The 285090-nt window shown below is 43.0% G+C and overlaps 18 protein-coding genes, 23 non-coding genes and 3 pseudogenes across 45 annotated transcripts; 22 read left to right on the top strand and 22 right to left on the bottom strand.

The window, feature by feature from the left end:
- The first annotated feature begins 30939 nt into the window (after positions 1 to 30939).
- Positions 30940 to 31923, top strand: LOC114701650 (olfactory receptor 2B2-like). Its single transcript, XM_028881782.1, has one exon. The coding sequence runs from the start codon at positions 30970 to 30972 to the stop codon at positions 31909 to 31911; it is 942 nt and encodes a 313-aa protein (XP_028737615.1). The 5' UTR covers positions 30940 to 30969; the 3' UTR covers positions 31912 to 31923.
- Positions 31924 to 43244: 11321 nt separating this feature from the next.
- On the top strand, positions 43245 to 43315 carry Trnag-gcc. The gene has a single exon. It is a non-coding gene; the product is annotated as a tRNA-Gly (tRNA).
- A 330-nt stretch (positions 43316 to 43645) lies between these two features.
- Positions 43646 to 43717, top strand: Trnam-cau. Its single transcript has one exon. It is a non-coding gene; the product is annotated as a tRNA-Met (tRNA).
- A 4466-nt stretch (positions 43718 to 48183) lies between these two features.
- On the bottom strand, positions 48184 to 48667 carry LOC114700069 (histone H2B type 1-H). Its single transcript, XM_028879518.2, has one exon. The coding sequence runs from the start codon at positions 48610 to 48612 to the stop codon at positions 48232 to 48234; it is 381 nt and encodes a 126-aa protein (XP_028735351.1). The 5' UTR covers positions 48613 to 48667; the 3' UTR covers positions 48184 to 48231.
- Positions 48668 to 48871: 204 nt separating this feature from the next.
- On the top strand, positions 48872 to 49357 carry LOC114700064 (histone H2A type 1-B). Its single transcript, XM_028879508.2, has one exon. The coding sequence runs from the start codon at positions 48911 to 48913 to the stop codon at positions 49301 to 49303; it is 393 nt and encodes a 130-aa protein (XP_028735341.1). The 5' UTR covers positions 48872 to 48910; the 3' UTR covers positions 49304 to 49357.
- Positions 49358 to 50098: 741 nt separating this feature from the next.
- Positions 50099 to 73375, top strand: LOC114700081 (histone H3.1-like). The gene is made up of 2 exons (XM_028879558.2): positions 50099 to 50447; positions 73019 to 73375. The coding sequence occupies exons 1-2, from the start codon at positions 50119 to 50121 to the stop codon at positions 73347 to 73349; spliced, it is 660 nt and encodes a 219-aa protein (XP_028735391.1). The 5' UTR covers positions 50099 to 50118; the 3' UTR covers positions 73350 to 73375.
- Positions 54662 to 55384, bottom strand: LOC114700078 (annotated as a pseudogene).
- Positions 55611 to 57453, top strand: LOC114700072 (histone H2B type 1-M). The gene is made up of 2 exons (XM_028879530.2): positions 55611 to 56035; positions 57375 to 57453. The coding sequence occupies exons 1-2, from the start codon at positions 55659 to 55661 to the stop codon at positions 57430 to 57432; spliced, it is 435 nt and encodes a 144-aa protein (XP_028735363.2). The 5' UTR covers positions 55611 to 55658; the 3' UTR covers positions 57433 to 57453.
- A 6495-nt stretch (positions 73376 to 79870) lies between the features above and the next one.
- Positions 79871 to 146648, bottom strand: LOC114700184. Its single transcript, XM_028879659.2, has 5 exons — positions 146340 to 146648; positions 127252 to 127264; positions 114872 to 114878; positions 112072 to 112420; positions 79871 to 80249 (listed from the first exon to the last, which is right to left on the bottom strand). Exons 1-5 carry the CDS (start codon positions 146627 to 146629, stop codon positions 79919 to 79921), a joined length of 990 nt encoding a protein of 329 aa, XP_028735492.2. The 5' UTR covers positions 146630 to 146648; the 3' UTR covers positions 79871 to 79918.
- Positions 83914 to 84399, bottom strand: LOC114700101 (histone H2A type 1-B). The gene has a single exon (XM_028879597.2). The coding sequence runs from the start codon at positions 84363 to 84365 to the stop codon at positions 83973 to 83975; it is 393 nt and encodes a 130-aa protein (XP_028735430.1). The 5' UTR covers positions 84366 to 84399; the 3' UTR covers positions 83914 to 83972.
- Positions 84624 to 85088, top strand: LOC114700156 (histone H2B type 1-H). The gene has a single exon (XM_028879648.2). It carries the CDS (start codon positions 84664 to 84666, stop codon positions 85042 to 85044), a length of 381 nt encoding a protein of 126 aa, XP_028735481.1. The 5' UTR covers positions 84624 to 84663; the 3' UTR covers positions 85045 to 85088.
- On the top strand, positions 89835 to 90446 carry LOC114702013 (annotated as a pseudogene).
- Positions 108101 to 109591, bottom strand: H1-5 (H1.5 linker histone, cluster member). The gene has a single exon (XM_028879571.2). It carries the CDS (start codon positions 109533 to 109535, stop codon positions 108864 to 108866), a length of 672 nt encoding a protein of 223 aa, XP_028735404.1. The 5' UTR covers positions 109536 to 109591; the 3' UTR covers positions 108101 to 108863.
- Positions 115906 to 116374, bottom strand: LOC114702022 (histone H3). The gene has a single exon (XM_028882244.2). It carries the CDS (start codon positions 116357 to 116359, stop codon positions 115949 to 115951), a length of 411 nt encoding a protein of 136 aa, XP_028738077.2. The 5' UTR covers positions 116360 to 116374; the 3' UTR covers positions 115906 to 115948.
- Positions 117449 to 117887, bottom strand: LOC114700112 (histone H2A type 1-B). Its single transcript, XM_028879625.2, has one exon. The coding sequence runs from the start codon at positions 117862 to 117864 to the stop codon at positions 117472 to 117474; it is 393 nt and encodes a 130-aa protein (XP_028735458.1). The 5' UTR covers positions 117865 to 117887; the 3' UTR covers positions 117449 to 117471.
- On the top strand, positions 118153 to 118594 carry LOC114700094 (histone H2B type 1-C/E/F/G/I-like). Its single transcript, XM_028879584.2, has one exon. It carries the CDS (start codon positions 118168 to 118170, stop codon positions 118546 to 118548), a length of 381 nt encoding a protein of 126 aa, XP_028735417.2. The 5' UTR covers positions 118153 to 118167; the 3' UTR covers positions 118549 to 118594.
- LOC114700141 (histone H2B type 1-C/E/F/G/I-like) lies at positions 128258 to 128695 on the bottom strand. The gene has a single exon (XM_028879647.2). It carries the CDS (start codon positions 128678 to 128680, stop codon positions 128300 to 128302), a length of 381 nt encoding a protein of 126 aa, XP_028735480.1. The 5' UTR covers positions 128681 to 128695; the 3' UTR covers positions 128258 to 128299.
- Positions 128962 to 129433, top strand: LOC114700106 (histone H2A type 1-B). Its single transcript, XM_028879612.2, has one exon. The coding sequence runs from the start codon at positions 128984 to 128986 to the stop codon at positions 129374 to 129376; it is 393 nt and encodes a 130-aa protein (XP_028735445.1). The 5' UTR covers positions 128962 to 128983; the 3' UTR covers positions 129377 to 129433.
- On the top strand, positions 130347 to 130691 carry LOC114700172 (histone H4). Its single transcript, XM_028879649.2, has one exon. It carries the CDS (start codon positions 130380 to 130382, stop codon positions 130689 to 130691), a length of 312 nt encoding a protein of 103 aa, XP_028735482.1. The 5' UTR covers positions 130347 to 130379.
- A 1129-nt stretch (positions 146649 to 147777) lies between the features above and the next one.
- Positions 147778 to 148262, bottom strand: LOC114700121 (histone H2A type 1-B). Its single transcript, XM_028879637.2, has one exon. The coding sequence runs from the start codon at positions 148216 to 148218 to the stop codon at positions 147826 to 147828; it is 393 nt and encodes a 130-aa protein (XP_028735470.1). The 5' UTR covers positions 148219 to 148262; the 3' UTR covers positions 147778 to 147825.
- Positions 148263 to 148494: 232 nt separating this feature from the next.
- Positions 148495 to 148944, top strand: LOC114700131 (histone H2B type 1-C/E/F/G/I-like). The gene has a single exon (XM_028879642.2). The coding sequence runs from the start codon at positions 148522 to 148524 to the stop codon at positions 148900 to 148902; it is 381 nt and encodes a 126-aa protein (XP_028735475.1). The 5' UTR covers positions 148495 to 148521; the 3' UTR covers positions 148903 to 148944.
- An 11253-nt stretch (positions 148945 to 160197) lies between these two features.
- Positions 160198 to 160271, bottom strand: Trnai-aau. Its single transcript has one exon. It is a non-coding gene; the product is annotated as a tRNA-Ile (tRNA).
- Positions 160272 to 160787: 516 nt separating this feature from the next.
- On the top strand, positions 160788 to 160861 carry Trnat-agu. The gene has a single exon. It is a non-coding gene; the product is annotated as a tRNA-Thr (tRNA).
- Positions 160862 to 177606: 16745 nt separating this feature from the next.
- Trnai-aau lies at positions 177607 to 177680 on the bottom strand. The gene has a single exon. It is a non-coding gene; the product is annotated as a tRNA-Ile (tRNA).
- Positions 177681 to 178468: 788 nt separating this feature from the next.
- On the bottom strand, positions 178469 to 178541 carry Trnaf-gaa. Its single transcript has one exon. It is a non-coding gene; the product is annotated as a tRNA-Phe (tRNA).
- An 11880-nt stretch (positions 178542 to 190421) lies between these two features.
- Positions 190422 to 190515, bottom strand: Trnai-uau. The gene is made up of 2 exons: positions 190478 to 190515; positions 190422 to 190457 (listed from the first exon to the last, which is right to left on the bottom strand). It is a non-coding gene; the product is annotated as a tRNA-Ile (tRNA).
- An 11854-nt stretch (positions 190516 to 202369) lies between these two features.
- Trnam-cau lies at positions 202370 to 202441 on the top strand. The gene has a single exon. It is a non-coding gene; the product is annotated as a tRNA-Met (tRNA).
- A 714-nt stretch (positions 202442 to 203155) lies between these two features.
- On the top strand, positions 203156 to 203228 carry Trnak-uuu. Its single transcript has one exon. It is a non-coding gene; the product is annotated as a tRNA-Lys (tRNA).
- Positions 203229 to 206023: 2795 nt separating this feature from the next.
- Positions 206024 to 206095, top strand: Trnad-guc. Its single transcript has one exon. It is a non-coding gene; the product is annotated as a tRNA-Asp (tRNA).
- Positions 206096 to 210609: 4514 nt separating this feature from the next.
- Positions 210610 to 210715, top strand: Trnal-caa. Its single transcript has 2 exons — positions 210610 to 210647; positions 210670 to 210715. It is a non-coding gene; the product is annotated as a tRNA-Leu (tRNA).
- A 10411-nt stretch (positions 210716 to 221126) lies between these two features.
- Positions 221127 to 221212, bottom strand: Trnar-ucu. Its single transcript is given in 2 exon segments — positions 221127 to 221162; positions 221176 to 221212. It is a non-coding gene; the product is annotated as a tRNA-Arg (tRNA).
- Positions 221213 to 223055: 1843 nt separating this feature from the next.
- On the top strand, positions 223056 to 223137 carry Trnas-aga. Its single transcript has one exon. It is a non-coding gene; the product is annotated as a tRNA-Ser (tRNA).
- A 703-nt stretch (positions 223138 to 223840) lies between these two features.
- Positions 223841 to 223912, top strand: Trnaq-cug. The gene has a single exon. It is a non-coding gene; the product is annotated as a tRNA-Gln (tRNA).
- A 4735-nt stretch (positions 223913 to 228647) lies between these two features.
- Positions 228648 to 228729, bottom strand: Trnas-uga. The gene has a single exon. It is a non-coding gene; the product is annotated as a tRNA-Ser (tRNA).
- Positions 228730 to 231549: 2820 nt separating this feature from the next.
- Positions 231550 to 231631, top strand: Trnas-aga. Its single transcript has one exon. It is a non-coding gene; the product is annotated as a tRNA-Ser (tRNA).
- Positions 231632 to 233246: 1615 nt separating this feature from the next.
- Trnam-cau lies at positions 233247 to 233318 on the bottom strand. The gene has a single exon. It is a non-coding gene; the product is annotated as a tRNA-Met (tRNA).
- A 1919-nt stretch (positions 233319 to 235237) lies between these two features.
- On the bottom strand, positions 235238 to 235309 carry Trnaq-cug. Its single transcript has one exon. It is a non-coding gene; the product is annotated as a tRNA-Gln (tRNA).
- A 1632-nt stretch (positions 235310 to 236941) lies between these two features.
- Positions 236942 to 237013, bottom strand: Trnad-guc. The gene has a single exon. It is a non-coding gene; the product is annotated as a tRNA-Asp (tRNA).
- A 1709-nt stretch (positions 237014 to 238722) lies between these two features.
- Positions 238723 to 238804, bottom strand: Trnas-aga. The gene has a single exon. It is a non-coding gene; the product is annotated as a tRNA-Ser (tRNA).
- A 4830-nt stretch (positions 238805 to 243634) lies between these two features.
- Positions 243635 to 243706, bottom strand: Trnad-guc. The gene has a single exon. It is a non-coding gene; the product is annotated as a tRNA-Asp (tRNA).
- Positions 243707 to 244207: 501 nt separating this feature from the next.
- Positions 244208 to 244289, bottom strand: Trnas-aga. Its single transcript has one exon. It is a non-coding gene; the product is annotated as a tRNA-Ser (tRNA).
- Positions 244290 to 248946: 4657 nt separating this feature from the next.
- On the top strand, positions 248947 to 266108 carry Znf184 (zinc finger protein 184). Of its 5 annotated transcripts, XM_037205907.1 has the most exons (7): positions 249021 to 249119; positions 249499 to 249703; positions 250908 to 250975; positions 254387 to 254513; positions 255019 to 255114; positions 257896 to 258058; positions 263730 to 263815. In XM_037205907.1, the coding sequence occupies exons 2-6, from the start codon at positions 249697 to 249699 to the stop codon at positions 257964 to 257966; spliced, it is 369 nt and encodes a 122-aa protein (XP_037061802.1). In that variant the 5' UTR covers positions 249021 to 249119; positions 249499 to 249696; the 3' UTR covers positions 257967 to 258058; positions 263730 to 263815. The 5 variants fall into 5 exon arrangements, with proteins under 5 accessions (XP_037061801.1, XP_037061802.1, XP_028735551.1 ...); XM_037205906.1 differs by lacking the exons at positions 249021 to 249119; positions 257896 to 258058 and adding an exon at positions 248947 to 249014 and having other exon boundaries at positions 263730 to 266108; XM_028879718.2 differs by lacking the exon at positions 257896 to 258058 and having other exon boundaries at positions 263730 to 266108.
- LOC114701565 lies at positions 260787 to 263714 on the bottom strand (annotated as a pseudogene).
- A 16584-nt stretch (positions 266109 to 282692) lies between the features above and the next one.
- On the top strand, positions 282693 to 282765 carry Trnak-uuu. The gene has a single exon. It is a non-coding gene; the product is annotated as a tRNA-Lys (tRNA).
- Positions 282766 to 285090: the final 2325 nt, after the last annotated feature.

Here is a 285090-nt window from a genome sequence, read left to right as displayed (position 1 = left end):
TTCCAAAATCTCTTTAGAGTTAGTTATCATTCCCCACTTAGCATTCCCTACCTTGTCCTCTCACTCTGTCCTTAAGCCTTCCTGTACCATTATTCACCTCTAACCCTCTATGCCATTGCGTTTTATTTCCTTTCCCTTGAAATCCACCCTCCCATGGTCCCTTACTAATTTCCTGAGCTTAATGGAGATTCCCAATGAGGCACACATACCTGGGCACTCAAAGCTCACATCCACAAATGAAAGCACATGTTTGTTTTGTGTGTGTGTGCATCTGTGCTATCTCATTGAGAATTATTAATCCAGCTTCATTATTTACCTGTGAAATTCATAATTTCTTAAGAGCTGACTAATATTTCGCTATGTAAATGTACCTTGCTTTCAACATTCATTCATCATTGCTAGATGTCTAGGCTGATTCCATTTCCTGGCTATTGTGACTAAAGCAGCAATGAACATAGATGGGCAGGTATCTGTGTAATAGTAGGCAGGATCCTTTGGGTCTCTGCCAATGAACCCTGTGATAGACCTATTTCTTGACTTTTGAGGAACCTCTGCTCTGATTTCCAGAGTGCTACATCAGTTTGTGCTCCCACCGGAAGGAAATAAGCATTTCTCTTTCTCTATGTCTATGCCAAGTGTTGTCTTTTCCTTGGGGCAGGGAGTGTCTTAGCTATTTTAATTGGAGTAGGACAAAATCTCAAAGTAGTTTTCATTTGCATTTCCCTGATAACTAGGAATGTTTAACATTTACACATATGTTTCTTGTCCACATGTATTCCGTCTATTGCCAACTCTTTATTTATTTCCATGACCCATTTTTAACTTGGCTTATTCATTTTCTTGATGTTTAGTGTGGTTCTTTTGTAGTTGTTTTTTGTATATTCTAGATACTAACCCTTTGGGAGATGTTTAGATGCTAAAGATACTGTCTCATTTTGTAGGTCTTATCTTCACTTGGATGATGGTATCTTTTGCTGTATGGGAGATTTTTGTTTCATTAGATCCTGTTTGTTAATTCTTGGTCTTTGTGCCTGTGCTATCAGGGCCCTATTCACAAAGTCACTTTCTGTACCAGGAAGTTCAGGAGTATTCCCTACTATCTCCTCTTTCAGAGTCAGGGTATCAGGTCATATGTTGCTCCATTTGAAGTTTAGTTATGCAGGCTTAGAGACAAGTATCTAATTTCATTCTTATTCTAATTTCAAACCTATTTGTTTGTTCAGCATCATGGTTGAAGGTATTATCTTTTCTCCAATGTGTATTGTCAGCTTCTTTGTCAAGAATCATGTAGGAGTGTGGGTTTGTGTGCGGGTCCTCGATTTTATTCCACTGATCAACATGTATGCTTTATGCTAGTACCATGCTGTTCTTATTACCACAACTCTGTACCATAACTTGAAATCTGGGGTGATAATTCCTCTGATATCTCTTTTATTGTTCAGGATCGTTTTTACTGTTCTTGGTCTTTTGTATTTCCATATGAAATTTAAGGTTAATTTTTTTTAATTTCTGAGACAAATTACATTAGAATTTTGACAGTGATTGCATTGAAATTGCTTTCTATAAGATGTCCATTTTTACATTGTTATTCCTAGGATGGAAAGTCTTTCCCTTGTGGTATCTCCCTCAATTTCCTTTTTCAGTGTCTTAAAGTTTCCATTGTATAAGTCTTTCAGTTCTTTGGTTATATTTACTTTAAGTGTTTTTGTTTTTATTTTTATGTTATTGTGAATGGATCACTACATGTAGAAGAACTAAACTAGGTACTGATGTCTTTTTCAGAATGATTGTCATTCATGATTAGTAACTTGTTTTTTGTGTATTAATTTTGTATCCTACCTTTTTGCTATAGGAGATTTGTGGTAGAGTCTTTAATGTATAGAATCATATCATCTGTAAATAAGGATACTGTGAGATATTTCCCCTGGAGAGTTACGTCTTACACAAGTTTACTTTTTGGATGACATTATCACATCTCAGATTAGAAATGGAAAGTGAAAAAAAATCTAAAGAGTTTGAGGATCTTAAGAATTTCCTACCTGATATAACGAGTCCTTCTGAGAACTGAAGATGAGTGTCTTATAGGTCAGAAACTCAAAACAGTTGAGGAAAGTTAGCCAGGAAATAAAACTCAGCATACTCTTTATTTTTTTTTTTTTCCATTTTGCTCTGACCCTTTCTTTTTTCTCACACTTGGCCCATCCTTACCCATAACTCCTTACAAATATATTCAAGTTTATAACCTAAGGGACTATTACTGCTGTTGAAATCTCTTTGGGGTGAAATAATGTAGTACAACCCAAAGATCCTAAGTGTTGCAGGTGACAGTATGACTTAATGTATTATAATTTGACACCATAGACCATCTCAGAAGAAGAAACAAAGTTTATGCCAGTCATCATTTTCACAAATTCTATAATATTGAAATGCATTCTCTTTTGTTGCAACTTGGTCTCATTATCTTCCTGGTAGCTCTAGTAGAAGGGAAGAAGAGATCACCGATCAGCAATAGTGCTTTCATTGTATGTATTCAGAGCATTTGATGCCAAGCGCCCATTAGTTCTTTGAACTTTATTTTCCCAAACTGCTTTATGTGACTTTAGCCTCTTTGTGATTTGTACTAATTTCACAGTTTAAAGCAGCACAGATTTCTTGGATCATTTCCCCCTTAGTATTTACATTCACTAAGCTGCTAAACCAACCCTGACTCTTGCCTTTCAAAGCTCCACCTTCTACTTGCTCTGTTTTTCTTATTCAAGCCTGCTACCCACCCCATTGGTATAAAGACACCTTCATTAGCAAAGTTTCTTTAGTAAACTTTGGGGCAGAGTCTCACTCTGTAGTCCAGGCTTTCCTGGAACTCATGACCATCCTGCCTCTGCATCCTGAGTGATGGAATAATCACAGACGTGTATAGTATGTATGCCCTGCTTCATTTGTTAATTCTTGTGTTTCACTACTTGTAATTGTCATTCTCTTTACTCCAAAGGAGCCTTTCTAAAGTGTAGGTTTTATCAGGCCACGTATAAAGTTCTGACGAGGAAGCCCTTCGTCTAGAGAACACATATATTCTTTAGTACTGATTATTAATCTAATTGTGTTTACATTTCCAGGTCTACTTCAAGAGCTTATCTTTATCTTGTGCTAAAATTATTAAACTATTGACCATTTCTCCAGTAACAATGAAACATTGAACTAATTGTAATAAAATATCTTGGAATAAATGAAAGGATGATAACATTTAGGAGAAAAAAATAGCTCAAACTCCAGCGCAGAAACAACCACCGTGGGCTTAAAATTTTAAAGTCTCATTTAAAATTACAGGGGTGGGGGAACCCTTTGAAGAGTGATTGTGAATTACATATGGTAAGAAATGCTAGATGCCAGCATTGCCCCCAATACACAATGCATGTTTTGCAAATATGCACTTTATAAATGGCATTTCTATAATCACAGAATGTGTAAAGGCATCATGTCTGGCATTTTGCAACTAATAATCTGTGTGATGATGTTCTGAGATTGAAAGATGCTAAAGAGAAGCACTGATTATAAACTTTCTGATAAAGTATTCATCCCTATAGGCATCACAACAAGAAGATAATGGAAAAGGAAAGAAAATGGAAATGGAGATCAAAGCGAGGAAGATAGACAGAATGAAGAAGATGGAAAAGATAAAATTGTAGGTGGTCTGCGACACTTGGCAGGCAGGCCCTGCACCTTGTCTGGGCAATGCAATAAAGCCAATCCTGTTGGCGGAGGTGCGGGTGAGCCAGCCCTCAAGTTGTGAGCATGGGAGAGCCTGGAGAGATGCATCCCTGTCCATCAACGCCTGAGGCAGGTGAGAGAACTGACCTTGAGCTCATAAGAGGGGAAGAAATAGCCCTACCCCTCATCTGCTGCAGCACTCAGGAGAGTGGCCTCTACCATGCCTGGGCAACATAGTAGAGCTGGTCCGGAAGATACAGGTGTGGGAGATTCGATCCTGAAAACATAAAAGCAAAGAGAACTGGCCCCGCCCCTTGCTCATCCCTGCAAGGGGTGAACTCGCCAGGGCAATGTAGGAGAGCTCAGCCTGGTGGTGAGGACCAGGGAGAGGGGAGAGCGGCAGGCTGACCAACTCTGCAACTACCCAAGTCCAGAACCAGGGTAATGAGTTGGCCCACCCCAATATTCACGCCGTTTGTGATCTACTGGAGCACGTGAAGGGACCAGTCCCGCAGACCCAAAGCTGCAGTATCTTCCACAACACAGGGCACCAGCAGGATAGCCAAGAAGAGTCCCAGTGAGGGCCCGGCATTGATAGTGTAGCAGAATCCAGAGGCCTCGAACCAGACCAATGACTCTGCAATGAACACTTACAAGTAAAGACATATGGACGAAAGTGTTTACTGTGTGACTCACGGTGTCACAATGCGGCTTCCAGGACGAGATTTTTTTTTTTTTCTTATTCCTTTCTCTTTTAAATTTTATTTGGGGGAGGGACTGCAAGGGCAGAGGACGGATACGAAGGGATAGGAAGTGAATGGGATCAAGATGTATGATGTGAAAGACATAAAAAATAGATTAAAAAGAAAGTTGAAAAATGTGGCTGGTGAAAGAAATAGAAAGAAGAATAAAAGTGATGTGGAGGCTGGAAAAGAAGCCAAAAATGAAGATTTCAAGATGGAGAAAAAGAGGAGTCTTGGAGTATTGTTTAAAACACCCCTATGTGATATCATAATTTGGTAACACAGTTTATTTTTTATTTTTGTTATCTCTTTTCAACAGACAGACAGAGAAAGCCACAATCAATCAAAATGCAGAATTGTGAACCAAAGGCTACACACCAATTAGTTATCTAGTATCAGATGGTCAGTCCTGAAAACACATGCATAAATAACATGATGCAGACTGAGCAGGTTGCATTTATGTATTTAGGAAGATGTGTGTGTGTGTGTGTGTGTGTGTGTGTGTGTGTGTGTGTGTGTGTGTGTAACAATAATTAATGAAAAAAGAGGGCATGGATTTGAAAGAGAGCCAGGAGAGGTAGATGGGAAGGTTTGGAGGAAGTAAACTGAATTGGGAAATAATGCAATTGTACTATAATTTCAAAATGAAAGAAGTAGTCTTTAAAAACTACTCTGTGTGCTATTATAATTCAGCATCACAGTCTGTTTGGACCATTGTTATCTCACCTCACAGTGCCTCCCCACTTGTGACATTCTGTTGATGAGGATGCTCACCCTGTGACAGTTTGATCACAACAGTCAACGCAGGTGAATTTTCTTCCTGGAAGTGCTCCTGCTCCCACCTGCTCTATTTGGTCCTGTCTTCTGTGGGCTGCAGCAGCCCCTCAGGGCTCTTGTGGGATCTAGCAACTCTGTCCTGTGTCAGCTCTCAGTTCACTTTGTGCTGGATTTTATTTCATTTTTTTTAAATGTAGATGCATCGTGGGCAGGTGAATTCTTGATAAAAAAAGAATAGAATGTGTACACAGAAAGAGAGGAAGAGAAAATTTCAACAAACTTAGCAAAATGAAACAGCCAAATGTATGTCGTGCTCAGTAAGGGAAGAGATGTATAAGGTTTATATGTATAAGATATATAAGAGATAAATAAGGTTTCTTTCAAAGATGCTGTGGTAGATTGAGTGTAATTGGCCCCATAAGCTCATAGGGAGTGGCCCTATTAGGAGGTATGGCTTTAATGGAGTAGATGTGGGCTTGTTGGAGGAAGTGTGTCAGTGTGGGGGTGGGCTTTGAGGTCTCCTATGCTCAAACTATACACAGTGTGTCACACAGACACCTTCTGGTGCCTGGGGATCAAGATGTAGAACTCTCAGCTCCTTCTCTACCACCATATCTGCCTTCATGCCTCTTCTGCCTGCTCCCTCCCCACCATCCTCTGAGGCACCAGTGACCACCGGTCCCATGGGCCCCACCTGCACTGATTAGAAGAGGTGAGTCTCTGAGGTCATGGCTAGACAGCCCAGTTCCTTAGCCCCTAAGCCCTAGGGGCACATATCTTGCCCCTCCTCCATGCATCACAGCCCCAGAGACAGGGCAGCAGTATCCTCTCCTGACCCCTCACCAACCATCCCCTGAAGCAACAATGATCACCAGATTCACAGGCCCCCACCTGCACTGCTTGGAAGAAGAGGAACTTCCAGAGGCACAGACTCCACCTCTAAGGATTGGAGGAAGAAACAGTCAGATGGCAGCATAAGAATACATTTGAACCTCCGTGAGTTCAAGGTCAGCCTGGTCTACAAAGTGAGATCCAGGACAGCCAGGGCTACACAGAGAAACCCTGTCTAGAAAACAAACAAAAAACATTCAATAACATAAGAGCAATATGGCACCTCCAGAAACTAGTGGTTCTACAACAGCAAGACCTGAACATTCCACTGCAGATGAAGCAGAAGAATATGACCTTAAAAATAACTTTATGAAGATGATAGAGGCCCTTAAAGAGGAAATGAAAAATTCCCTTAAATAAATAGAGGAAAAGACAAACAAAAATTTGGAAGAAAACAATAAATCCCTTAAAGAAATCCAAGGAAAAACAGTCAAACAGGTGAAGGAAACAGTCCAAGTATTGAAAATTGAAATAGAGGCAGTAAAGAAAACATAAATTGAGGGAATTCTGGAAAAGGAAAATTTGAGTAAACAAACAGGAACTACAGATGCAAGCATAACCAACAGAATACAAGAGATGAAAGACAGAATCTCAGGCAGTGAAGATACTATAGAGGAAATGGATTCATCAGTCAAAGAAAATGTTAAATCTAGCAAATTCTTAACACAAAACACCCAGGAAATCTGGGACACCATGAAAAGATCAAACCTAAGAATAACAGGGATGAAAGAAGGAGAAGAACTCCAGCTTAAAGGCACAGAAAATATATTCAGCAAAATCACAGAAGAAAACTTCCCCAACCTAAAGAAGGACAAGCCTATGAAGGTATAAGAAGTGTACAGAACACCAAATAGACTGGTCCAAAAAAAAAAAGTTCCCTCACTACATAATAATTGAAACACTAAACATTCAGAATAAAGAAAGAATATTAAGAGCAACAAAGGAAAAAGGCCAAGTAGCATATAAAGACAGACCTATCAGAATTACACCTGACTTCTCAATGGAAACTGAAAGACAGAAGGTCCTGGACAGACATTCTACAGACACTAAGAGACCACAGATGAAAGCCCAGACTACTATACCCAGCAAAGCTTTCAATCACCATAGATGGAGAAAACAAGATAGTCCATGACAAAACCAGATTTAAACAATACCTATCCAAAAATCCAGCCCTACATAAAACACTAGAAGAAAAACTCCAACCTAAGGAAGTCAGGTACATCCACCAAAACACAGGCAATAGATAATCACACAGCAGCAAATCCCAAATAAGGGATACACACACACACTATCACCACCACCCACAAAACCAAAAATCACAGGAATTAAAAATCACTGGTCATTAATATCTCTTAATATCAGTGGACTCACTTTGCCTATAAAAAGACTCAGGCTAGCAGAATGGGTACGAAAACAGGATCCATCCTTCTGCTGCATACAAGAAACACACCTCAATCTCAATGACAGACATTATCTCAGAGTAAAGGGTTGGGAAAATATTTTCCGATCAAATGGACCTAAGAAACAAGCTGGTGTAGCTATCCTAATATTTAACAAAATAGACTTCAAACTACAATTAATCAAAAGAGATAGAGAAGGACATTTAGTGTTTATCACAGGAAAAATCCATCAAGATGAAGTCTTGATGCTGAACATTTATGCCCCAAATACAAGGGCACCCTCATTTGTAAAACGAACATTATTAAAGCTTAAATCACATGTCAAACCCCACATACTAATAGTGGGAGACTTCAACATCCCACTCTCACCAATGGACAGGTCTGCCAGACTTAAACTTAACAGAGAAATAAGGGATCTAACAGATGTTATTACTCAAATGGACCTAAAACTGACTACATACTCAGTAACAAAATAAACCTCAACAGATACAAGACAAAATTGGAGTAACCCCCTGTATCTTATTGCATCACCATGGCTTAAAGTTAGAATTCAACAACAACACAAATTGCAGAAAGCCTACAAACTGATGGAAACTGAACAATGCTCAAGTGAATCACCAATGGGTCAAGGAAGAAATAAAGAAATTAAAGACTTCCTAGAATTCAATGAAAATGAATGCACAACATACCCAAACTTACGGGACGCTATGAAAGCAGTGCTAAGAGGAAAAGTCATAGCTCTAAATGCCCACATAAAGAAGATGGAGAAATCTCACACTAGTGACTTAACAACACATCTTGAAAGCTCTAGAACAAAAAGAAGCAAACTCACCCAGGAGAAATAGATGCCAGCAAATAATCAAATTGAGGGCTGAAATCAATAAAATGGAAACATATAGAACAATACAAAGAATCAATGAAACAAAGTTGGTTCTTTGAGAAAATTAGCAAGATAGACAAACCCTTATTCTAACTAACCAAAAGACAGAAAGAGAACATCCAAATTAACAAAATCAGAAATGAAAAGGGAAACATAACAACAGGCACTGAGGAAATCCAGAGAATCATTAGATCATACTTCAAAAGACCTGTACTCCACAAAATTGGAAAATGTAAAAGAAATGGACAATTTTCTGGACAGGTACCACATACCAAAATTCAATCAAGATCAGATAAACAATTGAAATAGGCCTATAACCCCTAAGGAAATAGAAGTAGTCATTAAAAGTCTCCCAACCAAAAAAAAAAAAAAAAAAAAAAAAAAAAAAAAAGCCCAGGGACAGATGGTTTCAGCACAGAACTCTACCAGAATTTAAAAGAAGAACTAATATCAATACTCCTCAAATTGTTCCACACAATAGAAACAGAAGGACCATTGCCAAACTCTTTTTCCAAGGCTACAGTTACCCTGATACAACAACCACACAAAGACACGACTAAGAAAGAGAAGTACAGACCAATCTCCCTCATGAACATTGATACAAAAATACTCAATATAATACTGGCAAATCGAATCCAAGAACATATTAATAAAATCATGCACCATGATCAAGTAGGCTTCATCCCAGAGATGCAGGGATGGTTAAACATATGAAAATCTGTCAATGTAATCCACCATATAAACAAACTGAAAGAAAAAAATCGCATGATCATCTCACTGGATGCTGAAAAAGCCTTCAATAAAATCCAACACCCCTTCATGATAAAGATCTTGGAGAGATCAGGGACACAAGGAACATACCTAAACATAATAAAGGCAATTTACAGCAAGCCCACAGCCAACATCAGATTAAATGGAGAGAAACTCAAAGCAATTCCACTAAAATCAACAGCAAGACAAGACTCTCTCCATATCTATTCAATACAATACTCAAAGTTCCAGCTAGAGTAATAAGACAACAAAAGGAGAACAAGGGGATACAAACTAGAAAGGAAGAAGTCAAACGTTCACTATTTGCAGATGATATGATAGTATACATAAGTGACCATAAAAATTCTACCAGGGAACCCCTATAGCTGATAAACACCTTCATTATTGTGGCAGGATACAAGATTAACTAAAAAACAAAATCAGTAGCCCTCCTATATACAAATGATAAACAGTTTGAGAAAGAAATCAGAGAAACATCACCCTTTATAATAGTCACAAATAACAAAATATCTTGAGATAACTCTAACCAAACAAGCAAAAGATCTGTATGACAAGAACTTCAAGTCTTTGACAAAAGAAATTGAAGAAGATATCAGAAAATGGAAAGATTTCACCATCCTTAACAAATGGCGCTGGCATAACTGGATGTTGACATGTGGAAGGATGCAAATAGATCCATATCTATTGCCATGCACAAAACTCAAGTCCAAATGGATCAAAGGCCTCAACATAAATCCAGTTTATGAACCTGATAGAAGAGAAAGTGGGAAGTAGCCTTGAACACACTGACACAGGAAACACTTTCTAAATATAACATCAGTAGCACAGACACTGAGAGCAACAATAAATAAATGGGACCTTCTGAAATGGAGAAGCTTCTGTAAGGCAAAGGATGTGGTAAATAAGACAAAACGGCAGCCTACAGAGTGGAAAACATCTTTACCAATCCCACATCTGACAGAGGGCTGATCTCCAAAATATATAAAGAACTCAAGAAACTAGACATCAAAATACCAAACAATCCAATTTTAAAAATGGGGTACAGATTTAAACAGAGAATTCTCAACAGAAGAATCTCAAATTTAAGGAGTTGCTCAACATCCTTAACCATTAGGGAAATGCAAATCAAAACGACTCTGAGATACCATTTTATACCTGTCAGAATGGCTAAGATCAAAAACACCAATGACAGCTTATGCTGGAGAGGATGTGGAGTAAGGGGAACACTCCTCCATTGCTGGTGGGAGTGCAATCTTGTACAGTCACTCTGGAAATAAATATGGCAGTTTCTCAGAAAATTGGGAACCAGCCTACCTCAGGACCCACCAATACCGTTATTGGGAATATACCCAAAAGATGCTCAATCATACCACAAGAACACTTGTTCAACTGTGTTCATAGCAGCATTATTCATAATAGCCAGAGTGTGGAAACAACCTAGATGTCCCTCAAAGGAAGAGTGGATAAAGAAAATGGTACATTTACATAATGGAGTATTACTCAGTGGTTAAAAAAAAAAAGAATGACATCAAGGAATCTGTAGGCAAATGGATGGAACTAGAAAAAAAAAATCATCCTGAGTAATGTAACCCAGACCTAGAAAGACAAACATGGTAAGTACTCACTCATAAGCGGATATTAGATGCAAAGCAAAGAATAACCAGGCTACAAACCACAACCCCAGAGAAGCTAGGTAAAGAGGAGGACCCTGAGAGGATCATACATGGATCACCCCAGGAAGGGGAAATTATTAAGATCTCCTAGGTAAACTGGGGAGTGGGAGGTAAAGGGAAAAAGATGAAGGATGGGAACGTGAGGGATTGAGATGGCCGAGTTGGGGGAGGGACAGAGAGAGAGAGAGCAAAGAAAGAAATATCTTGACAGAAGGAACCATTATGGGCTTAGAGAGAAATCTGGTGCTAGTGAAATCCCTAGGAACCCACAAGGATGACCCCAGATAAGACTCCTAGCAATGATGGAGAGGGTACTTGAACTAGCCTTCCCCTATAGTCAGATTGGTGACTACCTTAATTGTTATCATAGAACGTACATCCAGTGACTGATGGAAGCAGATGCAGAGACCCACAGCCAAGCACTTGACTGAGCTCGTGGAGTTCAGTTGAAGAGAGAGAGGAGGGATTATAGGAGCAAGGGAGGTCAAGATCATGATGGGGAAACCCACTGAGACAGCTGACCCGAGCTAGTAGAAGCTAACAGACTCTAGACTGGGGAGCCTGCATGGGACTGAACTAGGCCCTCTGAATGTGGGTGATAGTTGTGTGGCTTGATCTGTTTGTCAGGGCCCTGGAAATGAGACCAGGACTTATCCCAGGTATATGAATTGGCTTTTTAGTGCCCATTCCCTATGGTGTGATGCCTTGTTCAGCCTTGATGCAGGGGGGAAGGGCTAGGTCCAGGCTCCAGCTTGGTATGCCAGCCTGTTTTGACTCCCCAAGGGAGGCCTTACCCCCTATAAGGAGTGGATGGGAGAGGTGGTGGGAAGTAGAAGGGGAGGGACGGGGAACTGTGGTTGGTATGTAAAATGAAAAAAAAATTAAATTAAAAAAAATAAAGAAAAAATCTTTTTAAAAGATAGTAAGTGGAGGCTAGAGAGAGGGCTTAGTGGTTGAAAGTGCGTTGTGCCCTGGTGGAGGACCCAAGCCTAGTTCCTAGCATCCACTTGGGGCAGTTCATAGCTGCCTGTAACTCTAACTTGAAAGAATCAGATGCCTTCTTCTGGCCTGTGAAGAAACTTGCACTCATATGTGGTGATATTTTATGTATGATCTAACAAATAAAATTGGCCTGAACATCAGAGGACAGAGCCAGCCACTAGATTAAACATAGGAGCCAGGCAGTGGTGGCACACACCTCTAATCCCAGCACTTGGGATCTAGGCCTTTGCTCCCAGTATTTGGGAAGCACACACGCCATTAATCTGAGCACTACAAAGGGTGAGCCAGGAAGTGATGTGGCTGGGCAGAGAAAGGCATATAAGATGTGAGGAGACAGGAGCTCAGCCCTTTTCTCTGAGGACTCAGGGGCCTTCAGTCTGAGGATTCCTGGAGACAGGATCTTTCCCTTTCGACTGAGGAGTTGGTGAGGTGAGAAGTGGCTGTGGCTTGTTTCCTCTGATCTTTCAGCATTTACCCCAATATCTGGCTCTGGGTTTTTATTATATGACCAATTAGGATTTGTGCAACACTCATGTGCACATACTCACACACAAACACACGCAGACACACCCATACACATACATTAAAATAAAAATAAAACCCTTTTTAAAAAGAGGCTAGGAATAGCTTGGTCAAACTGTGCAAGTCTGAGGACTTGATTTCAATTCCAAGCACTCGGGTACAAGGTTAAATGGGGCACAATATGCCCATGATCTCAGGTGAATCCTCGGGGTTTGCTGGCCAGCCTGCCTAGCCAAGTTGGTGAGCTCCTGGAAAAAAATGAAAGACTGTCTCAAAAGGCATCATGGAGAATTCTGACCACTGGCCCCACACATCTGCACAGTGACCCCCCCCCACTCCTGCACACAAATAACACACATGCATGAAGAGAGTAAGGATGATCTGTAAAAACCAATGTCTGAATGATGCATTTATATTTCTAATTTTTAATATTTTTGATATTAAAAAAGGGACAATGCGCACTCTTTAGTGCAAACAGAAGTACAGGGAAATTAAAAGTAAATTAATGAGAGTTACCCAGAGAAAAGAGGTTTGTAGTTTACAGACTAAGACGGTGGAGTAGGGTGGGCAGGCTGAGAAAGAACTGCTCCTTCCTTAAGAATGTTTATGTAGTTCCTCCTTATAGTGTAATAATGTTTTGCATATTTAAATTTTAAATTGATAAAGTAGAGAAGAATGGAAGGTGTCCAAAAGAAACACAAACAGAAGTAAATGACCTACTGTGGTGATATTGTGTTCCCCAAAATATTGTGCACTCTAATAAACTTATCTGGGGTCAGAGAGCAGAACAGCCACTAGATATAGAAGCCAGAAAATGGTGGCACTCACACCTTTAATCCTAGCATTCCAGAGGCAGAGATCCATCTGGATCTCTGTGAGTTCAAAGCCACACTGGAAACAACTAGGCGTGGTACTAAGAGCCTTTAATCCCAGGAAGTGATGGCAGGAAGCAGAAAGGTATTTAAGGTGTGAGGACAAGGAAGTAGAGTCTGGTTAAGCTTTTAGGCTTTTAGTAGCAGTACAGCTGATATTCATTCTGGATGAGGACTCAGAGGCTTCCAGTCTGAGGAAACAGGATCAGCTGAGGAATTGGTGAGGTGAGGTGGCTATGGCTTGTTCTGCTTATCTGATCTTCCAGCATTCACCCCAATAACTGGCACTGGGTTTGTTTTTATTAAAAAAGACCTTCTAACAATTCATGTTACAACCTACTTGAACTAAAAGTATGCACTGTCCCCAAGTTATAGAGGGTAAGGAAAGCTGGGTGGGGCTGTAACTTAATGTCTAGGAAAACAGTATTGTAATTGTTGCTTTCAGGTTCAAGACAAAAAGAAATTTATTAAAGTTTTATAATCATATTACTAACAGTATTATTCCCAGAAGGAGAGATTAACAGTTCTGAAACTCTCTGTGTTATAGGATTGAGCATAGTGTAAATACACAGTGGACAACAAAACCAACTTCCCATTGTCAGCTAAAGTCAGCAGAATGATCTGTGTATACAGACACACACACACACACACACACACACACACACACACACACACACACACGAGAGAGAGAGAGAGAGAGAGAGAGAGAGAGAGAGAGAATACAATATGTGTTTGTTTAGTTTTCATGACTATAACAAAATACTTGAAGCTATATATGAAAGAAAGACATGTTTACCTCACAGTTTGAGAGGGCAAAGCTCCCAATATGTACCAGTATTGATGAGATGGAAGGCATCATGCTGGGAGTGTGTTGAGACTGGTCATGGGCCAGGCTTGCCTTTTACAGCATTTCTTTGCAGCAGACAAATTGATGTCCCAAGAGACACCAATTCCTTCTGCAATTTGGTAATCTTGTGATAAGCTGCATTTCTTCCATATCGAACATTCATCAGTAGTGCCAGGCATGGTAACACACTCCTTTAATCCCACTACTTGGGAAGCAGAGGCAGTTGGATCTCCATGAGTTGAAGGTCAGTCTAGCCTACATAGTGAGTTCTAGGACAGCTAGAGATTCACAGTGAAACTCCATCTCAAAAACAAAGACCCTGGGAGTAACAATCTGTTTCAAGGCTGGGCAGCAAAGGTACTAGATGACCCTGGACAGCGGTCACAGAGCTTAGACACACTCAAACAGTGAGCATGCTGCCAGGTCATGGGAGGCTCCCATCGTAGCTGTCACAGGCCCAAACTGGGACAACCTGATATTAGTTAATTACAAATCAAGATAAAACAAGAGACAAACCTGGGCTGTGTTGTAGTCCCATGAGTGTGCCCTTGAAGAGATTAGGGCTCATTGAAAGGACAAAAGAGTAAAGTTGAAAGATCTTTCAAAAGACAAATAGAGGACAATTTCCATGACAGCTAAAACAGGGTCAGCTAATCTGCCAGGCTTCACAGCACTTTGTCAGTGTTAATTCCCTGAACACAGAGTTCCTGAATTGCCTTTGCAAACTTCTTAGAAGTTTAAAACCAGTTTCAAACAAAATGCGTTGAGAATAATTCATTTAAAGTATATTTAATTTAAATATAAAGAAAATATAGGCATATATATATATATATATATATATATATATATATATATATATATATATATTTGACAAGGCACGGGTTTGCTACAGAACTCTGGTAATTATTCTAAAACCCTTCTGTGTGAACTTACACAGCCTCCACATAGCATCCAAGCTGCTTCAGGGAGATAAAGAATCTTGCCTCTGAATGGATGGCTTCATTAGCTTTCTCTTGGCTTAAAGCCACACATGTATTAATCTATATCTAAGCAAAAGCAGTACCCAGACATAATATATTTCCCCCTCCAATTTAAAATTAGCTCAGTCTGTCCACTCCATGTGAAGCTTTAACAACCTACTACTTGATAACAACATAAATTAGCAGCTCTGAAGACCAGAAATGCACTTTTGTCTACAAAACCCAAGATCCTCTGGCAAACAGCCAGTTCCAGTGCTGAGCTGGAAAACAGAAAATCCTTTTAACAAGTGACAAACTTGTCTTCACTGTGATCACTTAAATAAGAAGAAAAAATAGCATTTTCTCTCAATATTCCTTTTCCTTCACAGAAACACAGTTGGAAAACTTCAGGTAATTGCAGATAGAGGGCTTAACTCATTGCTAAGGAGAGTTGATCAGGGAATCCTGCTCTTCTTTGAACCCGAGAGCCAGGGTGAAAACAGGAAAGGCCAGTAGTAGAAAAGAAGTACTGAATCTCAGTCAAGTACCTGGTCAGGCTCCTGTCTGTATTGCAGGCCCTCAGGGTGCTACAATGCAGACACAGTCTTGTGCTCCATAAGGATGCTTCAGTTAGGGACCTCCTACTACGGATATGACCATGACCCTACAGCATCACAACAGAGATGAACACTTCCTGTTATCTAACGACATTGTGGTTGTTACAACTGTTAGAACAAGCCATTGCATCTGTGTTTCCTGTGGAACTGATGTAAACAAACCTGTGTTGCCAGTGATAAACAAGTAGGTATGTGCCACACACTATTATGCACACAGTATACACACTTGATGAGTGGCCATGCTCCTGGCTTATATTATTCTATTTTATTATTATTATTATTATTAGTATTATTATTTGGTTTTTCCGAGACAGGGTTTCTCTGCATAGCTTTGTGCCTTTCCTGGAACTCACTCTATTATTGTATTTTAAATTGCACTGTCATTACTTACAAAATGTTTCCCATAAAGCATCATGCTCTTTTGTGCTGGCAGCAGTCTTATATATATGTAATTACTGCATCTTTTGATTAATTTGTACAATTTATGTTCACAGAGTGAAATCAATTGATGATGTATTTCTCAGAATGTATCTCCCTCATGCCTGAACACCTGTGAATATGGCTGGAAGGATGGCAAGAAGGGCTGAGCCCTTGACGACAACACTCTCAAGAGACCTTCCATGGTCCTGGTAGATTAAAGATAATCAAGGATACTGTAGTTCAATGTATGCCATGGAATTTGAGAGCTTATGTGTCTCTGAGGAAAATGGGCCCCTCCATGTCCTCTCTTCTCCTTTGGTATTATCAAGTCATTGAAATGGCTTTTAAGAATAGTCTCATCAGGACAAAAGAAACAGATGCCCACAATCCCAGTACTCAACAAGGCGGGAGGACTGAGAATTGAAGCCAACATATGCTAAATATTAGTGAGACCCTGTCTTGACCCAAACCAAAACAACAACAGCCTTAACAATAATAATATAACAGTCAAAGGGGTTGGTCCATCCCAGAGCCAGCAGCTGAATCGTAAAGGTGTCTACTTTTAGGTCATTTGTGGCTATAATGGCTATGTGATAAATGTTTCAATCCATGGATTCATCTGTCTTACAGCACTCTAAGCAGACAATATCACTAGAACGTAACACATCTTCAAAGTCTTCTGTGGAAGCATTTTCTTAGGAAGGAGATCCTGAATATTTGGTCAACCTTTAAGAGTGAAAGTTTGCAGAAATCAAATGATATAAGTTGTCTCCATTTATGTTGGTTTTATGGAGCCTCAGGGTATCCATAAATCCATTCTGTGACCATTTTCCCTAAGTCTGGATGGTCTCCATTTGCTAAGCAGATTGGAATCTGAGCCTCCTGTACCGCCAGGGCCTGAACAGAGCCAAAAGTCAGGTAGCCGTAAGTCCCAGTATGTTCCTCCCTAAAGCAAGTTAGGGAGGAAATGGTTTATTTCATCTTACAATTTACAGTCCATCATGGAGGGGCATCAGGGCAGGAACTGAAGCAGAGGCCATGGAGGACCATTGTTTACTGGTTTGTTCTCCAGGCTTGTGTTGAGCTACCTTTTTACAACTTTCCAGGACTGCCTGTCCAGGGTGGTACCACATATAGTAGGTTGGGCCCTTCCACATCAATCATTAATTAAAAAAAAAAAACAAAAAAAACAAAAAAAAATTCTCCTACAGACTTGCTTGTAGGCCAGTCTTGTTTTTTTTTTTTTTTTTTTTTTTTTTTTAAGTTTATATTGTCAGATATTTAAATGGCTGTACCAGCTTGCTTCTTAGGTCCATTTTCTTGGAATATTACAGACCAATAAAAGAACCCCTCTTTCCTCTTCCCACACCCCACAGCCTCCCACTCCCACTCCCTCCCACAAGAAGGCAAGGCCTCCCATGGGTAGGCACATCCAGTAGAGGCAAGTCCAAGCCCCTCCCCCTGCCTCAAGGCTGCACAAGGTGTCCTATTATAGGTAGTAGGCTCCAAAAACCTGCTCATGCACCAGGAATGGATTCTGATCCTACCACCAAGAGGCCCCTCAAGCAGATCAAGCTACACAACTGTCTTGCCTTGCAGAGGGCCTGGTCCAGTCCCATGCAGGCTCCATAGCCATTGATCCAACTTCCATGAGTTCCCACAAGTTTGGATTGGTCATCTCTGTAGGTTTCCCCATCGTGATCTTGATGCACTTGCTCATAGAATCCCTCTTCTCTCTTTGAATGGATTCCTGGAGCTCTGCCTGGTGTTTGGCCATGGCTCTCTGCATCTGCTTTCATCAGCCACTGAAGAAAAGCTCTGTGATGACAGTTAGGGTATTCACCAATCTGATCACTGGGGTAAGCCAGTTCAGTTCAGGCACCCTCTCCACTATTTCTAGTAATCCAAGCTGGGGTCATCATTGGGTATTCCTGGCAATTTCCCTATTACCAGGTTTCTCTCTATCTTCATGATAGATGACATCTCTTTCATTGCTTTCCCACTCCATTCCTGTTCCAGCTCAACCATCCCATTCCCTTATGTTCTCATCCCCTATCCCCCACCCTCAATTGCCCACCCCTCATCCCCAGTTTATTCATGGAGATCTCATCTATTTCCCCTTCCCAGGGTGATCCATGTATCTCTATTTGGATCTTTTTTGTTAACTAGCTTCTCTGGAGTTGTGGATTGTTGTCTGGTTGTCCTTTACTTTACAACTAATATCCACTTATGAGTGGGTACATACTATGTTTGTTCTTCTGACTCTGGGTTACCTCACTCGGGATGATATTTTTTGTTTCATCCATTTGCCTGCAAATTTCATGATGTCATTTTTTTCTCTGCTGAGTAATACTCCACTGTGTGTATGTGCCACATTTTCTTAATCCATTCTTCAGTTGAGGGCCATCTAGGTTGTTTCCAGGTTCTGGCTATTACAAATAATGCTGTTATGAACATAGTTAAGCATGTGTCTCTGTGGTATGATTGAACATTCCTTGGGTATATGCCCAAGAGTGGTATAACTGGGTCTTGAGGAAGATTGATTCCCAATTTTCTGAGAAATTGCCACACTGATTTCCAGAGTGGCTGTGCAAGTTTGCACTCCCACCAACAGTGGAGGAAGGAGTGTTCCCCTGCTCCACATCCTCTCCAACATAAGCTGTCTTCAGTGTTTTTGATCATAGCCATTCTGACAGGTGTAAGATGGTATCTCAGAGTCATTTTGATTTGCATCTCCCTTATGATTAAGATGTTGAGTAGTTTCTTAAATGTCTTTCAGTGTAGGCCAGTCTTATGGAGGAATTTTCTCAATTGAGGAGCCCTGTTCCCAGATGACTCTAACTTTGTCAAGATGACAAAAACTAACTTGGAATATCCTATTAGAAAAGATTGGGGGAGAACAAGGGAATCTGTGGCTGATATTTAGAACTGAATGGTATTGTAAAATAAAATAAAAGGAAAAAAAAAGAAAAAAAAGAAAGAAAAGATTGGCCTGCTTCTAGTTACCTTGAGCCTTGGAGTATGTCTCCCATGCCTTCCTACTAAAGAGCTGTGTGCTCATCAGAGTCTAGCCACTGTATTAGTTATGATGACTGGATTTTACTTCCCAGAATTGTGAGACTTGAAAATGCAACTGTTTTTCAGGGTTTTTTATTTTCTTCTTTTGTTAAATGTAGCTTTTAAATTCCCATCTCTACTATATTTAAAGGCTTGTTCAAAATCTTGTATAGGAGCCCTTAATTAATTTTGGTCATTTAGCTTTATTAAAAATAACAATTTTCTCCCCATCTCCTACCCCTTATTCCTCACAAGCTGTCCTTTTGCCAGCTGACCATGATATGATTAGATTTATGAAGCCATCAGCTTCTGGCTGGCACCCAAACCCAGCAAATTTCTCTAGGGAAAAGCAACTTCAAGTCCACTTCATGAGTCTTCACTCTATGGAATAGTAACCTTTTGTGTTTATTGCTTCAATGGCTCTATGTTACTTACACAAATATTTTTGATACTTATTATGACTTCTTCAGTTCTTGAAGGGTTAGCATACTTCCCAAGATATTCTGTTGCCTAGAAGCAAAATTTATGATCTAGATTTGTTTGCAACAGGGGACATAGATTTCACTACCACAGATGACTTCACAGGTAGTGGTCACAGGTCACAGTTTCACCATGAAACTGAGCTTAATTTCATAGACTAGCACTTGCACAGGCTCTTTCTAAGACCCTGGGAAGGGTCCTAATGATGTATTCACATAAACTTACTCATAATTCATGACTCCCATACTTTTTTCATTGTCATATTAACTGGTAATGAAATAGCTGTGAGAATTTTTATCATCTAGCTAAGAGATGGTGTAGCTGGAAGTTTTCTTGTGTCCTGGCCTGCCAGCAGTCAGAACAAATCTCTCCCACTCCTGTCCCCCAAGTAAGCACACAGAGGCTTATATTAATCAAAACTGCTCAGCCATTAGCTCAGGCTTACTGCTGACTATCTCTTACACTTAAACTCAGCCCATTTCTGTTAATCTATATGTCTCCATGTGTTCTGTGATTTTACCTGTGTGCCACTACATGCTGCTCCCTGGATGGTGGGCTGGCGTTTCCTGACTCAGCCTTCCTCTCTGCTTATCTTGCCTATACTTCCTGCCTGGCTACTGGCCAATCAGCATTTTATTTATCAACAAATCAGAGCAACACATATTCACAGCATACAGAACATCCCACAGCAAGATGGCATGATTCACAGTTATTTGTATATATAGGTAAGTGATTATTAGCCTTTCTGGAATAGGAAGAGTCTACTAGTTATATATGTGCCACTGTGATAAAAATGACTGCCTGGGACGGCATATAAGATGGCTGACGTGCTGCCAGCAGAGACTGGAGAAAAGGGGACCGGAGATTGTGGACCACCAACCCTCCCTGTGTTCCCCTCCAGATCTTCTGCTTAGCGTGCCTCTAGAGGGCCAAGGCAAAAATGCCTACATGTCCCAAGGTCACGCTTTATGGCATGCACATGTCATGTTCTCCTCCATATAAATATTTCTTGTAATACTAGTCTTCTTCTATCTGATCTTCATGTTCTGTGTTCTTAGACCAATGGTGATTTCTGTGATGCAGGAAAGGAGTGAGGTAAATTTCACAGGAAATTATACAGAGGTGATCACTCAGGCTGAGGTTAAGGCAGTTATATAGTTCATGGAAAAGAACCTGCAGCTTGGAGAAGCTTTTTGGGCTTGGATAAACTGTACTGAATGTGTGGACAACTATAGCACATGGTATGATGTGTATCAATACCCTGGACTCAAATTGGCCATGATGAATAATCCAGTTTCTGAGGATATTCCAAGGACATTGTATAAAGCTTGAGACCCTAAGGGGTATTGGCTGAAGACTGTGGATGGAGTAACATCTAGATGGGATGACAAACTAAAAGTGTGGGAACCTAGAATAGGAGGAAAATAGTGGCCTCCACCAAGAAAGGGAGATGGGAACTTTAATTCAAATACTTTTTATTCCTCCTGAAGGAGTGTAGAGATAATGTGACAATTGATGGAGTGATTGCTACAAGCTTTACTGGGTTCCTAGATTAAAAGAGCTGCCAAGAAAGGTGAACTTCCTTTCATAGAAGCTCTATAAATTAGATTAGGTCTTCCTTGGAATTGTTGGATATAGAAGGACAGAAGTTGCTGACTTGCAGGGACAGATTTCTTGTCGAGGTCATTGTGGCCCACCAGTCATGGGCTTGGTGTTTGCAGAGGGCTGAGGAGGAACTTAGGCAGCTGCAGGGGTCTTGAGGTCGGAGCAGGCTGTGTGAGAAGGAAATGACTGTCTGGTACATTGACCACTGTTCTTATTTTTGCCTTTTAAGCGAAATTGCATGTTGCTAGCCTTTTGGTCAAGTGCTCAAAAGACTGTATAATCATTAATAATAAAAATAGATTATACTTGCTTTGGTGTTAAGTCTGGGATATTTCCTGTGTTTAGTAAAAGATGATGAAGAATATATTGGTGATTTTCTAAGAATAACCTTTGGAATCATGAGAACATGTGATTTTGTATTCGGTGATTTCCCCTTTCCTTTCTGTCCCCCTTTGCTTATGACAATAAAAGACTGAGGTCACCAGGGCAAAAGCAGAAGCTAAAGAAGCTGTAGCAAAAGCTAAGAGAAGCTAAGAGAAACTAGAAGTTAGAGAAACTAAGAGACCCTAAGAGAAGCCAGGGAAGCAAAAGAAACTTAGCAACTGCAGAAGCCCGAAGTGACCTGTCAGCTTGCATGAACATTGTCTCTGAGTTGTTATTGCGCCTTCCAGGTATCCCATCCTTCAGACCCCCGAAACTGCTGAGGCTGGTCCCCAGCAAATGATGGAAACAACTTGAGGAAAAAAAGGTTTGTTTTGGTTGTGGCTTGGCAAAAATTCAGTCATCAAGGCTGGAGGGACATGGCAGCCAACCTCAGTCCATGTCAGTTAGAGAAGAGGACTATTCACACAGCAGTGGGCCAGAAAGGTCAAGCGGAGAGGGAGGAGAAAGGAGGAGGAAGAGGAGGAGGCAGAAGAAGAGGAAGAGGAAAAGGAAGAAACAAAGGGAATTGTAGACAACTCAGCAATATGCATGTAATACAGCAAAAGTAGTGCTGAGGAAAAATTACACCCATCAGTACCTCCAAAAATCGAAAGATCACAGATAAACAACCAATTAGTGACCCAAGAAAATGTACTACACAAAAACCAAACTCAAAAGTAGTAGAAGGAAAACCTAATAAAGATGAAAAAGTAGATGAAATGGACTCCCTCAACCAAGAAAAGAAATGAATAGGCAATTGTTTATGTAGCCATAAAATGGACCCCAGTTGTAATAAAAGAAAAACACTACTAAGATACATGTAGTAAGTGGATAAAATTCCAAACATTATGCACAGTTGAAGAATCTAACCAAAGTTTACATACTACATACAAAGAAGCTTTGGTAGAGAGAAGTGTGTGGCGCTCACACCAAGTACCCCACACCTGGGGAGCTGTCTGTCAGGACTCAGTGGAGTGGCCTGCCTCATAGCGAGAGTGATTACATGCAGAGAGTTGAATAAGCACAGAACTGTGTTGAAGAGCCTGGTTTCTTCTATTTGGAGAAGTAACGGATAAACAAGGAAAGGGAGAAGACCTGAATGAAATCTATGAATTGAATTGGAATGAAGGTATCACTGAGAACTCATGTACTTACCATGTAGAGATGAGTGAGTTAGAAAGAGGTGAAGAATGTCTGTGTGGGGATGTTACATACTAATGTGTGCTGTGGATATCGCTCTATATAAATAAAACACTGATGACCAGTGACCAGACAGGAAGTATAGGTGGGACAAGGAGAGAGAATTGGGGAAACAGGAAGAAGGAGGGAGACACACTGCAGCCACCACCAGGATAAGCAACATGTAAAGACGCAGGTAAGCCACAAGCGATGTGGCAAGGTATAGATTTATAGAAATGGGTTAATTTAAGATATAAGAACAGTTAGCAAGAAGCCTGCCACGGTCATACAGTTTATAAGTAATATAAGCATCTGAGTGATTATTTTATACTTGGATTGTGGGACTGCGGGGCTTGGTGGAACCTGGAGAGAAGCCCTCCAGCATCAAATGGCGTCCAACGGCTCGAGTTTCCACCTTAAACCTGAGAATATTTAATAACCAATTCTAAACAGAGCCAAAACCAGGTTCCTGCTTCATGTCTCATACGGGCAGCTAGACACCACAAAATGCGGGTTTGAACTACTGGCAGGTTCCTGGCGTTTGGGTTTGACTGGCAGTATGGCGGTAATGAGGTGTCTGCCAGCGGCACATTACTGCTGTGTGGTAGATTTAGTCTTTACTAGTATTAAAAAAAAAAAAAAAAAGGTTTCTGGGCTACACGCTGCTTTGATAAAAGCTTAGACCCACTATTTCTGAGACTTGATGACTCACAGAACTGTCAGAAAACGCCATGTTGGTAAGCTGAAATGGGCGAAGCCAGCAGTCACAGTACCATTTCAGTCTTAGAATACTGCAGTTTAAAGCAATAGATTCACAATAAGACTGATTCAGATAAAATCGTTTACAATGTGTGTAAAATATACGTAGGCTTGAAAGAGACAAAAAAGATAAATTAATATAAAAAAGCCACGTAAAGATGAATATTACACAGAGAATCTGGATTGTGTTGTCTGAGATTTTTAACTACAAAAAAACATTTGATCAAAAAAGATGTTGAATTAAACCAATATGTATATTTTAAAGGTACCTTGACTTCAAAATTTGGATTTAAGGATATGTTGCTTTGGAAAAGAAGTTCTGCTTTTGTTTCCACAGAAAGCCAGAGGCTATGGATTTGTTTCAGATTAAGATACATCAGGTTTGACCAGCCAAGACCCCCTGAAAGATCTCTGATGACACCATGGCCCAGATAATCTAACATCCAGAGCAGTTTCAAGGCAACTGGTTCACACAATACAGCCTCACGGACTACCCCATAGGCCTAAAATTTTCTTTGCATCCCCATAAGATATAGCGCCCCCTCCAGCAGGAAGTAGTAGGAGATACTACATCCAAATTCCCAAATATACCAAGCTGGCTTTAGAGGTGGAATTGGCTCACTCCCCCTCTAAACCCAGACATATTTAAAAAAAAAAAAAAAAAAAAAAAAAAAGGTTGAGATTCTTCTGTCTCAAATCAGAAGAGCCCTCTGGTGTGGGACAGAGAAAAACCAATATTTTTATTTAAAACAGGTTGATTATAAATGTGATCTCTTTCTAAAAAAGAAAATGGGATATGATATAGATATATAGGATATAGAGATGATAAGATAAAGGGGTAGATTAATGAACCTACTTTTAAAGAACAACTTGTTTAAAATGTTTTACATTGGTATAGATTTTAGTTTATGTTTAAAATGTTTTACATTGGTATACATTTTAGTTTATTGATACAAACTTGAAGTTAATTTTATTATACTGTATATATATATTTCTATTCTTGTTTGAGGTATTATGTTTATGTAACTCATTTAAAATTGTAATGAATAATTAAGAAATAGATTAATAATTAGTCATCTATGATAATCATATTTATGGCCATTTTAGTTAAGTCTTCTGGGTATACATAGATATATTTCAGATAGATAGGTAGTCTTTAAACACTTCAAAGACCTACAGAATATGACATTTAAAATATTAAAAAAATTTAGACATTCTGGACAGTGAGACATGTCTGCTCCTGACAGCACTGGATTTACTTCGGAGAGGAGGATGGGCAGTGAAGACACTTTATATGGAGTATATCTTCACCTTGGCAAAGATAGCCATTTGGGCAAGAAACTGTTCTTGCCTGAACTGCTTGATCGACTGGACATGCAAGACCCATGGAAGGATGACCACTGAACTTTGCTTGACAAGATGGTCCTTCAGGTTCCTGCTTCGCAGAGAAAACTGCCAGACATTCTACAGGACACTGAAAAAAATGACGAAGAGACTCTAGCCCTGTGAGCTGAAGACAGATGCCCCAACTTTACAAAGGAACATTAGGTGACTGTCCAGCTGTCAGCTGTCTCTGTCTACCCTGCAAGACTCCCGAAAGATACATACATCCTTCTCCCATTTCTCAGGTAATATTATATCCTTCTCAGGTCTTTGATGTGGTTAAAGACTAGATAGTTGTAATTTCCTCAGTTATGATAAAAGATAAGTTAGATATAAAACCTTAAACTCACAAATATAAGATAGATGGGACATCTTCTTTAATATTGTAACTGTAATTCTTGCTCGATAATTGTTTTGTTATATGTAATTTTACCATGTTAAAGTTAAAACCTTCCTTTTAAAAAAAGAAAAGAAGGGGAAGTGCTGTGAATATCGCTCTATATAAATAAAACACTGATGACCAGTGACCAGACAGGAAGTATAGGCGGGACAAGGAGAGAGGAGAATTGGGGAAACAGGAAGAAGGAGGGGGAGACACTGCAGCCACTGCCAGAACAAGCAACATGTAAGCCACCAGCCACACGGCAAGATATAGATTTATAGAAATGGGTTAATCTAAGATATAAGAACAGTTAGCAAGAAGCCTGCCATGGCCATACAGTTTATAAGTAATATAAGTGTCTGAGTGATTATTTTATACTTGGATTGTGGGACTGCGGGGCTTGGTGGAACCTGGAGAGAAGCCCTCCAGCAACAAATGTGTTCATGCACTCTTAGGTCAAGCTTTCTTTTCCATCCCCCCACCCCCAAGGAATCCAGAGCACTGTGGAGAAATGGATGTTCCAGACACATCTTGTGCTGAATTTATGGAAGGGTTTCTAGAAACAAGAGGACAAGACCAAAGGATGTAGTGGCAGCTCGAAGAGACTCATGTGGGTGCAACTAATCAACATAGAAGAATAACGAGATTGGAAAGGGAGCATTTCAAAACCATGGTCTCGTGGATGCAGATACGCATCGAGGAGAGGCAGGAAGCAGAGGGGGCTTTAGTCAGACAAAAGAGGTCAACACATACCCAAGGCTATCTAAAGGATTCCTCTTGGTTAAGTCAAACATGACCTTAGGTGCTATCTTAGGAAATTTATATGTAAAATAATTTTTTTGTTCTCATTGAACTAAGTAGTGAGCAGATGTGGTGGCGTATCCCTGTAATCCCGGCACTTAGGAGGCTGAGGCCATCCTGAGCTACACAGCCAGACCCTGTCTCAAAAGTAAATACCAAACAAAACCAAACAATGGCAATTAAATGGTTTTGAGAAACTCTCTGGATAGCTCACAAAAAGAAAATAAATCCCCACTGAGCACAAAATGTAGTTTTCATTCGATGAAGCACTTTAGTTCCAGGCCATTCCTTTAGTGTCTGAAAAAGTAGAGAATCCCATCCCTAGAGGGAAGTTCCTTCTCGAGCTAATCAGTGAGGAGAGAGACATCGTTTGGCAGATCCCCTCCCTGCCTATGTCCCATTGGGTCAAGTGCTGACTTTGCCACTATAAACAGAAGACCTAGGCAATGTACGGTTGAGATTTCTTCTACCGACAAAAGGAACAGCAGCATTTACAGACAAAGTATTTTTACCTAGGTTTGCAAGACTGATAGGAAAAAATAATCTCTAAAAATAACAGTAGATTCCCTAAACTGTAAATAACATGGCGCCAATGCCACACATTGCAGGTCTGAGGGATACTCCCTCCTCACTGTCCAGATAACTGTGTTTGGGGATCTCAGAACTTATGCATAGCAAGTGAAACTAAAGAACTTTACTCAGTTTGCCAAAATGAGTATACAGCTAAACAGAGGAGGAAGGGGCCACCATCTCTGTGCAGTTTAAATTCATTCAAGGCTACTTGGACATCAAAGCAAACTCATCTGTTCCCAATGCTTAAGTTGGTGGTAAGTAAATACATTTATTCAAACTGCTAAAATTCACATTAGGATTCGAGCATTAGGGGACATTTGTCATCTCAGTGGGGATCATGGCCTTCACAGCAGGTCAGCTGTCCCTTCTGTTTGCTGCTCAAGCAGATCTGGACTCTCAGGAAAACAAGCTAAGCTAGAGGAGCATAGAAACCCAAGCTTCTGCCTTCAGGGTTCATCTCTTCACAGAGAAAATTTTATGTAAAACCTTTCCTTATTAGCTATTCTGGAGGAAAGACACCTATTATTTATGCTTAAAATTCAGCAAAATAAGGGTAGTATGGTAAAAAGCCTCTCATCGGGGTATAGGTAATTGGAGGAATCATCAGTAAATAATTTTCCATGGCGAGGAAAATGTCAACTCAACCCCAACACAGAAATTAAAACTGATATTCAAAATGCTTAATTCACTCTCTCAATCGCGCAGGTGGCAGACCTGGAACTGACTCTTGTTACCTTTTTTATCCCAATGTTCTTCACACCATAAAGCTTAAAGAGCTGTTACCAAGATTTCTCTCATCTTTGTGAGTTTTCAGGCTCAGATATGGGGCCAGGAAACTCAAGAGGGAGATGAGAGTAGGCCAGCCCACAGGTAGGCTAAAAGGCAAATATATAAACAAATAAAGCAGTGACACTATTCATCAAGGAAGCAGCCTCAACTTTGCATTAAAATATTCTCAGATGACTGCAGATAAAACTTGTAAAGACCCCCAGCAGCATCCCCAAACTCTCAGTAACCAATGTCAGCTTTAACCTCACTGCTGCGCTCTCGCATGATTCAACTATTTTGGGTTTTTGCTTTTTGTTTTTTGTTTTTTTTTTTTTGCTGGCTAAGTGACGGTGTGTTATTCTAAAGGAGAATGCTATCACCGTAAGGTGCTGCAATGCAGGCTTGCTTTAAAGGAGAGAAACCTATTTGGTGGCCTCAGAGACACCAGCAGTGACTGCAAGCAAGTAGAGTAGACATTAAGAGGCAAAAATAGGAGCATGGCCTGTGTAGTTTTACTAATGCAGCCAAGGGTACCCTAACCTTTGATTTTATGTTCTTTTTCATTAATAAATACTGTTTTCTAAGGCAAATGCTGTGTCTGAGTTCAACTCACTTAAAATACAGGATGATAGCAATACTATCTAGAGATACGCTTTTAGGAGTTCATAAATATTTGAGGGGTCTCACTTGCTGGAAGATGGACACATTCAGAAAGCTGAATAAGGCTCAGTGTGAGAACTAGAGCACTGAATTCTTCCGTTCCCTTCCTGGCTTTCCTGACTGTTTTTCTGTTGTTACAACAGTTCCTCCTAGAGTGATAAATTCTTCTGCTCTTCTTGTGCTGTGACTATGGAGTATGAAAGGATGTCACATACCACAGCTGCACTAATATATTATATTGTTCATTAAGAAATTATAAATCATGACTCTCAGGGTAAGGGGTGCATTGATTAGAAATGAATCAACTAATTTTCTCTCCTTTATCGATAATAGTCTTTTGCTGAGTTCTCAGAAGAAACATTAGTATCAAGGTCCTAGTCAGTTGGGTCATTGGTCATGTTGGAGGAGAAAATGCAATGTCCACGATGGTGACATGCCTCTTTTGCAATAATACAGAGATCATTTTACCCTTAGCATTAGTTAGGGAGACTTTACAACTTATCCAGTGAGGACCCAGTTTGGAAAGGAAGTTACTCAATCAGCTACCATGCCAGGACAGCAAGTCCTTGGCGAACTGCGACACACAGTCACTGTACCTATCTGGACTTGTTGCCGGGGGAGTGATACACTCTTGTAATACTAAGACATGTAAACTGTCTAGTATGTTAGAGACCTGTACCCAGCACGTGGGAGGGTTCAGCAGGAGGATAATGCCAACATCAGCTAAGTATCAAGATTGAGGCTAGCCTCTACTACATAAGACCCTGCCTGAAAAGAAACAACAACAACAAAAATGAAATTGTGAAGTATGTGAAATTTATCTTTACTAATATTATTTATCCCATTCTTTCTACCCTGTGCCCACAATTTCTGGCAATGTATGTTTTTGACTAAAAGGATAAAAATGTGTTTCTTCAATCCATGCTTTAAATGTCCTTGTAGATTCACACTGAATTTTAAGAAAGCACCAAGTTAAAGAAATTTAATTCCTTATGAAGATTTGAGTCTGATGACTATTGAAGTCTTCACTAAAGTTACTCTAGACTGGAAATAGAAACCCAAATAATCTGGGGAGTAAAGCAATTAAAATATTGTAAGAGAAACACGTGCTCATTTTAAAACAGAACAGACAGCTGCTGGCAGATTAGCAGGCCAAGACTGGTTTGCTTTCCTCTCTGCCTCAGTTTCCCAGAGACAAGAGTCTCTTCCGTATTCCTCACGGTAATTTTAAACTTGCATAGTAACAATTAGATACTGAATGCTGTATATTCTTTAAATGGAAGGAATCATGCTATACAACTGTATAGTAACGTAATTTCACTTAAAAGGACATTGGAGACAGGGAATCTAGCTGCATTCTGCTCAGTGCTGGCCTGCTGTGCTTGCAGGCCAGGGTTCTGTCCCAGCCCTGCTCAAGAGAGAGTGACAGTGTGCACTTCTTAACTGCACTCTAGAGATGGGAGCAGGCAGGAGTCCCAGGTGAGCCTGGGCTACCAGGAAGTTTCATGCAAGTTTGGCCACCTGATACCTCATCTAAAAGAAAAACTTAAAACTTAATGTCTCTCTATATGACCATGTATCTCAGGTTTCTTAGGGGAGAGCAAGGGGATGCTTCTTGAGGGAGTACATGTTCTGGGATGAGTAGAAAAAAAATCAGCACCCTTTGCTAAAATTTCGATGAACAGGATCAGAGCTGAGAAGCATAATTTCTAATGGTGATTAAGTCAGAAAGTAATTTAGATTATCACGGAGAATGGTTTGGGATGCATACATTCGTTAACTGTCAGATTGTCTCATAAGTACTGTCAGAATGTAGAGCTATGAACAGTTTCTCAAAGTATCCCAGCACTCTGACACCTGTGGCCCAGCTCCTGTGCTCCTGGGCACCAGGCATTGCCAAACAATTTACACTGGTGATAACATCCATACTCGGATATGTTGCCTTGGCCCCTGGGATTGAAGCTGACAGAGTTGTAACATAACCATCTGCACCACTAACCCATTTGGAAATGAACACTGTAGAAGCTCCAAGGGAATCCTTTGGGCATTTCTGTCCTTGTATCACTATGGCTGCATTGAGCACACTGCTGTGTTCCCAACCAGAGTCAGGCTGAATGGGGTGACCTTGTGATTCTCAACAGGCCAGAAAATGCATTTGTATTTCTGTCTTACAAATGAGGAACTTGAAGATCAGAGCATAAGATGCATTCTCAAGGCAATAAAACTAGTTACAGTGGGGGTTGGGGTGGATGAGCCAGGTCTGCCACCCTCATTATCACACCAGCAAGCAATCCTGTGTAGATTCTGTGATTGAGCCTAAGAGGACAAGTCTCCTGACATTGTGTCTGAAAACTCTGGATAGATGTCATAATGTCTGCACTCACTTGAGGGAAGGTCAGGAATAGTGGGGAAACAAGGTTTAAATAGTTGTAACAAATGCCCACAACCAGACACTCTCACTGATTCTGGGGGAGATTTAAGTGAATTCAAATAATAGGAACACTATCTATATGCCCCAACAGCAGGTATCTGGGTAGAAAGTCCTCAGACGACTCATCCATGGAAGAGCAAACCCCAAAGGAGAAGCTCTGTGGCTGTAGAAACTCATACAGTGCTGTGACTTGAAATCACTTTGCTAAAAACTGTTGCATGATGCTTAATCTTTTGTCGGTATATTTTCCAAACCTAACAGGATCAGCTTATAAATGCATGAAATACTCTGGCATAGTCAGTTCATAACTAATTGATGAAGTCAATAATCATGTTCACCAGCTTACTAACCCCTTGTGTTCCAGGGACCCCGAGGCTGTACCATTTAACATGAGTCTGGCGAATGAGAGCATCTCAGAGGAATTCATTCTCTTGGGGTTTTCAGATCGGCCATGGCTGGAGCTGCCACTCTTTGTGGTGTTTCTAGTGTCCTATATCTTGACCATCTTTGGGAATATGATGATCATTCTCGTGTCCCGCCTGGATGCCAAGCTCCACACCCCCATGTACTTTTTCCTCACTAACCTGTCCCTGCTGGACCTGTGCTACACCACAAGCACAGTCCCACAGATGCTCATCAACATATGCAGCACCCGCAAGGTCATCAGCTATGGTGGCTGCGTGGCCCAGCTTTTCATTTTCCTGGCCTTGGGTTCCACCGAATGTCTCCTCTTGGGCGTCATGTCCTTTGACAGGTTTGTAGCCATCTGTCAACCTCTCCATTATTCAGTCATCATGCACCACAAGCGCTGCCTACAGTTGGCAGCTGCATGTTGGATCAGTGGCTTCAGCAACTCAGTATTGCAGTCTACGTGGACTCTTCAGATGCCACGGTGTGGTCACAAGGAAGTGGATCACTTCTTCTGTGAAGTCCCTGCCCTGCTCAGGTTGTCCTGTGTGGATACAACGGCAAATGAAGCAGAGCTGTTCTTTATCAGTGTGCTCTTCCTTTTAATACCTGTGACTCTCATCCTCATCTCATATGCTTTTATTGTCAAAGCAGTGTTGAGAATAAGGTCAGCTGAAGGTCGGCGAAAGGCATTTGGGACATGTGGCTCCCACCTAATTGTGGTGGTACTCTTTTATGGTACTGCCATCTACATGTATCTGCAGCCTCCATCCCCTGCCTCCAAGGACCGGGGGAAAATGGTGTCCCTCTTTTATGGGATCATCACACCCATGCTGAACCCCCTCATCTACACCCTTAGGAACAAAGAGGTAAAGGGAGCATTTAAGAGGTTGATAGCAAGGGTCTTTGTGATTAAAAAATAAGGGTTGCCCAAATAACAGTTCTATTAGTATAAATTTTACAGCTGATAAATTATATTGTTTTGTTCCCTATGGAAATATTATGATGATCCTCCTCAAATAAAATCTTGCTGAGAGAGAACTACATCAGTGTTCTGCTGCCTAGATATATTTAGTTCAGGAGCCATTAGAAGTGACCTTTTATGATCCTCCCAAACAGCTAACCCCACAAGCTCCATATTTTCAAGCTTTATACTATTTGTGTGCTTGGTAAGGATTCTCAGACTTCTCAAGGCCTAAAGTAAAAACCTGAGAATCGTTTCTACAAAAACAAGGCATTTCATACACATGCAGATACACCATCATGCACATAAACATACTCCCACACTCTTTTAAATGTGTAGATGCTCTAACAGAAACATGTAATGTGGCCATAGACTCATCTTTTTGAGGCTTGGGTGAAAATTCAGCATTGTCTCTACACCAACACAAATAAAAAATTCACAGTGAATCCTCCACCCAAAGTTTATTAAAATATTTGATTATTTTATTTTTATAGTTTCTACCTCTATTAAACTGAAGTCACATCCTGTTTTATCTATCAAAAAAGAAATAATAATAAAGCAATATTTTAACCTTTAATCAAACTGCCCTTTGACATTCTAAAATATTTCTCATATATATCTATATATCTATATCTATATCATCTTTCCTCATTAACTTTTAAAGGATCAATAGTTTAAACCATTTTTTAAAAAACAGCCTTACAATGATGCCCACTCATGTTCACTGTACTTTTATTATGCAAGAAGGAAGTTTGTTTTCTTGCTGTTACTTGCCTTGAGTCAACAGACTATAATTTATACTTCTTCCACATTTTCAGAACTCAATAGTGCTGAACAAAATTGTTATACACTAAAAGTCCTAACTGATTGTTTATTATATATTACACTAATTAATCTCTTCAATTCTTTTTCACCAAACTGATCTTAAAAATAGAGAATGCAGTTACTAATGAAAAAAAAAATGCATAGAAGACTCATACTGAGTCGAAGCACCTTCAGGGTTTCTAACACAGCAGATCGGAGGCGAGATGAAGAACTTGTCTTTCTACAAATCCCCAGAAAGTGTTGATGCTCCCTGGCAGGAAACAGGCTTTAAGAACTGCTCTACTAACAGTTAACGAGAACAGCAACTACCCTGGCCCCATCCTTTATTTCTATCAATGGGAATTACAGAGAAAAATGGGAAAGAACACTAAAAGTGCATTTTGAAAACCAGAGGGCGTTTTCTAAGGGAAGTACACATGTATCTTAAAGTCCAAGTAAAGGAAAGACCACATTTCCAGAGACAACTTTTTATGTCATTTCAAAGTCAGTGTCCTCTAGAGATCTGTGAGAAGCTGGCTGTGGCCGCTCTCAAAGGCAGGATGCTAAGGAGAGAGCCATTGAACCGTACGCTCCATCCCGGCCCTCTGAGATAGTCCTGATAGTTTCTCAGATATCATCTGGATGCAGCCTGCAGAGTTAGGGTGAGGTCAGCTGTTTACTGTCATCTTGACTAAAGCCAGAGGGGCGCTGGAGGAACTAGCAGAAGGAAGGAAATTGAGGTATTTTATGTTTTTAAAACTGAGTAATTTCATTGATTCAGCACACTGAGTACTGGTGAATTTTAAAGGATTTTATAGCTAAATGCTACAAATATTTTCCTATTTGTTGATGTATATGTGTACATATGATACACGTTTCTTGATCACCCCAGGTAATTCTCATTATACTTTTGTACAATGTGGATCAACAGTGACTAAGGAGACAGAATAATTCTATGTGCTCCTATCTGTGTTAAAAACCTCTCATAAATAGTGACTAATAAAATGCTGCTATCTTGGAAAGAATTCACTATTGCTACAGGATTAAAATGTTTTACTCTACTAATTGACACTTATCAATAGCCTGTCTGGATTTAAAAAAATGACAGGATTGATAACTTTAAAAAGATGGTAGAATAAGAGAAAATAATTCTAAAGGTATAAGAAATATGATTTAAAGTAAAAGAAACAAATAAATGGGTGATATTTAATATGAATCAGTATAGTTATGTCAAGTTCAGTTTCTACACTAAAAGGTACAGAAATATGATGACTACATAGTCCATAAAATCCTCACCTGGGAGAACATACTGATAAACTATTGGTTATAGCTCTGAGATTTGCATTTAAGTTGGCATATTATGTAACTAGAATGCCTTCATAGAATAGAGAGTGAGGAACTGAGCCACCAGAACACCAAACTTCTTGAAGACTTTTTAAGGCATGGGTTTGTTCAGCACGGAGTGGGACATGCTTTGTCCTGATGTCATTGACATCAGCATTGGAAGGGTGCTCATGAATGTAGTTTCTTTCACAGAGAGCAGAATCCCTGCCACTGGGTAAAAAACAAGAAGTTAATTTTAGTACAATGGAAGAAAGGACTCATAAAGACATTGACACTGTACCATGCTAATTGGGTGGACCATTTCTGACAATCTTGGAAAATAGATATTTATGACACAAGGTTGAAACAAAAAATCTCCTCAATGCTTTTCTATTTTGTTCTGCTTCAGGAGTTCTCTAGAGTGAAATCAGATTTGATATGGTGATTCCTTTAAGTGACCAAAGGAAAGAAAGCAGACAAAGAAAAATGATAGATAGGACAATGGCACGTCTTGTGTAGACGTTGACCTGGTGGCTGTGTCTTCTAAGGACAGAACTGCTTATTTTGATTGTGCTCATGGATGTCATACTGGAATGATAGGAACGGGTCAGTGTCTCTGAGATCTCCAAATACTGTCGAGAAGCTGGACTGCACAGCTTGTGAAGACCCTTCCAACCCAAAAGGTTAAAGTCCTGGCAGCTATAAGAAGAGTTTGGTTAGATATGAAAAAGATTTCCAAAGTTCTGGATGTTATGTACCTGAAACTAAGGATCAGGCTGGCCATTTTCCTGAGGCGAGTGGCGAGGAAGGAGCCAAAGTGGCCGACTTGGGAAGGGCTGTCCCATGTGTGCTGTAGCTCCTGGAGGCTGTGACTTGTCAGGTTGCTTGCTCACAGCCAGATGCTCTCACCTTGGCTCCTTTCACATTTCTTTCTCTACTTCATGAACCTCAGCCGAATCTCTCTCTCAACCTGTCTCCTAAATATTCATGATGGTATTTGGGAGTCACCTAAATAATCTAGAGTAAGTTCGTCCTCTGAAGATTCTCTATCACACCTTTTGCTAATTAAGGTAACACAAGCTCTGAGGAGTGCCTGTGGACCTACCTCGTTGCCAAAGTAAGATCATCACTAAAGAGCTGAGCCATCTACACCGTTCTGGACCAGGCAGCCCCTCATCTCCTAAAGAAGGAAGGATAAAGCTGTTTCCTAGAGTCTTGATCACATTGGCAAGAATCCACTTAATCCTTACTCTTAGCATCATCACCATCTTACTATCATGAGAAAATTTTAGACTCCGCACATTTTCCTGTTTGAAGCAGTAGAAGAAAGACGGCATCACATACCAGGATATACATTGAATTAAACATTGGACAAAAGTTGGCAGGAAAATAAGTAACGATTTCCATCTCTCGGCTGTTGTGAATAGAGCTGCAGTGGACATGGGAGAGCACATGTCTCTGAAATACCGACTTCATTTCCTAGATGGCTGGGCAGTAGTGAGATTTCTGCATCATATGGCATTTCTAGTTCTTTGAGGAACTTTTAAACTGTTTTCTATAATGGTTATGCTAACTTAAATTGTTTTCTGTGATAGGTAACTAATTTATATCGGCACCAACAGTACATACATGTTCTGTTTTTTTCTACATCATCACTAGTATTATAAAGCCTATTATTCCTGGGTGAAGTGACAGATCATCATTGTGGTTTTGATTTGCATTTCCCTGATGAAGTAAGGCTCAGTATTTTTAGAGAAACCCACTGGTCATCTTTATGCCACCCTCTCTGAAATGTCTGCTTAGATCTATCGGCACTTTTTCTATCGTTTAAAGCCTTGCTATAGCCTGAATTCCTCATATATTCTGAATAGTGACACATATACAATTTGCAGCTCTCTTCTCCCATTTTTTAGCTCAATTGTTTCCTCTTGTGCAGAAGCATCTGAGTTTGATATGGTCCCATATGCTTGCTTTTGATTTTATCTCTTGTGCATTTAAGGGCTTGTCCAAAAAGCCTTCAACATTCTAATGTTGTCAAATGTTTCCTCTATTTTTTTTTTTCATACAAAGACTGGCCTATCTTGAAAGTGTGTTTTTGCATCTTTGTTGAAAATCAATTGGCATAGATGTACAGGATTAATTCCAGTCTTTCTATTCTGCTATTGTTCTGTTTGCTTTTATGTCAGAACTTTTCTGTTTTGATGACTTCAGCTTGATAGTGTATTTTTAAACCAAGAAATGTGATTATAATTGCTTTATTTTGTCCAAGACTTCTTTTTGTGTGTGTGTAATATATGGGTGTGTATATGTTCATGAGCATATAAACATACATTCCAAGGGCCATTGAACGTATAAAATGCCTTCTGCTTCAATTGAGTTGAAAGTGAGATTTTTGTCCTTACTGTATGGTGTAGCATGCTTGTTATTTGTTGGAGTTTCCTTTCACTCCACTTAGTCATGGTGAATAACCTTTTAAACGTATTGTTGGGTTTGGCTTGTGAGTGTTTCCTTAAGGATTTATGTAGTCGTGCTCATCAAAGATACCACCCTGCAGTTGTATTGCTGTGTCTCTGTCATCTTTTCTATCAAGGTAATGCTGGCATCACAGCATATACTTGGAATAATTCCTTCCTCAAATTTGTTGGAGTCATCTAAGGAGAGTTGATATTAGTGACTCTTCAAACTCTTGGCAGGCTCTGCCGTGAAGGCCTCTGGCCTTGGCTTTCTTTTGACGGAACTTCATTGCTATTCATTGTTACTGATCTCTCCAGGTTTTCTACTTTGTCCTGGTTTAATTTTGTCAAGGTGTGTCTGTCCAGGAATTTGTCCATTTTTTCTAGGTTAGTTATCAAATTTGTTGACATATAAATGTTCATAATAATCTCTAATGATTTTATTTCAGCTGTGTTTGTTCCATTGTCTCGTTTTTCATCTCCTCTTCTACGAGTCTTCTCTTTTTCTTACTTAGCTAGCTAAGGCTTTGCAAAATTTGTTTATATTATTGAAATAAAATTTTAGTTTTCCTGGGCAGTGATGGCACATACTTTTAGTCCTAGCACTCAGAAGGCAGAGGCAGTCCGATCTCCGAGTTCCAGGCCAGCCTGGTCTACACCATGAGTTCTAGGACAACCAGAAGTATACAGAGAAGCCCGGTCTCAAAAACAAAAACAGTAAAACAAAACAGTCCCTTAGTTTCACTGACTGTTTAGTGTCCTTTTATTTGCCGTTATTTAAGATATCTCTGTCTGAACTTTATTATGTCTTCTTTTTGGCTGATTTTGGTTTTAGTTTATTCTTGTTTTCCTAGATTCTTAGAAGGTAATGTGAGTTATTGCGCGCGCGCGCGCGCACACACACACACACACACACACACACACACACACCTTTTCCCCTTCCTTATGTTGTCCTGATGTAGCTCTTATGATGTATTTTCCTCTTGAAACTCCAGTTACTGTAGGACATGTTCTGTTATGTTGTCTTTTCCTTTCATTTGTTTCAAGTTATTTCTTCTACACAGAATTACTGTTTAAAGATCTGTTTTATTTTCATTCATGTGTCTGTCTGTAGGAATGTATGTAGGTGCCTGTGGGGATCAGAAGTGAGCATCTGATCCCCTGGAACTTGGGTTATAGGTGGTTGTGAGCTGTTCAACGTGAGTAGTGGAAACCAAACTTGCAATTATCCTCTGGAGACTAGCAAATGCTTTTGACCATCTCTCTAGCTTCCTCACAGAATTACTTGTTTTGGGGAAAAAATGGACGAATGGTAGTATTGTGCATCATAGTAGAAACAAGTTCATTAGACAGTGATCATGAGTCTGTTGGTCAGGTGTCCGGCCCTCTAGCAGGGATCCCACCACTTGGGTGATGGAAGCAGAAAGATCGTATGTGAGTCCGATGCCAGCCTGAGCTAGTGAAATTCTGTCTTGAATAAAACAAAACTCTCCTAAAAACTAAAACAAAACAAATGAATCTACAGGTTTAGGATGTATCTTAGTTTGCTTTATATTGTGTGGCCAAAAGCAACTTGGGGAGGAAAGAATTTACTGTCCATCAGGAAGGGAAGTCATGGCAGGCAGAAACCTAGAATGGGGAACTGAAGCACAGACCACCCAAGGCTGCAGCTGCTGTCGTGTTCCTGGTGCACCACCCAGGGTTACCTGAACAGGAGTGGTACCACCCAGAGTGGACTAGCTCCTCCTACACTAATCATTAACTAAGAAGACACATCACAGTTTTGTCTGCCAGCCAATCTGATGGAGTCATCTCCTCAATTGAGGTTCCTTCTTCTCAGGTGATCCCAGCTTGTGTTAAGTTGGCAAGAAAGCAAAACTAAATACCAAACAAAGCATCAACTAATTGGCACAGGATGCTTGAGTCATATTATTATAGGAGATAACTGCCACAAAACACTTCTTAGGGGTTATTGGATTTCTGTGGAAGTTGATAGGTTTTCATTGGATTTGCATCTTGTGCACCGTTTTAGCTCAAAAATATCTAAGGCCTATCACCACATTATTTTTCTTTTAATTTGCTAATTAATTTTATTTTGTGTGTGTGGTACTTAGAATTGCATCTTGGACTTTATGCTTGGTAGGCAAGGACCCTATCACTGAGCTGTGTGCCTACCCTTGTTACCATTTTCTAAGATAAAGACACAGGACATGAAGACAAAATGCAGACTTCCAGATGATTTCAACTAAGTTCATGATTTCTGTCTTGACCCACTGAAGGTTCAGGAGGAAGTTGTCTAACATCAATGCATTGGTACAGCCTCCAACTTTTTCATCCTATTAGTTTCTAGCTTTACCACTGTGGTTGGGTTGGGATATATATATATATATATATTCGTTATTACTTTAGTTCTTTTAGAACTGTTGAGACAAAAAGAAGCCATATTTTAAAGACACAAAAAGGCAAATGTTAGATTGTTGGAAAGGAGTGTATGATGTTAGCACCAGTAAAGGAAACACTGATTTGGTTATGTAGTTATTAACAAATAATTTCAGATCAAGGAACATTATCAAGAACTTATCATCACTTACTAATGATAAAAGATTAAGTTCTTCAGAGGGTATGCAAATTTTAAGCACATGTACACATAATACAACTTCAGGATACAGGAAGAAAATCAGGGAAACAAAAGGAAAAGTAATCCTAGCAGCTGAAGACTTTGGCAGACACAGGAGAAGCTCTGGACCTTGCTCCTTTGTAGAGAACTGACATTGTCAAGAGGCCTTGGTCAGAAACATAAAGACATTTATATTAGCAACTGCACCTCGCCAGAGAAGCAGTCTCCAGACAACATCCAAGACACTCACCTGTGTGTAGCTCAGGATGCTGTGGTAGCTCCTGCCATCCAGTTACCATAGACAGAATGCCAGTCGTGGGACAGCCAGAACAGTTTACACAACCAGTCTTGCCCATGAGGAGGCACAGGCCACAGCTTTCTCCTTGAGGGCAGGGATTAGGGGCATCGGTGGGACAAACCGCAGTGGAGGAGGGAGAATTGGAGGCAGGGAAAAGGGAAGTGGTGGACTGTTGTTTGAGTAAAGAAACATGCTCAGAAGACAGTGGTAGAAGCAATGTGCTCCTGCGGTGGAGTTTAAGCCATCAGACTTAAATACCATCACACTTGTGATGGCTCAAAGCAAGAGCTGTGGTTTTCTTAAGGTTTTAGGTGAAAGTGTGGCAATGAGACCCAACTAAGTAGATGTGTAGTTGGTTTTTTTTTTTTTTTTTTTTTTTCTCTTTGCTCTTTGGGGATCCACCACCCAGTTCCCAAATAAATATATGTCTTATTCTTACTTATGAATGCCCAGCCTTAGCTTGGCTTGTTTCTAGCCAGCTTTTCTTAACTTAAATTATCCCATCTACCTTTTGCCTCAGGGCTTTTACCTTTCTCTATTCTATGTATCTTTCTTTCCTTACTCCATGGCTGGTTATGTGGCTGGGTGGCCCCTGGCATCCTCTCTCCTTTTCCTTTTCTCACTCCTCCATCTTCTCTTTTTCTCCTTCTATTTATTCTCTCTGCCTGGCAGCCCTGCCTATCCTTTCTCCTGCCTGGCTATTGGCCATTCAGCTCCTTATTAAACCGAGCAGGTGTTGTAGACAAGCAAATTAACACAGCTTCACAGAGTTAAACAAATGCAATATAAAAGAATGCAACACATCTTTGCATCATTAGAACAAATATTCCACAGCATAAAAGAATGTAACACATCTGTAACAATAATTCCACAACATAGATGAGAAGTGGAGAAAGGTAGAGGAAGATATGAACAATCCGTCTTTGGTATTTAAGCATGCTCTTTATTTAGGTTTAAATGGGAAGGATTTGGGCGTAGGAAGGATATGCACAGCGACACAGTCTGGTCAGAGTGGACCGACTGATCCCTGGGTCAGTTCTTCAAGGCTCAGGGAAGTTGTCTCTGCTCTCATGACTGGAGGGGAGTGATCTGACTATGGCAACATTTCTAACTCAGTTTTCCCTGCCCTGCTTTTTCCTGATCTCTCACAGCCCCAGTGCCAAGGCAGGCCATAGAAGCCAGAAACCTTCTTCTCTCAAATAGTCATAAGCTCCAGGAGAATTATTTCAGCCTCCCCCTTCTATTCTGTGTAGCACTGGCTAAGAAGAAACTTCCTGACCTGCATGACCTGATAAGACATTCCAGGAGAGGTCTTATCCTAAATGAGTGAGGAACTAACACCGAATGGAGAGGCCAGGAAAAGTCTGGAGACAGGCCATCTAAGGGCTCCCACTCAGCCTATTTATGTTCGTTCACACTGTTCAATGTTCAGTCATATTTCTACTGTCCATTGCTGCTCGTGCTTCATCAAATGCAACCATAAAGCTAGATGCCTCACCCTGGGTCTTTAGATGGTCTATCTCAAGGTTCCCATATCATGTCAAACTTTGATCAAATATATTTGCTATGTTTTCTTCTTATTAGCTTCTTTCCTTAATAGAGGTGTTGGTTCTGTGCTTTAAGATGGACAGAAAAGGAATGATCTCCTTTGATGTCATTACACCAGAAAAAGTCAGCTGTGAGGAATTGAAAGGGTAGCGCAATCATATCATATAATGCCTTAGTCGGAGGCTAGCTGGTCTTGTTGCCTGGCTCGTGCTAAGGGCCAGCATTTCGTTAGTGCGCATTTTATTATGACAGATGGCAAAGGTAAGCAGTTGAGCTCATCACTTGTTGGTTAAAAAAAAAAAAAGGCCCATCTGGGGTGGAGAGAGGGCTCAGTGGTAAAGGTACTTGCCACTCAGATGTGAAGGCCTGAGTTCAATCCCAAGATCCTAGAGCAAAAGGAGATTAGCAACTTCTGACCTCCACAGGCAGGTGCAAGCATGCAATACAGACGTGTGCATACACACGCGCACACACGCACTGACACACACCCACACCCACAATAATAACAAAATAAAACTTTGGAAAAGAAGAGTGGTCCATGAGTCCTAAGTCCTCTGAGCAGGGTGAGAGGCAAGAGGGCAGATAGAAACACTGCTTCCAGGCCTCCATGTGGGGGTTTCCTTATCGGAGGCCCTAACCTTAGCTCTACTCCTCTCTACCTTAGAGATTTCGTGCAGACCCTACGATCACAGGGTTCTTTTTTTTTTTTTTTTTTTTTTTTGCAGGAGTTCCTTTCTTTCTTTGCAATAGCAATTTTGCATTGAAGTTTCTCTAGCATGTAGATTTTCTTTTATTTTTAACTTTAGTTTTTGGACCGCTTAGCTCTGGAAACACTAACAGATCTTCCAGGAAAAGGGTTCTTATTGCCATAGTCTCTCTCTCCTATGTTGCTTCCAAATGGTCTCTCCTTCTTCCGTGTGGTTTTTTCGGTGTGGTTTTTTAATCTAGCAGTGTTTTCTGGGAAGAAGCCCTTTATCAGGAATGTCGTGCATATTTTCTGTAAACAATGCCTTTTGCTGAACAGATTTTACATTTTGATTCAATACTGAATATTCTTTTCCCTCTGTCACTTAATGTGGGGTTTTAAGGCTGCATACATAAAAGAGATTGGTTTTTTTTTTTTGTTGTTTTGTTTTGTTCTTCTTTTTTTTCTCTCCCTCTCCTGTCTACTTCTCTTTCACTCATCACCAGACTCCACCCTCAGCTTCTGTCCCATCGTATATTTGGAATCCTAAAAGTGTTTTTTTTTTTTTTTTTTTTTTTTTTTTTTTTTTTTTTTTTTTTTTTTTTTTGTAGAGAATTTCTCCACTTTTTCAATTTCTCCAGAAGTTTCTGTAGAGATGCACAATTACATTTTCACTCCGGAGGTGCCTGAAAGGAGACCCCGGGCAAAACCAGATTTAGTATGTGCTAAGGAAAAACCAGTTATGACCTCGCTGAAACATTCCTTTCGACAATGGAAAAGCTTCTCTTTGGATTTTCTGTTGATTGGATAACAGCAACCACATCTTGAGTTTATTATGCAAAGTCATCTAACACGAGCTCATTTTTATATTTTTATGGAAGTCACGATTGTGCCTTTTGAAAGAAGTTATCCCTTGATGAGATCGCTGCACTCGATATTTCTAAAAGACATCCCAGGGCTACTTCAATGCAACCTTGACCAAAGCTTCTAAGGCCCAGGGTCCTTCTTAACATCCGCCAGCTCTCCTGCTGACCTCCCGCGGGCGACCAGCAGGGAGCAGCACTGGATCCCACAAGCCAGGGCGGGTCTCGGGGTTCCTCCGCTACTGTGCTCTGCTCTTCTTCGCCCTCTGGTTGGGTTGGGAAATTCCTTCCCATTTTCTTTCTTTGCAATCTCCTGCTCGTGTTCCTCCCGGTTCCACTCAGATTCCTAAGCGAGTGCTGAGAATTGCATCCCTTGAGGTGATATTTACGGTCTCCGCAGGTGCCCGCCTCCTTACTGCCTGTCCCCCAACAATACCCGGAGTCCTCGTTACCGTCCGGGTCCAGCAACCTCTCCACCCCTGAATGGAAACTTATAAGGTCTGCAAGGTGGTGGCAAGTATCTGGGACGCCCAGTGTTTGCAATAAATCAGGAAGAAGCATTACTAAGTGTTATTCGATAAAAGTATAAAATGAAAGTATAAAATGACATTCATGCCTTTTTACAAAGAAATTTTATTTTAATACTTTTAAAACTAGGCAATGCACACATTTGTAAGATTATTAAGCGCGGTAGTCCCCAAGCATTGGTGGTTCAGTGGTAGAATTCTCGCCTGCCACGCGGGAGGCCCGGGTTCGATTCCCGGCCAATGCACGAAGATCTTTTACTCTTCAAAAGAACAGCTTGAAAATATAATTTGCCTCAGAGTCAGACGTTTTCCTTCCTTACTTTTTCGATTACTTGTATATGTTAATCATATTTTAATTAAAATCGCTCTTTCAAATGAATAGAACTAATAGGTTAGGGACAAGTTGTTTTCTTAGACAGTGAATTTTATTTATCTGAAGCCATTTGAAATAAAAATTTTCCGAACTGATTTTATTTGATCTGGATCTTGAATTAATTCGGCCAACCATTTTTTTAAAAGCGCGGTGTTCACGTGATCATATAAAGGTATGAATTCAAAGAGGTAACGCTGTGGTTAGCAGAGTGGCGCAGCGGAAGCGTGCTGGGCCCATAACCCAGAGGTCGATGGATCGAAACCATCCTCTGCTAGTATGACTTTTTTTTTTTTTCTCTTCGCCACAAAGAAAATCTACAGAACTAAACTTTTATCAACTTTCTACCGTTTGCTTACAGAAACTAAAAATAATACCAATTAAAGCGTCAATCGATTAATATTCCTTCAAGCTCAAAAAACGCGGTTTCATATAACTGGGAGATGGTATCTCAGAACGGTGATATTAAAACCAAGGTCCAAAATAGCACGTCTGTACGCCACCAGACTGCGTAATAAAAATGCCCAGTTCAGAGGAGCTGCTACTTATAGCTACTACTTATAACCCGGATTTAGAGTTTCAGCGAAAGTGACAACGAGTAGCCGTTTGCTCCTGCTCCGTTTTCCTCCTTGCCACTTATTACTACCACCGACTCAGTATGGTGTGCTTTCTTTACCCCCTTGGCAGTGTGGGAAACTCATTTTCTAGGACCGGGGTTAATCTGTTTCTGCTCTGTAGTTTCCGCTGTTCCTTGAGCTCGGCCCGGTGATATCTAGTTCACCGTGCACCAGAATTTAACATTGTTCTTCAAAGATTACAAAAATGATCAAATGGCATTGATCTATTTATTTCACATCATAACACATGGACTATAGGTCTCTTATATTTAAAGGAGGGAGAGGAGGAGGAGAGGGAATTTTGAGGGAGAAAGAGATAGATAGATAGATAGATAGATAGATAGATAGATAGATAGATAGATAGATAGATAGATAGATAAGACTCATAAAATGGAAATATTCTCCAAAACCATTGCAGTTATATTATCCACTCCAGTTCTCAGTTTTCAACCTCACAGATATCTGAACACACACTCAGTTTATCTAAAACAGTTGTAGAGAAATGAAATATGATTTCTGTTCTGGGCCCTATTAAATAAATTTTGTTTGTTCATGGCTATTGTGATAGTCATTTACAGAACTTGTTTTTTCTTAATTGGCGATTTCAATTTACCTCCTAATTACTTACAAGCATGAACTCTCCTTCTGTATGGAATTTTCTATTAGCAAATACGGTGGTTATTATTGTCAAGGTAATAGGATCTCGAGTAATGGAGGATGGCAGTCCCTGGTCACATCTGCAGGGAGCTATCTAGATTAGATTAATTGAGATTGGAAGACCCACCTTAAACATGGGTAGTTCCATTCCATGAACTGGGGTCCTGGACTGAATATACCCATGTATACCCATGGACCAGTCCCTCCTCAAGTGTCTACCACAATGACTTCTCTGACTTGACCCCTTAGACCTGTATGCCACAGCCAACCTTTCCTCTCTTAAGTTGCTGTTGGTAGTGGTTGGGTATGTATTTGGTCCTAGCGATGTCGAAAAGTAACTAATACTGTTACAGAAAGAGTATGTCCTTGTAATGAGAAAGCACTCTGCACAGAGACGAAGGGTAACAGGGCTTGTCTGGCTCTTAGCAAATGGTGTAGAACAGAAGATTTCCCCAACGTCTGTCCACTTTAGGTTTATGCATTCTACAACACTATCATCCTTAAATGACATTTTAAGGTCCAGCCCAGGTTACAATTTGAACAATTTAAAAAGACTGGAAGCTGCAAGTGGGAGATTCACACAGCAAAGATAATGCCGGAACTATTTCTGTAGCACACCAGTATTGTTCTTTTCCACGTAGCTGTCATCCAGGTCCATCTTGCCCACCTTGTAGAATTAGACTTCTCCACAGGGCAGGCCAGAACTCAGTGATTCAGGTTGTGATGCCTGTTAGAGGCATGTTCTTTGGGGGAATGGGCTTAACAGCTGGTCAGTTCTAGTGAACAAACATTTACATCCTAGCACCATATGTTTTGCTCATCTCTAACAGGCCTGGTTAAGCATATTACTTATTCTGAGAGTCGGTGCCCCTTAGCCAATTCTGCTTTGTGTGATTTTATGTCTCCTAAGCAAATCTATTAACGAATCCTTTATAACACGAATCCCATTACTTTGAATCTCTTCTACTTCAACACAGCAAGTATAAAATCAAAAGAGAACAGCTGTATGGAGGTACTTTTGATTCAGCATAGGACCTAGAGGCAGAAGAATCAAGAGTTCAGAGCTGTCCTTGGCTACACAGCCAGTTCAAGGACAGCTGGCCTATATGACACCTTGTTTCAACAAACAACACAGAGTCATTTTGAGAGAGCACCCATGGGAAGGTTGCTTTCAAGGGAAGCACATTTTCTTTGTACAACAAATCCCTTTCCCAAGGCTGAAACAACTCTTTTCGCGTTCACATTTGTGAGTGAGGCATTTTTAGAAGCAGGCTGTTTCTGATGGAAGAGCCTTTGAGGTCACTTCTAACTCAGACAGAAGGCAGCTGGAAGAGTAGATGCTCCAGAAAATGACACAGAAGGCAGTGCAGTGTGGTGGGCAGCGCTACCACCTCCCATTCTTCAAATCATTTACACACTTTAGAGCTCTGGACATTGAGTATGGAGATTGCCCAACCTCAGAATTTCCTAGACAGGACTAGAAACTGTGAGGGGCGACAGTCTCCTGGGAGAGAACTGAGTGTCACTGGTGAGGTCTGGAGAAGGAGAGGGGGACTGAGACCCACATATCAGCCTCACCTTCTTGCCACAGTCAACATCTGGAAAAAAGCTGGCATCTTATCAGTTACGGTCCGTCTCTATTGAGTTGTAAGATATCCTGACCATCAAAGACAGCCGAAGACCCCCATTACTATAGTTAGGTTAGCCCCTGAAAGGGCATAAGATCCCCTGGAATTGTCTTTGTCCACCTCCAAGTCTTTGGCAATTTGTTCTGACAACTCTTATCTCTTTTGTGAAGAATCACTGATACTGTTCCAAGCCAAGTTTCCGGTGTCAGGCCTGGCTGCGTTTATCTCCCAGTAACCAGTGGACTCTGCAGCATCAGGCCTTGGAAGCACCAGCCCTTCTAAATCCTGCACACAGAGACTCGGGGCAACTGCAGAGGGCCTGTGCTGTAGCTGGGTGTCGTGAAATGGACCTGACCCACCAACTGCTACTTCCCATGAAGAATTTTACAGAGTTCCGAGGTTGTGACACAGAAGTATTGACTGAAATTTTGAAGTGTTGCCTCTCGTTGTAGGTGCTCAGGCATAGAGGATGACTTCAGCCAATGAAGTGGCTGGGCAGCATCTGGAGACCTTGCAGAGGGGGGAAATACAAATATAATAAGACCTAAGGCTGGTACTGATAGTTTTCTTCCTAAAATACATGCTGCCTTCTGTAATACAAACTGACACCTTTTTTTCTGCTTCAAGTCTTAATTGTTGATTTCCTTAAAGTCAGAAAGAAACAGTTCTCTCTGGTTCTCAAATGAAAGTGGAGATAAAGAAAAAAGGTCATCAGTTCACTAGACAGACATTTTAAAAGCATCTGGAGATCCTTGCCTGGAGAAGAGAAAGAGAGAAAGGGTGAAAAGAGAGATTTAAAAACAAAACAAACAAAAAACAAACAAACAAACAAAAACCTTAGGAAGTTCATTTGCCAAGGGCTCTATACTAGGAATCAGTCCTCGGGCTGATTCATGTTACCTTTACCCTCATCCCTTTTACTTCTTGTAAGACAGAAGAGAAGGGAAAAACCACTAGAGAAAAGGGAGGGAATTTTAGAGACAAGACTGAGGAAAAACAGGTAGAATAGAGTGTATCACAAGTCACAGAGGCAAGTAGGCGACTGGTATCGGAACGTCCTTTATTTAGTTATCGGCATTGTATACACATGTCAAAACATCACATTGTGTTCCAACTAATGTATAAAACTTTTCCTTGCCAGTTAAGAATAAACAAATAAAAACAGAACAAAGGTAATATAAGTAGAAAAGAAGGATTGTTTTTTTATGATATCATGAAATTTGCAGGCAAAATGGATGGAACTAGAAAAAAATTGAGTGGGTAATACAGACCCAGAAAGACAAACATGATATGTACTCACTCATAAGTGGTTATATTAGGTGTAAAATAAAGGACAACCAGGCTATGAGCCACAGCCCCAGAGAGGCTAGGTAACAAGGAGAGCCCAGAGTGATGGATTTCCCTGGGAAGGGGGAATAAAAGAGATCTCCTTTCCTTAAACGGTGTGGGGTGGGGATATGATGGGAACGAGATGGGGTTGGGTGGGTTGGGGGCAAGATGGAGGGAGTACTGGAAGAGAAGTCTTGATGGGGGAAGTGTACTTGGGGGTTAGGGACAAATCTGGTGCCAGGGAAGATCCCAGGAATCCACAACAAAGACCTCTAGCAATAGTAGAGAGGGTACCTGAACTGCCCATCTCCTGTAATCAGATTGATTACCCTGTCAACATAGAGCTGACAAATTAAAAGTCGACCCCAATTTATTCAAATATTCCTATTATCCTGGAAAGGGGGAACTTGCCTGGCTAAAGGGTAAATAAAGCTTTAGAGCATGAGTGGGAATATAGAACAGGACTGACTTGCTAAGATTAATAGATGTAACAGCAATTTCATAAGAAACTGTGGGTGGCTCTGAAAAGAGCCTTTGGGTTAAGAGTGCGATCGGCGCGCTCACTTGGAGCTGGTGTACTTGGTGACGGCCTTGGTGCCCTCGGACACGGCGTGCTTGGCCAGCTCCCCGGGCAGCAGCAGGCGCACGGCCGTCTGGATCTCCCGGGACGTGATGGTCGAGCGCTTGTTGTAGTGCGCCAGGCGCGACGCCTCGCCCGCGATGCGCTCGAAGATGTCGTTGACGAACGAGTTCATGATGCCCATGGCCTTGGACGAGATGCCCGTGTCGGGGTGCACCTGCTTCAGCACCTTGTACACGTACACCGAGTAGCTCTCCTTGCGGCTGCGCTTGCGCTTCTTGCCGTCCTTCTTCTGGGCCTTGGTCACGGCTTTCTTGGAGCCCTTCTTCGGGGCGGGAGCGGACTTCGCTGGATCAGGCATGGCAACAACCAAAAGAAACCACAACAGGCAGAAAAGCAACTAAGAGTCAGGACGTAGTGTGCACTGGCTGCTTTTTAAACAGACTTGTGGCTATGCTGATCGCTACTAGCTAACGTCACTCACTAACTGCCCAATCAAAGCAAGAATTTTTCAAAACCACGGTGCCATTGGTTTAGGTGAAACTGCTATATGTAACCAATGAAATCGCTCCGTTTTCGCGCCCTGCGTCGACTATAAAATGCGCCAGTGTGGCTTTCTCGTTTCTGACTGAGCAGCTTGTGACAGCCAGTTTTCTACCATGTCTGGACGCGGCAAGCAGGGCGGCAAGGCTCGCGCCAAGGCCAAGACCCGCTCGTCCCGGGCCGGCCTGCAGTTCCCCGTGGGCCGCGTGCACCGGCTGCTCCGCAAGGGCAACTACTCGGAGCGGGTGGGCGCCGGCGCCCCGGTCTACCTGGCGGCCGTGCTGGAGTACCTGACGGCCGAGATCCTGGAGCTGGCTGGCAACGCGGCCCGCGACAACAAGAAGACGCGCATCATCCCGCGCCACCTGCAGCTGGCCATCCGCAACGACGAGGAGCTCAACAAGCTGCTGGGCCGCGTCACCATCGCGCAGGGCGGCGTCCTGCCCAACATCCAGGCGGTGCTGCTGCCCAAGAAGACCGAGAGCCACCACAAGGCCAAGGGGAAATAATAAGTCATTGAAAACAAACTTCTAGCTAAGCCAAAGGCTCTTTTCAGAGCCACCCACCCTTTCTCCAAAAGAACTGATTGAACACTGGCTGTTAGGTGCAGTATGAGGTTTGTTCTATGTTGCCCCACTGTTTGCTCAAACCACTGAAACTATGTTGCCTCTACATTGAATCAAATTGGTTAACTCCTGTGGGTGTGCTAACTAAAGGTTGAATGTTTTATAGATGTTAAGACTGGTACTTTGACCATTTAAATGTTAATTTCAACCCAAGACACAACTGCATATTTATTGGGAAACAACTAATCACTATGTACACTCCTCACTTGAATGCTGATTATGAGCATGACTGACAAAAGTCAGTCGCCATTTGCCAACACCAAATCCAGCTAAGGAAGTAAAATCTTTATGTGGTATCATAGCTAAGCACATGTCCATTCCCCCTCTCCACCTCCGCTCTGTGCAAATTAAAATTCACAAATTGCAGGGGCCAATGTGTTAATCATTTAAAGTCGTTTTTAAGTCACTACCTAATACATTGCCTTTTCATATAATCTGAAACAGAATGTTGTAAAAAATGCTTTAAGACAAAATGACATTGACTTTCCACTACTACGCGGTCGAATTGTCTTTAGGGGAATTCCACACTATCGCTCAAAAAGCAAACCATTCATCAGACTGCAGAAAACAAAAGGACCCAACAGCCAATTGAGTTGTTCTTGCGGCCATTTTGACCAATCAGAATCCGTTCGTCTGTATAAATTTTGGTCGCGGGACCTGTGTGCTCAGACTTCTTGTAAGCTGAAGTTGCAGTAGTTATGGCTCGTACCAAGCAGACGGCTCGCAAGTCCACCGGCGGCAAGGCCCCGCGCAAGCAGCTGGCCACCAAGGCCGCCCGCAAGAGCGCCCCGGCCACCGGCGGCGTGAAGAAGCCGCACCGCTACCGGCCCGGCACCGTGGCGCTGCGCGAGATCCGGCGCTACCAGAAGTCGACCGAGCTGCTGATCCGCAAGCTGCCGTTCCAGCGCCTGGTGCGCGAGATCGCGCAGGACTTCAAGACCGACCTGCGCTTCCAGAGCTCGGCCGTGATGGCGCTGCAGGAGGCCTGCGAGGCCTACCTGGTGGGTCTGTTCGAGGACACCAACCTGTGCGCCATCCACGCCAAGCGGGTCACCATCATGCCCAAGGACATCCAGCTGGCGCGCCGCATCCGCGGGGAGAGGGCTTGAGTTGGTCGCCACAGCTTTTTCAAAGGCTCTTTTCAGAGCCACCCATATCTGCACTGAAAGAACTGTTGGACATTTTGGAATTCTCTTGACAACACCAGCTCCCATTCTTACTAGTTTCTTGCTACCCAAGTTTTGGTGAGGCATGTGTACCTTAATAGGTGCCAGGTGGGCGGTTAGCCTTTTTTTTTTTTCCTCTTGGGCAAACTCGCAAAATACTGTTTAACCTGCTGTTCAGGTATGTGTTGGAGGTTATTAGTGTTGGATCTAGTGTGCCTAAGCATTTGGTCATAAATTTGTAGCCTAAGTCCTTACGGGATAGTTTTCTAATTAATTTAGCAGCCGTTGAAGCCATAGACTGACTCCAAAGCCATCTTCATTTTAGGTATGCGTGAAGCTTAAAGCGTTGTCTCCGTTTTCATGCTAGAGTAGAGATAGATGTGCTTTAAAAGTGTTTGGGTGTTTAATCTTTGCATATCTGCACCACTTGTATCTGGTGCTCTCAGGCCAAAATAGGGCATTGCGTCCCCTGCGACTGGAGTTCCAGAGGGTTGTGAGCGAAGGGGTTAAACTCCCACTCAACCGAGTTTAGGTTCCAGTTCTCTGAGAAAGGAAAAACAGATGTCTCTTCCACGAAGAGCCTTACTCTTGGGAGAGGAGAAAACAAGCACAGGCCTAAGTCAGGTCAGCCTCACCATCCCTCAAGAACAAATCCAGCAACCCCTTTCTGAGTCATGTCAGAAGTTGCTCAAACTTGTGCAAATATGTCCGGAAATAAGACTAAATTTCAGGTCATTAAAAGTACACTAATGTAACCCCTGCTTGTTTAACCAATTATAGGTGAGATGACCTGACTTCCTGGAACACCCCTTAGTTGTGCTTAAAAGGAGCCTCCACGATCCTCTTGGGGGCGTCGACATTTTTTACAGGTCAACGACCCTACATATGCTGGAATATTAACACACTCCTTGCTTTTGCGTACTATTTGAGTCTGGGGTCTCCTTCAGCATCTCCTTGGACCCTTACATGAGCCACCATGTGCAGCTAGAGATCTGAGGTCTTTCTGGAAGAGCTACAGGCCTCTTCATCGCTCAGCCATCTCTCCAGGCCCATGAAGGGCATTTGTGTTAGTTTGTGTACTCCTGATAATGTGTTCAGGATCCTCGGATAAATGAGTAAGTGGATGGAGAAACAGGAAGAAAACCGTGTGGAAGATGTGAAAACCACGATGTGCCAGAGCACCAGAACCAGCTTCCTGTGGCTTATGAAGGCCATCCCTAAGTTTAAGTGTCCATCTGTCTGTCTAACATTCATTTTTCTTTTTAGCAAAGCATTCAGCTTTTCCCGGCCAAGTGGCATATGTAACAATCCTGTCTCAACTTGTCAGTGGGCTTATTGAAAAAAAGCACTTGTGCCAGAGTGAAGAGTTCTGGTCCCTAGCAATCACGGGCCCACCTGTAACTCCACAAAGGAGGCAGAGATAAGTTGGCTAACTTGACTACTGAGCCCCTCCGCTCTGGGTCAGAAGAGGGAACCTCAACTGAAGTATAAGGCAGGAAGTGATCAGGCCACCTGCACTACATGCACACATTACCATACATACCACACACAAACACAAAATAAAAAGTTTAAGTTTGATATCATTGTGCTTTGTGTTGGCATGAATTCCTAAAGCAAAATAAAGTCCAAGGAGGTGACCTCTGGAAAGGAAGAGGGATATTTTGGAAGGAAGGGCCTGTGGGGCCTAAGGCAGATGGAGAGTTTATCTTTGGGTCCAGGCTAAGCTAACCATTGACTGTACAGTAAGCAGTACATTCTTTCCTTCCACAGAGCAACACGAAGCTCTCTTACAAACTCTAAGAGGACTCACACAGGCTTTGGTTTTGTTTTTTCAGGTCTGCACTGATCAATACTTGGTATGCATCTCACAATTTTAGCCTTTCAGTTAGAATTACACGAAATTTTTTTTAGCAGCAGTGATCAGATACATGTACATGAATATTCTGTTTCTGACAATATTCCATATGCTGGCTATCACAGTGTGGTCAGGTCATCCTCTAAATAAACTTTATAAATCCTAGCACACCTCATCTCCCATATAAGAACTTGGTTTTGCTTTAGTAATGGCATATAAAAATGAATACTAGGTGACAGATGCCACATTCTTTTGGCATGTCCTAGTAGGTAGACATTAATGTTATTTATTAAGACAAGGATCAGTAAAGAGTTGAATTGCTGAGTGATGGATCTAGGACACATATTTATTTTTTCTTTTTTTTTTTTTTGTTTTTTTGGTTTTTTTTGAGACAGGGTTTCCCTGTGTAGCTTTGGAGCCTGTCCTGGAACTCACTCTGTAGACCAGGCTGGCCTGGAACTCACAGAGATCCACCTGGCTCTGCCTCCCAAGTGCTGGGATTAAAGGCGTGTGCCACCACGCCCGGCCTTTTCTTTTCTTTCTTTTTTCTTTTTTGTTTTCCTACAAGAAATCTTGACATCAGGCCAGGGGTCACATAGAGGGGTCACACAAACTTTCTAATTTGCCTACTTCATATCAGCCACGAACCGTGCTTGTGGGCATCCTCTGCAGGTTCCCTGTACGACCCTTTGATAATAGTTCCCCTTAATCTCCAGAGCAGAAACTACCTTCCATAGGTTTTATTCTTTCAAACCACCGTGCTCCCTGTCCCCCAAGCCTGTACCCTTCTTCTTCACCCCTCTTAGGTTACTGACTCATTTTTGTGTTTCTCCTCACTAGGTTGTTTCTGTAGCTCGGACACTATACTCGTGGCATCCAAGGGTGAAATGAACTGTCTCTGAAAGAATAATTCGAATTTAAAGAGGTAAAATAAGTTATTGTGCTTGAACTTCCTGAGATAGCATCACTGTTACATAATATAAATATAAATTTCCTTTCCAACATCCAGATTTCCTATATGCTAATATGGGCAATATCAAGGGTAGTTGACCCCACTGTTCTCCAAATGGCCTTTAGCTTTTCAGAAGAAATTAAACTTTTCCTGAACACAGGTTGTCTGCTTGTTAGTACTTTTGGGGTTGGGATGACAACATTCAACATCATTGTTACTACTGCAGTCTCATTTAGGAACCATCCCTGGCAATCGTGTGTGTGTGTGTGTGTGTGTGTGTGTGTGTGTGTGTGTGTGTGTGTGTAGGTGGTCAGTATATAAAGTAAACACTTAACTCGTTGCTTACAGCAATTTTTTTCTTTTTCTTTTTTGCGATGGGGGTGTGTGTGTGTCTCACTGTATAGCCCTGGCTGACCTAGAATTCACAGAGATCTGCCTGTTTCTGCCTCCTGAATACTGGGATTCGAGATGTGAGTCACCCATGTACAGTAATGTTCCTAACAGTAACATAAGACCGTAATATACAACGGTTAACTACAAATATTCATAACAGGAACATAAAGCTAGAAACATTACTTTCTAAATTTGTATTAATTTATAGACCCACCTCAAATAGCAATCCTACTTCGTCAGCCTTTGGCTTCTTCAAACTCAGCAATCCCACTGCCTCAAACAGCAATGATGTTACTTACAGGTGTGAGCCACTCCATACCTGGCTTGTGAAATTTCATTTCGGTGTCAAAGCAGCACAATCATATACACGGATACTGTATCACTACAGAAAATGTAAGTTGTGTTTCCCAAAGGACATGTTAATAGATCTTCATTCAACCTCTCCCTACCTGTAACTCCAGTTCCATTTTATTTCCAGGCTGTCATAAACAGAGGCAGAAGTAATCAGAGGTTAAGTCAAAAACAGAGCTAAGCTAATATTGCTTACTTCCTTTAAAAATACATATCTATTCTTAATTACTATTGTACGGGTGGGGTATGCATATGTGAAAGCCAGAGGACAACCTGCAGGGGTTGATTTTCTCCTTCCACGTGGGCTCATGGGATTGAATTCAAGTGTTCAGTGCAACTGTTTAAGGCTTCCTGGCTCTATACTGGGCCATTAGCTGAATTTTACTCAAACAAAAGTGAAGACTGCAGAAAACTGTTACTTAGATGTGATGCTCCAGGAACAAAAAGCAGTAAAGAGCAAAACAGTGCTGAGGCCACCTTTGGCAGAGTTCTACCTTGCAGGAACTCGAGACTGGTACGACACAGTACTCCACAGGAAGTCTAATCCGTGTTCAATTTGGCATAGCTTGAGGGGCAAGAGAGCTAATCTGAGTAAGGCACTCGTCATGTGAGCCTACAATCTGAAAGTGATCACCGGAAACCAGGCAGTCAAGTTGGGCGGGGGCTTCCAGACAATAACTCAATGGAACAAAATGAAAGTAAAGCTCATCTTGAAACTGTTCCAATAATGAGTTAATCACAAATCAAAGCGTCATTTTTCTTTTCTTTTCTTTTTTTTTTTTTTTTAGTAAAGAACGGAGTTCTGAAAAGTCTTTTTTTCTAAGAACTCTTGAAAACTACACTGCTCACTGGGCCTTGTGGTGGCTCTCGGTCTTCTTGGGCAGCAGCACCGCCTGGATGTTGGGCAGGACGCCGCCCTGCGCGATGGTGACGCGGCCCAGCAGCTTGTTGAGCTCCTCGTCGTTGCGGATGGCCAGCTGCAGGTGGCGCGGGATGATGCGCGTCTTCTTGTTGTCGCGGGCCGCGTTGCCAGCCAGCTCCAGGATCTCGGCCGTCAGGTACTCCAGCACGGCCGCCAGGTAGACCGGGGCGCACCCGCTCCGAGTAGTTGCCCTTGCGGAGCAGCCGGTGCACGCGGCCCACGGGGAACTGCAGGCCGGCCCGGGACGAGCGGGTCTTGGCCTTGGCGCGAGCCTTGCCGCCCTGCTTGCCGCGTCCAGGCATCACATAAAAAAGACGATGTGTATGATGACTTACCTAATACAGTGGAAAAGCAGTTCATTTAGGGGCGCTAAAAAAGAAGACGTGGCATTGGTTAAGACTCTAGTTTCATGTTAACCAATCGAAGCACAGGATTGGAAAATCTGCATTCTGATTGGGTTAAACTAACCTCTAATTGACCAATAATAATGCGTCCAATTTTTCACTCTATTTGCATACAGAAACCTATATAAGCAGAGCGTTCGCCTTCATCCTGTACCTTGACAACCTGCTTTGTTGAGTTGCTTCGCAACAGATACAATGCCGGAGCCAACTAAGTCCGCTCCCGCCCCGAAGAAGGGCTCCAAGAAGGCCGTGACCAAGGCGCAGAAGAAGGACGGCAAGAAGCGCAAGCGCAGCCGCAAGGAGAGCTACTCGGTGTACGTGTACAAGGTGCTGAAGCAGGTGCACCCCGACACGGGCATCTCGTCCAAGGCCATGGGCATCATGAACTCGTTCGTCAACGACATCTTCGAGCGCATCGCGGGCGAGGCGTCGCGCCTGGCGCACTACAACAAGCGCTCGACCATCACGTCCCGGGAGATCCAGACGGCCGTGCGCCTGCTGCTGCCCGGGGAGCTGGCCAAGCACGCCGTGTCCGAGGGCACCAAGGCCGTCACCAAGTACACCAGCTCCAAGTGAGCGCGCGGATAGCACTCTTAAACCAAAGGCTCTTTTCAGAGCCACCCAACAGTTCTTTCGGAAGGGCTTTTACACCACAAACATTCATGGTCCTTTTTTCTTTTCTTTTTTTTTTTTTTTTTTTTTTTTTTCCCCTTAGACTTAGTTTTCTGTTTTAATTACAAGCTTAGAACGCTCCAAAGCTATGCAGACTGTTCAACTGAGTCTATCCCCGCTAGGAATTAAGTGCCCGTCAGCTGTTCCATTTCTAGCGGTTTTGGTCCCTTCTGTCTTTGGGAAGTCACATTATGTTTTGTTAAAGTAGTACTTGCTTCACAAGTCTCAATTGGAGATTTCATTTAGTTTTCTGAGCATCAGTTCTCAACTGCCTGACTTACTTCACCCTAACCACCTGAATTGGCCTCAAATTTTGCATATTCCTTCCCCAACTTGGGTAGCTGGGATTATAAACTGGTCCAACCAGGTTTGGCTGTACAAGCCCCAGTTTTTTCCTATGGGGTTGCCTGGTAATCTTGGGTTGCATATAGATTTTAATACTGTCTTCTGTTCTACCATTGCTTGCTGTGACTTATTTTTAACTATACAAGAATTTATTGGTGTGATGTTGATATTTCAAAATGGAATTTAGAGAAACAACTTCAATGGGTCTTAGTGTGATTTTCATTTTTATATTAGTTTTGGGATTCTGGTTACAGGGTTTTTTTTGTTTGTTTCTTAATCATAAAGTACTAGGCAAGGTTAAAAAAAAGTTCATTCAAGTATAATAGGAATTTCAAGAAAATGAAAGTTATTTCGAAGTCCTCTCAGGCGAGTATGTGCAATAGAATGGTGATTAGTCATATAATGTAAGTAATTGAATAGCATCCTAGTTTATGTTGCTGTTGTAAACACCATGACCAAAAGCACCTAGAGAAGGAAAGGCTTTATTTGGCTTACAAGTACTTCCTGATTTAGTCCATCACTGAAGAAAGTCAGGACGGGAACTCAAACAGTAGCAGAGGCAGAAACCAGACTCATACAGATGTTTTTGTCCTACCTCCCAGGACCACCCTACCCAGGGGGTTCCTGTAAGCTTGGCTCGACCACATCACTCGTTAATTGAGAAAATGTCCTACAGAATTATCTATAGGTCAATCTGATTCAGGTATTTTTTTTAACTGAGGGTCCCTCTTCCATCATATGACTCCAGCTTGTGTCAAATAGATGAAAACTAAAGTAGCACAAACATCAATGAAATATTAGTACATAGATGCTCAGAATGAATTTTAGCTATTGTGTAGTAAGATCTTAATACGCCTGTCTAACCTTTTTGTTCATTATCTCTAATCTCTATAGTATCCTGTGGAACAAATTCTATTGTCTTCCTTCTTTTAAAGTTGAGGAGATTAAATGAGAATGGACTGCACTGAAGTTACAACTTGCATCCTGTCTTGTGTGAATGCAAAGACTGAGCTATGAGCTAACTATTCTTCAAAATAATAATACCTCAAATTCTGTACAATTTCAATAAATTTTCTCTCATTGATTTGCTTACTTATTATTTTTTTTTTTTTTTTAAAGATTGAGAGTTTGCTTTGTAGCCAGACTTGCTTGGAACTCACAACAGTCCTCCTTCCTCGGCCTGCTACATGCTGTAGGCATGGTCACCAAGACCAGATATCATTTAGAGGTAGAATTTCAGCCTGAATCCTCATAAGAGGATAAACTGCCTCTGATATTCATTACAGTCTAGAGACTGGTCTATGATGACTTTAATTTCAGTTTTGAATGAGTCAGTTTATTAAGTATATAGCACGTCAAAAGCAAATAAATAAATAATAGTGAGAGAAGCAGTAGGTAAAACCTGATCAAATGGGATCTGAAAGCCTCCAGCAACAATCAACTGAGGAAGCATTGTTGAGGCGGTCAGCTGGATTTCATGGGTCAAATCTGTTGCTCACAACATAAAGCCGGAACCAGCTGGGAAGTTGCAGTCAGCTGGAGTTTGCTAGTGGGCTTTTCCCTCCACTGCCGGGCTTCCCATAACTGAAGCACTAGCTTTTTTTTTTTTTTTTTTTTTTTTTTTTTTTTTAAGACAGTATTTCTGTGTAGTCCTGGCTGTCCTGGAACTTTCTCTGTAGACCAGGCTGGTCTCGAACTCTCAGATCCGCCTGCCTCTGCTTCCCAAATTCTAGGATTCAAGGTGTGCACCACCATTGCTCAGATAGTTTTGGTTTTGTCCCTGGGAGCACTTTTTCATCATGGGATAAACAAAAGTAAGATGCTGTTCACCTTTTACGGACACAATGATCCTATGCTTGGGCTGTTTTCTATTCCTTCCCAGTAACAACATTAGGGGAGGGAGCTAATTCTTACACAAGGGGCCTTGTAAGAGGGGGGCTGGGGGTGGGCAATTCGAGACAGGGTTTCTGTGTAGCCTAGCTGTCCCAGAAATGTCTCTGTAGACCAGGCTGGCCTCTAATTCAGAGATCTGCCTGCTTCTGCCTCCCTAGTGCTGGGATTAAAGGCGTGTGTTACCAACCACTCAAAGATTCCAGCGACGTTAACATAATCATACTTGGGTCACAACCAGTTGGGTGATACAACTCTCAGACAGCTTTTCAGTGAACTCAAACATTATATGGCAATTTGCCAATATAATGCTTTATTATACCTACTCTCTTTGTTCCAAGATTAAGTCAATGAGATGGATTAACAAGAGAAAAGTGTATACATTTCTTACACGAAGAAAAACAAATAATCTTCAGAGAGATCTGTAACTTTATATTCCTTCTTGGTGGAGGAAGGAAACAGGCAAACTAGTGGAACACAAATTACACCCTAATCAGGACTTCGTTCTTGCAGAGGTTACTCAGGATAATGCAGTTGCTTCTGGGTGGCTTGTCTTTGGTAATTTAATGGAAAATCAGATCAAGCATATCCATGAATTTGATTCCAAAATGCCCTTAGTTTGTCCTGCAAAAGGCAAAATTTGGAGTGGCATTTACCAAGTTCCTCAATATATATGTAAGGAATATTAAATGTATGAAAAAAAGAATATTTCCATTGAAGTGGGAGAAACTAAGAGTAACAAGTTAGTGTTTTAAAGGATTTACCAATAAACTTACTTAGTAAATACTGAGCACTCTACCATGGCTCATGAGGAAACTCCTTGGTGTATAGGGAGCAGAGGAAGCTTGGAATAAATGAAGTCCTAAGGGAATTCGTATTGTTAACATGGGATGGCCAGGTCACAGACCCTAGAATCTCAGAGCCACGAAGGAATGGAAAAGCTCCCCACACCAGGATGAGGCTCAGAGACATAGCAAAACCTACTCTTCTGGTACGTGTGTGGATGCTGATGGTGGGTGCAGAAAATGCCTAACTTCCCTCCCTCAATGTCAAGGCCGGAAGTCTGCTCCCATCTAGACTGCTCCTACAGACATTAGTCAAACCTGTCTCCTTGATGAAGCTGTACGCCATAAACACTGACTTCTTGTTTATCTGTATGTAATAATTCCACTTCCTTGTCCAGCTGGGTGCAACAAACCTGCCTCTTGTTCAACTCTATATAAGAAACACTGCACTTGTGGGTGCTGTGGTTTCTGCAGCCCCGGCACCAGTTCATCCACTCTCGGCTTTCTACCCATGTGTCTGTCTGCCTTGTATTTCCTCACAGTCCCAGTCACGACCAAGGCCCTGGAAGTCATTTTAGATGCACCCTTTGTTTTGTAAGTATTTTTCAGTTTGTCTAATTTTCCTGATTTGTTGGCCTAATTTTTAACAGTGTCCATAAATTTCCTTGTAACTACTGATGCCAACAGCTGTATTGGAGTTTTGTTCTGGGGCAAGTCACCTGGAAACAGGGAGACGGACTCAAAAATAGGTACATGGCCTTCGACAAAATTGACTTCCCATCAGGTAACATGTGCAAGTGGATTCCTAAGCCACTCATATTTCTCCTGAATACCCAGCACCAAGTTCAGAGGTCACAACTTTTCAGGCTTAATAATTTCTCAGCTGACTCAGGAAATGGAGGGAAATTGCTAGAGTTTTGTTACACTCTCATCATAAAGGATTCAGATCACTGTTCTAAACATTAAAGATTCTCTCCAGGCTGGAAAGAGAGATGTACTGAGATGGGTGTGAGGCAAAGAGGTCCTTTATCAACACCGCGGCAGACCAGGCCTGCCCACAGAACGGGGAAATCCTTACATTCATAGCCTTTAGACAGAGAGGGTCTCTGAGTTTAGCAGATTATTAAAAGTCCTAAATAAGATATATGAGCACAATTTAGAAAGCTCTGTTGTGGCATACCCACCAGAGAAGATTATCCTGTCTACTTCATGCTCCCTGTGTCATGTGTCTGTCTGTCTTCATGTCTGTCTGTGTGAATGGGTAGCTTTCAGGAAGTTACAGCTTTTTTTCCGTGTGTGTGTGTGTGTGTGTGTGTGTGTGTGTGTGTGTGTGTGTGTGTGTGGTTTAACTGGGAATAAGGTGGGTTGTTTTTATTTCCCAGGGATATTGTTTCTGCAAATGGAGCAGAAGGGACAGGCTAGGGCCAAGCAATTCTTTGTGATTAGTGCAGCCTGACTTACTAACCTCGTGACCAGAGGCTATTACCAAACCTGAGTGTGTAGCATGAATTTTAAAAGTTCTTATTAATAAAATCAAACCTGAGGCGAGTTATTGGGGTGAATACTGGAAGGTCAGAGAGACAGAACAAGCCACAGCTATGTCATCTCACCTCGCCGGATCCTCAGCTGGTCTTGTCTCCTCAGACTGGAAGCTTCTGTGTCCTCATCCCAATGGCTCTCAGCTGAATTACTGCTCAAAAGCCTGAATGCTTAACCAGCCACATGCTTAACCAGGCCAAATGCTTAACCAGCCAAATGCTGATAGTTTCTGGTCCTCATGCCTTATGTATCTTTCTGCTTTCTACCACCACTCCCTGGGATTAAAGGCTGGCTTTCTGGGATTAAAGGCATGTGTCACCATGCTTGGCTATTTCCAATGTGGCCTTGAACTCACAGAGATCCAGAGGGATTTCTATCTCTGGAATGCTAGGATTAAAGGTGTGAGTGCCACCATTTTCTAGCCTTTGTATCTAGTGGCTGTCTGTTCTCTGACCCCAGATAAATTTATTAGAATACACAATACCACCACATGAGTGCTCTTAGGCTCCCACACATCTCTCCAGCCCTGGTCCAGGCTCTAACCTCTGCACAAGCAATTTTTACCCCTTGGCCTAAAAAGCAATCCTTTAGGTAATCAAAGGCAAGTCTGAGGGCCCCAGACTGTTGGCTACTCATTTGTATCTTCTAAATGAGCCCTCTTCAGAAATGTGGGCTATGTGACTCTTATTTCACCAGAGATAGCTGCAGCCCACTGGATGTAAACATTTAAATGTTCTGTATCAATTCAATCTACATTTCACTGTCCTCGGTGTCTCTGGCTCCCTTCCAGGTATGACTTTCTCTCAATCTGGGCTCGAAGTGCTCAGGATGGGAGAGTTTTTGCATGCTGTGATGGCTATTTGACTACATGTTGAACTAACTAAAGTCCAAATAGCTGGGCACACTTGTGAGAACATTCTTTAGACCCACTTCTAAACCAAATCTTTGAGGTGAGAATATACACCTTTAATCCAGATCTTTTGAGACAGAAATATCCCCCTTTAATCTTGGCCACACCTTCTGTTGGCAGCCTGTATAGGGCATGGAAAAAGCAAGCTTGCCCTCACTCTGGAGAGCAAGTCCATTCCTTCACTGTCATTGGAGTCTGCTTTTCAGGACTCAGGTATATACTGAAGACCAGCTGAGATATCCAGCCTCATTGACTGAACAACTACTGGGTCCTTGGACTTTCCATTATTGGATGGCCATTGTCGGGCCAGCTGCCACAGCCTGAAAGCTTTTTCATATGGAATAGGATTTATGAGAATGACTCACAAATATATGTAGTCTATAAGTCCTGTTTTGCTAGAAAACCCTGACGAATACACATGCCTAGCTGATAACAGTGTCAGTCAATCTACAGAAGAGAAAATTCAGTGGGCAGCCAACCCCTAAGGAACAGAATGGGCAATAAGGGGGAGACACCTCTCAGAACTGTTCTCAGTGTGGAGTAGTGGAGGTGCTTGACACAATTCTTGTCTGTCCACAAAAGGAATAGATCTAATCTCAAAGGAATGAAAGAGATGGTGTATTTGGGTTTTCAGACATCTTGGAATTCAGAAAATGGTGGCACTTTCACTTCCTGAGGACCTGAAGGAACTGGAGTTTTAGAAGCAGTCTATTGTTAACCTCCTGCCCCCACCCAGGGGGTCTTCTGATCCTTTTCTACCCTAAGGGAGCCATAGAGGTGAGAACACCTCAGGTAAGAAGAAACAAGACTGTCCCTCTACCATATAAACGTAAAACCAGAAATACTGGTCCCGATCCCTTTGTGGATAATAACTGACCAGGAAGACCAGTTTGTTGATAGGAGATCATAAGACCCTGACCCCGGAGAAGTCCGGTCTTAGACCTGGGGAAAGAGGAGTCCATACTGAGAAGCAGAAAAGATTGTGCACAGAAAGTCCTGGCTGGGGTTTCCCGTTAGCTCACACCACACCTTTGTTGTCTAATTCCATTATTATACAACTGCCTTTTACTCACAATTCAGAAGAAGAAAAAAGACCTTTTCCCTGAATCTCTGAATATTTATTATAGAAGACTTGATGTCACATGAAAGTTTAACACAGTTACCCTAGAGCTTCCTCCTAAGTCTGTTTAAAATTGTTTTATTAATGAGACCAAGAACTGGACAAGAAATCTTAGCTTCCCCATAATGAGCCCAGGAAAGCTGGGGCCACACACATTAGCACAAAGGCCCAGATTAAGCCACACTGAACACATATGGCAGCTAGCTGAGCAATGAAGCTTTCTCTCTGCTCTGATCTACTGTGCTTGGGAGTGGACTCTTGTCACAGGAGCAATGTGAAGAAGCACTCTGCACACTTGGAGATTAACAAAGGGTAAAAGCTCTTTAATGAAAGTGTTTGTCCAGCTCTGGCTAGTTCTCAATGAGGATCTGGTCTTGAACAGAAGATTTCACTGACTTGTACGCACCGTGAGCTTCTGTATTCCACATACACTGTCATTCTTAAATCTCTTTGGGTCCCAGCCCCAGGTTACACTTTGAGCGATTTAAACAAAGGCAAGTCTACATTTCTGGCCCGTTAGGCAGGTGGGAGATTTACAGAGCAAAAATATTGCGAGAGAATTATTTTAAGTGTTCTTTACAAAACAGATGTTACCTGGGGTCCTCTTACTCACCTGGCAGAAGACTGCTTTTCTCAGGAAGTGAAGGAGGTAGTGGGTGCTTCATGGCAGGAGAGAACTTACCAGTGATTGTAACCCTGCATGGCCCCCTTGAGTTGACTGCTGGAGGCCTGCTCTTTGATATGGGAATGAGCCTCAAAGGGTGGTTGTAATCACCTTTGTCTCTTCTGTTTTGGAAATGGGGCCTAAGGGCCAGTCAACCCTGGTGAATAAAGTTACCTCCCAGCATCCTAAATTTTGCTCCTCTACTGTCCCTGGTTAGTGCACTGCTTATCTTTGGGATATTTGGAGGCAGGGCCCCCTTAGCTAAAATGGACCTTGTGTGACTTAATGTCTCTTAAACAAATCTGTTATTAACAAATCCTTTCTAACATCACTTCCATTACTTTGAATCTCCTCTACCTCAGTACGGCAAGCATAAAATCAAGAGAACAGCTACATAAAGATACTCATTTAGAGCCAACTTAATCTGTTGATTAAGTGTTGGCAGTCCAGAATGTACATGTCCATTTATCTGATTTTCAATGTCCAAAGCATTAGAGACTCTTTTCACCACATCAGCTTGCTGGGGATTTTGAGAAAGGGCAATTCCTGCAGTAGCAGAAGCAACAGCAAGGGCAGTAACAACAGCAGCAGTGATTCCAAAACCTCTCTTTGTTCTATGCAACTGGACAGGAAACTGGGAAGATGCTTCCATCGGCATCAGAATGGCAGCAGGAATTCTTCATCATCAAGCCAGCAACTGCTAAGGCTGCATGCAATTCTGAACAGAACAATTTTAATAAAGCATCCCCTCCCACCCCAGTATAATAAACAGGGAAAGGAGGAAATGCTAAAATTTTTTCCAGAAGAATAATTGACTTTAACAGACTCCTCAAAAGTCAGGATGAGATGGAATAGAATCATTAAAGTTTTATCCATAGGTATAGGAGCCGACAGGCGGCCCATAATCTAACCACTAGCATAAACAGAAGGAAGATAGGGCTATGTGTCCCTACAGGCATCAGCACTGGGGGATTTTTTTACCAGATTCCAATACACCATCTCTGGCTTCACTTGATACATCAGAAGCAGCATTTCCATCAATCATAGACATTTCCACAGGACAACCCACCTCTCCGGAACCCACACTGGTGACTCAGCATCTGGAGGATAAACACACACCGCTCCCCTTACCCACGCCAGAATCGAGGCAGGGTCTTTCCAAATACCTGTAGACAGATCTTTCCACCTAACCTGCGCCTGTACCATAGACCGGCCCTGAAAATGTCGGGCCATGGCAGTAAGGCCCTGTTTATTAACCATTACAAAATTTAAAATGTGGGGGCTGGAGGGATGGCCCAGTGGTTAAGAGCACTAGCTGCTCTTCCAGAGGACCCGGGTTCATATTCCCAGCACCCACATGGCAGCCCCTAACTGCCTGTACCTCCAGTTTCAGGGGATCTAACACTTTCACACGAACAAAATACAAATGTGCATGAAATAAATTATAAAAAAAAAAATTTTTAAATGTATAAAACAGATGATAGTTTTACATTTGATCCTGATTCTGGCCCCACAATCTCCCCCACTTTTATTTTATTAAATACTGCTTGATAGTAGCATGTGCTCGTTCAACTATAGCTTGGTCTTGAGGATTATAAGGAATGCCAGTAACATGATGAATAGACCAGGCAGCACAAAATTGTGCAAATCTTCTGCTGGTATAAGCTGGGCCATTGTCTGTTTTTACTTGTCTGGGAACTCCAAGGTGAACGAAAGCTTGAATACGATGGTTTTGTACATCTTTTTGGCGTTCTCCTCGATGTAAGGAAGCAAAGATAGCTCCTGAACACGTATCTCCTGAAACATGCATACACTTAAGCACACCAAAGGAGGGCACATGTGTAACATCCATCTGCCAAATATCATTGGGACGGAGACCTCGAGGATTCACTCCCAGCGCTGGAGAATTTAAAAAGGAGGTGCAGGTGGGGCAGGTGGATGTAATTTTTTTTTGAGCTTCTTGACTAGAACATTTAGTATGGAACTGTAAGGATTGTGCATTTAGATGATATTTTTGATGCAATTGCAAGGCTTGATCATATACAGTGGCAGTCATAATAGCTCAGGTTAAGGAATCAGCTAAGGCATTTCCTTGAGTTACGGGGCCAGGCAAGCCTGTATGGCCACATATATGAGCCACAAACACAAAGTGCTTGCGAGCCCACAATAGGGATTGTAATTGTAGTAACCATTCATGGATCCTAGAAATAGAGGCAACATAAGGAGAAGTCTCAAGGGGTCCTACTATTTGACTTGCATAAATATTATCAGTATAAATATTAAGATCTTCACTGGGAAACTGTTGAAGGGTCATTATTAAGAAATAATCTCGGCCTGGTGAGCAGAAGAATGTAACACAGGTTGCCGAGAAATTTGTTGACCTGAGACAACCACAGCATAGCCATTATTAGAGGCATCTGTAAACACTAATCAAGCCTCTTTGATGGGCTTATTCTTAACTACTTTAGGAAAAATAACAGGGTGATTTCGAAAAACATCCATGAATTTACTGGCAGGATAATGGCAATCAATATGACTAGCAGTGGTGCTAAGAAACAAGCACCATTGCCGGGCGGTGGTGGCGCACGCCTTTAATCCTAGCACTCGGGAGGCAGAGCCAGGCGGATCTCTGTGAGTTCAAGGCCAGCCTGGGCTACCAAGTGAGCTCCAGGAAAGGCGCAAAGCTACACAGAGAAACCCTGTCTCGGAAAACCAAAAAAAAAAAAAAAAAAAAAAAAAAAGAAACAAGCACCACATATCATGTGTAATCTGTAACTGTTGTGTCTGTTGATTATTATATGGAAGAATAATTACATCCGGTTCTTTACCAAATATCCTAATACTCATAAGCTTGGCTTTCCATAATAGTTGTAAAATTAAATCATAATATGGAGTAACTGCTCCATTTGGTGAAGCCGACCCATGAACCCAAAAGAGGGAGGCCTCCTGCCAAAAAACTCCTGTAGGACTAAATTGAGAAGGAAAAACTACAAAGGGAAATGGCAAATCATAATTAATGCACCGTGAATGAGCATTTTCCAAGGCTGCTTCTACTAGCTGAAGGGTCCTTTTGGCTTCCGGAGTGATTTGTTGCAAAGAATTGGGTCCAAGTTTCCTTGTAATAAATCATATAAGGGCTTTAACGCTTTTGTGGGTATGGATAGAAAAGACGGAATGCAATTTATATCTCCCAAAAATTTTTGGAATCATTCAATGTTTTTAAATGTTGTATGCTCGATTATAATTTTATAGGCTTAATGCCTTCCTGGTTAATAACATGGCCTAAATATCGATAAAGGGACATTAACTGAATCTTCTCTGGGGCTATAAGTAAGCCTGCTACCTTTAAACATTCTTGCAACCGTGCATAGGCCCTTAAGAGTTGCTCTTCTTGGGAGGCAGCTAGCAATATATCATCCATATAATGGATAATATACAATGAAGGAAACTCCTTTCTTAATGGCAGGAGTGCTTCTGAAACATACATTTGACATGTAGTGGGACTATTGGCCATTCCTTTAGGTAAAACCACCCAATGATATCTCTGAGCGGGAGCTCTTAAATTAATAGAAAGCACACTAAAGGCAAATCTTTGACAATCCTTAGGATGTAATGGAATAATAAAAAAAACAGTCCTTCAAATCTATCACCATAAGGTGCCAGTCCTTAGGTACAGCCACAGGACTAGATAAACCAGGTTGTAATGCACCCATGGGTTGCATAGTAGCATTCACTGCTCTAAGATCCTGTAACAATCTCCATTGTCCAGATTTTTTCTTAATAACAAAAATAGGGGTATTCCAGGGTGAAGTTGAAGGGACAATATGTCCCGCCAAGAGTTGTTCTTCCACCAACTGATCAGCAGCCTGAAATTTTTTGGCTGGCAGGGGCCATTGTTCCACCCACACAGGTTTATCATTAAGCCAAGAAATAGGTATGGGTTGCGGCCGCGGAACAATGGCCCCTACTAAAAATGTCCTAGTCCTGTTCGATCTCCTGGCAGTCGAACGATTTGATCATCAACCTCAATAGCTGCGTTCTTGCCCTGGGCGTTTCTTCCTCGTCCAGACCCAGGAACCCAGCTCATTTCCATCATCATTTTAGTAACAGGAGGAGGAGGAGGATTCCTTGTTAGATTAGTTGTTAATACTGCTCCCATCTGGAACAGCACATCTCTCCCCCATAAGTGTGTGGGTAATCCAGGCAAGACATAAGGCTGAAAACTCCCTTGACGGCCATCATCATCTTTCCAATGCAAAATTTTAGTACTTTTAAGAGGTGTGGCTTACCCTATTCCTTGTAATTTTGACAAAGTACTCTCCAGGGGCCAGGATTTAGGCCAATGTTCGTAAGCCAGAACAGAAACATCTGCTCCAGTCTCCAGAATTCCCTTAGAAACCTTCCCATCTGTAGTTAATTGTAACTGGGGTCTGTCCTGCATAGAAGCAACCCAAAAGGCGGCATGACCTGTGGAGCCAAACCCCCCGGTGCCTCTAACAGGGTTAATAATTGGATTATTCGTAGATACCCTGGGAATCAAAAGTAATTGAGCCAATCGCTCCCCTTAGGGAATGACTATAACTCCTCTTTGAACGGTGGTCATGATCTTAAATTCTCCTTGATAATCTTGATCTATGTCTCCTGGAAGAACTGTGACTCCTCTTAAGGTTACACTGCTGCGGCCCAATATAAGGCCCATGGTGTTAGGTGCTAGGGGCCCACAAACTCCTGTAGGCGAGGCCTGCGGTCCATTTGAGGAGTTAGGACTGCTCTGGCCGTGGTACTGAGGTCCAGTCCTGCACTCCCTGGGGTTCCTCTGGCGAGGTTCTCAACATGAAGGGATTGCCTCGAGGTCGAACTGAATCCTGCCGCTCCCTGGCATACTGGAAGGGTTCATTGCTCTGTACACTTGGGCTTCTCGGGGGGGCCCCGGAGTGGGCCCCTCTGGCCGTTTCCCGGCTGTAGGGGTCTCCCTTCAATGTCTGTTTTTGAACGACAGTCGCTACTCCAGGGAGCCCCTCTCCGGCATCGTGGACAGATGCCAGGAGTAGTCTGTTGTCTGTTATTGGGGCAGTCCCTTTTGAAATGTCCTGCTTGTCCACAACCAAAACAGTTGCGCTGTCCTGCGTTACCTGCAGCCCCTCCAAGGCCACAGCATATGGCCGCAGCTAACACCTGTTATGTGATTTCCATCTCTATCTCTACAGATCCTGATATAATCATTCAAACTCTTACTTCTGTGAGATCTTAAGGCTTCCTTACAGCATTTATTGGCATTTTCAAAAGCGAGCTGTTTTACTATTGGCATGGCTTGATCAGCATCCCTGAACAACTTTCCAGCTAATTGTAATAAGTGTGAAACAAAATCGTGATAAACCTCAGATGGGCCCTGAACTACCTGAGACAGTTGATCGCCTGCCGCTTTATTAGGCAATGCTTTCCAAGACTGGATTGCGGCAGTAGCTCTTTGAGCATATACCCCAGGATCATAAACAAGGCAGTGTACCCTCCTGAGCCGGTCAGCATGTCTAAACTCCTCTCAGGAAACCGGGCTTGTGCATTTAAACGGGCAATTTGTAGACGCTTTTCTTTTTTTTTTTTTTTTTTTTTTTTTTGCATACAAACTGTATGGCCGTGGCAGGCTTCTTGCTAACTGTTCTTATAGCTTAAATTAATAAATTTCCATAAGTCTATACCTTGCCACATGGCTGGTGGCTTACCGGCATCTTCACATGCTGCTGGTCATGGCGGTGGCTGCAGTGTCTCTCTGCCTCAGCCTTCCACTTCCCAGAATTCTCCTCTCTCCTTGTCCCACCTACTTCCTGCCTGGCCACTGGCCAACCAGTGTTTTATTTATTGACCAATCAGAGCAATTTGACATACAGACTGTCCCACAGCACTTCCCCTTTTCTTTTTTTAAAAAGGAATGTTTTAACTTTTACACATCTCTAAAGCCAGCTTGGTATATTTGGGAATTTGGGCGTAGCTTCTCTTACTACTTCCTGCTGGAGGGGGGCGCTGTATCTTATGGGGACACAAAGACAATTTTAGGATCATGGAGTAGTCCATGAGGCTGTATCGTCTGAGCCGGTTGCCTTGAAACGATTCTGGATGTTGGATCATCTGGGCCATGGTGTCATCGGAGACCTTCAGGTGGTCTTGGCTGGTCAAACCTGATGTATCTTAATCTGGAACAAATCCATAGGCTCTGGCTTTCTGTAGAAACAAAAGCAGAGCCTCTTTTCCAAAGCAACATATCCTTATATCCAAATTTTAAAGTCAAGGTACCTTTAAAATACACATTTTGGCATAACTCAACAGCTTTTGCAATCAAATGTTTTTCTTCAGTTACAAATATCAAAGAGAACATAATCCAGATTCTCTGTGTGGTAGCCATCTTTATGTGGCTTATGTTTTATATTACCTTGAGACTATTGCTTTAAACTGCAGCCTTCTTAGCACTGTGGCTGCTGACTCCGCCCACTTCAGCTTCCCAACATGGCGGTGGTACGTTTTCCGCCAGCTCTGGGAGCCATCAACTCTCAGAAATAGTGGGTCTATGCTTCTTATCAAAGCAGTGTGTAGCCCAGAAACCTCTTTTTGTTTTGTACTAGCAAAGGCTAAATCCACCATGCAGCTTAATGTGCCACTTGCAGAGGCCTCATTCCGCCATACTGCAGATCGAGCACACATGCCAGGATCCCGCCAGTAACTCAAACCGGCAGCTGCTGCTCATTTGAGAGAGACAATTAGGAAGCTGTTTTTAGCTCCGTTTTAGAATCTTTTCTCAGGCTTTAGGTGGAAACTCTTGCCCTCTCGTTGGGCGCCATTTGTAGCTAGAGTTTTCCTGCCTTGCCCACAGTCAGGACAAATCTTTTTCACCCGCCAGTCCCACAGCCGCTCAGACCCAACCAAGTAAACACAGAGACTTATATTGCTTTCAAACTGTATGGCCGTGGCAGGCTTCTTGCTAACTGTTCTTATAGCTTAAATTAATACATTTCCATAAGTCTATACCTTGCCACATGGCTGGTGGCTTACTGGCGTCTTCACATGCTGCTGGTCATGGCAGCGGCTGCCGACGCTTTTCTTAATACTCTCCTCTCCATAGTAAGTAATCACCTCCAGACAAAATGGCTCGGCACAGCTGCTGCCAGTCGCTGGGTGTTAGGTTAGCTGCCTGGTAAGATTCCACCAAAGATAAAGTAAAAGGAGCCACGGCACCGTAGCCGGATACAGCTTCCTTCAACTGCCTCATTTCCTTGAAGGTGAGGGCAACGTGCTCTCTGATTCTCTGACCAGGGATAGCAGGATCATCTCTGTATGACCGGGAATGCTCGGGCACCTGAATTTTGGAAGGCTACTCCTCGATACTCCTTTACATTTGGCCATTTCCAATCCTCCTCCTCACAGGCTGGAGGTAGATGTGGCACAGACAGCTGAGTGCCGACAGCGTCCTCTTTGCCTGAACTGTCTTTTGGTTTCACTCTACATTGTTTTAATTTTTTCTTTAACTCCTTAATTTATTGCTTTAATCTCTCCTCCTCCGAGTCCTCTCCTTCTGATTCTGACAACTCGGTCTCCATGCCCCATAACAGTGTTTTCTCCCCAACAGTGGGGGCAATCTTAGAGGGGTCAGAGCCATTCTGATCCCAACAATAATATTATCTATTATAAAGAAATCAATAAATCAGGACAAGTGGCCAGTTGATTAATCAGACTCAGTCATTTACACTGAAAATACATTCTGAGCATAAAAAAAAACAGATTTAAAAAACATCTGGGCTGTAGCTAATGATTAAAGACAGAGCCCTGTGTGGCGCAAGCCTTTGGCTCTAACCCACAAGAACACACAGAACCACACCATCTACTTATGCTAAGTTTATATTCATCCAGAACACTCACAGCTGGCACTAGTGAGTATACTAGAGATTTCAGAAGCCTTTGGAGGGAAATGTAATATTTATTAAATGCCTTAACATTTTGTGAACAAGAACTCCAGAAAAGAATTGTGTCTGCAAAGACTGGATGGTTAGAACATCAGCCGTGTGGAGACACTGGAGTGTGGCAGAGCCAGAGACTAATTACCATTTGTCTTGGGCTGTTTTTTCCTCAAGAGCCATTCCTTGCCCAAAACTGTGTTGGCCTAACATCCTATGACTAACATATGGAATAACCTTCTGAAATATATCAACTTAATAAAGTTTCCCATCCATCAAAGGGCCAAGAATGCTGTCTGCTAACACATAAAGCCTGGGACAAGCTGTTTTCATCTTGCAAGGATCTGATGACTGTATGTGAGGGGCGAGGTAAAGAAGCCGCTGACATGACCTCTCCATGACATGATTAAGATTTTTCTACAGATGAGAAAGAACCACCAGAGGCTTTGGGAAGAGTCCAGAGCACAGGGAACGATGTGTAGACTGAACATGACCGGGGCTAGGAGAACAGGAAAGAACAGTGGAGAAATCGAGGTACCCATGATAGAAAATAGAGCACAGACAGAGAGGGAGAGAGAGAGAGAGAGAGAGAGAGAGAGAGAGAGAGAGAGAGAGAGAGAGAGAGAGAGAGAGAGAGAGAGAGAGAGAGAGAGAGATGATTGGCAGGGCAGAGAGAAGTCCCTGAGCTGCAGGGAGTTTTGGGTAGAGGAGGAGATGAGCAGGGCTGATCCTCGTGTGGACTTTGTACACCTCGTCCTTCGGATACTGAGGGAGCCTGGCGGCCAGCATGGGCTTTGATGCACAGCCCTGGGTAGCCATAGGTCTCTTCTGCCAGAGGTAGGGAAAATGACTCCTTTTGGCAGAGGGGAACCAGTTTGGCAAGTTCCTGAGGAATGCTGGCTGTTATCTAACTGCCAGGAGTCCTATCGTTCAAGTTGAGTCCATTTCTGGATATATGGACGACCTTTCAGAGTTTGGGGAAAAGGAGATTACTTTGGAAGTGACAATGACCTCATGTAAACATGAATATATTTTATAAACACTTTGAGTTATGATTTTCTTGGTTCCGTTACTATGAAAAAATGTGCTATACTCAAGAAACATTTTATGGAATTTGGGGTAACCTAAACCTGTGTTTCTGGGGCATGGTCACAGTGTGGGTGACAGAACTGAGAAATATGAACTTTCTAACACGTGAATTTCTGTGGAATTGGCTAAGATTTTTCCATAAATTCCAAATGATTAAGCAGACATGGCCATTTAAAAGCTTTAACTAGTGGAAACTATGTGAAATGTACGTAAGGAAAAGAAGGTAATTCCCAGCACGGGATGCGCCTCAGAAAGTGTGCACTGATGGCCAGAGCACCCTAGCGGTTCCCTGCGGTCTTCTCTCTGGACCGGGTAACCGGTTGTCAGGGGGCCGCTCGGCTTTTCGTATTTTGCACAAGGTTAGCGAAATGACTGTGCGCTCAATTCTTCAAACTGGAAACAGGGGGAAGAGCTAGGTCCGTTACAAAGCACAGACAAGGAAGCAAGAGGCGCCTTTTTTTTTTTTTTTTTTAAGCCTTCCCCTCCCCCACAGCGGCGGCGGGAGCAACTTCCCGCCTCCTCCCGCAGGTTCTCAGTTCGGTCCGCCGCCCGCCGTATAAAAGCCGGTGCTCGGCTGAGGTGTGAGCGTTTCAGCTCTCAGCTCCCTCTGGTGTGTGAGCATGTCCGGTCGCGGCAAAGGCGGGAAGGGCCTGGGCAAGGGCGGCGCCAAGCGCCACCGCAAAGTCCTGCGCGACAACATCCAGGGCATCACCAAGCCCGCCATCCGCCGCCTGGCCCGGCGCGGCGGCGTCAAGCGCATCTCCGGCCTCATCTACGAGGAGACCCGCGGGGTGCTGAAGGTCTTCCTGGAGAACGTGATCCGCGACGCCGTCACCTACACGGAGCACGCCAAGCGCAAGACCGTCACGGCCATGGACGTGGTCTACGCGCTCAAGCGCCAAGGACGCACGCTCTACGGCTTCGGCGGCTGAGCTGCTCCGGCTCCCGCTTGCCTTATCAATAACGGCCCTTTTCAGGGCCACCACATCGTCTTGAAGGAGCTGACCGGTTCTTGATGAAGTTGGGTGTTCAGAAACATCACATAGACAAGCTTGTCAGAGCTGCTTACAGGTTAGGAGCAGACGGGTAGAGCGGTCCAATCAGAACGTACCTGCCTAGGCTCCTCATTTGCATGCCAGTTACCAAAGCTGTGTCTTGGTAAGGAATGCTGTGGAGTAGTCAAGAGGTGGTGATGGGCTAGGATTTTGCTCTCGTGTTTAAATGATCGCGCTTTTTACAAAGCTTACCAGACAGTCCTGTAGGAATAGAGTTCGAAGATTCTCTTGTGTTTAGAGGAAGGTTGCATTGGCTTTGCAAACCACATTTCCTGTGATCCCGTGACACATTCTACTGACTAGATACCACTTTTGGGGAGCAAGTTTCTGAACTGAGTTTTTTTGTAAACTATAATGAACTTTACATAATTAAAAATCATCACATAACAAAATTAAACGGTCAAGAGCCAATAACTCAAGCTATACAGTAGTGTGCATTCTGAACAAAGTGTCACACGTTAAATATCTAATGCATTTTATGCCCTAATCCATCTCCAGAAACAAAAGTGCAGGACAGAAATATCATTAGGAAAACAGTTAAGTTTTGAGAAATTTGTCCAATACCTATATTCATTCTTTTCTCCCTTATACTTGGCCTTTATTGTTTTCTTCATGTTATGCTATACCCATATGTAGTTTACATATACTTATTCACGTATGAGAAAGCATGTGGGTTTTTTTTTTCCTTTTCTGAGATTGTGTGTCCTTGCTTAATACACATTATAATTTCTTCTATTTCCCTGCACGTTTTCTAACTTCATTTTTCTTTAGAGCTGAATAATACTCAAGTTTACTTATTTATATACAAAATTTTCATTATCCATTCCTCTAGTAGACAGCTAGGTTGATCCCAGGCCTTTGCTATAGGAAATGGAGCCGCAGTGAAATCGGGGTACAAGTATCTCTAGGGTGTATATGGAGTTCTCTGAGTATACGCTTAGACAGGAAACAGCTTTGTAATATTTTTAAGTTTTTGAGAAATCTCCAAACTGGTATCTACAGTGGCTGTCTTTATTTGAACAGTGAATTGGGGTTTCTTTCTTCCACACTGTCACCAACATTTATGATGTGCATCCTGACTGAAGTATCTCCAAGTAGTTTTGATTTGTGTATACCTGATGTCTTGGATTATTGAACACTTAAAAAGTTATTGGCCATTTGCCTTTAATTTGTGTTTTTTGTGGTTGTGTTTGTTTTTTGTTTTGTTTTGTTTTACTGTCTATTTAGTTTATTTGCTGATTGGCAGTTTCATTTTTCTGGTGTTAATTCCTGCAGTTCTTTGTAAATTCTAGATATAGGCTCTGGTCTGAAATGTAGAGGGCATAGGCTTGATTCCATTTGGTAGGTGGTGGTTTGATGTTGATTGATTACTTTGCTGTAGAGAAACTGTTTTCATGGTGTTCCATCTGCTGATACTTGGTCTCGGTTCCTGTGCTGTTTGTATTCTATCTAAAAAATCTTTCTGCAGTAGCTTGAAGGGTATCCTCTAAGCTTTCTTGTAAAAGTTTAAGTGTCTCAGATCTTTAATCCACTTTGAACTTATTTTTGTACGAGATGAAAGTTACAAATCCAATGTTAATCTTCTACAGTTAAAAATAGTTTTACCACCATTTGGTGAATAGGCTTTTTTTCCCAAAGTGTATTTTCCCCCTTTTGTCAGAAATTAGGTGGGTATAGGTGTGCCTTTTTATTTCCAACCCTCTATTCTGTTTCATTGATCTGTCCAGTCTAGTTTTATGCCAGCCTAGGCTCCCTTTATCACTCTAGCTCTATAGAGTATGAGGTCAGGTGATACCTCCAGGATTGTTTTCTTGCTCACCTAATGCTGCTTGGGCTGTTTGTGGTCTCTTCATGGTTCCATTATATATTTCTAGAGCTGAGAAATGTGAGTTGGACATTTTCATATGTATTGCATTCATTCTGTATATTGATTTTGCCACGACAGATGTTTTGCAATGTTATTTCTGCTATTCAGGAACATGGAATATTTTTTTCATTTTCTAGTACCTTCTCTTGCTATATTTTAGGTGAGAAAGTTACACACACACCATCATGCACATAAGGCCAAATTAGAGTCCTTTGTTTTTGGCCAGCCACCAAGAGTGGACCAGTGCCCAAGAAAGTCTCTTGGTGCTGAAACTCAAGGAAACTGTGTTTTTCAGCACAACAGACTACAATTACATCTATCTTAGATAAGGGTCAGAGCAGCCTAACATCTGTTTGGCAGACATAAAAGTTCTTTCAGATGCAACACGATAATTCTGATTTATATTTTATCGGTTATTTTAGTTTATTTTTTGTTTGTATAAACATTAGTTATGTTGGTTAATACATCTGGAAAATGGCCAGAGTCATCGACAATGCAAATGTATTCCCAAGACACACAAGGCCATTATTGTTGGGGAAGAGAGTTGAGACATGTCTACACACACAGAAAATGAAGTCAGGACAAGACGGCACAACCCTAGAAACTTCACTGTGCTTTTCCATTTTTAATATCTTAAAGTTCTTGTTGCAGAGGCTTTTGAATTATTTTGGTTAGATATATTCCTGAACACTTAATTTTGAATGGAATGTTTTTTTCCTAATCAGTTTCTGAGTCAACTGTCTGTAACATGAAAACTACTGTTTTGTTTTTGCTTTTATTGTTTTTTGTATACTGCAACTTTATTACGTCTATCTATATTAAGTGCATGAGGTTTCTACTAGATTCCACAGGGTCTTTTAAGTAAAGGGATAGTCTGACTTCTTTGCTCTCCGTTATGATCCCTTGTGTGTCTTTCTCTTGTCTGGTTGCTATAGAAGACTTCTCAACACTCTAGAGAATGAGAGAAGGGAGAACAGTCACCTTCATCTGTCCTGGTTTTAGAGGAAATACTCCTGGTTTGTCTCCATTAATAGTGTGTTGGCTATAGGTGTGTGGTATATAGCCTTTATTATTTTGAGGTACATTCTGTCTATTCCTAAAGTTTCCAGGAAGTTTATCATGAAGTAATGTTGAAATTTATCAGTTGCTTTTTTAGAGTCACTTGAAATAATTATGTGGTTTCTGACTATGAGTTTGTTTCCATTTCTTTTTTAAAATTTATTATTTCCTCAATATCCTATAAAGGTTTGTTATATATTTGTGATAATTTTCCATTGTTTTATTGAATATTTTTTTATTTTTGATATCTAAATAAAAATGCCACAATTATTATGTACAATTTAATTCATATGTAATCTTATAGCTGTAGTTTTAATATTTGTCTAGGGATATATGACTAAAACCTTTTATTACTTTTTCCAGTAAGAATGCACTTTGAAAGAAGAAGCCAATGAAATGTTAGTTATATTAAATATTTTTGATGTTTACCAGATAAGCACAGAGGACACATTACATTGTTTATTCATTTTATAGAAGACACTGTTTATGTTTGGAAATATGCAATTGTGAGGACTGCTGTTATATATTGTGTGTGGTGGTATTGTGTTCCCCAAAATACTGTGCACGCTAATAAACTTATCTGGAGTCAGAGAGCAGAACAGCCACAATATTAAACATAGAGGTTAGACAGTGGTAGCACACGCCTTTAATCCTAGCATTGCAGAGGCAGAAATCCCTCTGGATCTCTGTGAGTTCAAGGCCACATTGGAAACAGCCAGGCATGGTGACACACGCCTTTAATCCCAGGAAATGATGGCAGAAAGCAGAAAGGTATATAAGGCGTGAGGACCAGGAACTAGAAGCTTTTAGCTGGTTGAGCATTCAGGCTTTTGAGCAGCAGTTCAGCTGAGATTCATTCGGATGAGGACTCAGAGGCTTCCAGTCTGAGGAAACAGAATCAGCTGAAGAACTGGCGAGGTGAGGTAGCTGTGGCTTCTTCTGCTTCTCTGATCTTCCAGCATTCACCCCAATACCTGGCCTCGGGTTTGATTTTATTAATAAGAACTTTTTAAGATTCATACTACAATTGTGTATAGGAAATTTTTTAAAAATAAATTGTACATCCCATCATTAACAAGTAGAAACTCATCAATATGAAGGTTTACCAAATATTTTTTAAAGATGTTTTAAGATAAAATATATTTTATAGTCCTCATCAAACAAGTGAAACATAAAAATGCCAGAAGATTAGTTTTGTTCCTATGTGTATTATTATTGTTTCTTTTTATAATAATAGCCAATGCATCAGTTAATGTATCAGAAGCCTTTTGAACATTATGATTATCCATAGTGTTGGATCCTGCAACATCTAATAGACAACAGTACCCTTCTGCAAAATGATGTCGATTCATCTAATAGATGAACGAGGCATATTCTGTTTTGTCACCAATAAATGTCTCTTCTTTTCCATAGAATTATCTGTAGACCCAGGCCCCAAAGCTTGGATTGACCACTAATTTTTCCAGAGGCATCAGGGCTTCAGGGCAGCAGCAGGACAGAAGAGCTGAAGAGTTCAGACTGTAGGTTGTGTTCCCTGGAGAAGGGCAGCAGCCGGGAGGTGCTGAGGGGCAGGTCCTGCTCTTTCAGGACTCCTGACTTGCTGTCTGTCTCTGAGGGTCATGCACAGCCAAGATCTGCAATGCAAGGAACCGGGTCTGATACCCACAGCCCAGGCGGTGGGGCACAGAAGAGCTGTAAAGACACTTGTCGGTCAGCACCTGGACTGGCTTTAGATTTCCGACGCCATAACAAAAGCCCAGGTCTTTACTCGGACAACACAGCAATAACAACTTCAGACTGAATGCACTGTGGCTAGAGCGGCTGTACCAGCGCGTGTACCGGCACGTGTACCGGCACGTGTACCAGCATGTGCCGCTTAGCTGACACAATCTCGTTTTTACAAACTATCTTCTCAAACATCTTCCAGTATTAGCAGGAATATTTAAGGATAATGGCTTTGTAGAAAATGAATGATTCATATTTTCAGCCCTGTTCACAAAACAGCACAGGAGAGTGAGCAGATTTTCTACTAAATGTTATATGTAAGTTCCATTTCACAGGGATAAAATTATTGCCAACGGTGAGAACTAGTAAATCGTTATTAAATCAAGCAAGTTCTTTACCTTTTGATAACTTTTTATCACTGAAATGGAGCAGAACTAAAATTGGATTTATCATACCATATCGTCACACATCTATTCCAGAGGTGGATGATACTTGGAAAAATTCATGGTCTTGGTATCCTGGCACTTGAAAAGTGCCTCCCTGGAACTATATGAAATTACTTAGTTCTCCTACTGAGAAACAAATGTGACAGATAAAACAATATCCTAAAATGTGTTTGGTATAGATAAAAAGTTGTGCAATTGTGTTAACATGTATGAAGTGATAAAGATGCAAGAGATGAATAGTGTTTGTGAAGTAGTATTTAAATATGAAATACCTGGATGCTAAATTCATGATATACTAAATGTATTTAGTATATGGAGTGCCCAAATTCAGCCACACAGTGGTGATATCCATTCTGGATCTATGTACTTTTAGCCACCAAACCACACATAAAACGTGAGAGTATTCCAGAGGTTGTGTTGAGCCACAGCTGTGCCCTGGTCTGTTTGCCTGCCGACTCCATGGTCACTGCCTAGCTGCTTTCGAATCTGCCCAAACGGGGACCTTTGTCTTCTTCACCAGTGAAGAAGCCTGAGGCAGGAGTGAGAAAAATGAGACAGAGGTGTTGCTGTATGTGGTAATTAAAGACACTCCGGGGATGAAATCAGATAGTCACCCAGGAGTTCAAGGCCAGCTTTGTCTAAAAAATGATTTCAAGGCCAGCTGGGGGTAGGTGAGACCCCACCTCAAAAATACATACATACATACATACATACATACATACATACATACATACATACATACAATCTCCTTGCTCCATCTTAACCTTTGCTGTACTACTTAAATTTGAATTGATTTAATTTCTCATAATTTACTTATGCAGGAGTGTATCTGTACGCGGGAAAGCGGAAGTCAGAAGGCAGGCAGCAGATAGCCTGGAATCTGGGGGTACCAGGAAGTGAACGCCTGTGCGCAAGAGCAGTTAGTGCTCTTGGCCACTAAGACTTCTCTCTGGTGATAAATGGAGTTAACATTTTGCCTCCAAGTTTTATCCAAGTTGTTATGGCACTTTAGGCTTTACCTAGGGGCTCACCTTATCAACCATGGTTGGGCTTTGTCGTAGTTTGGGTTTCCATTTTCAAGGAAGATGAAAATCCTGGTCCTCCTGTTGCTTTCATAGGCTTAGGTTATGAAACATTCCAGGAGCAGTTGGATGCAGTCTAAAGTCACTAAGAAACCCATGTTTAAAGCTTGTAAAATTCAAGAACCCTAAAAACCTTTGTCAAAGAGACGGGAACGACAACCTCAGGGAAATATTGGCAGTCAGAAACAATGTTGCAGGTCTTTAGAAGATGAAGTGGGTGGCCCTGAAAAGGGCCGTTAGAGAAAGGCAAGCGGGAGCCGGAGCAGCTCAGCCGCCGAAACCGTAGAGCGTGCGTCCCTGGCGCTTGAGCGCGTAGACCACGTCCATGGCCGTGACGGTCTTGCGCTTGGCGTGCTCCGTGTAGGTGACGGCGTCGCGGATCACGTTCTCCAGGAAGACCTTCAGCACCCCGCGGGTCTCCTCGTAGATGAGGCCGGAGATGCGCTTGACGCCGCCGCGCCGGGCCAGGCGGCGGATGGCGGGCTTGGTGATGCCCTGGATGTTGTCGCGCAGGACTTTGCGGTGGCGCTTGGCGCCGCCCTTGCCCAGGCCCTTCCCGCCTTTGCCGCGACCAGACATGCTCACACACCAGAGGGAGCTGAGAGCTGAACGCTAACACCTCAGCCGAGCACCGGCTTTTATACAGCGGGCTGCGGACCGAACTGAGAACCTGCGGGAGGAGGCGGGAAGTTGCTCCCGCCGCCGCCGTGGGGGAGGGGAAGGCGCCTCTTGTTTCCTTGTCTGTGCTTTGTAATGGACCTAAGCTCTTCCCCCTGTTTCCAGTTTGAAGAATTGAGCGCACAGTCAGTTCGCTGACCTTGTGCAAAATACGAAAACCGGTTACCCGGTCCAGAGAGAAGACCGCAGGGAGCCGCTAGGGTGCTCTGGCCGTCAGTGCACACTTTCTGAGGCGCATCACGTGCTGGGAATTACCTTCTTTTCCTTACCTACAAGTGACCACATTTCAGTTTTACTTAATATGCTTAGGGTTATACTAATGTTTCTATTTTGACCATATTAAATTTAAGATTTACCTCTATATAAATTTCATCATATTGCAAATCCCATTACTTCTAAAATATTTTCAATTTAATTGGCTTTCACCAACATTTTCAAAGATAAACAAATGCTTTTGTGCAGTTTGAATAAAATCTTTGAGACTTGTCGTTCTTCTGTGACTGCTATGTACAATACTCTCTGTACAGTACAAGTATAATGAAAATGCTTTTTTAAAAAAAAACCTCCTGAAACATTTTTCCCTTAACTTCTGAGTTAGGATCTGTCAAGAGAAGTCCTGGAAGGACTGATGGACTAGAACTAGGTGATATGCAGAGTTAGGGCCCAGACCTAGCAGACAGGTTGGAATGTTATAGGGCCATAGATAGGCTGGCTGTCTAACCTCTACCTAGTTTTAAGCCCCTAACTGTGGTTGACCACCTTTGTGTCCAAACTAACATCTTGTGACTAATGGATGAAAACCATTTTCGGCCTTAACATAGCAGACCACTTGCTTCCACCAACCCAAAGTCTAAGAATGCCATCAGATACAACCAATGTGTATCCTGGTGGCTGGTGGTTGATTGACAGTAGACATGTGTCCAGTGCTCCTGAAAGGGTCACCTTAGAACTGGAACTCTTGCCTATGAATTTTCCGGTTTCAACTGCCAGCATAAACAGCCTCAGCAAGGCCCAGTTACACAGCCTGGACCTGAGCAACGATCTGTGAGCTCCAATCAAATTTATCCACCAAACGATCCGTAATGAAAGCTTTCCACATTGCAGAGCTGTGGCCCTCATTTGCATGAACAGAGGAGAGAGGGACTGGGCTGGAACTTTGTGCAAATAAAGCCAACTCTCTTCAAACACACTTTACTCTATGTGTAAGGATGTACATTTGCAAGCTAGTTGTTGAAGTAATCTTCAACACGTGGCTTTTTTTTTTTTAATTTGCGCTTACACTAAAATTTAAACCACTATTTAACAGGCCTCAGATTCACAGTCATCCTGTCTCAGCCTCCTGAGCCCTGGCATTGCAGGCCTGACTATCAGACCAGCTAAATGACAAACAGTTTCTCCCAAAAGCTTTATAAAATAATTTGCATATTTGTAGGTGCAATTCAGAGCCTAAAGAACTCTGACTTTAAAAAATAATTTTAACTTTTTCTTTTGATTTATTTAGCTTTATGTGTATGAATGTTTTGCCTGCATGTATGTAAGTACATATGTACAATATGTGTCCCTGGTGCTTCCAGAAGCCAGAATAAAGCATCAGATCTCCAGGAACTGAAATAGTTATGAGCTATAATGTGGGTGTGAGGACTGAACCCAGGTTCTCTGAAAGCCCAAATGCTCTGAAACCTTGAGCCATCTACCTAGGCCACCCCTCCACACCTCCTTTTTTAAATAAAGAGGCGGTTGTGTTGGGGGGGGGGTGAGGGCTGTGCAGATAGAGAACTGGTGGATGGGACAATGAGCGATACCAGGAACGGAAAAAACACTTCCTAGGTTCTTAGGTGTGTGTCAGGTGTGTGTGTGTGTGTGTGTGTGTGTGTGTGTGTGTGTGTGTGTGTGTGTACAAACATGCACGAGAGTGAATACACACTTGCAAGTGTGTATGTGTAGAGGGGTGATGACCCAAAGTCAGAAAGGTAGGCAGGAGACAAATCATGAAGAATCTTAGGGTTGCAGGAGACAGCAGCCAGGAGATCCCATCACTGGAAAGGCACAGTAAGAGCTCATCGTCTCCACTCAGGTTTTCAGTGGAAACAACAGCACAGACGACCCTGATGAACACTAAGTTTGTTGAGAGCCAGAGTGAGCGCTGGAGGCAAGCACATGGCTATGTCAGTAATCCAGGGGAAAGCTGGAGCTGGCCTGAGCCCAAATGTTGGCCCTTCTCTGTAGGTGTTCCGGAGGTATGCTCACAGCTCTGCTTTCTCTGAAGAAGGCCGAGTCTCACAAAAGAAAATTAACAAGAGAAAGTGGAAGAGCTGGGGTTTCTTATTCCTCTGAGTTTCAAACTTGTCATTTGAACACCGTCTAACAGGAAGAAGATCCCGTGAGCACAGAATCCCAAGGCAGGCTGGGAGATCCAATAGAATGTCTAACTTTTTTCCTGGGGTCTTCTACTAGTCCTCACGTTCCACGTGTGCTGGAAACGACGTCTTTTGCTCATTCCATGTAACTGAGTTTGGAAGAGGACACCACAGGCAGTCGATACTCAACCTGAGATGAATAGAAAATAAGGTCTTCAATTCTAGTTCCTCTCTGCCCCTAATCTTTTTTTATTCAAGTGTCAATTTGGTGTCTCGGTGTATGCCTCAATGACAGAACAGGATGTGTAAAGCACCCCACCCCACCCCACTCCCCCTCCTCCTCACTCCCCCTGGCTGGATGTCAGATCCTGGGAACTAAACTGCTCCTCTTGCAAGATCACAATTCTTCCTAACCACTAGGCCATTTTCCAGCACCCCAAATGACTTTAAATTGTAACTCCCACCAATATATACTTCAAGTAGCATTAGGATAAAATACAATTCTAGTGATAGATTTAGTACATTTTTTAAACCTTTTCTTTCTAGAGTTGCTCTTCCCATTAAATCAGGATAAATATAAAAGCACTGAATCTGTGTACCTTCGGCATAAGTTTCTAAGTCCTTTGGCAGCAGAGACTGATTTTTTTTCTTTAATTTTGTATTATGGTTTATGTAGTCCAGGATGTTTCAGAACTCGAATCTCTCACCTTGGACGCCTTTAGAACCTGTCTCCACAATGGGCTTGTTTTTGCCCTGTACCTTCCAAGACTCAACAACCCATGAAATACTTGGCTAAGATACTTAGAATTTCCTTATATAAAGTGAAACTAAGTTGAAAAAAAAAAAAAAAGATAAAGTTGCACTGACCTAAGGTTTTTTTTTTAAGTACGTCTATTTAACAGTTGCAAGTCGTCCTGTAAATGCAAAGGTAATGTGTGACGACAATCTTACTAGCAAACTTGGTATTCCTCATGTAATGTTACATAGGGACCCACATCATGATTTAATGCCAAATTCCTGGCTGACTGTCAGTCACTAGTCCCTTGAGATCTGTAATGAAAATTCGCCATAGTTTTAGCTCAAATGGGTAGCAAGTAGCAAGTGTTCAATCCCAATCAAATAGGTAATTAAACTAGGATCCGGTTCGCTTACGTTTGTACGTGTCCATCTAGGAGTGATCACAGGATCAACGACCATTTTAAGCACAACAGCTCCTCCCAGTGTTTTTGTAGGTGGCTCTGAAAAGAGCCTTTGGTCTAACTTTTAAGTGGCTTGGGTCGAATGACTTATTTCCCCTTGGCCTTGTGGTGGCTCTCGGTCTTCTTGGGCAGCAGCACCGCCTGGATGTTGGGCAGGACGCCGCCCTGCGCGATGGTGACGCGGCCCAGCAGCTTGTTGAGCTCCTCGTCGTTGCGGATGGCCAGCTGCAGGTGGCGCGGGATGATGCGCGTCTTCTTGTTGTCGCGGGCCGCGTTGCCAGCCAGCTCCAGGATCTCGGCCGTCAGGTACTCCAGCACGGCCGCCAGGTAGACCGGGGCGCCGGCGCCCACCCGCTCCGAGTAGTTGCCCTTGCGGAGCAGCCGGTGCACGCGGCCCACGGGGAACTGCAGGCCGGCCCGGGACGAGCGGGTCTTGGCCTTGGCGCGAGCCTTGCCGCCCTGCTTGCCGCGTCCAGACATGGTAGAAAACTGGCTGTCACAAGCTGCTCAGTCAGAAACGAGAAAGCCACACTGGCGCAGTTTATAGTCGACGCAGGGCGCGAAAACGGAGCGATTTCATTGGTTACATATAGCAGTTTCACCTAAACCAATGGCACCGTGGTTTTGAAAAATTCTTGCTTTGATTGGGCAGTTAGTGAGTGACGTTAGCTAGTAGCGATCAGCATAGCCACAAGTCTGTTTAAAAAGCAGCCAGTGCAGACTACGTCCTGACTCTTAGTTGCTTTTCTGCCTGTTGTGGTTTCTTTTGGTTGTTGCCATGCCTGATCCAGCCAAGTCCGCTCCCGCCCCGAAGAAGGGCTCCAAGAAGGCCGTGACCAAGGCGCAGAAGAAGGACGGCAAGAAGCGCAAGCGCAGCCGCAAGGAGAGCTACTCGGTGTACGTGTACAAGGTGCTGAAGCAGGTGCACCCCGACACGGGCATCTCGTCCAAGGCCATGGGCATCATGAACTCGTTCGTCAACGACATCTTCGAGCGCATCGCGGGCGAGGCGTCGCGCCTGGCGCACTACAACAAGCGCTCGACCATCACGTCCCGGGAGATCCAGACGGCCGTGCGCCTGCTGCTGCCCGGGGAGCTGGCCAAGCACGCCGTGTCCGAGGGCACCAAGGCCGTCACCAAGTACACCAGCTCCAAGTGAGCGCACGGATTCACTCTTAACCCAAAGGCTCTTTTCAGAGCCACCCACAGTTTCGTATGAAATAGCTGTTACATGCATCAATCCTTCATAGTGTGATCCTCTGGCATGGGAGAGGTAGCATAAGGTAACATGCCAAGAGATAAAGTATGAAAATGTGTTTGGACAGTCAGTCCTTGATTTTTTTTTTTTTTTTTTTTTTTTAACACACTCCCCCCGCCCCCTTGAAGCTTTTTCTGGAAGCACCCAATTCTGACTTTAAACATAGGCATTTCACTGGCTTCTCAAAGTCAACTTTTAATTTCTCCTAACTGGGGAGCGTACTTTGTAACCACAGATCTGCAATGCTGTGTGGGTAAGGTTGTGAATCGTGACGCGTATGCAAACGAAAGGAACCTGGGAGCTCTGTAGAAGAAAAAAGTGTTCCCCAGAGAGGCCATCTGCTAGGCTGTGTGATTTCAATGTCCGTCCTCAAAAATCCAGCAGCAAGAGTCTTAACCTGAAGACTTCTCAGAGCCACTCTACTGGTAGGATGTGGCACTTTATTGTGAGATGTTACATTTCTTAGAAATTTGTTACAGCCATCCGAAGGTTGTCATTCGGAGAAAGATTTAGTAAAGCTATTGAATACTTAGTAATGAAGCGTTAACGCCTTGCACACTGCAAAGTCTTCCTGGTCTTTGAAAGAACCTGTGCTCAATTTTAATGTTTGCTTGAGTGAGTGCAGTGGAATTTATGCATGTTTGGTTGGTTTCCCCCGTGAGTTTGTTTTACCAAAAGTGAAGCTAAGCAAAAGAAATTCTGCACATCGCAAAGAATCTTTGCTACATAGTGGCTTCACTGGCCAATCCAGGCGCTGCGCGGGCAATTTAAAAATCACGCGCCAAATTTTACTTGTATCTGTTTTTATCCCAAGTGGAGCCTCTCGGGGCGGCGTTTGCTTCCCCGCCATTCATATGGTTCTTCCCTGTTCATTTCTCTTGTCTGTTTCTGACACATGGAAGAGACTTTGAAGGAAAAATCAGAAGGCTTTTGCCTGTTGTTCCCTATCCTCACCTTGAGTAATCAAAATAGACTTTTCAGTTTCAACATGCAATAACAAAATTGAAACATTTAAAAAAACATTTACCTGTAATCCACATGAAACCACTTCTACAAAAAGTTTATTTTGCTCAGTTCTTTTGGGTGGTACATTTTATATGATTAGGGTATTCTAGTGTGCTGCGGCCCGCGCAGCTGGAGCACGAAATCTGGCCACGGATGCCGAGGTTACACAGCACTCAAGACACCCAGTTTCATTTCGTCAGGGAAGCAGCTCTCTTTATTCGTACCAACATGGGTTTATATACCCCTCTAACAGCAGGAGTCAAGAAATGGCTACTCTGTATCCAGAGGCAAGCCCGACACTGCTTTCCAAACAGGAAAAACCACAGGGGAACTGATCCCCAGCACCCTCCGGAACCCAACTGCACATTTTTCACACAAACAACTTAACTGGGACAGGACAAAAAGGAGCATTTAAAATTAAGGCAGCAAACTTGCTGCTACTGACACTAGTCACTCCCCGATGTTTTCTTAAGAATAGGCTACAAACACAAGCAACAGGAGCTAGGTTTGGTTTTTGGTTTTTTTGTGGTTTTGTTTTCTTTAGGACCAATGGTATTCTTTTAGACAAACTAATAGAAATAACCATGGTAAAAGAAATGCATTAATTGAAGTAAATTAACACAATACATGTCATACAAAGAAGAAAATGGCTGAAATAAAGTATTTAATTTCAGAGTCATATCGGGTTCACAAACAATGGCATTTAATAAAACCAAAACCAAATTACTTAATTTTGAAGTTCACTTAGAAATGTGTGGTTACAAATTGATAAGTGAAGATGTAAAACGAGTAGACAGAGACTACTTTAGTCATAGAGGAAAGCACAGAGACTCTGAAATCCTTTTTGGGGACCTGTAGTTTGGCCTTGGGTGTCTCACATAATTTGCTTTACATTTTAGGTGTGTGTTTCCTCTAGCCAGTTTATTAGATACTGTATGGTAGCATAGATACAATACAGAGATGAAGGACCCTGTATAAAAACGAGTTCTAAGGCTCATTAAAAAATAGAAAAATCTGCCGAGCGGTGGTGGTGCACGCCTTTAATCCCAGCACTTGGGAGGCAGAGCCAGGCGGATCTATGTGAGTTCGAGGCCAGCCTGGGCTACCAAGTGAATCCCAGGAAAGGCCCAAAGCTACACAGAGAAACTCTGTCTCGAAAAACCAAAGAAAAATCTTTGAGAACCTAGTTTCTCTAGGTGTTTGTATTTTCTTTTAGAAAGAGGGGGAAGGAAGAATAATGAAGTTCTAACAGAGGCCAGTAACAAGGCTCACGGTTTCAAGTTTGGGCTCAAATTAAGTGAGAAAGATCAAAAGATCGGGTCACAGAAACCATGGACACCAAAATGAGGAACAGCCAAAGACAGCTATATTCTTAGCCATATTATACTGTTGCAGCTCTGGTTACAAAACATGGAATGCATAGATACCAACCTGCAACGTTGGCGTTTTTCTTACTGAACGAAGAGTAGCTTTTTATATGTTAGTAATTAGACCTTTTCCCAGAAGATAAATGAGAAAAACATGACTCCTGGCCAAGGAAATACTTGGTGGCATGTTCTGTCCTAACCCTGCAAACATCCTCTTATTTTCAAGGATTGTCTGGCAAGTGTATTGTCCTGGTCTGACATCAGTTCAGCAAGACTCCTTCACGTGACCTTTTTGTTTAACCATATTTTGTTACATAATGTTGAATACGGCTGCTCAATGTTTAATTTTTTTTTTGATCTTGAGGTTTTTCTTTCTAGACTATTAAAAATAGCAAAAAAAAACAAGCAAATAATCAATATAAACACTAAAGCATAGTGAGAGCTTGCAATCTTAACTTGATCAAGTGGATTTAACTTCCCCAAGGCACCAGCAATACCCTCCAATAACTTATCACCAGAGAGTCCATGTAATTGCTCTGCAAACATGTGAGCAATATCAAACAGTAATTTCAATATTTCCTGATTCATAGTACCATGATTTAATAAATGTTTTTTAACCATATCCTAAGGAGTAACATAGAAATTAGTCACATTCCAATCACATCTGTGGTGATATTTTATTTGTACGCTAACAAATAAAACTTATCTGAGGATCAGAGGACAGAGCCAGCCATAGAGTTTGACATAGATTAACCATAGAAGCCAGACAGTGGTGGCACACACGCCTTTAATCCTATCACTCCGGAGGCTGAGATCCGTCTGGATCTCAGTGAGTTCAAGACCACACTGGAAACAGAGCAAGGCATGGTGGCACACACCTTTAATCCCAGGAAGTGATGGTAGGAAGCAGAAAGACATATAAGGTATGAGAACTGGGAACTATAGGCTTTGAAGCCTTTAGACTTTTAGCAGCAGTTCAGCTGAAATCCATTTGAGTGAGGACTCAGAAGCTTTCAGTTTGAGGATCCGTGGAAACAGGATAAGATGAGGAGTTGTCGAGGTGAGGTTGGCTGTGGTTTGTTCTGATTCTTTGATCTTTCAGAACTCACCCCAATATCTGGCTCCAGTTTTTTTGATTAATAAGACTGTTTAGTAATTTGTCTTACACACATCTTAATAACAATCTTTGTAAGCTAACAGCTTGGTCACCAAACCTAATCACAACTGATTCTAAGTCAGTGATTTCAGCATGTAATATATTATCTATATGTCTTTGAGTATTCCATAATTTTTCTGAATAAGAATACCATTTTTTAGTGTAATATACATTCTGAATGCTTTGATGTAGGGCTACTCCAGCAGCAACAGAAATGGGAGCAATGGCAATAATTCCCAACACAATGTCAATCATTAGTCGTCTTCTTCATTTGATCCACTATATCATAAAGCATAGACATAGAGGGAGAGTCTTCCTAGCTTGATCCATCTGGGCACGCAAACACCAATCCGAAATCAAAGCACATAAATGCTCTGGGAGCTCAATTACAGGAGTACTGGTGTTTAAACATGTCTGTAAGGAACAATTGAACAAGACACAGATCCTTCAGACTGGTCCTAAGTGATTTCTCCAATCATGAAAATAAGGAAGATTAACACATGCCATACTATTATGTGATACTTTTTTTTTTTTTTTAAGAGAAAGAGAAAGTCTCATGGTTAGAAACATTTTTCCATATATCCCCTTTCCAGGTCCAAATGTTACCTAATGCTCTTATTAATTTCCAAATATGTTCTTGAGTAGCTCCTCTCTGCATATGAGGATAGGAGGGGGCATCCTGCTCCCATACCATACTGACTCCTCAGACCCATTACTATAGGTGCTGATGGTATAATTATTACACAACTATCTTAATTCTTTGCCTTTCCATTTGGTGCAAGCAGAAAGGAAGTGTTAAAAAGAACTCATACCTCCAGTCCTCTACATTGATTCCGTTCACTTAACTCTGAGACAGACAACAGGAGAATTGCAAGGGGGAAATGAGGTGGAATGAGAGGATCGTTAGTAATGTTTCCTTTAAACACCTCAGCTATCAAAATGAACACATTTTCTTCCCTTCATTTTTTTATTCCATTACAAATAATAGATAACCATCCCCTAGATGTAACTTCCAAGCAATGAACTTCATGCACAATACAAATAGGAAGTTCTTCCACTCACATTTCATAAGATGACTTCATATTTAAACCCCCTTCATTTGGGAAACAAAGAACCTCTATTGTCAAGGCCTTAGAATCTAATTAGAAGATCATAAGAACGTGATGACGAAGAATGTTCTCTCTTTGCCCATCTACTGCGAGAATGAAAACCATTCTCAGAATCAGATTGTCGACATTCCAGAAAATGTAAACATTACTCTGAAGGGGCACACAGTCATTGTGAAGGGCTCCACAGGAACCCTCCAGAAGGATTTCAGGACTCCAATCACATCAGTGTAGAGCTGAGTCTCCTCAGGAAGAAGAAGAAGAGGCTCCAGGTTGACAAATGGTGGGGAAAGGAACTGGCCACTGTCCCAACCACCTGCAGTCACATTCAGAACATGATCAAGGGTGTTACACTGGGATTCTACTACAAGATGAGGTCTGTGTATGCTCACTTCCCCACCAACGTCGTTATTCAGGAGAATGGGTCTTTGGTTGAAATCTGAAATTTCTTGGGTAAAAAATACATCCGCAGGGTTCAGATAAGGACAGGTGTTGCTTGTTCTGTCTCTCAAGCCCAAAGGATGAATTAATCCTTGAAGGAAATGCTATTGAACTTGTTTCAAATTCAGCAGCTCTGATTCAGCAAGCCACAACAGCTAAAAACAAGGATATCAGAAAGTTTTTGGATGTGTGTCTGAAAAGGGAACAGTGCAGCAGGCTGATGAGTGAGACCTGAGTTACCCAGCTCCAGAAACAAGATTCTGCATTTAAGTACGATTTGGGGTGTCTTTGGGGACAATAAAAGACTTGTATTTAAAAAAAAAAATCCAACTAGAGTCATTAGTATAAATTGGAATAGCATGAACCCCCCAGGGCACCACTCAGTTTAAGTGAGAATTTTTAGAAATGTAAAGCCAGTAAGAGAAATTCTTTGCCTCACTTGAACAGTAGTGCTCACTAACATGTGTTGCAGGAATCTTAAACCGTCTTATTAATAAAATCAAACCTGAGGCCAGTTATTGGGGTGAACACTGGAAGATCAGAGAGACAGAACAAGCCACAGCTAACCTCACCTGGCCAACTTCTCAGCTGATCTTGTTTCCTCAGACAGGAAGCCTCTGTGTCCTCATATCCAAATGGCTCTCAGCTGAACTGTGCTGCTCCAAAGTCTGAAAGCTTATTCAGCCAAATGCTTCTAGTTTCTGGTCCTCCCGCCTTATATACCTTTCTGCTTTCTACCACCACTCCCTGGGATTAAAGGTGCGCTTTCTGGGATTAAAGGCGTGAGTCACCATGTTTGGCTGTATCCTTGAACAGATGGATTTCTGCCTCTGGAATGCTAGGATTAAAGGCGTGTGCTACCACTGTCTATCCTAAGTATCTAGTGGCTTTTCTGTTCTCTGACCCCAGATATGTTTATTAGGGTATACAATATTTTGGGGAACACAATACCACCACAAACATGGCCAAGAACAAAGTTTTAGGCATTTTATTTTGCCCCAGGTGATGAACCATCTTCTCCTACATTGGCTAATTTTTTCCGCTGCCTCCAGGTAGGAAAGGTACAATTCATTGTGGAAAGTAGTGGTTTTGCGGTTGTTTGGGATGTCTGACCCAAAGTCAGAGGAGCCGTTTGGTTCAGTAGGCGAATCACAGTCAAACCATGGTCACGTGCCCATCTCTCAGTTTCAGTGGTCTTTCTGGGATCCAGTGATAACCTGCATCTGTGCAAGCATATCCATGCACTTTCCCCATTTTATAACATTTTCCTTTTCTATTGCAAAGTCTTCCCTTTTATACCAAACAGGTTGTAATATATTACACTCAATACATTCTCCAATGCTAGATTGCCAATGAATTTTATCTGGCATGAGATCATTGTCTTTACAATTCAAAAAATTTAAAATAAATAATGAGTCTAATATGATGTTCCTAGAGCTGAGGATTGTCTTTCCCCCTTTGTTTAATAAACATTGCCTTTAATGTTCTGTTCGAACTCTCAGTGATGGCCTGTCCTTGAGGATTATAGGAAATACTCGTAATATGTTTAATATTCCAATATTGTAAAAAACTCTAAGATTTTGTCACACATGAACTTGAAGATTAATAATTTGAATTTTTGGAGGAATACCTATGGTATTAAAAGCTTCTTTTAAATGTAGTATAATTGATAAAGCCATTCCATTACTTAGTGTAGCAGCCCATTGAAATGCTGAAAATGTATCAATAGAATGATGCATACATTGCAAATTCAAAAAATTTAATGTGTATTACATCCAGTTGCCATATTTCATTTGATGTATTACCTCTAGGATTGTTACCAGAAGGCAGTCAAGGCCTATGAAAAGTTTGACAAGTTTCACAATGTGAGGTTATTACTTTTGCCATTCTTTGAGATACAGGAAATTTTCATTTTAAAGCTCTCTGGCTAGCTTGTGTATCTGAATGAAACATAATAGCTTCAGATACAAGGATATAATTGATATGCATTGATTAAAGAATCTGTGAACTGATTAGCATTGGCCATAGGGCCAGCGACACTGGTGTGTGCTCTGATGTGCATAATAAAATGGGGATTGATGTGATGTATTAATAGTTGCTATAACTGTGAGGAATACAATATAATCATACTACATTAACTTATAACTAATTATTTGCCTTTTAAGAGCTTTTAAAACCTGGCTCTGTATTTGCTCATTAGGGACTGCCCTTCCATAGGGGTGAAGCCAATAGCCATGTTTCTTAACTTGTTTAGACAACTGTGGGAAAGTTTCCAGTTTTACAAGTTCTTAAGTAAGGCTCTGAGCAATTGCATATATTGGTCTTGAATTGACAGGGAATTTCCTGAGTTCCAGGAAGTGCTTGGACTATCTAAACATGGTTTCATGTGTGGAATTAGTATCAGGAGTGCTGAGAGTTCTGTCCCTTTAGAGAACCCGAACAGCTTCTATAAGGTGTGTCGACTGCTAGGCCTATCCTTTCAAAGTTTTTACCCTTTACCAGCTCTATGAAACCTTATAAAACCTTCCAGTAGAGTCATCTAAGGGGGCTGGAAAGATGGCTCAGCAGTTAAGAGCACTGGCTGCTCTTCCAAAGGACCAGGGTTCACATCCTAGCACTCACATGGCAACTCACAACTATCTGTAACTCCAGTTCGAGGAGATCAGACATACTCACACAGGCATATATGAAGGGAAGACACCAATACACATTTTTTAAAAATTTAAAAATCATCATCTGCTGTAGTTGGAAGATTTCCTGTGACCCGCCCAGTCCACAGCTGCTCAGACCCAAGTAAACACATAGAGTGCTCAGCCATTAGCTCAGGCTTCCTACTGACTAGCTCTTACACTTAAACTCAGCCCATTTTTGTTAATCTATATGTTGCCACATTTTCTGTGGCTTTACCTGTGTGGCATTACATGCTGCTCTCCGGACAGCGGACTGACGTCTCCTGACTCAGCCTTCCTCTTTCCAGAATTCTCCTTATCTGCTTATCCTACCTATACTTCCTGCCTGGCTACTGGCCAATCTGCATTTTATTAAACCAATGTACAAAAGCATTATCCCACAACAATATGCTCCTGTCTCAAACTTACTGATCCCTGTCTTGCTTCTGGGGTTTTATGTGCTACATGTCCTGTTCTAAATCTGTCCATCTGCTTCTTCCTCACCACAGGAACCCTGGAGGTGCCTTAAGCATGTTGTGAACAGTGATCCTGAGAGTCTTTACCAGGTCTATCTATCCAGTCCTCTGACTGGAATGCCTCACTTCCTGCAAATAGCACCAAAGATGACTCACCCAGCTTCTTGATGTAGCCCTGCAAACTTAATGGTAACGTATTAGTGAGATTTCCTGTCCCTGTGACTGTGGGGCGTTTACCCACCAACCCCACAGCTCCCTAGAGTTTTCTTGAGTGTGAGCAGCAGGAAATATTAGACAGAAGGATTTATATTACAAAGATAAACAGACAGAAAATAAAGGATAGCCTCGAGAGGGCCTGGAACCTTTTCCAATGGGCCCTGCCTGTCTCTGCCCCAGGGTATTTATAGAGACACCAAGGAGTGAAGCAAAAGACCTCCCACCCCAGCCCCAACCCCTGCACAGCCAAGTGCAGACCATCTCAGACACCTGCACTCAAGCCCATGATCCTAATCATCCTCTATTCGGACCTGCTCGATAAAGCCACAGAGAACATGAAATCGGGCTCCCACATGTGACAAAATACCTAACAAGAGCAATCAGGAAGGAAGGGTTTATTTCAGCTCCTGATCTGAAGGGATACAGTCCATCAGAGCAGGGATGGCATGTTGACCATCCTGGCAGGGAGGAGACCCTCCTTTCCGACATCAGGCTACATGAGCGATGCTCTATTTACTAATTACCTGTGCTCTAAGCACACATGCTCTATTTACTAATTACCTGTGCTCTAAGCACACATGCTCTATTTACTAATTACCTGTGCTCTAATCACACATGCTCTGTTTATCAAACTTATCAAAGAAAGCATTTACTTGGGGGATTGTTTACAATTTCAGAAGGCAAGTAAGTCTATGACCATCATGGTGGGAAGCATGGCAGCAGGCAGGCATGGCCCTAGAGAAGTAGCTGAGAGCTCACTCACATCTAATCCACAAGGAAGGGGTGGGGGTGGAGGGAGAGAGAGAGAGGAGAGAGAGAGAGAGAGAGAGAGAGAGAGAGAGAGAGAGAGAGAGAGAGAGAGAGACTGGGCCTGGCTTGGGCTTTTGAAACCTCAAAGCCCACCCCCAGTGACACTCCTCCAACAAGGCCACACCTCCTAATCCTTCCCAGAACAGCAAATAGGGACCAAACCCTAGAGTACAGGAGCCTATGGGAGCCATAGTCATTCGAACCACCACAGAGAGGAAATTTAATTAGCATATATCACTTTACTTGACCAGAGCATTATTTATATAGGCCAAATAATGTAAACTCAATAAAATTTTAAGTAAAAATGTTGACATAGAAAGTGGTATAGATAAAGGGAAGGGAGAGAAACTATAAGAGTGAAATTTTTATTTATTTTTAAGTGAATTTTTATTGTAAATAAATCTGGGAGGTGGTGGTGCATTCCTTTAATCCCAGCATTTGAGTTCAAGGCCAGCATGTTCTACAGAGTGAGTTGCAGTACAACCAGGACTGTTTCACAAAGAAACCCTGTTTCCAAAGAAACAAAGAAAGAGTAAATAATAATGGAACCGGACATGATAGCACATACCTATAATCCCAGCATTCAGAAGACTGAGACAGGCAGATCATGATTGGCAGGTCTGCTAGTCTCAAAGGCCGAACAACAGGGGCTGGGGAGATGGGTCAGTGATTAAGAGCACGTCATGCTCTTGTAGATGACCCAATTTCAGTTGCCAGAACCAGAAGATCAGAGGCCATTTTCTTCACTCATAAGCACATGAACACACACACACACACACACACACACACACACACACACTATTTTTTTAAAATGCAAAATAAAAAGTAATGTATTTTGTCAGTCTTCTGTTGTTTATGGATGTGTGGGAAAAATTAGGGTCACTTCCAGAATAAATTTTGTCTTGCAGGAGCAAGAAAACCATTTCACCAGTTTTTGGTGAAATACTTCCACTGCTTTGCAAAAAGGCCTTTTTTGTTGTTACACAATCTACACCTTAGCAAGTCAATTTCCGAATATCAAAACCTCTAATCAGGAGTCTCCTGAATGAACCAAATGCTAAAGCAATTCTCAGTCAGGCCACCTCTTCATGCTCCAAGTACTCTCATAACCAAGTTTTGCAAAAGCTTTGAACCCTTCAGGAAGAATTCAGACACGATTCAAACACTTCAACCAAAAGGTAACTTCACAAAGGCCATTCAAAGCCCAGGCACTAACACTCTGGAACTCAAACCAGATGCAATGCACAACTACATACAGTATTAATTGATGTTCTTCTGCTGTAATAGAACACCAAAATCAACTCAACGTATAGATGAAAGTTTATTTTGGCATACAATTCCAGAGAGTTAGAGTCTGTAATGGCAGGGACCAGGCATGGCAGCTGGAGCTGGAAGCTGAAAGTTGTGAGCACAAACAACCACAAGAATGAAGCTGGTGCAAACTGAGAGTGAGTGGGTCTAGGCCTTAGGCTCTCCAACCCACGCCCCACCCCACCCCACCCCACTCCACCTCCCACCCACCCCCGTGTCCATGTTCTCCAGGAAGACCTCACCTTCTAAACCTCTCCAAACAGTATCAGCAACTGAGAATCAAGGGTCCAAATACCTGGGACAATGGGGGACATCTCTCATTCATTCAAACCACCACAAGAAGAAAACCCATTTTTTTAAGGTCACTTGTAGATGTATCCAACTGTCTTATTAAATAAGAAACACAGAACCAATGTAAAAGAGAAAGCCGAGAGGTCAGAGCTCAGAGCTAAAATCTGACCCTTCCTCCTTCGTGCTCCCAGCTTCCCAAAAGAGAGCTACTTCCTGTCTGTCCATCTTTTCATAGTATTTTGTTCTGCCTTTTCATTGGTTGTAAACCCAAACACGTGACTGCCTCGTCACTGCCTGTAAGTACCGCCCTCCAGGTCTTACAGGTGTATGTCTCCAATGCTGGCTGTATCCCTGAACACACAGAGATCTACCTAGCTCTTCTACCAAGTGCTGGGATTAAAGGCGTGTGCCACCACCGCCACACTCTTGCTATGGCTCTAATAGCTCTGACCCCTGGGCAACTTTATTTATTAACATACAATCAAAATCACATTTCAGTACAATTAGAATACCACCACATTTCCCCTTTTCTATTTTAATAAAAAGAAAAAAAAAGCAAAAGGTTATAACTAACATAAGAAAAACTATATACAAAAGTACAATAACTATATACAATATATACAAGTAATAAATACCTAAACAATGTCTAGTCCATTTGTATTTGACAAATCAGAGAAAATAATTCCATTATCTATCCTATTTTGGTAAGTCCAAAATGTATCTAATTCACTTTCTATTCTAGTTAATCTTCAACTAACTTTCAACTATAACTAACTAATCTTCAACTCCCTCAGAGACCCAAGAAGGAAATAATACTAGCTAACAAAAATAAAAACAGGAAGTGCATGCAAGCAACTTCCAAAAAATTTGTGAGTTGACAGAAACAGCCAGCTGCCTGGATAGTCACCTGAGGTTTCTTCACAGTGTTGGGGCATCATCTTCAGCCTATAGGTTTAGTGTATCTGACAGACTCATTTGTGAAGTAGGATATACACAAGGTCAATAGTTCAGCCTCACATTGGGTGCAAGCAGTCCATGTATCAGAAACAGCTGAATTCCACTAGTGTCCTGTCATGATTCAGGATTTTAAATTCTGGAAATTGTTGACAGTTTTTGAATTCAGCTGTTCATTCTTCTTGGCTGTGTATATATGGCTTCATCTCAGCATCCCCTTCTTCTCCACATCCCTCTATTAAATGCCAGTCTACTATCGAGAGGCATGAGCTTTCAGCTGCTGTTCCATTGTACAACAGAAGCCATCGGCCCTCTGCCTGTTAAGCTGCCTTTGAGGAAAAGGGCACTGTATCTTTTCCGGATTGCGAAGGCCACTTCAGGGATGGGGCCATATTGTCCTGGTCTCAGAAGATGCCTTTTGATAAAGCCATAACCACACTTGTTTTGGCAAGAATCAGTAGTCCTTTGTTTCGTGTTCTGTCTGTCCATTTTGTCCTGTTGATTCGAGGATACTTTGTTGTCCAGTGGCTAACTTTTGCCACAATGAAAGTTAACTCCATATGCAGTTTCTTCAATGCCCATATTTTCTCTGAAGTAGATTGGTACTGCCAGGAGCCGACATGTCTCAAAAAAGAAAAATTTTCTAAGTTATTAAAACATTTTAAATGCCATATTCTGTAGATCTCTGAAGGGTTTGAAGATGACCTGTCTAAAATATATATGCTCAATTTTTAAAACATATCTAATATGACCACAATACAAGTTCTATTGTAATGTCTAACTACTAACTTTCATATCTTTATATCCTAATACTTGGTAATAATAACATTCAAGGATCAGAAAATTGCATTACATTGTTAAATGAATGGTATAAATACAATCAGAAATATACATATAGCATTTTCTAACAATATCAATTTCAATATATATAATTTGTATACAATATAAAACAATCCAATCCAATGTAAAGTATTTAAAACTAGTAACTGTCTTTTTCTTTTCTTTCCTTTTCTTTTTTTTAAACAAGAACCTTAAATCTAATCTCCTTTGCTTAGCCTTTTCCTTAACCTCTGACAACAACTTGTAACCACCCCCCTAAACAATGAAAATTATCCTAGACGCAAAACCCATTAAAAAGACCAAAAAACCACCCGCCCCACACCACCTCTTTGGGAATGTGGGCGTCGTATTCTTAAAATTGCTTCCTGTTGGGTATGGGCGAAGTTATCTTTATCCTGAAAGAAAAATTTTAGGTTAATTGTCAAATTCTAGGAAAGGTAACTATATCTTTCATTATCCAGTCTGTGTATAATGCCAAAGTTCAGGGTTTATCTCAAGTCCTTATTCAAGTAGTCTTTGAGACTGGATCATCTCAGCTAGTCATCTCAAAATTGCTCTGAGCACCTTGTAGTTCAAAGTTGATCTGTAGATGATGTTTGTCAGCTTAGTGATATTATTATTGTCCACGTGGAATTGTTGTTGTTGTGGGGCCCCATCTTCTTTCTGGAGACTTCAGCTGATGTTAGGCCTGGCTGTGATTTCCTGCAGAAAACTGAGAGACTCGAACACAAAGACATATATATGCAGCTAATTGAAGCCTGTTTTCTAGAATTAGTTAGTACTCTATATGACCATTCATATCTTAACAAAGTTTAAAATGTGTGTGTGTATATATATATATATATATATATATATATATATTATTCTTGTAAATTTCGATATAAAATTCATACTTTAAGAAAAGTTTAAAGAATCAGAATAGAATCAAAGAGTTGAGATTAGTAATAGAATAGTCCCTTAATTAATTTGGCTTTTGTCCTGTCCCATAGCAGAAGATGGCTCTTTTATTCTGGCATGATACAGGGAGTTTGCATTTTCCTTTTAACAACATGCTTGAGTTTAAAGAAGGAGAGAGCCATTCTCCAACTCCAAAGTCAGCTTTAAATTTTAATTGAACTGGGACTATTAGAAGACCAATAGTGTTAAATCTTTAGAGAAAAGCAGAAACAAACATTTAGGAAGACATACATTTTTTTAGATAATATATACTCACTCTGTTTCCTAGGATAGATGATTTGTCCTTTTTCTTCAGTTGTCTCATTTGTCCAGTGTTCTTCAGATTCCTTAACTTCCACTCTCCTAAAAGACAAAAACAAAAACCTTTCCCCAAGACTAATTTTGGGGATGTTCCTTTTTGGAAAGTTATTATCTGATTAAATGAAAAGGCATGTATTACTGGTACAAGTTAGTTTAAATTGGATGTTCATGCTGGTTGATGAACTATCACCTCCTCTAATTAAGGGGTTTCTCTTGTTCAAATCGAACCTTTATCAATTTTGATGGTACCCAAAGCTTATCTTCTCCTGTAGAAACAAAAGCAAAACCTTGTCCACAACGTAATACATACCCTGGTTTCCATTCTGAGGTCAGCACATCCTTAAACTATATAGGCTAATTTAATTTTGTAGTTTTTTTCTATTATCCAATCTCTCTCTGCAGCTGTTGTTCCTTTCTCATTGGCATTGAAAAAATTCAAAGTTAATAAAGCATTATGCAGTCTATTTCTGGGGGTTTTTGTAACCCATTTCTGTTTATTTAGCATATCCTTTAGAGTTCTGTTTGATCTTTCTATAACTGCTTGACCTGTCGGATTATGTGGTATGCCTGTAATATGCTTTATATTGTAATAAGCAAAAAACTGTTTCATTTTAACAGAGACATATGATGGAGCATTGTCAGTTTTGATTTGTGCAGGTATACCCATGATGGCCATAACTTCTAGCAAATGAGTGATTACAGAATCAGCTTTTTCAGAACTCAAAGCAGTTGCCCATTGAAATCCTGAATAAGTATCGATGGTGTGGTGTACATATTTTAATTTTCCAAATTCTGCAAAGTGAAACACATCCATCTGCCAGATTTCATTCCTCTGAGTACCCTTTGGGTTACATCCTGCTGGTAATGGTGATTGATTGTAGAAGGAACAAGTAGGACATTTCTTTACTATTTCTTTGGCTTGTTGCCAGGTTATGAAAAAATCCTTTTTTAAACCTTTACTATTGACATGATGTTTTTTTATGAAATTCTGAGGCCTCCAGCACATTTCCTATCAATAATTTATCAATCTCATCATTGCCTTGTGCTAGAGGGCCTGGCAGACCAGTATGGGATCGAATGTGAGTTATATATAAAGGATGACTCCTTTTCCTGATTGTATCTTGTAATTGAATAAATAGTGAAGTTAATTCTGAAGCATCAGGGATAAATTCTGCAGTCTCAATATGTAATAACACTCTTTCAGCATACTGAGAGTCAGTTACTATGTTGAGAGGTTCTGAAAAATCCATTAATACCAACAGAATACCATACAATTCTGATTTTTGAACTGAATTATAAGGACTTTGAACCACTTTACTTAAATTTTCTGATTTGTAACCTACCTTTCCTTGTTTGTTGGCATCTGTATAAAATGTACGAACTCCAGATATGGGTTTTTGCCATACAATTCTAGGCAAGATCCAATCAGCTCTCTTTATAAGATCAATTCTATCGCTTTTGGGATATTTGCTGTTAATTTCTCCCAAAAAATTACTGCAAGCTCTTTGCCAAGGTTCACTTCTGTCCATAATTTTTCAATGTCCTCCTTAGTTAAAGGTACGACAATTTCTGCTGGGTCTATTCCTGCTAATTGACGAAGTCTTAATTTTCCTTTCCAAATCAAGTCAGAGATTTTTTCCCCATAAGTTTTTAATTTTTTATTTGGTTTATTTGGTAAAAATATCCATTCCAATATAATACCTTCCCTCTGCATTAATATTCCAGTAGGAGAATGCCTAGAAGGTAAAATAACCAAAATGCAATCCAGCTTTGGGTCAATACGATCCACATGCCCTTCATGTACTTTCTTTTCTACCAAGGCCAATTCTTTCTCAGCTTCAGGTGATAATTCTCTTGGACTATTTAAGTCCTTGTCACCTTCTAAGGTTTTGGAACAAATTAGTCAGTTCATCATTTTTTACCCCAACAATAGTTCGTAGATGAGAAATATCTCCAAATAATCCTTGAAAGTCATTAAGAGTCTGTAGTCTATCTCTCCTAATTTGCACCTTTTGGGGTCTAATTTTTTGTATCTGTATTTTATATCCTAAATAATTAATAGAATCTCCTCTTTGTATCTTTTCAGGAGCAATTTGTAATCCCCAGCAAGGCAAAATTTTCTTTACTTCTTCAAACATTCTTTCTAAAGTATCTGCATTTGAGTCAGCTAGTAAAATATCATTCATATAATGATAAATTATAGATTTAGGAAATTGTTTACGTATCACTTCCAATGGCTGTTGTACAAAATATTGGCACAGAGTTGGGCTATTCAACATTCCCTGTGGGAGGACCCTCCATTGAAATCTTTTAACCGGTTAAGAATTATTATAAGTAGGCACTGTAAAAGCAAATCTTTCTGTCTTTTTCTTGTAAGGGTATTGAAAAGAAACAGTCTTTTAAATCAATAACTATGAGAGGCCATCCTTTTGGTAACAGAGTAGGCAAAGGAATTCCAGATTGTAGAGAGCCCATAGGCTGAATTACTTTGTTAATTGCTCTAATGTCTGTTACCATTCTCCATTTACCAGATTTCTTTTTAATAACAAATACAGGAGAATTCCAAGGGCTGGTTGATTCTTCAATATGCTGAGCATTTAACTGTTTTTCTACCAACTCTTCTAAAGCCTGGAGTTTCTCTGTTGTTAAAGGCCATTATTGCTGGACCCATACAGGCTTGTCTGTTAACCATTTTAAAGGTAGAGCTGTTGATGTCTTTGGAAGATCATCAGTTGTTGTGCCCTGTTCTTGTATAATATGGATGGCTGGTGACCACTCATTAGAACAATATCTTCTAATATTTCTCTCAGAAACATGTTTATGATTTGTTTCTGAGATTGGAGGGATGTTAATCTGAGCATTCCATTGTTGCAACAAGTCTCGACCCCACAGGTTCATGGTTATGTTAGCCACATATGATTTTTTTTTTTTGGTTTTTCGAGACAGGGTTTCTCTGTGTAGCTTTGCGCCTTTCCTGGAGCTCACTTGGTAGCCCAGGCTGGCCACGAACTCACAAAGATCCGCCTGCCTCTGCCTCCCGAGTGCTGGGATTAAAGGCGTGCGCCACCACCGCCCGGCTGCCACATATGGTTTTAATTTTCCTCTCTGTCCTTCTGGACCTATACATTCGAGCCATGTTGCACTCTTTCACCTGAGATAGTCACTCCATCTCCCATTATTGTTAACGTTTATGTTCCTCATGTCCACGTTTGTTGAACATGTCCTTACAGTTGGGTTCACAAGTCAGCAGTGGAATCACACAGTCACATCCTTCTGCATCCGACAGCCTGAGGACTGAAGCGGATGCTGCAGCAGATCAGCAGGCGCATCAGAAAGGAACAGTGGCTGATACAGAATAAGAGGAAGCTCTGGGGCCCCTACATGGAGACACGAGTTTCCTGAACCTGAGCATGCAAGGTTTGAGTCAGGTCCTAAAGAAGAAGGAGAACTGGAAAGCAAACAGTACAGGCCTGCTGAAAAGGCTCTACTTTGTGAGCATGGTGCTTGGCCACTCTTAGGGCTGCCACACTACTCACACCCACTCGGATTTCCATCTCCTTTTGTCAGTCTTTATCAAATGCAGCAAAATACCTGAGGCGGAATACTTCTGGAGAAAAGAGTTTTATTTAGCTTACGATATTGGATCCCAAAAGTCCAAAGAGAGTGAAGGTCCCATGATAAATGGCTGAGAACCCTAAAAAGATCACCTTTTCAAAGAGAGGCTTGCAGTGGAGGGTGGCTGGCTCACTCTTCTGTAATGTGCCTTTCTTGAGAATTAACTTAGGGCTTTCCACAATTACTTTGATCACTTCCAGGGCCATGGCCCATAGTGACCTAAGGGATTCCCAAAAGGTCCTGCATGCTAAAGGTCTGGACTGTCTCCCATCTCACCACTGGGGAGCAAATTACCATCACAGTGACATTTGCAAACCAATCAATACAAACTCCAACAACATTGCCATCCATTCTCCATCCACCAGCCAGCAATCCACCCATTCATTCGTGATCCTCTCCCACACGACGAATATATCCTTCGGTTCAGTCACCATCCTCCCGTCTACCCCCTCTTATTCATCCATTGTTCTTTTGTGTGACCATCTTCCTAGGCACTACATACTCACTGAAGTTTTCTGTACGACCCAGCTGGCCAGTTCTGATTCCCCAGCCTCCAATTCTTTCACAGTAGCCTCAACTGTGGATGGGAGAGGTGAGAGTTTTAAGGTCCATGGACTGTGGATTGCTTACCCAGGTCTCTCTAAAAAGCAGGAGGAGGACCCTACAGCCTCTCACCCTTACTCAGATCCTCCTCTTGTTCTCTTACCTGGGTCCTCCCTTCTTCTACACGACCAGCTCTCCAAGCCCTGAGTCTCCATCCTGGGTGGAGTTGTGTGATCATCCAGTCTTCCTTCTTCCTAAAGTTCACACAGAAGCTCAGCAGTTAAATCCAGTGTTTCCTGGTCTCTCTTGCAGCCAGGTGAAGCAGTGTGCCTGAGTTTCAGTCATGAGATAGTTGACAGAATCTCAGACCTTACCCTTTAAAAAAATATTTGGTGGCTGGAGAGGTGTCTCCATAGTTAAGAGCACTTGATGTTCTTGGAGAGGTCCCTGGTTCAGTTCCCCGAAGCCACATAGTGACTCACAACATCTTGAACTCCAGTTCCAGAGGATCTGGCTCCCCCTTCTGGCTTCCACAGGCACTGCATGTACATGGCTCACATAACAGGCCAGCAGAAACAGTCATGCACATAAACTAAAAATAAAGTTCTTTTTTTAATTGTTTTACTATTTAAAGTGTGTGTGTGTGTGTGTGTGTGTATGTGTGTCCCTGAATGCATCCTCATGCATGTATGTACGTATCCTTGGCAGCCAGAGTCACCAGATCCCTCTGGAGTTGGGGTTTCAGGAGTATTTGCTGATATCATATCATCCTGATATGGATGCTGGAAACTGAACTTGGGTCTTCTGCAAGAGCAGTATCTGCTCTAAACTCCTGAGCCATCTCTCCAGCACCCCAGATAGGAGGAGCACGCTTTTTGTTCCTTCTTTATATTTTTCTCTTTGAATACAAATGTAACGACTGAAGTTGAAACACCTATTTTGGGCAAGACCTAGAGGTCAATAAAAGAGCTTGAATAGCGGACCATGAAAGATGAAAATGGTGTATGCTGTTTAAGGAGGTTTCCAGTAACTCAGGACAGAAGTTACGAGTTTGATGAGGGCACAGTTCTCCACCCAAAGTCTTAAAGTGGAAAGGCCAGGCCCTTCACATTGTCCTCAGAAGTGGCATCCAGATGTAAGAGAGAAAGCTGTCTCTCTCCTGTTCCTGCTCCCTCTCTCTGGCATTCTAGTAGCCTGCGTGCATGCAGCAGTTCAACCTGACCCAACTGGGATTTTCTATACTTATCTTTCTGGGTAAGAACAATTCTCCATGTTGTTATTGCACAACACATTTTAAATGCTGTCTGAAGTGTGAGGGCAAATATGATGGCCAAAGCATTCTAGTCAGAGAATGTGTCTGGATTTTTCTCAATCCTTGCAGAATAATTCAGTCTGGGTTCTTAATGTCATGTATCCCTCCCTGAATCCTGATCTTGGCATGGTCTTAAGTCCTCTGTCCAGAGCCCCAGAGGTACCAAATTCAGCTTACCTCAATTTCACACACTTCGAAGAAATGCTGAGACATGGGTTGGTACAAGTCCATCCTCAAGAACAACTCCTGCTGTGCATTTAGTCCCCACAGAAGCAGAAGGGCGCACATTCTAGTGTAACAAGTTTTTGTAAAGCTGAGAACTCCAAGGGCTCAGAATCGCTGAGCTCAAAGAGGAGAGTGCCAGGCCACACGGCAGGCATCCTAGCTCTGGCCTTCATCCCAGCAGGTTTCACAGAGGCAGGGCTCTCCTGAGCCAGCTGGGAACACTGAGCTGCTCCATTTCCTTTGCGTCCCAGACTCTGCCCTTCCCTCTGCCCTCTCCTTGGAGTTTCCCTGTTTCACTGCTGTCCTCTGACTTACTGTCCCTGTCTTGCCGTCTGTCCTCTCCAAGCTGAGCCTCAGTGGACCTCGCAGTGTGCTACATCACTAGATCTCGTCCCCCTGGAACAAGGGGTCCTCAGGTAACCCAGCTGCAGTGTCTCCCACACTGCAACCCAGCATGTCCCCATGTGCCACTATTAACATACTTTGTGCGGATCATACCGAAAGGACCAGGCAGCCGCCATAGCAGGCTGCTCAGTCTTCTCTCAGAGAATAGGCCTCAATTTCAGTTTCCTGAGACTTGAGCAAGCAGTTTCTGGGAGGGCCAGGAACAAAAGACAATCACTGATGCCCCTGCCAGCAGGGACAGAGGGACAGGATGCACCAAGCCTGCTTCACTGAGCCAGCCCCACAATCAGTAAGTGCTAGGGCAGCACACACACACACACACACACACACACACAGAGAGAGAGAGAGAGAGAGAGAGAGAGAGACAGAGACACATAGGGAGAGAGGGAAGAAAAGTTTCCCAGAGCCAGGGGTCCTCATATAACCATTTACCATTTAACCTTATTGGTTTCCATTTCTTCAACTATAAATAAATGCAATTATTAACAAGAATGGCAAGATTTTCATCAACAGTGTATTCTATCCTCCTCTCTAGGTCTCTGTGTTGGCTTAGGCCTAGTGTAGCCAAAATATTTCAAAACAATCAAAGCCGGGCGGTGGTGGCATACGCCTTTAATCCCAGCACTCAGAAAGCAGAACCAGGCAGATCTCTGTGAGCTCGAGGCCAGCCTGGTCTACAGACCAAGACCCAGGACAGGCACCAAAATTACATGGAGAAACCCTGTCTCAAAAAAAAAAAAAAACAATCAGAAGCCCTCTGTGCTGCCCTTCATCATTGCTAGAGACTTACTGCCAGGATCCCAAAGTGGAGGAAAACTTTCCTGCAAAGTGTACTTCAATTTTGCAAATGAATCTATATAAGATTAAAAATTTAAAGATTTAAAGTGATAACAAAGTCAAAGCAGTAAAATGTTTATGGATAAAAGTCACGAAACTTGTTGGAAGGTGGTGGGGCATGCCTTTAATCCCAGCACTCCAGAGCCAGAGCTAGGTGGAACTGAGTTCAAGGCCAGCCTGGTTTACAGAGAGAGATCCAAGACAGGCACCAGGACTACACAGAGAAACCCTGTCTCGAAAAAAACAAAACAAAACAAACAAACAAAAAAATACTTTCCTGAGTTCCCTTTTAAACTACCCAATAAATAAAGTAACATTCCTATGAAGAGATATATCAATACAAAAAATTCAGAGGCAAAGATGAAGCAACATACATTTGTCTCTTTCTTGTCTCTCTAGCAAACTTCTGAAATAACTTTGTTACTCAAGTTAAAAAATATACTCTCTCCTTGTTATGCCCAGATCGAGGGGACCCCCAAAAGACCACCATAGAGACCGAATCCAGCATGAAAAAGCAAAGAGCCTTTATTTCAAGCTCCAGAGCTTGGTCCCTCTGTCTGACACAATGGTGAAAGCAGAGCCCTGAGCTCAGGTGGGGCAGAGTTTTTATCATAGCAGAGGTTGGAGTGAGGGGATTTCCAGGGTCCAGAACCCTGGTTGCCTGACAATTGTCTAGGGGTATCTGTAAAACAAAATAGTACCTGACATCCCAAAGATTCCAACCATTAGATAAAGTGGCCAGATGTCCCAGAGTCTGGCCACCTTATCTAATGGTTGGAATGTTTGGGATATCAAGTACTTCCCCACCCCTGGATGGATCCCTGGGTGGTGTCAGTTTAAGGCTATTCCTGGATCTGGGTGTTGCCTGCCAGTAAGCCCGTCACAGAAGCTGTGTCAAGGCCCCTAAGCCTGTCATGGCTGCTGTGTGGGCAAGCTATTTGGGGGCCCCTTCACATCCTACCAATTAGTCACCGATATATTATTTTGTATTTGTTGAAAACATATTGACAACCTAAGGTGTTTAATTTGCAACACACTCAAGCTGGTCACTTTACATCTCTCCAGAATGAGGTCTTTAGATGGGGGTACAGGACACTTTGAGTCTTTGCTTAAACTTTAGCAAGGCACCACATTCAGAAATACTGCTTTGTTACTTAGAATTTCTCCCCGACATTGCAGATGAGAAAAAAAATGTAGCTAAATGAAACACACACCTAATTTTAAGACCAATCTCCATTGTGGATGAAGGAAAATTCTGACCCTGTGGAATTAATGGCAGCCCGGCAGGATGGCACAAGCATCCTAACGCATGCTATCCCAGCACTGAGCCTCAGTAAGAGCTGCTTTCAGTTGGAGGTCGGTCTGGACTGACGGTGACCAGTCCTTAAAAATAAGTAATCGCAAAAATCATCTTTTAGAGGGGCAAGATGTTAAAAGGCAAATAAAAACACAGGCATCAAAATGAAGCTAGCATTTTCATTGTAGGAACTTCATAGAAAAGTATGGCGACAGAAACAAATATGGCTACTTTGCTCTGTCTAGATCAGATACACAAATTGGCAGAAAACTGCAAACTGCCAGCAGTGTTTACACTAGAAGCCAATTCTGACTCAAATTAAGCCTGTGGGGTGCCTTAACTCAGTGTAACTTAACTTCTTGGATGACATTCAGGCATTTCACACAAATTAAGCCTGCAGTAAGAAACCACATTCCCAAAATTTATATTGCTAAAGAAAACGTGACTTGAAAGTTCTTAAAAGACTATTTACTTATTTCTGACTGCCCAGCTGCGATGCCTGAAACAGTTGACAAAGGATGACTGAGTAATGTTGGCAACAATCTAACCTTAAAAGTGAAAATGATACACAATCTTTAACGCTTAAATCCCACCAAATGTTAAATAAATACGGTAAAAATCCTGTTTGGGATGTCACACCAGTTACATTAATAAACCTTTAAAGCAACAAAAGGACTGTTATCCAGGAACTTCACTATCTGTGTGCTACCAATGGAAGAACCAAGCAAATGCTCCCTAAGTGTAAATGAGCCGGATGGTGGTGGCCCACGCCTTTGATCCCGGTACTCAGGAGGCAGGCGCAGGTGATCTATGAGTTGGAGGCCAGCCTGTTCTACAGACTCCCACTAGTCAAGGCTGTTACACATTTTAAACCGTCTTGAAAAAAAACACCAAAAAGTGTCAATGACTTGAAATGTACAGCCTTGGTATAGACACGGGGTGCTTGGGACCTGGCACTGGAAGAGATGCCCGTGCTGGGTTGTAGCAGCTACAGCACCGCAAGTTGTGGCAATGAGTAACGCGAACCCTCAGACGTCACCAACCAACTGTCCAATCAAGGGAAGGTTAGGACAAAACCATGGAACCATTGGGCTAGGGGATTGGATTATGTGCAACCAATGGATTCGCTCCCTTTTCGCGCCCTGCGTTAACTTCTACGGTGGGAAAGGCTCAGGGCAGGCTAAGTGGACTCACCATATCTTCTCAGCATGGATGGTAGTAGTGCGCGCGCAGAGGTCTAGGCGAGCTGGAAGCGGGAGACCGGGGAACTTGAGCCACCGGGGGTGGGGAATCCCGATTGGGAAGGAGGGTAAGATTCAAAAAGGGTTAACGCCCGTGTCCTGGGTAACATGGAGACTATGCTCCAGAACCTCGGGGACAGTCGAATTTCTATTTCAAGCATTGACTAAACTCTGCCAGCCTTACCTTTCAGACGAGCCCGCATGGTTGTGTTGGGTTGGTTGGCCAAAGGGGAACACAGGCGGGACCTTTTGAAATGGTTAGGTCAGTGTGTACAGCTGCATTCACAGAGCTCTCTGGGTGGCTCTGAAAAGAGCCTTTGGGGCTTCGTTGCTGTCAGAAGCAAACCTACTTCTTTTTGGAAACAGCCTTCTTCGCCTTAGCAGGTTTAGGCTTAGCCGTCTTAGGCTTGGCAACCTTAGCCTTGGGTGCCTTGGGCTTCACAGCCTTGGGCTTTGCCGGGCTCTTAGCTGCCTTTTTAGGCTTGGCTGCAGCCTTGGCCTTCTTAGGGCTCTTGGCCACTTTCTTTACACCAGCCGCCGCAGGCTTCTTTGCTTTCTTCGGAGTTTTCTTCACGGTCTTCTTTGCCCCCGCAGCCTTCTTAGGCTTTTTCGGGGTGGAACCTGCAGGCTTCTTAGCCTTGGCCGCGCCTGCCTTCTTGGCTTTGGGCTTGGCCTCGCCGGAAGCCGCCTTCTTGTTGAGCTTGAAGGAGCCGGAGGCGCCGGTGCCCTTGGTCTGCACCAGGGTGCCCTTGCTCACCAGGCTCTTGAGCCCCAGCTTGATGCGGCTGTTGTTCTTTTCCACATCGTAGCCACCAGCAGCCAAAGCCTTCTTGAGCGCGGCCAGGGACACGCCGCTGCGCTCCTTGGAGGCGGCCACAGCCTTGGTGATGAGCTCGGACACCGGGGGTCCGGACGCCTTGCGCTTTGCGGCGCCAGCCTTCTTTGCCGTCTTCTTCTTGGCGGGAGACTTCTCAACGGGAGCCGGAGCAGCAGTCTCGGCGGGAGCAGTTTCGGACATGGCCAGAATATAAGCTGCTTGAAAAGTAAAGAGAAGCTAACTCAAAGAGCAAATTTTGCAATGCTCCTTGCTCCGGCCCCGGGTTTATATAAGGCAGAGCTGGGCTGTGATTGGTGGAGCGTCCAATCCACCGCCCTCTGGCCACGGCGACTCAAGGTTAGAATCCCAAACTGTGTTTGTTAGTCCCCAAATTTTTACTTACTGCTGAAAATAATGGCACAGAAATTGGCAGTTTGGAGTTCCAAAGAAGAAGAGCCTTCGGTTTCACATGTCTGTGTGTGCTTTTTTGAATCGCATTCAATTGACCAAAGATATTTATAAAAATCCCGCCAGTGTTTACGAAGAATCCAGCAAGCACAGGGCATCCTGATAGTTACTTGCATGTTTCCATAAACTTATACGAATTATGCAATGAACATTACTTAAAAGGATTTGTACCCAAGTCCCGCCTTTAATTTTTATAAGAGTAAAGGTAACAATGTTTTTGGTTTGGGCACAAACTTTGTTTCTGACTGTAGCAAATAACACAGGTAAGAGGGTCCGGTTGGCTCCAGGCTGAAATTAACCATTTCAGATATTTCTTTTTAAAATGGTTCAGGCTCCTAGTATTTTCAAGACATTGCTATCTATACCGGAGAATGCAATTTTTCCATTGTGTAGGTTTCTTCTTTAAAGTAGGAAGATTAGAAATCATTGACTTCAGGAGTTGTTGAAATGGCAGTTAAGACATTTACTGCTCTTGCAGATCTGCATTTCTTTCCCAGAACCACAGGGCAGCTTGCAAATGTCTGTATGTAACTCCAGTCTCAGGGAATCTTGGGCTTTTTTCTAGATTCTCCCGATCTCGGGCATGTAAGTGGTGCACATATATACAAGTAGGCAAAACCTCATTCAAATAAAGATTTTTAAAGTAACTCAAATATTTAAAAAGAAATCACTAACTTCAGAGGCTAACCAACTTAATTCTAAGTCAAAATAAGTTAAATATGACTCTGATTGATGGGCTTTTGTCACATTTCCTAGTCATATTTGAAGATCAAAAATACTAAAGATAATTTACATTAGAAAACTGCTAAAACATTCAGAAAATTATTAGGGTGACGCTATGGCCCTCAAATGTGGTTGGTTGAGATGACCAGTGAGCATTTCAAAACATTTAGCAAGCAGCAAAATTAGGCATGCTCTTAAGTAAATAGTGAAAGCCAATACACGTATTTTTTGCATGTTGAAACGCCAAGAAGGTCAATATTTTAGAATTTTATTAAGGAGCCAAAAGAGTTTCAAAGATCTGAGAAAACTAAAACAAGGTAAAGAGAAGGGGCGTGGTGAAGTTTGCTGTAGGGGAAAAAGAGAAGTTTGCTATGGTGAGAGCTGAGACTTGCTAGGCTGGGGAAAGATGTACAGAACTCTGCATTAACAAAGGACATCACCATATTGATTCAGATGTAAAATAAGTCACAAAGGATGCAGTTTGACTTTACAATTAAAATGCAGTTCTTTTGACAATGACAATCGGGATGCAGGTTTACTGGGTGGGGCACGCCCATGATCCTACCAATTACCAAGACTAGAGTAGAGGCAAGACTAGGACGACAAGGTCATTCATGGCTACGTATCCAGGTGCACAATGAGCTACTTGAAACCTTACCTCAAAAAGTACAAAGAAATAAATAAAACTGTCTTAGCAATACAGACCAAGACAAGGACCTAGACTAGAGGCTAACACACGTTTGCTACTGGTGATCTAGAAATGGTATACAAAATAGCCAAACCCATATAGTAAACTGTGACTCCCAACGTAGGAAATTTTTAAACCATATAAAACATGGTTAAAAGAAATGTCAAAGATGTAACTTAGAAAACTTAAAACTACTTGCTCGCCTAGCACAGGCTAATTAAACACACACAAAAAGACCACTTTGAGAGGGTTCAGGATTGCCACAATCCACCTACACAGTGAAGCCTTTCCTTAAAAAACAAAAACCAGTGACGTAACCAAGCAATCTCCACTATTCACACAAGTTCCACTTAGGGAACACTCCAGTGCACCACGAATGGGCAGGAGGGCAGGTACTTTACACTAACTACTAATAAAGTCCTGGGGTCTTAAGTGTATGCTATGAAGTTTCATTTGCAATACTTTTACATCGCAAAGTTGAGACCGGAAAAACATGCCTATAATTTAAATGCATAACTGGTGTCAGATCTGAAATAATGTAAAGGACTTCTCTATACATAGGGCTGGTTATTTATAAGCCAAGGTGAAAAGAACTAAGTGCCTTACTACACTAAAAACTCTAACAGGAAAATGCTAAATGATTATGAGGGGCTAAATTCTTATAACAGTTTCTTAGATATGGATACGTAAATTTGGAAACTAAGTGAACAGCTTGCTTTTGGTGACAAAGGAGGGGCTCTTAAAAGAGCCTTTTGCAAAATAGACGCCTGTGGACTTTACGCCCTCTCCCCGCGGATGCGGCGGGCCAGCTGGATGTCCTTGGGCATGATGGTGACCCGCTTGGCGTGGATGGCGCACAGGTTGGTGTCCTCGAACAGACCCACCAGGTAGGCCTCGCAGGCCTCCTGCAGCGCCATCACGGCCGAGCTCTGGAAGCGCAGGTCGGTCTTGAAGTCCTGCGCGATCTCGCGCACCAGGCGCTGGAACGGCAGCTTGCGGATCAGCAGCTCGGTCGACTTCTGGTAGCGCCGGATCTCGCGCAGCGCCACGGTGCCGGGCCGGTAGCGGTGCGGCTTCTTCACGCCGCCGGTGGCCGGGGCGCTCTTGCGGGCGGCCTTGGTGGCCAGCTGCTTGCGCGGGGCCTTGCCGCCGGTGGACTTGCGGGCTGTCTGCTTGGTGCGAGCCATTTCAGAAACAGAACTGAGAACTTCTGTAGACAAGGATGTGGCAAAGCCTACGTTTATATAACGAGCCTCCCTGCTGGATTGGACAGTAAATTGCTGACATCATAGATCCAGACATGGGATTGGTCGGCGTTTAAACCCAGTAAAAAAGGAAGTATTCGTTCCTACCTCTTCTTTAAAATATACAAATTTCATTTTTTACGTAAATATTACTCTACCATATCCCAGGAAATGTTGACTTTGAAGATCAAAGGATCTTTTCATTATTTAAACAAAGGAGTCATTTGGGGCACAAATTTAATAAACAACCTGAAAGGGAAATTGACAAGAAATTCCTGGCGTCATCAGCACTTCCCACACTTGATTGCACCCAAGAACGGCTCCAACAGTTCCATCACAGAAAACTGCTTTAGAAATTGCAGTTCTGACTGCTTTTCTCTCAACATTTGCGGTTTTGGCGCGAAAAAATTCAAAATGGGTGAACCAGCAACTTCCTGTATTTACAAACCCACAAGGCATTGCGATTTGACTACTATGTTACACTATCACTGAAAGGGACATGTCTGGTGAGTGGCACTCATTTACAAGTTACAAAGTTACGCAATTCAAGGTTCGAAGGGAACCCGGGAATTATTCACAGAAACAGCAGCCGGTACAGAAAACTGTATACAGCCCTGGGAGCCTAAGGCAGCCTCTGGAATAGCTGAGCCAATGATGCTTTTGATGCGGCCAGGCTGTGCCAGGAGGCAGGTGGCAGGTTTGGTGATAATTCTGTGTTGTGCAGGACTTTGCAGAGGCGCTTAGCACAGCCTTTGCCCAGACCCTTCTCATCTTCAATGTAGGCAGATTTGCCAGACACAAAAGACAATAAGGTCAGACTCTAGGGGCGTGGTTTTATGAACAGGTTTTGTTTTGTTTTGTTTTTGAGACAGGGTTTCTCTGTGTAGTTTTGGTGCCTGCACTGGATCTCGCTCTGTAGCCCAGGCTGGCCTTGAACTCACAGAGATCCACCTGCCTCTGCCTCCCAAATGCTGGGATTAAAGGCGTGCGCCGCCAACGCCCGGCTACCTGGGATTAAAGGCATGCGCCACCACTGCCCGGCTATGAGCAGGTTTTTTACCTGATAGGGAACACCTTGTGCCACCACTATTTACTCAATGTTTTACCAGAGAACCTTATCAGGATTTTCAGAAAAAGGAAGAGGACTGTGCGGGAACTCCAGATTCTAAAGAGGTCTATTGGGAAATATCTCTCCCCACCTCACATTTGGAACTACCCAGCGCTAATGGGCCACCCCAGCATGGCAGTCAGGCTCCTTAGCCTCCCTTTGTTCACAGCAGGGACACACTGGTCTTTGTGGTTGGTGGGTATGAGACTCTCAGTTTAAGAGGGCTCATGCGAGTTATTTCTGATAATGTGGGTGTGCAAAGAGCTTTCTTTATAAGAGAAGCTGAACAGCCTGAGAAGCAGAGGGCGGCAGCTGGTGCAGTGTAACAGACGCGTAGATGTGGGTCACCCCCAATTGCCAAATCTAGTTCTTTGTCTTTGTTCTTTGTATAAATGTTTGGGTAAGAGGGATTCAAACCCCAGTCGTGGACTGCTTTCGAACCCTTTGCTTCTCTCAGACTTGCCACATTTCCGGTGAGAAGTGATTAATGTTTTCTTCATCCCCAAAACATCCAAGAAGCAGTGCTCCCGCTCTGTATTTCTTTGCAGTGTATGGAGATGAAAGTGATGTTCAACCTTGCCCCTCTCCCATTTTTCTGCCCGGGGAAGCACCCAGACATCCTCTCCTTTACGTTTACAAATAAGAGGCAGAATGCAGAGACTCAAAATGGCTTCGTCCCAGGAAAAACTGAAGGCCAGCCCTGCTCGGTTCCCCAGACTCCAGCTGTTTGGCCGTGTCCTGTCTTTCAGAGCAACGGAGACTTCCCACCTGCCTTCTTCTCTCACGGTCAATGTCAGTGGTATTTACCTTTAAAATGGGGCGACATTTTTACTACTTTTGGGAGGAATGTCACATTTAATCTTAAGAGTGAGCTTGTCTAAGTGCATTTTGAAGTGTGATCTGCACGTACGAAACAATGCACGCTGCTGTTCCTTACGTGAGTGTATTTTCATTGAGTTACTAGGTTGTAAGTGACTGGTGTGGGCATCTTGTCGAAAAGGCTCAACAACTCCCTTTCCTTGCAACAAATATCTTCAAACCAAGAAGCATTCTATCTGTGGACAGAGAAAAAGCCCTGGGAAAACTATTTGAAATCTTCAAACACAGAGATCTTGGGTCTCATTCTCTCTCATCTGATTCTCTAATGAAAAGAGTTCAAAACGAAAAAAGAAACATTTCATCTACCTTTGGGGTCTGTGCCTGTGGCCTTTAAATTAAACTGACAAAAGGCACATTGACAGGGGAAATTATTTAATTTCATGATATATACAGAGAAGAGCTTTCCAGCAAAACCAGAAAAGTCAACCATGCAGCTTATAAGCTATTCTAAGGGTCTGGGAGTTAAGATAAATACAGGAGGAAACTAATAACGGGAAAGGTAACCTAATGAGAATCTTCCCTGAGTGTTGTGATCAGGTATGTGACAGACTACTTAGGAGCTGGAGAGATGGCTGAATGGTACATGCAGGGAAAACACCAATGTACATAAAATACGATAAATAAAAAGGGAAACTTGGCCTACGAAGTATTCCACCCAGTAGCTAATATGGTGGTGGTGGTGGTGGTGGGTTTGTTTGGTTTTTTGATGCATTTACCGTGACTTAAATCTTGGTACTATTCTTGCTGAGGCTCAGAGTTCAATACTAAGAGTGGAAGGCGTGAGAAAGAAAAGTCTAGCGTTCTCCCACCCTCCTGTATTCTTTCCTCCCAAACCTCGTTACTGGAACCAGAGTTCCTCAACAAACCAGGAAATAGAAACTAGAATTGCAGTCCTCGAAAGCCAGACATTAATGAGAGAGTTCATTCTTTGTCCTTTGCAGACCCTCATTCCACACCGGTGAGAAGACTGAACACAGGTGAACAACCTGGAACAGGCCTTGCTGGAATTTCCCTTCGGGCTAAAACTTGAGGTCAAAAGCTGCAGAGTTGCATCTCCAGTTTGCAGTCTATTCCACATCATGCCTTTAAGACACACAAATGGGTACTTTCCTCGAGAGCCTAAAACATAATAATCGTTGTCAGTTGCCTGCCTGTGTACCTCTTGTGCACCACGTAAACACTAGTGCCCTAAGATGGCTTCAGATACCCTGAAGTTACAAACGGTTCTGTGCTACAATGTCATTGTTAGGAATAGAGGGATGCAGATAGGCTCTTAACTGCTGGGAACTGCCACTAAAAAGGTTGAGATAAACCTTAAGACAAACTAATAGAACGCCTAGGTAGTACTTATGATGGATTGTCTGATAATAAGTTCATACAAGTTACCATGCTTTTAGATTTCTGTAAGGGTCCTTGAAATTGTGACTTCGTGAAAACAGCCTCTCATGTGATAAGGTGGTGGCTCTGAAAAGAGCCTTTGGGGAAAGCACACGCCGAGAAAACCTTACGCCCTCTCCCCGCGGATGCGGCGGGCCAGCTGGATGTCCTTGGGCATGATGGTGACCCGCTTGGCGTGGATGGCGCACAGGTTGGTGTCCTCGAACAGACCCACCAGGTAGGCCTCGCTGGCCTCCTGCAGCGCCATCACGGCCGAGCTCTGGAAGCGCAGGTCGGTCTTGAAGTCCTGCGCGATCTCGCGCACCAGGCGCTGGAACGGCAGCTTGCGGATCAGCAGCTCGGTCGACTTCTGGTAGCGCCGGATCTCGCGCAGCGCCACGGTGCCGGGCCGGTAGCGGTGCGGCTTCTTCACGCCGCCGGTGGCCGGGGCGCTCTTGCGGGCGGCCTTGGTGGCCAGCTGCTTGCGCGGGGCCTTGCCGCCGGTGGACTTGCGGGCCGTCTGCTTGGTGCGAGCCATGATCTCAGAGCTAAACGCAGTGTAAAGGGCTCGACTGAAGGCTTATTTATAATCAGAAGCTGAAGCTGATTGGACGAGAGTCCGCTGGGCCTACTCCCCTATAAAGGGATTGGTCCATTGCGCACGCGCGTTTCCTTCTCCCCCCCCCCCCCAACCCCGGCAATCCTGCACTTAGGTCTGAAATGTAGGTTTTAAATTCTTCACCTAGTACCCCCGGCACTCGGGAAACTGAGGCAGGAGAATCGCTACTAAATGAACACCAACCTGAATTATATAGTGACAGGCCTTGTCTCAAAAAAATGTTTGCACATCCTTTGATGCTTGGTGATCTATGGGTTGTTTATTTCTCAGGTATAGGTTGTTTCCTGCGTGCTTTTTCCGATAGACATATTTGCTAGTGGCAGTTTTTCCTAAAAAGTACACTAAAGCAGGGTAAATAATATGGCAGGTTATGTGCCCACGCTATTACCGCTGGTAAATAGTATGCTCTCAAATACTTTATTTTATTTTGGTCCTTCAAAATTCAATATATTGTATATGTCAATTTTTGGTCTACTGAAATTCCAAATCAGAAGGAAAATATTTGCTAATGGCCACCAGTGTCCATGCATATTTCAACCCTCAAAGTGTATTCCAAATTTTTCATCGATAAAAATTTATAGGTAAGGAATTCAAGGAGCAATTTAAGTGTCTAATTACCTAGTTTCCCACCAAAAAAAACACCATTGTCATAAATTTTAAATGCAAAGGAATGGCCTTAAGATTGTTATCAAAATTTGACTTAAATGAGATTTAAAGCAAAAACTACTGTATTTGAAATTTTTCAAACTTATGGATTATGAAGTTTGGGAGGAAAACAAAACAAAGACGTTCAAATTGGCAAATCGATTCTCACACTGATTTTTTTCCAACCCAATATACACAAAGGACTGATTCTGGTGTAGAAAACTATGGATTAACTGTCAAACTGATTCTATTCAATGACGAACGAGGGGGAAAACCATCTATCCCCCACAGTAAGGCTTAACACAGCCAAAAAATGTTCAGTTCTTTAAAGACAGTGTGGGTGGCTCTGAAAAGAGCCTTTTTGACTAGGTTTTGTTTTCAGTGACTTATTTCCCCTTGGCCTTGTGGTGGCTCTCGGTCTTCTTGGGCAGCAGCACCGCCTGGATGTTGGGCAGGACGCCGCCCTGCGCGATGGTGACGCGGCCCAGCAGCTTGTTGAGCTCCTCGTCGTTGCGGATGGCCAGCTGCAGGTGGCGCGGGATGATGCGCGTCTTCTTGTTGTCGCGGGCCGCGTTGCCAGCCAGCTCCAGGATCTCGGCCGTCAGGTACTCCAGCACGGCCGCCAGGTAGACCGGGGCGCCGGCGCCCACCCGCTCCGAGTAGTTGCCCTTGCGGAGCAGCCGGTGCACGCGGCCCACGGGGAACTGCAGGCCGGCCCGGGACGAGCGGGTCTTGGCCTTGGCGCGAGCCTTGCCGCCCTGCTTGCCGCGTCCAGACATGGTCAACAGTCTCAGTAGACGTTAGCAACTGGGTGGACCAGGACTGCAAGAGCTTGGGCCTTATACTCTTCTCTGGGCGCGAAAAAGATCCTGTGCGATTGGCTGACTTCTGCCTTTCATTTAGACCAATGAGAAGCGTTGGTGCCGACATGCACACTTCGATTGGGCAAGCCTCCGGATGACATCATCGAAATAGCACTCAATCCGAAGTGTTCTTTTCTAAGCCTCATTTGAATAACGCCTTATAAAAAGGGAAGTGACCGGCCGACTCGGTGCGACAGTTCCTGTAGTTGCTTTCTCATCATGCCTGAGCCTGTGAAGTCCGCTCCCGCCCCGAAGAAGGGCTCCAAGAAGGCCGTGACCAAGGCCCAGAAGAAGGACGGCAAGAAGCGCAAGCGCAGCCGCAAGGAGAGCTACTCGGTGTACGTGTACAAGGTGCTGAAGCAGGTGCACCCCGACACGGGCATCTCGTCCAAGGCCATGGGCATCATGAACTCGTTCGTCAACGACATCTTCGAGCGCATCGCGGGCGAGGCGTCGCGCCTGGCGCACTACAACAAGCGCTCGACCATCACGTCCCGGGAGATCCAGACGGCCGTGCGCCTGCTGCTGCCCGGGGAGCTGGCCAAGCACGCCGTGTCCGAGGGCACCAAGGCCGTCACCAAGTACACCAGCTCCAAGTGAGCGGCGGACCTCACCGCAACCCAAAGGCTCTTTTCAGAGCCATGCACATTTTCAGAACAGAGCTTGTTTGCACCCACAAGCAATGGCTGTCAACTGTAACTGTCCTTGTTTAGGCCTGGGAACGCAGGAGCTCCGTTTTGCCTGTGCCTCCTGAGTACTGGTGTTAAAAGTGTTCCACCCACTCCCGGCACTAACTTGACTTTTATCTTGGTACTCCAGAGTCCACAGTCTGATGGAGACTTACCTTGTCTTGTCAGTGAGTGTTGTGACGCGGTATTTTAAATCTTAACTGCTGAAGCTGTTAGAATGGGTTCTGTTCAATAAGTCGCCTCAATTTTACTTTTAGAGCTAGGGTATGGCCATAGGTCTGAAAGTCGCGAATCATATATTAGAGCCCAGAACTCTGCATCTTACAAGATAATGATGCTTGCTGAAAACTTCTTAGGGATGTAGTCAGACGGAGCTTAACCTGATTGAGTTCTATTTTCTCGGTTTTGTTTGGATTGAGTGTTTTGTTTTGACAACAGATTTAACCATTTAGCTGTCTGTTCTTGAACTAACTGGACTTCACTGCCTCAACATCATGAGTACTGGAATTACAGGCCTATACAATCAGGCTTGGTCTTACAAGTCTCCAGCTAAGCACTCAGGAAAATAGAGAAACTTTTTTTTTTCCGTTCAGAATTCGTAAGTGGTTTGTTACCTTCATAAATATTTTCTGTTTCACCTTCATTGTCTGCTTATTACTTGATTGTAAGCGTGTGTGTGTGTGTGTGTGTGTGTGTGTGTGTGTGTAAATATATACTTAGGGGTTGGGGATTTAGGTCAGTGGTACAGCGCTTGCCTAGCAAGCACAAGGCCCTGGGTTCGGTCCTCAGCTCCGGAAAAGAAAAAAAGATATACTTAGATCTATATTCTACTGGTGTGATGGTTGAAAAATAGATTGTGGAAGAAGAAAAAACTAAAGAAGGTCTTAATGTGACTTAGTTTGCAATTGTGTTTGAGTTTTTCAGAGCATAAAATACTAGATAAAGATTAATTCAAACACATTTTCATCTCTGTAGTCCTTTAGGCTAGTAAATGCAAATACGGTGTTGATTTAAGTATGAATTTGAACAGCTTAAAGGTAGCTGAATATCAATGAAATGCTAGCACACCACGGCTGAAAGAATTGTTAGCTGTGGTATAACTAGCAAGATCTTAAAAGCCTCACCATTTTCCCTAATCATCTCCATTAATCTCTATAGTATCTTGTGGAGCAAATTGTCTTCCTTCCTTTAAAGTTGAGGAAATTAAAATGATGCAACTGAAGCTGCAGTCTAAATCTAGTCTTGTCTGAGGTGAGATCGAACTGTGAAATACCCTCCAAAATATGATCCTGCAAAAGGACTACTTACTACATTATAAAATGAACGTTTTAAATTATCCCAGAACGTAATACAGTCTCTTCATTTGTTCCTTCATTTGGGTTTGGGTTTTCTGGAAATGGTTGTTTGGTTTGGGTTTTGAATTTTGTGTACCTGTGAGAGAGACGAGGTCTTGCTCTGTAGCAAGGCTGAAGGAGAAATCTTCCTTCTTCATCTAGTCATGTCCATCAGCTACAGTTTGGAGTTAGAAGAATTCCCGATTGAATTCCTGAGAAAGAGGGTAAACTTTCCTTCTCTACTTCTGAGTGTTCATTGATTAAGTAGATAATGGTAACCAGATAAACCAAAGAAAAGTGTGTACAAGTATTACATGGAAGAAAAATGACTACTCTGAACTTGAGAGATCCTGAAGTTCACATTCCTTCCTAGATAGGATGGAGATGAACTAGTGGGAAGTAGGTGATCTGGGGACTGTCCTGGGGACAGCCACTTGCAACAAGTCTATTTGAGCAGGACATTGACCTTCAAGTCTCTGCTGACACAGTCTCTACTTGAGATGTTTCTGGAAGACAGTCATTTTGCAGTCAGGTCTGGACATTTGTCTTTGGTCATTTAAGGGAAATTCAAATCAAGTCCCTCCCTGAATTTGCTGTTTCTCAAATGCCCTCAGTTTGCAATACAAAGGGCATAATTTGGGGTAGCGTTAAGCAAATTCCTTTACTTCATGTATGTATATAAAAAGACAAACACTTCCATTTGGACACATACGGTTACTCTCAGGGGCCCCTTGAAAAGAAACACACTTCACTCTCCTCGGGACTCACAGCATAAGAAGTTCCCTTAGTCTTTAGAGAGGCCCAGCTCAGGTGATATCAGGTCCTTGGCTTTGACACAGAAAAGAATAATCTTGATGTCCCACAAAGGAACGAACATGAGGCCACAGGGAACACGTCTCTTTAAGGCAATTATTTTTTATTTTTTGAAAGAGTTCACCAGGCAGTGCTAGAGGATTGAATCGTAGCACTTGGGAGGCAGGCAGATCTCTTAAGAGTATAAGCTGCTGTAGTCTTCATAAAGAGCTCCAGGCCAGCAAGTGCTGTAGTTAATGAGCCTTCCATGTATAAGAGAGGAGAGAGAGGAGGAAGAGAGAGGAGAGGAGAGAGAGCAAGCGGATCAGACCCGGGCTAACTAGCAGGAAGGTACAGGAAACTCTTGGTTGTTATTATAACGTAAGTGGTGAGTGTCTTCTGCCCTGGCTCGGATCCTACCTCACAGTCTTTGAGATCGGCTAGTTTAAAGGGAATTGGTGCAAAGGAACAGAAAGAAAGAGGAAGCCTTCTTGCTCCCAACCATCAAGTTCTGGGAATATTGTGTAAACAAAGAGTATTTTTTTTCCTTATAAGAGAGATTAAAAGATTTGTGTAAAGTTTTATAAGGTGGGAAACATTAAAGGAGGAAGACATTTAGTGGACTGGAGGTCCTTGGTAAGCTAGCTACTTTTGATAGAAAAAAATTTTTTTTTCTTTCAAAATGGTAAGCCACCATTGAATAAGATGAGGGTTATTAGAAGAAGAAAAAAAAAACTACTTAAATCGGACGGTGATGTACACGCCTTTAATCCCAGCACTCAGGAGGCAGAGGTAGCAGATCTCTTTGAGTTTGAGGCCAGCTTGGTCTACAGAGTAACTTGGTTGAAGTTAGCACACATGATTTAAATTCTAATCTTAACTGCTGATATTAACTCTCAGATCACATATAAAACAGTAAATATAGCTATATGTGTTGAAGTTAGGCCATGTCCTATTTTAGTTACTTTGTGAGCACCAAAGTTACATTTGTAAGCTTTAATTACTGTACCTTAAGGAACCTATGAAACAAACATGCCTCTGATCTGCAAGCCCCTTGCCCAAGGACAGATAGTTCCTGAAATGCTGGAGGCTACTGTTTATGGGAGATCACAAACCACATCTTCCTGAAATGCTGGAGGCTGGTGTTTATGGGAGATCACAAACCACATCTTCCTGAAATGCTGGAGGCTGTTGTTTATGGGAGATCACAAACCACATGTTCCTGAAATGCTGGAGGCTGTTGTTTATGGAGATCACAAACCACATGTTCCTGAAATGCTGGAGGCTGTTGTTTATGGGAGATCACAAACCACATGTTCCTGAAATGCTGGAGGCTGTTGTTTATGGGAGATCACAAACCACATGTTCCTGAAATGCTGGAGGCTGGTGTTTATGGGAGATCACAAGCCACATGTTCCTGAAATGCTGGAGGCTGGTGTTTATGGGAGATCACAAGCCACATGTTCTCACTCCCCTAAACAAGGTTGTTTGCCCCAGCTGCACCAGATGTGCTGGATCACCTGCGGGTGGGACGTTCACAAGCAGGAAATACTTCTGACTGGATGTCGGTTGGAGGTATGACAGGATATATACCTGGCCCTGATTACACCAGATGAGAAATACTGATGTCACTGGACACCCTGATTCAGGGGCCATTTTCTGGAAACCCAGAGATAGACTTGGCCAGAGGCCATCCATCTGGCTAGTATTTAATTAAAGGTTATTTCAAATTTAGTTTTCAACTGTGGTAGTGGTCTTATTCTCGATCTGTGGGATTAACAACTTCATAATGTATAAAATAGTGTTCTTTCAAGTTGTGCCTTACCACGGTAAACTTCACTTTACAATCAGCTTCGGACTCCATCTGGAGAGAAAAAGATGATGCAGGTAGACCCTGTGTAGACCCAGAAACAACACCATTGGGCAGGCCCTGCGCATCCAGCATACTGAACGATGATTTCATGGGGAAAAAATGGAAACAATGGAGGCACAGGGGTGCATTGAAATCATGCCTAGGAAACCATGCTCAAGAGCTCAGTCAACACATGGATGAAGAAATGGGTTAACTCCCTTGCCTGGACACCACAGAGCAATGCAGACCTAACGGTGAGAGGGTATGACCCCACATCCACACATCATCTACTGCCTCTGAGATTGTGCTCAGTGCCCCAGTGTGGAGGTCGATTACTCAACGTGGTCCACCTGTTCACTACTCTGGACCTGAACCTGGCACTGTTTCCTGCTCCTGACCTGGTTGAGTCTGTCAATTCAAAGCCTAATTCGGCAGCTTTGCCCTCAAACCTGACTCCAGAAGCTCCCTCCTGCAATCACCATGGTTGGGCATCTTCTCCATATCCCAGACCCTGTTCTGAACTCCACTGGTTTTGTAAGCAGTATATATGTATATAGATGTATATATGTATATATGAATATAGATGTGTAGATGGTTTAGGGCATTCCTGCTGAGCTCCCAGCCTGGTTCCAGAGAGCAGCACCTAGCCCGAATCCTTCCTTTGTTTAACCACACCTTTTGTTTCTCTCTCCTTTTGTTTCTCTTCTCACCCTATGTGAATCTTATCTGAGAGTCAAGGATCAGAGAGTCCCCCAAGGATCAAAGGCCTATGCAAAACTTGGTCCAGGAAACCCGGAAAACCTTGGTACCTGAGAAATGAAGTAACTTGCACTTGGCATTTGGTCTCTGGGAGCTCCTTTTAGGGTGCTTTGAAGGTACGGAAATGAACTGGCTAAACTGTAGTAGAGAGTAAATAAAAAATACCCAAGGCGAAGGGAAACTGTTTCAGTCCTCACTAGGGAACTATTCAGTCCTGCAATAGGCTGAGGAAAAAACCAGAGACGGCTCATGTTTTGAGTAAGTTTGTGAGTTTATGTTGTGGCAGACTCCCGGGCGATTTTCAGCTGCAGGGGCCTTACCTAACTGAAATCCGAGAAACATCCCGAGGAACCTACAGCTGTGACTGGACACAGAGGCCTGACCACCAACTGCTGGTCCACACGCTCCTTACAGCAGAGTCTGAGAGGAGAGTGCATCTCTTTCTCAAGGTGGATTGCCTTCTCCTTAGACATTTATCACTACTGAGATCCTGTTATCCAGTCCTAGGATATATAACGTGACCATTCTTTCTCAAACAGGGGGAAATTGGCATTCTTAAAAATGCACACATGTATTCTTTCCCAGGAATAAGAAGACACCAGGAATCTGCCCTTCCTCACCCACACCAGAGCATGGGTCCTGGCAACTGAAGAGACTTCCTGCAGTATTATTTCTGACCGTGGGCCTGCTTGGACATGTAAGCTCACATTTCTGAGGACTGAGAACAGACACTGCTTGTGAAGGTGTGTGTGTGTTAGGCCAGACTCTGTGTGTGTGTGTGTGTGTGTGTGTGTGTGTGTGTGTGTGTGTGTGTGTGTGTGTGTGTGTGTGTCTGTGTGTGTGTCTGTGTCTGTGTGTGTGTGTCTGTCTGTGTGTGTCTGTGTGTGTGTGTGTGTGGTGAATATTGGGAGACATTTTCAGTGGAGCTCTACTGCCCCCTGGAGGCATGTGTTGACAATACATGGATGTTTTCCCTCCCAGGAGCATAAAATTGACTTTGCAAGGTCAGAGGCTAAAATCCTGAAGGGCCAAGACAGTTCTGCCACATGGAAAGATCCAGAGGCCCTCCCAGATCTGGTGAACGTTTTGTCAGGTTTTCTGGGCATCCTGTCTGGCAGTGAAATCCTTGCTCACCTGTGCCCTTCTCCTGAAGCATCCTCTCAAATGCAGTGCAGGACCTATTATGACTTTTTCTTTTATTCTGAAATGAAGGTTCACAGCTTCACACTGGATGTCCTGGAGGACTCATTTTCCCCATCTTGAGCTAATCACACAGCGACTCTGACTCTCTGTAAGAGGTCACCATAGTGGTGGGTTGTCTGTCTGAGAGTCCCAGCACACTGTCAACATCAGTTGTCAGGTATGTGTGGACAGGTGGGATGTGAACTCAAGCCACTTTCCAGCTGAGTCTGCAAATCTCACAGATTCCAGTTGTGTTCTGTCCTAATCACTGACCTCAGAATCCAGGATTATGATACAAACTAATCCGGGATTATGACACATGCTGGCTTTATGTCACCAAGTTTTGGATTGACATGTAATGGAATAGTAACCAGAAGAAATCCCCAAACAGGAATTTTATGTAAACATTCACTCTGTGTTGCCTAGTGGTACTGCTCTACACACAGACACACACCCACACACACATACCCTGCTCTTCTTCATCCCCACCATGGATCAGCGAACTTCAGTGGCTGCAGACTCCTGTTGGGATTACTTAAAAATTTGTCACTTATCTCCCCAAATGATGCCTGTTTCAATATTGTTGACTCTGGGTCTGCAAGAGTAGAATGAAATGTGAAAAATATTTTTTAAAAATTAAGCATATGAGTATAATTTGGACTAAGAACATGTCAATACACATCGTGTGGTATTCTTAAAAAATGGCCAAACCATTAAAGAATAGTTTTATTAATCTTATGAGCATTTCATACAATACATTTTGATCACATTTACTTCTTCCCACTCCCCATAACTTTTTACAAATCCACTTCCACCACCATACTCCTGAAATTTTGTGTGCCCACTTTAAAATCTAACCCATGGAGCCCAATGTCTATTACCCATGTGCTCCTGGGTGTGAGGCCATCCTTTGGAGTGTGGTCAATCTACCAGGGCACTCACCCATAAAGAAAAATGTCTCCCTCTCCCAGAAGCTATCAATGGCTCATACCTCCTTAGGGCGAGGGCTCATGAGCCAAATCCAATAAGAAAATGGTTGGTTTTCCCCATACTAGTTGTGCCCTGATTACACCCATGGGTATATCTTGATGTACAAGTCGGTTCTTACCATCAAGTTGTGATGGGCAACCAAAAGCAATAGCAATAACTGTAGTTTTTGTGGGGGCCGGGGGGGGGGTGTCTGCAGTATACCTCTGCCCAACAACTCAAGTAGAGGTATCCCACATCTGGTACTAGGTCTTTTATTTTTAGACACGTATGGCTTCTGGTAGGAGCATCATTCCCTCTGTAGGGGCAGCTCCAATTTTGTTCTTTTCTGTAATACCCACTTTGCCTTAATGAGTAATTGCTGTGGGATGTCTTTCTGTACACTGTGAATATGTGCTGTTCCACTTGCTTGATAAATAAAGCTGCATTGGCCTGTGGCAGGGCAGGATGGAGCCAGACAGGAAAACCTAAGAGAGACAGTGAAAGGAGACAGGAGAGTAAGGGAGACACCAGCCACTGCCCAAGGAGCAACATGAAATGGTACGCAGGTAAAGTCACGGAATGCGGGGTGATACATAGATTAATAGGTATGGGTTAATTGAAAATGAAAGAGCTAGCCAGCAAGAACCCTGCCATAGGCCATACAGTTCATAATTAATATAAGCCTCTGAGTGAATATTCTATAACGGGACACAGGGAAACTCCATGTAATATTTACTTATTTTTTCTGCTGTAGAAATTGGCTTCTTTGATTATAAAGCTTCCTGCAAACAGCATGGTTTTCACCCTTAGCTAAAGTAACGAGGTCCATAACTGCAGTGTCAAAGTGACTTTTCCCTGTGGACTTGTGCAACTACCCCTGTGGCCTTGAGTCATCAGATGTTTTTCCTAAGTCACCAATGGCCTAAAAGTTGTGACTTTGGCCTCATTTTGTAGAGGCAGAGGAAGATATGAGGGCCACATTTTGGAGGGATAGATGCATCTGCTTAGTCATGCCTGACGATTTTCTTCTTTCTCTTCTCTTCCGGTGACAGTTCCTACACACATGAAAGTCTTCTATTACAAATCATAAGGTCATATTTTATGTCCATCCAAACACTGAGATCCTGGGTCAGAATCCTTGACAACCTGAACTGTGTTAAAATTTCCAAGTTCTCTCTGAGTGAATTGTAGAGAATAGCTTCGAGGAATTCAATGTTATATGCGCTCAAATGTGTTTTTGCTTTTAAATTTAAATTTAATTCCCCCCTTCAGAATTAAAGAGCAAAAAGATAGAATTTGGTTGCAATATTGTGGAAATAAAATAGACATATTATTTTAACTCTTTCTAGCCTCTAACCATGATTCCAAAATTAAAAGGACATAAAGTAGAAATTCCAACAAGGTTAATTGCAGATACAAGTACATGATTGTAGTTGGCATACTTAGATTCTCAAATTTTTATAAAGAAATCGAGAACTGCAGTGTATTTGGAAAATAGAGAATTGCAGTGTATTTGGCTATTGCTGAGCCAAGTTAAAATCAGATTACAAAATTATGATAATGATCCTTAGTAATCAGCCCTTTTCATTATAATTTCTTTTAGGTTTTAGAATTTCCCTTATAGTCCTCAGATACAAGCATCCTAATTAAAGCCTACTTGGTACATTTGATTATTGGATCTTTCATTTCATTTTTATTTATATCTATCTGTGTGAATGTATGCCACGTGGGTGGGTGCCCTAGGTGAGAAGTGGGTGTTGGGTGCCCCGAAGCAGCTGGAATTACAGGTGATTGTGAGACACCTGACGTGGGTGCTGGGAACCGAACCAGGGACCTTGCGAAAAGGTCGACTTTGGATGCAACAAGAAAAACATTAAAAGATGTGCTTTATTATCTTGAAAAATCGTTAAGTGGGAGAAAGTGAGACTTATTGGACGTTTTGGGAAACAAAACAAAACCGGTGATGCCTTCTACTCTTTGCGGGTGTGTGAGGTGCTGTGTGTGTATCTATTCCACTGAGGATTACCCAGTGGGTAACAGAGCTAGGGCCTAAGACTAGTCTCTTCCCTTTCCTAGGCCAACCTAGGTTGTAAGCTTCCTTTTTCAGTTCTTACACCTGCATTTTGCTAGGTAACAAGTGAAAATGCACCTCGATGAATCTCTTTCTCGATTAAGATATTTACACTTGTGAGCCTACACCAAGCATCTTATCCTGGAAATATAGACATCAACGCAGGGGGCCACTCGCCTGCAATACTCCCTGGTCGAGTCCTAGAACAAATTAAACCGGGTACACGGAAGGTAAATCGCTGTCGACAAGGCTCAGAGCTCAAAGGCCCTCCCTTGGGCAGGAGCACTGACTGACCCTTCAAGTCAGTATTTGCTTACGGCCTGCTTTGTCAATTTTGGATCTCACTGCCAACAGCATCCCCTTTAAGGAGAATGACCGCAGTTGCCTTACCTGCCGCCCACCCTTTGGTTTTGGTTTTGCCAACAAGTTTTCAGCTTGGTCCAGTAACGAAACGGAAGACGAGGGACTTACTGGCTGCTTCCAACGCAGTCCTCGTTTCCCCCACTTCTTGGAGAGGTAGACGAGGCCGAGCGTCGCGGGGGGACCCCAGTACCGGGCAGCGGTTCACAGGAGGCCTACAGAAGACTAAAATGTTTACCAAACGCCCAGGTTCCCAAACCTGATGCCGTGTGCGAACAGCCTTTTCCGCTGAAAGTGTGGGTGGCTCTGAAAAGAGCCTTTGGGTTGCGGTGAGGTCCGCCGCTCACTTGGAGCTGGTGTACTTGGTGACGGCCTTGGTGCCCTCGGACACGGCGTGCTTGGCCAGCTCCCCGGGCAGCAGCAGGCGCACGGCCGTCTGGATCTCCCGGGACGTGATGGTCGAGCGCTTGTTGTAGTGCGCCAGGCGCGACGCCTCGCCCGCGATGCGCTCGAAGATGTCGTTGACGAACGAGTTCATGATGCCCATGGCCTTGGACGAGATGCCCGTGTCGGGGTGCACCTGCTTCAGCACCTTGTACACGTACACCGAGTAGCTCTCCTTGCGGCTGCGCTTGCGCTTCTTGCCGTCCTTCTTCTGGGCCTTGGTCACGGCCTTCTTGGAGCCCTTCTTCGGGGCGGGAGCGGACTTCACAGGCTCAGGCATGATGAGAAAGCAACTACAGGAACTGTCGCACCGAGTCGGCCGGTCACTTCCCTTTTTATAAGGCGTTATTCAAATGAGGCTTAGAAAAGAACACTTCTGATTGAGTGCTATTTCGATGATGTCATCCGGAGGCTTGCCCAATCGAAGTGTGCATGTCGGCACCAACGCTTCTCATTGGTCTAAATGAAAGGCAGAAGTCAGCCAATCGCACAGGATCTTTTTCGCGCCCAGAGAAGAGTATAAGGCCCAAGCTCTTGCAGTCCTGGTCCACCCAGTTGCTAACGTCTACTGAGACTGTTGACCATGTCTGGACGCGGCAAGCAGGGCGGCAAGGCTCGCGCCAAGGCCAAGACCCGCTCGTCCCGGGCCGGCCTGCAGTTCCCCGTGGGCCGCGTGCACCGGCTGCTCCGCAAGGGCAACTACTCGGAGCGGGTGGGCGCCGGCGCCCCGGTCTACCTGGCGGCCGTGCTGGAGTACCTGACGGCCGAGATCCTGGAGCTGGCTGGCAACGCGGCCCGCGACAACAAGAAGACGCGCATCATCCCGCGCCACCTGCAGCTGGCCATCCGCAACGACGAGGAGCTCAACAAGCTGCTGGGCCGCGTCACCATCGCGCAGGGCGGCGTCCTGCCCAACATCCAGGCGGTGCTGCTGCCCAAGAAGACCGAGAGCCACCACAAGGCCAAGGGGAAATGAGTCATTTGACCGAAGCCACTTGAAAGTCAGACCAAAGGCTCTTTTCAGAGCCATCCACAGTGTCTTTTAAAGCGCTGGACACTTGCACAAGACTGGCCTTTTGTGCAGTTTGTGCGAATGACACATTTTCCTTAACTAAAGTCCCCCTAACCCGACCTTTGCGATTTGTGCCCCGATTAGAGAACAGTGTTGTGACGTATATTGACCAACGTTAAAAAACAATTACACCTAGAAGTGAGGTTATTACGTGTTGAAATGACAATCTCTCGGTAGTCACTCAGATGGACACTTTCATGTTCAAATTCACGAGCTTGAGTTTTGTCTATGGAGCATGTTTCAGTGTGTAGCCCAGGCTGTCCTGGAACTAAAGACATCCTCTGCCTCAGCCCCTGGAGTACCGGCCACCGCGCCTGCAGATCCGGTTTCTCTGTAGCCAGGGCTGAGACCAAACTGGCCCGGTTCCGCCTCGGAGGTCCGGGTTCACAAGCCTGCGTCACCGCCGCCCTGCTGTGTAGTCCAAATACATGCATGCATACATACATACATATATACATTTCTGGCATTAAATTATTCCGTCCTTAGATTTATATCTTTAAAGTTAAAAGGCATGGTTATGCCCACATAGTGGAAAGAACATGAATGTAAGTGCTACAATGTTTCCCTTTGTATCTTCTCTAATACATTTTGTTTTATGAGGACACCGTAGGGATCACATTAAACGAAAAAGGTAAAAAGCTCCTTAAAAAACTCTCAGACGCTGCGGGTGCTCGCCTGACTCTTCAAGCAGTACTAAAGGAAAACTTAAGTGTGGGGAGATGAGGAAATTAGACGGAATTTCCATGTACAATCCGTAGAGTTCGAATTGCGCGGAGGGCCCCTCCCCCTAGCGACCAGCAGTTCCCGCCACTGCGCTTCCTGTTTTCACTCCGGTCCGCACGTTCCCTATAAGAGCGAACTGCTGCTCCGGCGATGGCATCAGTCGGATTCCTTTCCCTCTGTAGTCATGTCTGGTCGCGGCAAAGGCGGGAAGGGCCTGGGCAAGGGCGGCGCCAAGCGCCACCGCAAAGTCCTGCGCGACAACATCCAGGGCATCACCAAGCCCGCCATCCGCCGCCTGGCCCGGCGCGGCGGCGTCAAGCGCATCTCCGGCCTCATCTACGAGGAGACCCGCGGGGTGCTGAAGGTCTTCCTGGAGAACGTGATCCGCGACGCCGTCACCTACACGGAGCACGCCAAGCGCAAGACCGTCACGGCCATGGACGTGGTCTACGCGCTCAAGCGCCAGGGACGCACGCTCTACGGCTTCGGCGGCTGAGCTGCTCCGGCTCCCACTTCTTTCTCTAACGGCCCTTTTCAGGGCCACCCACCCGACCCTCAGAAGAGCTGCAACATTGTTTTCTTCTGAGCTCCCGATGTCCGGCCTCTGTGCGGCACGCGGCTCCGTCGGCTGCGGACTGCATCCCTCGTTCAGCGCCTCCCGTGCTGGGGTGTGCGGTTTGCATCTCCCGTCTTTAGTGAAGGTAAATGTCAGACGTGCCCGGGACAGTTAGGCCTGGGAGTGGTGGGTGCTCTGCCCGCTCTGGGTACAAGTGCACTTCAGGACGCCTTACCCAGCCTTGGCCCGCTCAGCCGTCTCAGGATCTTAGTCTAAATACCGGCTCCAAAGTGGGGGCGGCCAGTGCGGGTGGAAGCGGGATAAACAACCCCCAGGAGAGAGACTGGCCTCGGCTTCCCGGTGTTCGCAGATTATTCCTGGGTGCCAGTTGCAACCGCTTTTTCCCTCGCTCTAATAAATTAATTCCTTTCTCTACTGTTGGTTCTGTCTGCTGCTGTCTGAAATAGCTGAGCTTTTCCGCTGCTCACTGGCAAATCTTACCTCCCTTGGAATTCTTTAGTTGGCAGAAAAAACGAGCCCACCCACACCGTTCGGCCTGCGTCGGCATGGCTGCGTAGTTGGGAGAGATGCTATGTTGGGGTCGAACAGCTCGCCTCACTTTGTCCGTGTGGGGGATGGAAAGGGAGGTCTGTGCAGTGCTCAAGCTGGTGACGTCGCCTTATGCTACACTAGACGCCAAGGTCTTGTGCCTTTGGCATTTCCTCCTTCACTGGCTCCCATGTTCACCATGCAGCCACATTCCTGTGCTTCCCTGCAGTGGTGTCTTAGGTAACACATCTAAGGTCATAACTTATTTGTTCTTGTGGTGCCTGGTTTACATTGGTATTTTATTCTGATTTGGTTTGTTGTAAAGCCTTATTCTTAGATGAAAGTGTAATCTTGTAAATATAGTAAGTGCCACATTTTAAAGAAATCCATTTATCCTGGTAATAGATTGACTTCATGGGAGCTTTTAACTTTAAATTACTATGTAAAATTGGTGAGTAAATACTATTACTCATTTTTTTTTTTCGAGACAGGGTTTCTCTGTGTAGTTTTGCGCCTTTCCTGAGACTCACTTGGTAGCCCAGGCTGGCCTCGAACTCACAGAGATCCACCTGGCTCTGCCTCCCGAGTGCTGGGATTAAAGGCGTGCGCCGCCACCGCCCAGCCTATTACTCATTTTTATGCTTAGCATAAAAAGGATTCCTTCCTGGTGATGAGTGTCTTCGGTACTTAGTGGAAAAGGAGGAATTACTGTAACATGGGTGAGATACAGCTAAAGGATAAAGTCTGTAGTCATGGGATGCAGATGTATTTATTTGGACAGAAAACTGTGGTATAGCCAGATTTTGCTCGCTTAAAGAACAAATTTTGGTTTTTGTATGTAGGGGCTCTGGAGACTAAATCCGGGTGCATGTAGACAACTGTCTCCCATCATCTTTTTGAGACCGGGTTTGTTTGCCCAGGCTGGCCCTGAGCTTGTGATATACTGCCGCTGTCTCTGTAGGGAATGGGATTGCAGGCAGCTCTTATCAGGTCAGGTTCCAGAGCTGGCTGATTATTTCCATCCAGCAGTTAGATCAGAAGCTCTGGGTGGCCCATTCCAGATACAACTTGTTAGCATTTTACACTGATTGCTGGTCTGTCCTTGGGGCCTTTTCGGATTCAGAGACGTCTTCTTAGCACTGTTAGTGTTTCCTGAGTTCTAAAACTCAATACCCATGGAACACTTAGACTCCAGACTCTGTTTGAATTCAATCCCTTGGAGATCTCATCCACTTGGTGCTGGGGCCCTAAACAGCATCTGTCATTAATGACTTCTAACTTTCTCTTTTTTTCTTTCTTTCTTTTCTTTTTCTCTTCTTGTTTTGTTTTGTTTTTCAAGATTGGTTTCACTGTGTAACAGCCCTAGCTGTCCTGGAACTTGCTCTGTAGACAAGACTGGCCTCAAACTCAGAGATCTGCCTGCCTCTGCCTCCCAAGGGATTAAATGTGTGGGCCTCGACCACACAGCTTAATTTTTTATCTCTAGTTGAAGTGTTCTTCCATAACTTCTGAAATGCACAACTCCCTCCTCTTTTCACAAACACTGTTTTAAGGGGTTTTTTGTTTTGTTGGTTTTTTTTTTTTTTTTGGTTCTATTCTTTAAAAAGACAGGTTCTCTTATATATCCTTGGCTCTCCTTGAACTCATTTTGATTTTGAGAATGGGTTTGAACTAGGATCCAGCTGCCTCCTTCCTTCACCTCCAGAATGCTGGGATTGTAGATATGAGTAATCACAATCATGCAGCGGTTGGAACTAAATCCAGGCCTTCTTGCATTCTAGGCAAACACTTTACCAACTATACCAACTGAGACACAACCTCAGACCCATAAATGTTTAATGAACTTAAGTAAGGCTAACACATCAAATATACAAACACTAATATTTTCTCAGTAGTTTATTGTTGGTTCAGACAGGGTTGCTATTGCTGTGACTGAGAAGCCCAGGCCCTTACCCAGGCGCCTGTCTTGGCTATCCCACCGCCATGACAGGCTGCAGACAAGACCCCCTGACTCAGCAGGATGTGCCTTTGAGGCCCTGACCTTGAGCTTGGACCCAGTTATTAAAAAAAAACAAAACAAAAAAACCTAGGTGTCCCTACATGGTAAAGAACCAATTAAAAGTTAAACTTAGCAGGCTCTGGGCCAGCTTTCAATGATAAAGACGGAATACTGTAACCCCAGCAACTGCTGCAGGATGTAGCAACTTTGCTGCAACTGTAACCACTTAGCCAGGGCGGGGCACCTCCAGCCGGAAGGTGCGCCAATCCTGAGTCTGTTCCTGTGCAGCTGGGGACCCTTAGACCCGCCCTTGCTTTACCTTTAACTACCCTGTCACACTGTTACTCCGGGTCACACTGTTACTCCGGGTCACACTGTTACTCCGGGTCTCTTCGCTGTGTTGCTGCATCGGAGGGACCAGGACCCAGGTTCTTTACTCAAAATTAAAACTCTGCTTTTGCATCGGACCTGGTTTCCTGGTGGACTTCGGGGGTCTGGGACTCTGGGCACAACATGATGAGCACCATGACCAAAGCAGCTTGGGGAAGAAAGGACTTATTTGGCTCACACATCCACAAACTCCAGGGCCGCACGCTTAATGGCTTCGGGGCTTAGGTACTCGGCTTTTTTTTTTTTTTTTTCCTACTTCTTCTCTTCTATGAAGGCCCTTGTCAGGGCCACCACATCTTTCAAGAAGAGTCACTGTGACCCGTATACGTTGCTCTGTGTAGTGAATGGCCATGGTGTTGTATTTATTGTTTTTGCCTTGTTACTAATTGGAATTCTCGGGCACCAGTCTATTGTACAATAGCCAATTATTTCTATTATGCCTTAGTTTCTCACTTGCCTTAGGCTGGGTTCAAAAGGGTAACATGCATATAAAAAAGTTTATACTTTCTATCTCATGTTTCAAATAAATACTAATCCAGTATAAAACTTTTATTTTCTTGTAATCCCAGCACAGAGAGGCAGGTAGATCTGAGCCTGGTCTATAGAGCAAATTCCAGGACAACCAGGGATATGCACAGAAACCATATTTGAAAAACAAAATAACACACACCTACACAGAACTTTATTTCCATCGGTGGTGTTATGTGTAGTGATGTATTGTGTACCCTAATAAAGCTTACCTGAGGATCAGAGAACAGAACAAGCCACTATCTTAAACATAGAGGTCAGGCAGTGGTGGCACACACCTTTAATCCTAGCACTCTGGAGGCAGAGATCCATCTGTATCTCTGTGAGTTCAAAGCCACCCTGGGCTACATAAGATTGATTCAGTCTAGAAGAGAAACAGAGCCAGGCAGTGGTGGCACACACCTTTAATCCCAGTACTTGAGATCTCATGCCTTTACTTGGAAAGCACATATGCATTTAATGCCAGGAAGTAACATGGCAGGGCAAAGAAAGGTATATAAGACATGAGGAAACAGGAACTAGAGGCTTTTTCTGGCTGAGTCTTTCGGGTGAGGACTCAGAGACTTTCAGAATCGGCTGAGGAGTTGGCGAGGTGAGGTTGGCTGTGGTTTGTTCTGTTTCTCTGATCCTCGGGCAAGCACCTTTATTAGGGAACACAATATATCACCACAGTTATGGGGCAGAATTCAAACTTCCCAAGGTTTTGAGTCCAGTCTTTTCTTCTTCAGTTCTAATTCCAGGGAAACCCAGTGAACTGTGGGACACTTTTCAAGCATGGGCTACATAATTTAAATGCCACTTTAATATTTAAGAAGGTAAGCTTAGGCCGGACATGGCCCATATCTTTAATCCCAGCACTCCAGTAGCAGGTAGATTCCTCCTTATGCTTATTTTCTGATGTAATAAAACATTAAACCGATATAACTAAAGAAAATGTAAGATTATTTTATTTTCTGTTACCTGGGTCTGATGGTGCACCTCTTTAATGTCGTTAACATCAGCACTCAGAAGGTCCAGCAGGCAGATCTCCGAATGAGAGGTCTAGGAGTGAGTGTCAGGACAGCCAGGACAAAGTAGAGTCCCTGTCTCAACACAGACTTCTTTTTATTCATGTGTATCTGCACACAGGTGTCCATGGAGACGAGACAGGGGTGTCAGATCCCTGAAGGAAGGCTGGAGTTGCAGGAGGTCATGAGCCCCTGACAGGGGCCCTGGGAACTGCTCCGGTATTAGTGAGTGCTCTTAACCCTGAGCCAGCTCTCCAGGCCCCTGATAGAACAACATTTTTTTTTCCTTCACCTTTTCCAATTCAAAGACCACATTTTGAAATAATGGAACTATTAAAGTATTAGTTATAGCTCATAGGTCAGGCCAGCATCCTGAACCCCAGGAAAGAGTGCCCCCCACCCCTGCCCATGCTCAACTAGCATCACCCCAACCACCCCCTCTCCCTGTCACCGTATCCCGGCAAACTACTCTGGCATAAGCCTCCTATCCAACCAGAGCCTGGCCGGCTCCCTGAAAACCAGGAAAGTCAACCAGACAGAACTCTACCCATTAATCTGGGCAGGAACCCCCTGCTGGGTCAGAGGCCATCCTGGCCATCAGAAGTCCAGTCTCCAACTCTGGTGGAGACCATCTACGCAACCGCAGACCACTGCAGGCAGAAGACCAGAGAGGAAACAGAAATGAAGGAAGAAAACACAGGTCCAACAAAGACAAACACAGAAATCAGCACCTAGACGTGTAATCACCCCAAATCCAGATGCCTAGATGCCAATGTAAGAACACAATCAACATCAGCCAGGCAATCTGTCACTACCACAGCCCAGCTAGCCTAATACAGCAACCCTTGAATATTCCAATGCAGCTAAAGCACAAGAAAACGACCATAAAACCAACTTTATGAAGCTGATAGAGGTCCTTAAAGAGGACATGAATAAATCCCTTAAAGAAACTGAGGAAAAGACAATAAAAGATCAAAGTGAATCAATAAATTCCTTAAAGAATGTCAAGAAAAATCATTTTAAGAAAATGAGTGGCCGGCGGTGGTGGCGCACGCCTTTAATCCCAGCACTTGGGAGGCAGAGGCAGGTGGATCTTTGTGAGTTCTAGGCCAGCCTGGGCTACAGAGCAAGATCCAGGAAAGGCGCAAAGCTACACAGAGAAACCCTGTCTTGAAAAACCACCACCACCACCACCACCACCACCACCACCACCACCAATAACAACAACAAAAAAAAAAAAAAAGAAAGAGAGAAAGAAAAGAAAATGAGCAAAACTGTTCAAGACCTAAAAATGGAAATAGAAGCAATAAAGAAAACACAAATTGAGAGAATTCTGGAAATGGAAACTCTAGGTAAGTGAAACAGGAACTACAGACCTAAATATCACCAATACAATACAAGAGATGGAATAGAGAATCTCAGACACTGAAGACAAGATAGAAAAAATAGATACGCCAGTCAGAGGAAATGTTAAATCTAAAAAATTCCTAACATAAAATATCCAGGAAACCTGGGATGCTATGAAAAGACAAAACCTAAGAATAATAGGAATAGAAGGAGAAGATTCCCAGCTCAAAGGCCCAGAAAATATTTTTAACAAAATTATAGAAGAAAAATTTCCTAGCATAAAGAAGGCCATGGCTATAAAGGTACAAGAAACACACAGAATGCCAAATAGACTGGACCAGAAAACAAGGTCCCCTCACCATGTAATAATCAAAACACTAAACACAGAACAAAGAAAGAATATCAAAAGTTGCAAGAGAAAAAGGCCAAGTAACATATAAAGGCAGACCTATTAGAATTACAACTGGCATCTCAATGGAGACTAAAAGCCAGAAGGACTGAAGCGATGTGCTGCAGACTCCAAGAGACTACAGATGCCATTTCAGACTATTATACCCAGCAAAACTTTCAATCACAGTAGATAAAGAAAATAAAATATTCCATGATAAAGTTTAATTTTAGCAATGTCTGTCCATAAATCCAGCCATATAGAAGGAAGGGCTCCAACCCAAGGAAATTAACTACACCCAGGAAAAAAACGCATACAATGGATAATCTCACACTAGCAAAACACACACACATACACACACACACTGCCATCACCAATTACAACAAAATAGCAGGAATTAACAGTCATTGGTCATTGATACCTCTCAATATCAATGGACTCAATTCCCCATTAAAAAGACACACATGAACAGAATGGATGGGAAAACAAGATCCATCCTACTGCTACATACAAGAACCATACCTCACTGGGTAGTGGTGCCACATGCCTTTAATCTCAGCACTCAGGGAGATGGAGGCAGGCAGATCTCTGTGAGTTGGAGGCCAGCTTGGTCTACAGAATGAGTTCCAAACAGCCAGAGATACACAGAGAAACCCTGTATAAAAAAAAAAAAAAAAAAAAGGCGCTGGAGAGATGGCTCAGCAGTTAAGAGCACTGGCTGCTCTTCCAAAAGTCCTGAGTTCAATTCCCAGCAACCACATGGTGGCTCACAACCATCTATAATGAGATCTGGTGCTCTCTTCTGGCCTGCAGGCATACATGCAGGCAGAACACTGTACACATAATAAATAAATAAATAAATAAATAAATAAATAAATAAATAAACAAATAAATCTTTTAAAAAAAGAAAAGAAGGAAGGAAGGAAGGAAGAAAGAAAGAAAGAAGAAAAAAAGAGAAAGAAACATACTTCAACATCAAACATAGACATTACTTCAGAGTATAAAGTTAGAAAAGGATTTTCTAAGCAAATGGCCCCAAGAAGAAATCTGGTGTAGCTATTCTAACAGCTAACAAAATAGACTTCAAACCAAAATTAATCAAAAGAGATTGGAAAAGACGCTTCACACTCATCAAAGATGACATTTCAATTCTCAACATCTATGCCCCAAATGCAAAGGCACCCACATTTGTAAAAAGAAACATTACTAAAGCTTAAATCACAATCAACCCTCACACATTAATATTGGAGACTTCAATACCCTATTCTCACCAATGGACAGGTCACCCAGACATAAACCAAACAGAGAAATACTCGAGTTAGCAGGTGTTGTGAACCAAATGGACCTAATATGAAATTTTTACCCAAACACAAAAGAATATACCTTCTTCTCAGCACCTCGTGGAACATTCTCCAAAACTGACCACATACTTGGTCACAGATAAAACAAAACAAAACAAAAAAAACTGAAACACCCCCTGCATCCTATCAGACCACCACAGGTTAAAGCTGGATTTTAACAACAACAGAAACAACAGAAAGTCTACACACCCGTGGAAACTGAACTATTCTATAATAAATGACTGTTGGATCAAGGCAGAAATAAAGAAGTAAATTACAGACTTCCTAGGATTCAATGACAAGGAATATACAACATACCCAAATTTATGGGACACAATGAAGGCTGAACTAAGAGGAAAGTTTGTAGCACTAAGTGCCTTCATAAAGAAATTGGAGAAATCTTAGGCTAGCAACCTAACAGCACTTCTGAAAGCTCTGGAACAAAAAGAAGCAAACACATCCAAGAGGAATAGATGATAGAAAATGAACAAACTGAGGACTGAAATCAATAAAACATAACAAAAGAGAACAATATGAAGAATCAATGAAACAAAGAGCTGATTCTTTGAGGAAATCAACAAGATAGACAAATACTTATCCAAAAGGCAGAGAGAGAATTTCCAAATTAACAAAGTCAGAAACTAAAAGAGGAATGTAACAACAGACACTGAGGAAATAATTCCATAGAATCATTAGGTCATACTTCAAAAACTTATACTCCACAAAATTGGAAATCTACAAAGAAGTGGGGGGGGGGCCCTTTCTTGATACCACTTACTAAAGATAAATCAAGATCAGATAAACAATTTAAATAGATCTACAACTCCTTAGCAGTTTAAGATTTTGCTCATTCAGACAGAAAAGGCTAGAGATGCACAGTAAAGCAGGTTCAGACTGAAAAAAATCTCTGGACAGGTTACAGTATTTTTTAAAAATATGCATAGGCTTTAGAAAAATGGATATAGACAATCATAGAAAATAGTAAATAGTTTATAAATAATTTTAAAAGAATAAGCCATGTAGAGATGGGAAATACACATCCTGTATGTTATTTCATTTATTTTGAATTTTTTTAATGCTGATGAGCAAGAGACAGCTGCTGAGAGACATGGGGTTGTGAAAGAGATCGCTGAATTAAACCAGCCTATAGACTTTCGACATGCTTTAACTTTAGAACGGAAGTCAAAACCTATATTGCTTTGGAGAAGAGGTCATGCTTTTGTTTTTACAAGAAACAAAACAAAGGGCTATGGGTTCATTCAAGATTGACAGAGATCAGGTTTGATCAGTGAGGACCCCCTGAAAATCCTGGCTACAGATATAAAGAAATAAACCTAGAAAAATCACAACACAGGTGACATATATTTTACCTGCTCAAACATAAAACAAAAAATTATCTTTGGCTGGCTTGTGTATAATGCACATTCCATATTGTGTTAATGCAAATACGCATGTTATCTTTGAAAGTTTATGTGTTTTCAGAGCAAGGGGACCAGACACCATTGAAAATGGGTGGCCCAGGTGATCCAGACTCTCAGAGTGCCTCTATTGCAATTTACTCAGAGTTCTGCATACAGAACAACTTCAAGACTGCTGACTGAGATGGTCCAGCCTCACCGACTATTCTAGCAAGGACTGCAGATAAACCCTGTGCTTTCCCATTTCACCGAGACTGGACAACAAATATTATAACTGGTTTTCCCAGGACTTGATAATTATCTTAATTTTCTCAGGTTCCCTAAAAAAAAAATGCCATCATCCATAGACAACACAAAGTAGTCTAGAGAACAGAACGCCCACATTCCAAAGAGGTGGGTTAGGTGGTTTTTTTGGTCATTTGGTGGGTTATGGATGTTTAGTGAGGACGTAGGAATATAGGATAAAAGGACAACTATTCATCTCAAATATTGTACATTGGTATATGCTGGGAGCCATAAAAATATGAAGTAAGATTTCAGCTGATTATGACAAGCTAATACCTGGAAGAAGCCAAGGGCCTTCTAGAGGTAAAGCCAAGGCTCAAGGAGTCTTGGTGATATTATGTCTTAGATATTAACTTTTCCTGCAATGAATTTCTTATGTGCTACTGTAGCTTTTCAATTCAATTCTCTTTCCAAAGAACAGTGTGTTTTGATCATTCATGGGGCACAATTTCCCCTCTAATAAGGGAATATTTAGATAACCTTCTGTGCTGACAGCAATAACACAGTCAGAACCTCAGTTTCAAGCCTCCCTGTAATTGTCATCATTAGCAACATCTGGACAGAACCATCTCCAGATGAAAATATCTTATCTGAGAAACTTCCCAGACTTTTTAAGAACAAACCTTTCAGAAATGATTGGGAGAGGAGCTAAGATGGGAAAGAACTAGATGGATGAGAACTGGATGAGTCAGAACTAGAGGAAAGAGTTCAGATAGCACCTAGAGGGAAGAGCAGGAACATGTAGAGAGAAATCACGTGAGAAAGGAGCTAGACAAAAGAGCAGAATAGAAGCTATGCAGAGAGAGAACTGACTCAGAAGAATAAAGTGAATGGACTAAGACTTTCGTGTACATAGATTTATTAGAGTATTCCTTGGATTAATTAATCTGCCACTGGTAGTATCTCTTCTGGGACTCTGGGAGAAGGCTATTAAAGGGCCTGGACCCCAATACTCTTCATTAGATATGAACTTTGGTGTACTGACACAAATTTAAAGTTACTTTTGTTATATTGTATGTTTCTACTATTGTTTAGGGCATTGTGCTTATGCAGCTCATTTAAAAATGTAATGCGTAATTAAGAAATGTAGTTTGGTAGTTAGTCATATATAATAATCCGACTTGTAGTCATATTAGAAGTCAGGCAATGTTTAATAGCATACGCCTTTAATCCTAGCATTCAGGAGGCACAGATCCATCCGGATCTCTGTGAGTTTAAGGCCACACTGGGAACAGAGCCAGATATGGTGGCACATGCCTTTAATCTCAGCAGTAACTATGGAGATCTGGAGGTCTGTATAGACAGACAGACAGGAAGTGATGTATGTAGCAAGGCGGAGAGAGGAAGTAAGAGGGCAGGGACAGAAAAGCATACAGGTGTGGGTGTACAGGAAGTAGCTCTCTCTTTTTGGCTGAGGATTTCTAGTGGTAAGAACGTGGCTGGCTTCTTTCTGCTTCCCTGATCTCTCAATTTTTACCCCAATATCTGGCTCCAGGTATTTTATTAGTAAGACCATTTAGAAATTTGTCTTATAGGAAAGAAAGATTAAAAAGCGCCAACGCAAAAAAAAAAAAAAAAAAAAAAAAAAAAGCCCAAGCTGGACTGAGCATTCAAAACTAATAATAAGTCTCCATGTCATGATTTGGGAACTGATTGGTGGCCCCATTGGAAAAGCCTGCTATGGAGAGTTGGGGCACAAATGAGAGTTAGGAGGAAACACTGGGAGGAGAGGAGGGAGGGGAATCTATCTATGGTCAGGATGTAAATAATAATAATAAAATTATTAAAATGAAAAGGGGGGATTGATGACAAAAGTCAATATTTTTGAATAAGGTTAAGAAGTCTGGTAGATATTTCTCTTAATGTGCAGTGCACTCCACACAATATAAAAACTTAGACACACACACACAAAGTTTACCCACTTTTAAAATGGATTAAATAGTACTATTGATTCATTCATTCATTCATTCATTCATTAAAAACATCCCAGGCTATTGATGAATTGATAAGCAGCCAACGTAACAAAAATTCGACTTTTTCCTCTATTTTTATGTGTGGGGTGCAAGTGCCTATAGCTGGTAGAGCGACTGGATCCCCTGAGACTACAGTTATAGGCAGTTGTGAGATTCCTCTCCTCTCCATGGGGGCTGGGAATCTAACCTAGGCCCTCTGCAAGAACAGTACATGTTCTTAACCACTACAGGCCACAACCTTAGTCTTGATCCCCCTGCCTCCACCTTCAGGGTGCTGGGATTACAACTGCATGCCACCTCGGGGTTCCGTACATGCTGGGCAAACACTCTTCCACCCAAGCTACACCCAGAGCCTGATAACAATCCTTGTATTCATAATATGGAGCGATATGAAAATGCCAGCAGGTTAATTCTGTGCATTTGCTTGTTGTTTGTTTGTTGTGTTTTCCTTCTGTCTTTGCAATGGCTTTGGGAATCTGTCAGAAGTCTTGGGAAGGTTGTCCCTGTCCCCACTGCTGGTCCTGTATCACCTACATAGAGAGCACTGCTCTTCTTCATAACGATAATGTCCACTCACGTAGGAAATTAACCAGACAAATTCTGTTCTGTCATCAACAAATGAGTCTTCTTTTCCGTATATATCAAAAGGCCCATCCCACAAAGTTCTGACCTGTAATTTAGTTTTCCTGAGACATCAAAATGAGAGTATAAGAGATGCTGGTCACACTCACCCATTGAGGTAGTTTTAGTTTTGTAGGTCATAATGGAGACAGTGCTTCCCCCAAGATCAGCCCAAGAATGTCTGTCTGATCAGGAACGAGCCTGACACAGGCCTCGTGGACCAACATACATCCGGTTGCTTTCATTTTCAAATTGTCCTCTCCAGCTTTAGAAAAGCATCCTGTGAAGTTTCCTCCGACATGTCTGGGATTTAAGAACAATGACTTTGGCTGGGAGTGATGCTGCACGCCTTTAATTCCAGCACCTGGGAGGCAGAGGCAGGCAGACTTCTCTGAGTTTGAGGCAAGTCTGGTCTACAAAGTAAATTCAAAGCCAGCCAAGGCTACATAGTGAGAAACCCATTCTAAAAAAAAAAAAAGAAAGGAAGGTATTGTGAGGTATTCACCAAAGAAGACTGCTCAGACATGGGTTTAAGCCAATGAAAAGTCTTCATTACCTAGCCAACTACTACACTGGTTGTTCAGGATCCCAGTGTAGCTCCAAGACTTTCTCAGGGTGAGCTTTTAAGCACAAAAACCATGTTCTGGGTTGACATGATTCAGTTAACAAGAACAGTTAGCCAGAAGCAGAACTACGGAAGCCAAAAGGTAAGGTTAGCACACTTAGAGACTTTCCCAGAACTGTGGACTGTGATGGACTGGGCACTTGTTTTAGTCTTGGCAGCCGGTGCTGTCTGTGTGCCGAGCTCTAGAGTCTGAATGGTTTTTCCACCATGGAGTCAGCTCTGCTGAGGTCTCAGGGCCTGCCAACGTCCGGGCCCTGTTACAGAAGGAAAAGAAAGAAAGAGCAATGACTGTGTAGGGAATCTGTGATTTAGGGGCTGGAGAAACAGCTCAGTGAGGGGGTTAAGAGCACTGACTGCTCCTCCAGGGAATCCCAAGCTTAGTTCTCAGCGACCCACATGGCAGCTCTTAAGCCTCTGTGAGTCTAGGTCCAGAGTCTGACACCCTCTCTGGCCCCACAAAACACCAGGCACGTGTGGTGTACACATATACATTCACATAAAACATTCATCCATATAAAGCACTGTGGTGGTATTTTAATTGTGCTGAAATGTGATTTTATTTGTATGTTAATAAATAAAGTTTGCCTGGAGATCAGGGGTCACATAGAGAGGTCACATAGCCAGAAACAGGAATCTGGCGGTGGTAGCACAGGTCCTTAATCTGATCACATGGCAGGCAGAGTCTCTGTGTGGTCAAGGACACAGCCAAGCATGGTGACAGGAGCCTTTAATCCCAGTACCAACCATAGAGACCTGGAGGTCTATATAGACCGGTAGTGATGAGGAAGTCATGTGGCTGGACTTAGAGCCAATAAGAAGGCAGAATAGAAAAGCAATAAAAACAAGTCAGACAGGAAGAAGCTCTCGTGTGGGAAACTACGGCTTGGTCATAAGCTAAAGGGTAGTCAGCGACTCTTTGCTAATTCTCTGATCTCTTCGGCTATTACCCCTGTATTTGGCTCTGTGTTTCTTGTTTACTAAGACTGTTCAGAATTTCATCTACAAAGCACAATAAACTTTTTTTTTATAATTTTAAGAAAATATATGATTTATATCACTGGCCCTGTCCACATAGTAACAGAATGGTAGTGAGTGGACTTCACACAAAGGATTTTGTTAAGTACCATTACTTATGAATTTGTTCCCATGGATTAGAATGAATGAATCATTCATTAGAACAAGCAAGTTCTAGGCAGGCCAAATGACTGGATGGTGAGAGTAGTTGCTCCAGTTCTGAATAGTGGCACACATCTTTAATCTTCCAGCAGTTGGGAACCTGAGGCAGGTGGATCGCTGTGAGTACATCCTGGTTTGCTTTGTGAGTTCCACGAACACTAGAGCTACATAGTGAGACCCTATGCCTCAAACAACAACAACAAAGGCAAAGCACTTACTACACACCCCATGTTGACGTGAGTTCAGCCCCTGACACCCACAGAAAAGTGGAGGGAGAGAAAGTGGCTCCTTAAGGTTGATTTCCCCCTATGAGCTCAGCATACATATCTTGCACACACAATAATAAAACATTTTAAAACAATCAAGTTCTTTATTGTTTGACAACCCTATCATTAAAATAGAATAGAACAAAAGATTAGATTACTGTACCATACTGTTATGCATCTGTTCCAGGATTGTATCATAATTGGAACAATTCATGGTATTGGTTTCCTGACATTTTAAAATACACCTTCCTGGTACTATTTGAAATCCTGTAGTTCTGTTACTGAGAAACAAAAGGGAATACTCAATATTCATTGTCTTAGTCACTTTTCTTTTGCTGTGAAGAGACATCATGACCAAGGCAATTTATTAAAGAAAAAAAAAATGTTTATTGGGATTGATGGTTCCAGAGGGTTTGAGTTCACGGCCATCATGGGAGCAGGCGGGCAGGCACGGCACTAGAGTGGTAGCTCAGAGCTTACATCTGATCCACAGGTAGGAGGCAGAGGCAACTGTAACTGAGAACAGCTTGGGCTTTTGAAATGTCAAAGCCTGATGGGCGGGGGTGGCACACAGCTTTGATCTCAGAACTTGGGAGGCAGAGGCAGGCAGAGCGCTGTGAGTTCAAGGCCAGCCAGTGTGGTCTACAAAGTGAGGGCCAGAAGAGCCAGAGCTGTTAGACAGAAAAATCCTATCTCCAATCAAAACAAAACCCAAAACCAACCAAACAAACAAACAAAAACAACCTCATCGTCTACCCCCAGTGACCCACCTCTCCAGGGCCACACTTCCTCAAGCTTTTCAAACAGTTCCTCCAGCTGCAGAACAAGCACAGGAATGTGGCTGCATGGTGAACATGGGAGTCAGCGAAGGAGGGAATGCCAAAGGCACAAGACCTTGGCGTCTAGTGTAGCGTAAGGCGACGTCACCAGCTTGAGCACTGCACAGACCTCCCTTTCCATCCCCCACACACGGACAAAGTGAGGCGAGCTGTTCGACCCCAACATAGTATCTCTCCAACTACGCAGCCATGCCGACGCAGGCCGAACGGTGTGGGTGGGCTCGTTTTCTCTGCAAACTAAAGAATTCCAAGGCAGGAAGAATTTGCCAGTGAGCAGCGGAAAAGCTCAGCTACTTCAGACAGCAGCAGACAGAACAGTAGAGAAAGGAATTAATTAGAGCGAGGGAAAAAGAAGCGGTTGCAAATGGCACCCAGGAATAATCTTCTGCGGACACCGGGAAGCCGAGGCCAGTCTCTCTCCTGGGCGTTGTTTATTCCCCTTCCACCCGCACTGGCCGCCCCCACTTTGGAGCCGGTATTTAGACTAGGATCCTGAGACGGCTGAGCGGGCCAAGGCTGGGTAAGGCGTCCTGAAGTGCACTTGTACCCAGAGCGGGCAGAGCACCCACCACTCCCAGGCCTAACTGTCCCGGGCACGTCTGACATTTACCTTCACTAAAGACGGGAGATGCAAACCGCACACCCCAGCACGGGAGGCGCTGAACGAGGGATGCAGTCCGCAGCCGACGGAGCCGCGTGCCGCACAGAGGCCGGACATCGGGAGCTCAGAAGAAAACAATGTTGCAGCTCTTCAGAGGGTCGGGTGGGTGGCCCTGAAAAGGGCCGTTAGAGAAAGAAGTGGGAGCCGGAGCAGCTCAGCCGCCGAAGCCGTAGAGCGTGCGTCCCTGGCGCTTGAGCGCGTAGACCACGTCCATGGCCGTGACGGTCTTGCGCTTGGCGTGCTCCGTGTAGGTGACGGCGTCGCGGATCACGTTCTCCAGGAAGACCTTCAGCACCCCGCGGGTCTCCTCGTAGATGAGGCCGGAGATGCGCTTGACGCCGCCGCGCCGGGCCAGGCGGCGGATGGCGGGCTTGGTGATGCCCTGGATGTTGTCGCGCAGGACTTTGCGGTGGCGCTTGGCGCCGCCCTTGCCCAGGCCCTTCCCGCCTTTGCCGCGACCAGACATGACTACAGAGGGAAAGGAATCCGACTGATGCCATAGCTGGAGCAGCAGTTCGCTCTTATAGGGAACGTGCGGACCGGAGTGAAAACAGGAAGCGCAGTGGCGGGAACTGCTGGTGGCTAGGGGGAGGGGCCCTCAGCGCAATTCGAACGCTGCGGATTGTAAATGGAAATTCCGTCTAATTTCCTCATCTCCCCACGCTTAACGTTTTCCTTTAGTACTGCTTGAAGAGTCAGGTGAGCACTCGCAGCGTCTGAGAGTTTTTAAAGAGCTTTTTACCATTTTCCTTTAATGTGATCCCTACGGTGTCCTCATAAAACAAAATGTATTAGAGACTATACAGAGGGAAACATTGTAGCACTTACATTCATGTTCTTTCCACTATTGGGGCAGAACCATGCCTTTTAACTTTAAAGATATACTTTTTTTTTTTTTTAGGTTTTTCGAGACAGGGTTTCTCTGTGTAGCTTTGCGCCTTTCCAGGAACTCACTTCGTAGCCCAGGCTGGCCTCGAACTCACAGAGATCCGCCTGGTTCTGCTTCCCGAGTGATGGGATTAAAAGCGTGCGCTACACCCGCCCGGCTAAACATATAAATCTAAGGACGAAATAATTTAATGCCAGAAATGTATATATGTATGCACGCATGTATTTGGACTACACAGCAGGGCGGCTGTGGCGCAGGCCTGTGATCCCGGACCTCCGAGGCGGAACCGGGTCAGTTTGGTCTCAGCCCTGGCTACAGAGAAACCGGATCTGCAGGCGCGGTGGCCGGCACTCCAGAGGCAGAGGCAGGAGGATGTCTTTAGTTCCAGGACAGCCAGGGTTACACACTGAAACCTGCTCGAAAGACAAAATAGAGGAAGTCCAGCTCGTGAATTTGAACATGAAAGTGTCCATCTGAGTGACTACCAGATTGTCATTAATAACCCCGCAGTTAGATGTAATTTTGTGTAATGACTAATGCTAAAATAAAGCTTCCAGGGAAAAAACCTAGATGGCTCAAAACTTGTTTGTAAACACAGGTTCATATACGCCTCAACACTCTCCCGGGACATAAATCAAAGGTTGGGTTGGGAGCACTTTAGTTGTAAGGAAAATGCCACTGTCTTGTGCAAGTGTCCAACGCTTTAAAAGATACTGTGGATGGCTCTGAAAAGAGCCTTTGGTGACTGTTTTAAGTGGCTTAGGTCAAATGACTCATTTTCCCTTGGCCTTATGGTGGCTCTCGGTCTTCTTGGGCAGCAGCACCGCCTGGATGTTGGGCAGGACGCCGCCCTGCGCGATGGTGACGCGGCCCAGCAGCTTGTTGAGCTCCTCGTCGTTGCGGATGGCCAGCTGCAGGTGGCGCGGGATGATGCGCGTCTTCTTGTTGTCGCGGGCCGCGTTGCCAGCCAGCTCCAGGATCTCGGCCGTCAGGTACTCCAGCACGGCCGCCAGGTAGACCGGGGCGCCGGCGCCCACCCGCTCCGAGTAGTTGCCCTTGCGGAGCAGCCGGTGCACGCGGCCCACGGGGAACTGCAGGCCGGCCCGGGACGAGCGGGTCTTGGCCTTGGCGCGAGCCTTGCCGCCCTGCTTGCCGCGTCCAGACATGATCAACAGTCTCAGTAGCCGTTAGCAACTGGGTGGACCAGGACTGCCAGAGCTTGGGCCTTATACTCTTCTCTGGGCGCGAAAAAGATCCTGTGCGATTGGCTGACTTCTGCCTTTCATTTAGACCAATGAGAAGCGTTGGTGCCGACATGCACACTTCGATTGGGCAAGCCTCCGGATGACATCATCGAAATAGCACTCAATCAGAAGTGTTCTTTTCTAAGCCTCATTTGAATAACGCCTTATAAAAAGGGAAGTGACCGGCTGACTCGGTGCGACAGTTCTTGTAGTTGCTTCCTCACCATGCCTGAGCCGGTGAAGTCCGCTCCCGCCCCGAAGAAGGGCTCCAAGAAGGCCGTGACCAAGGCCCAGAAGAAGGACGGCAAGAAGCGCAAGCGCAGCCGCAAGGAGAGCTACTCGGTGTACGTGTACAAGGTGCTGAAGCAGGTGCACCCCGACACGGGCATCTCGTCCAAGGCCATGGGCATCATGAACTCGTTCGTCAACGACATCTTCGAGCGCATCGCGGGCGAGGCGTCGCGCCTGGCGCACTACAACAAGCGCTCGACCATCACGTCCCGGGAGATCCAGACGGCCGTGCGCCTGCTGCTGCCCGGGGAGCTGGCCAAGCACGCCGTGTCCGAGGGCACCAAGGCCGTCACCAAGTACACCAGCTCCAAGTGAGCGGCGGACCTCACCGCAACCCAAAGGCTCTTTTCAGAGCCACCCACACTTTCAGCGGAAAAGGCTGTTCGCACACGGCATCAGGTTTGGGAACCTGGGCGTTTTGTAAACATTTTAGTCTTCTGTAAGCCTCCTGTGAACCGCTGCCCGGTACTGGGGTCCCCCCGCGACGCTCAGCCTCGTCTACCTCTCCAAGAAGTGGGGGAAACGAGGGCTGCGTTGGAAGCAGCAGGTAAGTCCCTCGTCTTCGTTTCGTTTCTGGACCAAGCTGAAAACTTGTTGGCAAAACCAAAGGGTGGGCGGCGGGTAAGGCAACTGCGGTCATTCTCCTTAAAAGGGATGCTGTTGGCAGTGAGATCCAAAGTTGACAACGTTGGCACTAAGCAAATACTGACTTGAAGGGTCAGTCAGTGCTCCTGCCCAAGGGAGGGCCTTTGAGCTCCGAGCCTTGTCGACAGCGATTTACCTTCCGTGTACCCGGTTTGATTTGTTCTAGGACTCGACCAGGGAGTATTGCAGGCGAGTGGCCCCCTGCGTTGATGTCTATATTTCCAGGATAAGATGCTTGGTGTAGGCTCACAAGTGTAAATATCTTAATCGAGAAAGAGATTCATCGAGATGCTTTTTCACTTGTTACCTAGCAAGATGCAGGTGTAAGAACTGAAAAAAGGAAGCTTACAACCTAGGTTGGCCTAGGAAAGGGAAGAGACTAGCCCAGCTCTGTTACCCACTGGGTAATCCTCAGTGGAATAGATACACACACAGCACCTCACACACCCGCAAAGAGTAGAAGGCGTCACCGGTTTTGTTGTTTCCCAAAACGACCAATAAGTTAACATTCCACTTTCTCCCACTTAACGGTTTTCCAAGATACTAAAGCACATCTTGTAATGTTTTTCTTGTTGCCGCCAAAGCCACCCCTATTTCCTAGACCATTTGCTATGATTGCTTTCAATACCTACTTTCACCTAATAAGTCTTGTATAATATTGGAGGACCAGCCTTAATATTATACAGCCCAGGGCCTCAGGAGAGAAACTACGAACGGCGAGGAGTATTTTCAGGAAAATAGAATCTGAGCACACTGAGCTCTTTAGTCCATTCACTAATTCCTCCTTCAGTTTCTAGCTTTACAGTTATATACCCAAACAATCACAATCCTCCCCTCCAGCCAGGTCACCAGGCCTGAATTCCTGCAAGGTCATGAAGTCAGGTAAGAGTTTCCCCAGGCAGTAATTGTCAGGCTTTCTTTTATGACCTGAAAATGGAGTGATTAAGAGAGGAGGTCAGCTGAGAGCTAATAGCAAGTTTATATGAAAAAGGGAACTCATGTGCTCAATCTATATTCCTAGGAGTGGTTAGGTAAGAAGTTAGGGGTCTATAAAGTTAGTAAGGCTGTAAGAAAGGAGGGTCTGAGCTAAATTGTGCAAAGCTATTACTTAAGGTCCACCTGACCTAGGCGGTGTCTCCTTGTGGAATTTACCTTGAATCTGAAGACTTCTTATGTGGTGGTTTGGACTGTTATTTCTGTTAGTTCTAGAATGTAGCTAAGGGAGATATCTGATTCCAGTGCTGAAAGGGGAGAAATGGATGGGCTGGGGGGAAGGAAGCCTTTCCTGAGGCTGTTCTCCAAATACCTTGAATGTGTATGTCCAGAGAGTGATCAGTCCACACTGTTAGCAATTCTAGGGAAAAATCAATTGGGAAAACTATGAAGGCACACATGATCTTCATAACAGAAGACAGCTGATACATAACAAGCCAAATAACACTAAAAGCTCCTTGGACTTTGGCTTCCTCTGGAGGAATTCCCTGATGCCTCCAGGTAGTGACTTCATAACCAGCTGAGTTCTTATATTTTCCTGTTGCCCATAGCAAATAAGCTTGGTAGGATAGAAATGGAAGATCATGAGTAACCCTCTCTGACCGTTATTCTCAGTCATTACTGGTGGCCTGTAAGTTGACATAACTTTGAAAGAAAATTTAGTAATATCTGTTGGAGTTAGGTATGTATATATCCTTCATACCCTGAAATTCTCTCTCTTAAAAATGTACAGTTTTTGAAAATATGTAGCAGGGTAGTGGTGGTGCACACCTTTAATCCCAGCAATGGAGAGGCAGAAGCAGGCGAATCTCTGTGATTTGAGGCCAGCCTCGTCTACAGAGTGTTTCAGGACACTGGTTACTATTCCATTACATGTCAATCCAAAACTTGGTGACATAAAGCCAGCATGTATCATAATCCTGGATTAGTTTGTATCATAATCCTGGATTCTGAGGTCAGTGATTAGGACAGAACACAACTGGAATCTGTGAGATTTGCAGACTCAGCTGGAAAGTGGCTTCAGTTCACATCCCACCTGTCCACACATACCTGACAACTGATGTTGACAGTGTGCTGGGACTCTCAGACAGACAACCCACCACTATGGTGACCTCCAACAGAGAGTCAGAGCCGCTGTGTGATAGCTCAAGATGGGGAAAATGAGTCCTCCAGGACATCCAGTGTGAAGCTGTAAACCTTCATTTCAGAATAAAAGAAAAAGTCATAATAGGTCCTGCACTGCATTTGAGAGGATGCTTCAGGAGAAGGGCACTGGTAAGCAAGGATTTCACTGCCGGACAGGATGCCCAGAAAACCTGACAAAACGTTCACCAGATCTGGGAGGGCCTCTGGATCTTTCCATGTGGCAGAACTGTCTTGGCCCTTCAGGACTTTAGTCTCTGACCTTGCAAAGTCAGTTGTATGCTCCTGAGAGGCAAAACATCCATGTATTGTCAACACATGCCTCGAGGGGGCAGTAGAGCTCCACTGAAAATGTCTCCAGTAGTCACCACCACACACAGACACACACACACACACACACGCACACACACACGCACACCCGCAGTCTGGCCTAACACACACCTTCACAAGCAGCACCTGTTTTCAGTCCTCAGAAATGTGAGCTTACATGTCCAAGCAGGCCCACAGTCAGAAATAATACTGCAGGAAGTCTCTTCAGTGGCCAGGACCCATGCTCTGGTGTGGGTGAGGAAGGGCAGATTCCTGGTGTCTCCTTATTCCTGGGAAAGAATACACGTGTGCGTTTTTAAGAATGCCAATTTCCCCCTGTTTTAGAAAGAATGGTCACGTTGTGTATCCTAGGACTGGATAACAGGATCTCAGTAGTGATAAATGTCTAAGGAGAAGGCAATCCACCTTGAAAAAGAGATGCACTGCCCTCTCAGACTCTGCTGTAAGGAGCGTGTGGACCAGCAGTTGGTGGTCAGGCCTCTGTGTCCAGTCACAGCTGTAGGTTCCTCGGGCTGTTTCTCGGATTTCAGTTAGGTAAGGCCCCTGCAGCTGAAAATCGCCGGGAGTCTGCCACAACATAAACTCACAAACTTACTCAAAACATGAGCCGTCTCTGGTTTTTTCCTCAGCCTATTGCAGGACTGAATAGTTCCCTAGAGGGGACTCTGTAGGCTACAGCATCCTGGTACAATGTCAAAGGTTTGACCCGGCCGACGGTTTCCCTGCGTGTGTTTTAATCCTTGTTCTCATCGACATCTCCATGCATTCCTCAAACATTAACTCCGACCTTCCAGAATTTCTCACTGGCTTCTGCACCAGTTTCCCTGTATCTGGGCTTGAGCAACCCATCCGCGTCCTCTTCCACACTGTCAAATTCTGTCTTCCTTCTGAAACTCTCCTTCCTAGGCCAGACAGCCTGTTCTAAGAAGGCCAGGACTGTGTCTTGTTCTGAGTTCCAGTCTTTCCGTGAGCAGCTCGCAGGAGGAGCTGAAAACCACCTCAGTTGTATAAGCTTTTGTCTAATCTGCTTTGATCACCCAGGAACCTAGGACCCCTTACGCTGTTTGGTTGAATGTCATTCTGTTCTTTGTTCCCAGTTTCCTGTAACTCTTGTGACCCAAGTCACATTCACTCACAGAACCCATCTCGGCCCAAAGCTGGCAAGGTCTCCCTGGAGATGAGTTTCCACCATGACTGTGTCAAAGGTGGAACTGTGGCCCTGTACTTTCCTAATTTTGATTAACAACTCACCCGAGACAAGAAAGGTCCCTCTCGGTCACCGAAGCCCGACCCCCACCCCAACCGCCATTCTTGGGCGCCTTCCTGGAAGTCCACTCTTGGCTGTAGAAGACTCTGCCCTGGCAGAAGCCAAGCCTCTCAAAGATACGAACAGCCATCTGTGGTTAAAGTGAAGGTTTGGGCCGGGGGGATTGTTATGTTTTGTTTTGTTTGTGGAGCACACAGTCACAGCAAGGGTGTGGGCTGAAGGCACCTGTTTCTTCAAAGAGACAGAGCCTCTGAACTGGCCCTTCCTCTTCCTGGTCAGAGAGGGTCACTGTGTGCTCTGAGCAGGAGTCAGGCTGGTCCTGGAAACCACAGGAGAACAAGTTCTGCTGGTCCCAGAGCCTCTGCCGAGGTCCCAGGCGCCAGATCCACCGGTTTTGGTCACCTATCCCACATCACCAAGGAGATTGATTGATTGACTGATTGATTGATTGATTGATTGATTGATTGATTTGGAAAATAGATTGAACCGGGGTGTTCCCATCTGGCTGGTTATGTTCAAGGAAGGCCACAGAGCTTTTCCCGTGTGAGTCTGAAACCCACCCGCCTTTTTTTTTTTCCTAAGGACCTTTTCCTTTGTGTCTAGCAGGGATTAACAGTTGCCTTGGAGGAAATCGAAGAAGGAGCCTAACTGATCTCAGTTTTGTCGTGGTTTGCTGAGGTGGTGGCGCTAGATGGAGCTCTTTATCCACTAGAGGTGGGGAGGTGCTCTGAGCTTGCCTCAGTGACCTGGGAGGCCTGGCCATCCCTAAATCCAGACCATCAAATGTCTGCCCAAGCCACTGTTGCTAGACCGGCGTCCACACCACCTCAGCATCTCGGAGCACAGCTGTTCAAATGCTGAGGAACATGCTGGAAGCTGGAATTCAGCCGAAGCTCTATTAACCAACTGACCTCCCTGAGTGCCTACTTAACTGAAGCCGCATGCTTCACGGTGCCCACCATGGACTAGTGTCAATTCAGAACAGTGTCCAATAACCCCTAGAAAGTACGATTTGCCCGCTATATACAGTTACCCTAGTGCAGGGATATGGGTCCCTCCGAGGAAGGATGGAAGAAAGGCCAACCGTAAAACCTTCATTAGGTATTTTAGCAAGAGCCCATCGGGGGACCTGGCCTTTTCTTCATCCAGGGAATTCTGGGTCTGCAAACTGTGAAGAACCAGACCTTATTTCTGTAAAGACAAAGAGTGCCAAGGTTCGGCTAAGTCCCTTAGAATATTAAAAACTCAGGCAAACCAATAATGGTGGAGAGGTTTCCCTCACGGTGGAAACCTAAGAGGAATGTGTTTGAAAACCATGCACAGACGACTGTGGAGAAACGTGAAGACGGAGCGGCTATGTCCAGAGCTTGGGAGCTGCAGATGAGCAGAATTGGAAGGGAGGCCAGTCCGAGCTACCAGGGCTTGTTACAAAACAAGTAGAAAAAACAAAAACAAAAAACTCAAAATGACACTCTTACTTATCGACTGGGTATGTAATTATGCTTCAAAATTGCTAAGGGGAAAACAAGCACACAGTAACCACTACTAGTCGCTGTAGGGTTCAAACCCACAGAGGCATCTGCTGAACAGACCCACAATGCGCTGTAGTGGAAGATAGCTCTCTATTAGAATCCGTACACCTGCGTGAATCGTTTGTTTTGTAGACTCTTGGAATAGGATGATCATGACTGTGCAGTTTCTCTCCCTGCTTTAAGGAATTACTCTTCATGATCACCTCTGACATTCTAGAGAAATCTTCATTCTTTTCCTTGGTTTGCAAAGAAAAGCTACTGTCGTAGGGGAGGGCCAGGGAGCCTCCTGCTCCACAGGCTCGGGTTAGAGGACTGTGCCACCCCACACTGTGTTCACCAGGGTTGACCTCAGAGTCAGAGATTCCCCCTGCCTTTGCCGCTCTAATGTTGGCACAAGAGTGCACAGCAGGCCCTGATCAAACCAGGGCTTGAGCGAGCCAGGCTATCCCTTCTGATCTCCAGGATATCAGCAAATGACTTGAAAAACAGGAGACCATCATGGCTATTTCAGAGAAAAGAGAATGATAAGTGATGCAACCCAGAACCAGCCAGCCAACCGAAAATAAAACAAACTAACAAAGGATAGACGGCAAGAGAGCCCTGAAAAGTCTCAGGTTGTTTCTTAGATAAGAAATTAAAAGGGTGGGGGGGAAATGAGTGAACACTAATAAAATTTTAAAAATCTTATTTAGTGAATGTGTGTGCGCATGTGTTTGTGTGTATGTGTGCAAAAGTGTACAACAGCATGTGTAGGGGTCAGAGGACTGGACTGCTGTTTTTCATTTGATACTGGAACGTGTCTTTAAAGTACTACATTCTACAAATGCCTCCTCACACTCTCCCACAGGGTTGCTGCACTAGCTGGCAGGCAGGTGGGAACGCAGGCCCGGATATTTTTAAACTTAAGTTTCTCTTCTTTCTTTTGACAGGGTTTCACTATGTAGTCCCGGTGGCCTGGAACTCACTATGTGGACCAGGCTGCATCAGAACTCAGAACGATCCGGCCGCACCCTCCCGTCGCTCGGATTTAAGTGTGTACCGATTTCTTACTGGATGTTTGAGACAGTGTCACCATGGCTGAGACTGACTGACCTGCAGATCCTTGTGTTTTCCCAACCTGCCCACAACTGGGAGGCGAGGTCATGGGTGTGTATCACCACTCTAGGCAAGACTTCGATCGTTGAACAGCCACCTGGTGCCCATACTTCTATTCATTGTGAACAGAGAACTGAACTGTCCTAATGCGCTGGGCTATGATGTTGTTCTACAATCACGACAGAAAACTAGTGAGTGTTTTGTTCACTGAAACACACACACAGGCTGCAAAGATGGAAATGCTATGGCCAACAGCTGGCTGGCTGCACAGGACAGGTTGCTAAGGCTGTACAGTGTGCGTTGAGTACCTCGAGGGCCTCCAACCATCCAAACACCTTCTGTCCCTGTTCCTCCGCTTCCCTGAGGGGCAGCAACACTTCCTCTTACTACTCGGAAGCTGGTCATTTTGGTTTATATTAATGTGAATACAGGTTTTCTGTGTGCCATAAACACTGTTTAGATAACTCAGTACAGTGCACATGCAATTGTGGATCTCAACCTCATTCCTAACACATAAGGCAACAGCAGCTCTCAGTGCACCGGAGGCTCGTTTTCCAGCACACGTCTGAGTACCAGGCACGCAGCACAAGGGGAAAAGTGATTCCTTATCCTCCCGGACTTCCTGGTACAGAGGGAGAGACACCACAGATGGAGTTTCTCTTCTTCTTCTCCTGGAACCCTCTCTGTAGACCAGGCTGGCCTTGAACTCACAGAGATCTGCCAGCCTCTGGGATTAAAGGCTTGTGCCACCCCCACCCAGCATGGATTGTCTTTTCAAAGAGAAACTCATTCATGGGAGAAAAAGGAGAATTTAAATTAGGCTCCTCCTCATAGAGAAATTATAACGCCATTCACACCCCCACCTCCTCACCCTAACCAGCCTGTCCTTACCATCCAATTAGTCAGAGACAAAACCAACATGAAATAAATACATGCATATGGATATATGACGGGCAACTCACAAGACCTACAGTTAGCAAGCTGGAGTCGGTGGTGTATTTTCAGTTCGGAAACGAGCAGCTGAGCAGCTAGAGCTGATAACCTTTCAATTTGCACTGAAAGACAGCAAGACAATGTCTCCGCCCGAAAGCTGTCAGTGTTGGAAGGCATGGCCTCTACTGTGTGTGTTGGGGTGAGTGGGGTGCTGCTTCTGTGCTGTTTGGCCCTGCCGTCACATGGATGACGCCCACTTCCATCCACGAGGACCATCTTCTTCCCCCCGGTAAATGTTAAACTCATCTAAGGAGGGATGGAAGAGTTGCACAGGAAACCTATGGTGGTATTTGACCAACTGGGTGGATGTCTAGCTCATCGCCCTGTCCAGAAGCTGTGGAACATTAACCTTCAGCAGTTTGCTGAAAGAGAAAACAAGATTTAAAAACAAGAAGGAAGTTGGAGACATGCCTCAATGGTCAAGAACGCTTACTGCTGCTCTTGGACCCACATTTAATTCCCAGAACCCCATGGTGACACGCAACTGCTTGCCAGTGCAGTTTCTTTTGAACTGTCTGAGCTCTTGTGAGCAATGGTGCAATGCACACACTGAGGGGCACAAGCATATACAGAGAAATAAATAAAGGTTTTTTAAAGAAGCAAATCCAGTGATGGTTTATATCAGCATTTGGGAGATGGAGCTGGAGTACACAGCAAAACCCTGCTTCCCCACTCCCTAAAGTGGGGGGGGGGCGCTAGAGGGAGGAGGAAGAGAAATATTTAACTAACACGAAGCAAGTAAGAAAGCAGTGTAATTTTGTTCAGGTGTTAAACAGCTTTGCACCTGAGGTACACTCCCATGGTTCAACAGTGGAGCGGTTGCCCCTTCTTTTATCTCTTCAGTTTTCCTTGCCACTCTTCCCGTTTGTCTTGGTTGGGGGAGGCTTGCTTGGTTTGGTTTTGTTTTAACCCAGGCTGGTCTCTAACTCTCAGCAATCCTCCTGCCTTGGCCTCCCAGGTGCTGGAATTAGAGACATGCATCATCACACTCGGCTCACCCTCACCCTCAGTAAGGGAATTATGTGCATGGCCTCAGGAATGCTAGGCAAGAACACACAGAGGAACATCTCTCTGCCAGCTGAGCTGCATCCTAAACTGAGAAGAAACTTAGAGGAAAAGAAATCTCTTGTCTTGTCATAGTAGTTCTGGGGCAGGACTCAAGAATTCCTTACTTGGAATAGGTTCCTACTGACCCACAGCCCACAGTGAGGGTTGTCAACACATAGATAAAAGCAATTTCAATTTGAGTGTATTCATTTGGAGTCTGTGAATTTGGTTGGGAAGCAGAAGTCCTCTGAAGATGGTCACCCTGTAAAAAGATGAACACACCTTTTGTGTTTGCTTTTCGGTTTGCTTTTTGAGACAGGCCTTCAGGTAGCTCAGGCGGCCTTGAACTTCTAATCATCATCCTTCTCCTCCTCTGTACTGGGATTACAGGCAGGCACCACTGTGCTGGGTTCTATGTGGTACTGGGGGTGGAACTTCTTGCCTATTAAACAAGTCTTCTACCAACTGAGCTCTTGTAGCCCAGGCTGTCTGTCCTTAAACTCACAGCCCTCATCCTATGCCAGCATCTCAAAAGCTGGCATTACAGGCCTGAGCCACCTGCCTGGTATGTAATATCTCATTTGAGCTCCCAGACTCCAAATTGCTAGCCCTTCTTCCAAAATCTATATCAGGTACCTGTAGCACGAATCTTAAAAGTTCTTACTAATGAAAATAAAACCCAGCCAGGTATTGAAGTGGATGCTGGAAGATCAGAGAAGCAGAACAAGCCACAACCACCTCACCTTGCCTGTTCCTCAGCTGATTCTGTTTCCTCATATTGGAAGCCTTTGAGTCCTCATCCGAATGGATCTCAGCTGAACTGTTGTTCAAAAGCCTAAAAGCTTAACCAGCCTTATATACCTTTCTGCTTTCTACCATTAAATCTTGGGATTAAAGGTGTGAGTGCCACCATTTTCTGGCTTCTATGTCTATCTAGTGGCTGTTCTGTTCTCTGACCCCAGATAAATTTATTAGGGTGCACAATATTTGGGGGAACAAAATATCACCACAGGTACCCCCTGCTGGGAAGTCCCCTAACATCTCCCCAATTGGCTGAAAATATAATCCTTGGAATATCGTGGAAGATGTTCCTCTTCCTAGCCTCCAGCTCCCAGTCTAACTTTGTCTATCCCTTCCCAAAGCCTAACCACTTGGCTGGAAATTTACTACCCTGTTTTCAAAAGGCTACCTAGTCAAGGTTTTCGGAGGCTGCTGCACGTGAAACTTTCCGTACCATCCAGTGCCTTCACTCACTCAGCAGATGTCTTGAATACCTTCTAGGTAACTGCAGTGACTGCATCATGCTGAGTGTCCGATGCTGATCACCGCAGGCATGTGTCTTCTGGTCCTGTGGCACAGTGCCTGGCCCTGGCTCAGGCCTATCGGCTAATCCTTCTTCCCAGGGAAATTTATCCTCAGAGACTCAAGTTTGCTTTCGTTGCTGTGAGAAAACACCAGGACCCAAAGTGGCTAGGGGGAAGAAAGGATTTGTTCTCATCTTATGAGTTACAGCCCATGACTGAGGGAAGTCGGATCTGGAATTCAAGGTAGGGACCTGCAGGCAGGAACTAAAGCAAAGACCACAGAGCAATTCTGTTTTCTGGCTTGCTTCCGTTCCTCCTCCTCAGCCAGCTTTCTTACACCGCCTAGGGCCGCCTGCCAAGGCGACGTCGCCCCCAGTGAGCTTGGCCCTCCTACAGCAATCATCAATCATGACAATGCCCACAGCACAGGCCAATCTGATGAAGGCAGTTCCTGGATCCATCGAGGTTTCCTTTTTCATGTGATTGCAGTTTGTGTCAAGTTGATAGAAACTAACCAGTAATCGGTTGCAGCCCACTGTCAAACTGTGTCCCCGCTGTGTGAATACACATGACCGTAACGGACAGCTTGATTTCATATACGAGTTCAGTTCCATCATGCATTTCTTCATGGATGTAGTTACCTTTCTTCTCTGAATGGTTTTACTTCCTACGGGACTTCGACCTTTTTGTTTGTTTGCTTTTAATGTCTAAGGGTGTTTTGCCTAAGTGTGTGTCTGGTGTCCTTCATTCATCAAAAGCATTGGGACTGTACCTATCATATGTCAGGCTCAGCACCAAGGGTCCAACTATTAAAAGATGAGAATGACCCAAAGCTTCACTTCAAGGAATAAATCATTACCTTCAGTGATACGAACGTGACAGCAGAGGTAAGGAAGGGGGCGGGTGATGGAGCTTACCGGGACCTCAGGATTTGGAACTGTTAGGGAGGCAAGCATTCTAGAACACGAAGGACCAACCTACCGATGTCCAGGCCCAGCGGAAATGAAGGAAAGTCAAGGTGCCCAGAACTTGAGGGCTGTGAAACACAGATAGGTAGTAAATCAGGCAGGAAATTTCAGCTAAAGAATGACTAGGAAAGCTCAAGAGAGCAGGCTGAGCAGTTGCTAGGTTACCTAAGGACCAGGGATCACCAGCACAAAAGTGGTGGTGTCACAGGATACACATGACAACGTTGAGTAAATTGAATTACAAAGAACTCTAGGAAGATTTTAGAACCAAATGCAAAACCTGCAGCTCCTGCTGGCCCGTACGGGGATCGAACCCGCGACCTTGGCGTTATTAGCACCACGCTCTAACCAACTGAGCTAACCGGCCAGAACGAGAAAAGCCTTCTTCCTTCTTACTTATAAAAGATCTTAAACAGCATCCTTTTTATTGGCGTTTAGGTTTCAAAATAGGTAATCGTACTGATTTATTTTGTTCTAGATTTGGCCTCAAGGAGCGCTGCGTCATCCAAAGAAACGTTTTGGGATTCTTTGTTTTTATTTTCCCTTAAATCAGATGAACCGAGCCCGCTAACGGGCTTTCTTCCCTGTGCTCCGCCGGCGGCGTCTACAGATGCTGCTCACACCCGCAACCACACACCCGCAGATGCGGCTTTGACGAGCGATGAATGAGACGAGATTTCCTCTGGCTTCAGCAAAGGTCAACGGAGGTCTTTCCTTCAGTCCAGATTTTCTATGCAACCATTTTAAGAGAAAGTTCTTCTTTGGTTATGACTGGTATTTCTGGTTTTTTTAAATTTCCAAGCTAAATTTCCAGGGTTGCTGAGCCTTACTAATGTGTGAGATCGTATTCAAATAATACATAACTACACTTCTTCTCAGTTCTGGCTCCGTGGCTTAGCTGGTTAAAGCGCCTGTCTAGTAAACAGGAGATCCTGGGTTCAAATCCCAGCGGGGCCTTTTTGCTTTGGTTCTTTATCAACCCGACCTGGTATTCTTAACAATTGAATTGCAGTGTTTTTCTTCACATCCTATGAGATGGATACATACAGCCTTTTAAACTTTGCTGAGAAACTGAATGACTGCTTGCATTGGAAGCTGGAGATGGGAAATGGAGTATTTCGGGAAAAGCTTCCGAGTAATTCCTGAGGACAGGTCAGAACTTTGGTTTTGAGATCACGAGATTTGAAACGCATAGTCAGTCTAGACTAGCTGAGGTTTGCTCCTTGTCACTACACACGGTTTGAGAAGAAGTTATGATAATTTATGAACTTTAAACCCACTGGGAATGAATGAGCACGCCGCAGTCAGTTCTAGCATTTGGGACGAGGAAGCGAAAGGATCAGGAGTTCAAGACCAGCTTCTGACACATAGCAAGGTCCTGCGTTTTTTAAAAGGTGGTTAGTAACAAAACCGAAGTACTTAACAACTGACAACTGATTATAGGTTATTGGGAGAAAAAATCATTTTGAGCTTGATGTCTTTAAGCCTTTTCAGGCAGACTTTACATAGAATAACTCAAAGACATCAAACTCTGAAAAATTCGTGTTTTATTTTCTGTTTCTTTTCCTGCTTTTTATATTCTACGATGTATTTTCAGATTATGTTACCCTCTCTAAACGTCCAATCTCCCTTCCTTAATAAGGTTCACAGAATTCTACGAGCAGAACATTGAATTTCATGAAACTTCCTCTCCTGCCTGCCTCTAATGGCCTAATGACTGGGTAGCTCATTTTTTTTTTGGGGGGGGGAGGGGAAGGCTGAACATGAAAGACTATGCAGTGTGCCAGGAGACTGGCAGTGTAAAGGACTGTGCTTAGGTTGGTGACATACTTCAGTGACAGAAAGCTTGCCTGGCTTGCTCAGGGCCCTGTGTTAGATTGCCATTACTACAAAATTAAAGTAACTAAAATAAATGTGCAAATAACCACCCACAGAAAATGGCTTCCAAACAAGGGTACTCGCCAGACTAGCTGCAGTCCACTGTCCTTGGGGTCTGCGTTAGTGTTTTATGTCTAACACAGAGGCCCAGTCCACAGTTCCACATAAGGAGTTCAGAATCTTAGAAGTGTCCATCAAACACAGGTAGTTAAGTCTTAGGCTGCCCGGGCCCACACCTTGGTCATGATCTCACACACACACACACACACACACACACACACACACACACACACACATCTCCTCCATCTTGACACTGCCAGCTCTGACACTCCACTGTGAGGTGTCGGCAGGTTCCTGAGACACTTGGAATTTGTTCGTCTACTGTGCTGACCTTTGCTGCCCGTCCCAGATATTCATCTTCAGACGGACTTTCAACCAAGTCCCAGACATGTGTGTGTCACAAGCTAAACTCACTGTGGTGGTTAGAATGAGAATGACCCCGGAGGCTCATATAGTAGATGTTTGGTTCCCAGTAGGTGGACTGTTTAGGAAAGAGTAGGAGGGGTGGCCCTATTAGAGGAGGTATGTCACTGGAGGTGGGCTTGGAGGACTCAAATGTCCAAGGCAGGCCCAGTCTCTCTCTCTCTCTCTCCCCCCCCCCCCCCCCCGCCTGTGGATCTGGATGTAAGCTCTTTTCGACTGCTCCAGCACCATGCCTGCCTGCCTGCTGACATGCCTCCACCATGATGATCATGGACAACCCTCTGAAAATGTAAGCAAGCTCCCAATTCAATGCTTTCTTCTGCAAGCTGCCTTGGTCATGGTGTCTCTTCATAGCAACAGAACAGTAATAAAGACATTCCCCAAACAACAGTCCTCTCTAAAGTCGAGTTAGATCCAACTCCACTCACCTATTAGCTCCCTTCAGATCATTACAAGTCCTGCTGATTTCACCAGCACCACACGTGAAGTATTTGTTCCCGCTGATCTTGTTGATCTCTATTTGAGCCTCTAAGAATCTCTTCTTTGCCTCTGTCTTACAACCACCTCTGCTTGTTTCCCCTGTTTTCAAGACTGGGAGTCTAAGCCAGACATGTGATGGGTGCTCACTTGTAACCCCGGTGCTAAGAAGGAGTATTTATTCTAAATTCTTAGCCAGTCTGGACTATGTGGTGAGACTGTGTCAAAAATCAAATAATACATTTCCAAGTCTTCACTTTTTTCTTTTTGTAACACAAGCTGGCCTGGAGCTCACTATGTAGCCCAGGGTAACTTTGAACTTCTGACAATTTCCCTGCCACAGCCTCCAGGGTGCTGGAATTACAGGCGTGTGCCACCATGAACGCTTTTCATCAGCTTCAAAGGTAACTCTCTGCCTCTCTTCCTCTCTGTGTCTTCCATCTGTCTGTCCTTCCCTTACTTCCTTCTTCCTTTCTTTCCTCTACTTCTCTTTGGAGACAGGGTCTCATTCTGTAGCCTAGGCTGGCCTGGAACTCACAGTAGCCTTCCTGTCTCGGTCTGCCAAGGGCTGGGATTCCACATGGACACCACTGTTGTGAGATTCTGATCCAAGAGGCAGAACACAGAGGCTTCTTCAGGAGAACAGCTTTCATGTGTATGCACAGGTGAACTATAGTTTGTAAAGAAATCTGATAGTGAATACAGAAAAATAGTGCTTTTTATCTGCTTTTTGCTTCTTTGTCTCCTAAATATGGTAAATTATTGGTTGGCTGAAAACCTTAAACTAGGAGTCTAAAAAGGAAGGCAGGGCTGCTTGGAGCAGGTAGCAAGACCTCACATAAGCATTCTGGCAGAGACTAAACCGCATGGCAGCCTCCTCATCCTTCCTTCAAGGTCTCTGAAAAGACTTACTAAGTGAGGAGGGGCTGTAAGAAAGGTGTGGTCAAGGACACTGCTCAACCTATGTAGCTATTTATCGAATTCTTCCCAGGTACCTGCCCTGAGAAGAATTCTCCCAGAGTCCTCGGGAAGATGCTACAAGCAGCTGGGATCTATTCCAAGGGATATCAATGAATCTACGTACACTGAGCTCTTTTAATCCATTCACTTTATTCTTCTAAGTCAATTCCATTTACACAGCTTCTTTTCTGTTCTCATGCTTAGCTCCTCTCCTTTCTTCTGCTGTTCTCTCATTGTTCCATCTTAGTTCTCCCCCAGTCTCTGAAGTTTCCTGTTTACATACACATACAGTCAGCAACGCTCTGGCCAAAGCTCGGTCACAAGGCTTGAAGTCTTTCAGGGTCATAGAGAGAGGTGGTAAGATCCACACACAGAGCAGTAAATGTCAGCTTTTATTTGCAACCCAAAAGGGGAGTGACTAGTAGAGGGTAGGGAATTAAGGATTTAAGGTTACTGAGGTTATCTTCTCTATAGGTGAGATGAGTTCAGGGCTCACTAATGCTCATCGATCTGCTGTCTGTCCTGGGATGTTTGAAAGTATCTCAGATGAAATACTTCTGTCCAGAGAATGACCCTGGCCAGATGAAGAATAAACACGGCTGGGGAATGTTATCCAAAATACCCCAATAGTATAAGGGGAGTGGTGCCCAGTAAATGATCGGCCACAGTGTTAGAAGTTCTCGGGGAAAGAATCACATGGGAAAGCTACAATAGCTCACAGGAAATCCACTGCAGGAGAATACTTCATAGCTCTGTGGCTTGCAGCAGCTATTTCTGTTTTTCTTCTCTCTGGGTCTTAGGGGCCCCAATCACACCACCACATCTGGGTTCTCGGGGCGCTCCCTGAAGCAAAATGTAATTGACTCCTTCTTTTGTTTTATTTTATAATCCAGCCCAACAATCTCTGGATTTGTTGAATGGCTTGTCCCATTTACATTTGATGAAATTATTCATGTGATCTTTATATCATTTCTTGTCTACTGGTCTTTCTTGCTCTTTGTTCCTCATTGAATTTTACTTGTTCTTTTGTTCCTTCTGCCTTCTTTTGAATTAATGTTTATTTTTCATTTTAACCTATGTGCTTCCTTTGCATCCACTTTTGTAAAGACTTATTTTGCTTTTAATTGTGCGTATAGGGTGGGTGGGTGGTATATGCACGAATATGAGCATTCTGTGGAGGTCAGAAGAGGGCGTTGGATCCCCAAAGCTGGAGTTATAAGAGTTACAAGCTCCTGGACATTGGTTCCAGGAACTGAAATCAGGTCCTCTGCAAGAAAAGTGTGTGGTCTTAACCACTGAGCCATTTCTCCAGGCCCTGAATCTACTTTAAAAATAAAACCAAAAACAAAGAAGTTCTCAATAGGTTTTTGCTGTGGAATAATCCTTCTGTAGACTGTGTGAATGTATGTTGCTATGATTGGTTTAATAAATAAGCTGACTGGCCAATAGCTGAGCAGGATAAAAGTAGGCAGGAAAGCCAAACTGAGAATGATGGGATGAGGAAGGGCAGAGTCCGAGGAAACACCAGCCCGATGGAGAATGAGTCGGACACACAAAGTAAGATAGAGGTAAAAGACACAACCTCAGGGCAGCACATAGATATTAATAGAAATGGGTTAGGTTGTAAGAGCTAGTTAGTACCAAGCCTGAGCATTTATAATTCATATTAAGTCTCTGAGTGATTATTTGAAAGCGGCTGCAGGACAGGAAAACTCCACCGACAGGTTTTCTGCTCTCCACACCACCCCCCGTACGTTTCTCTGCCTAAGAAGCAAGCCAGATCAAGCCAACTTGAAATAGTATAACAGCAAGTTTATTGAGAACAAAGCAACTTCTGGACGGGTTCACTGGTCTCAGAGAACATAGCCAGAGAAGTCGCGAACCCAAGCCACGGCAGGAAAGTTTTATAGATTGTAGGCGAGGTGTGAACGTTTTATAGGTTGTAGGTGAAGGATAATGATGTGTCCACCACAAGCTGGGTTTGTTCCCATGTATAGTCAAAAGCTGAGCGCTTAGGCAGGGACCTGGGTGGCTGTCAGCTTCAGGGGAGGAGGCTGCAAAAGCCACCAAGAATGTGGAACTGGGATTTTTGGCGCCTTTCCTTGGTTTGGAGACTCTCTAAGTGGTGGGTTTTGGAGAGGGAGAAGAATGGGGCTGCCTCCTCACTTTCAGATTAAAAGATATCATCCCCTCTTTAGATGTCCTTTATTATCCAGTCCATAAATCCCCCCCCCTTATCTATTCTTTCTGTGTCCTGCTTCACACTATTGGTTCCTCCTGTTCAAGTCATTTGCTAGTGACACATTCCTTTTCTGACAAGTCTGCAACCAGCAAACTTTTCTCTTTCAAGACTCAGATCTAGTATTGTTTGTCCCTGGGACACCAGGGTATTTCCCAGTTTTCTGACTACCATGGGCAAGCCGCTCTGAACAGTCCACATGTTAATGGACACATTTGGTGAAGGCATTTCTGCCAGTGACACTTCATCATACACCCTCCATATCATTTCTTTTTGTCAATGGGTAAAAAATTAAGGAGATTCACAAGATTAAAACAGAAAGTTTTCAGGGTGGTGGTTGCACACGCCTTTAATCCCAGCACTTGAGAGGCAGAAGCAGGTGGGTCTCTACGTGTTCGAGGCCAGCGTGGTCTACAGAGAGAGTTCCAAGACAGCCAGGGCTGTTATACAGAGAAACCCTGTCTCGAAAAACCAACAACAACAACAAACAAACAAAAAAAAAAATCAAGTTTTTCTGAGAAGAAAAGAAAAATTCAAAATTTCCTAATGAAGATATCAAGAAACAATTCTGTAATCAAAGGTACCAAGAGACTCACCACATGGCTTTTGTGGAGTACTAGTTGTCAATTTTGCCTAATTCCAGGAAGGTTCCTTGTTTGAAACTGGGCAGAAAAGTTGAGGTTTGCTTTTGAGTTTCTATTATTGTTATGGTCCTGGACTTGAACATTCACCCAAACTTTTAAGCTCTGTCAGGGGCCCAGCGGTACAAAATGATGCCTCGGGCACTGAAAGTGGAATTCGGCCAAGAGGCAGGCCCCCTTTGTACTTACGCAATCCTGTCAGTGCTGATGAGCCCAGGAGATTCAGGACCCCACACACCCAGCAACCTCCACCCGATCCTTGCAATGGATATGACTCTGGCTTTCCTGGAATCACAGACCTGAATCAAATCTCCTTGCCAACTCCCTCCCTCCCCCCCCACCCCCATCTGCCCTGCCTGTCCCTTTCACCCTTCCCCATCTGTGTTGTTGGTGGTGGTGGTTTGGTTTGGTTTGGTTTTTAAACAGTCTCACCCCAAGCAGACCTCAGATTCACTCAGTCAATCCTCCTGCCTCAGCCTCCGAAGTGTTGAGATCATAGTTATCCCTGCCACTGCTGGCGGCTTTACCTTTATTCTGGTGACCATCTCCAATCCTGCTTCCAATCAGCTAGGAAAACCTCTGGCCCTGAATGGGAGGATGTGTCCGGCAGAGCCTCTACAGACCCAGGCGACCCAAGCCATCCTGCCCCACGTGGAAAAGGGCAGACCATTTCTGGAACCAGCATAAAATGTGTGCTCTTTGCAGGACTTCTAAGAAACAAGAAGTGAAGAGGACTGGCGCCTTACTGGGTGTTTATCGCTAAGGCACCAGGCTTAGCAGCTGTTTTCACTTTGCAACCCACACGCTGGAAAGTGGACTTTACTGTTCTCTCCAGTATGGAACACAACTCACATTGCTGCCCTAAGAAACCGCAGGGGTGGCAGAGACAGGGTCCCAGGATGCAGAGCTATGCTAGGCATTTTCTGCCAAAATTACCTCCCCCTGCCCACAAAAGATCTGAGAAAACGCTGGTGATCCCGACAAAGTAAATTCTTTCGCACCTATTAAAGATAACCTAATTCATCTTTTCAGAGGTTGAATCACACCAGACCTTAGATTCAAGATATTCTGGCAAAACGGAGTGTGATGGCACATGCCTGTAGCCAGACTCTTTTCTCTGTCCTGCCCCAGTCCCGCAGTCCAGCAGTCACTTTTAAAATAATCACTCAGAGGCTTAATATTAATTACAAAATGTTTGTTCTGTGCCAGAGGCTTATTGCTAGCCAGCTCCTACATCCCAAATTAACCCATTTCTATTCATCTATATTTTGCCATGTGGCTGTGGCATTACTGGTCTGCTGACATCTTGCTCCTTGGGCTGCTGGATGGTGTCTGCCCAATTCTGCCTTTCTTCTCCCTGTATCTCTCTTGGGTTTCCCAACTGGCTATAACCTGTCTTGCCATAGGCCAGAGCAGCTTCTTCATTAATCAGTGGTAGCAATACATATTCACAGCACACAGAAAGACCATCCCACAGCACATGCCTTTCATTCTAGCACTGGGGAGGCAAGAGGCAGGTGGATCTCTGTGAGTTTGAAGCCAGCATGGTCTACAAGACAGCCAGAGCTACATAACAAAGTAGACCTTGTCTCAAAAAGAAAAAAGAAAAAGAAAAAAAAAAGATTCTGGTGAAACAAAGGTATAAAAAGCAGCAAAACAAGTTGATGGGGGTTTTGTGGTTGTTGTTTTTCTCTTTTGAGACAAGATAGCAGTAGTCCTAGCTGGCCTAGAACTCTCCATGTAGACCAGGCTAGGCTCAAACTCAGAAAGATTCTGCCTCTGCCTCCGACAACATACTGGAGTGAAAGTCAAGAGCTACCACACCAGGCACCCAAAGGCTTACATTTTAAAATCTATTATACATTCCGCAACCATCATTAAACACAACAATCTTGGATGGCCTGGACTAGCTGGGCTTGTGACTCACCCTTGTAAAATCAGTGCTTGGAGGCAGAGGCAGGAGAATCACACAAACTCCAGGCCAGCCTGACCTACGGAATGAGACTCTGCCTCCTTCTCCCTAGAGTCTGGTATGTGCTGTACAGTCTATGGCTGCTCGAGTCCATAACACCCTTTCTATGTACCTGGCCAGCCTGACCACAAGTCACAGCACACTGTGTCTTGATGTTTGTTGTCCCTGGAGATGGGACCTGCAGTGGCCTCTCTCCTACCACTGGACATCACACTTACAGTTTTGTATTTCTCTGAAAAACCTCTGTGCTTTGCCTAGTTTTCTCTTGGTGCACTTAGATTTCTTGAGAGAATTCCCTAAGTGAAAGTCCTGTGCCCTCACAGGAAACGTGTATTTTCCTTTCTTCCTCTATGTTTATCAGTGTGATAACCTAAATGATCCGTCTCCTGAAAGGTGGGTTGATCAGGACAAAGCAACATCTGTTGTCAATTCATGATGAATCCAGGATGCTCTGTTCTGTGCTATGCACTCCCGAGACATATTAAGTGCACTTAATGAACATAATTCTAAACCCCAGTGCATTCTCTGAGGCTTGCAGAGATGTGGAGCTGGTACACAAGTTATGATTCACACATGTATACTCCTGACACACATTCTTCAAGTCTTTATCTTTGCAATTCCTATAACAGGTTGAAATAAATAACAGGAAGCCAAGGGTGATGGCACACACCTGTAATCCTGACACTGAGGACCCTGAGGCACAAGTAGGAGACAAACCAGGGCAGGATCTTACTAATCCCTGGCTGGCCTGTTGACTTAAAACTCACTATACAAATTAGACTGGCCTCAAACTCATAGAGATCCGCCTGCCTCTGCCTCCTGGATGCTGGGATTAAAGCCCTAAGCCACTATGCCCAGGAAGACCCCATCTTAAAAAAATAAAAGAAAGAAAGGAGGGAAGAAAGAAGAAAATAATGACAGGAAAGAACAAATCTGGTCAAGAGTCATAGTTATCATTTATTTCTAGTTACTAAGTCAAATATTTAGTGGTTTTCTATAAACTAGTGAGTTTATGGGCAACTGCCTATTGTGGAATATTATTCTGAGATGTTTTATAATTTTTTACACTGTGAAACATTTCTTTAATGATGCAAAGATGTGTTGTATTCTTTTATGTTTTATGTGTTTAACTCTGTTAAGCTGTGTTACTTTGCCTGTCTAAAATGCCTGATTGGTCTAATAAAGAGCTGAATGGCCAATAGCAAGGCAGGAAAAAGGATAGGTGGGGCTGACAGTCAGAGGGGATAAATAGGAAGAAAATCTGGGAAGAGAAGAGTGAGGAGCAAGAAAAAGGAGGAGAGGAAGACTCCAGGGGCCAGCCACCCAGCTACACAGCAAGCCACAGAGAAAGAAGAAAGGTATACAGAAACAGAGAAAGATAAAAGCTCAAAGGCAAAAGGTAGATGGGATAATTTAAGTTAAGGAAAGCTGGCTAGAAACAAGCAATGCTAAGGCCGGGAATTCACAAGAAATAATAAGCCTCTGTGTATAATTATTTGGGAGCTGGGTGGTGGCCCCCCAAAGAGTACAGAGCAAAGAGTGAAAGAAACGACCAACTGCTGCTGCCATTGTTACCTATCATCATTCCTGACTTATAGTTGCAGTAGCTGAGGAGTGATCACGCATCGGTAACTACCTCGCACAAGGCCACACAGACTGCAGAATCTGGAGGCAGTGTTTTCATCAATGCATGTAAATCAGACGTTCTGGGCTCCTGGAGAGGAAGAGTCTCGATGGGACACAGGCAGTCAGAGGGTGAAAATTAATGAGGAGACTAGATGGATGGAGAGACAGGCAGGGAAAGCCAGAATTCAGAGACTCGAAGAAGCAAGCCAAGTCTAGCATCAAAGCCTGTAATGTCAAATACTCAGGAGGCTGAGGCAGGAGAATTCTAAATCCAAGGCTCCCCAGAGGGCTGGGGAAGTATTCAGGATACCCTAGGGAAAATGTGGGGAAGAGAGTAACAAAAGCAAGCTCCCGTAAACATGTGCTCCCTTGAAGGAAATGGGGAAAGCCTATCTCAAGACAAAAGACATTTCAAAATACTTAGGCTATATAGTTATTGTGTGTTAATACTGCCTCTGGTTTATCACAAGAGTTGCTTCCCAAAAATGTTACTCGCAGATGGACTGAAAGAGTATTTGAGTCAGGTGGTGGTGGTGCATATCTTTAATTCCAGCACTCTGGAAACAGAAGCAGTGGATCTTTGAGTTCGAGGCCAGTCTGGCCTGCAAAGAGAGTTCCAGGACACCCAGAGCTACACAGAGAAACCCTGTCTTGAAAAACAAAACAAGAAAAGAAAGAAGGGAGGGAGGGAGGGAAGGAAGGAAAAGAAGAAAGGAAGGAGAGTGGGGGAGGGAGATTTGGGAATGTGGCAAATGTGGAGATCCTAAGTGATTCAAACAAGCTTGCACTTAGCAACAGTAAAATATTTTACAACTGGGACTGGAGCAACAGGGGGCTCAGCCACAGAGAGGACCCAGGTTCAGTTCCCAACATCCACATGGTGTCTCAAAACCATCCATAACTCCAGCTCCGCGGGATCCAACACCCTCTTCTGACCTATGTTGGCTCTGCATACATATGGTGAATTTCTATACTCATACACATAAAATAAATACATCCAATAAAAATTAAATTTTTTTTTTTTTTTTTTTTTTTTTTTTTTTTTTTTTTTGGTTTTTTGAGACAGGGTTTCTCTGTGTAGCTTTGCGCCTTTCCTGGGACTCACTTGGTAGTCCAGGCTGGCCTCGAACTCACAGAGATCCGCCTGGCTCTGCCTCCCAAGTGCTGGGATTAAAGGCGTGCGCCACCACGCCCGGCAAAAATTAAATTTTAAAAATATATTTTACAATTATTTCAGTTTCTTTTCTTTTTTTGTTTTTAATAAAAAAAATTTTCATTTCAGTTTCTTAACAATTCTCCAGAAGAAGTGCACACCTTCAGTCCCAACAAGAGGGAGGCAGAGACAGGTGGATCTCTGAGTTTGAAGCCAGCCTGGTCTACAGAGAAAGTTCCAAAATAGCTAGGACTACACAGAGATACCTTGTCTTGCAAAACCAAAATGAGAAAAGAAAAAGAAAACCTAGCATATTTCACAGACAGTGAGAAACAAACTCATTTCAAGAGTAGCTAGTGAGTATTTTTTAATATTGAAGTATTAAGATTTTATAGTTCAGTGAAAGTATAATAAATTCTAACATAATTACAGAACAGGGAAAAAAAGGAAAATGCAGGATAAAGAAGAGAGACAATGTTCAGATCAAAGAGTTAAATATGGACACAAACAACACAGACACCTGTAAAATTAAAAGTTTGAGAACTGCTCCTAGAACTCAAGAGCAGAAACTCCTGAACTCCAAAAGCAACTGTGAGAGAAAATGGAAAAGATAGGAAAAGGGTAGGAACACCCGTGGTACCCAAAGTCCAGGGCAGGAAAAGGGTTGGATCATCCATGGTACCCACAGTCCAGGGTAAGAGGGAGAAGCAGCAATGAGAAAGCAAGCCACCTCCTGCCAAGCTAAAAGCAAAGGGAAGGACTCTGATGGGTGGTGTTAAAAATGAAGCCAGCACTGGGGAGGCAGAGGCAGGAGGATCTTTGTGAGTTCAAGACCAGCCTGGTCTACAGCGTGAGATCCAGGAAAGGCACAAAGCTACACAGAGAAATCCTGTCAAAAAAAAAAAAAAAAAGCCTGGAAAGTCTCCAAAGAAAGCAGGAGGAAACTGGACATGGTGGTGCATACCTTTGATCCTGACACTCAGGAGTCAGAGGCAGGCAGATCACTGTAAGTTCCAGGACAGCCAGGGCTACATAGTGAGACCCTGTCTCAATAAAATCCAAGCGGTGTAGCTTTAAGATTGGGATTAGACAATGAAGAAATGTTTCAGCTGCTTCATGACCACAGCTCTTTTAAGGAGATTTCTTATATTTCCTGAAATAGAATTCTTCTCCATAGAAGAGAAGGATGCTGGTGAAATAAAAAGCAGCTATCTCTTAAAAGCAAAAGGGAAGCACGAGAAAAAAATTAAAGAGCAACATAAAGTGAGAGAAAAGGTTAGACTATGGAAAGTATTGTCCAAGTAAGCACCCTGTCATAGGCAACCTGACAACATTCCAGGTTTGCGGGACTTGAGGGACAGGGTCTCATATAGACAAGACTGACCTAATACTTGCTGAGTATTAAAGTCTGGCCTCTAACTCCTGATTATTCTTCTGCCCCAACCCCGCCCCCATGCTAAAACTGCAGACACATGCCACCTGCCTGTTAAGAGATTCTGTTTCCACTTCCACTAACCTCCCTCCTCACCCTCCCACCCCCAAAATAAAAGACACTATCATACCTCCCAGGAGTTCTTGATTGGATTGGAGAGATAGGTATATACATTAGAGGGAAGGAGGGAGGGAGGGAAGTAGATACATAGGTAGGTAGACAGACAGACAGATAGACAGATAATAGACACAGGTGCAGTAGGACAGGCCCATAGGGTAGAGGAAATTGGCTCAAACCAGTTGCCAAGGCATGCACATAATGTACTTCCTTATGAACCAACTTGGAGTCTGCCTGAGGGCCTAGCAACAGGCGCTGTCAGAGGTTCTGATCATCCCTAGCTGATGAGGGGCCACCATGCAATGTCACCAGATTGGGACACAGCCTGGGTGCCAGGAGGAGGGTATATAAGGCCTTCCCCATTGCCGAATAAATGAGTCTGCTGTCTGCCTTCACCTGACTCCCTCCCAGTGTCTGTGTCATTGACACCGCGCCTTCTCACCCCTTCCTCGGAGGGAACCATTAGAATCCAGCAACACACAAGGAAAGTGAAGACAACAACTTCATATGAGAACCCAAGGCGTAGAAGAGGTGGGAAGGGAAGGACAGCCTCATAGGACTGCCTTTGCATGGATGGACTGCATCTCAAACAGTTTCCATGGGGCTCAGATCATGAAAAACTTTTTTTTTTCTATCAAAGGTAGTTATTTCAGCAGAGGCTCATATTCCCTGAGCCCTCCCCTTCTCCTTTGTGGGGTTTAGCAATCAATCACATTGTGAAGTCAAGCGCCCACTCACGGTGTGAGATGAAGTCACTAACTACTTTACAAGTGAAAGACAGAATTCTGCTGAATTGGCCAAGTATTCTTGTTAGCCTAGTTTGGATTCTGGCACACCCTTTTTGCAAGAAGAAATGGCTTTGCCCAGCTACTTTCACTTTGTTCATGTGTTTCTTTGTGTGACATTGAGATTCTCCGGTAGTTTCTAACAGGGGTGAGGAGGGCGCCCATGGAAAGACTTGGAGATGAGGATGGCGCTGCTGTGTTCACTTTACTGACAATCATGGTCGTTTCACATCCTCACTTGGGAAGAAGGCTCAACAACCAGCTGAAGTTGGGCCCATCCTGATGCACAAGTTCAGTAACTGTAGGCTCTCTAAGAAGGTTCCCACAGCACAGTAGATTATACTCAGCATGCATTCTAAAACTCCAGACAAAGGAAGCACAGAATTCCACTGTAAATGGGGCCATGGCTATTTTGTAATCACTTACACCTTCAGAGTGCCTGACACCAGACAGGGAAAACAAACCAGATTACACATTCAGAGATCCCTTGCTGACTTGGCTTGAGGAACAGGAGTTCTGCTGTGTAGAAGGTATGTGGAGTCAGGCGGTTGCTGTAGAAGAAAGTGTTCTCTGAAGAGTGCCCGACAAGTGGAGCTCATTCTCATCTCCAGCCCACGCTGCAGAGCAAGTGGTATATGTTCATTTTTAAATGAATAAGTCTTCCTACTTTAGGTTGGTGATGACTGACTGGGTAGTTAAGACATTGGACTTTGAGTCAATGGGGCTCCCCATGCAGGTTCAGGTTCAAATTCTGCTTACAACTACATTTTCCTGTTTGATTTCTGCAAAATATTCAGTGGCCTGGTGGTAGGATCAGCACCCTACCCTGACAAATCCTTTACAATCTGAAATCATGCCGGGACCACACAGGAGCTCAATTCTACTTTATATTTAAGTGCCTTTAGTTATTTCTTTGAGTCATAATACTACTTTACAATAAATGTATCCATGGTGATTAATGACACTTTTTACGTGTTTGGACACAGGGGAAAGACTATGATCAATATCTTCTGAAATGTATGGAAAGACACCTCACCTTTTCAATAATTACATTCCTGACAATAGAATTGCCTAGTGGTGACTGGTGCCTGATCAGCACCCATTCAACTCTAAAGCGGGAAACTCAGTGTGGGCACATGACTCGGTTGAACCAAAGAAACAGCTTAAAACTGGTCACAGAAAAGAGATATAAACACAGGTCTGAAGAAATTAATCTCCTTAAAGCATAACTAATACCTCAGAGATAAAAAGTGGTCTTTATAAAAATAGGAAGAGGACTCTACCAAGTTGGACGAGATCTAAAAAGAGGGAAATACAAAATATGGCATATGTACTTTCATATGCAGAATCTATATGTAAATTCCACATATGTGTGCATGTTAATGCACCAAAGCAGGTCTTTCTGAGGAGGGAGGACATCATTGAGGGAGAAAGAGTAACAATGGGCAAGGTACAATGATATGTGTTTTTAAAAGTCATTATTGAATAAGCTAACAAAATTAATTTTAAAAATTAAAATTGGCCCTTGCTTCCAATAAACAACTTTGCGTGGAAATTTGTAGGCAAATAAATCATGATCTCCTAGCTGCATGCTGTGTTCGCACGGCTAAACCCTGATATGGCTCTGAGTTGTGTTAGTGTCTAGATATAATCTGTCGTTTTTTTCTAGTTGCTGCAATACAGCAAAGTCCTTGAACGGCCCTTGAAGGCACTTGGGGTGCGGGTCAGTTGCGCGATGAACAGTGTTTCTGACTACGAATCCGGAGGTTCCGGACCGGACTTCTAGCTGCTTCCGTTAGCTTGTTTGTTTCTCTTCTGAATGCGTTCGTTCAAATTCCTATAGAAGCAATTCGTAGTAGTCAAGTGCCTAAGCATTCGGGATCTGTGAAGTATTTTCTGTGTCTGTACGCTACTTCCGAAGCCGTTAAGCACCCTGATTCTGAGAGCCTTTCTTTCTGCTTTCCAGCTCTTCCTAATTCAAGGAGTCAGAAGAAATGCTTTACAACCAAAGAGGGGCATGTAAACAGAAAGAGGGCAAAGACCAGGAGGAGGCGGTCCAAGGTGTGTATGTGTGTGTGTGTGTGTGTGTGTGTGTGTGTGTGTGTGTGTGTGTGGCGCGGGGTTGGGAAGGAGGGGGCAAGAGAGTAACAAAAAGGATCTGAAAAGATTTTGGAGGGAGGAAGAGAATCGGCAAGGGAGGGAACCCGGGAGGGCAAGCGGGAGAATTATATCAAAGTATTCGAAGTGTAATGATATATGTGTGTGCGTATATATATATATGAAAAAGTCATAAGGAAACTTACCGCTTTGCATACTAACTTAAAAATAATACAAATTACATTAAATAAACACCCTAAAGGAGAAGCCGGGTTGCAGGCCAGCAATGCCAACGTTCGGGAGGCGGAGGCAGAAGAATCGCTAATTTCAAGCTCGATCTCAACAAACAAATAAGCTTTATAAAGAACTCTTTCCTATCTGGCTTCATCAATACTTTTTCCTGCCGGAAAGAGTTCTCACTTAGGGAGTCGGTCACTCCTTCCCCCGCACAGCTCATTCTCTAGAAACGGCCACTGCAGAAAGGAAGGGCATCTCCCTAAGGAGTGTTGATACAAGCCCGGCCTTGGGGACGCGAGGCACTGGCGGTGTGTCCGCAGTGGAGCCCTGGAGATTGTGATTGGCCACCGACCTGGTCGACCTCGCGGGTCCCCATCCTTGGCCCTCAGCTCCGCGATCTTATGCCGAGAATGGCACGGGTTAAAACACAAGAACAACCCAGGGAGGGGGAGAGGAGGGAGTGAGGAGAGAGCTGGAAAAGTAAGCCCCAGAGTGCGCACCTAAAGTGAGATTTATTTTCTGCTTCAGGCACGGTGGAGAAGGATGCTGAGGTTGCTGTGAAGTGGGGGGAATTTTCTGAAGTTATACCAAGAGCATCTTAGTTTGGGCATGGATTTTCTGTCTTCCCTCCTACAGAGGGTTTGGGCCGGTGCGGGCTCAGGAACGATGCATTTAATGGGTCCTGCACTAAGATCCAACACAAAAGCGGCCACTCGCACCCCACGAGGCAGACGAGAGCGCTTGTTAACTGTTGGAGAGTCTGCTTAGATGGGGTTGTGCAAGCCACACAACACCAGAGAAAGAGCCGGGCACAGGGGAGTCCTGCGCTGCTGCTACAAGGGACCCGTGATTCTGCACCTCGGCTGAGTCTTTGTGAGGCAGACGCGTGGCTGAGTCTGAAGCCCAGAGGACCCCACAGGATCCTGCAGACCACATCAGCCCAGCCGGCCTCCAGCAAGCTCCGACCACGTCTACAGCTGCCGAGATCTTCCCGAGAGCCGCCTGGAAGCCTCACCTAGGCGGGCTTTATATCTACCCCGTGTTTATTCACCCCAGAAAAATATAAAAGGTAAGCCCGGCTGAGAGGCTGAAGCAGAAGAATCAGGAGTTCAAAGATCAACTTTGCTTTGGATACCCAGCCAGTTCAAGACCAGTTCTAGCTACGTGAGACCCTGTCCTAAAAATTAAAAATAAATAAATAAATAAATAAATAAATAAATAAAATTTAAAAATTAAACATAAACAACCGTTTCTTGATGCTATTATTGCCTCTCTCTCACCAACTCACTCACTATCCTGAGTCAGCTTCCCTCTCTATACTGAGAGAGAGAGAGAGAGAGAGAGAGAGAGAGAGAGAGAGAGAATTTGTACCTTCTCCTGATTCCCTCTAAAATTAACACCAGGAGTTCAAAATGTAACTCAACCAAGAGAGATCCTCCTCCCTCTGCCTCCCAAATGCGCGGACGCACGCCTGCAGTCACACATGACTTTTCTTCTCTAGAACCCAGAGATCAGCCTAACTCTGCCACCCGAGCGCTGGAGTGGAGGGCGTGTGCCACCACTCACGGCTCTTTCTTAAGTAGCGGAACAGAGATAAACAAAAACTGGCCCGTACGGGGATCGAACCCGCGACCTTGGCGTTATTAGCACCACGCTCTAACCAACTGAGCTAACCGGCCAAGCACTTGCTTGCATCTAAATTTCCGGAATGGCATGAGGAGGTTGTGCATTTGTGCAATTAAAACTAAGTCCTCACCTTTTCCAAAAATTCACATATTTAAACAAGGGAATCTGGAATACTTCAGCATAAAATTCAGACCAAAAGTTTTAACAGTAGATGAGCTTTTCCTGAAAAAGCGCTCATGACCCGATGCCTCTTTCACTTTTCGGAGCCTGCCAGTCACTGGACTGCAGATTGTAACCTTCTCAATCATTTGTTAATCATTACCTGTTTCTTTCAAGTTGGTTCAGAGCAACTACTCAGAGACCGGTGGGGTTGAGGAGTGGATTCTCTATAAAGAGTCGCACACATTAGCGTCTAGGCTTGGAACTGGGGCTCCCCACAGAGCACTGAGAACCGGGTGTGGCTTTCCATCTTGGTACAACCAGACCCAGGGAAACACGGTGGTGCTAGAGACCGAACTCAGAACCTAGTGTACGGGGCCACTACCTCTGAGCCACACTCCCTTCCTGAGTCACGTACATGCATTTAATAGCATCATCTACTTTCACACAAATAGGCATTGGGTTTTTGTTTGTTTTCTTATTTTCTTTCAGGGAATTACTGGAAACTGAGGAAGAACTTAGGTTCGAGGACACGAGAGGATTTCCAAAATCCTTTTTCCATTATAGCAGTAAAATTACACAATCCGCTATCATATAATGGGGTCAAGTCGTTCAGCTTTAGCAAAGTTAACAAGAGTCAAACACAATGGGTGTTTGAAAGCACAGACTGTGTAAAACAGTTTGCCGAAACCCGGGATCGAACCAGGGACCTTTAGATCTTCAGTCTAACGCTCTCCCAACTGAGCTATTTCGGCTTGCTGTAGGGAGGTTAACTGGCCATGTCAGGACTTTAGAGGGTCCCCGGAGGAAGACCAGGAACGAAAAAGTAATAAAAAGACCAAGAAAGAAAAGAGTCCAAAGCTGGAGCCGGGAGGACTGCAAGGTCTGAAGACCTAAGCCTGCGAGTTTATTAACGGCACAGTTTTTGTTTTTTTTTTTAAAATCCCTCAAATGGAGAAGCAGAAAATGAGTCAGCAAAGGGCACTAGACAGCAGAATTACAGGTGTGATGGTCTGGACACCAAGTCCAAACTCAAGGACAGAAGAAATGACAGATGGTAAAGTCTCAAGAGCTTATTAGCTGAGGGCCGGGTGGCACTTCTACTAGGGAAAAAATTGAGTGTCCCGTCTGCAGAAAACATCAGTCTTTTATACAAATGTTGCTGGGCAAGTAAGAGCAAGCAAGCAGATTACAGGGGCCAATGAAAAGCAGCTAGCTTGCGCTAACTCACAAAATTTTTTAAAGTTTAAAATAACAAACATGGTTCCAGGTGTGATCGGTTTTAAACAACTTTTCTGAACAGTTGTTCTCTCCTTCCAGTTCTGCGCCTTCCCCACAGCACGTTGAACCTGTACGATTTAACTCTTGGGCTAGTGTTCCTTTTGAGACGGTTTTCTCCTAGATCACATCACAGGGAGCTCAAGATACTTCAGTTTCCCCTTTAGCAAGGTACATTCTGGAATGGCAAACAAAACATTTTACATCTCAGTGTCTGGAACATTTGCCCACATACACGCGGGGGTAATGACAAATGGCAGCCCCGCCGGAAACCCTGCCAATCCTTACCCAGCTTTGCCTGGCTTGATTCTGGCTAGGTGAGGGGCAAAATGCCCACACCCCATCACCTCCGGGCAGTTTCCAGTCTAGCTTCCCAACATTTCTGGATCAAACTTTTGTTTCTCCCTGTCTCTGTGTCTCTCCAGTCTAACCAGTTCTCTCTCCCCTATCCCTCTGACTGTCTCTCTTCTCTCTTTGAAGCAAAATTTTCCTACTTGCCTGTAGTTCCTTTTATGGACGTTCCATCACAAAAATTGTGTTTGCTGAAAATATAATCTGCTCACTTAAAGAATAATTGTGGAAAGGAGCTCTAAAAGGGGGGCTAGCCGGAAACAGGTAACCGGTGAAGAGAGAGATATGTGAAAAACAGGGGAGGGGGTGTAAGTTGGAAAGGAGTGGGAGGTCAGTTCAGAAGGTGGAAAAGGGGGGATAAATAATACTAAGACCGTTTGAAAAAAACATGGGGATCAAATTATTTCATGTTTACCTAAAATTACCTACAATGTGTGTGTACGTGTGTGTGTTACAAAGTTACAACGCATGGGGTGATAATGATTCTCCCAAGAGCCATAAATTATCTAACAATATAGGCCCTTGCTGTTGTCCTTGGTTGCCCTTCAGAGGCTGAAGATAAGTCCCTGAAGACAGATTCTATCTGATCTGACCCAAAAGCTTCCTTCTTTAGAACTAGCTTCCAGGCTGGCAAGGGAAGAAAGCAATCAAGAGTCCTTCCCAGCCGTGGTGCCTGTATTTTGGCAGTAACCAACAGCCTGACTTAAGACCCGGTCAACTACTGGAAAATTTCGTCTAGTGCTGTAAACCCGGCTAGTGAGGTCATAGATCTTAGAAGACAACCTACTTTCCTAAACCGCTGTAATTCCTAAGTACATTCTAAATACTTAAGCCCACAGGTTAAGTGTAACTCTCACCTCTCCCGCATCAAAGAAGTCTCTTTTTGCAGCAGACAGAAACCATTACAGCAAGCCACAGCTGGTCAAAAGGCAAAGAACAGGTGGCTGCGAGGTGCCCAACCACAATAAATGCGTTTATAGCACACAAGCCCTACACGGAAGGCACAGGAACATCGTGGAGAGGGAGCAGAGAGATGGTAAGAGGCAGAGGACCAGGAAGTCTGCTGAAATCCAGATTGCGATGGAAACTACATCCACGGATTCTCAGCAATACACCTGGCTGCCTAAACAAGACCTGAACAATGACACCAGTTGATGTGCCGACATGGATGAGGGAAATCTCACTGGGTTCTACCCCTGGATAAAGGACTACAAGCATTTAAAGACTGATGAGAGAGGTAGAATTACTCTTCCCCAGGGATGAGGCTCCTAATTATCCAATATAAAGTTGTCAGCCCTGAAAACATAAAACATATGAGCAACAACACTCAATGGATTCCGTAGACTGTATTTATATGATTATGTGTGTGTGTGTGTGTGTGTGTGTGTGTGTGTGTGTGTGAAACAATAATAATTAAAGAGAAAGAGGTCATGAGTTCAAAAGGGAACTGGGACACAGTAGAGATTAAAAGGAAGAGGGGGAGGGGAAAGTGATGTAATTATATTTTAATTAAAAATAAAATAAATTTTAACACCAGGTGGTGGTGGCACGCACCTTTAATTCCAGCACTCAGAAGACAGAGACAGGCTAATTTCAGAGTCTGAGGCCAGTCTGGTCTACAGAGCTGTTGGGATCAGAATGGCTCTGACCCCTCTAAGATTGCCCCCACCTCCCCTGTTCTGAGTGCGCTGAGGTCAGGCTGTTCTGCGGATGTTTTGCTGTTTGGTATATCTCGTGGTTTGGCAGCTGTGGCTTCCTGGGGCATGCTGACCGTTCCTTGACTCTGGGTGCTTGATAAACAATTTTGTTTGTTTCCTCCTGAAAGGGTATATAAGATGGGGAAGAAAGACTAAAGAGAGTCCTGATGCTTGCAACTTGACTGGTGTGTGCTGTGTTCATCCCGACTTCCATCGCCAGGCTTTGAGCCCAATTGCCGTGCAGGCACAGCACAGAGCGAGTTCCAGTTTCTCTGCCATACGGAGAAACCCTGTCTCGAAAAACCAAAAATAAAATAAATAAATAAATAATAGTGTCAACAAAATTAAGGTTGTTTAAAAAGAGATAGAAAAAATACTTGAAAAGTTAGAAAATGTAGTAACCAACCCACTTTCAAAAGTATAACAGAAGGAGGGATAAAGACAGTGGAAAGATCTATATATAGTTCCCAAGGAAGAGAACCATGGTTCGTGATTTAAAGCTTCCTGCTGCTCTGAGACTCTCCCCAGATTTTATGACATCATCTAAAATCATCTAATTGATCCCCCAAAGATCTCTTTTTCATTTAAATTTCCTATTATACTGAGAATAAATTACAGAGTAAATCAGGTGGTGGTGATCCGTGCCCTTCATCCCAGCACTTGGGAGGCAGATACAGGCAGAACTCTGAGTTCAGGCCAGCCTGATTTATGGAGTGAGTTCCAGCCAGAGCTACACAGAGGAACTATAGATAGATAGATAGATAGATAGATAGATAGATAGATAGATAGATAGATATAGATATAGATAGATAGATATAGATAGATATAGATATATAGATATAGATATATATGGTTTTTATATTTTATTTATATATATATAAAATCTTGAATGTATGTACCACTTAATGAATTTTGCAAGTTTATATCCCTGCATGACTATCAGTGAGCTCAGACTCTCTCTCATTTCATACCTTTCCAAAGGCAACCACAGTCCTGAACCTTTTCATCATCTGTAGTAGCTGTTTTAATAACTTTGTATATATTGAGCCAAATGGAATCAGCATTCTTTGTGTCTGGCTATTTTTAACCAATATTGTCGCTGAGATTTGTGTTGTCTATTTTTGCTGTCTGTGTTTGTGTTGTTGTTCATTTTGTGGGTGTCCTTGGTTTCAGACAGGCACTCAAGTTGCCTGGGGCTAGCCTTGAATACCTGTATGTGGAGAAGGACCCTGAACTCCGAATCCTCCTTCTTTCCTAATGCTATGATTATAGGCTTGTCTATGTTTATGACTGTGAAAACAGACTGTCCAAGCTAGTTCAGGCCTGTGATGAAGATGAAAAACAACAACAAATACAGTCCTTTCTCATCAACTTCACTTTACAGATCTGCTATGTAGCAAGCTTTGTTATCAGCCGCCAGCTCACAAATAACAACACGGGGAATTATTAATTATGAAAGCTCGGCCTTGGCTTAGGCTTTTCCCACTAGCTCTTATAATTAAACTAACCCATTTATATTAATTGAAAGTGGCTATTGAGGTTCAGGATGTTGGCCCACCAGGAGACAACCTCCTGGTGAATAATTCTCAGTTAGGCAAGGCCCCTGGAATGCCCTTTGTTTCTGTTGCTATCTTTCTCTGATATCTGACATGATTGAATTAGGTGTGGGGAAATTCCCACTGCCTGTAAGGTGATGTGTTTATCTCATGGAAGCATCCCATTCTACTGGGCATTTTTAACTGCAAATTATTATGAAGATGACTTCCTCCCTAAGCTGTACCATCTAATTGATAATAATAATAATGCTGGCGTATACAGAGCTTTGATGAGTAAAAGTAAATATAAGGATATGCTTCACAGCTAAAAAAAAAACCTATGAATTCCACCTAAGGAGCTGCTTTAGAGCATAACTCAAGTTAATTATTAAGAAAAACAATGAGCCAGGCTGGCTCAAATTCCTTTCATCTTAATGCTAAGAAACGCAGTCACAGATTTTGGTGTGCATTACTAGCTGAAACAAAGCCTTGTAATAACTTCAGGTTAGATCAAATGTTTTGAAAATAGCTTTAAGATGAAACACACACACACACACACACACACACACACACACACATACACACACATACACACACAGAAAACAATCCAATGTCCACAAGGACACATAGCTGAAGGAAAAAAAATACAAAGCAGCCCAACTGTTAAGGTTGGTTGGTGATTAAAGGTGATGATTAACTCCTTATAACTCATTCCTGCCCTCAATCTCTTGGCATAAGAAACTATTGATAAATGGGTGTATACCCTAAAGATCTAAAGTACAGCTGACTATCTTTTATCTTTTATGTACAAAAAATTAGGTTTGTGATTCCTTTAAGATTCCTTATAAGATTAACCTTCAAGATTAACAGTAAAATGATTGACTCTTTCTTTATAACAGCAGTATGAAGCTTGCCAGTAAAAGAGTTGGCTGTGAAAAAAATACTTTCTGTCTGTTCATGTTCTGTTAATCTGTAATAAGTTACTTAGACATAAATGTATATGGAAAATTGAGATGACTTTGTTTTTATTCATGTAAGGGAGATGAAAAGCATTTTTACCTGTACTCTGTAAAAACTTAGCAGAATCACTGTATGGGGTAGATATTAGAATGAACAGTCACTAAAGAATGGAAAATACACAAGGAGTCTGGATCCCATATGGTGTCTTGTTAACTTTCAATTTTTTTAATGCTAATGTGCCAAAACAATAGCTGCTGAGAGACATTGGATTATGAAAACTGCTAAATAAAACCAACCTATATATTTTTAAAATATCTTAACTTCAAAATGGGAGTTGAACAATGTGTTGTGTTGGGGGAGAGGTTATGCTTTTGTTTCCACAGGAAAAGAAAGACTGTGGATTCCTTCCAGATTAATAGAGATCAGATTTGACCCATGGGGAGACCTCCTGAGTATGTTGGCTACAGACATGGGAGAGAAAGCCAAAAAAACTACAAAGACAGGTAACATGTAAGCTGATCACTTGACATGGGAACAGCTCTGAGATGAGATGAGACATGATAAATCTTGTTGACTATAGAGTCTTCATGACTTATTATCACATGGCACTCTTTCATATGGCAAGGATAGAGATTTATATTACAATTTGATTATACAGTCCAAATGGACTTATAAAGTAGACAGATGTCTCTTACCTGCTCAAACAGAAAACAGAAAAACCATCTTTAACTGACTATGCACACCGCACACTCCATACTTGTGTTTATGCAGATGAGTATGTTGTCTTTGAAAGTTTATGTGTTTTCAGAGCAAGGGGGCCAGACACCAATGAAAATGGTGGCCTAGGTGATCCAGCCTCTCAGAGTGCCTTTGTTGCAGTTTTCTCAGAGCTCTGAATACAGAACAGCTTTAAGGCTGCTGATGAGATGGTCCAGCATCACAGACTATTCCAGCCAGATAAGCTTTGCACATTCCCATTGCGCAGAGTCTGGGCAACAAATGAGACAGCTAACTCTTCCAGGACTTGACCATTTTCCCAATTTTCCCAGGGTCTCCTAAAGATACTAGTACCCCTAGACAACAGGAAGCAGTCTAGAAAACACGACACCCACATTCCCAAGAGATGGGGTGGATGGCTTTTGGCCATTCACTGAGTTGTAGATGTTTGCCATCATTTGGGGGGGGGGGGGCTGATTAAAAGTTGTTATTGGTCATGGTCAGAAAAAAAGCTAAACAAAAGAGTTAGATTCAAGGATCTCTTTCTGAAGGAAAAAAGGAGGGGGAATAGTATAGAAATAATGAGACAAAAGGGTAGATTGTTGAGTCTACTTTTAAACAACCAGTAGTCTCAAATATTTTATGTTGGTGTGGATTTTTGTATATTGATACAAATTTAAAGCTGTTTTTCTTAGAACATACTGCACATATGTTTCCACTCTTGTTTAAGGTATTGTTTCTATGCAGCTCATTTAAAAAATGTAATATAAATTTCTAGTCCTTGAAAGTTACTATTGCAAACTATTTGGGATAATAAAGAAATGCAGGTTAGTAGTTAGTCACTTATAACAATCAAACTTGTAGTCATGTTAGGTATGTTTTCAAAGTCAAACAGAAATATACTGTAGATAGGTAGATGGTCTTCAAACACTTCAAAGACTTACAGAATAAGGCATTTAAAATGTTTTGTTAACATAGGGCCTTTCATGTCAATGAGACATGTCTGCTCCTGGCATCACCAATTTACTTCAGAGATGATGATGGGCATCAAAGAAACTCTAGTTTGTTTTCAATGTGGCATAATTAGTCACTGGGCAAGAAATTGCCCTTGCCTCAGCTGCTGATGTTGTCCGAATTGGACAAGCAGGCAAAAAAAGAAAGTGCCTGCCTGTAAACAGATGTTTCCTGTCCTGAATGCCCAGTCCCAAATAAACACACAAAGGCTTATATGAATTATAAATGCTTGGCCAATAGCTCAGGCTTATTACTAACTAGCTCTTAAATTTTAAGTTAACCCATATTCCTTATTTATGCTCTGCCACATGGCCGCACCTTTATTAGCATGGCACATTCATCTCCTGCTCCCTCTGGGTCTGGCTGGTGACTCCTGACTCTGCCCTTCTTCCCATCATTCTTAGTTTGGTTATCCCACCTATACTTACTGCCTGGATACTGGCCAATCAATGTTTTATTAAATCAATTCAAGTGATAAATCTTTACAGTGTAAAAAAGGATTATTCCACAGCATTTCCCCCTTTTTGTCTAATTAAAAAGTTTTAATTTCAACATAGTAAGATTATATGCAACAAAAACAATTATGGAGTAAGAATTACAGTTACAATATCCAGTCTATTTGTATTTGACAAAATCAAAGAAAACATTTAATTATCCATTCTATCATGGTGAGTCCAAAGTTTTATATCTAATTTTTCCTTTTATCATAAATAAGAAAAATTATATCTATGAATATCTAGTCTTTAACTCCATCAAAAATTCCAGAAGGATGAAATGTTATGTAATAACATGGACATCAGGCTACCTGGACAGTTACCCAAAGTTTCTCTGCAACATTGGGGTAACCATCTTTGGCCTACAGGCCTAGCATATCTGACAGACTTTCCTTTGAAGAAGAGAATTTTGAAGGACTATTCCAACCTTGTCTTGGCAAAGTTCAGCAGTCACCTTTTTTGTGTCCTGCTGGTCAATAACTGTCAGCAATTGAGGCAAGGGCAATTTCTTTGCCCAAATGGCTAGGTTTTGCCATAAAGAAAGCAAACTCCATATGGAGTTTCTTTGATATCCATCATCTTCTCTGGAGTACATTGGTGCTGCTAGGAGCAGACATGTCTCACTGTCATGAAAAGTCTAAGTTCTTAAAACATTTTAAATGCTATATTCTGTAGGGCTTTGAAATGTTTGAAGATTGCCTATCTAATTGAAATATATCTCTGTATACCTAGAAAATCTAACTACCATGGCTAAAAGTTTGATTATTGTAGACAACTATTAATCTGTATTTCTTAATTATACATTACATTTTAAATGAGTCCCATAAACATAATATCTTAAGCAAGAGTAGAAACATATACATAACAAAATTAACTTTAAATTTTTATCAATAAACTAAAATCCATACCAATGTAAAATCTGTAAGATTAATAGTTGTTTTTGGATTAAAGTAGGTTCAATAATCTACTCTTTCATTCTATCATTTCTATACCCCCCTTTTGTTTTAGAACAAGATTCCTGAATCAAATCTCCTTTGTTTAGCTTTTTTCTTGACCATTATCCATAACAACTTGCAACCAATTATAGTTTTCCTTGGTTATAATAAAAAGTAAATTAGATACAAAGCTTTAGACTGGCCAAGATAAGATAGATAATTAAGTATTTTCTCTAATTTTGCAAAGTGCAAATGAATTAGTGTTACTGTAATTCTTACTTAATAACTGTTCTTGTTGTATATAGTTTTACTACGTTGAAGTTAAAACCTTCCTTTTTAATTAGACAAAAAAGGGAAATGCTATGGAATAATCCTCTTGAACACTGTGAAGATTTGCCACTCAAATTGGTTTACTAAAACACTGATTGGCCAGTCACCAGGCAGGAAGTGTAGGCAGGGTGACCAATCTAAGGATGATGGGAAGGAGAAGGGCAGAGTCACTGGGTTGCCAGCCAGATGCAGAGGGAGCAGGAGATGAACATGCCTTGCTAATAAAGGTACTGCCATGTGGCAGAGCATAAATAAGGAATATGGATTAACTTAAAATGTAAGAGCTAGTTAGTTACAAGCCTGAGCTATTGGCTGAGCATTTATAATTAATATAAGCCTCTGTGGTAATTTGGGAAGCAGATGCCTGGTATTTGGGAACAGGCAGTCGGAACAAGAAATGTCCTATTACAGGCAACTGGCCCACAGTTGTTAATTCTCTGGCCTTATCCATTCCCTGCCATCCTGAAGCAGTGGTTTAACAGGGTGACACCAGCTGGGAGTAAGTGCTTTGCAGGGCTGGGACAAGACTTTCTAGGTGGCAATGTGTGTTCTGGATCAGCATCTGGTATATAGTGCTATTTTGCCCACAACCAGGATTTCAAGATCCAGATAAAAATAAAAGTGGTACCATTCACTGTGACTCCTAGTGACCCACTTGCAGAGCTGTGGTGCCTGTTCCCACAACTGCATGTTCTTCTGGCTTGGAGTCTTAGCTTTGATGGAGAGACGCTTCCCTAAAAAGATGTAATAATGAGCACACCGACCTGGAAAAAAAGACTGCCACCCAGTCACTTTGGACTCCTCATACCTCTGAGTCAACAGGCCAAGAAGGCAGTTGGTCTGACTAGAGTGATTTACCCTGACACCAAAAAGAAATTGGACTATTACTCCACTGAAAGGTAAAAAGGGATATGTATGGAGCACAGGAGATCCTCGGGGCTATCTCTTAGTATTACTGTGCCTTGTGATTAAGATTGATACTCAGATCAATCAGGAAAACGAAGTTAAAGAACTGTTATTAGAAAGACCATTTAGTAAAAATCCAGGGGACACAGAGAACAATGGAGGAGGACAGGTGAAGAACAGCAGCTATGGTCACATATATGACGGTCTACTACAAAATACTGTGATTGGAGAGATGTCAGCAGTTAAGAGCATTGGCTGTACTCTTCCAGAGGACGTGGTTTTGATCCCCAGGAACCACATAGAGGCTTACAACATTTCTGAAACTCCAGTTCTGGGTGATCTGACACCCTCTTCTAGCCTGCAAGGGTACATAGCAAGCATGTAGTACACAGACATGCATGCAGATAAAACACCCTACATATAAAATATAAATTTAAAAAATGTTAAAGAATTTTTTTTAAAAAAAAGTGCCAGGTGTGATGGCACACCTTGAATCCCAGCACTTGGAGGCAGAGGAAGGCAGATCTCTGTGAGTTCAAGGCCAGCCTGGTCTACATAGTAAGTGCTAGGACAGCCTGGGCTATGTAGAGAAACCCTGTCTCAAAAAACCAACCCCCTTCCCGCACAAAAAGACTATCATTTTCATAAACATTTCCCCCCTGTTTTGCTAGGAATACTTTTGTGTGTGTAAACATGTGTATTAAATATCTTTCCTTTCCTCTCTCACAAGACATTAATAGTTTTCTCTCACTCTTAAAGTATTGTTCACTTTACTCCATAAAATTTAAGTTACATGATATCAGGCAAACCTGGTACTTTACTTCCTCTTCTGGGGAAGGAGTGATCATGCTGGGAACAGGGTTGACCAGATGGTGATGCTTAAGCTGTGAGGGAATTCCCCAAAGACAGAAGGTATAAATAGAATTAATTAGACATACTTCAAGATAGGAAAGCAAGTGTTTGCACTGAGGCATTGGCAGTAGGCACGTCAGTGTTTCAAAATCAAGGTGCCCTGGTTGTGGGTCTCATAGCGTGGGACACCTGTATGGGTTTCTTGTGGTGATATATTGTGTGCCCAAATAAAGTTTGTCTGAAGATCAGAGGACAGAACAAGCCACTAGATTAAACATAGATAGATGCCAGGCAGTGGTGGCACACACCTTTAATCCCAGTACTTGGGAATTACCTGACTTTAATTCCAGCACTTGAGATCTCATGCCTTTGCTTGGGAAGCACACAGGCCTTTAATCCCAGGACTGAGAAGGAAGTGATGTGACTGAGCAGAGAAGGGTATATAAGGCGTGAGGAGACAGGAACTAGAGCTTTTTCGGCTGAAGCTTTTCGGCTGAGGACCCAGAGGCATTTAAATCAGAGAATTCATGGAGCTGTCAAGGTGAGACTTGGCAGTGGCTTGTTCCTTTGTCTCTCTGATCTTTCAGCATTTACCCCAATATTTGGCTCTGGGGTTTTTATTATAAGACTGATTTAAGATTCGAGCAACAGTTTGTTTCTTTTGGGGCCTGGCTATCTGAGCCAAGCAGGTATAGCTTACCAGGGAGTCAAACTTTTGAGACTCTGAGTGAGCACGATCAATAAAGAATAACATTCTCTACAATCTCAGGATGCCCTAAGGGAGATTTCAAATAAGAGTTTGTTGAGGTTAACTCATTTTGGTTCTGAGCTCAGAAGCATCAGGGACCTTGCTTGATCTGAAGCAGAAGCATTCTTCTTGTGAATAGCTGAGCATGGCCATTGTCCCAGAATGGCGTCTACAAGGGTTAGCACATTTTCAATTGTATGTAGACTAGTTCTTTCATGTCAGGTGGATTGTGGTCTTGTTATTTTTTTTATTACAAGATAAAGTATGTTTTATGGAGATGTTATATGAGCCAAGCTGAGAAGGATGGAACTGGGATGGTTAAGTTTATCTCACTCTGTAGGCCAGGCTGGCCTGGAACTCAGTTATGTATCCCAGATTGGCCTTCATCTCTCCGCAGTCTTCCTGCTCCAGTTTCTCCGGTGTAGGGCTTATACAGGGCGGCTTTTCTAAAATAGGTGATGAGGTGGGACTGAGAACAGTTGTAGATTTAGGCCTCACTTCAAGACCTGTGGAAATAGCAGAACACCAGACCAGTGTTAGCGTTACCAGGTACTGACTCTGTTCCCAAAAGCTGAAGAATCTTGCCCTGGCGTGGGTTGGGGGAGGAAAAAGCGCTTCTGCCTGTTTAGAAGTTAGCTTACTGGTTTAATTAAATTAACCTATGACTGGTGGTTTTCCTCTCACGTTTGAGTTGGATCGGATGCTCTTTATCATAGGAATTTGTGTGTTCGCACCATGGAAAATATTTACCATTTCTTGTTTTCTTGGAAGGAAAAATGCATTTTCAAACATGTTTGAGCCGGAAAGGGAAGAAAACATGCTCCAGGTGAGGCTCGAACTCACAACCTCGGCATCACCCGCACATATACTGCTGTATAAGTACCGCGCGCTAACCGATTGCGCCACTGGAGCATGCTTTCTCTGTGGTGGCTGTGCACACTCTACAGAGGGACGCGCGGGAGCGCGCGTGGCATGTTGAGCATCCTTTGCCTGGGGTGCGTCCAAGAATCTGGAAGTTCCCACGTGACCTTTCCCGGGTTCACCTGGAACCAGCTTCTCCCGAAAGGTTTTCGTGGAAGGCACAAGCTAATGGATAGACACACCACATTCCTGTGCACCTGCAGGCGCTGGATGCTGCTTGCTAGATCTGGGACAAGTCGAAGAGCCCGCCTGCCTCCGCAGTCTCTGGAAATGACCGAGGTCGCTTCCCTGATCCCCGAATTTCCCCCTAAACCTCCATCATCTTGCCTGAAAAGCCAGTTCTGTGTTGCAGAGCCCGCTGGTCTGGCGCTCTTTAAAGAAACCTGAGGATCACTATTCCTCTTTTGTGCAGCGCGCACGGAGAAGGGAGTTGTGGGCACACCAGCAGTTTCTCCTGCCTAACCTTCTTTAGAGGATCATCAGCAGAGAGTGTGCTTCTGTGACGCACGCCGGCTTTCTTTTATTTCTGGGGGTCCTAACTGTAGATGTTAAATTTACTAGCTGGGTGTGGTGGCTCATGCTTGTAAATCTCAGCACTCAAGAGGCTCAAACAGGAGAATTGTGACGAAATCGAGGACCAGCAGGGAAGCGAGGGCGAATTCATTTGCTCTTGCTGTCCAGGTACTCATCTACCTGCCATAACAGCTCTTCTTGTTTTTTGGGGTTTTTTTTTTTGGGGGGGGGGGTGGTTTTTTTTTTTTTTCTTACATGATTCTTCTCACACATCGGAATTGCAAGGGAAAGGAATGGCCTGCCCACTCCTGACCCCTAACACCTGAAAAGCAGGACCAAGAGAAACAGAGCTGTCACCAAATTTCTTCATGCAGACACAATGAAGAAAACAAAAAAGGAGCCACTTCCACAGCTGATACTTATTGCATTGCTGTTTGGGCAACCTTATGTGTGTTGGGTTTTTTTTTAATTTACATAATTTTTAAATTATTGTTGCTGTTACTTTAGTTTTTGAAACAGGATTCTATGGAACCAAGGCTAGCCTCCAGCTTACTGGCTTCCTGTCTCTGATAGGGTGTGGGAGATGGACAGAGGCCCTTCTGTATTACATATTGTAGAAGGGCGTCTGCACCGGCATCTTACTAATAGCGTATGCACACTGCTACTGACTTGTTCTGAGTTCACTCTCCAGCCCAAGGGGCACCTGGAGGAGTGAGGGTTGCTAATAACAGACACTAACTAGACTCAGCATTCTGAGAAGTGTATGAACCCAGGCATCCAGGGAATGGGAGAAGTATGCAAAGAATTATAACAACAAAGACTCGGGCATCCCAAGTCTCAACACTGTGGCTGACGACCTGAACAGAGGGGCATATTTTACCTAAAGTTAGAATAATCAAGAACAGGGCTGGAGAGATGGCTCTTGCCGTGAGTTCAGTCCTTGGGAACCACATGGGAGAAGGAAAGAACCAACTCCCAGGGCTGTCTCTCACCTCCACATGTGTGTCATGGCACACACAAATAAGCAAATAAATGCAAAAAATTATTTTTGAGGGACTGGGAAGATGGTTCCGTGGTTAAGTGCTGCGGGCCGCAGAAATATCATAAGAACTCAGCTAGTTATGGCAAAGTCACTACCTGGAGGAATCAGGGAATTCCTCCAGAGGAAGCCAAATCCCAAGGAGTTTTTGGTGTTACTTGGCTTGTTATATATCAGCTGTATTCTGTTATGAAAATCATGTGTGCCTTCATAGTTTTCCCAATTGACTTTTCCCTAAGAAGAGCTAACAGTGTGGACTGATCACTCTCTGGACATACACATTCCAGGTATTTGGAGAACAGCCTCAGGAAAGGCTTTCTCTGAAATCAGATACCTCCCTTGGCCACTTTCAAGGACTAGCAGTAATAACAGTCCACATGCAAGTCTCCTGATTTAAGACAAATTCCACAAGGAGACACTGCCTAGGCCAGATGGACGTTAAGTAATAGTTTTACACAATTTAGCTTGGACCCTCCTTTCTTACACCCTTACTAACTTTATAGACCCCTAACTCTTTACCTAACCACTTCTAGGAATATTTAGATAACCTTCTGCACTGACAGCTATGTTCAGCCAGAACTCCCAGTTCAAGCCTCCCTGTAATTATCATCATTGGCAGCATCTGGCCAGGTCCATCCCCAGATGGAAGAAAGTACTTTATCAGCGATACCTCTGTACTCTCTAAGAACAGACTTAAGCATCCAGGCTACCTGTTTGAGAAGGCCTGGCGGATGTGCCAATTAAGCTTTACTTCCTCCTTTCCCAAATCTTACCTCTGGTTCCAGATCTCCCTTTAACTATCACCAGAGGCATCTAGCTGTGCACAGGTTGCCTAGCGACTGAGCACACTTTCCCCACCCTGCAGAAAAATGGCAGATAGCTTGGAGAGATAGGAGCCACAGGAAAAAAGAAGGCAGTTTTATTTTCTCCCATTGACCTAGCAACTTATAGATTCTTAACATTTTCTACCAATCACATTTAAGACTATAGTTGAGCACATAAGATTCCCTCTTCTTAGATATTACCTGAATTTAGCCTTTAGTTAATTCATTTTCCCATTGGTCACTTCCCTTTGGGGTTGCAAATGATAATTAATGGTTATTGCCTCTCAATGTGATCCTTATCACCCCTCCATTTGACCCTGGAAGCCTGGCTTTATATACCAGGACTTCCAGGGCACAGAGAGTCAGAGAAGAGAAAAGAGTATGGGAGAACTAGACAGGTAAGAACTTGAAAGGAACAAACTGAGGTGGGGAAGAACTAGATTGAAGGGCTAGAAGAGAGTACTAGAGGAATGAGATGGAAGATGAGGAAGAGCCAGATGAGGAAGTACTAGCTGGGTAAGAACAAGCTGAAAAGGACCTAGATGAGGCAGAGTTAAGAAGAGAATTAAGATAGAACTTAGAGGGAGCAATAGATAAGTATAGAGAGAAATCAGGCAAGAAAGGAGCTAGGCATGAGAACAGAACTGAAGCTGTGTATACAGGATGTTATGCCAGAGGAATTAAAGCAAGTGGACGATAGAGCTTGGTGTGCTGAGATTCTGTTTCCAGAAAATAGTCCTCGCCGTTAGTAGTTCTCTCTCCTGAGCCCCTGGGATGTATAATATTAAGGCTGGTCCCTCTAATATTATACAAGAGTTAAGAGCACTGGCTGCTCTTCTAGAGGACCCAGGTTCAATCCACAGCACCCCCATGACTGCTCACAGCCAGCTCTAACTGCCGTCCTGTGGGGCTTGATGCCTTCCGGTGTGCAGCGACCATGCAGACAAAGCACCCATTCACATGAGATACATAAATAAATCTTGTTTACAAAATAAACGACTTCTTTGGTTTTTTGAGACAGAATTTCTCTGTGTAGCCCTGTCCCCATCCTGAACTCAGAGATCCACCTGCCTCTGCCTCCCAAGGAAGGGCTGGAATTAAAAGCATGTGCCACCACTGCCCGGCTCAAAAGATAGACAACCTTTAACATAACAGTGTTTTAAATTTCTTTATAACAAAATTGTCCTTTCCCCATGTACTAAATATTTTTAGTGACAGAGGCCAGGCTTGTGAGAAACCAGGATTCTATAGATTTTATAAGGTTAATCAAATCTTATTTTTTACTTCATAATCAGAAGGGTAGTGGGACTCCAACAGGAGTCATTTTATAATACTGCCCATCAACTCATTTAATACAGAACCATGGGTTTTTTAAATAATATATATTATAACATATATAATAATACATGTGTATATTACGGATAGAACCGAGGGTCCCACACACATGTTAAGTAAGCACTCTATCACTGAATTACATCTCCAGCCTTCTTCTAGCCCCCTCTCCCTGCTTTTTGAGCCAGGATCTCACTCTGGCCCTGGCTGGCTGGAACTTTGATATGTAGATCAGGATAGATCAGATCAATGCCTCAAACTCGCATTGATCCTCTTGCCTCTGCCCCTCTAGTGTTGAAATTTTATGCCTGACCGTCCCCTCCCTCCTCCCCCCCCCTTTTTAAAATTTTGTTGTTGTTTTTTATTTGCTTGCTTATTTGAGATGATCTTACTGTGTAGCTCCAGAAGCTTGGAGTCTCTTTGTACTCTGGCTGGCCTTGAACTCAGAGATCCATCACCATGCCTGGCAAAATGTGTAGCCCAGGCTGGTCTCAAACTTGTAAGCCTCCTGCTTCCTCCATCTCTTCTGCATATCCTATTGGTGTGTGGTACTGTTGTCAGATGATACACCATGACTAAGGCGGCTTATAAAAGAAAATATTTAATTGGAGGATCATGATTGTAGAGCATTAGTCCATGACCATCCTGATGGGGACCATGGCAGCAAGCAGGCAGGCATGGTGCTGGAACAGTAATTAAGGGCTTACATCTGATTCATAAGCATGAGAGAGAGAGAGGAGAGAGAGAGCGCGCTCACTGGGAAGGACATGAGCTTTTGAAACCTCAAAGCCCATCCCCACTGGCACACCTCCTCCAACTAGGCCACACCTCCTAATCCTTCCTAAACAATTCCACCAACTGGTGATCAGGCATTCAAATATATGAGCCAATGGGGGCCATTTTCATTGAAACCACCACAGAAACTGTAAGCGCCACACCACCACCTTTTAACTTTTAGTTTTTCCATTGTGTTTTAGAAGGCTTCATGAGACACCTACATTCTAGGACCTTTCCCATGCCACTACTTAATTGTGATTATTGTCAAAAAGGGAGAACAAGTCCCTAATAAATTAGCTTATAAAAATTTCATACTTGCTTTTCCACTTTATCACTACTGTTCAAAAATGGGAGGGGGTAACACATTAAAAATTATCAGTATGCTAGTATAGGGCATCAAAGAAGAATATTCAGTAGTAGAAATGCTGGAAGATACACCAATTTAAAATTTGTATATTTTATTTTTAATATAAAATATAAAATAAAATATAAAAAATATACTTTATTTTTGCCTTTTATGTATACTTGTTTGTTTGTTTGTTTGTTTGTAGGGGACATGTGTGAAGATCAGAGACAACTTGTTGGTTCTTTCTTCTAACATACTGGTCCTGAGAATGGAATTTAGGTCCTTAGACGCCTTTACCCTCTAAGCCATCTTCTTGGCCCAAATTCCTTCTCTTTAAACAGAGCATGACTGGATGTTTTTGTATCTCCTGAGTTAGATCCCCTCTCCATTTGGAAAGAGCTTATGAGCGCATTATGCTTCCAAGTTACGCGTCCCAAGAAATGAATAGGGGAACTGTCCACCTATTATTAGAAATGTGTAGTATGCTGAAGTTTCTCCTAATTGATATTTCATAGTCTTTATCTGTTCCTTGACTTCACCTTTGGTTTATTGGTGGGTTTTTTTTGTTTTTGTTTTTGTTTTTTTGTTGTTGTTGTTGTTGTCCAGAGAGGGGTCATATGGCCCAGACTAGTCTCAAACTTCTGATCCTCCTACCTCCACGTCCCTACACTGTGAAATTATAAATGCAGAGGCCCTGAGGCTCCTGTAGGCCTGATCCTGGAGCACTTCTTACCACTCTGGTCAAGAAAGTAAGGTTCAGAGGTGGATTTGGGTCCCCCATCACTGTCTCAGTGGGAACCAGGCTGCATTGTCCAAGAACCCATTGAGAAACTATTATTGGAGGGCTTCTTTGTTAGAGTTCAAAAGGTTAAGAGGGAATTCCCGGTACCAGTCTTCCATGAATACTAAGGACAGATTTATAATCTCTGTGAGGAAAATTTCAGGGCAGATGCCTGGGAGATATGTGACCCAGAGGCTCATGAGGTATGGACTGTGTTGAGCCCCAAGAACCAAGTGAAAGACTATTGGGTGGCAGCTTGCTTCAGTTCTTGTGCTGTATTTCACTGCTCTTGGGTAATAGCTTTGGTTAGCTATCCCAAATCCATGTGGTTATTTTTATTTTGTGTGTATGAGTATTTTGCCTGCATGTATGTACGTGTATCACATGTATACTTGATGCCTGCACAGGCCAGAAGAGGGTGTTGGAGTCCCCTGGGTCGGGAGTTCCTGATGACTGTGAGCTGTCGGGTGGGTGCTAGAAACCAAACCCAGGTCCTCTGCAAGAGCGGCCAGTGCTCGGAAGCAGAGCCGTCTCTCAGCCCCTCCCAAACATTTTTAAAATTCATTTTTATTTATGTGTGTGAGTATGTGTTTATGCCATGTGTGTGCAAGTACCTGAAGAGGTCACAAGAGAACATCAGATCCTTGAAGCTCGAGTTACAGGCATTTGTGAGCCACCTCACATGAATGTTAGAAACTGAAACTGGGTCTCTGCAAGAGCAGCAGGTGCTCTTAACTGCTGACCCAACTCTCCAGCCTGATCCCAAGTATTTTTAATTAATTCAGAGGTTCTCATTTGTAGGGGAAATATATGTATCAATTTCAACAACTGTAGAGAGCATTAGAGCATCCTGTTACAATTGCACTATTAGTACAAAACGAAACAAAAGAACATGTCCATACTTACAATCACTGCAGAAGCAGGGGGGGGGTCTGAACCTCAAGTCTAGCCTTAGATGACACATTCTAGGGGTCTTGATCAAGTTCATTTTCTCTGCCAACTGAAGAATTAGGTAGGGAATAGCTTGAGTGCAACAGGTAAGGAGCAGGGAAATCTCAAACACTGCAGCAAACAGCAACAGGCAGAACCAGCGGCTGAAAAAAGGCACTTACCGGGAGTGAGGAAGCACATGTAGACACACACACCCACACACGCACGCACACACGCACGCACACAGAGAGAGACAGAGACAGAGAAACAGAGACAGACACAGACAGACAGACACACACATACACACACAGAAAGGGGAGAGGGAGAGGGAGAGCCTCTACAAAGTGGGGCAAGGGGGACAGAACACTAGGAAAGCCAAAAATTCCAGTCTCTTCTCCAGCGCTGGAGTTGTAAAGTCGGTAGTTCCCCTCCCCTAATTTAGAGTTGGAAGGTTGTTTGGCTGACAACTGTTGTGTAACTGTCCTGGTCAGGCCTTGAACTTGTTGAGCCAGTCCAGCGGGGTCTCCGATGGAGACCAGCCTTTAAGGACTTTGAAGCTGCCAGGCCTCTGTGCCGGTTAGATCTGGAGCTTGAGAAACAAGCTGGCCATTTTGGAAGTTCTCCACCTTTTTTACCTAACCATGTCCCTTCTCCTTATCTGTCCACCTACCAGAGAGTTAACTCCTAGTCTCTTGTAGAGATATCATGCTAAAAAAAAAAAAAAATCAAACTGACAAAGAATATAGTTGTATAAACTGATGGTATGACTGCTCCATGGTGTGGTTAAAGGGAATGTTTTTATTGTAGATAAGAGAGAGAGAACAGCCAGAGGTATCTGGAAGAGTCCAGAGCAGAGAAAGTAAGAAGTGGACTGGACGCAGCCAGCAGACTGGACATGGCCAGGGCGATCTGTGAGAAAGAGAAGAATAGCAGGGGACAGAGAATAGAGACAACAGTGAGAGAAGCAAGAACGGAGCAGAGAGAGAGAGAGAGAGAGAGAGAGAGAGAGAGAGAGAGAGAGAGAGAGAGAGAGAACAAATCAAGAATGCAGGGTTATGAGAAGAGCAGCTGGGGTTCCGGAAAGGTCTGTGAGCTGGAGGGAGTTTAGGGTAGAAAAGAGTTTGAAGGGAGGGCTAGAACACTACCAGGGACTTTAAAATGTGTAACAGGTACTTGTGATAATAAAGGAGTCTGGCACCATAGGTGGCCATAAATCCCTTCTGCCAGAGGTAAGGAAAATGTCTCCTTTTGGCCGAGGGGAACCAGCTTCACAAGGTCTTGAGGAATATCGGCTTTTATCTAACCAGTAGAAATCCTCCTGTAGTCCAGGCTGAGCTCATTTCTGTTCATTTGGACTGTCTTTTGGGGTTGGGGGAATTGGAGTTTCCTTTGGACCTGAAAACAGTTAAATTGGTAAAAGTAAATCATGGTCACCAGGTCTAGACCAGGCTCCAAGTCAAGTCTGAAAACTCCCGTAGAAGAGCTGTGCTCCTAGATTGGGACACATCAAGAAAGCAAGAAGGAGTCACGATCCAATGACAACACACATCTGAGTCACAGTCGCTGGGAAACGAAGCTCAGGCCTCTCTAGAAAGAAAAGCAGAGCTGCAGGCTCACCCTGAGATAACTGAGCTGGCTGCTGATGGAATCTCGGAAGCAGTTGGTTGTTCCTCTGTGTTTGAGGTTCAGGAGCCTCTTATAAGAATAACTAGGGAAAGACAGATCCTCACTGCACCACCCCCCCCTTCACTACAGTGTTAGGAAAAGGCAGAAAATAACCCTTCACCATGAATCTGTTGATGAAGCCATTGTCTCTGAAGCAGAATCACATGTTTTGGGGATTTCTAGGCTAGTACCTCCAGAAATAAGAAGCAGAAGAAATAAGGCTCAATCTCAAAGAGATTCAAGCCACAGATCACATGCAGAGGCTCTATGTGATGCTGTGTTGCATGCTTAGACATGTGATCGTCTGGGAGTGCATCTAGGAGAATAGCCAGAAACATACAGAAGAAAGACACTAAGATTTATGGTGATATATTGTATATCAAAGCTTGCCTGAGGATCAGAGGACAGAGCCAGCCACTAGATTAAATATAGATGCCAGGCAGTGGTGGCACACAGCTTTAATCCTAGCACTAGTGTGGGAGACCATTTTCAGGTTTCCTAGGTGGCTTTACCCAGTGGGTCTGTGTGGTGATATTGTGTTCCTCAAAATATTGTACACCCTAATAAACTTATCTGAGGTCAGAGACAGAACAGCCACTAGATACTTAGGCTAGAAAATGGTGGCACTCATACCTTTAATCCTAGCATTCCAGAGGTAGAAATCCCTCTGGATCTCTGTGAGTTCAAGGCCACATTGGAAACGGCAGGCATGGTGACTCAACCTTTAATCCCAGGGAGTGGTGGCAGAAAGTAGAAAGGTATATAAGGCATGAGGAGCAGAAACAAGAAGCATTTGGCTGGTTAAGCTTTCAGGCTTCTAGCAGCACAGTTCAGCTGAGAGCCATTTGGATATGAGGACACAGAGGCTTCCAGTCTGAAGAAACAAGATCAGCTGAGAAGTTGGCCAGGTGAGGAAGCTGTGGCTTGTTCTGTCTCTCTGATCTTCCACTGTTCACCCCAATAACTGGCCTCAGGTTTGATTTTATTAATAAGAACTGTTAAGATTCCTGCTACAGGTCTGCATAGAGAGGATGATGGACCATGGGCCTGAGTGCAGGTGTCAGAGATGGTCTGCGCTTGGCTGTGCTGGGGGGGGGGAGGTCTTTTGCTCCACCCCTTGGCATTTTTATAAATACCTTAGGGCAGAGACAAGGCCCAATGAAATAGGTTCCAGGCCCTCTCGAGGCTATCCTGTATTTTCTATCTGTTTCTCCCCCATCTAATCCTTCTATCTAATATTTCCTGCTGTTCCTACTCAAGAGCACTCTGGGGAAATGTGGGGTTGGTGGGTAGCCCCCCCCCCCATGCACACACACGAGAGGCAGAGATCTGTCTGGATCTCTGTGAGTTCAGTCACCCTGGACTACATGAGACTGATTCAATCTAGGAGAGAAATAGAGCCAAGCAGTGGTGGCACACACCTTTAATCCCAGTACTTGGGAGTCACGTGCCTTTAATCCCGGCACTTGAGATCTCATGCCTTTGCTACCAGTATTTGGGAGGCACACAGGCCATTAATCCCAGCACTAGGAAGGAAGTGAAATGGCTGGGTGGAGAAAGGCATGTAAGGTGTGAGGAGACAGGAACCAGAGCTTTTCGGCTGAGGATTCTGAGGCTTTCAGTCAGAGGATTCTTGGAGACAGGATCTCACCTTCCATTCGGCCTGAGGATTTGGTAGTGGTGAGAAGTTTCTCTAGTGTCTTGTTCCTTTGTCTCTCTGATCTTTCAACATTTACCCCAATATCTGGCCCTGGGTTTTTATTATAAGACCATTTAGAATTCATGCAATAAAGATTGTAGCAGGAAATAAAAAGCAAATCATGGCAGATCTGTGAATTCAGAAGGCTCAGTTACTAGTCAGACCTCTCAGTAACCCACAAGACTACTTTCTTAGATAAATATAACAAATTTCTGTAATAATGACACTTAAGACATGATGATTCCATCTATAGAAATTCAGGAGAAAATACTAATAGTACAAAACCACCAACATGTGCATGTAGGAGAGGAAAAATGGGCCAATGTTGTATCTTCTACAGAAACCAGAAAGGAGAACTGGAAGTGTCTGGATGAAGAGGACTTTGAAATAACAGAAGAAAAAGAAATTGATGAGAAAGGTTCTCAGCTGAACAGAAGCTCAGGACACCAGCCTTTAGAAGTCAGCTTTTCAGACACATTCAAACTACTCAAAATTACAAAGCCACATCACAACCTTCAAGTCCAAATTGTGAAGCTCTAATGAAATCATTAGTTCATATGTTTGCAGTTGTAAAAATGGAGAGAGGCAGTATAGAAACAAGTGATGTGACGTTTCAGCGGTTGTGGTGACAGTAAAAATGAACCCACAAGTAGGTGTGTGTAAAGACAAGAACAGCCAAAGTGCTGTAGTTCTTGAATGTGATTCCAAATTATGCAAGTCTGAACTCAACACATCTCAGGACATAGGTATTTCTGTTTTATTTGTTCTTAGAAGTGATGAAAGCCAACACTCTGAAAACAGTGAGAATGAAGAGAAAACACTAGCCCAAAGGAGCCATCAAGTAGAGATCTGGAAACTGTAATATGTGATGGTAAGTACAGTGTGTGACAATGCACCGTTTGCTGTTGACAGAAGCCTTTGGTTTTTTAAAGGATCTCGGAAGGACTCCGGGAATATTTCCTGTACTCCTATTCCTAGGATCCCATCTGTACCCTGATAAAAGAATCCAGCATGAATGCAAACAACCAGGACTGTTCGTTAGCTTTTTCTTTGTTTTTGTTTTGTTTGAGACAGAGTTTCTCTATGTAACAGCACTGGCTGTCCTAGAACTCTCTTTGTAGACCAGGCTGGCCTTGAACTCACAGAAATCCACCTGCCTCTCTGCCCAAGTGCTGGGATTAAAGGCGTGCACCACCACCACTCAGTTGTCATTTTAAGAACCAGTTTTTCAAAAACTTGAGGCAGTTTTAGATGACCCACATCTGTAATCTGTAGCATGATGACTCGGAGTTCAAGGTTGTCTTTGGCTACATACCAAGTTTCAGGTCAAGCCGGGCTACAAGAAACACTATCAGTGTATATGTGTGTGTGTGTGTGTGTGTGTGTGTACATATATGTATATATATGTAGATATGTGTATGTATATATATGTAATTATGTACACATACATATGAATATAACTCAGTGGTAGAGCATTTGCCTGGCCCTGAGTTGAATCCTCCAACATGAAGAGAAAAAAAGAGCAACGGAAAAATAAAAAAAATTCACGAGAGCAATTGCAAATCACTGACTCCCCAGAGCAAAGCAATGCGTAAGAGTGAGAGGAAGTTAAGAATCAGGCTTTCTGAAAGCGTGAGAGAACAAGAGCACGCCGGAAGCCCAGTACCCGGCTGAGACAGGAACCTGTGCATCTACATTTTAAATTCATCAGTCCAAATCAATATGTGATATCATTACAAATAAAGTACATGTTCTCAAAAGGGGGCGGGGTGAGGTTCGGTTTTCTTAACTACATTGCAAAGACACGTTAATCAATGTTGGGAATGAAACGTGAGGCTGGCCCCAGATGAAAGATGCAGGTTCCAGGAGATTGCTAGAATGGAAAAGGACAAAGAGAAGTATTCCGAATACCTATCAACTGGAGCAAGTCGGTGTGTGCAGCAGAGTGGCGCAGCGGAAGCGTGCTGGGCCCATAACCCAGAGGTCGATGGATCGAAACCATCCTCTGCTAGCTTGTCATTTTCCTCCTTTTCCATTATCTATCTGGATATAGAACTCAAGGAATAGGAAATACGACCACAGAAACAGAAAAGTAAGGTGTTATCAAAATCTCCAATTTTTAAAAAGAAGCACAACATATTGGGCAACTGTAAACCATGGTGTTTATTTTCCTTACTGAAGGGTCTATCACCGACTCTGTGTGAACAATTACAGAGCTGTGGGCGGGCGAGGATATGGCTCAGGCTCATTCCCAGAGCTTGCACTTAAGCCCTGGGCTCAGTCTCCAGAACCAAACCCGAAACCGGATCAAAAATGTAACACACACACCGAAGCTTGGTTATCGCTTCGGCGCTAAGCTTCAAGTCTGAAAGAGCTAGGAAAGCACGGAAGGCGATGATGGGACTGGAACCACCTGCCCTCGACGCGCTCTGCGGAAGTGGGAAATGAGCAGGCGTGGATCATAACCTAAGTGCTCCACTGAGGGGATGTCACCCTAGCATTTCTCATCCCTCCTTGCCATAAATACTACTTGATAATTGTGCAACGAATTCACCTTTTGAACGGAACTCCAGACAAAATAAGGCTTAGTTATCGTGACGTGGAAACTGCACCTTTGGAACAAAACACAAAATTTCTGTATTCTTAACTCCCCTACAAAAAAAAAAAAAAAAAAACAGTGACCAATGATAGTTTTATATTATGAGGCAATTGAGCCCTTGTAAGAGCCTGGATAGCTCAGTCGGTAGAGCATCAGACTTTTAATCTGAGGGTCCAGGGTTCAAGTCCCTGTTCAGGCGGAAGTCTACACTTTTGTATTAGGAACTCGGGATTTCGAGCAAAAGCCACCATGAAAACAAAAAAAAAAACCACTCCCTCAGAAAGGAAATATAAAAGAGTACCAGGTAAAAATATCCAGTTGTGAAACTAGTGGACAACCCCCTCTTTAAAATTGCTTTGTCCCATAATGTAAATTCCTTAAAGAAAGCAAGGGGGAGGAAGGTGTAAATAGGGTGGTGGTGGGGGAGTAATGTCAGCAGGAAATAATAAATATAATAAATTCAGTTGGACCTCAAAACCTCAAGGGCAAACCAACACAGGACGACAGGGAGGATCCTGGAGCAGAGTCTAGAGCATCAGTTTTTGTTTCTTAACTGCAGGATGGCAGATTACTTGTTCTTTAGACCTCTGAGGGCTCCAGGACATACTGGGCTGCTTTCTGTAATTGCACAGGCAGCAGGTCTCTTGAAGCCTTAGCTCTTTTATGGCCCTGGTTTTGGAATGAGGCATTTCATTCCAAAGGTAAGAGAAGGCTATGGGGGTGAATATTATATACATATATAAAATATCATAAGGGAACCTTTTATGTATAATTAACATGTACTACTACAGATAAATTAAAACTCCAGCGAGTTCCGGCCACCAGGAGCTGTGTGGTAACCTGTTTCCAAGATATTCATTGGAAATGATTTATTATCCCTGGGCTGGTGACTCCAATCTAAGACATTTGCAGAGCCTTTCTCTGTCCTTATAGTTTAGAACAAGCTCTTTCTGGTGCTGGAAATTTGTGCCTCCCTGAGAAGAGGTGGGGAGAGGGGGAAGACCTGGAACCTGCTTGAAAGACATCCAAGTATGTTGGGAAATTTCCTCCTGGTTTTCCCTGTTGTTTCCTTTTGCTTCTCTCAGGCAGGGCCTCGCTGAGTCCAGACTGGCCTCAAGTCACCTGTCCCTTCCGTGTCTGTCTTTTCTGTCCCCGCCTTGAAATCTGCACGTTGGCTAGTGACTCATCTTGGCCTTTGAGTTTATATTTCTCTTTGCAAAGTGACAGACCAAGTCACTTAGAAACCAAGGTGCTGGGGATTCAACACTGTGTATCTCACCACCTTGAGCTCATCGGTAAAAGACCAAAGTGCTCAATTCACGAGTTCACTGTGTTCATTTTTAATCTTGTTCTTTTTTCACTTGAAATAATTAGGTCCAGCCAGGCCTTTGTCAGCCCAGCATTGGGGAGACTGAGGCAGGAAGATTACAAGCTGGAGGCCAGTTGGGGCTACAAACATGAATGTCTGTTTTTAAAAAGAAAAGGAATGTCCCAGCACTCGGGAGGCAGAGGCAGATCTGGTCTAAAGAGTGAATGTTCCAGGATAGCCAGGGCTACCCAGAGAAACCCTGCCTCGAAAACACGAGAGAGAGAGAGAGAGAGAGAGAGAGAGAGAGAGAGAGAGAGAGAGACTGACTGAAAGAAAGAAGGAAGGAAGGAAAAGAAAAGAAAAGGATTTGGTCCTTGCCACTTTCACTATATCCATTATTCTAGTCCTTTAAATGTGTCTTTGTCACTTCCTGGTCATTATTGTTATCGAACTTGGGGGTTATAACCTGCGCCAAGTAAGGTACTGCCGCCTGTTCTCAATGAGCCAATTAAAACGGAACTGTGATGGAGATGTGTTCCAGGCGACCACACTAGGGAAAGGATGGGACTCCCCTCCCCAACGCTCCTCCCGGCCACCCCCAGCTCCCAAGTCCTTCCAGAAAACTTGTTTCATCCTTGGAATGATGTACTTTAATGATAAAAAATATAATCCAGTAAATACATAAAGCAGTACCAATTTACAACCAGTTTGTTAAGTTCTTGGAAAAATTCTTTGTAAATTAATTGGATAGCTGGGTGTGGTGGTGCCTGCCTTTAATCCCGTGGTTATAGCGAGTTCCTGGACAGCCAGGGCTACATAGAGAGACCCTGCTTCATGAAAACAAAAATAAAATTAATTGGAATTATATTGAATAGATATGGTAATTTGGGACGAAATGGCGTCTTTGAGATATTGATTTTTCTTATTCATAAGCATGATAATATCGTTCTCCCATTGTTAGACCGGGCGCGTCTTCTAGCCTGTTACTGTTACCGTTTTAGAAAGTTGTGATATCTGTGCGTTAGTCATCTGATTAGTGCCTCTTCTCAGGAGAGGGGGTTCGCGTTCTTGTCCTCTCCTTAGTCAAGCCCGTCTTTAATAGCTTGATGTCTGGGGTGTGAACCTAGATGTTAACGGCTGACCGAGTCATCTCTTCAGCTCCTCTTCGCTTTCTTAACTGTACACAAGCACACTTACTTCCTCCGCACGCCCCTTCCTCCTCACAAGCCATTTCTTGTTTGCTTTGTCTTTTGGAGCTAGGGTCGATGCAGCCCTGGCTGGCCTGGAACTTGCTGAGCAGACTAGACCCGCCCGGAACTCAGACGTTCACATGCCTCTGGCTCGGAAGCGCTGGGGTTACGGGCTGGCGCCACTACACTGGGCCCCACAATCACTTTTTTAAAATCAATTTTTAAGGCTCTTAATGTTTATTTGATGCTGTTAATTAAACTTATGCACACAGCATTTTATCTTTTATTCTTTATTTCTTGAGACAAGGGTTCATGTCTTAGCCATACCCGTCGGGTGAAGATCTTTGTATTTGCAGAGATGGGGTGGGCGAGGAGGGAGAGGAAGGGGGAGGGGAAGAGGGGTAGAGAAAAAGGGAAGATAAAAGGAAAGAAGAGGGGAAGAAAACTACTCTTCATTTGGACTTCTCTATTATGTCGCCAACCGGCTCACTGTCCTCCTCGTTAGTATAGTGGTGAGTATCCCCGCCTGTCACGCGGGAGACCGGGGTTCGATTCCCCGACGGGGAGTCAACAGACGGTGGAGTCTGTTGTTTTGGGACAGCACTGATGATGGCCTTGGTGCTTCTGTTGTCACCAAATAAGTAAAGCTCCTTTTCTAGGGCTGCATTTTTGCGATTGTTTTGAATAAGATCACCACACACTATCTGATTAGGACAGCCTGTATGGCCTTCCTTCCGAGAGAAAGGTTCATCCAACGTCCTCGGATCTCAGCTGTGTCCAGTTGTTTCAGAAATAGTACGAGGATTCGCTAGCAGGTGAAGCCCAGTCCTCCTGCAGGGTGATGGGCGAGTGTCCCCCGAAGGCAGTAGTGGCCCGGGCTGGGCTGCAGGGCGCAGGGCCACCGACTCACAAGCTGGGCGACCACTCTCCTTGTACCTGTGACTTTAAGACAGTAGTTTCCACCTCAACATTCCTAAGGAGATGAGCGGAAAGCTGATTATAATACATCGGACAATAAAGTGCAATATCTTAGGTTATCTTTTTGCTGGAAATTAACTTTGATTATTTTGCTCCCCCAAACTATATTTACCACCCCCAGTTCCCCACCCCCACCACCTTTTCCTTTTTTCTGTTTCAGATCAAATCCAGGGTCTCACACATGCCGGCCAAGAGCTCTACCACGGAGCTACACCACCAGCCCAGGCTGGCCTAAACTGGCCATTATCTTCCTCCACGGGCGTCATCCAGGCTCTAAGATTATAAACCCGTCTTTTCAAAATTTGCTTTAGAGGCGGTTTTTCAGTACAGCCTTGGCTGTCCTGGAACTCACTTTGTAGATCAGGCCGGCCTCGAACTCATAAATCTGCCTCCCTAGTGCTGAGATTAAAAGTGTGGGCCACCACCTCCCAGTTCCATCTAAAGTTTATATTCAGAAAAGATTGTGATTTCCAGAGCGGCTTTAGACAACATCCAACTTGACTGCAGAATACCCAGTAACATCTGAATATCCATCACCCACCAGGTAAAAACTTGACTCTGCCCAAACCCCATTTAAGTCTCAAAGAAGTCCATATAATACTGGAAACACACACAAATAAATAAATAAATAAAAATTCATTATAAATTATCTAAATCATGGGATAAGGAAAAATGCCATTATAAGGAAAACACAAAACCAATAGCTAACATGATCTTTTTTTATTTATTACATTTAAAAAATGTTTTTTTAATTTTTCATACAATATATTTTGATCATATTCTCTTCCCCTCCCCCAATTCTTCCCAGATCTTCCCCATCTCCCTATCCACTCAACTTCATGTTCTTTGTCACACACACACACACACACTCACACACACACACCACAAAAAACTACAAACCATAACAACAAAATAAGTGTAAATGAAGTTCATTTTGTGTTGGTTAACAACTAGTCCTGAGCATGAGGCGTGCCCTGGATTGTAGTTGTTGATAAACCCAGTGTCACTCCATTGGAGAAACCTGATTTTCCCTCGGGTATGAATTGCAAATAGCTTTAGGGTTAGGGTGGGACTTTGTGCCCACCTCCCATTCTCCACCCTGGGACTTTGTCAGGATTGAGTTTGCACAGCCCTTGCGTATGCTCTAAAAATCATCAAACTTGTTAGGATTTGGGTTCACCAACAGGTTTTCTTGAAGCATGGTTCTATGACACACGAAGAATTCTGAGATCAAAAGACAAATGTCACAGCTCTCAAGAGTCTGTCAACAGGGACAGATTGTTCTTACCTCTAGAATAAGAAATGCTCCTATACCACACAAAGGAATGTAAAAACAGTCACAATGCTAAGTAATTAAACCAAAGGGGTTTTTTTTTGTTTATTTTTCCTCTTCATGACCACAGTTCTAAACTTCAGAGAGCCCACAGATCATTCAAGTTGAACTGTATAACTGAGTGAAGGTAGATCAGGTTTTAATTCTATAATGGCACTTAATTTATTCTGGTCAAGTCTGTCCAAAGTCAAAATTTACATTTGTTGCCTGAACAGGAAGCCTTGGACCCTTGGGATAAAAGCTCACTGCGCTGCCAACTCCTGGGCTCTGGAACCATGCTTCTGTTTGCCCTGTAAACGGTTTAATTCTTAAATGATTTAAGTTGCTGAGAAGAGCTGAAAGACCAGTTGACTTCAGGGACTACCAGGATCTTACAAAAGTCTGACTCAGCTACCTGTGTTATCTCAATACCTCCATGCTACACTCATGTTAAATAGCTGAGCTGAATATGATATCTGTGATTGAAGAAAGAGTGGAGATTATTCCAACAACCACCGAATGAAGAAGAAGCGAGTTCTTCGTTTTGGTCAGAGACCCCTGGGGATCACAATTGCAGGCTCCCTGGCCAGCTTTAGGTGGAAGGAGGAGGAAGAGCTTGTGTTTAGAAATGAACTGAAGGATGGGAACAGAAGGTGCTGTTATCACTCCTGGAGTTTCTCCTGCACTTAGAGACATCGATGTCATGTTTTTTAGAGCTTTGGTTTTTTTGTTTGTCTCTTTCATTTAGTCTCACACTCCAACTTACTCGAAGACTGGAGGCGGCTAGTTAATCCAAGCTAGTTTTTACAGCATGAGCCGTCATTTCAGTCCCTGTACAGATACATCAAAAGACGTAACGGGCCAACACAACAGCAAAAGAGATGGGAAGGGTCTGGTTCTATTTTCTAGGTGTTCATTTGATTGGCTGCATTTGAGATAGGATCCATTCACCTTCCTCTGGTCTTCACAAGTGTCAACAAGTCTTGTTATAGATTATGGACATTCTTACTTAAAGGAACAATATCCTTTAAATCAGTGGTTCTCAACCTTCCTGAAGCTCCTAAAGCTGCGACTCTTTAATACAGTTCCTCATGTTGTGGTAACTCCAAGCATAAAATTACTTTTGTTGCTACTTCATAACTGTAACTGGTCTACTGTGATGAATGGTAATGTAACTATCTGATAGGCGACTCTTTGAAAGGGTCATTCAACACCCAAAGGATCGCAGCCCACAGATTAAGAACCATCGCTTTCAATTAATCTAGATGTAACATTTTTTTAATCATTTTGCTCGAACCATTCTATGTGTCTCCTACCTTCCAGTAGTTAAACCTTGTCAGAAGTTTTTTCAGTACTTTCAAGATGGCTTAGTAGGTAAAGGTACTTACCACCGAGCTTGAAAACATGAGTTCCGTCTCTGGGACTCACACGGTGGAGGGAAGACCCAGTCCCTGCAAAAGTCCTCCAATCCCCACGTGTGTGCTGTTGCACTCGTGTACACACACACACACACACACACACACACACACACACACACACACGAGTTAACATTGAAAGATCTTTTAAGGAACCCTGCTTCCTGTGCTGGGGAGGAAATGCTACTTTAAAAAAATCTCAAAAGTTGTTTAATTGGTGAGGATTTCCACTTTGTTTCATGTTTCTAACCCGTTTATCTTGTGCCGTGGTGAACACAGTGGGTGACACACTGTGATCCAGTGTCATATGATAGCCCTTGTCTGGAGGAGAACCAAGTCAGCTGTGTGTAAATAACTACACTCAGTGTCTGCCCTTGGATGACATCCTTTCACTCTTTACAGATTAAGCTGTTGGCTCCCCTTCCCTTCTGGTGTTCCTCATACCAGTACTTTGTCCAAGCCACCCTCACCACCCCTGCCCAGAGTATGGCAGTGTTAAGAGGGTGACCTGTGAATCACGTCCTACTTGCTCTGACTTTAATTCAGTCTTTATACTAACCTGCTTTGAGATGTAATGACAATTAAGTTAGGGTTAGATCAGGACTTACACAGAAGAGCAGCAACTGAGACTCCTTTGGCCCCTGTCCACCCTCAGAGAAGCCTGTAGCGTGCAGTGCAGTAGCTGATTTACCCTTGGTTTTTGCAATGCTCCTGGTGTGAAGAGCAAGCAGGAACATCGGATCAAACGTCTTAGAGAGAAAAGGAAGTGGGGAGCGGGGACCAGGTGGGTGAGGGTAGGGAGAAGACCGAAACGGGCACTGTTACTACACTGTGAACTACGCCTTACTCAGTTCACTAGTTCATTCAAATCATACAGCACAGGCCTTCACTTCACACCCCCTTTCCCAGATAATAAAAAATAAAATTAAAATTAAAAAGTGAGGGCTATCAAAACCCGTAGAAGAAAAATGGAAGGAGTCTCGGGGTCAGGGTGGGAAACGCCAACCAGAAGGTGCACTAGCGTTGCCAATTTTATTGCCAGGGAGAGCGCTGCAGGAGCTGGCCCAGGTCTCAACCAGCAGTACCCGTCCCTTAGAACCCCTGCCTGGGATTCAAGCATCCTTACACCGTAGAGCCGACTCTGAGGAGGAGCTAGCTGGTCGGTGGGGCGGGGCTTAGCGCAGGGCACTACGGTCCAGGGGCATCCGAACTTTGAGTCACAGTCATCGCCTCCTGGGGCGGAGCTTCCTGGTTCCTCTCTTTTCGCTTAATCCTTTCAGCAAGGTCAGAAAGAACTTTCATTGCGGTACTCGGGATGTAGCCAGGAGCTGGCTGGTTTTGTTAACAATTGATTATTCTACAACAGTGGAACGTGTGTCAGGATGGCCGAGTGGTCTAAGGCGCCAGACTCAAGTGTTCACTTCCTCTGATGAGGTTTCTGGTCTCCGAATGGAGGCGTGGGTTCGAATCCCACTTCTGACACAGTTATTTTGTTTCTTGCAGCATTCATGACGTTCATAACGTGCACTTTGTTGGTTGAATTTGGCAAGAAGGACTTCCTTTGATAGCGAGCATCACGCTGTTTTGCACCCTGCGTTTTCTTCTTTTACCCTGACATTTTGGCTCATTCTTTTGTTACTCTATGTTGCGCCCTTGAACACAAACTGATCCTGCCTCTGCCACTACACCCCTATGCTTAGGTTTCCTAGTGTTTATCTTTGATTATTCCTAGTGGCAATTTGTTTGGCACGTGATCGATCCAATCACAGAACGCATCATCTCTCATTTTGTTTTTGTTTGGGGGGTCTTATTTTTCCAGCTGTCCTCCATTTGATTTTAGGCAGGGCTGGCTGATGGGTGGAGCTGGCTGCTGCCCAGCTGTTTTCTGAGGTTTTGTTCTCTTGTTTATAATTGGTCCACCTCTCTGTTTATTCTTCTTAAGTCTCATTTATTTCCTGTTGTTGTGTGGTTTCGGTGAAGATTGTTCTAGAGTTCCTTTAGATTATAATAAATTCTAGGTTTAGGCTGTAACTCAGGGGCACAACACTTGCCTAGCATACATGAGGCTCTGGGTTCCATGCCCAGGACAAAAAACAAATCTTGATGGGGTGGTGGGTGATCTTCAGCAGACTCCTTTGCTAGTGGCTTTCTCCTGATTTGCATGGATTTCTGCACACAGAACACTCTGAGTATTTTATGTCTGTATTTTGGGCCAGTCAGAATCCCAGGAGTTTGCCCCTTGAGTACCTGACAAAGGTCTGAGGTAGCTGAGGGAGAAGAGCCTCCCACACAGTATCATTTGGATGCTACGCTTCTGTTTCCCTTGCACAATTCTGTCTTCCACTGGGCCAGTCCTCCTCCAGCTGACCTCTGCTGTGGTCCTTTGGGACACTGTGCTGCAGGACTCTTTCTTGGGAGCAGGGGTGAGTGGGCAGGGAGAGAAGCACCTCTCGGTATACATCTGCAGAGAATTTAGGAGTCTAACTCTTCCTGAGCTTCAAGTCATCTGCTTTAGTTCATGGTTTTCTTCAGCTCCCAGTACATTTTGATCTTGTACCTGTGCCTTCTTAAGATTCTTTGGTATAAATCAGGTGAGTTCTACAAAATCCATTACCTAGTCCTATTGGTCATTAGTTATGTGCATGCAGTCCTTGACTGTACTTTACAAATGGGTACCGCACAACGGTTGATGGCCCATCCCTTGTTTTTGCCAGTACTGAGGCACTTTGGACAAACAGAATGTATGAGGTAGAGCTGTGGTCTTGTTACTATGGCACAAACCGAAGTAATGGCATAAACCATTACTTCTCAACCTATGGGTCGAAACCCCTTTGGCTAACCTCTACCTCCAAAAATATTTACATTATTATTCATAACAGTAGCAAAATTACAGTTATGAAGTAGCAATGAAAATAATTTTATGGTTGGGGGTCACCACAACATGAGGAATTGTATTAAAGGGTCACAGCACTAGGAAGGTTGAGAACCACTCTAAACCAAGATTAATGAGAAAATATTAAAAGTGGAGTCAAGCCGGGCGGTGGTGGTGGTGGTGGTGGTGGTGGTGGTGCACGCCTTTAATTCCAGCACTTAGGAGGCAGAGGTAGGCGGATCTCTGTAAGTTCGAGGCCAGCCTGGTCTACAAAGTAAGTTCCAGGACAGCCAGGACTGTTACACAGAGAAACCTTGTCTTGAAAAACCAAATTAATTAATTAATTAAAATAAAAAGAGTCAATAATTGAGGTGGAAAGAACACATGTTTTCTCTTTCCTCTTCTCCTTTTATTTTTTTTTTGGGGGGGTGGGGTGGGGTGGAGTTTGTTTGAGACGGTGTGTGTGTGTGTGTGTGTGTGTGTGTGTGTGTGTGTGAAGATTTAGTACATTATAATGATTCCTTCTGAGGAAGAATGATACTGGGGAAAATATGTAGATAAGAAATGGGCTGGGAGTATTACCAGCCAGACACAGAGGAAGGCAGACATATGGAACTGAGGAGAGCAGGGGCTGGATCAAGGACTACACCACAACGGAACTGAGATCTTGATTCTGCCTGAGGCCAACCCAGGGCCCAGCTGCCGATTCCTCGAAACCCAACAGCTTGGAGGTGTTGGTGAGATTACCCTACTAAACAACCTGCTCAGCTGAGATCCATTCGGGAGAGGATTCAGAATCCTACAGTCTGCAGTCTGAGGAAACAAGATCAGCTGAGGAGTTGAATGAGAACACAAAAGAAGGCGCCACCCAGCCACCGAACCAGATCACCAGAATCATAAGCCTACCCTACACCGACTGGGAACAGGTAAGCGTCCATCTCCAGACCGGCAGACCAGGTCTCTAGCCCCTAGGCCGCAGCCATCGGAGTCCCAGAGACCAGACAGCTACCTTCCCCTGCTCCCCCCCCCCCCCCCCCAAAAAAGGAACCCAACAACCACTGGAGCCATGAGCCCACCCCTGCACCAGTTGGAAACAACTGCTCCCTGAGACAGAACCCACTAACACTGATTGGACTAAGCTGCTCCTGGAGAAACAGAGTCAAACAGCACCAACTTGACCAAGAACCCCTAGTGGACCAAGACTATCAATTAGAACAAGAGAGGCACTCTCAGACACAGACACCGCCTGCACACAGCAGAGGAAGAGATGAGTAGACGCCAGTGCAAAAATACAGGCCACAACATAAAGACCTATATGACAACATCAGAACCTAGCGATTCTATACCTGCAAGACCTGAACATACCATGACAGAAGAAGCAGAAGAAATCAATCATAAAAATGACTTTAAGAAGATGATAGAGGCCCTTAAAAAGGAAATGAAAAACTCCATTAAAGAGGAAATAAAAAATTCCCTTAAAGAAATGGAAGAAAAAACAAACAAAAAATTGGAAGAAATCAAAGAAAGCCAAGAAAAGGTCATTAAACAGATGAAGAAAACAGTTCAAAATTTGAAAATTGAAATTGAGACAATAAAGAAAACATAAACTGAGGGAATGCTGGAAATAGAAATTCTGACTAAACAAACAGGAACTACAGAAACAAGCATAGCCAACCAAATGCAAGAGATGGAACAGAGAATCTCTGACACTGAAGACACGATAGAGAAAATAGATTCATCAGTCAAAGAAAACACTAAAGACAAAAAAGTTGTAACACAAAATGTCCAAGAAATTTGGGACACCATGAAAAGACCAAACCTAAGAATAATGGAGATAGAAAAAGGAGAAGAATACCAACTCAAAGGCACAGAAAATATAGTCAACAAAAACATAGAAGAAAACTTTCCTAACCTAAAGAAAGAAATACCCATGAAGATACAAGAAGCTTACAGAACATCAAATAGACTGGATGGATCCAAAAAAAAAAAAGTCCCCTCACCACATAATAATCACAACACTAAACATACAGAACAAAGAAAAAATATTAAGAGCCACAAAGAAAAAAGACCAAGTAACATATAAAGGCAGACCCATCAGAATTACACCAGACTTCTCAATAAAGACTATGAAAGCTAGAAGGTTCTGGTCAAATGTTATGCAGACACTAAAAGACCATGGATGCCAACCCAGACTATTATACCCAGCAAAACTCTCAATCACCATAGATGGAGTAAACAAAATATTCCATGATAAACCAGATTTAAACAATACCTATCCACAAAACCAGCCCTACAGAAAGCACTGGTCATTAATATCCATCAATATCAATGGTCTCAACTCACCTGTAAAAAGACACAGGCTAACAGAATGGATACAAAAACAGGATCGATCCTTCTGTTGTATACAAGAAACACAGCTAAACTTCAAAGACAGACACTACCTCAGAGTAAAGGGATGGGAAAAGGCTTTCTAATCAAATGGACTTAAGAAGCAAGCTGGTGTAGCTATCCTAATATCTAATAAAATAGACTTCAAACTAAAATCAATCAAAAGAGACTGGAATGGACATTACATATTTATCACAGGAAAAATCCACCAAGATGAAGTCTCGATTCTGAACATTTATGCCCCAAATACAAAGGTGCCCACATTTATAAAAGAAAAATTACTAAAGCTTAAATCTCACATCAAACCCCACACACTAGTAATGGGAGATTTCAACACACCACTCTCACCAAAAGACAGATCTACCAGACTGAAATTTAACAAAGAAATAAAAGACTTAACAGATGTTATGACTCAAATGGACTTAATAGATATCTACAGAACATTCTACCCTAACACAAAAGAATATACCTTCTTCTCAGCACCCAATGGAACCTTCTCCAAAATCGATCACATACTCAGTCACAAAGCAAATCTCAACAGATACAAAAAAAAAAAAAAAAATTGGAATAACCTCCTGTGTCTTATCAAACCACCATAGTTTAAAGTTAGATTTCAACAACAAAAATTACAGAAAACCTACAATCTCATAGAACCTGAATAATGCCAACCTGAAACACAAATGGGTCAAGGAAGAAATAAAGAAATTAAAGATTTCCTAGAATTCAATGAAAATGAAAGTACAACATACCCAGACTTATGGGACACTATGAAAGCAGTGCTAAGAGGAAAATTCATAGCAATAAATGCACAAATAAAGAAGATGGAGAAATCTCATACTAATGACTTAACAGCATGACTGAAAGCTCTAGAACAAAAAGAAATAAACTCACCCAGGAGGAATAGACACCAGGAAATAATCAAATTAAGGGCTGAAATCAATGAAATGGAAACCAAGAGAATAATACAAAGAATCAATGAAACAAAGAGTTGGTTCTTTGAAAAAAAAATCACCAAGATAGACAAACCCCTAGCCAAATTAACCAAAAGGCAAAGAGAGAGAATCCAAATTAACAAAATCAGAAATGAAAAGGGAGGCATAACAACAGACATTGAGGAAATCCAGAGAATCATCAGGTCATATTTCAAAAACCTGTACTCCACAAAATAGGAAAATCTGAAAGAAATGGACAATTTTCTGGATAGATACCACATACCAAAGTTAAATCAAGACCAGATAAACTGTTTAAATAAACCAATAACCCCTAAAGAAATAGAAACAGTCATTAAAAGTATCCCAACAGCAACAACAACAACAACAAAAAAGCCTAGGACCAGGTGGTTACAGTGCACAATTCTACCAGATTTTCAAAGAAGAACTAATTCCAATACTCTTCAAATTGTTCCACACAATAGAAACAGAAGGAAGATTACCAAACTCTTTTTATGAGGCTACAGTTACCCTGATACCCAACCCACACAAAGATGCAACAAAGAAAGATAATTACAGACCAATCTCCCTCATGAACATTGATGCAAAAATACTCAATAAAATACTGGTAAACCTAATCCAAGAACACATCAAAAAAATTATCTACCATGACCAAGTAAGTTTCATCCCAGGGATGCAAGGATGGTTCAACATATGAAAATCTGTCAATGTAATACACCATATAAACAAACTGAAAGAAAAAAAAAAACCACATGATCATCTCATTAGATGCTGAAAAAGCCTTTGACAAAATCCAACACCCCTTCATGATAAAGGTCTTAGAGAGATCAGGAATACAAGGAACATTCCTAAACATAATAAAGGCAATTTACAGCGAGCCAACAGCCACAATCAAATTAAATGAAGAGAAACTCAAAGCAATTCCACTAAAATCAGGAAGAAGAAAAGGCTGTCCACTCTCTTGATATTTATTCAATATAGTACTTGAAGTTCTAGCTAAAGCAAAAAGACAACAAAAGGAGATCAAGGAGATACAAAATGAAAAGGAAGAAGTCAAACTTTCACTATTTGCAGATGGTATGATAGTATACATAAGTGACCCCAAAAATTCTACCAGGGAACACCTACAGCTGATAAACTCCTTCAGTAAAGTGGCAGGATACAAGATCAACTCAAAAAAATCAGTAGCCCTCCTATACACAAATGATAAAAGGGCTGAGAAAGAAATCAGAGAAACATCACCCTTTACAATACCACATATAATATAAACTACCTTGGGATAATACTAACTAAACAAGTGAAGGGCCTGTTTGATAAGAACTTTAAATCTCTAAAGAAAGAAATTGAAGAAGATATCAGAAAATAGAAGGATCTCCCATGCTCATGGATAGGTAGGATTAACATAGTAAAAATGGCAATCTTACCAAAAGCAATCTACAGATTCATAGCGATCCCCATCAAAATCCCAACACAATTCTTCACAGACTTGGGAAGAACAATACTCAACTTCATATGGAAAAACAAAAAACCCAGGATAGACAAAAGAATCCTGTATAATAAAGCAACTTCTGGAGGCATCACCATCCCTGACCTCAAGTTCTACTATAGAGCTATAGTAATTAAAAAAAAAAAAAAAAAAAAAAAAAAAAAAAAAAGCTTGGTACTGGCATAAAAACTGACATACGGACCAATGGAATCGAACTGAAGACCCTGACATTAATCTGCACTCATATGAACACCTAATTTTTGACAAAGAAGCCAAAACTATACTTTGGAAAAAAAGAAAGTATCTTCAACAAAGTTGCTGGCATAACTGGATGTCAACATGTAAAAGATTACAAATAGATCCATATCTGTCACCATGCACAAAACTTAAGTCCAAGTGGATCAAAGACCTCAACATAAATTCAGTTACTCTGAACCTGATAAAAGAGAAAGTAGGAAGTAGTCTTGAATGCATTGGCACCAGAGATCACTTCCTAAATATAACACCAGTAGCACAGACACTGAGAGTAACAATTAATAAATGAGACCTCTTGAAACTGAGAAGGTTTGCAGGACAAAAGACACGGTCAATAAGACAAAACAACAGCCTACAGAATGGGAAAAGACCTTCACCAACCCCACATCTGACAGAGGACTGATTTCCAAAGTATATAAAGAACTCAAGAAATTAGACATCAAAATACTGAACAACCCAATTAAAAAAATGGGCTAAAGAGCTAAACAGGGAATTCTCAAAAGAAGAATCTCAAATGGCTGAAAGACATTTAAGGAAATGTTCAACATCCTTAGTCATCAGAGAAATGCAAATCAAAAGACTATGAGATACCACCTTATACCTGTCAGATTGGCTATGATCAAAAACACTAATGACAGTCTATGTTGAAGAGGATGTGGAGCAAAGGGAACACTTCTCCACTGTTGGTGGGGATGCAAACTTGTACAACCACTGTGGAAATCAGTATGGTGGTTTCTCAGAAAATTGGGAATCAATCTACTTCAAGACCCAGCCATACCACTCTTGGGCATATACCCAAGGAATGCTCAATTATACCACAAAGATACATGCTCAACTATGTTCATAGCAGCATTATTCATAATAGCCAGAACATGGAAACAACCTAGATGCCTGTCAACTGAAGAATGGATTAAGAAAATGTGGTACATATACAATGGAGTACTACTCAGCACAGAAAAACAATGGCATCATGAGGTTTGCAGGCAAATGGATGGAACTAGAAAAAAATCATCCTGAAAGACAAACATGGTATGTACTCACTCATAAGTGGATACTAGATATAAAGCAAAGAACAATCAGACTGAAACCCACAGATCCAGGGAGGCTACATAGCAGGGGGGACCCTAAGATGACTGTGGCTTATAAGTTTCGGTTTTACTCAATCACTGGGCAAGCTTTAGTGAAACATTTCACTATTAAGATAAGAATCTAGCCGGGCAGTGGTGGCGCTCGCCTTTAATCCCAGCACTCGGGAGGCAGAGCCAGGCGGATCTCTGTGAGTTCGAGGCCAGCCTGGGCTACCAAGTGAGTTCCAGGAAAGGTGCAAAGCTACACAGAGAAACCCTGTCTCGAAAAAACCAAAAAAAGATAAGAATCTGTACTGTATCAAGCTGATAATAGAAAATAAAATAAAAAGAATTGAGATCTTGAGGCCAGTGAGATAGCTTAGCTGGTAAGGGTGACTCTGCTGAGTGTGATCATCTGAACTCCATTTCCAAGTTCCACACAAGTTCCACACAGTAGAGAGAAATGGTTTCTGAAAGTTGTCCTTTGATCTCCACATGCCCCTATGGCATGCATGCACCACCCCCGTGCAAATAAATTAAACCAATAAATATAAAAAATTAAAACATTAAATAAAAGAATTAAATCTTCACTAAGAAAGGAAGGGAAGGAGGGAGGGAGGGAGAGAGAGAGAGAGAGAGAGAGAGAGAGAGAGAGAAAAGAAAGTGGGCTAATTAAGAACCTTACACAGTCCATCTCTGGAGCTAAGCTAAAAATGAATGCACTATGAAATCACCAAAATAATTGCTAATCCCTGTAGTACATTTTTGAAATTTTGTTCTTATGTGTTTGGTTGTTTTGCCTGAATGTGTATCTGCACACCACGTGTGCCTGGTGCCCAAAGAGACCCAGAGAGGGCTTTGGATCCTCTGGAACTAGAGTTACAAATGGTTGTGAGTAGCCATGTGGGTGCTGGAAATAGAACACAGGTCCTTTGGGAGAGCAGCTGATGTTCTTAACAGCTGAGCAATCTCTCCACCACCACCCCTTTTTTAATAATGAAAATTCTGCTTGGGACTCACACTTGTAATGCAGCACTCAGGAGGCAGAGGCAGAAAGATCATTACAAGTTTGAGGCCAACCTGGGCTATATAGTGGGCTATATAGTGAATCCCAGGTCAAACATCACTACATAGTGAGATGTTGTCTCAAAAAACAAACAAGATAAAAACATGAAATAATGCTTAAAAAACAGACTTTGGGAAATGGGCAAAGCAAGATTGTGACCTTTCAGAAATGGGAAACAGAAAAGGATCACATTGATTTTTATCAGCAAAGAGAATTTTGACTCAGGAAAAGGCAAACTGTTTACAACACCAGCTTTTGTGACATTAGCATTCTTAAGACATTAAGAGGTCATTGTTGGTGCGAAGATAGCAAAACATTATGAAATTCAAAGCTCAGAATGGTCCAAACATATATGTAAATGCATACATTTATGATTGTTTTTGTTTGTTTGTTTTTTGAGACAGGGTTTTTCTGTGTAACAGTCCTGGCTGTCCTGGAACTCACTTTGTAGACCAGGCTGTCTTGAACTCACTGAGATCTGCCACCTCTGCCTCCCAAGTGCTGGGATTAAAGGTGTGTGCCACCACCATCTGGCTACATTATGATTTATTTACTAAGACATTTATAAATAGTCCCCTATCCCCAATTGTACAGAGAGCTGAAAAGTAAGTCTCCTTTCACTCTCAAACATTATTTTCTTATTTCCCACACATAGTCAGCACCTGTGAAGCCATCATGTTCTATTTCTGACTACATATGATTTTAATTAGGATATGAAAAGTGTGTAATGAGCAGTAATATTCTCAGGGCAGGGGTCTTGAAAGATGTTTTTTGCTCAGCAAAGGTGGAGACTGGCCACACAGCAGCACAGAGGCTTGCTAGAAACCCAGTGAGAGGAGAGCCCTGGAAATGACTCTTTTCCTGTTTCTGTCCCTTCAGAGGATCCTTTAGAAAGGACGGGCCATTATCCCTCAATGCCAGGCTGTCCTTAAAATGTAATGTGTTCAAAACAGTATATGCAGTTTTCTTTAAGACTTTTAGATTCTACTCTCTTAAGAAGCGCCCCCCCAACTTAAGTGTATTGTCCTTTTTCTGAGCACCTCTCTCCGTAAATGTCTGTGCTTAAATCTATATCAAAAATCTTTTCATAATACATTCCAATTTTGTTTCATAAAACCAAATGCGAGGTGTTTATAATAGGATAGTATAACCAATCTATGGGATATTATATGATTTACATAAAGAATGAGATGTGACCACATGTCAAACCGTATCACAACACAAAAGATGACAATGTGTTTATGTATGGGTCTACTTAATATCTATATAATAATGCATATTCCTAGAAATATTATCTAACATAGTCTATGTTACATATCTATTAAATTTTCAGGGAAGATGCACAGAATACTTCAAACAGGGCACCAGCCAAGGGAATTAAGGAAATGGTGTTTTAGAATGAAAAGAGAAGTATTATTCAGTCGGGGTGATGCGAGAACTTTCATAGACCCTTGTTTTAAATCACAGAATATTTCAGGCATAAAAGCAAATCGAATTTTGATTAAGTTTTTGAGATGAAATCTTTGTGCTGCCAAGGAACACTTCCTACAGTTGAAGGGGTGGAGGTCTGGAATTTGAGCAGGTAGACAGCAGATATTGTAAACAAATAATAAAAGAAAATGAGAAGAAAAATTGTAAGTATAAAACATAATAAAACCAGACACACAGCTTTCCAAGGGGATACTTTTGACCTTTTGAGCCCTATATATTTTTCCCACTCAGTGGGAAATGCTCCAGAGACAGGTTCACAATCCAGGGCAGTCCATGTGCAGACGGATATAGTCACACGCCACACAGGCAAAACACCACCGACTCTGGCGGGACTCGAACCCGCAACCTTTGAATCTCTCAAGCACGCTAGAAGTCCAATGCGCTATCCATTGCGCCACAGAGCCTACATAGTTGGCAGTCCCTTCCTAACACTTCTGAGTATTTACTTGGTTATTAATGCACTTTCTTAAGAACAACATTGTTCCCTTTTCTGTAGTACCTCACACGGAAAAGGGCAAGAAACAGAAGGACACAGGATCCTCGACGCAACTTTTTGCCCTTTCCCAAGTCTATTACACCGGAAAAGTTTGACCAGGGATCCACCTCAACTTTCTGGACTTGATGGCGCACGCTTGTAACCACAGCACTTGAGAGGCTGAGGCAGAAAGATGGCCTCGTGTTCCGGACCATCCTGGGCTGTACTAGTGAGACCTTGTCTCAAAGTAAAGCAAAGAAAATCACCTAAAAGACAAAACACTTATCTCATTTAGTCTGGCCGCTCTAGTTCCAAGCTGCGATCATCTGTTTTGCTACAGAGAGATACACAGTAGTTTAACTCACGCCGGCGCACTTCGAGATTTTCTCAAGTTGCGTCTGAGTTCTTTTACAGAGGGCGGCTTACTGGGTTTAGTGCACGGGCTCACCGAGCAGCTCCGGACAGATACCAGGATGAAATGTCACATTGTGTTCTGGAAACTCTAGAATTGTCCAGGCTTTCGCCTGGGCGTTTTCTTGGGTGCCTGAGATGAGATGCTCCTACCGAGAACCCTTTTTCAGACACATCTCTGTCGTGTTCAGGTGTTCTTCTCACAAGTTAATTTAGAATAAAGATAGGTGGAGCGGGCGCCCGAATTTAAGCATGAAGATAGATGATGAGGCTTCAGGATCCGTGTACGACCTCGTCTCTCCACTTTGGGGCCCCAACACAGACGGACTAAACTTTCCGCACTGGGTCGCTCTCTCCCGTCACTCTGGCAGCTTCGTCCACTCTTCTTCCCTACAGCTCCCTCTGACTCTCCCTTTTTCTTTTTTTCCCCAGCTGATGGAAGGAAAGGAATAGAAAGTAATTGGAAAGCGGACTATAGTATACAGCATAGAATATGAAATACGCAAGACTGAGAATCAGAAGGAAGCCCTAGGCAGTAAGTGGTACACTTCCCGCACTTTTTACTTTCCGGATCCATAACATAGTAACTCTTACGTACTTTCAAGCCTTTTGATTACAGACTCGGAAGACAAAAGCAAGTTTAGCAGGTCAAAGAATACTTACGGAGCTAGGTTACAAGGTGGTGCATGCTTTTATTGTAAATGTGGTTGCTAATCTTGCTTAACAGGTTCTTGACTCTTGGGTGAGGACCCGTATCCCCTTACATTTCCTTGCTTTTCTACTCAACATCAATACTTGTAAATGTCTCGGACTTTCATGTAGATCGAACTGTTTGCGACCTAAGGCTTCGAATAAACCACAGGGGGATGACTTCCTCATTATTCCTTTTTTCTTTTTTTTTTTTTTTCTTCTTTTTTTTTTTAAAGTAAAATTCAGTTAGGGAAAGAAATTCCTGGGTCGGCTGTTTCTGGCGATTTCGATACCCTCTGCAAAGTGAAGCGTGTTCACATTAACGCTTTTCCAAACACAGTGAGAGGAGGGTTGCGGTACATACTTGGGAACCGAGGACCCAGGTGAGGGGCCCTCGGAAGCCTTGGGCACAGCCACGGGAAAGCTTTTGCTTCCTGAAGTCCGCTAAACAGTGTCGTTCAGAGAAGACGCTATGCTCCTTAAAGTTCTAGCAGAAGAATAATCGCTTCGAAACTACTCACAAGGCCTGAGTCTACGCTGCTGCTGAGACGAAATGTTTTTTCAGTTTCGAAATTTTGTCCCACGATCCTTGTCTCACTGGCGCCAGATGACGAGTAGACATGTTTACGAATAATGGCCCTTTACGATCGAGAACAGAAGAGCATGCAGCTGTAGTCGTGGCCGAGTGGTTAAGGCGATGGACTAGAAATCCATTGGGGTCTCCCCGCGCAGGTTCGAATCCTGCCGACTACGTACTGGCTGGTCTGTTTTGGCCTGCTCTGCACACATTCTATATAGTGTGCTCACAAGAGATGTTTGAATTGGAATTCACTTCCTGCATATTTGCTGAGAATCATTTGGATTTCTCTTCCAACCTTTGCTTTCTTAGAGATAATGAACTGCAACACCGGAGAAAAATCCTTTATATTTGGCTTTCTCTTCCAACCATGAATGAAACAGTAGGGGAAAAAAAATGAAATCTCTCAGGGACGGCGGTGGGGGCATGATACCATACAATAACGGAGGCAGCTCACTCAGATCTGTAATTTCCAGAGCCTGGTAAGCCTGTGCTGTAATCTCAAATATACACACCCAAAATAAAATGGCTACTAAAAATACCCACTTCAAAGTTTCTAGGTATTAAATTATATGAAAAACTTAAAACATTCGGTCCAATTCTACAATATGGAAGCAGACACAAATAAATTTCCGAGGATTTTCTTCGAAAGGATGTCACCAGTAGACATATACTAAGAATTTTGACTTTGAAAACGGGGTGTAGTAGCACACTTCTATAATCCCAGCTCTCGGGAGCAGGAGCTATGAAATAGGGAGTTCAAAGACAAACGTAGCTACAAGGTCGTAGAAAGCCAGCCTGGGCCAGACGCTGTCACAAACAAGAACTCTAGCTTTCCTGCTCATCACTGAATATAGGAGAAGAAAGTAACCAACATGTGGTTCCATGGTGTAATGGTTAGCACTCTGGACTCTGAATCCAGCGATCCGAGTTCAAATCTCGGTGGGACCTACTAGCTTTTATTTAAAAGCTGTTTTTGTCATCCTTGTGTTTGTTGGTGAACTACCATTAATTCTGACCTTCTAGACTTCATACCCCACTGCACTGGTGATCGAGTACAGGGAGACTCCCAATGAAATAGAATGAATGGATGAATGGATGAATGAAATGAATGAATGGCTTCCATGCTCAGCACTATAGTAAACAAACAAACAAATAAATAAATGGTAAATAGATAAATGAACAAATAAATATATAAATAAAATCACCAGTCAAATATGTCCAGCAATCCAATTTTCTGTGCACATTAAATAGACTGAAAAGTAGTGTTGGAGGCGATACTGTTCATAGCAAGTCTCTCCTCTACAAATGACCTACAGCTGCATGGTTTCTTCCTCTCTCTGCAACATCCACTAAAACTAGTTTATATGTGTGTATAAAACACAGCAGGACAAATAAACAGGTGCAGGAAACAAAAATATTGAAAAATTTAAAGTATCTGACTCTAAGTAAAAGGACACAGAGGACTTGTTACATTTGGGGTGATCTACAGATCGGAGGCAGACGGGTTGGGAAAGTTTGGTGAATTCCATAATGTTGTCTTTTCAGTGTTTATCTGATGACTATTATTACTCAAGAAACCACTCACCATCCCTTTTTATCAGCTAAAACGGGGACATTCGATGATGAGCATACCTTCATTACCTTTAGCTTTGTCGTCTAATCTGCCTCTCTGTGGATGAGATGAACTGATAGACCTGATTTCTGACGTCTTCCAGTTTAGAGCAGAACTTCCATCTTTGCAGCCCTCTCCAGGTCACTTCACTAAATAAAGCACAAATGTGGATCCGGTGATGTCTAACCCCCTTACACAAAACAGTTTTTTATTCCATTAGCATGGGTCCACCCTTGCTGTTATGAATAAATATTAGTCTGCTTTAAAGGCGTCAACACTGCCCACAAAATCTTGATGTTATATTCTGTTTTGGAATTCAGGTGCAGGTGTCTGGGTTTCTATGTTCCACAGTTCGAGGTACATTATCATTATCAGTCTATGTAAAATTCCCTGAGCGGCCTCATTCACTATGCATCCCAGGCTGGCCTTGGAATCAAAGTGATCCTCCTGCTCCTGGTTCCTAAGTACTGAATATATGTGTGCACTATCACTCCTAGTTCTCAATTGGTCCTCCTTTATTCTTACAATGGACTTCCCCTAATCTTTTCCAAAGACTGTATGAAGTATGTTTAATGTTTACATTTGTAACAGAATGTACTGTCTCCTACAAAGCGCATATTAATGTGACTTTTCTTTTACATGAATGATAATTTGTTATATATTTCATTCTGCTCCTGAAATAGTTACCTTCGTCCTTTTTTTTTCATATTCATCCGTAGGGTTAAATATAGATCCAATCCTTTTAAATACTGCCTAATACTTTGTTTGGCACAAAATGCACCCTAGTTGCATATAAAATCCTTGACTCTCACTGTTTCTAAGCGTCTCATAGGTCTGTCTCCTCTCCCTCGGTGCTGAATGCTTCTCCAGCACTGGGATGATCGATCGTGATCGTGGGCTATAACTTGCTCCCTAACTAACTAGTTCTTTCTTCATCTTTAGAACTAGTTTTTTGTTTTGGTTTGGTTTGGTTTTGGGGGTGTTTTTTGTTTTTGTTTGTTTTTGGTTTTTCAAGACAGGGTTTCTCTGTGTAACAGCCTTAGCTGTCCTGGAACTAGCTCTGTAGACCAGGCTGGCCTTGAACTCATATAGATTGATCCACTTACCTTAGAATTAGTTTTGTAAACATTTTATAAAATTTTTCCAGGGGTCACAGGACTTTAAAGAGGCAAGAGGAGCATAAGGCTGGTCTGCTTTTAAGAGTTCCAAGTCAGCCAGGGCTACACAGTAAGACCTCCTCTTAAAACTTAAAAAGAAAACAAAAAGCGATCTTCTACTATTGACCAGTTGCAATCCATTTTCCTTACAGATGTTGCAGTGGGTCTGTTCTCTGGCATGTTCTAGAGCTGTGCTCTTGTCGCTCCCCTGACAATGACCTGCTTCCATCCACGCTTGCTCCCTCTTCCCTCTCATCCAGAAATCTGATAGCATCTTTATTTCTTCTGGACAAGAGAGAGCTAAGCTCATAAGCTTCAGAATGCATTTGCTTCTTCTTGTCATCTGAGGAGCCAGGACACTGTGGTCACCTGAACATGACAGACCAGTAGGGAGGGTTGGGTCAGCTCTAAAGCCCCTGGCAGAGAATTGAGGTCTTTTTTCCTAATGTAAATTTAGAGAAAATTGGTAACTCCTTGTTCTTTCCTTTCCTACAAGGTCTCATTCTAGTTTAGGCTAATCTAGAATTCACTGTGTAGCCCAGGCTGGCCTTGAACTCATGGCAATCCTTCGGCCTCAGCTCTACCCCACCCCCTGGTGCTTTAATTACAGGTATAGAGCACTCGGGCTTCTTTCCTTCCATGGTCTTTTTCTTCTTTCTATCACATGTGACAAAACTACACCGTCTCCATCTGTCTAGCTAAGATGATCTTTCTTTACTTCCCCCTTTACGTCAGTTGTGGAAAGAGTAAGTTGTTTCCAGTGGCAGATACCCAGAGGCTGAGAAAGCCTAATGTCAGGGGACTCTTTGTGAACTAAGACCCGTCTTGAAAGAAAGCAGGGGACACCTGGGTCAACAACTGATATTTCCTATAGAAAAGTGCCACCACCTGCAAAGATCCGGTGGGCAGCACCATGACCCCCTCTCCCAAGCTCCGCCAAACCCCTAGCTGCACAGAGCTACTCTACAGCCTCCCACCCGAGGACAAGGCTAGAGAACCAGATCTGAACAGCAGTGAGCAAGGGTGCTGCTCTACAGCCTGAGAGGAAAAGACCAGGACAGCGTTCCTTACAAAAGACCTCAGAGCCCAGTTAAATGGATATCAATTTCTGAACGTCCTAGAGCCTCAAACGTCGCTTTGTCTCTGGATGCCTTCACGTCTACAGCCCTTCTGGCCTGTGAAATTCGTTATATTCAGAGCTGCAAAGTATGGAAAGTCCTTGAAATGGTAGTCTACAGCTGCTGTGCAATACCGCCCCAGGGGAGACATAGTCTACTTACCACGGCATGGGTGATAGCTCCCGAAAGCTGGGGAACTGGGGACCTGGGGCTAGCTGTGTGACCTGGAAGTCATCAAACTAGACGCTCTGCAGGCCGTGCAAGTGACTTGAACCTCTTTTTAGGCAGCTCAGCTGATGTCTGCTGCTTTGGGGTAGCTTGGCTGGTTCAGCCTGGCTGGTCCATTTTCTTGAGGCAGCTAGGCTGTCTGAGCCTCTTCTAGGCAAGTCCGCTCACCTAAGAGAATCTCTCAGCAGCCTTGCTGCTTATAAATATGCTAGAGGAGGGCCGGGCCTACCATATCTGGTTAGTTCTAGGGACTTCCTAAAGTCTTTGAGCTAAGGAGCTTCTCTGCAGGATGGAATGTCCCACCTACCTCTAGGGACTATCCTGTGTCTTGAGTTCTTGCCTCTGAGAAGTTCTCTGAGGAAACTGCCATACAACACTGGCAAGAGCTTGAAAAGTGAGATTTGCTATTCAGCATTTGATGTACCTAATAAATCTAACTCAGAATCCTCTAATAACAAGATACCTTGGGAGTGCCCTCCTTGGAACTGTGAAATCTGGGTTCATAACCCTATCCAGAAAGCCTCAGTCTACTGTTTCATTGTGTGGCATTGAGCAGCTTATCTAGAATGGAGAAAATAGGCATGGTGGTACAGGCCCATAATCCTAGCTCCTGTGAGAAGAGGCGGAAGGCTTTCAGTGAGTTTCAGGCCAATCTGGGCTACAGATTGAGCTCAAGGCTAGTTTAGCAATTGCCTAGCATGCTCAAAGCTCTAGGTTCAATCCTTAATGCTATTATAGAATTAATAAGCTTTCTCAGTGATCAATCACTCCAGCATGAAGAGATTAATTGTGCACAACTAGTTTTGGCTAATCCAGAAAGGGAGCCAGCCTTACATGGAAATCTCTGTCAGCTTATATGCTTTTACAGCCCCAAGTTCCACTTTGGGTGATTTGACATGTTTCACAAAGACAAAAGAAATTCTAAGGTTTGTTTGGACAAATGGGGAGATTTACAGTATAGACGTGCAGGGCCACTTTTCCCAGGCTGTTGCTAACCAGTGTCATCCTGTCTGCCTGGTGAAATTCTGCTGTTAAGAGACCAACCGGGAGGGCTCCTTTATATAAATTATTTTGCTTTGCGCCTTTCCTGGAACTCACTCTATAGTCCAGGCTGGGCTCGAACTCAGAGAGATCCGCCTGCCCCTGCCTCCCAAGTGCTGGGATTAAAGGCGTGCGCCACCACTGCTAAATTCGACTTTGTGTAATTTAATATTTTTAAAAGCAAGTTTAGTAGATTCTATAACATCAATTTATGTTTTCAGCTGTTCTTTTATCAGTATTAGGAAAATCTGCAACTCAGATTTTCGAACACTTTTAAAGTGTAGCTGGAGTGGCTTCAGCCTTTCAAGTGCTGGAATTATTGATGGCCACGACTCCTCTGAACATGCACTGCTGCTACTCAGATCGTTCGAGGTTACAGTACAGGGGTTCACATAGCATGCCATACTGGAATACTTTTTGGGGTGGTGGGCCAAAGAATTTAACCAAGTAAACGGTATAATTTTCAAGTACATGCAGCTAGCTGACTATTACTGATTGCAGTTCTTTCAACTGGTTCTTGGTAAAACCGTAGTCGGCAGGATTCGAACCTGCGCGGGGAAACCCCAATGGATTTCAAGTCCATCGCCTTAACCACTCGGCCACGACTACCTGCTCCTTATGACTTCCGAAGTGCTAATATAAACTAATGGATAGGTGAAGTTTTCACAGAAATCTAAGGATAAAGAATCTCCTAGCGTATACCGACAAACAAAAAACCACAGACACTGCTGCGAGAGAAGCCACCCAGAGGCGACCCCCCGCTACTGACTCATTCTCTGGAATTCCGCGGAAAGGGGTCTGCAGTTCAAAATAGCCTTAAGCAAGAAGTGCCAACGCAAGCAGCAAGGAGAATGAGGAAAGTGAGAAAACACGGGTCATTTTAGAGTTAAAATCTAAACCTACAAACCCCGTTGCCCTTACACTGCAGAGGGAATGGGGTGCTGGCAAGAGGGGACGACTTGTGTTCTCAGATTTTAGATCTCAGATCTCACTGTAACTAAGACTCCGTCCCCACATCCCAGAGCCCCGTAGAGGAAGCGACTACGAATAGAATTTCCAAGGATTTTGACTTGGTGAGCGCACTTCTCTGTCTTGCCTAAGAAAAGCACAAGTGATTAAAGACGCGCAAACTTCAACAAATCAAATGAAATTAACATAGCTGATTTCTTATGTCGGAGATTTGGGCGGTTGTTAGAGTGGGATCATGAAAGGAACTGGCATGATTTGTTACCTCTCTTCACGTGCATGCCAGGAACTCTGTATCGTGTGCTACACCTCGAAGCATATGTATTCCAGAGAACTTATTCAAGATATAAATATAGATGATATAGATAATAGAGTTGGATACGTGACCTCCTTGAGCCACAGGGAAGCTCTTTCGACTTGTTTCCCTCTGTCTTTGTTCCTGTGTTGTTTTTGAAATAGAGCCGCTATCGCAATCTGGCCTGGAATTTGCTATGGAGGAGAGGACGCCCTTCAACGGTATGCCAGTGCCTTCGGAGGCCAGGAAAGGTCGTGGGATTAGTTGCGGCTGAGGTTTATTGGCTGGTGGGAACCACGTGCTTGAATACTGGAAACCAATATCAGATCCTCTACAAGAGCAGCTAACCATTAATCCATCTCTCCAACCTTTTTAATTGGGATTAGTTTAAAGACTGGTTTGGGGGGAGAGGGGAGATGGAGATAGAAGACATAGAAGTTCTATGAGCTCTCTAAGTGTGTGCGTGTGCAGGTCTGTGTGAGTGTGTGTGTGGTCCCAGTGCATGCCTGTGAGTGTGATTGTGGTGTGGTACAAGGGGTTGGATCCAGGGCCATAGTAGGTAAATGCTCTGTCACTGAGCCCAAACATCACATTTCTAAGGTTTGGAGAGCTGTGTTTCCTGAGGTCAACTTCATAATTAGTCTTGCGTGTATATGCAGAAAAAGGAAGTTTAAAAATATAGGGTATATTCTTAAACCAAAAGGTTGTCAGTTCTCTAGTTATACAACAATAAAACACACACAGGAAATGTTCTAAATCTAGGTGCTGGGAATGTAGTTCATTGGCAGATCACACCTAGCATATGTGAGGCCCTGAATGGGATCCGTGTATTACACAGGCATGCACACACATATTTTGAAGGTATTTATTCAGACATAGAGACAATAGAGAGAGTGCATCAAATGGTGCACTCTTTCTATCGATATTGTGACATTCCCGACCATCAGTGTGTTGTACAGTTGACTTAGGTATATACAAGCAAACCAACATTAATTGATCTTGAATTACATCCAGTTTTCAGAAGAAATACAAGAAGCTTTTTCATTGAAATCTAATGAAAACTGAACACTACTTTAAAAGGCACTTTTGGTAGTTCCAATTAATTGTTACAGAACAAACTCAGGCTAATTTTTTCTGTTTTCTCAACTGCCTCCAATTCTACCTGTAACTTGATAAGCATTTGTTGTTCACAGACTGCAAATGGTGCATCTTTTGCAAGCAGGTAGGGAACACAACCAATTAAAGTCTTGACTTGCTATTTGATATTTCCCTGAAGCATATTCCATATCTGCACATGACTGGGATCATAAAAAGCAAAAATCTGGTTCAAGGGGAAGTGGAGATCTGGCTTGTGACTAACATTGTATGACAAAGACTTGCTTTACCAGTTTAATGACTTGCTTACCAGTTTAGCTTCACATGTATTTGAGGGAAATGTGCAACTATCCATGTTTAACCATAAGGCAACCAGGAACATCGCTGAAGGTACAGACAGCATCCAAGGGCAAAACGCAGTCCATATCATTGAAGAAAGCTAATTCCCAAGTACCATGTGAACATGATCCTTCTCCCTGCCTCTTTCTCCTCAAGTGAGACATAAGGATTAAGTGATGCCATGTGTATAAATGAAGTTATTTTTGCAAAATCCAAAATAAATTTAGTAGCCAGCATTATTTTTCTTAAAGTGAATCCCACTGTCCACCTCGTCTCAGCAACGTAGACTTGCATTTCACTTATTTTTATTAGTTTCAGGACTTTGATCTCATGGATTTTCAAAACTTACTTAGAATGCTAAAATGGACAGCTATTAAGGTTTTTTGAATTGTTCCCGTAATTCACAATCCCACAGAAAATTTAGATCATGTCCCAGTTGTTGGATGTACCTCAGGGATTCCTACTGTAGAAAAAAGGAAAGCTAGTCTCTGAAAATATCTTTCACCGGAGCATCATTATAAAGGGTCTTCTCAGTTCTGAAGATGAAGGACTACATGTCAGTCTGTCACCAAATCATTATTTCTGTCTGAGAGATCTCAAGCAGTTAAAATAAGATAAATTATATATATTATATATAGAAAGATAATAAATACATGACTACTAGAAAAGTTCAACTTTTTAGAAGACTAAAGCTCAGCCAGGTTCCTTATTCTAACAAGCCAGTTTATCTCCATGTAGTCGTGGCCGAGTGGTTAAGGCGATGGACTAGAAATCCATTGGGGTCTCCCCGCGCAGGTTCGAATCCTGCCGACTACGATTTCTTGTTAAAGAGTTGTAAGTAAAACTTGTGATGCTGTTAGCAACCTCTTTATGGGGCCCAATAAAAATACCTCTGCGTGCTTTATATCTCTGGGTTCTTTCACAACATCAAACCACTCGAAAGGATTATAAAGCTTTGAAAATCATTAGAACATAGACCAGGAGAGGTTTTCTTTTTTCCTATGAAGAGTCTAGACTTTCGTCATGTTTTCCTGTTGATGATGATGTCTGTCGTTTTTATTTTTATTTAGTTTTGAGACAGGTCGTCATGCTCTCAGATTGGCTTCAACTCACTGTGAGGTCTTGAATGCTTGATCCTCCACCTCTGTGTCCCAAATGCTGGGATTATCAGCGTTAGCTACTGTTGTTACTATTTTGTTGTTGTTTCTGTTTTTATCTTGGGCTAATTGTTTTCTTTCTTTTTTTCTCTTTCTTTTTCCTTTCTTTCTTTCTTTCTTTTTTTATTTTTTTATAAAAAGCAAAAATCTGGTTCAAGGGCAAGTGGAGATCTGGCTTGTGACTAACATTGTATGACAAAGACTTGCTTTACCAGTTTAAAGACTTGCTTACCAGTTTAGCAGGAGACTGACAGAGAAGATTTCAAGTTCAAGGTTTGTCTGGACTACAGAGTGAGTTGAAGTTAACCATAGGCAATTCAGTGAGTTTTGTATCAAGATAAAAGTAAAACCAGGGCTGGGAATACAGTTCAATGGCAGAGCATTTGCTCAGCAAGCACAAGGCTTTAGGTTCTACCTCCAAGCCCACAAAACACAGTGCTTACTCGTAAGACTAGAAGTGTTGACAAAGACTGAAGGTCATCAGAGGACCTGTAGATACATTTTCATGACGTCATTTCAGATGGGGAAGGCATTCTCAAGTCTTGAGTTCCCTCCTGGGAACAGGAGTCAGAGCTATTTTCACAGATTGTTTCAGTGTGGAAGAATCTGTCTTCCTCTACTTCACACGGACCATCCAAGTCCCTTACACTTCTCCTCCCTCCTCCCACATTCCCATCCAGTTGTCCCTGCATCCCCACTTCTGTCTCTCTCTTCTGCGCAGCTCCTTCATTTTTCTCTCTTCCCTGCACACGGCCTCCCATCCTTCCCCCTCTCCCCATCGTTTGGTTTCTGTCTTCTCTCTTCCTCCCCTGTAATTTCCCACGGAACCCCTTTCTCCTCCTTTTCTCTCCCTCTAAGAGGCAAGGTAGAATCTCATTACCCTGTCCACACATGGAGACATGTATGATCAAGGTCATGTTCTAGAAGTGCTTTCTCCCCACGTGTTGTCTTGCACTAACACAGAGAAACCCTGTCTCGAGGGAGAAAAACAACTAGAACTAGGAGACCAAGGCAGGATTGCCTCGTGGTCAAAGCTAGCTTGGATTGCATGGCTTCCTCAAAACAACCACCACCACCAAAAGACAGCAACTCGGCACTTGACGAAGCACGGTGTTTCAACAGTCAAGGAAAGGTGTCGTGTATTCCTCAAACATTGCCATCTCCACCATAGTTAAGCAAATTGTATGTCTGGAGGATCAGTAGACTCAGAGATCTTAACCATGATCAAGAACCCTGAGAATGGGATACAGTTCTCGTTGGAAGTAAAACACTTGTAGCAGAGGATGGTTTCGATCCATCGACCTCTGGGTTATGGGCCCAGCACGCTTCCGCTGCGCCACTCTGCTGTTGGAGGTAAAGTCTTTGAAAATAGCATATAGTTTCATCAAGTTTAGGTTTAATTTGGTTATTTATTCTCTGGCCTTAGTACTCTTTCCCACCATCTTCACACTTCTTAAACTTAAGCTTTGTGGATCCAGATCCGACTGACATTGCCAAATGGACTCTCCTGGGTCGGAAATCAAGAGCTCAAAGCCTGGATCAAGAACCACTTCCCTGAGTTTGGACTTTCTCCGAGTCGTTACCAGCATTCGGTTTTTTGTTTTGTTTTGTTTTGTTTTTTGTTTTTTTTTTTTTGTTTGTTTTGTTTTGTTTTTTTTTTTTTGCCGGCGGCGAATGTCAGCTCTCCAGAGAAAGAATCCTACCAAGCTTTCCAAATTTTTAAACAGTAGCGTCCTTACCACGAAAGTCGCCTCTTCTGGACTGTCTCCTCTTCCTCCTGCAAACCCCATTTCTCTCCGTCTTCCAGGCGCCCATTCCCATCAACTGGACAAATTACTACATGTACAAGCTTCAGCTGAGCTTGCGGCTCGGGCCTGCCTGTAATCTAAGCACTCTGAGGCTGAGGGAGGAGGACGGTCTTGAGTCCCAAGCCAGAGAAGCCTACTAAGTAAGACCCTGATATAAAAGAAAAACAAATAAATATTTAAATAAATACACAATGAATAATGAGATTTATGTCACCATTAAATGTTTTAAATTACATTTTTAAAATTCCTAACATACAAAAGAAAATAATGTCTATACTAGTGATTTAATTATTTATTTACTTTTGCCATTCTGGAAATTTGAGTCTCAGTTTTTCGGTCATATGGAAGCAGAAAGCGTTGACTAGTAGAATTTACGTCTGACACTTCCTTCTTTACGTCATAAGCAGGTTAGGTAGGGTTCTAGATTCCTTGAGCTGCTTCCACGGAGGGACTCAATCCCAGCACCATAAACAGGGTAAATTTGGTAAAGAGTCGTAGGGTGAGGGTTTTGTTTAGAATTGGTCCCCTTCCCTCCCTCCTTCCTTCCTTCCTTCCTTCCTTCCTTCCTTCCTTCCTTCCTTCCTCCCTCCCTCCCTCCCTCCCTCCCTCCCTCTCTCTCTCTCTCTCTTTCTCCCGCCCCCCAGAATTTTTCCAAACTTCAGAATGTTTTGAGTCTAGTTAGGTATGATTTTGTAAAGTCACAGGCCCTAATGGATTACTAGTCCATCATTTTAATTACTCGCTACACAAGTCACTTTTGTGTTTAAATAAAATAGCTGTCGTTAAATGTAGATTGCATTTTGAGGCTTAACCAGAAGCTAGAATGTTTCCAGCGGCATTTTCTACTTCTTGTTCTTTAGTTGACTATGGTGCTAATGCCCGAAACCAGCAGCTACCTTGTATCCTCAGGACCAGACTCCTTGCCTTGATGATCTGCTAAAATGAAACCAGCTAGCCAAGAGTGGTGGCCCAAGTATGCTGTCTCAGACTGTCTCTTAGGATGGGACCAGCCAATGGGTTCATCAGAAGATGAATGGACAAAGGATATATGGTGCAGAAACACTATGAAGTTTAATTTCTATAATAAATAAATATGAAATCATGCCTATTGCAGGGAAATGTATGAAACTGCAGATATTTTAAATGAAATAAGCCAAACTCAGAATGACAAAACAAAAAACAATTTTGTTAAGTATGCACACATATTTGTATAAATATATGTGTGTGTTATGTCATCAAAGTAGAAAGGCGGACCATCAGAGAAAGTAGAGATCTTGGAGGGTGGGTAACAGAATACGTGACATGGAAGAAGCAGTATTTGGGGTGGGTGAGGTAAGCGGAGGGCAGGAGGGATGAGGAAGAGGGATGAATAAGAACAAAGTAGAATGATATCTGTCTTTTTAGAAATAGGATTATTTTGTGGATTTAAAGACTGCTCTACAAAGGAAAAATAAACTAGGTTCCACCGAGATTTGAACTCGGATCGCTGGATTCAGAGTCCAGAGTGCTAACCATTACACCATGGAACCCCCTGCTTATATTGTCTGGACTGCTAACTGATGAGGTATAGTTCCATTGCAGAATTCGGATGGCTACAATAGAAAAATTTAAAATTTCATTTTAGGTTTTGCTATCCTTCGCTGCAACACACCTTCCTTCTCAGTTGTGCTCGGGGCTCTTCCTGCAAAGTGGAAGCAAAAATCTCTCTAGGCAGGTAAAGTTGACCTGAGTCCCAAATCTCCAACGACCTGGGCCTTCGACCATGATCTGAGGACCCAGCAGGGCACGGATGGCTTCACCCTCGAATCTGAGGCTGCCTTTGAGGACTCCGGAGCATTTGTCTTGTCCCCAGTTTAAGGGACAATTGTGGAAGTTTACTTCCATCGTGTTCAATTTACTTCTTAGGGGGTTGAGAGGTTCCAGGTTCTGGGAAGGCTCTACCTCTTGGCAAGCTAAGAGTAAAACACATGAAGAGTTCCACTATGTAGGGTGTGGTGGCGCAGGCCTGTAATCTTGCTTGCAGGAGAATTGTTGCTAGTTCAAGATCAACAAGGACTAGAGTAAGTTTGAGTGTAAGTTTGTGTGTCTATATCTCGCTGAGAAAGCTTGGACTTTCTCTTCTGGTATTTTAACTTTTATTTTTCATGTTCTACAAGGACTAAGGGAGCCTCCTATCATATGTGTTTGTTTGGATATTCTCTTTTGGAAACCCCATTAAAATATTTTGCCTCTTTTCCTTTTCCATGGTCATCCTGTTCTCTTACCAATGTACTTACTCATATCTCCGTGCCCGCCTGTCGATCTCTGGATCTATGTTCGGGATGTAAGTTTTGTTCGGCATATGCAGTGCAATCAATTCTCTGGCTCTTCTACACTCACTCATTGTGTCTAACATTGAGAAAAACTACTAAGGACAATGAAGCATTGGTATCATATTTGCCTGAATGTAGTGACTTTTTTTTTCCTGCTTTGGAAATTGTTGTATACACAAAGTCTCCATGGAGTCGTATCCGGGTTGCCTTTCAGAGGTAATATGCTACTTTTCATCATTCCATGTGCATTTATCTGGGTTTGCTTTTGATGTGATTAATATACTTCTATGCTGATAGCCAGTTGAAACACTCATTTATGAATTTCACTCATTGGAATTCCTAGTGCAAAGCAGAGCCACATTTTTTTAAATCAAGTGACTGCATGAGTAGATCCACTTAGGAAGTGTTTATTTTCCACTGATCTGTGAATTTCCCTAAGCAGGAGCCACACATTGTTCGCTGTGACTTTATGGTAGTCGTGTTCCACTCCAAAAGCTATTCTTTCTGTTCATTGTGTTTTATGGGCATTTATTAAAAAAAACAAAAAACAAAAAAAACAAAAACAAAAACAAAAACCACACACACACACAATGTTCTGAAGTATTTGAGAACTTGACCAGGAAACCCAGACTGGTGCATGGAGCACACTTGCACCTCAGTGGGCTACACGGTTGTCTGTGTGTTTTGGCGACTTCAGCGAAGCTGGGCCACCAGTTTCTGTATTGTAGATTCTCTGTGCTTTGCAGAGAAACCTACTTAGACCTAGATTCTGTTAGAGTAGCCGTGGCTTTAACATTGCAGGACTGACAATAGGTTGTTCTACAGCTCTGTTAAAAGTAGAGCATTAGCCTCCTTGTCGGGGAATCGAACCCCGGTCTCCCGCGTGACAGGCGGGGATACTCACCACTATACTAACAAGGAATGCAGTATAGGCAGCTCTGCCTACATTAGATAAAGTATGACTTAACCCTATTTGTCAGTGGTCATGCCTTTAGGAAAGAATACACCAAAGCCAAGGATAAATTTCAAAACATCCCTATGATGTAGAATCCTAGCCTAGGGAACAGGCTGGATACGTTTGGTCAAGAATTCCACGCGGATGATTTTGTCCACGCCTTTTTTCCTCTGTAATTCCAGATATTGTAATTATCCTGAATTGTTGAAAAAAAAAAAAAAGTGTAACTGTGCAATTTGCCGTTAGAAGACTCTAATGAACCAGATTATATCATCTTAATCACAATCATAAATTTTCAAACATTTTTATTGTTACATGATAGAGATGAAGGAGTGAAAATCATGTTCAAGGACTGTCTAATGTGCAGTCAGATTCTTTAGTGGCACGCGATTTTTTTAGGATAAAAGATGATTTGATTAAAAAACAAACAACAACCCCCGCCCCCAAGACTCAAAGACCTCCACGCCACCTGAACCAATCAAATGCAGTATGAGAAGCCTGGCATGGTGCTCATAGCTGTAAACGCCAGCACTCCTGAGGCTGAGGCAGGAGGATTATGTGGAGTACAAGGCCAGCCTGGGCTGCACAGTGAGACTCTGTCTCAAAACACTGTAATAGAGGCTAGAGAGATGGCTCAGTGGTTAAAAGCTCACAATGGTCTTTTTTTCGGCCTCTTGAGTGTTGTAACTAAACTTAATACCTGCTTTTAAAGATTTTATTTTTAATTATGTTTATGCATGGGTGTGCCGGGGAGGAGGTGTGCACATGAGCACAATCGCCCACAATGTCAGAATAGGACATTGGATTCCCGAGGAACTGGAGTTACAGGGTGTTGTGAGCCGTCCGATGGGAGTTCTGGAAACTGAATCCAGGTCTTAATATTTGCTTTAAAAAAAATGTTGCTGAGCATGGGAGCACATATCTTTAACCCCAGCTCTTGGGAGGCAAAGGGAGGCGGATCTCTGTGAGTGCCAGCCAGTCTGCATAGCATTTCGGCCATCTGGTTTTTTTTTTTTTTTTTAACCCAACCAGGTACTATGTTTTTTAATATGTTAGTATGTCTTCCCCATAACTGGGAAAGAAGAGTCCGAGACCCAGATGAGGTGTCGGATACACTTCTTGTACTTTCGGAAGCAGCGTCGGCGGGAGGCTCTTTTCTCAGCTCTGCTGAGTAGTGGCTGGCTGATTTGGTTAGACAGCTTTGGCTTCTTCCATGCTTAGACGAGACTTACAAGCAGGACGTCTTAGGGCGGAGCCATTGCAAGCATGGCATTGAGGGGAAGCATCGCACAGGACTTTAGTTTTCTGAACTATCTTTGTGACCTCTCAAAATAGGTAGAGTGGCCGCTTTCCCTCTCCTTTCTTCTCTTTCCTTTCCTTCTGCTGCTGGGATTGAACCTAAGGACTCGCTTTTACCGGGTTTCCTGAAGATGGGATTTCAAAGGCTGGAAAGGAGACGCTTCCCTCAGAGAAAAGATGGTCTGTCTGGTTTTAGGCAAAACAAAACATCAACAACAAACTGGACAAAAATGTCTCCACACTGGCAATCCAAGAACTACTCCTTAAATTAGCACTGCATCTTGCATCGTAGACACACGTCAGGAGGAAACTAGTTTGGCAATTGAAATACACTTTCAAACTTTAAACCGCACTGGAGGGAGCCAAAGAAAACACCCGTAGTCGGCAGGATTCGAACCTGCGCGGGGAGACCCCAATGGATTTCTAGTCCATCGCCTTAACCACTCGGCCACGACTACAAACAATGATAGACGGCTGGTTGATAGAAATTCGTGGCAGGTGATTTGTTGAAACCTGGCATCGTCGTGGTAAATAGTGAGGCAGCGTCTTCTGCTGCCGGTCCGAGTCCACGGCCTGTGGAAGCCATGAGGACAATTGCTTCCGTGGGTTTCTGTTCCAGACTAAGGGCGAGGAAAGACATGGAAAGCCGCCTCGTTTTCGTGCTGCTCTTACGCTTTAGTTTGACCTTTTAGTCAGATGCAGGTGTGCTTCCCCGCAGCCCACCTCCGGCACTTCTAGGTGTTCATTCCATCGGCCGACCCACCCCCATCCCACACTCCTCGTTTAACCTAACCAACTCCGCCCTTTTTAAAAAGATTGAATCTTACTCTGTAGCCCAGGATGGCCTTGGACTCACGATGATTACAGTAACGAAGGAGCAACGAACCTAATTTTGTGGCCTGGGGGGTCACCATAACATGAGGAACTGTATTAAAGGGTGGGAACATGAGGAAGGTTGGGAACCACTGGGCTAAGACCAGCAACGCCCGCGGGGCCCGTAGGGCTGGCAGTGCAGGCCTGGGCTGATAGCCAACAGTCAACGTTAACAGATGAAAAAGCAAGCGAAAGATAAAGCATGGCTGCTTTCCTAAAGGAGCAGCAGGTGGACAGTCTCATCTCCCCGTTTTAGCTTTTGAGAGGTGCGCAGAACATGTGGGGCCCACATGGGCTCAACTTGTGATACTCCCAGAGAATGGGCTAATCTTAATCGAAATGACCTCAGTCTTTGTACAGTTTCTGCTGTGTCCTATAAAAAGCCCCTAGACAATTAATTAGCTCAACTTTTTTCCCCCCTCCCATTCTCTTGGGGGCTTGGCTTGCTTTCCAAAGCTCCTCTTTCTGCAAGAGGTCTTTTGTTGGTTGCTTGTTTTTGTTTTTGAAATGGTCTCATGATGTAGCTCTGGCTGGCCCCAAACTGCCTCCCCCTCCTCCCCAATTCTAGGATTAAAGGCTTGCGCTACTGTGTCTAACTGCCAGAGACCTATTTCCTCAGGGGGGTTCAGGTCCCGTAGAGGATGTGTGGAGTCGCCAGGGAGATAGAGGAAGGAGATAGACACAAACTGAGGAGGTGGCTGCCAGAGCCTTTGAGGAAAGATTACAGCTTTTGTACTGTATAGTTGCACATAGGATTAAACTGGAGACAAGAGGCTTGTGAGCTGGGGTGTGGCTTGAGATTAGGAGTTGAGCATTGACCTTTGACAATAGGCACCAGTCATATGTTAATGGAAGGGCCACAAACTCCTCTAGTTAGAGATAAGAATGACTGCCTTATCCAGCAGGAGCTTTCCTCAAGCCCACTAGGGTATGGAGATCTCTATCCAAATGCCTGACCTTGGGAAAAGAACTTCTAGGGAGCAAACACTATACCATTTCTTGTCTTACTATATGGGCCTGTTCCCCTCATAAGGCTCCCCAAAGGGAAGGTCCTGATGTCTTACTCTTTTCCCATTACACTGTACCATTCTGATTTCTCTGTGTTTATTAACTGAACTCTTGCCTTTAATGGCCTCACGCTCTGGATCTGAATTGTAGGCCTTTCATCCTTGGGATTGAGGGAACCCTACCCAAGTTCCCCCTAAGGCCCGGAGAGCTGAGGAAAGGGACATCTTAAAATAGCCAGAACCGAATCAGTTCCCCATTCCCAGACAGGGTGAAGTCAGAAGTTTTAAAAATACAAAATCAGACTGTCTGGTGGTAACTAACCATGAGATGTCCCCCTCCCCCAAGATAACATGACCAGATTTTGGAGATGGGCTGTAAAACTCCTGACAAAGCAAAAAATAAGATAAAGTCCAAGCTAAGGAAAACTGGACCAATCAAGGATGGACCCGAATTAATCCCCTCCTCTCTGAAGAATTTTGTGGTTTTTGCCTTCAAAAGCTATCCTCCCTAAGAAAGAGGAACTCTCCTTCGTGCCTCGATTAGCCAGGCGCTACAGACAAGGGCTCCCTGCTAGCTTGTATTGCATCGAGAAGTAAACCTTGCTATTGCATTCTGGATATCTCTGGTCTCCGTTGGTCTCTTTGGGGGTCCTCATCTGGGCAGAACAGGAATCAGGTGTGTCCAGTTAATATCTAGTTTTCCTGTTCTTAGTGTAATTAGGAGGGCACAATGGAATTCCTGGTAACATAGTGGTGGGATTTTTTTTTTTTCTCCCAAAGAATTATTTTGTTTAGAGAGGCTACCGTTGTTCACGTTTTTTATCCTTTACCAAAGCCCACACAAAGTTTCCCAAAGGGACAGGCTTTGATAGTGAGAATCATTAAAAATGAAAGTAAAGGTGCTGGAGGAGCGTGGTCTGCGGTGTCGAAATGCTGGAACTTTGTCAAGCAGCAATGGTTGCCATATGGTTCACACCACCTATCCCTGCAATAAGACTTTAATCTTCGTCTTTTTCAGTTTTCTTTCTATGATAAACCCTTTTAAGCTCACCCTTCCACCTTTGAGGCAGAAGAACCCTGAGTGCAGCCACTGGCTAAGTCAAAGTTTTGTGTGACCCTGAGCAACCAGGACCCTTGAAATGAAAACCTTTGCTCTCAAGGACATTCCGTTTTCTCCCATCTGGTTATGACATTTAAGGTGAACTATGTATGGGTGCTGCAGTCGTTTAGTCATATCATGTCTCACCTCTGTGACCTACAGTCTTGACAAGCACGTAACATTTTAGTGAACTTTCTAAAGCAGCACAGGTCACAATAAACACCTTGAGACTGACAAGTTTGAGTGAGTCAGTCCAGCAGACCAATTTGGGACATAAGGATTGTCCCATGCTCTTTAGTGCCTGGCCTGTGGTTGATTGAGAGAAATATTGGTTTGATGTATGTTGAAAATAGATGACTCAGAGTGCAGACTCCGAATAGCAAGAGTTGTGGACAACTTTGGACAGTTTGGTCCTATGACTAATGGGTGCCAAACAGATACAGAACAGAATAAAACACAGAACGCTCCAACAGCAATTCACATTTCTTAGCAAGTTTCAGAACTTGCTGCTGTTGGACTGGTACACCTTGAGAACCAGTGTTCCACGGCATACTACACCTTCTACATGTGAAATTAGCCAAACAGTCTTTGTTCCCTTATATTCTCAGAAAATCCCACTGTATCCGTGACAATGCTTTTGAACACAATAACACAATGGGAAACACCTTATTTGCACATTGAGAAACTTTAGGTATGTCACACCTAGAACCCTAACAGCAAGGGTGTCAGGAAAATGTCTCAAATTTCTAATTCAGGAGGACTCACTTGAAGGTGGAAATGGATGATTCATGCCAGTCTATATGCTGTGCAGACACTGAGGCTAAAATGTTCTTCCAAAAGGGCCTTTTCTCAAATATTTACAAATGTCAGTGTTGCCCTGAGTGTGGGCGGAGCAACACCATGATTGGAAGAAAACTCTACTAGGACAGCAGTTTATCAGCCGTTTCCCCCAGGCGGTTCTCTCTCTGCTAGGCTTCTTATGTGTAGTTGGCTTCTTGTTCACGATGTAGTCTTGGCTGGTTTGCAGTTTGTGCTATGTAGACCAGGCTGATCTGGAACTCACAGGTACTCTTGTCTCTGCCCAGGGTTGAAGGCATTGAAGGTTTGCACTACCACCCTCAGAATTTAAGGTTTTCAAGGGCTGGCATGATAACTTACAGAGCAAGGACACCTGCCACCCAAGCCGAAAGATCTGAGTTCGATCCCAAGAAGACAACACGCTCTTCTCAAACTGTCCTCTGGCCTCCACATGCATACTGTAACATGGAGTGGATTTTAAAAATTAACAAAGGTTTGTTGTAACTCACTAGCTATAAAAATTCAGACAGAGACTGGACCTGCCTGGACTGAGTCTACCAGGTTGATTGCAGTCCTCGGGGGAGGCTTTGCCCTGGAGGAGGTGGGAATGGGGGGTGGGCTGGAGGTAAGGGGAGGGGGTGGGAGGGGGGAGAATAGGGGAACCCGTGGCTGATACATAGAACTGAATGGTATTATAAAATAAAATAAAATAAAAAATTAAAAAAAATTCAGACAGAAATGTTTCAAAGCAGAGAATTCCTGAATATCGTTCATAACATCCCTCTTGTCAACATACTTAGCATATTATTATATTTTCTTTTCTCTCTCATGCTGATAGACATGTATATATTTTCTGAACTAAGTGAGGTAGTTTGAAGATACCCTTTAATACATACGTATTTTTATATGCATGCATTGCCTTAAAACATTGTTATATAGGCATTGAGCAACGAACACAAGTAGGAATTAACAATGACATAATAATCAATAGACTTTATCCAGATTTCACCAACTGTCCCCCAGATGACCTGTATATCGAGAGAAAAAAGTCCAGATCATGTGCAGCTTTCAGCTGTGGAACATGCAGTTTTCCTGTTTTGTTATATTGCCACTGTTAAAAGAATACCACTCATCTATTTTGTAGAATGTTTCTTCGTTTGTCTGATGTTTCCTCTAACTAGGCTACACATTTTTGCCAGGAATATCAAAATTGTGGCATTGGGCTCTGTTAGTACACATGCTCAGGAGGCACATGCAATTTACTGGTCCAACACAGACTAATTAATCTCTTGGTTACTGTATTTATCTATCTCTTGGTAGAGTTTATATGTGTGGCTAATCCTTGTGATTTCTACAGCTTACTGTTTTGAGGTACTTCTTTAGTTTTGAAGAATTCTATAAAAGAAAGATAGAAAGACAGAAAGAAAAAGAGAGAAAGAGAGAAACAAAGAAAATAGTTAACTATGATAGAGTTCAAGTTTTTGAAGGGTACCTTTAAAAGTTTACATGCTCTCCCCGTCGGGGAATCGAACCCCGGTCTCCCGCGTGACAGGCGGGGATACTCACCACTATACTAACGAGGAAGAGATGGGAGCTGGCTCTCAGGGACTGTACAGGAAGTTTCTGCGGTTCCTGCAGCCTACGCGCGCGCTTGTGTTTCTGGTATTTAGCACACACCACGCGACTCGGCCGCGCGCCTAGTATAGCTTGTTCGCTGCGCAGGCTACCTGAGCTGCGCCTGAGTGATGGGACGGCAGGCGCCAAGAGCCTTAAATAGAAAAAAGAAAAACAAAGTCCCTGCTTCACTGCCTTTGTTGTGCACTAGTTCTTGTGGAATTACAAACAGTCGAGTCCCTGAAGCTTCTAACTAGGCATGTTGTGAGACCGGAAATGAGGACTGGACTCGGATCCCTGCTTCACTAAGGAGGAAGAGTCAGGAGAATGTGCAACCTAAAAAAGTAGAAATCCGAGTATTGGAGAACCTGTCGCTGAACTCATGGAGGAAATAGACCAGAAGTGCTAGACGGGAAAATCATCCTCGTGGTGGAGTATATAGGGAAATTAAATTCGGATTTAAAATGTCCCGTAGTCGGCAGGATTCGAACCTGCGCGGGGAGACCCCAATGGATTTCTAGTCCATCGCCTTAACCACTCGGCCACGACTACATGAATAAGTTCTTACACTTGAAATCCATAAAGGTAAATCCTCGTACCTTCTATGACGCAAGATTGAAAGAAAAAGCAGTTTGCCAGATTTGCAAAAGAGGAAGAGAACCCTTCAAAGTGTAAGGGAGATACTGAAGGCTGGAATCTCTTTATATCCTCGGCATGGAGAGGGTGCCAAGAGGAGCCTTAACAGCGACTTCGGACCACTGGAGGTTTCACTTCCCTCACCAGAGCCCAGCTGACCTCACAAAGTACCGTTAGGCCAAGTGTGGTGGCTCATTCCTGTGTCCCGGCACTGGTATTGAGGCAAGACGACTGTCGTCAGTTTGGGGTCAACCTGGCTATGTGGTGTACATACATGTTTTGTCTAAACAAAAATCAAGTGCAACCAGATTTCGTTAACCCAGGGCTAGGTACTGCTATTGTTCTGACCCCTTAATCAAACATTCGATTTTAATAATTTACAGAAAGCATTAAAAGGGTATTTAAGAAGACTTAAGCCCAATATAAAAATAACATTCTCAATTCTTTAGAGAATGCTAAAGAGGTGGGCGATAGGGGGTGCCTGCCTTTAATCCCAGCACTTCGGGGGCAGAAACAGGAGGCTATCTGAGTTCAAAGGCCAGCCTGGTCTACAGAGTTCGTTCCAGGACAGAAGAAACCCTGGCTTTAAAAAAAGAAAAAGAAAAAAAAAAAAAAAAGGCTAAATAGAGCCCTGGGGGAGAGTTGGGTCTCCCAACTGTCTCACTTGGAATTCTAGGCTAAATATTTAAATTCTATTTTCCATCCAACAGTATAACACGGCCAACCAAATGCCTGTGACTTAATCAAAAGGATCACCACCCCTCAGCTTCTAATCACCTGTCCTCCGTTTCTGACCTTACAGGAAGCACCTTTAACATTCATATATTTCTACATGAACAGACTTGGGGAGAGGAGCACAGTTTTAGATTTATAGAAAAAAAAAATCAGTGGAAAATACAGTTCCAGTATACTCCATTTCTGCTCTTCCTTCAATTTCCTTATTGTTAACATCTTGCTTTCCTGTGGCACATTTGTTATCATTGATAAGCCAGTAACGGTAAATTACTATTAACACTGCAGTTTACATTAGGGCTTACTCAATGCTGTACATTCTTTGGGATTAGTATTTGTCAAAAACTATTATATGTTTCAACCCCCTCCCCTTGCTCAACCTTCTCCCCAAATCCCTGGCAGTCAGTGATTTTTTTACTTGCTCTTTGCTTTTTTATTTTTAATGTTATATAGATGGACTCATACTGTATGCAGCCTTTTTCAGAGTGACTCATTTTACTCAGTAACATCCATCTGATGCCCTCCGCCCCTTCCTCCCTTGGTAGCTTGGTAACTTATTTTTGTTAATTGCTGAATAATATTCCACTAACCATATATCCAACAGTTTGTTCATTCTTGTCCTTTTACTACAAACATACATACAAGTGGTCTTTTGATGTCAGTTTTCTGTTCCTTTGAGGAAATACTAAGGAGCAGAATTATTGGAAAGAAGTTAATTGTATGAATAGTTTTATAAATAATTGCCAAACTGTCCTCCAAAATGGATGTATTTTGCATTCCCGCTGTCAGGGCAGGAGAGGGAGGTCCTCTTGTCCCACTTTCTTGTCGGTGTCCTAGTTCTTGAGCATTCTGGTAAAGAGGATCATGGTATACCCTTGTTTTAATACACATTTCCCTGAAACTAAGATGTAGAGTTCTTTTCAGATCTCTGTCTTCTGTAAATATCTTTGCTGAGGTGTTTAAAGTTTTGGGGGTTTGTTATTGAGCATTGTTAAGAATAAACCTATTTTTATTTTGGTGCTAGAGTTCAAAACCCGGACTACACAAAAACTACCACTGTCCCTCTGGTGCAAATTGTTGGGAGAATTTCTGCAGAGCTGCAGCTGCTTTGATTCTGGAGTGTTAGCATCTAGCTTTGGTCGGCCGTTTGTGATTGCTTCTGTCTTAAATCCCATCTGAGAATTTCCTAGGGGTTCAAAGCCTATGCAAACTTGGTTGAGAGATAACCTGTAGTATTCCTTAACTGAGAATGTGCACTTGGCATTGTCCCTTTGTGGGCTAACTTAGATAAGAGGTTTTGGTGTGGGGAATTGACTTGCTAAGGGTGTGAATTGTTTAACAATAAAAGGGCCCTTTGCTAAGCTACAGTGAGTCAGTCTGGAGAGACTGGTCCCCCTGCCGCTGGAAAGGCTAATTTCATCTGTAAGGTGCCTGCCTCTGGGTCGTGACTGCATGGACCCGTGTGAACCCTCCCCTGATACACAACAACAAATACTTTAATAGGCAAGTGTTTTCAAATACCCCCTCCCAGCCTGTGAATTTTTCATTCTAGTCTTCGCCTTTGACTCTCGTTCCATTGGTGACATTATATGTGATCTCTTAGATGCTGTAGCTCTCTGTCCTGCTCCCCACTTCCATCAAAGCCAGCACCAGACCTTAGTGGACACAGCATCCACCTTTTCAAAACAATTTAGTTTAAATTATACAACTCAAGAATCCTTCTACCTCCTACTCATCATCAAATTCCAAAGTCACTTTTATATTTCCAGGTTTTTATTTCAGCAGAACCCCATTTCCAGGACTAAAATCTGTGTGGTGTTCCTAGCCAGCAAACAAGGAAGCTAATGTTCGAAGTCTGGTCTGGAGCACTCTTCACCGGTGACTGTAGTCTCCCTTGTGGAGAGGAAGTGTATCCTGAGTTTAAGAACACGGGCTATGTGTGTAGCTCCTCGGTAGAGCGCCTCCCTGGCATGCTCGACGTACTAGGTTCCACCTTAGTGCGGGCAGAACAAAACGTGACCTTCATATTAAAACACTTCGTAGACAACTAGATTGTTGCTGTTGAAAAAAGTTTAAGGTGACAAGAGAGGAAAAGTCCAACAACCAAAAACTTAAAGACTATGAGCAGCCAGGGGTTTTATATCTTTCTTACATTACACTAGAGAAACAATGAAAACATAAAGTTTTTAGTGAAAATTCGTGACCCACAAATTTCATGTTACCCAAGTTGTCTCCCATATTTAAAGCCTCAGAAATAAAAACATTTATTCCTGAAAAGGTAAACTCCTTCTAATTTCTTCACTTGCCCACCAACTATTCATAATCCAGCAGTCCTTTTTTTTTGTCCATGCGACCTCAAGCAAGTTAATCTATTTGTTATTTAATTTCCATTGATGTGAAGTAGGAAAAATTAGAGAAAAGTATATCCACTTAATTGCTTCAAGAATTAACTTACAGATGCAAGGCACTTGGGACCTTGCTTGGCACACAGGAAGTGTTGACAGCTGGTTTTAATCTGATCCCTGATTCCTGACTAGTATGAACACGTTGACTTTCTGTCTTTTGTCCTTCGTGTCTATTCCTTTCTTTTATTCAATTTCATTTTTCTTTGAAATCATAGAGACACTTCTAAAGAGTATCTTACACTGTTCCTCACCAGCAGTTCAATTTTCTCAAATATGCCCCCAATAGTTGCCACATTTTAAAATATGCCTTTTGGGGGCTGGAGAGATGGTTCAGAAGTTTCTAGTAAGCATGTCCAGTGTTAGGGTTCTGGAGAAGTTCTACAAAAGACCACCAACCACATATGCAATCAGCGAGAACGTTCCTTATTACAGCATGCTGGGGCGGACCATCCTACAAAAAGGCAAAATGGCAATGACCCCCAGAGAAGCGCTTAACCTCCTTTTAAGCACAGTTAAGGGGAGTTCCTAGGGCAGTTGGGTCATTTTAGATATGATTGGCTTAGGCAAGTGGCAATCATATTACTATGTTCTGATTGGCCAGGGCTAGTTAGGGCTGGTCAGGGCTACAGTTTTCCATTTGGGGGCAAGTCTGAACTAATTCTAGGGTTTGTCTTTATTTGGTTATTTGCTGACTGTGGTACAGGCCTGGCCTGGCCTGGCACGTGTAGTATCAGGCGTCCTTGTCCTTGTTGTTGGGGGTGTTAGAGATTGGTTGTCCTTTGTGGCTCTTTCAGAAACTGCTTGTTCAGTCTTGGGAAACTGAAACTGAGGCCTGATCTCTGAGAGAAGACAAAACAGAGAGCATTAAAATACTGTACCACCACCTCCTTACGTTTTCCTTAGCATTTTAAAAAAAAATGTGGGACGTTTTTCGAAGACATAAAAACAATTCAATGTGTAATGACAGATATTTTCAAAATGACAAAAATCATAAAAAGAATAATGCAGGTCAGGTAATAAAAGCAGGGCTGAATGGTGAAGTGTATGCTTGTGTTTTGAAATTCTCAGTGTGGGAGGTCCTGACCCTTGGGAGGTGGAAAAAGTGGATCAGGAATTCAAGGCCAGCTACATCTATATAGCAAGTTCGAGGCCAGCCTGAGGAGCATGATACCCTTGCCCCAAGATCTCCGAACCAAAACTCTGCAGGTGTGTGTATCTGTCTTTGTTCCAAAGACTAGTATATGACTACCTCTGCTCACAATCCAAGCAATCAGACACAAATAGTAGGTAGGCGCAACCTCCCGACCCATCAAGTGGGACTGAAACATTTGTGGAAGCCTGGGAAGAGGAATTCAGAAACGCCGCGTGTTGCATTCTGGGAAATGTGGTCCTTCGTGCTCCCCGGTATGTGGCGCGCGCGTGTGTGTTGGAGGGAGGAGGCAAGAAAGGGGAGCGTCTGCCCGACCGGAAGTGACCGCTACACCGACTGTGGGCGTGGAAAGAGGTGGGTATCTGGCCAGTTCCCCCGCGTAGGCTCCTACCCTTAGGTTGGTTGACCATCCCACGCGATCCAGGATCCTAACGAGTGCGTCACTAGACAGGAGTCCAGGTATCACCATGGCAACCGCCAGGCCCCTGGGAGCGTGACGTCACCTTGCAGGCCGGCACAAGGCGGCCTGCGCGGGAGGAAGCCGGGGAGCTAGGGAAGGGGGCGCGCCTCCCGTCGGTGATGGCGGGGCCGCCGGTTCCCCAAGGCTTTGTTCCTTTGTTCTGGGCCGGGCCAGCTGAGCTGCGAGGCAGCCTGCCCTCTGGTGTGCCCCGCAACAGGTGTGTCTGGCCGCGGGCCGGGGAAGTAGCAGGTCGCGGACCCGGCGGAGAGCGCCGAGTCTGTCTGTAGAGTTCTGCCTGGCAGAGCGGCGCCCTCCCTTGCCGCTGTGTGTTTCGGGGTAGTAATCCAGTCCTCTCCTGTGCTCTCCGCTCTTGGGCAGGAGCTCCTGGCCACTAGGCATGAGTCTGAGGTGCCCTGGAAGACGTGTGCTGCAGACTGCATCCTGGGCCCTGTAAGCCAGCCTCGGAGGGTATCAGGCACCCACCCGGGAAGGGGAGCGGGACGTTCAAGCACCAGACTGCAGCCGCCTGGGTATCCACGTGTCCGAGTTCTAGCGGAACACAGTAGAGCTCCTGGGATGGCAGGTAATGGGGACTACCAGGGCAGAGCCGGCTGGTGGGGGCCGAACTGAGAGGTGGGAGGAGGAAGCAATGTGGCTGGGGGTAAAAGAAACCTAATTACATCATCCAGAGAGACGGGAAGAATTAATTCTGTCTCCTGGACGTGAGAATTTGAAAAGGAGACCTTCAAATTCTCAGAAACCTCAGAATATCTGATCCTCTTGATATTTTTCTTTATTTCATTTTAGAATAATAAATTGTTATAGTCAGAAAAAAAAAGCAGTGTTCTATCTCTTCAGTGCAAAGATAAGTTTTGAAATATTTTGCAGATAGCAATTTTTCAAGCTTGTGCCGGTGCGAGTGTGGCCTTAAACTCGCCATTTTGGGTGCAAACAACATAGTTGTTTTTTAGTTCCTTTTTACCAAAAGTGCCTGTTCTTGTGATCTTAAAAGCACTAGAGACTGTCCGTTCTTTCACAATGCTACTTTGACCTGTGAATTCAGCTGTTAGAACTCCTAAGTTCTCGTTCGAGTAGCCTGGCCCCATTTCTTTCGATAGGTCCACGTAAGAACTCGAGACTTCTGAGAAGTCTTTTTCCTAGTTAGCACGTTTCTTACATTGTAGTGCCTAAAAATAAATATAGTTCCTTAAATGTTATTTTAAAAACACCTGAGGGTATAATATGTTACTATTTTTTCCCTCAAAATATTTTGTTAAAATGTTTTTAGATTGATTTTATTTTATGTGTAGGAATGCTTACCTGCATGTCTTTGCTTTCATTCGGTCTGCATGGTTGCACGGGTGTGCACATTGTGTGTGCCACTAAACTCCCAGAGTTCCACAAGTTTTTGCGTCCTTGGTGCTGGGATTAGAGGCATGCACCTTAGCCCCTGCTGTTTACTGGCATTTTATGTATAGCAGAGAAAAGACAGCAGGGATGTCTTGCCTCACTTAATGAGAACCTCAGATTTAGCTGTGTGAGTAGTTAAGTGTCAAGAGACAAAGCTCAATCTTAAAGCAGTGTTTTGTTGTGTTTTTTCCCCCTGAGCCTACTCAGGACAGTACAGTACAGAGGCCTCAGCTGTACTGTATCTTTTTGGGGGGCTGAGGGATTCAGACGTAAAGGAAGGAGAGACATAGTTGTTATTTCCAGGAAGAAAACTGAGTTTTTCTGGATTGCTGGGAGCAATGGACTAGTCAGATTTACCATGGCCTCTCCCTCCTTAGGCCTGTCCTTTGCCAACTCCACCAGTCTCCACGAGGGACATCCTCTACTCCCATCAACTAGTTTTCGGGTAAGTTGAGATTTTCTTAAGTGCCTTGTTGTTGTAGAATATTATTTTAAGGTGTGTTACTTTTGTTTATGTTGCATTTGTTTAACTCTGTGAAGCTGTGTTACTTTGCCTGTCTAGAACACCTGATGGTCTAATATAGGCAAATAGTGAGTCAGGAGAGAGAAATAGGCAGGGCTGGTAGGCAAAGAGGATAACTAGGAGAAATCTGGGAAAAGAGAAGCAGTAGCCAGAGAAGGAGGAGGACTCAGGGGCCAGCTGCACAGCAAGTCAAGGAGTAAGAGTAAGATTTACAGAAGTAAGAGAATGGGAAAAGCCCAGAGGCAAAGGGAAGATGAGATAATTTAAGTTAAGAAAAGCTGGCAAGAAACAAGCCAAGCTAAGGTCAGGCATTCATAATTAAGAATAAGCCTCCATGTGTGATTCATTTGGGAATTGGGTAGAGGGCCCCCCAAAAGAGCCAAAAAACAACAATACCATGTCACTTCTCAGAATAATGTGTCTTTTATTGTGAGGTCTGTTTACCCCCAAATCATCATTGGCAAGTCTTTCTGGGCTCTCATCTGGCCTGTGATCTCATCTGGATCCTGCTCTGCCTCTCCAGTTTCAAGGATGCATGCACCATTTACCTCTTACCTAGTATCTTGTAACACTACTGGGCTGGGGGGAAAAGTAGCACAACATTTAATTCACTTGAATAGAGTAAAATGGCCAATAAAAATCAAAACATGCAGACTTATGGAAGGTGAAATGAATGTTGTAGATCTGAGGGGATGTGTGGTTTGCAAGGGACAGAGAGTTACATGGACGATGTGGAATTGTACTTTCTGAAGGACAAGTGACATTTGAATATTGGAGTGAGAAACTGAGTACAGGTATGGAGAGGGTTATGAACAGAGGTGTGCAGGTAAGCACTGCTAACAGCCACAGATTCAGAAAGATTTGGAGGAGCTGGCTTATTTTGGAAAATTGAATTCAGTCAGAATATGAAAGATCTTGAATATCTAATGAGACATGTGAGGCTTTATTCTTAAGGTCATCTTTGAGCCATATTAAATTTTAACGTAGGAAAAAATGACCTGATAAAGTTGTTGGGAAAATGTATCTTCTTGAGAACTTAGACAAAAGAAAGAATGAATGAGCCTTTAATCCCAATACTCTGGAGGCAGAGCCAAGCGGATCTTTGTGAGTTCGAGGCCAGCCTGGTCTACACAGTAAGATCCAGGACAGGCACAAAGTTACACAGAGAAACCCTGTCTTGAAAAAAAAAAAAACAAAACAAACAAAAAAGAATGAAAGAGAAAGAATTTTTCCACAGGCCTTAATGAACCTCAGAGTCTTCCTTCGTCAGGTTTCCTATGCTCACTCAGGCCACACATCCTACCTAGTTCTGCCCAATTTCAACTTAAGGACTTTTAGCATCACTTTTTTTATTGAGGAATATTGTGACAATAAACTGTATGCATTTAAAGTATATTGTCATTCTTCTGTATTCTAGAGGAATTGGTTCCAGGACCCCTAACAGATCCCAAAGCATGTAGACCCTCAAGTCCCTCACTCAGACGGCATAATATTTGCATATAACCTGTCCACATCCTCCTGTGTACATTAGTCATCCTAGATACTTATGTAATAAACTGTAAATACTGTGAAAATGCAGTATATGCAGTAGTTTTACTGTATTTAGGGAGTAGTGACAAGAATATGCGTGTTCTTTGAATATATTTAATCTACAGTTGGTTGAATCTACAGATGCAGAGGCCAACTATAGTTGGATAAGTTTTAGCATACATGGAAGTTCGTAAAACCATCATCATGTTCTAAGTAGTTAGTGAACATATCCATAGTCAGAAGACATACTTTGTGTGACTTGAATCCTTTTAAATTTAGTGATTTGTTTGACTTTTCTTTTGCTTAGAACATGAGCCATCTTATGAATGATCACAGAGTACTGTAAAGGAAGGTAAAGTTGCTCATATTGGGTGAAGTGTTCAATACATATGTTAGTTTCCTGTTGTTACTATAATTAATTATAGAAGCTTAGTCTGCTCAAAACCATAGAAGCAAAAAATCCAAAATGAAGCTGGGATTAGTGGCACAGGCCTTTAATCTCCCAGCACTTGGGAGACAGAAGCCAGCTAGGATTATATAGCAGGGCCATCTCTCAAACCAGCGACTCCACAATATAGTCTTTAAGCCAACAGAAATATTTGAGTATATTTTAAAGATGTAAAGATCTCACTTAAAATTTTTTTTTTGCCAAGTTAATTGTAATGGTATGATGTAGTGATTAATCGGTTGTATCTTAATTAATTTGAACAATATTTAATCCTATACAGCTCTTAAACACATAGGCCTATTTTGAGCTGTTGTTTTCTTACTGGACTTTATTCTATAACATGACACTGTTTCAGTTGCTTTATACTTTGGTGTCCTTTGCAATGTAACAGGGCAGCTGGGTGTGGTAGCACATGCATTTAGTCTCAGCACTGCGGAGGCAGAGGCAGGCTGGTCTCTGAGCTTGAGGCCAGTCTGGCCTACAAAACGAGTTCCAGGACAGCCAAGGTTGTCACACAGAGAAACTCTGTCTCAACAACCCCCAACAACAACAAAGTATAATAGGACAAGTCTCCTCATTTGTCCCATGTTGCCATAAAGTTGTTAGATATTCCTGCACATCATGGATAGTAAAAATGTTATTGATGATAGCAGTTATTAGTATTTGCTGTTTTAGAACTCAGAGGTGAGGAAGAACAAGGACAGTATTGGCCAGTAATGCCTGAGCACTTACTTGGATACCTAAATTAAGCACTTCACAGGGAAAAAAGGTTTGCTTTTGGTTTTTGGTGCTGAGGATTGAACTTAAGGCCTTGGCCATGCTCTGCCAGTGAGCTACATTACCATCCTCCACACAGAACATTTATTTTATTCTTAATAACAATCCTATGGGTAACGTACTATGTAAATGGATTTTTCTTTGGGCCGCCAGCTCACAAATAATGACATGGAGACTTATTAATTATGAAGACTTGGCCTAGCTTTGGCTTGTCCCATAGCTCTTATAACTTAAATTAACCCATTTGTGTTTATCTATTGTTCTGTCATGTGGCTCATCACCTCATCTCTCCATCCTGCCCATGCTGCTTCCTCCGTATCTGGCTGGCGATTCTGCCTGGAAGTCCTGCCTATGCCTCCTGCCTAGCTATCTGCCATTCAGCTTCTTATTACTCCAATCACAGCAATTAATTTTCACACAGTGTGTAAATATCACACAGCAAACTATTTTAAATTTTTCCAAAAATGGACATCCTAGTGACATGCTAATATCACTAGTTTATCACCTGTCTTGCTTCTCCGGATATATTAATTTTACAAATTTCCTAAGGCTAAGCAATAGAATACTTGATGTTTTAGGAATCAGTGACTTTTAAGGATGTGGTCGTGAACTTCACCCAGGAAGAATGGAAACACCTGGATCCTACACAGAGAGATTTGTTCAGAGATGTGACGTTGGAAAATTATACACACCTGGTCTCTATAGGTGAGGGTGATGCCCCGAAGTTAAGATGAGGATGTGGGGTGAGGGTGTATGCCTGGTCTCTGTAGGTAAGGGTGACCCTAAATTTATATGGCGTGGGAGGCAAATGCACACCTCATCTCTGTAGGTAAGGGTAGCCCGAAGTTTTGATGGAGTGTGGGGAGGAGGGTACATACCTGGTCTCTGTAGGTGAGGGTGACCCCAAATTTAGATGAGATGTGGGAAGCCCATTATCTCTTGTGCTTAGATGTGATTGACATCTAAGTTTAGAAACCAACAATTTTAAATTTTGGGAGTTTCTCCTCATTATTAAGTGGAACAGCAGACTAATCTTTCTCTCTTGAGATCAGCCTCTCAGTTGCCCCATTGTTTATGACAATTGACATGCTATTCATCCCACCATATTTTTCCCATGTGGAATATCTTAGAAACAGAGTGGTGAGATTACATTCTGATCCAGTGCTTTTTCCTTATTGCAGACAGATTCCTTTTTTTCCCCTCTGAGCAGGACTCCAGGTTTCCAAACCTGATGTGATTTCCCAGCTAGAACAAGGGACAGAGCCATGGACTGAGGAGTCGTGCATTCCTGTAGCTTCCATGGAAGGTAAGTAGTGTGTGACAGCAGAGGATGGCTCTCTGCAGGTGCCAGCCGGGGAGAAGTGACTGTGTAGATGCGCACCCAGAGCATCACCTGTGGGGAGATGAGATTCTGTTTCACATTCCCTTTAGAGGAGGCATCATCCTTCCTGGTTGTTGTAAAGCAGACTCTCAAACAGAGCTCTGCACTCCCTCTTCCCACTTTCTTTTGATCCAGGATCGGCCCCCTCACTTTCTGTTTTCAGTTTCAAATGGAAACACATGATATCCCCAGATGCTTTCACTCAGCACTGGCCATCATCCAGGCTCTTCTTTGTCCCCAACCAAACTAAAAGAAAAGTGAGTTCCACACCTGCAGCCTTTTTTTTTTAAAGCACATACTCCCTTCTTACTCTAAAGTATATATTCTGTCACTTTATCATTCTGTCCTTGAGATTCTGAATAATTATGAATAATAATCTTGTAAGTCATCAGTCTCCAAACCGCACAAGGAATTTCTCAAGGTCCTGACTCTGGAATAACCAAGTCTCTCTGTTTATTGCTGTACTCTTCACAATAGCCTATATGTCCATGGACCCAGGAATAGATGAAGAAAATGTGATACATCTACACAATGGAATCTTATTCAGCCATAGAGAAAAATGAAATCATAGCCAGGAAGTAGTGGTAGCCTTTAATCCCAGCACTCAGGAGGCAGAGGTAGGCAGATCTCTGTGAGTTCAAGGCTAGCCTGGTCTAGAGCAAGTTCTAGGACAGCCAAAGCTTTTACACAGAGAAACCCTGTCTAGAAAAATTAAAAAGAAAAAAAAATGAAATTGACATTTGCAGCACCATTATGTTCTTTGTATCTTAAGTTTTTTCAGGACTCTCATGATAAGGGGATGTTGAGCTTTGTTGAATGCCTTTTCTGCATTTATTGAAGTGACCATGTGATTTTTGTTCTTAGTCTATTTACGTCGTATTTTATTCACGGATATGTATGTATTGAATCAGCCTTGCATCCCTAGGGTAAAAACTGTGGTTGTTATATATGATCTTAATGTGTTCTTGAATTTGGCTACCAGGTATTTTGGTGCAAGTTTTTGTTCCTGTATTAGTCTACACTTTGTTATTGTTTTGTCTTTATCTGGTTGTGATATCAGAGTAATACTAGCTTTGTAAAATGAGTTTGGTGGTATTTCCCTCCTTTTCTTTTTTTGTGAAACAGTTTAAGAAGTATAGGTATTAGCTCTTCCTTCAAAGTTTGGAAGAATTCAGCAATAAACTCATTTGGCCCTGGACTTCTCTTTGTGGGGAGACTTTTAATTACTGTTTCAATATTGTTACTGTTATGGGTCTGCAAACATTGCTTACATCTTGGTTTAATCTTGCTAACTCACGTGTATTTAGGAATCTGTCCTTTTGCCAAGATTTTCTAGCTCTTTTGAATATATTTTCAATGTATTCCCTAATTATCATCTGGATTTCATTGGTGTCTTTTGTAAACAGTTCCTTTTGAATCTCTAATTTTGCAAAGGTGCATCTTCTGTTCCTTTTGTTGGTTTGGCCTAAGATTGTCAATCTATTTATCTCTTCAAGGAACTAACTATTTGACTTTATGCATTGTCCTTTTAAGTCCCTGTTTCATTATTTTCAGCCCTATTCATTATTTCTAGTCATGTGCTTTTGGGTTTGGCTTAGGTCCAGTTTGCTCCTTATTCCTGTGATAAACATGATGACCAAAAACAACTTGGGACGGAAAAAGTTTTTTTGGCTTAAACTTCCTGGTCACGGTCCATTATTGAGAAGCCAAGGCCAGGACTAAAAACAGTATAGGAACCTGGAGACAGAAACTGAAGCAGAGACCATAGAGGAACACTGCTTACTGTCTTGCTCTCCAAAGCTATAGCTCACTCTGCTTGCTTGTTACTACAACCTAGGACCATCTGCCCAAAGGTGGCACCATCCACAGTGGGCTGGGCCCTCCCAGTTAATGTTAACCAAGAAAATGCCCCCACAGACCTGCCTACAGGCCAATCTGATTCAGGCAGTTCCTCAGATGAAGTTTCACTTCCCAGATTATTCTAGCTTATATCAAGTTGACAAAAAACTGCCACAGCTTGTTGATTTTTTGTTTCTTTGTTTATTTTTTAATTTAATCTTATTATTTTTTTTAGAACCTTGAAGTTGGGAGCAGGAGAGATGGCTAAGGGGTTAAGAGAGCTTGACACTCCTCCAGTCTACCCAAGTTTAGTTCCTAATAGCTTCGTAGGGTAGCTCACAACCACCTTGACTCCAGATCCAAGGAATTTGATATCTCTGTCCTCTTTGGGCACAGGCATCCATGTACATATGTTCACACACATAATTTTTAAAATTAATGTCTCTGTGTGTTTAACACTGAGATATATCATTAGATTGCTGTTTGTCTTATTTTTTTCTTTTTTAATTATGTGTAGTGAATGTCAGCATGTGAGTATGCACATGTGATACCCACACCTCTGGTTTTTTTTTTTTAAAAGGGGGCAATGGTTAATGTATGCACATACAGCTATAAACTTAACAATTACCTTAGCTCTATCCAAGAGGTTCTGGTAAATTGTGCTATCATTTTCTTTTGAGTCTAGGAAGTTCTTTATTTCCTCCCTGATTTCTTCAATGACCCCACTGTTCATTCACAAGTATCTTGTTTAGTCTCCAAGAATTTGTATTGTTTCTGTGGCTTCTCTTGTTGATGGTTTCCAATTTTATTCCATTATGACCTGATGAGATACAATGAATTAATTTTGATCCTTTTGTATTTATTAAGGCTTGCTTGTGGTCTCTAAGATGATTTCAAGGGCTGCTGAGAAGAATGTGCGTTCTGTATCTGATTGGTAGAATGTTGTGCAGATATCTAATTCCAACTGATACATGGTATAATTTAGCTCTGAAGTTTCTTTGGTGATTTTTAATTTGGAAGACATCTAAAGGTGAGTATGGATTATTGAAGTGTTTTAGTATTTCTATATGAAGACCTTTCTGGCGTTTCATGCCTTTCAGTATTTGTTACATTAAATTGGGAACCCAAACATTTGCTATATCTCCTTAATAAGTTGTCCCCTTTGTTAATATGCTGTAGCTAGAGTTTTCCTGCCTTGCCCACAGTCAGGACAAATCTTTGTCACCCGCCAGTCCCACAGCCGCTCAGACCCAACCAAGTAAACACAGAGACTTATATTGCTACAAACTGTATGGCCGTGGCAGGCTTCTTGCTAACTGTTCTTATAGCTTAAATTAATCCATTTCCATAAATCTATACCTTGCCACATGGCTGGTGGCTTACCAGCGTCTTCACATGCTGCTGGTCATGGCGGCAGCTGGCAGTGTCTTTGCCTCAGCCTTCTGCTTCCCAGAATTCTCCTCTCTCCTTGTCCCACCTACTTCCTGCCTGGCCACTGGCCAATCAGTGTTTTATTTATTGACCAATCAGAACAATTTGACATACAGACCATCCCACAGCAATATGCAGTGGCCTTCTTTATCTGTTCTGACTAGTTTCAGTTTGGGATCTACTTTGTCCAATATCAGAATAGTTATGCTAGCTTAATGTAAGTTTGCATTTGCTTAGCCAGTGGTGGTGGTGGTGGTGGTGGTGGTGGTGGTGGTGGTGGTGGTGGTGGTGCACGCCTTTAATCCCAGCACTGGGGCAGAGGCAGGTGGATCTCTGAGTTTAAGGCCAACCTGATTTACAGAGCAAGTTAAAAGTTTGCATTTGTCTGGTAGGTTGATTTCCATTCTTTGGAATCTGTTTATGAGTGCCTTTGAAGGGAAAGTATGTTTCTAATAGACAACAAATAGTTGGATCTTGTTTTGTAATCCAGTCAATTGTGTTTTTATATTGGTGAGTTGAGGTCATTTGCATCTGAAGTTATTATTGAAGAGTTTGCAGTGTCCTATGGTTTTGTTGGTTGTTTGGGTTGACTAGATTATTGTCATAGTTCTTTTCTTTGTTCCTTACCAGTGGTAGGAGTTTTCTGGTTTACTGTGTGACATGCTAGATTTGTTCCTGGCTCCCATTTATGCGTCTATTCTTGTCATGAAAAAAATGTATTCTCTCATGTACTCTTCTTGGGCTGTTTCCCCTTTTCTTGCATATTGTATCCCTTGAAGTGTGCTCTGCAGTGTCATAAGTGCCTTAGGTTGCACTTTGTCTTAGTCAGGGTTCCATTGCTGTGAAGAGGCACCATGACCATGGCAGCTCTTATAAAGGAAAACATTTAATTGGGGAGGTTTACGGTTTCAGAGGTCTAGTCCATTATTATCCTGGCAGAACATGGTGGTGTGCAGGCAGATATGGTGCTGGTGAAAGAGCTGAGAGTCCTAGTCTTGATCCTCAGGCAACAGGAAGTAAACTGAACTAGGCGTAGTTTGAGCATAGGAGACCTCAAAGCCCACCTCCACAGTGACACATTTCCTCCAACAAAGTCACACCTGCTAATAGTGCCCACCCCCTATGAGCTGATGGGGGCCAATTACATTCAAACTACCACATGCTTGTCTTGAAATGTTTGAAAAGATAACTTTTCTGAGGATAACAATTTTTTTTATTTTTAATTTTATTATTTTGTGTGTATGGTTGTTTGCCTCCATGTATACACATATATCTGTCACCACATTCATGCACTGCCCCTGGAATTCATATGAAAGCATTGAATCTTTGGAACTGGAGTTTAAGACAGTTGTGAGCCTCCATGTGGGTGGGTTCTGGGACTCAAACCCATCACTCTGGAAGAACAGCCAGTGTTTGTAACTATTGAGCTATCTCCAACCTCAACAATCTCTTTTTTTTATGTGTATGATTGTTTTGCCAGCATGTATGTATGTGCATCATTTATGTGTCTGGTTCCCCCACGGCCTGAAGCTCAGAAGAGAGTGTCAAAACCTTGGAACTGGAGTTACTGATGGTTGTGAGCCACCATGTGGCTGTTAAGAACTGAACCTGGGTCCTTTGCAAGAGCAACAAGTTTTTTTAACCACTGACTCACCTCTCCAGCCCCAGGGTAACAATCTTAGTGTTTAATTTACCTTCAGGGTTTGAAATATCAACTTACTTTTCTGGCTTTTTGGGCTGTCAATGAGAGATCTGATGTTATTCTGATATTTCTCTGATGTATGTGGGTTGGTATTTTCCCCACATAATACAGTTTTAATCTTTATTTATTTATTTTGTAATTTTGATATCTTGACTGTCTCATGTTGTTCATGTCTATTTAGTTCTATATGCTTGTTGTGTATGGATGTCCTTTTTTCTCCCCCTTATAGGTTTGGATAATTTTAGGCTATAATTTCATTAAATTGTGCCCTTAGAATTTATCTCAGTTCCTTTTCCAGATTCTTAGATTTTGTCTATGGAACTTATCCCAGAGTTCTTGGCAGATTTGTCTATGCTCATTAATTTTCCTTTTTATCTTTGTCTGAATGTATTATTGTCTCAACCTTGATCTTCATCTCTGAAATTTATTACTCCGCTTGGTATTACCTATTAATAATACTTTCTACTTTAGTTTTTAGAAATACTATTTATTCATTTGTGTGGTGTGTGTGTGTGTGTGTGTGTGTGTGTGTGTGTGTGTGTGTGACTGTTTTGCCTACATGTATGTTTCTTTACCACATGCAGGCCTGATGCCCACAGAGGTCAGAAGAGGGTGTTAGATCCCCTGGAACAGGTGTTTCAGGCAATTGTGAGCCACTCTGTGGGTGTTGGAACCAAACCCAGGTCCACTGCGAGAACAGTATGTGGTCTTAGCTGAGCTGCTTCTCCAGCCCCCAGTTGCCTCCTCCTTGAGGATGTCTTGGAGACCTGTAATCCTGATGTGTGTTTTATCTCACTGGTCTGCTTGTTTTTTTGCAGCTTGGTTATCAATGTCCTTAATTACTTCTCCACATACTGGGTATAGGAATATGTTGGTCAGTGCCCATAGATTTTTGTATGTAGAAAAGTATAGATTGCTTTTGTGAGAGGTGTGGTAGTAATCAGATGCTCTTCTAGAACTTTCTCTAATCCTTCATTCTTTTCCTAGATAATTCTCTTGATCATTGAATAGAGTATGTGACATTGTGTGGACATTGGTTGTAGTCGATGTCACTGCCTTCATATGTTTTATATTTGTGATTGGTTATCAATTACTTTTCTCTTTCTTAACAGCACAAGACTCTGTGTTCTTTTTCTTAACAGCACAAGACTCTATGCTTCACCCTACAGTACATCCAGAAGATATTCTTTATTGCATTTGTTTTATTTGTGTGTTGGCCAGGAGTGCATGTGTTTGTGTGGAGGTCAGAGGACAACTTGCAGTAGTCCGTTCTCTCATTCTGTGTGGGTCATGGGGATTGCACTCTTTGTCAGGCCCAGCAGCAGCAGGCCCCTTCACTGACGAAGCCATTCCAGCAGCCCCAGAAGATATTCTTTGTGATTATTTGCTATACAAACCTATTTCCCTGGGTCTCATTCCTCTTGGTGAACACATACATCTGAAACACATTGCTAAAGCTGTGCTGCAGTGACTGTGATTGCTGAAGTTCTGCCAGTGTGAAGCTGCCTACACTGCTGCCCACTACCCATTATCTATGGACATGGGGAGGAGAGAGTGGGCAGCATGAGGTCTGCCATTCTGTTCATGCTTGTGGTGGTTGTGCTGGACTTACAATATACTGTCTCTTCTTACCGTCATCCTGTTACCAGTGGAACTGGAGAATGTTTTCTTTTATTTTATCACCCTTGAGGGTCTTCCTCACCGGTCCTGTTCTCATATATATTCCTGTGGCTTCAAGTGTTTTCTTTCCTCTTAAGCTGAAATTTTGTATCTTACACGTAAACATCCTACCTATTATAATGCTGCTTCTGGCATCTTCCACTCCTATACCCATATAATCCTCCATTTCTTTTTGCCAAATTCCAAAATGGTAGACTTGAATTTGTTACCTTTCCTACCATAAATTATTTCCTCTCCTATTTACAACTCTTAATTTTTAGCAAAGATGGAATTCTTACTTCTGATTTCCAGGCTAATAGTCATAAATCTTAGTTAAGTCTCTCCTGTTTGCTTGGAGTTTACATCAGCATTCTTAAAATTTTGCTTTGTTGCTCATTAACGAGGAATTTCAATTCATACTGCGTCTTTCAGAATCAGTCCTTTTCTTTGTACCCTTAGTGGTCTCTGGTTGCCTTTTTTCCCCCTAAGTTCATGGAATGGTTTATTTGCCTACATTACCTGGCAGTCCGCTTCTTGTGAGCAGACGCGTTCATTGTACTCATTCTTGGACGAAGCTTGTGTCCACAGGAAGGAACACTGACCAGGGCAGCCCTAAGCTCAAGAACCTGAGCAGAAATTCAGCTCATTCCATTTGAGATTCTGTTCTCCTTTGTCACGGCAGGTGTTTCAGTGATGGGGACGGTGCCAGCAGCCTAGCTGCGATCCTGCAAGGTGAAGTGCTAGCCTTTCTCTAAGAACGTGGGCTGCCACAAGCATAGGCTGAGCTTCAGGTCCTCTCTAGGCATGGCAGGTTCCTTCTCTGGAGGCAAGATAACATGATAGGCCATGCCCCAAGTCAGGGAGAACATGACAGGCATAAAATGAGACACAAAGGGTTTGTGGTGGCTACCCTCACCCTTACTGAGGATGTAAACGTGGACCTCCACCCTTTGGTGGCTTTGGGTAGAAGAGCCTGGCTGAACTATGACCAAACCATGCTCAGATCCTCCTGCCTCTACCTTAGACCAGAGCACCCATGTTGTCCCCTGCCTCAGTCCTCTCCAAGCTCTTGTGGAATGTCTCAATACCCATCATCACAGTGCGAATGTCCTTTTTATATCCCAGCAACTCACACACATCTCTGTTCTTCAAAATACCATGCTCTAATGTACCTGTCACCACTGTATCCAAGCCAGGAATAGAGTAGACTAACTCTGTGGGTAGCAGAAATTGTTTTTCCACATCCCAGGTATGCACCAGGCTGTAAGCATCCATAGCATCCAGCAACTTTTACACTGACTTCACAACTAGCTCAGAATCACATTCCGCAAGGGCACAGAGAGCACAGAGCCTGTAATGACTGGAGTCCCTGCTCCTTCATAGCCAAAGTAGGTGAACAGCTTCTGGATCTCCAGCTGTGTTATCTCCCACCATCTCTGAGTTCTGCATAGTGTCTGCCTTGTTCATATACACCACAGCATGCTTGGCCCCAATCTGTTCAGCTGTTGTGCTCTTGCATCTGGGGTATGGGACCATCATCTGCTGTCACCACCAGAGTCATATGCTTTAAGTGGTCTCCATGCTTGGGGAAGTCTCTGTGGGCATAGTAGCAGGTAGGAGTGCTGTCCTCCACATGGGCTGCACTGATAATGACGCCTGAAACTCCTCTGAGACATTGTCTGTGTCCTCATCTTCTTCAACTTAGCTCTGCCTCCTTCAGCTAGAATGTTTGTCATGATTGTGGTCAGGGTAGTCTTCCCTGGGATTCCATGTGGCCAGTGCTACTCACATTCACATGGGGTTTGTCATGCACGAATATTTGAGAACCCTGAAAGGATTAGATAATCTCCAACAAGGGCAGTTTCCTTTTGCTCTGTCCAGAAAATACTGGCATTTTATTTTCTTTCAGACTGGAAGATAAGACCTGAGAAAAGTGTTTCACTCCTAGAACTTGACATCTCTGAAGAACATCTGTCTTCAGAAGCAGTAGTAAACAACTGCAAAAGGGATGATTCTTACAGCTCCAATGTCTTAGAAACATGGAAATCTGATGGGAGTTTAGAGAACCTTCGGGCAAACCAACAAACTCTGCCAAGGAAAATAAAAGTAACTGAGAAAACAGCACTCACTTGTGAGAACAGTCTCGGTGTGAGTTCAAGCCTTGTAACACAAACAGAAGTAGTTCTAGAACAAACTTCAATCAAAACAAGAGCCAAGCAGAATTCACACCCCGTCAAAAAAGAGAAGCTGTGTAAGTGCAATGAATGTGGAAAAGCTTTTACTTACTGTTCTGCTCTCATTCGTCATCAAAGAACACATACTGGAGAAAAACCCTATAAATGTAATGAATGTAACAAAGCTTTCAGTCGAAGTGAAAACCTTATAAATCATCAGAGAATTCATACAGGAGATAAACCATACAAATGTGACCAGTGTGGAAAGGGTTTCATTGAGGGTCCATCTCTCACTCAACATCAAAGAATTCATACTGGAGAAAAGCCCTATAAATGTGATGAATGTGGGAAAGCCTTTAGTCAGAGGACCCATCTTGTTCAGCATCAGAGAATTCACACTGGTGAAAAACCATATACTTGTAATGAGTGTGGAAAATCCTTTAGCCAGAGAGGTCACTTTATGGAACACCAGAAAATTCATACAGGAGAAAAACCTTTCAAATGTGAAGAATGTGAAAAAACCTTCACCAGGAGTACACACCTTACTCAACATCAAAAAATTCATACTGGAGAGAAAACCTATAAGTGTAATGAGTGTGGGAAGGCCTTCAATGGGCCTTCAACATTTATCCGTCACCATATGATTCATACAGGAGAAAAGCCTTATGAATGCAATGAATGTGGAAAAGCCTTCAGTCAGCACTCAAATCTGACTCAACATCAAAAAACACACACTGGTGAAAAACCCTATGATTGTGCAGAATGTGGAAAATCCTTTAGTTACTGGTCATCCCTTGCTCAACATCTGAAAATTCATACAGGAGAAAAGCCCTACAAATGTGGTGATTGTGGAAAGGCCTTCATTTACTGCTCATCTCTTACTCAGCATCGGAGAATTCACACTCGAGAAAAACCCTTTGAGTGCAGTGAGTGTGGAAAGGCTTTCAGTTATCTGTCAAACCTTAATCAGCATCAGAAAACTCACACCCAGGAGAAAGCCTATGAATGTAAGGAATGTGGGAAAGCCTTTATTCGGAGTTCATCTCTTGCTAAGCATGAAAGAATTCATACTGGAGAGAAGCCTTATCAATGTCATGAATGTGGGAAAACCTTCAGCTATGGCTCATCACTTATTCAGCATAAGAAAATCCATACTGGTGAAAGACCTTATAAGTGTAATGAATGTGGGAGAGCCTTTAGCCAGAAAATACACCTTACACAACACAAAAGAATTCATACAGGAGCAAAGCCGTATGCATGTCCCAAGTGTGGTAAGACCTTTCGACACTGTTCATCTCTTGCACAACATCAAAAAACTCACACAGAAGAAAAACCCTACCAGTGTAACAAATGTGAAAAGTCCTTTAGTCAGAACTCCCATCTGACTCAGCACCAGCGAATTCACACGGGAGAGAAGCCCTGTCAGTACAGGGAATGTGACAGATCCTTTACCCAGAGCACGCACCCAAGTGAACATCAGAGTACTCACACTGGAGAGAAACGTTACAACTGTAATGAATGCCCAAAGACTTTTAGCCAGGACACATACCTTACTCAGCATCAGAAGATCCACTCAGGAGAGAAGCTTTTTGGGTGTGATGACTGTGGGAAAGCCTTCAGGTATCGCTCTGCTCTCACCAAACACCAGAGGCTGCACCCTGGCATAGCTGCTCTAGGAACGTCATAAATATAGCTGCTGTATTCTTTGTTTTTTTAGTGATGAACCAGAGCGGGGTGAGGAACTCCTTGAGGTATTTTAAATTTTTCCTATCTCATGATGAGATAATCCATTGGGCTGAACTAGTCCAAATACGTTATTAGCATTGTGACAAGCTACTTTAAGTTTCTTTTGTGAATGAGGTGAAACAAAAGATTGAAAGGTAGCTTGTAATTTTATACCCAGTTTTGTATATTTACAATATATTCTTAAATAGTTGCACTATTAATCCACATTTTGTCTTGGATCTACAATGTGTGTGGGTTTTTGCATGTTTTGCTAGGAGAAATTTGTATTTCGGTACTAAGAATTTGTTTTGCTCCTGTTCTAATGCACTTACGTTATTCAGGTAACTGGTCCTTAAATAAAAATAATTATAAAATACAGTCAAACTCAATTGCCTGTGACTATTAAAATTTGCCAGTAGGTTCACTGGTATGTACCTGTATTTCCAGCTTCTTAGGCTGAAATGGGAGGTTCACGGGCCCTGGAGTCTAAAGTAGACTGGACAGTACAATGAATTCTCATCTCAAAAACCAATATTTCCTCTTTTAGCTTTAAAATAATTTGTTCTAGGAGTTACAGCTAGAGAGGTCTACTTCTACAATATGTGGTACACCTGGTTGCCCATGGTGTCTTGGTTGGGGCTGCAATAACAAATAGTTATGGTTTAAATAAGAGAATTTTATTTCTCACAGTTCTGAAGGTTAGAGTCTGGAAAGGTTCCACTGTCTGGTATGGTCTGCTATGTCCTTATGTGCTTACATGGCAGAAAACAGAAAAAAGATTTTTATAAAATCCTGTTCTTGAGTGTTCTATGATTGAACCTTCCAGACACTCATTCGTTATAACACCATATTGGGGAGTAAGTTTTCAGCTTATGAATTGGAGATGATTTAGTCCTAACAACTGAGAACAAGATTTAGTGCCAAGGCTGCCCTTAAGACTCATGTCAGTTGACCCAGGGTATGAAACCAAGGCTTCAGAAAATCTGCCAGCCCTAGTCCTCACTTTTTGAGACATAATCCCTGTTGTGTAGCTGTGGCTGTCCTAGAACTTATAGTGTAGACCAGGCTGGCCTTGAACTCACAGACATCTGCCTGTCTTTGCCTCTTTTGAATGCTGGGATTAACAGCATGTGCCACCATGTATGGCTATTCAACTTCTAATTTGTGCCCTGGAAAGAACAATTGACCTAAACTCCTTTAGTTAGTTGCTCTTCTCTTTCTCGCTCTTTTTTTGGAGGGGGGCAGGTTTTCAAGACACGGGTTCTCTGTGTAACATCCCTGGCTGTCCTGGAACTCACTCTATAGACTTGGTTGTCCTTGAACTCACAGAGATCCACCTACTCTGCCTCCCGAGGGCTGGAGTTAAAGGCGTGCGCCACCACAGCCAGCCAGTTGTTCTTCCCTTTGGCTGTTCACAGCTTAGTTTATTCAGCCCACATGATGTAGCTTTTGAGTGTCATCCGGTTTATATAGATTTTTCTCAAGCTCTGGGAGGCAGGTTGACTTGCTTCTTCTCCAAAGTACAAAAACTAAGCTACAGTGTGAAGTTATTCATTTTCACTTGGTTTCCTTGTATCAGAATCAGATAACAATGTTTTATACATCCTAGAGCATGATCTACATTAGCCGTGCTTTCAGTTTTGAATGGGTAAATTCACGAAGTACATAGCAAGCAAAAGGTGTGCAAGGGGCCACAACAGTCCTCTGTATGGTTCCAAATTTAGTCTGTCTGTCACCAAAGTGAAGTTTTTTTTTAAAGATTTATTTTTACTTATATGTATATGTGTGCATCTGTGTGAGTGAATGGCGTATGCGTGTGGGTGACCTAGAAGGTAAGAAAAGGGCCTGGGACAGGCAGCTGTGAGCTGCCCACAGTGAATGCTGAGTGCTGAATTCCTGCCCTCTTTAGGAGCAGTGAGCACTCCTAGCCACTGAGCCATATCCAGCCCTGGACTACACTTTAGATGATTGGGTAAGGACATCCTCTGCTGTGACCATCCACCAACCAGTCTGAGTTATTTTATGAGCCCAGCTCAGGTTTTCAATTGGAAATCATGGGTAGCTATTAGAAATCAAGATTGTTAGCTGGGGTGGTGGTTACACATCCTTAGTCCCAGCACTCGGGAGGCAGAGGCAGGTGGATAACTGAGTTGGAGGCCAGTATGGTGTACAGATTGTTTTCTTATGGAAATTCTGGCTTTGCTACAAAGCCTACTATAAATGAACATGGATACCTGCTGGAGTAGATGAATAGTACCACACATAGTTCCTATTCTGTCCTCTAGTCTGTTAGTGCTGGAAGATGTTGGCAGTCAATAATTATTTAAGAAATATGGCAGAACAAGTTAATGTTGAGGGAAGGTTCATTAACTTTCCCCTTTGTAAACTATAATTAGGGTCTGCTTAGTGGTTATGAATATTTGTTTCTGCTCCGCCAGTTCCCAAATACCCAGCAGCCGCTTCCCAAGTAATTGACTCAGAGGCTTAATATTACTTATAAATGCTCAGCTGGTAGCTCAGGCTTATTGCTGCCTAGCTCTTATACTTAAATTAACCCATAATTCTTTTCATGTTTAGCCATGTGGCTTGGTACCTTTTCTCAGTACAGCATTCTCATCTGCGTCTGGCTGGTGACTCCCCATCTGCCCTTCCTCTTTCCATCATTCTCAGTTTGGTTTTCCCACCTAACTTCCTGCCCAGCTACCAGCTTGTCAGCTTTTTATTAAACCAATTCGAGTGACAGATCTTTACAGTATACAGGATTATTCCATAGCAGGTGTGGCTTGTGTTTACTGAAAAGTTGTCGCTCTCAAATGTTCCCACAGAGATGTGAGGAGCAGGAAACAGCAAAAGCCGTCTTATGACTTTGCTGATATAAATAAAGCTCATATAGGAACCAAGCCAGGGACAGTCACTGAGGAAAGAAAGGACATTTCAGAAGTGGGACCAGCAGTGCTTGAGAGCCATCTGTGTGGTAAGGACATGAGTTGCTGCAGATTCCTCTGGGATAATGGTATGTGTGGTTTGCTCCTCGCCCCCTGGGCATTCGGGCAGGCAGGTTCCTGCTATGCCAGACTTCACCAGATGCTTGAGCGTTTATCATTGCTGACTACGCCCCTAAATTTGGATAGCACTTCTCAGTTGGGATGGTTAATATTTACTGCCACCTTGTTTGGATTTAAAGCCACCAGGAACCAAACCTCTAGGTGCTGCCTGTGAAGGTTTCCAGAGAGGATTAACTGAGGAAGAAAGACCCGCGCTATGTGTGGCAACATCCCACAGGCTCGGGTCTGGTGCACAGTATGAGCAGAGCGTGGTGGTTTGAATGACAGTGGCTCCCAGAGGCTCTTAGGGAGAGTAGGTGTGGCTGTGTTGAAGGAACTGTGTCACTGGGGGTGGGCTTTGGGGCTTGAGAAGCCCAAGCCAGGCCCAATGTCTCTCTCTTCCTGCTCCCTATGGATTCAGATGGAGAACTCTCAGTTCCTCCCCCAGCACCATGCCTGCTTCCTGTCCTCCTTATAATGGACCAAACCTCTGAACTGTGAGTCAGCCCCAGCTAGGTGCTTTCCTTTATAAGAGTTGCCATGGTCATGGTGTCTCTTCACAGCAATGGAAGTGACCTAGGTAGAGCAGCCAGCATTCCTGTTTCCTGACCTCAGACAATGCTGCCTGATGCCTTACCTCAGCTGACACTGCCATGCCTTCATTGCTGTGTGGGGCCTGCACCAACCCTTCCCAGGCTGTTCCAGTCAAGTACTTTGTCACAATAAGAAAAGTAGCTAATGCACCAGTCACTGTGACTAGTAACATACAGTCTAGTGTAAGCGATATTGCGTTAGAACCCCTGATAGACAGACAGAGAGAAGGGCCATGACTAGATAATAAAAATGGTAAACTTCCAAAGTGGTTGGCTTCTTCCTCACCCTCTGGACCTAAGACAAAAGCCTGGCAGTTTAAAAGAGACTTTGAGGATTTTTCCCCCCAGCCAATAGGGCCCCTCTGCCTGTGTCCTGGACAAGTTTAAGGTCAGACCAGGATGAGTTTAGCCCAAACTTGTGGACCAATCAGCCTCCCTGTGTTTATTCAAATTGACCAACCCTAAATTGGGGTTAGGAAGACCATCTAAAAGACCCTTAACATGCCCAGCCCTCAAGGAGAGACCAGAATTCCAGTTCCTGTATCATGTCACCCCTTGGCTTTGCAGAGGGTCTTTGTTCATGCTTACTGCATGTGTTTCTCCAACCCTAATAAGCCTTTCTTTACCAGCAGATTATGTCTGCTGTGTCTGGGATCTACCCCTCTGCTGCCTGTTGGGCTACAGATTTTTTTCCCCTGCCTTTTAATTCTTTAACTGGCTGAGAAGAGGAACCTGATCAAGCTCCATAGTTGGTAACTGTATCACTGCAGTCAGTAGAAAAGGCTGGATTAAAGATGAGTTCCCTTTTAAGCATGTTGGTTGTGGTGCCAACAGAATATTTCACTGGATCAGGACCCCTAGTAAGGAACATTAACTGAATGAGAAAGGTCTATGTGGAGATGTGGGACTACACAGAGGCAAGGGTTTAAGTCTCAGCAGGAGAGGCTAGAGAGCTGGAGGAGAGGTGTTGGAGACAGAGAAGAGTCAAAGAAGAGGTAAGTCAGAAAATAGGCTACAGCTGTGAGTTGAGCAAAGAAATTCCAAGGAAGGTCTAGAATGTATTCAGCCTGCACTGACTGGACATTTGCTCCACGAAGGATAGATATAATCTGCCAATAGAGTTCTTGTAGGTGGAGTCTTTCATCCAGACCATGATCAGCTCTGTTTCACCAGCTACTTCCCAAATAACCACTCAGAGACTTATTAATTATAAATGCTCGGCCAATAGCTCAGGTTTATTACTAACTAGCTCATACAACTTAAATTAACCCATTTCTATTAATCTATGTGCTGCCTCAAGGCTTGTATCTTTTATCTCTCCTGCATGTCCTGTTTCCTTTCTGTCTGGCTGGAGACTCCTCTGACTCTGTGCTTCTTCTTCCCAGGATTTTCTCTGCCCTGAAAATCCTGCCTAGCCATTGGCCAATCACCTTTTTATTAACAATGAGAGCAATACAATACAGCGTATAAAGATGTATAAAGATTGTTCCACAACAAGTTCTCAGAACATTAAAGTTTTTAAATAGGTATAGTCACATGGTTGAAAATCACAAAAGTGCATGTTTTTTCCTAGAGATCTGTAGTATACAATTATGAAGAAGAATTAAGACTGGTGTGGAAAGAGGTCCAGAATCTAGTGAGTGAAAAAGTTACTAATACAGCCAGACAGACAGACAGAGAGGAAGGAGGAGGAGAGAGGCCACCAGCCATGGTGGCCTACTCCTGTGATATCAGTACTTGGAGTGGGGCTTGGGCTGAGGTAGGAAGACTGCTGTTAGCCAGCCTGAGTTACATAGCGAGACCCTGTTTAAGAAAATGAAAGGTGTAACAGCATGTGTGTGTGTGTGTGTGTGTGTGTGTGTGTGTGTGTGTGTGTGTGTGTATGAAACTCTGGAAAAATTCATACCAAAGATGGTTATTACTGGGACTTCTAGACAGATGGAACACATGTATGGGAGCAACAATTCTTTCACTATATTTTAGGTGTGCCTTTGGTGACCCCTATGCTGTCAGGGTTGGAATTTTTCCCCCTGATTGTATTACTTACTTTTTTTTAAGTGATAAAACACCATGATCAAGGCAAATTTGAAAGGGGTTATTTGGGCTCTTGGTTCCAGAGCATAAGAGGCCGTCATGGCGGGAAGCCTGGGCAGGCCTAGCCATTGGAGCAGCACTGAGAGCTCGCATCTTCCATCTCAAGCAGGAAGCAGGGAGGATGAACTGAGAAGGGCACATAGATTTGAAACCTCAAAGCCCACCCCCACTGACATACTTCCTCCAACAAGGCCACACCTTCTAAACTATCCAAACAGAACCCCCAACTGGGAACCAAATATTCAAATGCCTAAGGCTACAGGGGACATTTCATTCCACCACACTAAGTGATAAAGATGCTGTATAGTTTTGTTTTTCCTTTCAGAGACTATATGATTGGGTTTTAGGGAGACAGATTAAGTCTGAGGGGCTCAGAGTGAAGATGGCATGAAAAAGAACAGAGAAAATGGTCTAAAGGGGTCAAAATGTGGCCATGTTAGAGGAAACCAGCCTGGTGACAAAGGCAGCATGTGCATTTAATGAAGTGCTTTTTGTTTAAGATTTATTTTGAGAAGGGCAAGATGGCACATTCTTTTAGTCCCAGTGCTCAAGAGGCAGATGTAGGAGGATCACTGGGAGTTCAAGGCCAGTCTGGTCTACATAGAGAGTTCCAGGCCAGTCAAGGCTACAAAGTGAGACCCTGTCTCAAGAAAAAAAAATTCTTTTTTTTTTTTCTGAGACAGATTCTGTCTGTGTAGCCCTGATTGTCCTGGAACTTGCTCTGTAAACAAGACTGGCCTCAAACTCAGGAATCCATGCTTGCCTCTGACTCTTTTTTTTTTTTTTTTTTTTTTTGGTTTTTCCGAGACAGGGTTTCTCTTGTGTAGCTTTGCGCCTTTCCTGGAACTCACTTGGTAGCCCAGGCTGGCCTCGAACTCACAGAGATCCGCCTGCCTCTGCCTCCCGAGTGCTGGGATTAAAGGCGTGCGCCACCACCGCCCGGCCTTTGCCTCTGACTCTTGAGTGCCGGGATTAAATATGTGTACCACCACACCCAGCTCAAAAGATTAATTTTATGTGTATGAGTATTTTTTCTGTGTAGCCAGAAGTTTTCCTGTGTCCTGCCCAGTCCACAGCCACTCAGACCCAAGTAAACACACAGAGGCTTATATTAATTAAAACTGCTCAGCCATTAGCTCAGGTTTCCTACTGACTAGCTCTTGCACTTAAATTCAGCCCATTTTTGTTACTCTATATGTCACCACATTTTCTGTGGCTTTCTTTACCTGTGTGTCATTACATACTGCTCCCTGGACAGCGAGCTGGCGTCTCCTGACTCAGCCTTCCTCTTCCCAGAATTCTCCTTGTCTGCTTATCCTGACTATACTTCTTGCCTGGCTACTGGCCAATTAGCATTAAATCACTATACAAAAGCATTATTCCACAGCATTTCTGCATGTATGTATGTGCACCCTGTGTCTGCTTGATATGCACAGAAATTTGAAGAAGATGTTGGATCCCATGAAACTGGAGGTGCAGAGTATTGTGAGCCACCATGTGGGTTCTGGGAACTGAACTCAGGTCCTCTGTAGGGGCAAAAGTGCTCTTAACCACGGGGCCATCTCTCCAGCCCCTGAATATGTTTGTTTGTTTGTTTCCCTCTTCATAGTAAATAATTATCTACACTCATTTAAGCAATAAAATACATCACTAGGAAATGAAAAACCAAAAGGAAGCCAGGTGCACGCCTTTAATCCCCCCAGCACCAGGGAGGCAGAGACAGGTGGATCTCTGCATTAGAAGCTATCTTGGTCTACAGAGTGAGTTCCAGGATAATCAGGGCTACACAGAAACCCTATCTCAAGAAAGAAAGAGAGAAAGAGAGAGAGAGAGAGAGAGAGAGAGAGAGAGAGAGAGAGAGAGAGAAGGAAGGAAGAAAGAGAGAAAGAAAAAGAAAAGAAGGAGAAGGAGAAGGAGGAGAAGGAGAAGGAGAAGGAGAAGAAGAAGAAAATCCCAAAAGGAATACAAGACCAGAGTTAGTCAGGAGACAGAAAGATAGGGCATCTCTGCAAATGTGGGATTCATAGGCATTACTAGTGGGTGTGAAAGTGTGAAGGACAGAAGATTGTAGATGGAGAGCAGATGGTAACATATTTCACAGGGAGAGGAGGGAGAGAACTTTTGGAACAAGAATTTAAAGTGGATGGATGAGCTTTACCAAATAGGATAAACACCCAGGCACCAGATGCTGCATCATCCACAGGTGTGGAAATTCCTGCCCCCAGATCCCAAGGTTCCAGATAAAAGGCTGAATGGTATGTCTACATGGACACTGGCTCCATAAACATTTACTGTGCAATGGATCTGTCAGACACAAATACTACATCAGACGAGCTGAAAACAGAGTGGAAGACTGTCATTTGGGTAAGAGATTATTAAGAGTCACAGGCAGACAATAGCATGGCAGCAGTGCTGGTGGCCATGTCAGAGGAGCAGCAGGTGGCAGTAGACTTCAGGGTGAAAGCCTACCAGGAGGAAAATCCCTGATGGGTGAACCTCAGATAGGTAAGGCCCTGAGACCACAGACCTCAGAGTGTCTTTTGCTTCTGCTGTCCCTTTACATGTTTGCCCCTGCCATTGTCCTCTGGTATCTGGCATGGTGTGAATGGGTGTGAGGAGATCACCACTGCCTATAATGTAGTGTGTTTATCTCATGGAAACATCTGTTCTACTGGGCATTTTTACCTGTGGATTATTATGAAGATGATTTCTTCCTAAGCTGTACTGCCTAATTGATAGTAATAATAATATTAGTTTGTACAGAGTTTTGATGAATAAAAATAAATACAAGGAAGTGTGTCACACAGCTAGAACACATGAGTTTTTATTGAGGAGCCATATAGACTGTGGCTTAGGTTAATGATTAAGAAAAACAACTGAGTCCCAGTTAGCACAGCTAACTTAAATTCTTTTAACTTTAATGTTGGAAGGTGTTTCAGAGTACATCATAGCTGAAACAAAGCTTTGAAAATAACTTAAGCTAGACTAAGATGTTTTTGTCAAATAGCTTTGAGGTAAAAAAAACCCAAGAAGATTAGTTTTAGAAAGGCACATAGTTGAATGTGGAACTCATTGAGGTCAGGGAACAAGAACAAAGCAGCCTAATTATTATTAGCTAATGCACATTTCTTGCTAGGATTGGTTGATGACCAAAGGTGATGATTAATTCCTTATACTCATTTCTGCCCCCAACCTCCTGATATAAGAAACCATTGATGAGTGGGTATGTACCCTAAAGATTTAAAGTAGAGCTGACTGATTCTTTTTCATATATAAAAGTCTAGGTTTGTGATTCCTTTAAGATTCCTTATAAGATTACCTTCCAAGATCAGTAATAAAGTAATTGGCTTTGTAACTGCAAAATGCAGCCTGACAGTAAAAGACCTGACTGAGAAGAATACTTTGTTTGCTCACACAGTTAATCTATAACAAGTTGCTTGGGTATGAATGTATGTGGGTTCTTGGGATAATTTGTTTTTCACCTGTAATACGTAAAATATTTAATCATATAAGGGATATGGAAAATATGCCATTTTTTACTGTTTGTTTTGTATTCATTGTAATCATTCACTTGAAAAACAGAATGTAACCACATTGTAATTTTTATATTGCCAGAAAGATTTTGCTGGGGTATATAAATTTTAAGAAAAGAATAGAGGTAAAATGGGCTAGAAGGAAAATATCAAGAATGAGAATTAGAAGGAAAACATCAGCTGGGCAGTGGTGGCACACGCCTTTAATTCCAGCACTCAGGAGGCAGAACTCTGTGAGTTCGAGGCCAGCCTGGGCTACAGAGTGAGATCCAGGACAGGCACCAAAACTACACAGAGAAACTCTGTCTCAAAAAACCAAAAAAAAAAGAAAAGAAAGAGAGAGAGAAAGACATGTCAGAAAGAGAGAAAATTAAAAAAAAAAGAAGGAAAACATCAAGAATGAGAGAAGGAAAATAAAGAATAAAAATGCAAAAGAAGAATTAAGAAAAGATCTGAAGGAAATTCACCATCAAGAGAGTGTGTTCCCTAACTCCCTCAGATAGGAAAGCCCAGTACCTGCCAACACTGTGGATTTCCCTCTGAGCGCTGTGCTGGTGGAGCCTGGCCCCAGGCAGCAATAGCTTCTTTATTAACCAATGACAGTTATACATGTTCACAGTGTACAAAAGGACCATCCCACAGCATTCCCCCCCTTTTGTCTAGTAAAAAAGGAAGGTTTTAACCTTAGCATAGTAAAACTATATATAACAAAAATAGTTATCAAGTAAGAATTAAAATTATAATATCCAGTCCATTTGTATTTGGCAAAATTAGAGAAAATACTCAATTATCTATCTTATCTTAGTGAATCTAAAGTTTTATTCTAATTTACCTTTTCATCATAACTAAGAAAAACTATAATTATAACTGTCTAGTCTTTAACTCCATCAAAGACCCCAGAAGGGTAAAATGTTACCAAATGGTAGGGACATCAGGCTTCCTGGATAGTCACCCAAAGTTCCTCTCTAATGTCTGGGCATCCAACTCTGGCCTACAGGCCTAGCATATCTGACAGACTTTCCTGTGAAGAAGGGAATTTTAAAGAACTGTCCTACCTTGTCTTGGCAAAGTTCAGCAGTCACCTTTCTTGTATCCTGCTGGTCCAGTTTGAACAGTAACTGTCAGCAATTGAGGCAAGGGCAATTTCTTTGCCCATATGGCTAGCTTTTGCCATAAAAAAAAAAAAAAACTCCATACAGAGTTTCTTCAATCCCCATCATCTTCTCTGAAGTATATTGATGCTGCCAGGAGCAGACATGTCTCACTGTCATGAAAAGCCTTAGGTCATTAAACATATTAAATTCCATATTCTATAAATCTTTGAGGTGTTTGAGGACCATCTATCTATCTAAATATATCTGTGAATGACCTTGAAAACATACCTTGCATGACTATAAGTTTGACTATTATGGATGACTATTAATCTGTATTTTAAATTATACATTACATTTTAAATGAGTTGTATAAACACAATACCTTAAACAAGAGTAGAAATATATATATAGGGTATAACAAAATTAACTTTATATTTGTATCAATAAACCAAAATCCATACTAATGTAAAACATTTAAGATTAATAATTGTTTTTTGCATTAGAGTAGATTCAATATTCTACCCTTTTATCATTTACCCTATCATTTCTATAGCCCCTCTTTTTAAAAAGATCACTGAATCTAATCTCCTTTGTTCAGCTTTTTTCCTCATCATTACCAATAAAAACTTGTAACCAATCCCCTTTAAATGATAATATACACCCATAACCCATTTTGGGGGGGAATGTGGGTGTAGTTCTCTAGACTACTTCCTGTTGATTGGGGGTGCTGATCTTTGGAGGACCCTGAGAAAATTTAGGTTTATGGTCAAGTCCTGACTAGAGTGTTCTGTGAGGCTGGATCATCTCAGTCAGCATCCTTGAAGCTGTTTTGGATGCTGGATCACCTGAGCCATTTTTATTGGTGTCTGGTCTCCTTGCTCTGAAAATATATAAAATTGTAACGGTAACATACATATCTGCATTAATAAAAGTACAGATTCTGCATTGTACACAAGTCAGCCAAAGATGATTTTTTGTTATGTGTTTGAGCAGGTAAAATATATATCATGTGTCTTGTAGTTTTTTTTTTATTTTTTATATTTTCTTATGTGCATTAGTGTTTTGCCATGGGTTTTAGGTTCCCTGGAACTGACGTTACAGACAGTTTTTTAAGCTGCCATGTGGGTGCTGGGAACTGAACTGGGTCCATCTGGAAGGGCAGTCAGTGCTCTTAACCACTGAGCCATCTCTCCAGCTCTGTCTTGTAGTTCTTTAGGTTTATTTTTTATGTCTATAGTCAAGATTTCAGGGGCTCTTAATCAATCAAACCTGATCATCTTTAACCTGGAATGAATCCATATCCTTTTATTTTCTGGGGAAATAAAAAAGAATCTCTTTCCCAACATAACATACCTTTTGACTTCCATTTTGAAGTCAAGGTATTTTTAAAATATATAGGTTGATTTAATCCAGCAGCATTTACAATCAAATGTCTCTTAGCAGCTGTTGCTCCTTCCTCAGCAATCAAACAATTCAAAGACAACATAACAACATACAGTATCCAGACTCTGTATTTTTTCATCTTTACATGGCTATTTTCTTTTATATTACTTTACTCCCATTTTAAGAACTTTATTTTAAAACTACATCTTTCTTTTTCTGTCACTCTTTATTCTCTTTTTCTCTTCTCTCTCAGGCCTTTGTACATTTTTAATCACATTGTAACCCATTTTGAGGTTTTTTTTCCCCATCTGAATCTGTCTTTACTGTGTATCTGTAGCCTTTTCTGTCTGCATGAGCAAAAACAACAACAACAACAACAAAAACACAAAAAACAAAAACACAAACAACTGCTGTGTAACTTAGATCATGGCATGCTGATGCTGGCTCCTCCCTCTTGGTTCCCGAGAGTCTGGTTTCATGGTGGAGGTACGGAGGAATGTTCACTGCCAGCTCTGGGAGCCATGTTTACTACCCCATCTCCAAGAAGTTTCTGTCTATTCTGTTGCATGCAAGTGTTTGGCAGCAGGGCCTCTCAAAAGAGCTGCCCATTTTTGTTGCTAGCACGGAAGCCAGGAAGCCGTCTCTTAAAGGAACAGTGCCTCTGTTCACCACCAGCAAACAGAGCCCACTGAAGAAAAAGTGGTTACCAAGAAGCTATGTTTGACTCTTGTATGTTTAGAATCCTTTCCCAAGCTCTCTCAGGTGTTATGTGGACGTAGTTGTACCATGTGGGAACACTATATGTGGGTGGATGTTTCTTTCCCGCCTGACAGTTCCCAAATAGCTGACTCAGATGCTGAATATGAATTATAAATCCTCGGCCAATATCTCAGGCTTATCTTTAGCTAGCTATTAAAACTTAAATTAGCCCATTTCTACTAATCTATGTATGTGTTACCATGTGGCTCATGGCTTGTTACCTCATTTTTGCACATCTTGCTCCCTCGGCGGCTGCCTGGTGTGTGTGTCTCTCTCTACCTCTCTTCATCCCAGTAGCCTCAGTTTGATTGTCCCACCTAACTGTATCCTACCTTGCTATAGGCCAATCAACTCCTTTATTAACCAATGAGAGTAATACTTATTCACACAGATGGATTATTCCACAGCAAAGTTATTTAGCAAATACTCAAGGCATTCGCAGTATTAGCGATGCTAACAGATGAACACACACATGCAACAGCTAACTAAAGAATGAACAAGTAAAATTCCTCTTCCTTCTCTCCAGGAGTTACCTTGACTATTACCCAAACATCCAAGTTTCCTGATTTCACAGTAGCTATTCGTTCCCTCTCTTTAATTTACTAAAATTACGTTCGGCTGTTACAACTTAGCAAATAGGTGCTTCTCTTATAACCCTGTTCTCAACCCATTGTGGCAGTGGTCACACTCTTTGTACAAACTGCATATACACACAAAATTGGGCCTTCAGTTACATATAGGCCATGAAATTTAGGCTAATAACTCCTACCTCACTATGTATCTTGGCTGGCCTGGATCTTGCTATGTAGACCAGACTAGCTTCAAACTCAGAGATCTTCTTGCTTCTGCTTCCTGAATGCTGGGATTAAAGACATGCATTACCACATCCAGCCCTTCTCTTTCAGTTTCTGTCACAGGCTCCCACCATGTAGCTCAGGCTGGCTGTCCTGGAACCAGTTATGTAGAGGATGGTCTCAGACTGACAGTGCTCCTACCTCAACCTTCCCAGTAATCGGATTATAGGAACCACTGTGCACCAGCTTGCCTTCTCCTGTTCCTTCCTTTTCTCTTTCTTCACCTCATTTTTATTCTTTTAGACTGTTACTGGAAGGATAGTCTGTCCCTACTAACCTTAGATTTGAAAAAGTCTACAGAAATATCATTGTAATGTACAGTTGACTCTTTAATAAAATGACTTTGCTTTAACAACCACTTTTCAGCTCCTGATCATACTTATATTTTTGTCTTCAGACATACTTTGAGAGGCAGAGAAAGCATGTAGCCAGGAAGGTATGTCATTACAGGATTTCTGTAGAAAAGCTTGCCCTGGTTTGCTCCTTCATCACATGTTGAGTGTGCCCGATATCATGTCAAATACTAATGGCTATGCTCTCCCAGACTTCATGGGGCAGCATAGAAAACTGAGCAGTGGCATGATGGGACAGTGGGGACAGTGGAGAGGAAGGTAGGGCTGGGGGCAGTGGGGGCAGTGGAGAGGAAGGCAGGGCTGGGGACCCAGCTGACTGCTTCCAGTCTGCTAATCCCTGCCCTGGCGCCTTCAATAAGTTTCTTTTTTACACCAGTCCTAACAATAGAAGTATAAAGCAAACACTTCTGTAACTTTCAGTTTTCTAATAAACAGGTTATAAAAATTAAAAATTAATGAAAATAGAAGGAAATAGGGCTGGTGAGATGGCTCAGAGGTTAAGAACAGTGGCTGTTCTTCCAGAGGTCCTGAGTTCAATTCCCAGCACCCACATGGTGGCTCATAACCATCTGTAATGAGGTTTGGCTCCCTCTTCTGGTGTGCAGGGACATATGCAAACAGAACACTGTGTACGTAATAAATAAATAAATGAATCTTTAAAAAAAAAAGAAGAAAATAGAAGGAAATAATCTTGGTATCATTTATTTAACCTCACATACTCAAAATACCATTTCCATGGATAAGCAGTATTTATTAAATAGATACTTTATATGTTTTTCAAAGTATTCAAAATCTGGTTATGTTTCACATTGTACTATTCAGTTTGAACTAGCATATTTTTATTTATTTATTTATTTATTTATTTATTTATTTATTTATTTAGTTGGTTAGGGGTGTTTGTGTGTGTATGTGTGTGTGTGTGCATGGTGTCTGTACAGGCATATGTACCATAGTGCACATGAAACACATGTAGAAGTCCTAGGACAAATTTGTGAGGTTTTGTCTCTCCAATTTTTTTTTTTTTTTTGGTTTTTCGAGACAGGGTTTCTCTGTGTAGCTTTGCGCCTTTCCTGGAGCTCACTTGGTAGCCCAGGCTGGCCTCGAACTCACAGAGATCCGCCTGCCTCTGCCTCCCGAGTGCTGGGAATAAAGGCGTGCGCCACCACCGCCCGGCTGTCTCTCCAATTTTTATGTAAGACCAGACTCTGGTTATCAGGGTTTCACAGCAAGAACTTTACCTGCCAAGCCATTTTGCCTGTCCTAGAAATTATTACTTTTATAACATAGAAATGCAGCAAATACCATATTTGTGGTTATTCAAATCTCCTTGTAAAATATTGTAGCACTTGTGTGTGGACCTGTTGTAGAGCACTTCATTCAAGCAAACAGCCCCCATTTTCATTTCATCTCATCAGTCATGACTACTTTCAAGAGTCCATCATGACTGGGCTATAGGTTGTTGACTGTCTCTCAAAAAAGGAGGGAAAGAGTGTCACTAGGACCTCTTGAGTTTCCAGCCAGTCTTCCTGGTCATTTCTACGGACTGGGAAAGGTGAACTGGTCAGGAAAGGGCTCTGTCTAAGCAGCCAAGAGGGAAGCCATCATGAATGCTGGGTGAAGGCTCTCCAGCACACCTCCTTTGGTGCCCATGTTCCTGTAGGCAGCCCCTTATCCAATGTCAGTAGACCCAATAAAGTCATTGATGCCCAGATGGTGAATTGTACTTTGGTTTGTCATGAGGACCTCATGAGGAGTGGGTAGACACTGTTTTCATGTCTCCCAGAATAGATTCATGCAGTTTCCTATACATTTTGTATTTACATCCTATATAAATGCTTTGTAAGTAGTTGAATAGTGCACTGTTAGGAATTAATGAACAAATAGTTCATATGTTCAGTACAATTATTTTTTAGAAATGTTTCAACCCATGGTTGTTTGAATCTATGGTTGCTGGATCTATCTGTGTATGTGAGAACTGACTATATTTGATGCAAAGGCATATGGTAGGAAAATCAAGAAACAAATACAGAGTGACACTGTGTAGGTGGAATCTTCCTGTCCCAGCAGTCAGTTCCCAAATAACCACAGAGTCTTACTATTCATTATAAATGAATAGTATAAATGTTAGAATATTATGATAGGCCAATAGCTCAGGCTCATTATTAACTCTTACATTTTAAATTAACCCACATTTCTTATCTATGCTCTGCCACATGGCATTATCTTTATTAACACAGCATGTTCATCTCCTACGCCGTCTGCGGCTGGCTAGTGACTCTCTGACTCCGACCTTCTTCTTCCTTCCCAGTGTCCTTAGGTTTTCCCACCTAACCTTACCCTGTCCAGCTATTGGCCAGTCAGCTTCTTTATTAAACCAATCATAGTGTAATTTACACACTGTAAAGGAATACTCCACAACATTGCACTCATATAAAATTCTATTTGAATCAGAGAACAACACTTTAAATAAAAATAGATGAGGGTTGGTTAACAATCTTCCACAACTGGAAAAGAAAAAAAAGGTGTGTATGAGGTGGGTACTTTTCTCTTTTTGTTCCTGTTTATTTATATGGACTTCTGGGGGATCAACCACAGGGTCTCACATGTTCTAGGCTAGCAGTCTACCATTGAGTTACAGCCACAGCTGTTCTTCTCTCTTCTGAAAAGATGTCGGAAAGCATTTGCACAGCTTTTGAGTCCTGTAATGAAGTCACTGTCTCCTTCTGAATTCACCTTTATGAGAAAAAATGGTAGATGCCAGTGAATACACCAACTGTGTCCACGTTCATTCAGGAGAGGGGCACCCAGAGCAGTGGAGAGGGCAGCTAGGCCCACACTCACGGTAATGTTCTTGTTCAAGAGTCTTTCTCAGCCCCTCAGACGCCATGTCGTCCCTGGTTGCTTCTTGCTTCTCTTAGTTTTTTCTTGTTTTCCTTTGTGTCGTTCTGTTTGCTTCTTGGTGTCCAGTAATCAGGTTCGATGGTGGCAGATTTAACTATAGATACTTATCGAAGCAGTCCATTTTTTTCTTCTGTTTATTTCCCTCTTCCACAAACGGTTTACAATGAAGGGTTAGTTTTTTCATGTCACTCACATTCCTGCTCTATAGGCTTACCTATAGAACCTGTGAACAAATGCTTAGCGAACCACCCCTCACAGCTACAAAGCAATTCCATCATTTTTCCAGTATAAGAATTATTATTCTACCAATGAAGTTGGTAGTTATTGATTCTATTTCTATATGTGAAGAAGCTATTTTTGCGAGGGCCTGGATAGCTCAATCGGTAGAGCATCAGACTTTTAATCTGAGGGTTCAGGGTTCAAGTCCCTGTTCAGGCACTTACAACTCTTCTTCTTCCTAAACTAAGGCAATCAGTAGCCAAGACAGTGAGCATTTCATTGTCTTCCAAGGAGATAAGTATAATATCAGTTTTTAAATTACGGCCCTTCATGAGGAACACACAGTACGGAAAGCTTACAGATCATGGAGGAGCCGCACTTCTAGAGCAAGCTGTTTTTAAAAACATTTACATATCTGCTATGTTAAAATACAAGACTTGGGTTTTCTGTCCTTCCCTCTGGCCGCTTAGATCCTTGGTAGATGGGGAGCTCTCTGCTAAGTTGTGGTCGTGTTGTATTGTAATGATAAACACAAGCATCAGGAGGTTATTAGAAAGCCCCGTGGTGTGGCAAAAATACCCAACCTCCTAGCAATAGTGTGCCTCTTTACTATTTACCTGTGTAGTTTAGGTCAACTGAGTGCTAACGGTGTGGCTGACAGAAGAATAGATTGTGGGTTTTTTTTTTTTTTTGTCTGTTTTTGTTAAAAAAAAATATGTATTTTTTCTACCTACCAGAGGACTGTAACTTGAAGGTAATAGAGTCTCTATGAACAATTCTAAGGAGCAAATAAAACAAAACAAAAACAACCTCATAGGATGAATATGTTCAACCAAATCAAGGATCAAGGACAACTTTTGTCTTGTTTTTTTAAATTTTTAAAATTTATTTATGTGTATGTCTTTGTCTACATGTATGTATGTGTACTGCATGTATGCCTGGTGCCTACAGAGGTCAGAAGAGGATGTTGGATCCCCTGTAGTTATGGATGGTTGTGAGTCACCATGTGGGTCCAGGGGAACCAAGCTTGGATGCTCTGTGAGAGCAACAAGTGCTCTTCACTACTGGGCCATTTCTCCAGCCCTTGTTTGTTGGTGTTTTCATTTGTTTAAATCACGCTGCACAAGAGTAGTTCCGGGACAATTCAAAGGCAGCGTGTGGGGATGGGGTGAGGAGTGAGTTTAAAAAAAAATACAATGACACATAGTGTGGTGGTTTGGATATGAATGGCCCCCTTGGCTCCTTTATTTGGTCCCTAGTTGGCACAGCTATTTTGGGAAGGATTAGAAAATGTGGCCCTTGTTTAGACGAGGTGTGTCACTAGGGGTGGGCTGTGAGGTTTCAGGAAGCCCACACCAGGCCCTGTCTCTCTCTGTTTGCCTCCAACTGGAGGATCAGGATGTAAGCTGTTAGATGGGGCTCCAGTGCCTCTCTGCCGCCTGCTGCCTGCCTGCCTGCTGCCTGCTGCCTGCTGCCTGCTGCCTGCTGCCTGCCTGCCTGCTGACTGCTGCCTGCTGCCTGCCTGCCTGCTGCCTGCTGCCTGCTGCCTGCTGCCTGCTGCCTGCTGCCTGCCTCCTGCCTGCTGCCTGCTGCCTGCTGCCTGCCTGCTGCCTGCTGCCTGCTGCTTGCTCTCTGCCGGATGCTCATGGACTGTCCCTCTGAAACTGTAAGCAAGCCCCCAACCAAATGCTTTCTTTATAAGTTGCCTTAATTATGATGTTTCTTCACAGTAGATAGGAAAGTGTACACACACACACACACACACACACACACACACACACACACACACACACGAGAAAATACCACAGTGAAACCCATTACTTTGTGTGGTAACTTAGTTAATTTAAAGAAAAAAGAAATTTAAAAAAAATGATGCTGAAAAACTTAAATTACCATAGGTAAGAAAGTGACTATTTATCTACATTTTAGACTGTTGTGTAATAACAAACTCAAAATGGATCATAGATTTAAAGCAAAACACAAAATTATAAAAAATTTTAGGAAAACAAAAACAAAAAAAGAGTACTTCTACAATGTAAGGCTTGACATCAAAAGCACAACCCATACATGAAAAATGATTGGTTGTAGTTCATCCAAATTAAAAACTTGTTCTAGAAAGACTCTGTTAGGTAGATCAAAAGACAGGCCACAGACTGAGAAAGAACAGCCAGCCACATATGTGGCAATATCCTCAAACTGAGAGCACACCAATAACTCTCACTGTGAAACAACAATGACCCGTTAGAAAATGGGCAAAAGACCCACTGATGAGGATATACCAGGGGTTTTGTCTTTACACACTAATCAGGTAAGAATAAAATAATAAATGCTGGATTGGCAAAAATGCCAACTCAGATCTCTCATATGTTCTGATAAAAACAAAGTGGTGTAGGCATTTTGGAAAATATTGATCGTTTCTTTTTTAAAAAGATATTTATTTTAATTTTGTGTGTATGAGTGTTTGCCTGTATACCACATGTATGCCTGGTGCCATAGAAGCCATAAAAGAATGTCAATTCCCATGGAACTGGAGCTATCTATACC

Source organism: Peromyscus leucopus, chromosome 5, assembly GCF_004664715.2.
Source record: "Peromyscus leucopus breed LL Stock chromosome 5, UCI_PerLeu_2.1, whole genome shotgun sequence".
In the NCBI taxonomy this organism is placed as follows: Eukaryota; Metazoa; Chordata; class Mammalia; order Rodentia; family Cricetidae; genus Peromyscus; species Peromyscus leucopus.
The sequence above is the reverse complement of the archived record's forward strand: the minus strand, read 5'-3'. Positions and strand labels throughout refer to the sequence as shown.

Coding starts and splice junctions, on each gene's coding strand:
- LOC114701650 (XM_028881782.1), top strand. CDS start 30,970: ATGAGTCTGGCGAATGAGAGCATCTCAGAGGAATTCATTCTCTTGGGG.
- LOC114700069 (XM_028879518.2), bottom strand. CDS start 48,612: ATGCCTGATCCAGCGAAGTCCGCTCCCGCCCCGAAGAAGGGCTCCAAG.
- LOC114700064 (XM_028879508.2), top strand. CDS start 48,911: ATGTCTGGACGCGGCAAGCAGGGCGGCAAGGCTCGCGCCAAGGCCAAG.
- LOC114700081 (XM_028879558.2), top strand. CDS start 50,119: ATGGCTCGTACCAAGCAGACGGCTCGCAAGTCCACCGGCGGCAAGGCC. Junction 50,448..73,018: donor CTGTTCGAGGACACCAACCT/GTGCGCCATCCA, acceptor TTCAGCTCTCAG/CTCCCTCTGGTGTGTGAGCA.
- LOC114700072 (XM_028879530.2), top strand. CDS start 55,659: ATGCCGGAGCCAACTAAGTCCGCTCCCGCCCCGAAGAAGGGCTCCAAG. Junction 56,036..57,374: donor ACCAAGTACACCAGCTCCAA/GTGAGCGCGCGG, acceptor TAATCTCTATAG/TATCCTGTGGAACAAATTCT.
- LOC114700101 (XM_028879597.2), bottom strand. CDS start 84,365: ATGTCTGGACGCGGCAAGCAGGGCGGCAAGGCTCGCGCCAAGGCCAAG.
- LOC114700156 (XM_028879648.2), top strand. CDS start 84,664: ATGCCTGATCCAGCCAAGTCCGCTCCCGCCCCGAAGAAGGGCTCCAAG.
- H1-5 (XM_028879571.2), bottom strand. CDS start 109,535: ATGTCCGAAACTGCTCCCGCCGAGACTGCTGCTCCGGCTCCCGTTGAG.
- LOC114702022 (XM_028882244.2), bottom strand. CDS start 116,359: ATGGCTCGCACCAAGCAGACGGCCCGCAAGTCCACCGGCGGCAAGGCC.
- LOC114700112 (XM_028879625.2), bottom strand. CDS start 117,864: ATGTCTGGACGCGGCAAGCAGGGCGGCAAGGCTCGCGCCAAGGCCAAG.
- LOC114700094 (XM_028879584.2), top strand. CDS start 118,168: ATGCCTGAGCCTGTGAAGTCCGCTCCCGCCCCGAAGAAGGGCTCCAAG.
- LOC114700141 (XM_028879647.2), bottom strand. CDS start 128,680: ATGCCTGAGCCTGTGAAGTCCGCTCCCGCCCCGAAGAAGGGCTCCAAG.
- LOC114700106 (XM_028879612.2), top strand. CDS start 128,984: ATGTCTGGACGCGGCAAGCAGGGCGGCAAGGCTCGCGCCAAGGCCAAG.
- LOC114700172 (XM_028879649.2), top strand. CDS start 130,380: ATGTCTGGTCGCGGCAAAGGCGGGAAGGGCCTGGGCAAGGGCGGCGCC.
- LOC114700184 (XM_028879659.2), bottom strand. CDS start 146,629: ATGTCTGGTCGCGGCAAAGGCGGGAAGGGCCTGGGCAAGGGCGGCGCC. Junction 80,250..112,071: donor CTGTTCGAGGACACCAACCT/GTGCGCCATCCA, acceptor TTCAGCTCTCAG/CTCCCTCTGGTGTGTGAGCA.
- LOC114700121 (XM_028879637.2), bottom strand. CDS start 148,218: ATGTCTGGACGCGGCAAGCAGGGCGGCAAGGCTCGCGCCAAGGCCAAG.
- LOC114700131 (XM_028879642.2), top strand. CDS start 148,522: ATGCCTGAGCCGGTGAAGTCCGCTCCCGCCCCGAAGAAGGGCTCCAAG.
- Znf184 (XM_037205906.1), top strand. Junction 250,976..254,386: donor TCCCATCAACTAGTTTTCGG/GTAAGTTGAGAT, acceptor TTGATGTTTTAG/GAATCAGTGACTTTTAAGGA. Junction 254,514..255,018: donor TACACACCTGGTCTCTATAG/GTGAGGGTGATG, acceptor CCCTCTGAGCAG/GACTCCAGGTTTCCAAACCT.